Genomic DNA, 288,358 nt, shown 5'->3' with positions numbered 1-288,358 from the left:
ACATTTAGGGTAATATTCCTGCTTCTTGGACAACAATTCGAATAGTTGAGCATTTGCTGTCTTACGGACAGCTCTTGTTTAAATTTCGCAATTATAATTCACAAATAATGAAGTAATGAGCTCATTTAGGATAAGGAAACCACCAAATTTCTTCTCCTGTTACAGAAATCTTTATAGAAGGAAAAAAGTGTCAGTTTTAATAAAGTGCTCTTTTCTTAGAATGAGCAATTATCATGTATGAATTTTCCAATTTAAAAGACCAAATGTCCTGATGAAACGCCCAGTCTGTTGTGAAGTTAAAAGGAATTCATGCTCAATCTTTATTCTGTAATTTTAAGATTCTTAATTTGTATGTCTGATTTTAATAGGAATTTTTGACATATGAATGATGCATAATTTACATAATAATACCTGCTTGTTAATTATACCCCCACAAAACGAAGTTTGGGTTGGGGGGTGGGGTACATAGGAGTGAGCTTGGCGGGCGGTCGGTCCATTCATCCGTCCGTTGGTTTTCATGGTTTCCGGATGATAACTCATGAAAGGCTTGACCAATTTAAATAATTTATGGTACACAGGTGAAACATCAGAAAATACAGGTCAAGTTCCACTTTGGGGTCAGTAGGTCAAAGGTCAAGGTCACAGTGACCCTGAACAGTTAAATGGTTTCCGGATGATAACTTGAGAACGCTTAGGCCTAGGATAATAAATTTTGGTACACAGGTGTAACATCATGAAATACAGGTCAAATTCGTCTTTGAGGTCAGTAGGTCAAAGGTCAAGGTCACAGTGACTCGGAACAGTTAAACGGTTTCAAGATGATAGCTTGAGAACGCTTGGGTCTAGGATCATAAATTTTTGTACACAGGTGCAGGCACTACCTTAGCCTGGAAAATTAGGGAGAAAAAAAAAGTAACTTCTCCAGGAGAAATAGGGAGAAGTTTTGAAATTTAGGGAGAAGTTTTGCAAATGCGAGACAAGACATTACTTGCATGCATTAAATAACAATGACATTGTTTATTCAGTTTCATTTGTAGTATCATATAAATAAAAAAAGTGCAATGTTTCAACAATACAGTACATATTTGCACTGTTTTTACTGTAAAATGTTTGACAACTTGACACAACACCTCTTTCCTCATACAACCAGTACTTAATATTTCTTGGATTTCTTCCTTCCCAGACCCAGCTTTTTCACTGAACCTATTCAATGTGGCATTGTTAGGTATGTGAGCATTTAGAGTTTAAATTATATATGTACTTCCTTTAATTTGACAAGCTACAGAGTTTAAAAAAACTATCGAACTTTCAATGAAATGTTATTTTATTGATCAGTAGATAAAGAATAAAAAATCAGGGGCAATATTTTTTAAAACAATGTATTTTTGACATAAAAAAATCTAATAACTGGTTAAATGTATTACCTCCCTTTTATACATATCAAAATTAACTGAAAGAGTCGTCTGCTATTTTTATCAAACAACAAATTTAATAGTTTGTCAAGGACATTATATTTAACTTATATGTTTTTTAATGAAAGAAATACAGACTCAGAAATAAAAATGAAACATGGTTAGCAAGCAGATCCCGATGGAGAAATAAACATCGGGAGTAACGGGTAGTCTACATTGTGTTGGCAACTACAATTTCGAAACGATTTTTTTTCAGAAACCATGATTACTGGATGAGACGTCTCTAATTTAGTAATTAAGTACTGTGGGTGTTCGGTTGACCCGAGATTACGGGTTTTTGACGAGCGAAAAACAAGAAAAACTCGTATACGACCCGCACAAAAAAATGCCCGGTGCATCGGCTTGACACACGGGAATTTTCTTTGATGCGTCTTGAGTTCGAAAGTTCTGCCCCTTGTCAATCAAAATCTCAATATTTCAATATTGTTTGCTGTCACAAGCGGAAGTATGGCAGTAGGCGGAGCGTCGTATTTTAATTAGCTACTGACAGATGTCAATCACACCACATGCCGACTGACAGGTAATTAAGTCTGACACTGTGTTTTTGGAAGTTAATTATTGCTGTTTTTACGAATTTTTCAGGCTCTCTGATCTCCAATTTCGGTCAGCTTTAATTACTACTCTTTTATTCTTTTATCATCGTTTACTGCAATCACATTAACTGCAAACAATTAGCAGGTAATTCTGCGCTGTCAATCTGAAATTGAGTGATCATCTTTTGTTCTCATGGACACGTTTGACGCGCATGCCTCCTGGTGACATTATGTGTGTTGTGTATTGTGTTTACAGACTTTACATAACCGAGACGTATAATCTTGGCGCACTTTATTGCCGATTATGTTTTTCTTTCATCCAATTTTAGGGCGAATTGGACTTCGGTTTTCTGGGCAGGAAGGGCAAAGTAAAATATTTTTAGGCGAAGTTATCACTCAACTTCGCCCAAAACACAGTCCCTGCAGGTGTAACATGCTGATACAGGTCAAGTTCGACTTTGAGGTCAGTAGGTCAAAGGTCAAGGTCACAGTGACTCTGAACAGTTAAACGATTTCCGGATAATAACTTGAGAACGCTTTGGTCTAGGATCATAAATTTTTGTACACAGGTGTATCATCAGAAAATACAGGTCAAATTCGGCTTTGGGGTCAGTAGGTCATAGGTCAAGGTCACAATAACACGAAACAGTTAAACGGTTTCCGGATGATAACTTGAGAACGCTTGGGCCTAGGATCATGAAAATTGATAGGGAGGTTGGTTATGACCAGCAGATGACCCCTAATGATTTTGAGGTCAGTAGGTCACAGGTCAAGGTCACGGTGACCCGGAACATTTAAACAGTTTTCAGACAATAATTTCAGAACGCTTGGGACTAGGATCAAGAAACTTAATAGGGGAGTTGGTCATGACCAGCAGATGACCCGTATTATTTTGAGTTCCGAAGGTCAAAGGTCAGAGTGACCCGGAACTTCTAAACCTTTTCTGGACAATAATTTGAGAACGCTTGGGCCGAGGATCATGAAACTTCATAGTGAGGCTGATCATGACCAGCAGATGACCTCTATTGATTCTGAGGTCAGTGGGTCAAAGGTCAAGCAAGTTTGGCTTTGACATTGGCTTTGTTCTGTGACAAGGCCATATTGTGGGGGTATAATTTGTCACTCCTGTGACAACTCTAGTTTTATTTGATTTGATTTAACCCTTATCATGCTGGACACAATTGATTCTTCCTTTGCGACCAGTGTAGATTATGGTCAGCCTGCACATCTGTGCAGGCTGATCATGATCTGCACTGTTTGCTATTCAGCCAGTATCTTTTTGGTAAACACCCCTTTAAACAGTTAATGGTACTGTCCAAACTGGAAGATGGACAAGTTCATTTTAGAAATTTAGAAGGGTAAGGGTTAAACCGGATGATAAATATTTGAAAGTTTTACTTTTTTTTTAACATTTTACAGTTTTCCGACATTGTCGTAGTATTATATTAAAAAACAATATTATTGAATACATTGAGCTATTTCTGTAAAAATGTGTTAAATTTTTGTCATTCTTTGTAAGAATGGTCTTCTGTTAGAATCTGAGATTACCACCTTTTAGCAGTTTGCATCATGAATAAGGAATTACTTGTATTTATACAATGTCATGTATTTAGGATGCATTGAATACAGCTGTGATGGGAGATTTAAGGTCTAATAAAGAAGAAATAGTGAAAGCTGTTCTTGGCGTGGAACTTGTTATCAACGAAAGTAAGTCATCGACATGTAATTGCTTTATATGTGTCATTTTTAACACTGAGCACTAGCTAAGCACTAATACAACTTATACATTTTGGATCATATGATAACTTTCAAAGTTAGATCCTGCTTCTCTAGGTCATTTATCATGTAGGTAGAATCAACAACACTCCATAAGCTGGATAGATTTTGAAAACTTTCCTTGCTCTATAATGCACAATTATAAAAATATTTCAATTTATATCTCTTTTTTTGAATGGAGCACCGACTTAGCTTCAGTTTAGTTGTTGTTGGTAGATGACTATTGTTATTAGGGTTGTGCTTTCAAATCTGCATGACACAGTGTACTTTAGCCTGAAAATTTAATACTCATTTAGTTCTTTTTTCTGTTTCCAGGTATTTATGGTTTCCATGGCAACAAGAAAATTCCATTTATCAAGATCACTGTGGCATTATACCTCGCCTCACTGCGCCAGCAAAAAGGCTGCTCGAACAAGGTTTCAATTGTCCAGGTTATGGACAATTCAGCTTTCAGTCCTATGAGTCTAACATAGATTTTGAAATTAGGTATGTGTTATTACAACATAGCAGATTTAAGTCGAAAAATCAAAGATGCCGTATTGAAAGGTCACTATTTACTTGATGCCATTTAAAATGAAAATTTTATCAACCAAAAAAGATGTATCGAGTGTTTAAAATGTGTTTCAGTTTGCAGTGGGTAATGTTGAAATACTATTGATACATAAAATGTGCCATACCCATAGAATCAACAGTAGCAACTGTCAAACATTGTCTGCCATTGTAAAGCAAACTGAGAACTTTTATAGGTGTTAAGTATATAATATTATATATATTGCTTCAGGAGTGAGTCAAGTGGCACTTGAACGAAATATACTTAACAAGTTACTGTATTCAGATTTTTCTTTGGTAGTACGTTGAACATTACTGGGAATGAAACTGGTTCTTTTTACATGAAATTGTATGTCCAAGCTATCTTAAACTAAAGCATTAGACTACAAATACAGAGTTCCTGAAAATTGATTTGTGTAGATTTTCTGTGACACAGTGAAAACCTTTAACAAGACGAAGAAGTTTTAAGATTGTTGAAATACTAATTTGTACCTCTTGACTATAGTTTTATTGCTGACACTTGTTGACTGGCAAACCTTTCTGAGTAAGTGTTTTATATTATGAAATTTGAAATTAATTTTTACAGTTTTATTTTTTAATTTTTGACATTCTATCCAAGTAAACACAAGTTCAAGTTCAGACTGGTCACATAGCATAAACTATGGTTTGGCTGTTTATATATGGAGTCATGTGAGAAATGCTATTGACAAACAAACAAAAAAATGAATAATTGCATTGCGAGGGCTTAGCACAAGACTATTGTACCTTGTTCTTAATTTATGTACAGTTACAATAGTCTTGCACTAAGCACACAAAAAATATTTGGTTTTATGGTAATAACCACTGATTTCTTCTGTTAAGGTTCATGGTAGACAGTAATGTTGTTGGTTGTAACTGGATAGAGGTTCCAGCGGGGAAGTACTGTATCAGAGACAAGGAAAACTCTAACCAATCTGATGCAAAGAGACCTCCGCTGAAATCTAGATGTCAGATTGAGCTGGACATGTCCTGGCAGGACTTTATCTCACATTTGCCTGAAGGAGAATGGTCCAAAGTTGCCCCATACAGAATTTTGAGCTTTGATATAGAATGTGCAGGGTGTAAAGGTAGGATGTTTGTTACCAACATTAAAAAGTTGAAAAATAAATAGATTGTTTGATCTACCAATTCTGTACCTGAAGTTTTTGCAAACTTGTTGAAAATGTTTGCATTGCACATCATTATAAAGAACATGAATGGTAGAAAGTAGAAACTTGATAGTTTTTTGCTCACCTGTCACATAGTGACAAGGTGAGCTTTTGTGTTCACCCGTCGTCAGTTCGTGCATGCATCTGGTTCCTTTCTTGAACTGGCCAGATCCCATTATGGGTTCCAGAGTTATGACCCCTGATAGGGCCAAAATTAGCTATTTTGACCTTGTCTGCACAATAGCAGCTTTATTTATGAATTGATTTTTACTAAACTTGAACACAACTTGTATCACCAGAAGATCTTGGATCCTTTCTTGAACTGGCCAGATTCCGTTATGGGTTCTAGTGTTATTGACCCTGAAAGGGCCAGAATTAGCTATTTTGACCTTGTCTGCACAATAGCAGCTTCATTTTTGATTTGATTTTAACCAAAGTTGCACACAACTTGTATCACCATAAGATCTTGGTTCCTTTCTTGAACTGGCCAGATCCTATTATGGGTTCCAGAGTTATGGCCCCTTAAAGGTCCAAAATTTGCTATTTTGCCTTTTGCAGCCATTTAGAGACTACATTTATAGTTTGATTTGATACAAACTTCCAAAATATCTTCGACAACAGAAATCTTGGATTTCATGACGAATCTGTCAGATCCAGTCGTAGGTTCCAGAGTTATTTTATATCTGATTGCCTCCCCTGATTGTAATCAAAATGGATTTATATCAGTAAGTACTTATTGGACTTATTTGAAATTTCATTATTGTCATTAGTTGGACTGAGACAATCAGGGTAAATAACTATGGACTGTTTTTTTGTCAAATTACCTCCCTTTATTTCAGATTAAAATGGGTATATCTCCGTAACTAATGAAGATACTGATCTGAAATTTCATTTATGTCAACAGATGGACTTGGACAATCAGTGAAGATACATATTGACTGAATTTATGACAATTTACCTCCCTTTATTTTTTATCTAAATGAATACACCTTAGCAGCTTCTAATGAGATTGGTTTGAAATGTTATTTATTTCTTCCATGGTAAGAAATAGTCATGTTAGATAACTCTTGATTGAACATTTATCGATATGAATACTTTACTAATATATTGTTGTATAGGCTTGTACTCTGTATCTTCTACATGCATATACCAATGCATGATTACCTCCCCTGATTTTAATAAAAATGGATTTATCTCGGTAAATATTTATAGAACTCATTTTAAATTTCATTATTGTCTTTAGTTGGACTGAGGCAATCAGGGTAGATAGATATGGACTGATTTTATAGCAAATTACCTCCCTTTGTTTCAAATTAAAATGAGTGTATCTAAGTAATCAATGAAGATACTGATTTGAAATGTCATTTGTGCCATTAGATGGACTAGGACAATCAGGGTAGATAACTTTTGACTGAATTTATGACAAATTACCTCCCTTTATTTTATGTAAACAAATACATATCAGCAGCATCTAATGAGATTGGTTTTAAATGTTATTTAAGTCTTCCAGGGTAAGGAATAGTCATGCTAGTACAAAAATGCAGCATTTGAGCCTTAAAGACCCTCAAACTTGGAATAGAAATTGGCCGTGACTAGATCAAAAGGGACTGTTACAAGAAAATGTTTATCTTGATGATATTTAATGTGTATGCCTATGTGCTTTATGGCAAAACTTGATCATATCATTTTGAGCAGTGGTACTCAGGTGAGTGATACAGGGCCATCATAGCCCTCTTGTTTATTGTATTTACCAGTTTGGTTTAACTGTTTCTTGAAATGTTGACTAACTAATGAGACTAGAGTTGAATATTTACAAAAGAAAATGCAACAGAACAAGAACTGAAGTGCTTTTACTTCCTTGACCTCTTGTGGTATCAAGACTTGGTATTAGCAACCACATTTAAAAGGCGTCTTTAGTATTGTATGACTTTACTAAAATTAGGAAAAGTTTTACTACACATTGTCATTTCTAGTTAAGGATTACTCAGGCTGATCATAATTTTATCCATGAAGTTTCAGTTTATCTTTATGCATTATTTATGAATAAAATATTCATGAAACAGAAAATGGGACATTAAGGTAATGAACAAAACAAATAATGAACTCTTTATGAAGTACATTTGCAAGAATTTTGTTTATAAATGTTCATAAACACTCTGCTCTTCATGAACAGTGCAGTGAACAATTTCATGAATAAATCCTGGATATTACCACTTACTGAATAATTCATGAAGTTGACTGTTTCAGATTTCATATTTCATATGAACTGTGCATGATATAATGAATAATTCATGCATATACCACTTCATGAATACTTCATGAACTGTGTTTCATGAGCTTTTTATGAATAAGTCTCATTTTCTGTTCACGTTTTTCTCCTGAGGTCTTCATGAAGTACCTTCATGAATGGTTTGTGAGTAAATTAATGACATTTCACAGGGGTGTTTCTGTGTACTTTTCTACATAATTGTTTGGAACAACTAATTTTGAATTTGTATACACATGTTATGTCAACGTCGCTTGCAAAGCACGAGAGCTGGTTTGAATTTAACCTGCTAGTCAGGTTAGTACTTGGTAACCAACCTGCGCTTGTGAGCTTTTCAGGTTGATCGCTCAGTACTAACCAAATCAAAACTTGGAGTCGTGGCTTCGGTAAATATATATCCTGACAATATGTATCCTAGGAATAGATATTTATACATGTACTGACAATATGAAAACAAAGTTCTTTTCTTTTGGCAAGGGGACATGTGCCTTGATTAGGGGGTGGGGGATCATTAATACTATAGTCTGAGAGTATATACTCATGTATTGTATTGATGGTATAAAAAAATGAGGTGCTATTTGCAAAAAAAAAAAGAACCTGAGATGTAATTATTAGGGGGAGGAGTCTATTGTAGAGGCTGAGCATGTAATCCTAACAATAGATTGTGGTAATTGTAGTGAGATATATAAGCAGTATGGAAGAAATACTGATTTTAATTTGTATTTTACAAAAGAATTTAGAATTAAGAGGGTCTTGCATTTATTTGGAGGAAAGGGGAGCATTTATATGGGGGCATCTGTTAATAAATGTATTTGGAATGTTTAGCTCACCTGAGCACAAAGTGCTCAAGGTGAGCCATTGTGATAGACTGTCATTGTCCCGCGTCATATGGTGTGTGTCATCCAGTGTCCGTCAATGTTTGCCTTGTTAACACTCTAAAGGCCACAGTTGTGACCCAATCTGTATGAAACTTGATCAGAATGTTTGTCTTGGTGATCTCTAGGTCAACTTTGAAACTGGGTCATACGGGGTCAAAAACTAGGTCAGTAGGCCAGATCAAAAGAAAATCTTGTTAACCCTCTAGAAGTCTACAGTTTAAATTTGAAACTCATGTGAATTGATCAGAATATGTTTGTCTTGATGATCTCTAGTTCCAGTTTGAATCTGTGTCATCTGGGTTCAAAAACTAGGTCACCCAGTCAAATCAAAGGATTACAGATATGTAAAGTTTGTTGAGTAAATGGAAATGTGTTTACATTACTTCTGTTAGGCTTCTGGTTAGGAAAGTGTGGTTAGTTTGCATAAACTGTAGATATTAGATTTTTTAGGATATAATTTAATATATTTAGATTGCCATGACCTGTAGATGACCCAAATTGTTTTTAAAATCATTAGCTCACAAAATATTGCTCACAATAAAAAAGGACATTCATTATGACTGATCTGAATATACATTTCTGGCGGCGGAAAAACTTTTGACTTGTGCTATGTCTTTCAATAGGGGCTGCATTTTAAACTGGGTATTAGTGGAATTTGAAAATATTGTATGTCTTGACCAAATCTAGGTCAAGTTTGAATATAGGTCATCTAGGGTTAGAAAGTACGTCACTCTGCCAAATCAAAGAAAAACTTGGTGTGTACAATAGGTGTTGCACATTTCATCTGACATGCATGAAACTTAGTTGGTTTTTTTTACACTCTAGGGGCCAAATTTTTTATTCAATCTTCATAAAACATGGTCAGAATGTTTGTTATTACAAAGTATTGGAGGATGTTGAATCTGGGTTACGTGGGGTTAAAAACTAGGTAACTAGGTCAAGTCAAAGGTAAAGCTTTTTTTTACACTGTAGCGGCTCCTTTGTTAGAATAGATTATCTGTTTGTCTATGAAATCTAGGACGAATTCTAATGTGGGTCATGTGTGATCAAAAACAAGTTCACTATGTCAAATCAAAGAAAATGCTAATTTACACTCAAGAGACCAAATTGGTCAGAATATTTGTCTCCATGAAATCGTTAAAACATAGGTCCTAAGTCACTAGAATCAAGGCCAAATCAAAGAAAAATCTTGTTTACGCTCTAAAGGCCACATTTTTGCTCCAATCTTCATGAAACTTGGTCAGAATGGTTATATTATCGAAAACTCCGAAGGGTTTGAAACTGGAACATGTGATATCAAAATCCGTGTCACTAGGTCAAACAAGTTTATAGTGTGTTACTTAGGTGAGCAACCTACAGTAGGGCGATCTTGGCCCTCTTGTTTGATGAAAAACAGGGCGCTAAACCGATGGTAGTATTAGGGTATACATGTAGATCTAGCTGTATAATATTTTGTATAAGGTCATAGATTTGATTTAACCTGTTTGTGAAAGGCCAAATTAATGCACAGTTAATTATGTGCAAAAAGTATTCGTTAATGGCGGTCGTCTTGGTTTTACTGAAAAATAAAAACAAAATTTCCAGGCCATTTTTCAGTGTTACATTTTGAACACTAAAATGAATAATGTTACAACCTTACCTCAAAACTTTGTAAGATGACCCATGAAACGAATGACTTGTTGTTATAGCTTCTTGAAGTTTTGAATAAACTGAAGTGTTAATTATTGACATCCATTTTCTTTCAATTTGTGAAAATAAATCTGCTTCTGTATTGATTAAATGTACTGACACTGGAGTTTTGGGGGCATTATCAAAATCCATACATTTTCAGTTATGTTTCTAAAGGTCAGGACAGCCCAGTAAACACCTGACGTCGTACCGACGTTGGTTAGACGTTGGATTTTGGTCCCGACGTCGGCGACCTGAATCCAACGTCTAACCAACGTCATATCCACGACGTCTAATAGACGTCAGACTTAGACGTCTAGAAGACGTTGGCATTAGGTTGGATAGAAAGTCTGATAAATGTTTTTAGTTATAAAACTAACTGGTATAATTTTGCTAGTATAGTTTAAAGATATTTACTTGTTTTCATAAAGGCCTGGACATGCGCTTATTAATAATAGTTCATTCTCACAACAAACACTATATTAATTATGTTACAATATCGCATGAGATTGTCTATTTTCGGAGACGGATTTTTTTCACGAACTTTAAACTGTTAAAGATAAAAATGCATTCTATACACATATATAAATCATTCTAAATTCACATAAATCTTCTCTTCTACACATGTTGTCTATCAGTCACACATTCGCGAGATAAGCCTGCATCGGTTTACACAGTCTTCCTGTAATTTGATATTTATTGGGATAAGATAGAGCAAGTTTATAAATACTTTACACAAAGGGAAGGATCCGCAACGTGAGTAACAGATTTTTAAAAATTATACTTATTTTAAAAGTTATACTGATTCCGTTTTTTTTTTTTTTGTTTTTTTTAATGACTTATTTTTGTTTGTTACTTTAAAAAGCAATTGCATTTAATTACGTTTTACGAAGTTATAGAATATTTTTTTCATAGAATTTAAAATATTACATATTTGTTTGGCACGTATTAATTATGCTCTTAGTAATAGCACTAGTATATTTGTATATGTTAAATAATGAAACTGTCAAATTTTATACATTTCAGGTGGAAATGTTGGCGGAGTTGAAGAATCATACAAAAATGACGAAACATGAAAATTTCAATTACTGCATTACTTTTTGGACTTATTGTATTAGACTTACGTCGCCATAATATGAAATAAAGATGATAAAATACATGTGTTGATTACTTGTTTGACTGCAAATTACGTTGAAAATTTGGTCAGATTTTTGTTGAAAAGTGGTTAGATTTAGGTTGGAAAATGGTCAGATTGCGACGTCTAGCCAACGTCAGGATCCGACGTCTAAACGGTTTGCAAATCCAACCAAAATCCAACGTTAATCCGACGTCGGGGTCCGACGTCTATACGACGTCTAACCGATGTCAAATGCCTACTGGGAGGGATTGTGCTGGTCGTGGGATGGATCTAACACTATTTCTAGTCTTGTAATCCATTCAACCTCGTGCACGATGTACAGGGGCATTGTCATCTTGAAATAGATATCTATCATATTCAGTAGATCTACTTAGCAACATGTCTTGCAATTACTGGTCACAAATTGTCTTCTAGTATGTTTCATTTTTTTTTTTTTAGCATCAGATGTTTCCATAATTTACTTTTAGCAAGGGTATTCACACCATTCCAACAAATACACAGTATAACAGGTATTTTTTTTACCTGCTGCTAGTTTTTACCAATTTTTTTTACCCAAATCAGATTCGTAAATAAACTCGCAACATAAAGTCAAATAAACTGGTAGACCTTGTGATTTCGTAAATTTTAAAATTGTATATTTAATAAAATCACGTGTTTTTACCCCAAATCTGTAAACTTACAGCAGTAAAAATAGTCCGTTATACGGCATTACCTGAAAGACCTGCTCCAGTCCTACCTTTTAACCTTAAATTGTCACTGAAAAAGCATGAAAATCCTGACTATGAACAGTGACGCCTGTCAAAATAGAGTCCATTTTATCAGGAAGGTCTAATACGTATCAGTTGTTCCAGATTTTATATAAAATTCAATATAAAATACCTGTGATTTTGCGTGCTTAAGTGTGGCGCGTGACCGTTAACTGTTACCTATTGTAATCATGGATTGCATACACGCAATAGAATTTGAATACCCGAGGAACTAGATCCGGCCTGTACTAATCCCCAATGATAACAAGATTCCCGTCGAAACGCGAGGACGATTCTATTTCATGATAACCGATGAAATACCAATCCATAATCATAATGCTTACACATTACCTTCTAAGTAAATATTAGTATTTCTTTCATCTTAAATATATTATTATATGGAAACATAGCTCAGTCGGGTAAACTGCAGATAACAATTGAATATTATAAGTAAATCATTTTGTGGGTTCGAACCTTCGTGAGGGTTTTTTCATTTTTTGTCTTTTTCTGTTTTTTTTTCTTTTCGTTTTCATTTTTATTCCCGTATTTTTGTTTCTTTCTTTGATAGTTTGTATTTGTATGTATGCCTTAATATAAAACAATAGTATTATTATTATTTGCATGGCTTAAATGCATGCATTTAGTCAATATCATCTTTGATATAATGGTAAACTTTTCTGATCTGCCATATCGGCTTAAGATACTTCTCAGCTGTGTTGTCACAAAGTTCATGACGGAATCTAAATCTTTAAGAGAAAAAAGATTAATGTCGATGCTGAGTTTCGAACCCACACGGCAAAAGATCTATTTAACACGGACTGTATGTTTTACCACTGAGCTAATTTGCAACTGGTACAAAATCTGGACATAATTAGATTGTAACATGTTAGAAAAATGTTGAATTCCCTATGTTCCATTTTAATCTATTTATAGTCATGTTTGTAAATATCAAGTTATCGTTGGGGCATAGTAACCAATTTTCCTTTACACATAAACACGACTTTCATTGCCAACAACTAGATTCTAGGTAGACCTGGCTGTCATCAGACCCACCTATCACATACAACCTATCTATCTTCTCTTTTCATGACACCAGGCAAGGGGTTTATGTCTGTTTACCTTTTTTACAACTACCTGCTTCCCTGTCTCTGTCACTTTGCAGTTTCATTCACTAAAGTTATTCCTTCTGTTAATTTTCACAAACTTGCCTTTCTAACTGCCAGTTACTGACGTCTCCCACTTCTACTTTTTAATATCTGTACTAGAAATCTAATTTCACAATTTCTTCAACTATGTAACTCAATGACAACAGATTTAAAATCACAATATCTTCTTAATTCATGACCTTTCTACATAAAGCCGTAACATAAATTACGTCACAACTAAGATTATATGACATCACTCTAGCTATAGATACTATTGGCTTACTGGTAAACCTAGATCTAATGGAACGAATATTTTTTCAAATTTCTGTACCTTACGGTGACGCCCCGATTTCAGTTGAACTTCGAGTACAGTATGTATTAAGTGTCATACAACAAACTTCTGTTACAATTTCAACATGTTTAAAAAAAGATAGGGGGCCAAGATCTATATCAACTATCAATGCTCAGAAATATAATCTAGATCTAGATCTATTATGGTAAAATTTAAAAAAAAAAAAATTAAACATGCTGAATTTGTAACAAAACATATTCAATGTTTCAGATATATGTGTTCAGTATGTTTTAAAAGACAAGATATCTGGCAGGATTGAGAGGGGAGGAGCGTGACCTTCAAGTGTTTGTGCATGCGAATTTGAAGAGATTCTAGATCTACTGTATCTTTAACTTAATAGGAAGATCATTTGGAAACGCAACCAAACAATATACAATAACAGATTTGGCTTGACAAAGTCTGTTTAAGATACGTAGTCCATGTGCAACACCTCCCACGCCATCATAAACTATGACTGATCACTAAAAATGGTTACAGACAGTGATATGTTGAATTTTGACAGTTCTAGATTCAACAACAACAACAACAACATCAAAATTTACTTTCATTTCGCTATTTTATAGATGCAAATGCTATATCAAGTGTTGTTAATTTATCAGCACATATCACAACAGTCCATGATGTACATGTATTAAATTTTGTTTCGTTGAAATATTAACAAGTAGATCTATCACCTTAAATACATCTAGATCGGTGTTTTGTTTACATGTACATCTGTTATCGCAGATTTACTTAATATATTGTATGTATAAAAACACATTATACATGTGCGTGAACTTAGCCAGAGTAGCCAGAGTTCAACCAGAGTAGCCAGAACGCCAGAACTCTGGTTACTCTGGCTGGCCAGAGTAGCCAGAGTTTCTAGGATTTAACATGTTCTGGTTACTCTGGCTAGCCAGAGTAGCCAGAGTAGCCAGGATTTCATTTGCTCTGGTTACTCTGGCTGGCCAGACTAGCCAGAGTTTCCAGGATTTTAACATGTTCTGGCTATTCTCAGATTTCTGGTCAGCCAGAGTAACCAGGATTTCATTTGCTCTGGCTACTTTGGCTAGCCAGAACAGCCAGAATTTCCTATATGATTCTAGCTACCCTGGGTAGCCAGAATAGCCAGAGAAAATACAGTAAAACCTGTTGCAAAATGACTCTTTTTGTGGTCTCTGATTTTTTTGTTTGTGTGTTTTATGTATCAAGTTAATAATCAAAGGGACTTCAAAGAATTGTCTTATTTTTCAGACAGCAGCCAGACTAGCCAGAGTTTCTAGGATTTTAACATGTAATGGCTACTCTGGTCAGCCAGAGTAACCAGGATTTCATTTGCTCTGGCTACTGTGGCTAGCCAGAAAAGCCAGAATTTCCGAGATGCCCATTGGTAGCTGCCGTGGCTAGAGAGAAATACAGTAAAACCTGTTGCGAAATCTACATGTACATCTACATAAGTGCTACCACAATTAATTACTGTTTATAATTGGGAGGTCGGGGCAGTTGTTAAAAGCATGTTACTATGTTACATGATACATGATATTAATGTGTTAAGAGAGTAAGAGCAGTAATATAGCTATGTTAAAAAATTAAAAAAAAAAGCAACAGGATGATGACATTAGTACATATACGAGTCTAGGCCAAATGTCATGCACTGGGGGTTCACACTGTCTTTGATGTTATTATTGAAGGCGTTCCAGTATCTGATCGTGCGGGAGAAAAGTTCATACGATATTGTGTTCTTGAAGATGGAATAATAAAATTTAAATTTCTAGAGGCTGTCAGGTGATTATGATCTCCAGAGACGAGGTTATATGATATATTGTACAACATTATTAGGGATGCATGTTTTCTTCTCTTTTCTAGTGTCTGCCATTTATGAGTTTCAAGCATTGATGTTACGCTGCTTTAGCATGAGTAGTCATTCATAAACACATCTGGCTGCAGCTCTTTGTACCTTTGCTATCTCATATGCTAAGTTTTACTGTCATGGATGCCATATGGTGTTACAGTATTCTAATTGTGGGCGAACGTATGTTTTGAAGGCAGATTCTTTGATATTAAGGTTATTACATTGTACATTTCTTTTTATAAATCTGAGAGTGTTACTAGCTTTTGAAGATGTAATTTCAATATTTTTTTTCCAACTAAAGTCATCACTAGTAGTAATCCAAAGATATTTAGCATTTTCTGTAGTTTTTAGTTCTTATTATGTAATTTATATAGGAAAGATGATATTTTTTCTTCTTGTTTTTTGAAATTCTTATGACTTCGCATTTATCAGGATTGAATTCCATAGACCAATTACGTTCCCGTTCTTCTAATTATGTCAATTCATCTTGAAGTCTGTAAGAGTCTACTAACGAGTCAATGGCGAGGTATATGGTGGTGTCATCAGCAAAAAAGCGTATTCTACCTTTAACAGAGTCGGGAAGGTCATTGATAAAACAAAGGAAGAGACAAGGACCCAACACTGAACCTTGGGAACCCCTAGATAGAACTGGTTAAGAGAATGAGCCTTCAACTACTACAGATTGAGAACGATTACTAAGGAAACATTGAATCCATGATAGAGATGTTTTGTTGACACTAAGTTTCATGAGTTTATAGAGAAGGAGTTGATGATCAACCTTGTCGAAAGCTTTCGAGAAATCCATTACAATGAGGTCTGTTTGTTTTTCAGATTGGAGATTGTCAAAAATTTCTTGTGTAAAGGATAATAGTTGAGTCTCACAGCTATGTTTGGAACGGAAGCCATACTGGAAAGGTGTGAGAAGATTGTTGACTATTTTGGTACTCTCAGAGTTGATTTTTTTAGTGTGTGTGTTTTATGTATCAAGTGATTCATAAAACGGATTTCAGCCAGAGTAGCCAGAGTTTCTAGGATTATAACATGTTGCGAAATGACCCTTTTTGTACTCTCAAGGGTGATTTTTTGTGTTTTATGTATCAAGTGATTCATCGAACGGACTTCAAAGAATTGTCTTACTTTTCAGACAGCAGAATACAACATGGGATGTTAACAGTCTGTCTGATGGCATAAGTTGATTATAAAGGTGATCGCAATCAATCTTTTGAATGGCATTTTGCTTTTTGATAAGCCGCTTTAACCGTATATGTTCACATGTCAACATTTCGTCAAATTCCACAACTTTAAAATGCAATTTTCGGGAATTGGTTGCTGTCAAATTGGTTGCTGTCAACAAGTATGAAAAATATATTCTCCAATTTCTTTTATTTTATGTCTACAAGTGTAATTTATTTGGTACAAATTCAAGGCAAACAGTGAAGTCAAATAAATACAAAACCAAAAGCCTTCAAATGAATATTCTTTATTTTTACAAGCAAAGTTATATGGAATTCACTGTAATTGTTTATGATATCAATATAAACAAGAGGACCCATATGGTTCTGAATATGGTCCTGAATCACTCACCTGCACCTTGTAGGTCATAGTAAAAATTCACAATCTGAAACTGTTAACTCTAAATTCTGGGCATTGAGGTCACAATTGGAGGTCAAAGGTCAACAAGGCTTTTTTCCTGTCCGGTCCATGAGGGATTTTGATATTATTTGGCACCAATGTACCTCATAATAAGACGATGTGACATGCAGAACTTTCAGACCCCTAGCTCAAAGGTCAATGTCACACTTGGCAGTCAGATGTCAAAGATCAACAGGGCTTTTTTCCTGTCCGGACCATAACTCTACCATCCATGAAGGGATTTTAATATTACTTGGCACAAATGTTTCTCGTGATAAGACGACGTGTCATGCGCTGAACCCGGAACCCTAGCTCAAAGGTCAAGGTCACATTTGGAGGTCAAAGGTCAATAGGGGTTTTTTTCCAGTCCGGTCCAGATCTCTGTCATTCATGAAGGGATTTTAATATTACTTGGCATAAATGTTCCCCATGGTGAGATGATGTGTCATGCACAACACCCAGAACCCTAGCTTAAAGGTCAAGGTCACAACTGGAGATCAAAGGTCAATTGGACATTTTTCCTGTCCGGTGTATAACTTTGTCATGCAAAATAGGATTTGAATATTACTTGGCACAAATGTTCACCACTATGAGACGGAGTGTCATGCGCAAAAACCTGGACCTTAGGTCGAAGATCAAGGTCACAGAGGCCAAAGGTCAGATACAAGAATGACTTTATCTTGAGCTTTTCTTCTTCATGCATGGAGGGATTTTGATGTAACTTAGCACAATTGTACACCATCATGAGACAGAGTGTCATGCACAGGTCACAGGTCCCTTCTTTAGAATTACTTCCCTTTGTTGTTACTTTAAATAGCTTATATTGTAACTTTTTCATTACTAGTCATAGGGAAAAATCGAGACCACTTTTCTGTAATACAACATGTATGTTACATCCAATTTTGAGGTGTATTTTGACCTATCTCTACCTCGTGTAAGGAGTTTTGTGTGGACTTAGAATTTTTGGGGGGATTTTGTTTTTCTTTTTAAGATTAACTTCCCTTAGTTGTTACTATAAATAACTTATATTGTAACTTTTTTATAATTGACCGTAGGGAAAAACCAAGACCACTTTTCTGTGGTACAACATTGATGTTACTTTCAACTTTTAGGCGTATTTTAAGGTATCTCTGCCTGGTAAGGAGTTTTTTGTGGATTCAGAAAAACAAAAGAATTACAATAATTACTACATAACCACAGAATTAAAATTCCATTTGCAAATACAGGTGCTACTGTAAAGAAATTTGCTATGACGGGCGTATATTGTGACATTCTGGCACTCTTGTTTGTTTGTTTTTTTTTTTGTTGTTGTTGTTTTTTTTACTATAAACAACTTATATGATACCTTTTGATAATCGGCCAAACTACAGGTTTTTATACATGTATACAAATTTTAATCCAAGTGTTTTGTTATTACATATTGTATATATAGTGCAATATTGTTTATACATTATTGACAGATATCAGTTCATTATGTTATACTGCAGTACAGAAAATTAGTTGCCTTCCAGCATGGCAATACTTCATTCACTTGTACATTTTGAATGATACATAGATTTTCTAGCACACATTTGGTCGCTAATGCCTATTGCCTATATTTATACGTGCATACAACAGGGGAAAATGTACAGACAATGTCAACAACAAGATATTAAAATCTTAGCCATAAATCGCATTACCGTAATTTTCTTATGTCAGAAGTGGGGAAATTGCAATTAAAGATTTTTTCGTCAATAACAACTGGTAAATTTGTCAAAACATTATAACTTAGACGTTACTTGGTTAACCTCAGATACTATTCTGCAACGTATTTCTTAGTGATACAAGCGACTGAAATAGTCTCGTGTACATGTATCTACCTATCTGTCCGTCTGTCTTCCTACCTTTACTGTCTAACCTTTTACAGGGATAAAGACACGTTCATGCGTGTCAAGCCACAAAGATTGTTTGTAGAAATAAAAGGAAATCGGGCCAAATATACGTTAAGGGAAAGTGCCAGTGATTAAAAAGATAAAAGCAGATGTGAAAAGCAAGGTTGTGTTGAAGCATGCTCAATGCTGCTAACCGTAACATTGTTCAGCTGAAGGGTCGGAAGCTGGAAGGGAGTGTCAGATGGGAGACTATTCCATAGCATTATAATCCTTGTGGGGTGGGGAGAGTAATTGTAACAGCCAGTGGTCGCAGAGATTAACCTGTAAGATTAAGTGGATGATAATGGCGTGATATCCTTTTGATGAGGATGTGACAATCTTCCATGGGTATTGCAACCAGGTGATTTGTAATTTTGTGCATAAGAGATAGTCGGGAGTTGGTGAGCCGGAGATCTAAAACTTGCGCCATTTTAGTCTGTATAGCATTTCAGTGACACCGGAAGTGCGGCCAATGTCAGAAAAGCATGAAGCAAATCCTTGATGGGAATATAACACGACTGCTAAACCATATATAGATCCACCACCAAAAAGTAGTATAAAAGAAGGAACTGTCGGCATTTCCGTGGGGCAGCTATCACCAGTTCAAATCGTAAACATTTACATTCTATCTTATATTTTTATTTATAACAAAGATTGTTTTTCTTTTCTTTTTTTGAAAATCGGTGAATGTATAACTAAGTGCGTGTAATAAGACTTTTAATACAGGTTGACTTTAATCTCGTTAAAATGTAATGTAAATTGTGGTATAAAAAGCTTTTCTCTGATTCAGACTTTTGCAAATGGTCTAAATGTGTATGATATTTACACTGGCAAACATTAGAATTAACGAAATCTGCCTTAAAAGAAATATGTCATTATTTCTAAAAGTGGTCGTGCTATCGCATCAGTGATGGCGCTATACCGCGTTTGCGTTTTCTGTTTATTACAGCAACCAATAACACTTCCATGTTGTTTTAGATATGAACAAAATAACAGTTTTTCATATCTTAACCACACATTTCCTATCAAATGAATTAACAGAAAATACTTTAATAACAGTTCATAGCAATAACGTGTCCCCCAAATAACAATTTCTATGCATATAGCCGATGCTTTTCTTGAGAAATGAATCATTATATATATATATCTAACCTGCTGAACGTCATCTGCGTTAAATCATTTTATTTCATCTAGAAACTGCACACATGCAGCATTATAAAGTGGAATTTTCCCGGCTGGCTGAAATGACAGAAACTCAAATTTTTACTCTTTTAATTCAAATAATTTTAAACCATCTTTTAATACTAAGTCTCATGAAATGGTTTCCTCCTCACATTTCTCTTTGCTGAAAACAAATCATTCTGTCAATGTATCTGCCTGATTGGGCAGAGTCATCATGTACATGAAATGAATACAATAAAGTGTAACATTCCTCCATTGCGCTAACATTTGTATGTAATTTTTCATATTTATTGTCATCACTAGAATCTTAAAGTATTTTCTGATTTGATAATGAATGACTCGCCAAAAGAATTATTAATGGTAGAGTCTTCATGTGCATAAATGAATAAAGTGAAGTGTCTAGTCAGACATTCCAACACTCACTCTACGCCAAAGCGCTACCATTACTGTAATACATTAACTCACTGATGCCACAGTGTCACGTACCACTTTTAAAGTATATTTCTTTTACGGCACACTTCATTAAAATCAAACATTTTCCTGCAGGGGTGCACATCTTGGGCCACATTAGCCTCAGTACGTTGACCCAGCTGTAAATGGGTACCAGCAAATTGCTTGGGGTAATGTATAATTGGTTTTAACTGTTCTTAAATAGGGTCGCTCAAAAGCTCTACAGAGCTTATGTTCATTGTTTCACAAAGCGACGGTAAATAAAATTTACCTTTACCTTTTACAAATATCAACTGAATTAGGAAAACAGCTCTTCAGATAATAATTTACAATATATTTTAACGAAACTACAGTCACATGATCTGTAGTAAAAGTCTTCTTACATGGCACAACATTCTCCGATTTTCGGAGTAAGTTCTTTCATTGAACATATATACTAATTTGATTTTTTTTTTACCTGTTTACATTTTGAAACCTGTGATAGATGCACCACGGAAATGCTGACTGCTCCTTTCCTTATTACCACTGCTCGGTGGTGGAGCTAGGGTTTAGTTGCGATGAATAAGTCTCTGAAAATGTGATATTCTAGAGATTGTCGTTAAGTGAAAATACCTGATTTAGTAATGTTTCTTCTCCAAAATAATTAGTGGTATTTGACCTACCCTACTTGTACGAAAATAAGTTATTACGAAAATGTTTGAGTACAAACAGTATTAATCTCTATTTTGTTTGATTATTTGATCGCGGAACGACTCGTTAGATTTTCCTGTCTAGATCTGAAAAGAAATTTGTTTTAATTAAAAATATTGCATTTGTTTAAATTTAATGTGTTTCTCCTCGTTGTTGATAAATGTTTGTGGAGGAAATTTGGAGGCTATAAACAATGAATACTTCCGGGTAAATATCACGAATTGAATTTGCATGATTAATTCGTTGTTTATTCAATCCCTGATAAAAGTTGGGAAGTGTTTGTGAATTAAAACAAGTTTGGTTGAGATAGGACTTTTAACTTCCGTATGTTGTTTTTATTTCAAAGTATTTTCAGCAATAATTTTGATGTCTTCTTCGCCTTCTATAAACATGATAAATTTCGGCCACTGCCCTGTTTACCAAATTATAATATATCTGTATACATATGATCTAATTTTTTTTTGTAAGATTTAAGCCGTCTATGCTTTCTGAAATTACTTTTACAAGAAAAAGTGGATACAAAAATATAGTCTCCAATTACATGGAAAATGCAGTGGCTATGATTACAGGCCCTTCGCCAGAAATTTTTTTTAAGTGCTGGGGTATAGTTTGCGTGGCGGGATAAGGGATGGGTGCGGGAGGGGTTACCCCTCCCGTGTTCGATTTTTTTTTTTAAAAATCGAACCCAAATGGTGCTTTTTTAAGTATACCATATGCCAAAAAACACAACAACATGTATTTCATTACTTCTACATTTATACATAATCATATAACCATCAATATATCATATACACTAAACAGATGTCCACTTCTTTTATATGTATTTTCGAACAACACATATGTCCTTCCACTTCTTTTGTACTAACACTAACAACACATTTTTGTTTTCATATACTGGTAAGTGTCTGTCTTTGGCTCTGTGCCATTCCTTTACTGCACCACTGAAATTAAAGTCATTCCATTTTTGTCCCTGCATGGACACCATGAGTAAGGCATTAAGCACTTTCATGCTCACCGGTGAATGGTGGGTGGTCTTTACACATTCAACTGCTGAAACCTCGCTCATAATCTGAAAGTACAAAAAAAAAGTATTTGTTATTTTCCTAGAGCAAGGATAACCAAGGATGGATTTATATTGTAAAAGTTCCTAAGATTTGATATTTATCTTGTGTTCTTCTGCACAATGAATTGGAACAGTATTTCTGTTAAATATTTGTGGGTGTTAACAACACCATTGCAGCTTTTTTACACACAGAAGCAGGTTCTGTATTTCAAGTTTAACTACTGTATTTTACTGCAAGCAGCAAGTTTCAGAAAGAACATGTATACACACCAGCTGTGGAGATTGGTAGAAGCAGTCCCACTGTAGCGACTTTGCTCAGGTTTGGGTGAGACTCGGATAGATTACCAACAATCCACTCAATGGTGCGCAAAGTGTTCATCTGTGGTAAGGGCGGCTTTCGCCTGTGCCCATTCAATAACCGCCCGGTCTTCTTCAAGGGAGAAGAGTGATGAAAGAGCCTGAAATGAAACATAAGTTACAATGACATGTTTCAATGACTTGACAAAATGAATCATAACTTTTTTGTAGTTGATAAGTTTCTTGTTTTTTTTTTTCTTCTAAAATTCTTTGGACCATACATGATGCTGTTTATTTGGTCAGTAAATAAATAAATCAATGTTTATTTAGCATAGAAATATTGACTTCCTTGAAATACAACAGAAGAGAATTCATTCATCCCTTTTAACACTAGCCTGGTTCTTCAGGGGAGAAAATAGGCAGTTGCTTATTTGGAACTGGTCTTTCCCAAAGGGGTCCGGCACATGAGTGGATTAAGTTTAATGACTTATTTTTTGAATCCTAGAGTCATAATTGTGAAAAAAATCATACTAATATGGAGTAGTTATATTAGTATGGTTTTTTTCATAATTATGACTCTAGGATTCAAAAATAAGTCATAATTAAACTTAATCCACTCATGTGCCGGACCCCTTTGGTCTTTCCCAGGAACGATGGTTAGGTAACCTGCCCTAAATTTTGTTATTCCACTGAAACTTGTATCATTTGGTCTTTTCATGTTTACTTTGAGAGATACAAAAGCAAAGTGAAACAAGAAATATCATAGTAGATAAAGTGTAATATTTAGAAATTAATAGCATCTTAAACAATTGTAATTAAGCATCCTCGAAAAAGTTTGCTTCAGTTCATCCGGAACAATGATTTCAAACTTCAGTCAAAGAATCGCTGGTCATTTTAATACAGTTGCCTTTCTCTGCTAATTATTACTCGATAACAATAACTTACCCATGCATGCCGCCACCAACTGTTATCCCATTTCGTTGCAGAGACTAATTATAATCTTTAACTAATTATAATCCAATCACTCCTGCTCCAATTAACTGCAAACTTGTGAAAACACAGACTTTCATCAACACGTGTCGTCTTTAAACCCTTATCAGTACACGGTACTGTGTATTCATAAACTTCCCCGATCGATATTTACCTGAGGTATCTCACAGGGATGAAATCGCTTACTGATTTAAGACGCTGCGCTAATAATTGAGGCACCGTGCGGGATAATTAAGCGCTGCAGGAAGATGTATTTGGCGTTTTAAGCCCCGCGGTAGCGCGGCGCCTTATGCGGCTGGGGAAAGGCCTGGATTACGATACCATAAACCTAGCCTCGGATTCTAGGATTACGGAAGAGCTCCCCATATTCAGGGATCAGCCTAGGTCAAAATTTTAGGGAGAAGTGACTTCTCCCTCCACAGAATTTAGGGAGAAGTTGAGAAATTTAAGGAGAAGAATCGGCATAGCATTCAGTTTCTTGCCCATATATATCCACTTTCTGTGGGTCTAGCTGTAACTTATAAACAGTAAATATTTAAGGAAATTGATTCTTGCATTATCATTTTCATGAATTTCTAAATAAAGTATAAACTTAGCTATGAAAAAGTCGCCTTTAAATTTTTATCCGAAATTTACATGTCCGAAATTAGTAAATTTAACAGGTGCACGATCAAAACGGCGTGAAAATTTTCATTAATGTTTCGATTCTCGTACTTTTATAATGCCCGATTTTGCACCAATTTGTTCAGATTTATACATTTAATTTATTCATTTATTATTTTTTTCGAAAATAATACCAAACTCGTAGTTAATGGCGATCTTTTTACAATATTTTGTACGGCAGTTCTGACGTCCGCGAAATCATTTTTTATCCACAGTACCCGTGCCGTTCATTTACAGAAATTGACCGTAATTATGGTAATTGAAATAATTTTTGAAGTAATCTTTAATAAAATGAAAGAATAATATACAATTGTTGCATAAAATCATGCTCTCGTTAAGTTTATCGGCTTTTTACACGCCGATTGAAAATTTTCAAAATGGCGGCGGCTTACAATATTATTGATTGACACTGTTAGATATTAACGCTACGATTGGCTGAAGTTTGACAGGCGAGTAGGCGGGGTTGACTATGGATTTATCGATAATTTAATCTAGAATATGCATCAAGTTTTGCAACTTAAGTAAACAGATAATAACTCGCTGAAAAACTCGGCGATTTGGATTTCGCCCGGAGGCGATAATTAAGCGAAGTGGCCGACTTTAAAGCGACGATATCGCTCAAATCGCCTTGTAGGCTGATCCCTGATATTCGTAGACAACCCTTTGAGGATAGGCTAGGATTACAGAAGTATTTAGGAGGCATCAAATATATCAGGGTGTTAGGTTGACCCGAGGTCCCGGGTTTTGACCTGCGAAAATCGAGAAAATCTTGTATTTGACCTGCATAAAATATGCCACGTGCATCGGCTTGACTTGCGGAAATTTACTTTGATGCGTCTCGAGTTCGAAAGTTCTGCCCCTTCAGGGTTTTTTTTTATTCTATAGCAGAGTCCGAATATCGGCCTCGTCCCCCAGCCAAGGATTTCCCCCAAAGCCAAGGATTTCCCCTACCGCAGTCGAAATTCCCCTACGTCCTAAATTCCCCCCTCCAAAATCGTAAACAAAGAAATGGAGATTACTCCCAGCAATTTTCCCGACCGGATATCGGACCCGTTCACAATTGCAGACGGTCTTTCACAATTTTCAGTGGGTGTGAAAACCTTTAGAAATAGTAGAAAAATGTTAGAAGAGCGTTCAGTGGACCCGAGGTTCCGGTTTTGACCAGCAAAAATCGATAAAAACTCGTATCTGACCCGCACATAATATGCCGTGGGCGTCTGCTTGTCTCGCGGTAATACTCTTTGATGCGTAACGAGTTCGAAAGCTCTGCCCCTTGTCAATCAAAATCCCAGTGAACTTCATACTGTTTGTCGACACCAGCGTAAGTATGACAGTAGACGGAAAGTCGTATGTTAATTAGCTACTGACAGATGTCAATCACGCCACGCGACGACTGACACGTGTTTTGGATCATCAGTATGTAATATAGATGATTGATAAACAATGCAGTGTCAGATTATCGTGTTTGTACCTCTTGTTAATTAGCAGTAACAACTTATGCTGTATTGTGTAATATGTGTTGTTAATTTAAAGTAATTATTTTATGTGCTTGATTTGATTAAATAAGCCGGTCGGCCGTTACGCAAATTTATTATCTTTGCCGAGGTATTTTGCTAGAGCAAAATAAAATATAAATGTTTTAAGTAATCAGATATTATAAGTATGGAATAGTTCTGGTGAAAAGATGAAATTTAAAACGGGTATTTTATCATGAATTTTTAATGCTTGCTTTCGTTTTTTCATATTTGTCACACGTTTTCGCGATCGTGATTTTCGGACTTTTTTATCCATTCTTACAAGATTTTCTAGTACAGTTGAAATAAAAAGCTAACAAAAGTATGCATTTAATAATAATATGATGACTCTTGCAAAAGCAACTCTTATTTTTAAAGCATTTTTTGTGAATAAAAGCATGTGACCTTTAAATATTCAATGATTTGAGCATTTCAACTCTCCCCACCCACCTTGTTACAATGATAAGTGAACATTAGTGCAAGTCCATCTATTGCTAAGTGACAGTGTGTATAGTTGCTAAAAGTTGCAAGAATATGTAATAAAAACATAGTTTAAAGTGTTTATTATGCATAATTGTAAATTCCCCCGAGTGAAAAAATCCCCCAAAACTGCTCGTCGCGCGCTATTTTCTTCCCCCAGTGACAGGCTGGGGCCTCTTCCCCAAGTTGTAAAAAAAACCCTGCCCTTGTCGATCAAAATCCCAGTGAATTTCAATATTGTTCGCCGGCACAAGCGGAAATATGGCAGTAGGCGGAGCGTCGTATGTTAATTAACTACTGACAGATGTCAATCACGCCACACGCCAACTGACACGTGATCATCTCGCGGTTTGTATTCAGTACAATAATGCCCTGTCATTATCAAAGGTGTTTATTGATCAGTGTGTAAAAGTTGATTGATAAACAATGCAGCCTTAGAGTATCGTGTTTGTACCACTTGTTAATTATTTTGTGTGCTTGATACAATTACATGAGCCAGGGCCTCTGCTGTCGATTGCCAATGTCGCCATTTGCGATAATTTTAAGAATTTGGTGCTAATTTTGCGAACTGGCGAAAATAACTGGTGCATAGTTTTTTTCCTCGGCATTTGTTTTTCCGTAGTGATATAAGCGGCCCAAGAATTGGTTCCCGATACACGTGTTTACCTAGGCGCTGGTAGTAAATAAAATCGATATCAACCAGTCTAGGCGGTGTATTTGACAATTCGAATATTGAAGTTGGTTGACACTTTGAGAAGATAATTGCGTAATAATGTGTGAATTGATGATTAATCAGTAAAAGAGTTAAATTTCCTATACAACAACCTTGGTTTTCCAAAGATATATCAGATGCAATGAAAACAAGAGATAACTTCAAAAAGATCGGAGATTCAGAAAACTATAGGAAAAGTAGAAACATTGTTCAATCACAAATACATGAGAGCAAAACGAATTTTTATTCTAAAACAATAAATGACAACAAGCAAAACCCTAAAGAGCTATGGAAAAACTTGAACATTCTTTCAAGCAAGTCACAGTCAAACAAATTATCAACCAAAAGTTAATGATAAAGATGGCAATCTATTATCTAGCCCCTTAGCAATAGCAAACACATTTAATGATTACTTTATTTCAGTTCCCCAAATCCATCAGCAAGGCAGCTATGAGGAATATGAAAATAACCCTTTAATCAAAGAGAGACTGGATAACTTCATCAATAGTAGAATAAATGATACTGAAATATCAGAGTTTCAAATACCTTTACTTGATGCCCAGTTTGTGAGGAAGGAATTAAATGCCTTGTCTGAAATAAAATCTACTGGTCTTGACAGTTTATCAGCTAAGTTTCTAAGGATAAGTTCTAATGTAATTTATGAAAGCATTACTAAAATTTTCAATCTCAGTATTAAAACAGGAATACACCCTAAAAAGTTTAAAATATCAAAAGTAATACCAATTTTCAAGAAAGGACAGAAGGATGATGTTAGCAATTACCGCCCCATTTCCATCTTGCCAATCCTGTCAAAGGTACTAGAAAGACATGTAAGCAATCATATTAAATCCTTTCTTACATCCAACAATCTCTTGCATGACAGACAATCTGGCTTTAGAAGTAAACATTCGTGCGAATCTGCTCTCAATGCCATGGTTGATGACTGGATAAAAGCAATCGATAATCATGAATATTCCGGTACTATCTTTTTGGATCTATCAAAAGCGTTTGACCTTATTAACCACAAAATACTAGTAAAAAAGTTAACAGCTTACAAATTTCATAAGGATACAATAAAATGGTTAACCTCCTACCTAATAGACAGAACTCAAAAAGTCAAAATGGCAAATTCACTATCTGAAGAGAAACCAGTAACATGTGGAGTTCCTCAGGGATCTGTCCTCGGACCTTTACTGTTTATCATCTTTATAAATGATATGCCTTTATCAACTCAATACTCTACAACAAATATGTTTGCTGACGATTCATCCCTTACATACAGTTCTAAGTCTATCTCACATGTAGTAAATGCACTAAATGAAGATCTAGAAGAAATAAATACCTGGTGTTCTACAAATGCAATGAAATTAAATGCAACTAAAACTAAAGCTATGATAATGACATCCCATAACAGACAAAAGAATATTGATGCAACCAAATTCATGTTCCACTTAAATAATGAAAATATAGAGATTTCTAAACAAGAAAAGTTGTTAGGGGTACAAATTGACAGTACACTGTCCTGGGTAAACCAAGTGGAGAATATTCTAAAAAAATGCAACTCGTTACTTTACTTACTTGGAAGAATCAAATATTACTTGTCAATACCCATGCGTAAACTATTCTATAACTCATATATTCTCCCCCACTTAGACTACTGCTGTACTGTTTGAGGCAGTTGTAATCAAGAGCAAACCAATAAACTTAAGTCCTTTCAAAAAAGAGCAGCAAGACTTATTTTAGATGAAACAATAGAAACACCTTCAGCAAAGCCTTTTAAGATACTAAACTGGATGACTTTTGATGAAAGAGTAGAATACAAAAAATCAATAATGATGTACAATGTTGTTCACAATATTGCACCCTCTTATCTACAAAACAATTTCACCTATGTATCCGAAATTCATAGTAAGTCCTTACGGTCTAGCGATCAAAGTAGTTGATATGTACCCAAACCTAACCTTGAAATTTTACGAAAATCCTTTGCATATACAGGATCAAAACTTTGGAACTCTCTTCCGGAACAAATAAAACACTCAGGTAGTGTAAACAGTTTTAAAAAGAATTATCTAGAGTATAAACAGAGGCTTAATAATAGATCTGATTCAGATAACACATATAAGCAAAATCTATAACTTAATTATGAGTGAAAATCTATTATCTATGTCTCTCAGAATACAAATTTTCTGAAGTTGCTCAAATTCTGTATCTAAGTATTACCCTTGTAGTAAATTTTGTCCTTGTACATACTGTTTGATTGTTGAAACTATGATGTTCATTTTATTGCTAAACATATTACCTATTGTATATTCTGTGTCATGTATATTTTTTTGTGTATATTGTTTGTAAATTATGTTTGAAAGAGGACCACATGGAAGATTGGGCAAGCCCCAACTGTGCCTTCCTCTATAAATAAAGTTATTATTATTATTATTATAATCAAATCATTTGCCAGCTTGTATGTTTGACCTCTGCCAAGAATTCACTAAAATTAACGCTGATTACGATGTAGTTTATGTGTTGCTATTTTTAAAAAAAAGTTCGACATGTTTGTGGCATGCAGTTGTATGACTGACGAATTTTAAATAAGTATGAAAGATACATTTAATTTGTTACTTTTTGCAAATATATCAGATAATTTTGTAATTCCTCAGTTTTCATAAAAGATTTTAATGATGGATCCGAAAACAAAAACACAACAGCCTCAATATGTATCCTGGACCAGGTTAATTTCTTTGAAAAGATCACTTGCTACCATGGCTTCTTAAAAATAATTAGATGAGTGTTTAATATTAACTCAACCTTCTAAAATAGAAAAAGAATCCGAATTTTCCTTTCTGAAAATAAATGAGTCCTGAAATATTGGTAATTCTGACATGGATAGATACGATTCTTAATATCCAGCTACAAATTGAATTTACTTCTACCATAAACTAATACACCTTCAAAAGTTGTTATTATTCCGAATGAAATTATTTACAGTATTTTATTTCTCTATGCACACTATGACAGTCAACTAAGAGAAATAAAAGCGACTCAGAACTTTGGCTCTAAAGTGGCTCCAACTTTTTCAAATTGGCGAAAAGGTTGGCAACAAGTATGAAAACCCCAGAGGAGGCCCTGATGAGCCGTCACGGTCTATAGCAAATTTATTATTATTGCCAAGGCTTTGTTTGGGCCAAAACAAATTAAATGCTTTAAATAAGCAGAAATTATACGTGGTACGATGAAGAAATGAAATTTAAAACAGTTATTTTATCAAGAATTTTAAATGTTTACTTTCGTTTTCTGTATTTGTCACGTGTTTTCATGCGTCATTTTTGGACATTTTTATCATTTCTTACAAGATTTTTCTAGTACAATCTGAATAAAAAGCCAATAAAAAGTCTGCATTTAAGAAAAATATGACCACTGTTGCCAAAGCAGCTCTTATTTAGAAGAATTTGCCGAGAATAAAATCATGCAAAGCACCAAACCCCACCCACTTTCAGGCAATGTGCAAAATAAGACAACTAAAATATGAATTGCTTAAGAAAGTCTGTAATGACTAATGTACTTGTTTTAGATAAAGTCTGTGGGAGTTGCATTAATATAATAGCAGTATAGCTTGACCCCTGAAAAGCTGATCTTGACTCCTGAAAATCTGATTTTGACCCTTGAAAATTTAGGCTGAAGAGTCAATGACTCTTGAGTTTCAGAACCTACCGAAAGCCCTGTATATGTTTAGACATGCATAAATGATGTTGTAAACTTACTTATATCACTTAAAATAGCGAAAACAAAACGCAAAAACGTATACGGGTGTTGACTTTGCCTGATTCTATATGCATGGAAATCTAAATTTAAAAAAAAAAAAAATTATATAGTCATGATAGTATCGTTTTGGAAAGAAAAACGGGTGTTGATTTCGCCTGTTTCTTTAAGATTATAGTAACCCAAGGCAGGCATGAAAAAACACTATTTTAAGTGAAATTTATAAGTTTACAATATCTTCTTTCTTCTTTGAAGTTTACAATATCATTTAAGCCTGTCCTAACGTACATTTGATTCCGCCTAAATACTTCCATAATCCTAGCCTATCCTCATAGGGTTGTCTACCAATACGGAACTTCCCGTAATCCTAGAATCGGAGGCTAGGATTACGGTACCGTAATCGTAGCCACTGCCTATGGGAAAACGGGTAGTCAAAATAATAGGATATTTCGCAACAGCATGATAATGTCGCATCCAAACTTATTCTGTATATTTCTGTAAGCAGACCAAGGAAGGCTAGGAAATCAGGCAGTTATAAGTGTCATGCTATAGGACTTTGATATTAAAAATGGGATAAAAGAGAATCAAGTGGAACAGTATAATGAGGCCCCAGGTTCGAGTCCTGGTCTAGCTGCACATTTTTCTCACCCTTTGACAAACAGTCAGGGGTGTAATTGTTTCAAGTTATCCCAGTTTATAACCCATTTGAGTTATTGCTTATATTTTCATAACTTGTTTCAGTTATCATAAAATATTACAAAGCCCTCCTGTGCCAATTCCTCATTTTGAATGAGACTAATGCAATTATTATCTTTCCAGCAATGCAGTGAAATTTTTACGCAAGGCTGATAAAGTCTTACACAAATGGTTTTAAAGCTATAAAACTCTTAACATCCCATTATGCTTATCAGGTCATGATCAGACTAAAAGAGGATTTGATTAACCACAGTTTGCTACTAATTTCACTTTAAAGGTCACTGTGAGAACAGCAAAAAGACTTTTTTTGAATAACTTACCTGAGTTAACTATATTTTACAGGTTATGAAATGCTTGAAAAAGTAACTGAAATAGGTTACGTAACTTAAAACGGTTACACCCCTGACTGACAAATTGCGCCCAACGTGGGATCATGATGGTATTACACTAGTTAGTCTCGGACGCTTGTAATAACTTGATGTACCCGCTGAGATTTGGGGACAAATTTCAAAATGGCAGAGAAATATGTCATGGTATAGGACTTGAATGAGAAAATGTGTCGGCGGCCAAGTCGGTAGAGCATCTGAATGGTATCCCGATGCCCTGGGTTCGAGTCACGGTCTGGCTGCACATTTTTCTCACCCTGTGATAAAAGTTTGGTTTTTTTAGCTCACAAAGTGCTCTAAGGTGAGCTTTTTTGATCGCCCGTTGTCAGTCGTCTGTCATCATCGTCGTCAACAATTTGACTGTTAACGCTCTAGAATTCACAATTTTCAGCCAATCTTAATGAAACTTGGTCAGAATGTTACCCTGAATAAAATCTTGGACGAGTTCAATATTGGGTCCTCTGGGGTCAAAAACTAGGTCACCAGATCAAATCAAAGGAAAAGCTTGTCACTGTAGGCGTACATTTATTAGCGCGGCAAAAATTTAGCGCAAATGCAATTTTTGGTGAAATATCTAATTAATGCGTGTACGTGAATTAGCGCCATCTCGAGACAGCAAATTTGTAATTTTAGCGCTGTCCCAGATGAGCCTCTCAGAGATTTACGGAGATTCGCGAAGATTTTCTGAAATAAACTTAACCGTCGGCAATTTTTATGTAATGTGTTTCTGCTGTTATTATACGTCATACTGATTATGAAATCTACTTTTTTCACTGTTAGCGGGCTAAAGAAAGTACGATTTATTTGAAATTATTTACTGAAGTGTTATACCGTAAATCTCTTGAAAATGCGATAATTGGTGTCAGTGAACGTATTGTGAATACTAGTTAATACTAGTAAATATCTGATGATTGATTAAAGTCTAATAAAATTCAGTTTTCATGTGTCATTCCAGTCGTAATGTTGCGAAAGTGGCTGTTAAGTGGAAATGAAAACTGTGATGTAGCTTTATGTTTACGTACAATATATAAAGAATCCCCTTTGTCCTACATGCATTGTGTCTTAAAACAAACATTCACACCTTTCCGTAAACAAGCGACTGCAACAACAGACATGCCCGAAGGTGATACGGAAATCGATAACAACTTGATCAAATGAGAAAGAACACAAACTACAAGCTTAAATATTTTATTTTGCATGATCATATATTTAAAATAATAATATGAACAATAAACAGGAATATCATACGAACCTTAAAATATTAGCAAGCAGTGTAACTAGTGCAAACTCTCAAGAGCATTTATTTGCAAAAGTTCGAAGAGAACATCACCAAATGAAAATGTACATGAAAATGTTTGGACAAATTAATGCGCGGACATGAATTAGCGCACGTGTGATAGCGCTAAAAGCGCTGTTATTAGTACACCGCTAAAATAAGTAAGTCTACAGTAACACTCTAGAGGTCACAATTTTGGCCCAATCTAAATGAAACTTGGTCAGAATGTTACCCTCAATAAAATCTTGGACAAGTTCGATATTGGGTCATCTGGGGTCAAAAACTAGGTCACCAGGTCAAATCAAAGGAAAAGCTTGTTAACACTAGAGGTCACAATTTTGGCCCAGTCTTAATGAAACATGGTCAGAATGTTACCTTCAATAAAATCTTGGACATGTTCGATATTGAGTCGTCTGGGGTCAAAAACTAGGTCACCAGGTCAAATCAAAGGAAAAGCTTGTTAACACTGTAGAGGCCACATTTATGACTGTATCTTCATGAAACTTGGTCAGAATTTTAATTTTGATGATCTAAAGGTCCAGTTTGAATCTGGGTCATGTAGGGTCAAAAACTAGGTCACCAGGTCAAATCAAAGGAAATGCTAGTTAACACTCTAGAGGCCACATCTATGACCATATCTTAATGAAACTTGGTCAGAAGGTTAATCTTGGTGATATAAAGGTCAAGTTCAAATCTGGGTCAGATGGGTCAAAAACTAGGTCACTAGGTCAAATCAAATGAAATGCTTGTTAACACTAGAGGCCACACTTATTACTGTATCTTCATGAAACTAAGTCAGAATGTTAACCTTGATGATCTTTAGGTCAAGTTGGAATCTGGGTCTTATATGGTCAAAAACTAGGTCACTGGGTCAAATCAAAGGAAAAGCTAGTTAACACTCTAGAGGTCACAGTTTTGGCCCAATCTTAATGAAACTTGTTCAGAATGTTAACCTCGATAAAATCTTGGACGAGTTCGATATTAGGTCTTCTGGGGTCAGAAACTAGGTCACCAGGTCAAATCAAAGGAAAAGCTTGTTAACACTGTAGAGGCCACATTTATGACTGTATCTTCATGAAACTTGGTCAGAATTTTAATCTTGATGATCTCAAGGTCCAGTTTGAATCTGGGTCATGTAGGGTCAAAAACTAGGTCACCAGGTCAAATCAAAGAAAAAGCTAGTTAACACTCTAGAGGCCACATTTATGACCATATCTTAATGAAATTTGGTCAGAATGTTAATCTTGATGATTCCTAGGTCAGGTGAGCGATACAGGACCTTCATGGCCCTCTTGTTCCTTTTTTTTTTCAGTTTTTGAATGTATCATCTCATTCTAAGGGCTTTTACACTGACATTGGTGTCAGCTTCAAGTTTGTTTGGGTCTTCTTTATTTCTGTACTTGGACATTTTTGCGTTAATCACACCTGATTCATATATGGACATTTGATATATACATACTGATTTAAATGTCTTCCCATCCATAGATATTTACCTTTCATTCTGTACTTTGTAGTTTGTATTCTTAAAGGTATACTGGACCCAAATTTCGTAATATGACCAATTACTGTAATACTATATAGGGTTGGTAAACATGATAAATTAACAAGTTTATGACTGTGTATTAACAATACTACAAATGTATGCATTAGGACTTTAGGTACTTAACCTTTATCCAGCTAAATTTCTAAAATGGTCTGGACTATTCGTGATCAGCCTGCACTGACTGAACAGTGTCTCTTTGATTTTCGCTGACCTTCTTGCCTATAATACTACTATGCTTTGGGGGAGACATGCGCTTTTCTACAAAAGCATCATCTAGTTATACAGTTGTTTTTTTTTATTTTGAATATGGAAAGAAATGTATTTATAAAATGAAAAATCGTATCAAGGTCTATTAGCAACATTTTGGCTATTTCGAGTCCAGGTTTAAAACGAAGTGTGTTAAACACAACCATTAAGGTCTGTATTAGTTAAGTAGGATACATTCTACATCGCATGATACAAAATTAGAAATCTAAATTTAAACATAAACATGTAAAATTGAAAATTACATGGTAACAATAGCCAAAACAGGAATTGTCATTATATGTTGGCCAAGGTTACAATGCAGGACGAATAAAATTGTATCACCAGTCAGTGAAAACTGGCACCTTTTTACAAAATAATGACAGTTACTTCATAACATTTAATTACATGTATGAATGCAGCTCTATATACACAGCTTATATATTTACTTTGACAAGGAATTTCTACTTGTACATTTAAAGTTAGTATCTACTGATAAAATATTGTAAAGAAAGATGAACGTTGTATATTAGGGGTTTCATTAATTGAAGTATGAGGTGGAAGCTGCAAGGTAGAAGGAAGTCTGGGAGCGCTCCCTTTCTTTGCTACAGGAAAAGTAGCCTGGGCTTCAGACCACTGTAGCAGGGGGAAATCCATCCCCAATGCCTATCCCTTAGTGAATCCCTTTTTAGCTCGACTTTTTGAAGAAAAAGTAGAGCTGTTGCACTCGCCCCGGTGTCGCCGTTGGTTAAAGATTTGATGAAGTCAAATATCTCTGTTACTATCAAAGCTATTGACTTGAAACTTAAAATACTTATTAACTGTCAAAGTCTGCACCAGGAGAAACAATCCCAATAACTCTGATTTGAATTTTGACAGAGTAATGCCCCTTTTTAACTTAGAATGTTTGATTAATTTTAGTTTTATAATGTTTTTACTGGCAAAGCTCTAATTCAGAGTCAAGCACTGAGAAAAGTCGAGCATGCTGTCTTATGGACAGCTCTTGTATATCTTTAATGTTACAGCAGTTGATAATAATAATACAATGGTGCTTTTCAGGTATACAGTATGGATGTATTGTAGTGCATGAAACCATAAACAAGATGACAATGATGATGTCAGCAGATTATTTGACGTCTCTTCCTGTCCTTCTTGTGTCCATGGTGATACTGGTTGCCATCGTTCTTGCATTAGTACAGTGTGTTTGTGGAAAAAGGTAAGATGTAAATATTTAGTAAAAATATGGCCTCTTTTAAAAGCCCATGAGTTTATAATATAAGGCCACACCAAATTGATGTCTTGTTCTTCGGATTTTTTTCAGAAATATTTGAAGCGAGCAAAAAGCGATGAAATAAAAACAAAAGAGTAAATAATCACTTGTGTCATATTTAACACCAGATCAAGTGTGTTTCTGTTCATAAGCCGGAAAAACAAATGTGTGTGAAGTAACATTCAGACAGCATTAAATTGTCTTTGGAGCATTGAATTTTTAATGTGTGATACATATAGTAAAAAGTAAGAAATATATCAGTGCTATTATTATTCTGAAATATCCATTAACAATTTCTCTGCTTGTGACATTAGACCTCTAAACCCTTAAAGTGCTGGATAACATGTATCTATTACAAATGCAGATCACGCAGTACTCAACTGAACCTGCTAATCTGAGGTAGTACTATTCGGTGCTAAGTGACTAAGTCAGCAGGCTGGGTTTTACTGTCAGAACTCGAATGAAAATCCAGCACTTTGAAGGTTTAACTATACAAAGTATACAAAAACAAATGTTGACACTTTTGAGTGACATATAAGCAAATGTCTAGAATTCATGATGTATTATCATGTATCTTTATCACTCGAACCAAATAAAGAATGTAAAAACAAAAACAAAAATCCGCGTTTGAGAAACACAAATGCCCCCGGCGGGTTTTACGTGGAAAGATTCATCTTATTGTATCAGGGGTTTTTTTCGGCCGTTTTTATAGCCGTTATTCGGCTATATTCCCAATGCCAAAAAGTATGTTTTTTTTTCCCAAAATGACTGCAAAAATTCCCAATCTACATTCTGTAAAAAACATTTCATCAAAATTGCACAAAAATTGTCCAAATTATGGACAATTTTATAATGGAAGTATGTTAAAGATGTTCTAAAATGTGAAACAAGTGTATGAGAAAGTCCTTAAACACATCCTTACTTTATCCTATGGGACTAAATATTTCCCAAATTGGAACATTTACGCGACAAAATTCCCAATTTTGGGGGTATAGGCTATGTTCCCAAATTAGCTAGAAAACACCCTGTGTATAGTGCAGCAGCCCTAAATAACTCTTTACAACTGCAGCTCGGGGAAATCTCAACAGCTGCCGCTGGAAATACTTGCAGACATAGGGGGCTGCCATTTTGTTATGCCAGATTTTTAAAGCAATCGAATATTACAAAAATTTAATCGAATAAACTGATACTACCGAGGCCTAAGAGTCTGTGCAGTAGGGAGACTACAATGTACGTAGTCGAATCGGTGGCTATGCCAGAGAACATAATGTTCTTCCGATGTTCTGATAAATTACAAGCAAGGTGCATTTAAACTTTGGAAATTTCCTCCTTTTTTTTCATTCCTACTGATTTTGACCCAGCACAAAAATATGCCAGGTGTGGGCAGTCAAAAAAAATGTTTTTTTTTTCATTTCCCGTCAAATTGGTGCAGGAAATCCAACAAACAGGTAATCAGTTTGGTGTGGCCTACAGCGTTTTTCGAACATGGCATTCTCTGCTTGATATTTGTCCTTGTTTATTAGGTAAAATATTTATCTATCTGTCTCCTTTAAAAAGGCAAGTTATGTTACATCTCTTTTAATAATGGACAAAACTCTTTATTCCCAGGACCGCCTCGGTAGCCTAGTGGTAAAGCACCCGTGGGAGGTTGTGGGTTTGATCCCTGGCCGCGTCATAACAAAGATGTAAAAAATGGTACTAGTAGCTTCCTCGCTTGGCGCTCAGCATTAAGAGGATAGTGCTAGGACTGGTCAGCCCGGTGTCAGTATAATGTGACTGGGTGGGGTATCATGTCATGTGTCCACGGCTTGATATTCCAGTGATACTGTGAAGCAGCTCACAGCTACAAGTAGACACCAGCATTTTATATGACTGAAAAATTGTTGAAAAAGACGTTAAACCCGAACACATACACTTTATACCCAGGTGAATAAAGTTTAGCAGGGGCTATACTCCAGCAATCAGCTATCATGCTTTCATGCTTGTCTTTTTCATGTTGATTGGATTCAGGCAGGAAGGAACGGTCAGTAATAACCATTCCTCCTGGACTCAAAATAAAATTAAAAACAGAAGAATATAAAGTCAGGGTAGCAAACTGCTAGTCCAGATATCCAATCCCAGGATGGGGAATTTACTGAAAATGATGAATATACTGCAAGTTTTGTGGAGAAGTTGTTTTAGTTTTGTGGTACAATAAGTCAGTACTGGTATAAGATGAAGTTGAAATGTTGGATGTTTACGGTAGTTCTGCTTAATTGATCAACCCGAAGTGACGCGTAACATCATTTGTCTGGAGAACGTAGAATACTGCCTGGTAGTCGTTATATGTGTAGCATAAATGTTACCATTTCTATTATATATGTGTATTAAGTGTTTAAACTCTACTGTCTTTGTTCAGGTTAATTTTTAAAATCGATAGATTTTGGTGTATTTTAATTAATAATTAAAAATAATAACATAAAATAAGCAGAAATGTAAGGACTCAAATTGATATTTCGCGAATTGCTAAAAAAAAAGCACATGGACCTTTACATTTTATTTTGCCTTATGATTGAAAATAAGTAAATGTACACCTATGAAAAGTTTCTATAAAATCTACATTGTCGAACTTTTCCTATAATTATGCAAAAATGTCATCAAAAAGTGAAATTTCAGCACTCACACGCTATTACAAATGCATCAAAACAAACATGTGTAAGGGGTCCTTGAAAATGGTGAGTTTTTAAAAGCGCTTGACTGTCTGGAAGTGGGGCCTGTTTAAACAGTTCTTTTTTCGGAATTCAATGCTTATATCAGTATACTGACACTTGTTTTGTAGAGTAATATAAGTAATATACAAGCTATCATTACAAAAACAAAAACACAAGTGTCAGTATACTAATATAAACATTGAATTCCGAAAAAAGGACTGCCTAAATGGGACCTACTTCCGGGCAGTCAAACGCCTTCAAAAACCCACCATTTTCAAAGAACTGTTACACATGTTAGTTTTGATTCATTTGCAATCGCATGCGAGTGTTTAAATTTCACATAATTAAGTGGAACACAGTTTTCAGCAATTGTTTATTTTTATTTCTTTACAAATGGCATTCATCTTCAAAGGGGGACAACTTTTTCAGAATATTTTCAGTACGGGACAGTACGGCAGAACATGTAATGGTTAAGTAAAATATTGGTAACAATGTTATTCGTTTATAAAATATTTCTGTGTTTTGGTGATATACTCCTAAACCTTAAACAAGGCAAATTTTAGCACATTTATTACAAAACAGGAAGTAAAATTGTCACTGGATAAAGATGCATACTGCACTGCATTGTTCATACATTCATAAACAAAATGCTTGAATGGTTTCAAGTCCATCTTGAAGGAGGGCTGTTTTGGTTACTTGTCAGATATGGTGCAGATAATCCATATCAAATGTTTCATGTATTTGATGTGTATTGATAATTTAACTACATGAGCCGTGCCATGGGAAAACCAACATCGTGGGTATGCGACCAGCATGGATCCAGACCAGCCTGCACATCCGCGCAGTCTGGTCAGGATCCGTCCATGCTGTTCGCTTTTAAAGCCTATTGGAATTGGAGAAACTGTTAGCGAACAGCATGGATCCTGACCAGACTGCGCGGATGCGCAGGCTGGTCTGGATCCATGCTTGTCGCATACCCACTATGTTGGTTTTCCCATGGCACGGCTCACATAGATATGTAACATGTACTTGAAGACTTCAAAACCTGGTTTTATTAACCCTTATCATGCTGGACACCATTGATACTGCCTTTGCAACCAGTGAAGATCATGATCAGCCTGCACATCCATGCAGTCTGATCAAGATCTGCACTGTTCGCCATTCAGTCAGTATCTTTTTTGGTAAGCGCCTCTTTTAACAGTTAATGGTACTTTCCAAATTGAAAGATGGACCAGTTCATTTTAGAAATATATCATGGTAAAGGTTAAGTCAGTAGTCAAAGCACAAGCCTATGAATTTCACAGTCAGAAGTTTGATCTCTTGGTGCATGTCATATATTCAAAATTAGCTGACTTTTAGTTGCTGCAGTTTGCACATTAACCACTTTTGAATTAAATAAAATTATTTAAAAAAACAAAAAAACAATTTCTTTACTTAATATTAAAAAAGTAAGGACCATGTTTGATACATGTTAAAGAAAATTAGTTGAGTACATTCTCAAAGGAATGGGCTCCTAAGTGACATTTTGTCTCCCTCAATAGCTTTGCTCGTTTCAATTCTTGGACTGTAACTAAAATCATTGTCCTCTAATTTTCCCAGAAGTTTGTATTATTTTATTTGTTTGTTAGCAGACTTTGCAGGTTTTTATTTATTTTACTTGCAGTTTACATAGATATATATGTGTGATTCATAATTGGCTGGCAGTTGTAATACATTGATAATTGTGCATCATAGTGTGAATTATTTCAACTTTTGGTGAAGGAAGTAAAATAGCATAATATTTCATTCTTTATACATTTTTGCCTATGTAAAACTTCCGTAGAAACAAAAATGACATAACAAATTTCAACATAATCCAGTAAAGATGCTTTATATTGAATGTGTTAATATTCTTCATGCTGTTTACATGTATGCAAGTTTTATCCTGACAAAGATTTTCCTTCATATGAATATGTGTGAAATATATTTTTAAGCAATTACCTTCACTAGATAAAATCATTAGTCTCAAAAGTTCAGCCATTAGCATCAATAGATTAAGCAGTTAGCGTCACTAGAAAAAGCCATTAGCGTTGATAGATAAAGCTGTTAGCATCAACAGTTAAGCAATTAGCACCATGTATTGAACAATCAGCATTGCCAGATAAACCCATTAGTATCAGTATATTAAACTAAACGCAATTAGCAGTGTTAGATTAAACCATTAGCAATGATAGGTTAAGCCATTAGCATAGAAAAATTAAGCAGTTTATAGAGACTCACCCTAAGCCTTCTTTACACAAGGGAAACAATCTGTTTATATAGCCAATTGTTTAGTTTGTTAATCCTAATCATGCCCATGTTATATCAGCACACAGGAAAAGTGACTTATCTATGTTAAATGCCATGCATGGTAACACAGTTATGCATCTAACAGTCTTGAAATTGATTTCTTCGATTTTCTCATATTTCTAGATATTTTTCCCATACTTTGACGCATATGTATGGGTAGTTGAGATTGTTCTCTTTCCAGCAGTAGCCTTTTTTACATATTTCACCTTGTGAAATTCTGTGGGTTTTGACTTTTAAAAAAAATCGTCTGTTTGTTGACAAAATTCACCACAGAAAATGTCACACTTTCCCCAGGGCAATCAATTATTTGATCTTTACATAGTTTTGTATTCAGATTAGATTCAGCTAATCCATGTGGCAAGTATGCATGCTTTTTCCATGGTTAGAGGTAAAAAGTGCATAGTTTGCATGAGATCCTAGGTCAATAGCCACCTAAGCCTATCATAAAGTCTTTGCAGAGTTGTCTCCATTTTTTCTAAATATTTTACCCAGAATCATTTTTTTTTTCAGCTCAAATAACTCTTTTTCAGGACATGATATTTTAATAATTTTTTCAGTCCTTGTATTTTGATGCAGTTAACTACATATGTATCTAATATAGATAGCTCCTACTTGAAGTTTGTATTTTTAGTTACAATGCCTACAGTTTAGCATTATTTGATAAAGCCATTAGCATTGATAGATTTAACCATTTAACATCAGTAGATTAGACCATAAGCATTGATATTTTAAGCTGTTAGCATTGATAGTTTAAGCAATTAGGAGCAACGAATTAAGTCATTACCATCAGTAGATTAAGCCATTAGCATCAATAGATAAAGCCAATAGCCTCTACAGAAAAAGCCAGTAGCATAAATAATCAAGCCATTAGCAATAACAGATTAATCCATTACCATTAATAGAGTAAACCGTTAACATCAATTGTTTTATTAGTAACGAAATTAATGACATATTCTTTTGTGCCAAAACCACAATTGAAGTTTATCATCGATTGCCCATATTGGTGACTTAAGGTTTGAAATTTTAGTTGGGAGTAGCAGAGATTAATGTTCATATATGAGCTCCTGGTTTCATAGTGCAGCATCTTACTGCAGTTACTGCATACACAGTACTCAGTCATGTCAGTACTGGAGTCTCCTCCACCATCAATGCTGGAAAGTCGCAATATGACCTATAATTGTGCCAGTGCAACAACAAAACAAACGAACATTTATTTGTATTGACTTCAAACTTGGCATACAGGTAGCTAAGGTGGTGATAAGTTCATGTACAGGGTAGTCTTGAACTTGGTTGGTAATTCAAAGGTCAAGGTCACAAATTGAACTAAGATGTCAAATTTGTCCTTCATATTTCATGTCTGGAGCACAACTTAAATACTGTTCTAGGTACATGTATTGACTTAAACTTGGAATATATTATATAGGTCATGGGTGATGAGACAGTTTGCTGAGTGCAACAGTTCATGTCGTTGGTGTTCACTTTACAGGTCCAGTAACTCTGATTGGTTTTTCACAAAGTTATGGCCCTTTTTTGGACTCAGCAGGTTTTTTTCTTGTATATATAATCATCTATCTGTTTTCTCAGTTAGCATCTTACAAGTGGATTAATTTTTGTTTATGTTTTCATTATTTTAACTAAGGCTTTTGAAAAATGAAGCATTAATTTCCTCCAACAACTCTTATTGTTTACAATTTGAGTCAGATGACACACCAATGGATACTAAACATAATGTTGAAGAGATACTTACTATATAAATGATTAATACACATCTGATGATGTTAAATGATGTGTCATGGCTAAGAATGCAATGTAAATTAATTTTTGCCAACATTATAAAAGATTTGCCAACTAGTTCTGAATTTCCAGTACATAACCAGTACATGTTTTGTATGTTAATTATCATATTTCATTATACACACACCTCGAGATGTATGTCAGAAATTAGTTTTCAGAGGTTCTATATATTTTAAGAAGTTTTTATTTATATAAGCACTCTTCTAGTGAGAAGAATATGTAAAAATCTCTAAAAACAATATCTACCTGTACAATACTGGTTTTGCATTTTTGGTATAATGATATATAAAACAAAGTGCTTTTAGCCAAAATTAGCCTGCTGGTGGCAAGTGATTTGCGACCAGTGCAGACCAAGATCAGCCTGTACATCTGTGTAGCCTGATCATGGTCTGCACTGTTCGCTATTCAGTCAGTAAATTTTCAGTGAACATGCACCCCTTTGAATAATAAGTGGTGCTGCCAAAATTGGATAATGGACCAGTCCATTTTTAGCTCACCTGTCACATAGTGACAGGGTGAGCTTTTGTGATCGCCCTTCGTTCGTCATCCATCCGTCCACAATTTCTTGTGAATATGATAGAGACCTCATTTTGCAAGCAATTTTAATCAAACTTGGACACAACTTGTATTGGCGTAATATCTCAATTCTTTTCGAAAACTGACCAGATCCCATCATGGGTTCTAGAGTGATGGCCCCTTAAAGGGCCGGAATTTGCTACTTTTGGCTTATGAACACGATAAAGACCACATTTTGCAATTAATTTTAATTAAACTTGCACACAACTTGTATTGGCATAATATCTCAGAACAATAGATCTTGGATTCCTTGATGAAACCGGCAGATCCAGTTATAGGTTCTAGAGTTACGGCCCCTCATTGGCCCCCGAAAGAGCCAAAATTTGTTAATTTTACCTTGTGAACACCATAGAAGTGACATTTGACATTGGATTACTTGCACAGAATGTTTATCTTGATGATCATTAGGCCAAGTTTGAAACTGGGTCATGTGGGGTCAAAAACTAAGTCACAAGGTCAAATCAAAGGAAACGCTTGTTAACACCCTAGAAGCCACATTTATGACCTTATCTTCATGAAACTTGGTAAGAGTGTTTATCTTGATGATTCCTATGCCAAATTCAAAACTGGGTCATATGGGATCAAAAACTAGGTCACCCGGTCAGATGAAAGGAAAAGCTTGTTAACACTTGAAACTTGGTGTTCATCTTGATGATTGCTAGGCCAGGTTCGAAACTGGGTCATGTGGGGTCAAAAACTAGGTCACCTGCTAAAATCAAAGGATATGCTTGTTAACACTCTAGAGGCCATCCATATCTTTGACCCTATCTTCATGAAACTTTGTAGGAATATTTATCTTGATGATTCCTTTGCCAAATCCGAAACTGGGTCATGTGGGGTCAAAAACTAGGTCACCACTCAAATTAAAGGAACAGCTTGTTAACACTGTAGTACTGGCCACATTTATGACCCTATCTTCATGAAACGTGGTCAGAATGTTTATCTTGATGATTCCAAGGCCAAGTTTAACAGGTGAGCAATATAGGGTCATGACCCTCTTGTAGAAATTTAGCAGGGTAATCTAAGTTTAATTGAAAATTTTGATGTTTATCTGGAGGTATGTCATAATTATATTATTTATCAGCAACTGAAGAAGCTTCTTTAGATTGTATGTAAAGATAGAGGACAGCTAGCTGACTCCAACCTTGTAGATAATTTTGAGATATAATGTTTTTGCTTCGGTTGTCCGTCTGTCCTTCAGTCACAAGACTATGTCTGCTCTGTATCTTTATACCACCTTGAAGTGTTCTTAAAAGAAACTTTTAACAAAGTAGTGGCATTAATATTTTATGCAACTATATAAGTTGAAAAAAGCTACCCTCCAGGAAGAATATTTTGAAATGATACTTTTACTTGAAAATTTATGTAAAAAAATGAAGGAAATAAAATGAATTCGTTATTTCATTAAAAATGTTGTTGCCATGGAAACAGAACTTGAGTATTAAGTATATCTGCTTTCATAGCAGAGTAATATGGCCTTTGAATATAATTATGTAAACAATTTAATGTTATATAATCATCACTTTTGATTCAATTGACACTGTCATTGAGCAATACATCTTACATTTGAAGTTGAATGACACATTACAAATATTAGATATTTATGGAATTGCTTTTAGATGAATATAAATCAGAAAAACCACAAACTCTTGTTCTTCAAGAGAACTAATATATATTTTATAAATTTACATTTTTTTTGCATCAAATGTAGGCTAAAATGTTTGTTGAATTGACATTTAATTGGTTGCTATGGAAACTTGAATTATGACATTTTTTTGAATATGAAATAGCATATTTATAGCAAGTAGGCATTATCAACTGTGCTAATCATGTTAAATACTTTTGATATTGATGGCAAAATATGAAATTAAAATATATGATAAAAGTACATGATTTTAGTATTTGTCATTATTATTAAACAAAAAGGGCACGTTTGTGATTGGGAGTTATTGTACAAAAAATGCTGTAATTTTGTTATTTTAAAACATGCAGGTCTAAAATTTTGAATTTATGTTAAGGACATGTCTACAGTTCAGAATATGTGAAAAACTCAGTTTCCATAAAAATGTCATTTGGGACCATTTTGTCATGGCTTGTCACATATTGTGAGTTACCAGTAGGCCGCTTACTCCAACACGTAAACAGTATATAAAGACAGACTTACTATTCAGATGATTAGGCAGTTGTGGGAGACATGCGCTTTTCTCAAAAGCACCTCTAGTTGCATGTAATTTAAGAAAGAAGTATTTCAAGGTCAGCATCTGTTATTGCAATTATCATACAGTTCTTGTCTTTTTTCTGCATACTTTCTGCATTACATGTTGGCAATATTTAAATAGTTTTAAATGTTCTAGTTTAACTCTTATCATGCTGGACACAATTCATTCTGCCTTTGCGACCAGTGTAGATCATAATCTGCACTTTTCACCATTCAGTCTTTTTGGTATTCACCCCTTTTAACAGTTAATGTTACTGTCCAAATTGAAAGACGGACAAGTTCATTCTAGAAATTTAACAGGGTAAGGGTTAATCTATGTTGAAGCCTGCGATTCTATGCTTTGGCTTGCTAAATGCATGGTTGTTATATGACTGATAGAATGTTAATTACACGCTGATAGGATGTTAATTACACACTAAACCTAAACACACACACGCTCTGTTTTTAGTCTGGTTTTCATCTTTCAATCACACAGTGTTGTTATATTTCAGGAAAGAAAACTCTGAACCAGAACTAACACAGGCACAGTCTAAACATGAATCCACATTCCTTGATGCTGAGACACTATGCAAGGTATGAACTGATGATTTCTGTCTTTTATTTGTTTTACATACATTTTACACTACAAAAGAAAAAAAAATAGAAAATATCAAATTTATGTAAGATAACTTGAGTGTTTAGTTTACAGACAAATTGTATAAGTCTTTAGATTTATTTGGACCCCAACTGAAACTGAAGTGTTCGTGAAGTTCCATGTGTTTGTTACACCTGAAGTAATGGTGTAATGTCATTTATATAAATGGATCTCGCAGAAATGGAAAAAAACATGCCATAATTTGTTTTAAAAAATCATTATGAAATTGAATGCTTTTCATGCATGATTTAATAGTACAGAAATATGTGGACATTTTTTATTTAAAATTTGGCTGTATTTAGTAATAATTTGGCATGATACGTTTTTTCAAGCAGAAGACTCCAGAATAAAATTGAGCCGTGCCATGAGAAAATCAACATAGTGGGTTTGCGACCAGCATGGATCCAGACCAGCCTGCACATCCGCGCAGTCTGGTCAGGCTCCATGCTGTTCACTGATGGTTTCTCTAATTGCAGTAGGCTTTAAAAGCGAACAGCATGGAGCCTGACCAGACTGCGCGGATGGGCAGGCTGGTCTGGATCCATGCTGGTCGCACACCCACTATGTTGGTTTTCTCATGGCACGGCTCAAATGCAAAAAAAAATGGATCAGTTTCCATCATATGGAGGTGTCTTTTTTGCACTCATTTTGGAAAAGGTACATTTTCACAAGTCATATCTCAGATAGGCTTGTATATCAATGTAGTTAGAAAGGAATTTATATAAGCTACTAGCTTGTTTTCCAATCCATGTATTTGAACTGTAAAAATTTGTTGTACATGTTATATGTATGTTATCTCAAAAATAAATATCGTTTAAACTAAAAATGTAGGACTACAGGAAGTTGTCTGACCGTTATGGCAATACCTGGACTAAATTTTTCATACAGCTCTGTATTGAGATATCTTGTCAGAGCTCAGTGGCAAGTAACTATGTCAGACAAACAAAATATAATTGTCACTATGTTGTTATCTGTTAGTTTTAATTGATGCAGGTCACTGAGATAAGGCAGATTTTTCATTAACTCATTACAAACGTAAACCATACTTGTAAGTCACACATACCTTAAAACTGTGACAAACCTAAGGTGGCAGTGTGTATCTGATGAAAAAATAAAAGCAGGATAAATATTGAACTGTCACTTACAATTGGTTAATATTAACCAGTCAGTCAGTTGTTGGTTACTAAATTTTGATATCAACCTGAGTCAGTTTGTAATTTACTACACATAGATATAAACCAAACAGTCACATGTTGTCTGTTACTACACATAGGTATAAACCAATCAGTCACATGTTGTCTGTTACTACACATAGATATAAACCAATCAGTCACATGTTGTCTGTTACTACACATAGGTATAAACCAATCAGTCACATGTTGTCTGTTACTACACATAGGTAAAAACCAGTAAGCCACATGTTGTCTGTTACTACACATAGATATTAACCAATCAGTTATAAACCCATCAGTCACATGTTGTCTGTTACTATTGGTTATTATCAATCAGTCACATGTTGTCTGTTACTATTGGTTATTATCAGTGAGTCACATGTTGTCTGTTACTACACATAGATATAATCAATCAGTCACATGCTGTCTGTTACTATTGGTTATTATCAGTCAGTCACTTGTTGTCTGTTACTACACATAGATATAAATCAGTAAGTCACATAATGTCTGTTACTACACATATATATAAATCAGTAAGTCACATGTCTATTACTAGTGGTTATTATCAATCAAGTCATTAATCAATTGTTGGTTACACCAATTTATCAATTGTTGATTAGTTTAAGTACATATTGAGTAATTGACTACCTGTAGATATGAACCAGTTAATCATAAGTTGCCTGTTGAAATTAACCAGTCAGTTATCAGTTTTCACTTTTGAAGGTGTCTTCTGGTTGATATTAATCAATCAACCATCAATTGTTGGCTACTACTGGTTGGTATCAATCAATCAATCAATGATCAATTGTTGATCCCTGCTTGTTGATATTAACCATGATTTAATTCAATCACCCTCTATAAGTCTTTTCTAAATGAACATATTGTTATAACAGATGTTGTTATTTACCTCTTCTTCCCATCTGGGACCTCAGTGGCCAAGTGGTTAAGAATAAGTTCATGGATTTTAAATCTCTTGACCCTAGCAGCTGTGGATTGAAACTCCATTTGGGGCTTTGAATTCTTTCATCTGAGTATTGAGCTGGCTAATGAAAGGTCAGTAATTCTACTAGGTGCCCAGGCATGATGAAATAATGCCCATTTAGGCACACAGGGCCTTCTTCCACAAGGAAAAACCGGAAAGTAGCCATATGACCTGTGTTTGTGTCATTCTAATCCCAACAGAAGCAACAATAACAAAAAAAAAATCCTCATCCCCTCTGAACACTGCATTCAACTTTCATTAACCTTTAGCCTGCTGGCAGCAGGCTAGTGATTTTGCCTTTGCAACCAGATCTTTGTCTGCACTGTTCGCTATTTAGTCAGTAAAATTTCAGTGAACACTGAATAATAAGTGGTACTGCCCAAATTGAATGATGAACCAGTTCATTTTAGAAGTTTAACAGGGTCAAGGTTAAGAATTAACTGTCAAACAACGATCCTTTTTGGTTGCAGAAAACCATTATGTTACCTTCTTTTTGTTCTAGATGCAGACAGAACAGAATGATGTGAACGGTGGTCATATGGATGTAGAAACTGGCATTACTCCACTCAACACATCCATGGGATCTCACAATGGAACATTGCACAGTCGAGGCAACTCAGTTGATATCACGTAAGCATGTACTTTGGTTTAATTATATTAATATGATAAAGATTGAAAACCAGCAAAGTGATCAATACAGTGGAATGAAAGACAGAATCACCCTAAGGACAAATTCATCCCTCTTAAGTATGACCACAAATCTCCTTTTGGATCTTGCAGTATAAGAATTCTGAAGTTAAAAAAGATTACCAGGAAACAAGAAAAAATACAAATTTTAAAATGATACGTATCCATTTTTAGCTAGACTATTCAAAGAATAATCTAAGCTATTCTGCTGACCCATCAAGTCCAAATTATGCCCCCTTTTGGACTTAGAAAATCCTGGTTAAAGTTTTGGAGGCAAGTTACCGTAAAAGCAGAAATTTTGACCCCGCGAAAATATGTGCTTTTAATTTACAATACTATCTCCAAAACTAATGCAAATATTGAATCGAAACTCCACATGTTTGGGTTTATATAACTAGGTCATAGCATCAAGTCCCATAACTCTGACTTATATTTTGCAGAATTATGTCCCCTTTTGAACTGAAAAACTTCTGGTTAAAGTTTTGCATGCAAGTTCTCCAAAACTAATGCAGATACTGGACTGAAACTCCATAGATATTTTAAAATTTAGGGTAATATTCCTGCTTCAGGGACAACAGTTTGAATAGTCGAGTATTGGCTGTCTGACGGACAGTCCTTGGTTAATAGATGAAATGAAATTTTGGATAAAAGTGGAAAAATAATGTCTGCATTGGTCAAATTGAAGAGGAGGGACTTTGTCCTGGGGGATTTTGTTCCTATTTAGCTACAATCCACCTGGTTTAAAGTGTTGTTTTTTTTTGCCCTGTGAGGGAAGGAATGTATCAATTTTCGTTGTCTATTAGTTTATATCTAAAACACTTCTTGGCTAAGTGTAAACTATTTGGGGGTTCAGTAACACTTTACAGATAAGTGAGGCTTGATGGGAAGACATGTCATGTTCAAGAATCAAGTATTTTAAGACAAGGTCACAACCAAGGGCATTAGCACTTACCTAGTTATAGCTTAGTTATAACTTAACAATTCAGTTGAAACTACACAAATGTTAAGCATGTGAAGGGAATCTGGTCAGGTCAGTCATCAATGTTAAAAGCAAGGGCATTAACCCTGTCATTCCAGCTTGGAGCATGTACGTTTGTGTGGTTCAAAAGCATTTTCTGTCCTTAAATCGAAATATGTCATTTTTACAAACAGAATGACTTGTTACATGCAGCATGTATGTTGTGACACATTAGACAGCACCCTTTTCGACCTTCCTATCTGGTATTCTGTTTGAATTGTTGCAGTAAGGCAGACCGGCGCAGTGGTACCAGCTCTGGATCCTCACCACGACCAGCCACTTTAAGTAGAGAACTTCCTGACATTCCAAAACCACAGACATTAGACAGGGGACATCACTCTACATTACCTGAAATACCATCTTATACTGACAGTCATCACAAGGGAGCTTATTCTACTTTACCAGATACACCAACAAATTCAAGAAGTCATGCGAATAGTTTAGAAAATCATAGAAAGGGAGGTCACTCACATTCACAATTACCAGAAATTCCAGTTACCTCCCATGGTAGTTTAAATACTTCACCAGTGGTTCATAGACAGACAGGAAATGTTTCAACACCAGTAGATTCCACTAAGTCTAAAACTATGAGAGAAAAATCCAGTGATATGGATGATTACGACCATATTGAAGAGGCAACAAAGAAAAAAGTTCGCCCCAGGTCAGATTACGATCATGTTGTGATTGAGGGTGGAGAAAAGAAAATAATATTAGCTAAAAGCAAATTAAATGAAAATGATTATGCTGAAGTACAAAACAATGATACATATGAACAGGTTCCACAAGATGTGACTGTTATCCCAGTATCTAAATTGGGAACTACCCCACAACCTAAAAGCCCGCAAAAATTATCTACAAAACAAGTGAGTAAAACAAACAGTTTTGATGACCCTTATAACAGAATCAAAGGGGATGACACACCTTATAACAGGATAAAGGATGATCCCCCATACAATAAGATAAAAGAAAATGAAACTCCTTTTAAAGATGATCCTTATAATAAGATTAAGGTTGATGATCCATATAATACTGTAAAAGATGATTTAGATGACCTTGACCCATATAACACTGTAAATGATGTGTCAAGTAGTGCAAGGTCAAGTGGAAGAAAGAAACAAAGAACTACTAGTTTTAAGGGACCAGTGTATGATCCATATGCTATGGTTGTGGATGAGGAAACAGAAAGAAATGTGTCAAATCAGACAGATCCCTATGCTAGGGTTGGCGACACGGAAAGCGAACTTGAGGATCCGTATAACAAGGTTGTTGAGGAAAATGAAAGTATTACAAATGTGAAAGCCATCCCAGAATATGGGGATGATGACTATGCCACAGTGAACAAAGCTACGGAAGTGGAGTATGCCAAAGTGAACAAATCAGGTAATATAAATAAATGTGATACAGAATTAGTGCGTGACACTACTCCCTCTCCTAGAGAGGAAATTATTCAAGATGAATATGCAACTGTTGTGAAAGTAAAAAAACTGAGTGCAGGTAGTTCATCAGCTAGTACTAGTGCAGCGGCAGGTGCTGCTTCATCGGAACCAGCTACTGTTAATGTAACTGTAAGAGCAAGTGTTGTGCCAACGGAAACAGCCAATGGAGCAGGAAATGCTTCAACCCCACCGGAGCCTCCAAGAGATTATGACGAGTCTTTGGATACAGACGGAGATCATTACAACACAGTAGCATTAGTAAGCAGGGAAGCTTCCACCAATGAACAAGGTGAGACAATATGAAAATTTAAAGTAAATTTATTATCAAACAGATGAATATGTATTTTCATAGAATATCACTAAGTGCATGTATGGTATTTTAAAGTCTGCTAAAAAGAAAAAGTTGTCAGTCTCAGCACCTGTGATTTAACCTTTACCCTGCTAAATTTCTAAAATGGACTGGTCCATCATTCAGTTTGGGCAATACCACTTATTATTCAAAGGAGTCTTCACTGAAAATTTACTGACTGAATAGCGACCAGTGAAGACCATGATCATCCTGCATGGATGTGCAGACTGATCTTGGTCTGCACTGGTCGTAAAGGCAGAATCAGTTGCCACCAGCAGGCTAATGGTTAAGATGACAGTTGACTGGCAAGGTTTTATTTTTGTGTGGTAATGAATTGTGCATGTATTCCAATGAATTGAAAAAAATTTGACTTAAACCAAACTGAGTGAAAATGATTATGTTCAAGTGAAAAATACTGATGTTGAAGTTCAGTGCGAAAAAACATTGCAGCTTTATTGAATCCTTATTGAGTCAGTTACCAGATAAAATATGGTTGCAAGGAAATAATTTCCAGTTTCAAATTGCAACCCTGTCATTGGTAAATTTCAAGACGGAGCTCACAATCAAGCAGTCAGACACTGTAGTTCTCAGACTGGTGTCCAAACTCAGTTTTTTAACCACAAGCCCAGCATTTGTGTCATGCAAGGAGACTGGATCATGACACATTTGGATTTGAACCACAAACCTCCAGACTCAGTAACTGGCAGATGATCCACTAGTCTAATGGTCCATCACTTTCTTTGACAATTACAGTTTGCATTTGTTATTGTACTGTAAATTTCGCCACTTCACTCTGCAGGTAGATCATCCAACACCCAGTGAGGTGTGTGTTGTATGATATGAATTGTGTTTGGAGTCATTTTTAGCTTGACTCGGCGTGAGCGTTAGCGTGAGCGTCACACAAATGTTAAAGTTTGCGTACCACCCCAAATATTTTCAAAGTCCATTGAGATATTGCTTTCATATTTTGCATACTTGTTTACCATCATGACCCCAGTCTGTTAAAAGGAGGAGGCAAACTCTGTCAAGCATTTTGACTGAATTATGGCCCCTTTTCGACTAAGAATATGCTTATTGTAATGTTAAAGTTTTACTCATAGCTTATATTATACTATCAAGCACAGAGAATTGTCGATCGCGCTGTCCACTGACAGCTCTTGTTCCTCTACCTCTGTTTCATGTTGGAAAGTTATCAGTTATTTGTATGGAGAACAGTCAGCTCAATAGCGAGAGCACAGCTCTACAGATCGTGGAGTACTGAATTTGATCCTTGGGTGAGGCATATGTTCTCCATGATGATTTGATAAAAGATATTTTATATGAAATCATTCGTCCCCCACCCCCGATTCATGCGGAAAAGTTGGCAGTTACTTTCAGAAAAGTTTGTACTGGTACAGAACCCAGGAACATTGGTTAGGTTAATTGCTCGCTTTTACATAACTGAAATACTGTTGAAAAACTGGCGTTAATCCCAAAACGAACAAACATTTCTTTTACAAAAGCCAAGAACACAGTTTAGGTTAACTGACCACAGTAACACAAGTGAAATAATGCTGAAAAAGGATTGTTGAATTAAATGAACAAAGTAGTCCACCACTCTTGACAATTACTGTTTCAATTTCTTATATTTCTCAATATTCAGGTTTGAAGAAAGAGCCACCATACAACAAATTGAGTGTAAGAGAATCTTTGGCCAGTATGAATGCTAGAGCAGCCAGTAACACTTATGAATATGTGTCTGAAGTTGACAACCTGTACGCAACGGTAAGTTGACCACTTCTTAATGCAGCAAATGGCAAGACTGGTAGAATTTGCATGTTATTTAATTTTTTAGATTGGAGGTCTTGAATGTCTATGTAATACTGAAAAATCTTTCTGTTTCACTGAGGACTAAATTTTATAGTTAGATCCATCAACAAAATTAAATCCAACTGCCTTAATAAAATTTCCACTTAATAAAACTAAACAGTTCAATCAATGAATTCTTACCCACATGAAATAGCTGTTTGGGTAAAAAAAAATTCAAACCCACAATATTATATGATCTCATATAAAATAGTAGTTATCATAAGTTTTGAGAATGTATTAAAATAATATAAATTAAACATGATGATAAAATCTTGCCTCCACTGTTTTACCTCATGTGCTACAGTTGCCATTGTATTAAGAGACCACACATGGGACTGCCAAGAATTATCTCTTTTAACAGAATAGATTTAGTAAATTTATGAAGACTAAAATATATTGATACAGTGACAAATATATTTCAGGATCTGTTCTAAGATGGCAAATACATTTCACAGGCCACTGACTGTTCCAATTTGTTAGAAACACTAAATACAGTTGAAACTCGATATCTCGAACTTTCTTTTCTCTAAATTCTGGCTATCTCGAAGACATTTCAAGTCCTGTCACGAAAACATACATGAAATATCAGTATAAGTCAAAATAAAACGCTTGATTCCTTGGAATTTGAGATAGCCAGTTTCAACTGTATGTGCATTTGCCATGAGACCGTTACATGAAGTTTCATAAAGGGTCATTTAAACAATAATTTTACTGGGGCCGGTTTTACAGTGATGCTGGTCTGGTAATAGGGAATGTATTTAATATATATAGTATTAACATTTGGGAGGGATTTAAAGTAGTCACATTATAAAAAAGTCACATAATAGTTGCATGTACATTGTCGACTATCCTTAGTTTTGTTTTCAGTACTGAAATTTTAATCATGTATTATCCTCTATATGATACGTAGGTTGATGGAAGTTCTGGTGATGGAACAGTGAGACAGCGACGTCCACAGCCTGATAACACAGAACCCCCCACTGTAGATTACTACACTGAAATAGATGGTAAGAAGGTCATGAATGGATCATGCCATTTAGAACTTGCAGTATATAACAATTTTTAGATGATCCTGCAAAATCAGAGAAATTCAAAGTGCAAATATCTTTTCTCTAGTCAAAGTACTTTAATGTCTATAAAGTATAATATATTATATAGGTGGTGCTTTTTTTTTGCCCTCAGAAATTTGGATGGGGGCACTAAGATTTACCCTTATCCCCTGGTCTATTCTTCTGGATGTCGGTTTATCCATCCTAATTAGTATTGTTCATAATATATATCTCAAAAAATACTATACCTATCAAACGTATGGAATTTGTTACTCATACTGTGAAGTTGTATGGGATTCTAGCTGAGATCTCACTCGGTCAGAAAATATGCATAAAGAACCTATCATATGTACCTCAAAACATGTTTGACCTAGAGTCAGGAAACCTTATAGGAATATTATTCAGCATGTGTACCTGGGGTTTTTGTTTGGGATTTCAGTAAGCCAAATCAGAGTTACAGTCCTTGACTTAGTAAAAATAAGCATCAAGAGCTTAAAATTATTTGGTCTAGAGTTGTGAAATCTTGTAGGAATATCAGTCAGCATGTTAAGTTATGAAGTTACAAATTTTTATGGGATTTCACACAATAAGACCAGAGATATGGCTTTTGATTTAGAACAAACAAACACACACAAAAAAAGAAAAATGCTAACAAAGATAAGCCGTTTTTTTTTATCGTGTTCTATCTTGATAATTTGTAGTGTCCATTTTCTGCACCCCCACACCCCAACCCCTTCAGCCCCCCCCCCCCCCCCCCCCCCCTTGGTGAAGCTAACCTGCAGCCCAAGGTTATGTGAAAGATTACCATATCTTGCAATATCAGCAAGGGCAGATCCGGAATTAATTGTATTATGTTGGGGAGGGAGGGGGTGGGGGACATAAGGCACTTTTGAGAAAAAAAAATACCCATATTTTTTAACTTTCCTCCAACCTCACTTCCCATAAATTATTATGGATTTTCCACTAACCTATTATTAAATAATTATTAAATGTTCCATGAATTTATGAAACAGAAATCCAAACATGGTGAGGTCTGTTGTTCTAATTGACTGTGGTAGTATTTACTGTTTTCCCATTTTAAATCACAAAATAAGTGAAGAGTCATCAGTTAAACATTGTCAAAATGCTTTGTTCCACTTGGAAAGTTTGCCAGTAACATAGAATAGCTATACCCCACTTGATTTACCATAAGCACGTTTTGTTTATGCCTTTTGTTTGACAGATGGAAATTATCTATAAAAATGACTAATTAATAACAATGACCTGAATTCGTTTTATACATCAAAACTTTCCCTCCATTTGTCCAAAGTCGATCATTTGCAGTGATTTGCAAACACCGTCCGCAGTCCAACTTCCACTTGGTTTAGCATGTGTTTGTCAAGGGAGGTAATGCCTGTACAATTGTTGATGGTTGGTGATGTCAAAATTGCGGCCCATGTATTGCAGTCAGTATAGTAGCAATTTGTTAAAATGAAAGGAAAAGGTCCATAATTGATTAAGAGAGGTGATCAAACACCAAATATCAACCCACTACCCATAAAGATGATTTTTGTGAGGACCACAACCCATAATTATGATTTACTGATGGACCCCACCATCCATAATAACAAAACTTTTAAGGACCCCACCACTCGTCAATGAAAAATTCAGGTGCCATCCAACTCCCCCATACAATCATTTCTGGAATCACCCTAAGTAATTTTAGACTACACAGTGACAGAAAGTGGTGTTGCTACTGACACGTATCATGTTCTTTATATATTGGCCAAATTGTACAACTGTTTCTCCAGATGTCTGAATTTTCTCCAGATGTCTGAATTAGAAAATCCATGATTTACAACTTTTATTACACAAAACATTTCTCTATTATATATTAATTTAAGATGGTGCCTACATTGTAATATGTGAAAACCCTTCTTCAGTTTTTAGCTCACCTGTCACAAAGTGACAAGGTGAGCTTTTGTGATCGTGCAGCGTCCGTCGTCCGTCCGTCCGTGCGTGCGTAAACTTTTGCTTGTGACCACTCTAGAGGTCACATTTTTCATGGGATCTTTATGAAAATTGGCCAGAATGTTCCCCTTGATGATATCTAGGTCAAGTTCGAAACTGGGTCACGTGCAGTCAAAAACTAGGTCATTAGATCTAAAAATAGAAAAACCTTGTGACCTCTCTAGAGGCCATATATTTCACAAGATCTTCATGAAAATTGGTCAGAATGTTCACTTTGATGATATCTAGGTCAAGTTCGAAACTGGGTCACGTGGGGTCAAAAACTAGGTCATTAGGTCTAAAAATAGAAAAACCTTGTGACCTCTCTAGAGGCCATATTTCTCAATGGATCTTCATGAAAAATGGTCAGAATGTTAACCTTGATGATATCTAGGTCAGGTTCGAAACTGGGTCACGTGGGGTTAAAAACTAGGTCAGTAGGTCTAAAAATAGAAAAACCTTGTGACCTCTCTAGAGGCCATATTTTTCATGAGATCTTCATGAATACTGGTCAGAATGTTCACCTTGATGGTATCTAGGTCAAGTTCGAAATTGGGTCACATGGGGTCAAAAACTAGGTAAATAGATCTAAAAATAGAAATACCTTGTGACCTCTCTAGAGGCCATATTTCTTAATAGATCTTCATGAAAATTGGTCAGAATGTTCACCTTGATGATATCTAGGTCAAGTTCGAAACTGGGTCACGTGGGGTTAAAAACTAGGTCAGTAGATCTAAAAATAGAAAAACCTTGTGACCTCTCTAGAGGCCATATTTTTCATGAGATCTTCATGAATAGTGATCAGAATGTTCACCTTGATGATATCTAGGTCAAGTTCGAAACTGGGTCATGTGGAGTCAAAAACTAGGTCAGCGGGTCTAAAAATAGAAAAACCTTGTGACCTCTCTAGAGGCCATATTTCTCAATGGATCTTCATGAAAATTGGTGAGAATGTTCACCTTGATGATATCTAGGTCAAGTTCGAAACTGGGTCACATGCGGTCAAAAACCAGGTCAGTAGGTCTTAAAATAGAAAAACCTTGTGACCTCTCTAGAGGCCATATTTTTCAATGGATCTTCATGAAAATTGGTCAGAATGTTAACCTTGATGATATCTAGGTCAAGTTCGAAACTTGGTCACGTGGGGTTAAAAACTAGGTCAGTAGATCTGAAAATGGAAAAACCTTGTGACCTCTCTAGAGGCCATATTTGTGATGAGATCTTCATGAATATTGGTCAGAATGTTCACCTTGATGATATCTAGGTCAAGTTCGAAACTGGGTCACGTGGGGTCAAAAACTAGGTCAGTAGGTCTAAAAATAGAAAAACCTTGTGACCTCTCTAGAGGCCATATTTCTCAATGGATCTTCATGAAAATTGGTGAGAATGTTCAGCTTGATGATATCTAGGTCAGGTTCGAAACTGGGTCATGTGCGGTCAAAAACTTGGTCAGTAGGTCGAAAAATCTAAAAATCTTGTGACCTCTCTAGAGGCCATATTTTTCACGGGAGCTTCATGAAAATTGGTGAAAATGTTCACCTTGATGATATCTAGGTCAAGTTTAAAAGTGGGTCACGTGCCTTCAAAAACTAGGTCATTAGGTCAAATAATAGAAAAACCTTGTGACCTCTCTAGAGGCCATATTTTTCAATGAATCTTCATGAAAATTGGTCAGAATTTTTTATCTTGATGATATCTAGGTCACATGTGCTCAAAAACTAGGTCACTATGTCAAATAATAGAAATAAAGATGTCATACTCAGTTCAACACTGGGTCATGTGGGGATAGGTGAGCGATTCAGGACCATCATGGTCCTCTTGTTTAGCTCACCTGAGCACGAAGTGCTCAAAGGTGAGCTTTTGTGATCGCCCTGTGTCCGTCGTCCGTCCGTCGTCAACAATTTCACTGTTTACACTCTTGAGGTCACAATTTTGGCCCAATCTTAATGAAACTTGGTCAGAATGTTACCCTCAATAAAATCTTGGACAAGTTCGATATTGGGTCATCTGGGGTCAAAAAGTAGGCCACCAGGTCAAATTAAAGGAAAAGCTTGTTAACACTCTAGAGGTCACAATTTTGATCAAATCTTAATGGAACTTGGTCAGAATGTTACTCTCAATAAAATCTTGGACAAGTTTGATATTGGGTCATCTGGGGTCAAAAACTTGGTCACCAGGACAGATTAAAGGAAAAGCTTGTTAACACTTTAGAGGTCACAATTTTGGCCCAATCTTAATGAAACTTGGTCAGAATGTTACTCTTAATAAAATCTTGGACAAGTTCCATATTGGGTCATCTGGGGTCAAAAACTAGGTCACCAGGTCAAATCAAAGGTAAAGCTTGTTAACACTCTAGAGGTCACAGTTTTGGCCCAATCTTAATGAAACTTGGTCAGAATGTTATCCTCAGTAAAATCTTGGACAAGCTTGATATTGGGTCATCTGGGGTCAGAAACTAGGTCACCTGGTCAAATCAAAGGAAAAGCTTTTTAACACTGTAGAGGCCACATTTATGACTTTATCTTCATGAAACTTGGTCAGAATGTTAATCTCGATGGTCTCAAGATCCAGTTTGAATCTGGGTCATGTAGGATCAAAAACTAGGTCACCAGATCAAATCAAAGGAAAAGCTAGTTAACACTGTAGAGGCCACATTTATGACTATATCTTAATGAAATTTGGTCAGAATGTTGATCTTGATGATCTATAGGTCAAGTTCAAATCTGGGTCAGGTGGGGTCATAAACTAGGTCACAAAATCAAATCAAAGGAAAAGCTTGTTAACATTCTAGAGGCCACATTTATGACTGTATCTTCATGAAACTTGGTCAGAATGTTAATTTTGATGATCTTTAGGTCAAGTTCGAATCTGGGTCTTATGTGGGCAAAAACTAGGGCACCAGGTCAGATCAAAGGAAAAGCTAGTTAACACTTTAGAGATCACATTTATGACCATATCTTTATGAAACTTGGTCAATAGGTCAGGTGAGCGATACAGGGCCTTCGTGACCCTCTTGTTTAAAAAGATATGTTCCACTTGGAAAGAAAATGACTTCATAGCTTATTGTCTTTGTGTTTGAAATGGTATACAGTAAACCTCACTTATAAGGAACTCGGATATAAGGAACACTCGGTTATAAGGAACAGTTTTCAATTCCCCGATCTAATTCCTTCTTTATTCAATGTAAAAATCCTCGGTTATAGGGAACTCGGTTATAAGGAACACTCGGTTATAAGGAACAGTTTTTCCAGTCCCAAAGTACGAAATTTAATTGAAAACTCCTCGGTTATAGCGAACAGACATTACGAATAAAAATTATTGAAAACCGGAAATAAACAGGAGAATCGCTGATGACGTCAGAGTAACGTCAGCACTTTCAAGCGCTTTCATGCACATAAATAAACGCAAATTAATTCATTTCTTTGATCTTAAGTTCGTTCATTTATTCGATAAAAAGAAAACATATAATTTCATCAAATTACCAAATACTAGACGATAGTAAACTTATATTTACTCCAAATTATGTTCGAGAGCTACATGTATTAGGTATTTCATGTTAACAATAGTGAACGAAAATCAGTCACGGTTATACTATCCTAAATAAATGTGCTAATTACACGTGATTAACAATGGCAAACAGTCCAGTTTACAAAATTTCAAATTGTAAAAATTATAGCAGGTGCTAAAATGGACAATAGCAAAAGCATAGGTATGATTTATACTTTAATCCGTATGTATGGCGCCGTTGTCTATTCGTAATACACTGTATGTCATAAACACCCCACTTTTAAATTTTAGCGGGTAGTCTAATTTAACATTTTTGTAAGAAAAAAAATTAATATTTGTTTTATATTAGTATTGATGTCAATTTACCTAACATGTAGCCAAGCAAGATAAAGGGAGTAACTGCAACATATCTAATAGTCATCATGTAGCGCTCTCTAAAAAGAAGATAGAAATAACCGATAAAAATATACACAAATTACAGTCATTCTTACCGACGAACATTTTGGCTTGGTTTAGGTTTAACGTCGCATTTCAACACTACTTCAGTCATATACATGCAGGAAGTTCACCTTACCATTTCTCCAGAAAAGAACTGGTGCTAGAAACTCAACTATTCAAAGTCGGCCCGGAGTGTGAACACATAGCCATTATCAAACGTCAGTCAAATAGTGTTCGCTATACAAATTGTGTTCGTTATACAAACCTCGGTTACAGGGAACTAGTTCGCTATACGGATATAAGGAACCTCGGTTATAAGGAACAATTTTTAGGGGTCCCAAGCTGTTCTTTATAACCGAGGTTTACTGTAGTTTAAGTATGTACTAAACATTATGGTTAGAAAATATAAAAGAGAAATAGTAGTTTTAAATAACAGCTGAGATATTTACTTTCAGCCCCAGCTCCTCCATCACTGGACAGTCTACATGAAACAGCAAAACAACATCAGGATGAAATCCGACGTAAAACTGATAAAAAACCGGACTATTACAACATTGAAGATGGTAACCAAAGTCAAGGTCAAGTAATTGGACATCAGAGAACACCATCAGGTCAAGGTCATTTTGTTCAAGGTCATTCTAGGACACCCTCGGGTCAAGGTCACTTTAGAACCCCATCAGGTGAAGTAATGTCTTCTTCATTTGAAGGGCGTGTTCCCATGGCAACTGCTGAAAATGTAGATTTAGAATACGATCCAAATTATCAGTCAGTACAGGAGAGTAAAGTGACTGATATTGTGTCAGAATTTGACCCAAATTATGAAACAGTTGAAGAAGCACGAGCAAATTTAAGATATGAAGAAATAAATGGTGCTAGACCGAAAGAAAAATTAATTAGACCGCATATTTATGAAGACCCAGATGCTAAGAGAAAGTATGAAGTTGTAAAAGGGGAAACTATTACAGAGGATGGAAAGATTAGAGCACATGTGTATGAAGAAGTTACAGTAACCAATGAAGCAAGACGTACTAGACAACGTGTTCTAAACCAACATACTTATGAGGAAGTTACCGATGTGAAGGGTAAAGACAAAAAGGCTAATCATAATCAAGGACAAAAAGCAGAAAGTTCAAATTCTAGCGGTAATCAAAAGAAGAAGGGTCATGAAAGAAATTCATCTGGTGACTGGTTATTGTTTGGAAAAAGAAAATCAGGAGATGTGAAAGAGAACAAGAGAAAATCTGAAGGAAAAGAAGAAAAAAGAAAGTCAAATGATATTGGCAAAAAGTGAGAAATGGTTAATGTTTTATTTGTACAGCTATCCCTCCAATCAAGTGCTTCTGATTTTACCATGGCCCTTGCCTCTTATTAATCAAAGCTAGAATTTTATTTGCTTATCTGAAAGTCATCAGTGGAATATCTTTGTGTGATTCTACTGTTTTGATGTTGTAACGTTGATATCTTCCAAAAGTCTGATAGATTAACCTTTCAGTTGCCAGGAACATTGCAGGTCAAAATAGTCAAAGTGGTTTGCTTCTAGATAAATTTCTTTTTTTTTGTTTAAGCAGATAACAGTGTACATCAAACTATCAAAAAAAACTTATACTACTAAAGTTGATATTCTGTTTTTCATTAAATTTCTATTTAGTGATGTTTTTGTGAGATTTTCTACATATTTTATAGACTATAGTTACACGTGTTTTTATGGATAAATTCTGCCCTGAACTCACTGAATTGCATAAGTTTTAGTTCTATTTTTTATTTATGATGAATTTTAGATAAATCTGGAAACATTCACCTTTAATTATCAAGGTTTTAATCTTATCACTTAGTTTTGAAGAATATGTTAGTTATCGAAGAAAGTGAATGGCTGTGCAAGTATTTTCATGTTCACACAACTTGAAAAAAAAAAGTCACAGATTCTTACAGTTCAGGTATAAATGCCAAAATAATTTACAGTCTTAATATTTAGTTTTAGCTTGCTTTGATTAGATACTCTGTATGAAGGATTCAGATAATAGTATTCCATATATATCCATATATGTTATTGAACTGGCATATATTAAGTGTTAACTATTTTCCATGAAAAAAGGTAGGGAATCTTGATAGGGGCCTTTTTCTGCCTGTCTCACAGGTCCAACTATCGGACCCTTTCCCAATGCAAAATGTGGGTTTCTTTTCCCAATTCTCCAAAAAAATTCCCAATCCAGAGCTGTAATCCTCATGACAAATTACCCGGCATTTTGTGAGTATTAAAGTACCGTACTACATCAGCCAGATTTTAGCTTGGTCACTCATTCAGAATGTTCATTTACTACCGTTAGTACTCTATATAGGGGAGTTCATTGCTACAACAAAACAAAATGTAACACGAAGCAAAATATTTCAGAGGAAAATTCTGAAAAATTCACACCAAGGGTACACAAAAACATGATTTCTTTTGAAGAAAAGATATGTATACTGCCAGTGAAACAAGTCAGTCTCCCAGTAAATTACGTCCCTGTTGGTGTAGACACTGAAACATGTACCTGAGAATCCGAAAGTGTGTCAAGTGGCCAGTCGCAGGAATCGGTCTAGAAGTTCCAAGAGTGTCAAGAGTCTTTGAACTCGATCTTGAATTCTAAAAGCTGTCTCATTCCAAGTCTAGACCCAGAACCTTCTACTAGTCACCCTAAGTCTCGGTCACAAACAGTTTATACCTGTCAGATCCCCATACAAGGATCTGACAACAACAAAGAAATTATTTACATTTTTTAATGCATTAGCCACCACTTTTTGGCAATTTATATAGGTAAATACATTAATTAAACAAAATTGAAGTATAAAATATTTCCCATAATGATTTTATCGATAATTTTTGTCGCAATTTGACCAATTTTACAACTTGAAAATTCCCAATTTTCTCGGGTACTTTTTCCCAAATAGGCAGAAAAAGGCCTGTGATAGAAAGCTCTTGAGTGTTATTATTGCTGTATAAAATCTATGACATTGATATTTGTAATGGCATAGGAAAAAATATGTTTAAAATAAAATATTTTGATCTGAAAAATTTCCTGGTGGAAAACAGCTGTACAATGGCATAATTTGTTGGGGTCCGATTTGTTGCTATATATAAGCAAGTGTGGTAAGCTGAGGGGCCTTCAAGGGTAATATATCACCATATCACTATATATCAGCATTTATTTGGGTAAATTATATTATTTGTTTTGTAAATTGATTATTGTGACAGACTGTTAAATCATTTCATTTCATAGTTATTAAATTTTATGTGTCTTGGGGACATAAATTTGTCTGGGAGTTTAATTTACTGGTAGGAATTTGATGTCATAGACCAGGGCTAGCTGGAAATCTGTGAAAATGAGTCCATACAATAAAACTTTCACTGTACTGGTTATTGTCTAGGAAAGTAAATAAGCTTATTTATTCTATATCTATTTTATCTATCCAATTGTGAACGTTCATTTGCAACACGTGACCGTACAATATATTGCCTTATTGAACGCACGTGCGTACAAAAAAACCTGTATATTTTCCATATTTGGACGATTCAAAAAGTCCCATGTTAAACATTCGATAAAGCCCGAAACGCGAGATAAATGTTCCGAATGTAAATCGGGTGAAGTAGGCGCTCTATGTACAGAGTTAGATTATGTGTCTTGAAATGAGGAAGGCAGAAAAACAATATTCAGTGAATCATTTTTAATTTAAACTAAAATAAAATAGATATAGAATAAAAGGTTATTTAACATTGAACTGTACACACAATACGAGCTATATTTGGACTCGTACCCAGCTGGGAAAACCATATTGGACTCGCCTAGTGGCTTATCCACTGGTTTTCTCAGCTGGGTACTCATCCAAATATGTCTCCGTATTGTACAGAATAATGTTAAATAACCTAATAGTGCATTGTAACATATATATGTAATAGGTAAATGATTAAAATTTTCAAACACTTTAAGAGGAATGTTGAAAATGTAAATTAAAAACCACAATTTTAGATACATGTATTGTTAAGCATATTTAAATTAAAATGATTTTAAGTGTTTGAATCTTTAAAATGCATATAGAAATTATTAAAAATCATCTAAGTATGAGCTATGGTTTGTGTTAAAGTTTCTGTCTTGGATACTGTAGGTTGGCAGTTAGAGAGAAATGATGAATATGGATTTATCATTGTATGTTTAAGGAATTCTGTCAGTTCTGACAATAGTAAATTTTGTAACTACAGTATTTGTTTTAGATGAAAAGAGTATAAAGGAATACATGAGAATAACATATACAGAGTACTCCAAATTAAGAGGTTTTGTTTCAAAATAAATTAGACTATTTTGTAAAATAGAACAAAAACATAGAGGATACTTACTTGTTTTCAGGGAATATGGAATATATTTCTGTTCCACGGTTTTATTTCACTGCAGCAAAAGTCACTAATTTTAAAAGCTATTGCTATTGTAGCTATTGCAAATGTTAGCATCTTGCGTATCCCGCTAATAACCCAGTGTTTCACAGAAAAGCATTAAAGAACATTGTTTAATTTTACTAGGTAATATTTCCATAGGTTGTCCAAAGATTGGTATCAAGGTTAAAATCTTTGATTATTTGATCTCATTGAATTGATATTAAATTTTTCCTCATAGAAGATATCAAAACTGTGTTTTAACTCCCTGTTGGAAGTTTCATTTGTCTCCTTTTATCACATTTTGAATGTTGAAAGCTTCTATAACTGCTTTTATTGAAAGATATGTTTTTGAATGAGTAAGGAACGATATGTTTTTTGTATTTGTTGATACTTCTGTTTTTCAGTTAGTTTTGTTTATGTGATTTTAGCTGAGGTTGTAGTTTCAGTACAAGTCATGTGGATTTATTACCTGACTTCTTATACAAGTTGCAGGTAGTTTTAGACTGGCAGTCTAGTATAGCTTGTGCTATTTGACAAATCTTGTACTATATTTAACACAAGAAAACTGAAAATTTATTACTGTCATGTGATAAAAAACATACTGAATGGCTTGCTGGTCAAAACTAAAATCTATTGGCCCTGGGTCCTTCGGACCTCTGGCAAAAGTTTTCACTATTGACTGGCAGGCCATTTAAGTATGATAAAGTATATGCGAAAATCGTTTAAAAATTATTTACAAGTTGCTGAGCACTGGTATAATCTACACATTTAAAAGATTTGTTTACTAAGTGTATTTGACTTGTACAGCTAAATTGTACGATAATGTTCAGAGTTTTGACACCTCAGATACTTAAAAAATTAAGAAATAAAATCCTGCATTTACTCCTAATATAAGTATGGAATCACCACCTCTATATTTTTTTTTTCGTACAGTTTAAAGCTACTTGCCCATAGTAGGAGTGAAATTTTTCAAAATGTTTATTTCCACCAAGTTTAATATAAAATGTATTTATGAAACTGAAAAATGATAGCATGATGGAAAATGTGTGTTAAATATTGCCAGAAAGGCAAGAAGAATGTTGAATTTCTCCATTATTTTTCAAAGTGTTGCAATGGTTTACACCTTTCTGCCTATCAGTTAAGATTTTGCATAAGGACATCTTGCAAAAGTCATGTCAACAAGTTTGTACCTTTGGTCACTTTCACAGTACCCTAGAATCTACCCACATATTATTTTTGAGAGAAAAACATTTTTGCCTGAAATGTGTGAATGAGTCACTTGTCAAAATCTGTCAGATTATATTGTTGAGTCTATGTTACAAAGCAGATTTAGTGAATATCATATTTCCTACTTTTGTTTTGCCAAACTGGAAGTAAGGAAATGTGATTATTTGTGATTTAGCCAATGTCTGCCGTTTGTGTATTTTCCCAAAACATTCCACAGATGTCTTTGTTTGTTGTTGTATACATTTTTATGTGAAGAATTTATTTATATATTTTATAAGAATGAAACAGTCAGCCATCAAAAGTCAGCCATTTTCATCTGAACCTATGACCAGAATAGATTCTTTTTCTTGAAAATCTTCTTATTTGATTTCAACTTTTTCCAGTTATTACAGAAATCCATATTCTCATGGAAGCTATGGCTGAAGAATACAAAACTAGGTCATTATTAATCACAGAGAAATTACAGATTGTTACTATTGGGTCCATTACCTTTGTGAATTATTTTTAAGACACCAAGTTCAAATGACTTAATATGGAATGTAATTTCCTAGTTCGTTGTCTTTTACATTCAAAATGTACTGGATATGTTAATGATTTTGTACATTTGTATGTTGTTTTTTTTATGTGTGGATTTGTGCAATGATCTGATATATATCTATCGCAGCTAGTATAATGTGTTATTGTCTATTTTGTTTGTAACATATCTTGTTTAAGTTTTTATAAATGTCTTATCATATATGGATTCCCTACCCGTGTTCAGTGTTGCCATATCAGCAGACATTAAACATAGCAAAAAATATAAATATATATACACGAGTACAATTCTCTTTTTTTTTTTCATGCCCTAATGATCACACTGTCCGTCTTTACGTTTGTTTGTATATCACAAAATTTAATGTTTCTTTTCACAACTTTAACAAGATTAAAAAATATCCTAGTGTACAAATTGTTAGCATGGTAAGAATGTGTGTCACTTAAAAAGAGTCTGGTCTGTACTTCTGGGTGTGTCACATAAGAGTCTGGTCTGTACTTCAGGGTGTGTCACATAAGAGTCTGGTCTGTACTTCAGGGTGTGTCGCATAATAGTCATTACCTAATGTGATAAGGAAGTCACTTATGGCTGGTAAATGACCCATAATTACTGATTTGAGGTTACATCCTATGTACAGTGACCAAATAATTTCTGTTCCTAGTGCAGTTACTGAATGCATCAAAGGGGGAGGGGGCATTTTGTGTTCTATGAGCTCTTGTTACATTTGAATTAAGACTTAATGTCAGATATACCTTTAATGAGTATTCTATGACTGTGTTGCTTGGGAGAGCAGTTTCAGTGCATTCAGTGCACCTTCAAGACACTGACTAGGGGAAAACTATAATGCTAGTCATTAAAAAATAAGAAATGTTACTAGTAAGTGACAAATGCCCTTAAAGTGGAGTGCCAATACCTGCTTGTTAGGGACAGACTAAAGTTAGGGCCGCTGCCACTGTCCTTGACTTTGGTGCAAGAGTTATAACGCTTAATGTGTCATATGATGTGGGTGATGATTTACTTTTATTAATTTTGGTGCACTTTTACTATATGGCTCTTATTACAGAAGGGGTTTGATTCAGACTTTAAATACTTGTTCCACATGATCACCTACATCCTATGATACAAGGGTCATAACTCTGTCATCAGTATTTTATGAATTACCACCATCTCACTTTTTACTTAAGATTTCAGATTCAGACAAAAAAATGTGTGTTTCACATCTTCGCCCACATGATACATTAGGGTCATAACTTTTGCACAAATATTTCATGCATTGTGCCCCCTCCCCCATTTCACTCACTTTTTATCCACTTTCTCTATATCTTTCCTATTACTGAATGGGTATGACTGAGACTTTAAGTAGCTCTCCCCCATCATCGTCTGCATCATATGACACAAGGTCTGTACCTTTGGCTCAAACATTTTATGAAGTATGTCCCCTTTTTACTTTAAGTGTCATTTAAATCTTTATGTTTGTTTAACATATCTTTGTTGTTATTAAATGGACTTAATTTTTCAACATCATCACCCACACCATAAGACACAATGTCCATAACTAAAAAACCAATATTTTTTTAAATATGCCTCCTTTCTACTTGAAAATTCAGGTTAAAGTTGCAATGCACCTTTGCTCTATCTCAGTTATTACTGTATGGATTTGATTCTGTTCTAATTATTAGCCACAATATATTACACATGGTGCATTACTCTGGCAGAAATAATCCATGAATAATGTACATTTTATACTTATTTTCTGCTTTAATACATTTCACATATCTCTTTTATTACTTAAGTTATTAGACCCCGAATAGTAATGTTTAAAAAATGGCATTTGCTTGGTATATTCTTAAAGTTGATCGTGTTTCGCACTGTGTTGCAATTTTAAGCTCCACTATTCGAAGAATGTTAAAGTTTGCGTATCACCCCAAATATTTTCAAAGTCCATTGAGATATTGCTTTGATATTTTGCATACTTGTTTACCATCATGACCCCATTCTGTAAACAGGAGCAGACAACTATATCAAGCATTTTGACTGAATTATGGCCCCTTTTCGACTTAGAATATGCGTATTGTAATGTTAAAGTTTGCATACCACACCAATTATTTTCAAAGTCCATTGAGATATAGCTTTCATATTTTGCATACTTGTTTACCATCATGACCCCATTCTGTAAACAGGAGCAGACAACTCTATCAAGTATTTTGACTGAATTATGGCCCCTTTTCGACATAGAATATGCTTATTGTAATGTTAAAGTTTTACTCATAGCTTAAATTATACTATTAAGCACTGAGAATAGTTGAGCGCGCTGTCAACTGACAGCTCTTGTTGAACAACTTTTACCCTGCCGTTTTTAAAAAAAAATTGTGTAGTTTACTGTATTTCCTCAAGCTCAAGTAGAGACAAATTTCAAAGTGATAGCCTTTATCCAAAACGTTTGCAGAGAATTCATTATACCATTATTTTTTATAAAAGAAACATCAAACTATTGGTAAACAATTATAAAACATAAAATGAAACTGTTTTCTAGGGTGCCTCAAGTAAACGGATTTAATGAGACAGAATTCAAACTCCAACATTGAAAAATTAAGGTCGCATCCTGTGGGTCTGTTTTGAATTTTGCTTGCTTCATTCAAAAATAACCTTGGGGCAGAAGTAAAACCTACCTACATTTCTTCCACAATATGTAATCTAAAGAATGAAGGCAAAATAGAGAACTTTTACCGCATGTTATTCAGTATTTATGTCCCCCTTGGTGGGGGGCGGGGGGTGTATATTGTTTTGCAGATGTCGGTTGGTCGGTCGGTATGTAGACCAATTGGTTTCCGGATGATTAGTCAAGAACGTTTGAACCTAGAATCATGAAAGTTTTTAAGAAGGCTGGTCATGACCAGTAGATGACCCCTATTGATTTTGAGGTCAGTGGTTCAAGGGTCAAGGTCACAGTGACCTGGAACAATTAAACGGTTTCCGGATGATAACTCGAGAACATTTGGGCCTAGGATCATGAAAGTTGATCTGGAGGTTGATCATGACCAGCAGATGACCCCTATTGATTTTGAGACCATTAGGTCAAAGGTCAAAGTCACAGTGACCCGGAAGAGTTAAACAGTTTCCAGATGATAACTCAAGAATTCTTGGGTCTAGGATCATGGAAGTTGATAGGGAGGTTGGTCATGACTAGCAGTCAGTAGGTCAAAGGTTAAGATCAAAGTGATCCAGAACAGGACAATAATTTGAGAATGCTTGGGCCTAGGATCACAAAACTTAATAGGGAGGACCAGCAGATAACCCCTATTGATTCTGAGGTCAGTAGGTCAAAAGTCAAGGTCAAAGTAACCCAGAACAGTTAAACCGTTTTAAGACAATAATTTGAGTATGCTTGGGCTTAGGATCAAGAAACTTAATAGGGAGTTGAAAATGACCAACAGATGGCCCCTATTGATTTTGAGGTCAGTAGGTCAAAGGTCAAGGTCACATTGACCCAGAATAGTAGAACTTTTGTGTACAATGACCAGATAATTTCTGTTCCTTGTGTGCAATTTCTGAATGCATCAAGGAGGACATTTCGTGTTCTACGAGCTCTTGTTTTAAAGATGTCTAACTCTACCCCTTCTGTTTCAGAGGTTAATTCACTTTGAACAGCAAGAAGTCGCTTATCAAATGAAGTTTTTTCCACTTTTGTACAATAAATCAATAATAAGTCTTGAAAGAAGTAAAAACTTACTAGAAAAAATGGAAAATAAGGGGGGAAAAAGTTTGGTCCCAGTGGGGATTGAACCTACGCCCCCTGAAAATTGCAGTCAAAGTAGGTTTATGCACCTGTCAATATTTTGCCCGCCTGGGGCAGCGGCGGGCATACACGGGACTTGAGACAGAAGACCATTCCCCACAGGCGGGAATTTGACAAACATTTGATGTACCAACCAGGCTCTAGGGTGGGATTTAGACAAAAAAGGTTGTCTCTAGGGTGGGGATTTAAACAACAAAAATTTTGAAATGTCAAATTCCCCTGGGTCAGCCCGCCGCCCCCCCCCCCCCCCCCCCCCCCCCGGACGGGCAAAATATTGACAGGTGCATTATGGTAGGAATTGAATACTCTTCAAAAAGGAGGTACTCTATTATAAGCCTTAAGATTTGATCCAGACTTTAACTAATGTCTAACGTCATGCTCTGTGACAGCAATTGTTACTTGAACAACTCTAAAACTACTGGTCAGATTTACACCAAACTTGGTCATTAGCATCCTAGCATGGATTTCTTTCAGGTAGAATCAAATAGTTTAGTTAAGCACCTTTTAGGAGCTGCCAAACCTGTAAATTACTCCTTTAAATGTAACTTATGAATCTTCCCTAAACTTGGTTTGTAGCATTCTTGTGTGGTCCTCTCTCATTTGTTCAAAATGTTTTGCTTGACCCCTTTTAGGGGCAGACAAGAGCTAAAATTAGAAAAATCTCGGAACAACTTCTTATCCTGACCAAGTTGATGGAACCTCACCAAATCCTTGCATGTACCTCCCTCAGATTTGTTCAAGTTGTTATGCATTAACCCTTTTTAGGGACCACCAAGGCTGAAAAAATGATCCATAGCATCCTTGCTGACTGTTTTGTTCAGATTGTTCTGCTAAAAATAGGATTTTCTTGAAACAACTTTTCCTCATGAATTATTTAAAAGTCTTTGCTAAACTTGGTCTGTATTATTGTATGGACCTATCTTAACTGTAGTAAATGTTTCCACATGACAACCAGTAGGGTGAGCCAGAGCTGAAAAGTCATTAAACAGATTCTTCACATGAATTTGGTGAACAAACTTGATCTTTAGCACCCTTGGTTGGACCTCTCTCATGTCAGCAATACAAAATACTAGAAGTTTTGAATAGATTTTAATAAGCTGCAACAATCTCTGTCAAAAGCAAGGTCAAATGGCATAAGTCCGCAACAGGCGAGTGGCTTAGGCACATTTGGGCCTCTTGTTTTGAATACAGAGGATGTTCTCTGTAACGATTCACCGACTCTTCCAGCATGCAGCATGTGAAAACTCTATAAGGGATATCGATTAAAAAGCCACATCTGAGACTGCAGTGTTAGTATTCTATGTAAACCTTCGGAAAGCCAGTACCACTTATCTACGGGGTGTTCTACATTTACACATTTGCCAAGAACAACACTTTAAAAAAATCGAACGACTACATGGATACATTGATGCACTCGCCAATTTTGTTCAGAACATACGGTTGAAAGATCGAAAAACAGTAGAGTGACATGCATTTCACCAGACTTGCAATGTAGCAGCCTCTTTCTAGTAACAAGGGAAACCAATGTTTTCTTTTCATTATCATTTTATCACCTTGCTGTCAGACGGTTCTGCTGCACTGCACACTGTGGCTGCCTAAGACCAGTCATCAAATTGGTATGGAAGCATCTTTACTCTCAGTTTTCTCAATTTTATTATATAACTAAATGGAATTCTTAGACAGCTTAAAGACTTAAAACAGTTCCGAAGACGAATCTTGACTGCTTAAAAATTGCAGACTTCAGAACACCATATTTGGAATGGAAGTGTTCGGATAGTTTGAAGGGATGCATTATTTGTGTTGTCCTGAATGTAATGCTAATTGCATCTCTGAAGTTCTTTTTTTTTTTGCTCCGTGGGTGACAACCGGATTTAAGTGAAATAATAGAGAATCAAGTTTTACATTTTTATTACATTTTTATTACATTTTTATTACATTTCTAATAAATACTAGCACAATATTATATGTAGAAATAAAAGTTATCATAAATAAACTTTAAGTATGTACAATACATGAAGTTACTGGTAGTCAACGCGCATGCGTTGAAAAAATCTATTATCTACAGTTTGCCTAGATGAAGAAATGCCAGCACTTCAAATCTAAACAAATATACTCTAGTCGTGCGCCAGAATACTATATTGGAAAAGTTTTAGGCTTGAAAGTTTAAAGGCACTATACAATTCATCTGCTGGAATTCTTTATCACTAGCATACGACTCAACATAAATAATAATCATCTACAATGGTATCTTACTCCTGTTAGCACTTTGAAATCTTTACTTTCCACGCATCTTGCAAATATCTCCAAGAATAGCCACGTATGGAACACAATTGTCGATCACATAAACGAACTTCTAATGATAGAGATCTGGTACAGTTACCATATCTCAAGCTATTACATGTATCCATATTATTTGATTTTCAACAGATGTGTTTGCCCTAAAATGGAAGCAGAGGCCATTAGATCCTGAAATCACATAATTTTACACCGGTCCTGGAGTTTCGATTGTTTTCTATTGTCGGGTCTTCTTCCGTTCCAAATGCCTAAGTCTCTCACATCCGAGAGTATAAACTCTTCTACTTCTAAACCATAAAATAACTCCACTTCCTCAAGACTGAGTTTGGATATGTTCACAGGATGTGTTTCTTTCGCTATTGCAAGTTTAATGTTGTCAGTAAACACCGTACAATCCAGGGGTCCGCCAAGGTAGTTCCGCGTAGCCAGTTCAAGATTGCATTCTGGAAGAGCTGAAATATAATATGATCTTGAAAGGCGATGCTTATTAAAACGGTCCTGGGATATGAACGTTTATATGTACAAGAAATCCCGGCCGCAAATGTATCAACTGCGTATGAAGCTCTAAAACCATAAATCACATTCCTATGTTGTCGCTATAAAGAAAGCAGACGTTTTCTTATGTTTTTTAATAAATATACAAACTAAATTATTTTGCCATGGATACCCATTTTATTGACGTTTGTTTAAATTTTTTGGATGATAATGCAGGAAACAAAAGAAACTTCTCTGGTTCTGTAACGCGTCAGGTGGAACACATTTACACCTATTATTTACACGGGTTTCTTATACGAAACCATGTCTCTAGTTGGAGAATCAAAGGATGAGAGTCGCAACCTCTGCATCCATAGTCCGGCATCTTACCGACTGATCGCTTCGTTCATGATATAAAGGAAAATACATACCTTTCATATGATTGAGTAGATGGTAAGTTGGTATAACAGACTGTGGGTCTAACAAATGAAGTTTTACAAATAGTGCATTCATCTCGGCGTTGTAATCTTCCTCCGTAACCTGTCCACGCACTATTTTCTGTACCCAGTTCATTGTCCACGACGGTTCTGTCATCCGCTCGATCATTCTTTCCGCCCATTCAAATCTTTAATGAAGATGAAACAAGTTAAAATATATCGTTCATAATATTACATATACAAGAATGATTTAGTGCTGCATGCTATATCGCGCACTAACGTGAAAAGAAAATTAATGAAAACAAAATGAAAATATTTCCGGTCTACGGAAGCTTATCAGGGCCTCCACTTATCTAAAAGTTTCGCGTCAAGTCAACTTGTGTCTTTTCGTTTTGAACAAAAACATCTGATGAAGGCGTGATAATTAATACATTATACGTAAATGTTTTTAATCATTACGCATACTTTTTTATCGAATTGCGTGAAATATTTGTCAATGCGATGAACTTCTACACGTCTAACTAGATCTTTCAGCGAAGTCGTCAAGAAACATAACAAGAAGATAAATGTATTTGGTATTTCAACATAATTTACTCGACTTGTTACATCTTTTTCTCGAGAACTTTTACTTTAAGCGATATAATTATGCATGTCACGTGATATTTAAACACGTCAGGTTCAAAAATTGCCTATATTGGTCTTGTCTGCACAGTGATGGTTTCATTATGTCTACGCCAGAAATATTCTAGGGAGACATATTGTTTTTCCCCGAGTTGTCTGTCTGTCCGTCTGTCTGTCCCGACGTGCCCACATGTAAATTTGGGGTTAGCGTTTCTGTTGAATTTGACATTCTGAGGTTGTGGTCATTGTGGGGTTAAAAAATAGTATTGTGGGGTTAAAAGGATCAAAGGAAGATAAAAGGTAATATAAGGGATTACCCCACAAATCCTGTAAGTTCGTCCGTCTGTCCTTCACAAATCGTGTCCGGGCTGTATTGTTTAAACCCCTTAAAGGATTTTCAAATTACTTGGCACAAATAGTCACTGTAACAAATCATGGAGGCTGGGGGAGACATGTGTTTTTGTTACAAAAACCTTTCTTGTTTGTGAGTTGATTTTAACTAAACTTGCACATAACTTTTACCACCAAAAGATCTTGGTTCCTTTCTTGAACCAGGCATATCCCATGATTGACTCGAGAGTTATATCCCCTAAAAGGGCAAAACTTGTCTAAATTGTGGTCTTGTCTGCACATAATTATTGTTTCATTTATGATTTTATTTTTCAGCTATATTTCAATATGAACATGTGAAATTTCATAATAACACAACAACACTCCACCCTCTTCCACCCCACCCCCACATCACAACCCTCCACACATGAGGTGACCCCCCCTTCCCCCCCCCCCCCCCCCCCCCCCCTTAAAAAATCTGTTGTTCAGCTATATTTTCAATATGAACATGTGAAAATGTGAAATTTCAAAACAACAGTTCCCCGCATCCCGACACCCTGCACCCCCTCCACCAGGGTGACATCCCTCCCCCAGTTATTCTTTTTATTTTCCAGCTCTATTTCAGTGGAGGTTTACTCTCCATCTGTCTGTCTGTCCATCCGTCTCACAATGTTTATCTCGAAAATCACGATGTATATATTTTTTTTCAATTAAATATTTGTCGAAAATAGAAAAACATCGAGCATATTGAGAAAAGTTAAGTCGAAAAGTGAAAAACATCGAGCATATCGAGAAAAGTGAAGTCGAAAAGGGAAAAACATCGAGCATATCGCGAAAGGTTAAGTTGCATTACCTCTATACTTTTAATCTTTGTCAATAAATTTTATTGACATGTGTAAAACATCTTATCTAGGCGAGTAAAGACAAGTCGACTTAGCACAAAACATCTCACCAACTGTAGGCCCTAATAAGCTTCCGTACCGGTCATATTAATGCGAAAAGCTGAAGCAAATATATCTTTTTTTCTTAATTACTTTGTCTGCAGTTGATGTTGAGAATGTTATGATTAAGTCATAACTTTTGAATAATTTACACAATGTTTCTTGCTTATTCTTTGACACTATATATATATAGCATTATTTCAACAACTTCTAAATCAATTTGATTGAACTCGTCTCCAATTAATGCTACGCAACTTTTAGGAAGATCGGGAACTTTAGTCAGATTGCTCTAAAAAACTATCGTAAAATGAAAATATTAAAAGAAATATAATATAAATCGACTTAATAAGTTTGCAAAATTGGACTTACCCGTCGTCATCTATAAAATCTTGTAGACAGATATCTAGCTTTTCGTTTCGAACTACGCTTGGGTATAGCTTCGTATATAGGGAAAACCCTAAAGAATAAGATTGTAAATTTAGTTAGGAGCAAAAAAAAAACCGTCAACAGATGTTCTTTGCTCAAAAATACGCAGTAAAGTATAGGAGAAATTATGTAATATTACCATTGTATTAAAAGAAGTCCGCATAATTTAATTAAAAATATTTCAACGACTGTGTAAGAATTAAAATAAATATGACCTTCTCGTGTCTTATCGTCTAATTTACCACGGTTCGCCGTTCAGATATTTAAATTCCTGTGCATCTGAACCCTGATGAATCAGGCGACAAACCACTCGAAGGCCTAAAATATTTGATTTTACGAAACACCATTTTATAACGTTTTTGTATTGTAATATCGCGACGGTATCAACTGCCTTTCTCCAAACAAGTGCCAAACTGCTTTACATCATTTCTTGCAATGTAACGTCCAGAAAACAGAACTAGCGAAGTTCAGTCGGAATATTTAGGAGTTTGGTTTGAACATCTTTGTGTGGTAAATGCAATTCTGAAGAAAAATGAGTGAAAGGTTTGTGTGAATACTTGCCTAACTTCTTCCAGTGAACACTCTGGTACACTGCCTGTAACACATCTTCCAAGTTGCTCCTTTCAATAGTACAGTGAAACTTGAATTCATCGTTACATTTTGAGATAGCTTCCGCTACCATAGCAACTGACAGTTTCTCAATCGGAAACGCTCGGAAATCATCATCTGATATGCCTATACCTTTCACTGTGTCTAAGAAAAATAATTTATGCACACTGTCGTCCATACGGATTCTGTTAAGTAAAATTTCACGTGCAGCGTCGGCTACCACATCCTTGCCTTTGTGGAATGGTGTTAGTGCCTGCAATGTTTCCAATGTCAGTTTCGTCTGCTTCTGCTTTGGTGAAGTGGAAAAGAAACTGAATCCTTTCTTTTCATTCTTCTTCACAACAGGTCTTTTCACGGTTTTGAAAGAAGATACCCTCGTTGCCTCGTTGCTCTTCATCTTCATTCTGTGTTAAACCATGCAGGTTACAGATGTTCAGCAGTTTACTTTGTCTACAAATCAGAAAAGAATCAATTCAAAACTTTTTGCGATCTCTGTGCAGTGGTGTTTTAATTATAGTATGGAAGACGATTGCAATATATCATGTCATTAATACACAGTTGTGGACAAAGCTAGCGCATTACTTCAAATTATTTTTGAAAAGAATATTAATATTGTAAGAGTATGTTAAACCTAATTATATACGCCTAAATATATGTTATAAATCTATGTATTCATTTACGCATGTTATTACATGAACACCTCCCCCATTTGTAAAAGAAAAGACGCGCCTATGTAACAACAAATGAGCCGCACCATGAGAAAACCAACATAGTGCATTTGCGACCAGCATGGATCCACACCAGCCTGCGCATCCGCTTTCGCTTTCAAAGCCCAACCGTTAGCGAACAGCATGGATCCTGACCAGACTGCACGGATGTGCAGGCTGGTCTGGATCCATGCTGGTCGCAAATGCACTATGTTGGTTTTCTCATGGTGCGGCTCAAATTTGTTTTGATGAATTTTCATTACATTTCTTATTCAAAGAATTCTATAATTGCGTCATTTGATATTACAATAATGACTTCGACAAACATTTTTTCAAATCTATCTAATGTAACCTGAGATATGCATAAAATCAAACAGGATTTGAATAGTTTAAATAGGGTAATTGATTAACATAATATGTAAAGCTCGTTGTTCGCCAGAATAAAGAGTAAATATAAAGAATAGCGAAGTTTTTCTGAAGTTAACTCTACCGCTTTTCCACACTTCAAATATGATAGCCAATATTTTGTCTAAGTTTATATTAATGAGATAGATATTCACTACCGATTCGTTTAGTTCTGAAAAAAAAATTGTGACAAAAGCTTTCTAAACACTCAAAATCCTTGTTATCCGCTCATGTTTTGTACAAGCTAACTGACAATAAAATGTAGCAATACTGACTGATAGTATCTCTAAATGTCTCTAATAACGCACAATAATATCCCTATTCGCGGTATGTAATCTTAGTGTGACATGATACTAAAACAAACTATATGATCATCAACATGTGTCTTGGATGTTGTTGTATATTTGATTTGTCATGTATTTGGTTGTTATTTGTGTGAAAATGCAAATGTTCATCAGTTGTCAGCTTCTTCCTAATGGCTATTTAGTTGACCATGTTTAAGGCTGGCGTAACGTAACGCTTTATGCTGAAACTGTCTACTAGGGTAGGTCGTGTTGCGGCACACAGGGAATGATCATATAGGGTTCTGGGTCTTCGGTAGCAATTGATCAGAGAGATGACTGCCAAACTTGTGGCTGTTTTAAAACACTGCTCTGTTCTACTCAAATATAGTCCAGCCGCGGACAGTGTCAAACATAGCATTACCATACAGGCACCTAAATTAGTGTATAGGTTAACCGAATCACTCAAATACTTGAAAGTAAGTTGCTTCAGACCGATGTGATGTAAAAGAGCAGCCCTTGGGTCTAATTTGAAGACAGTTTATATAAATAAATGGAATTAATTATTCTTATATTTTAAACACTATCGAGTTATGACTTCATTTGTGTCGCAAGACTGTAGCGTTATATTATGGCAGGACAATCATATTTTAAGTGTTATATAACAGGATATTGTGAATTTGTTTATATCATTTCTACTTTTTGTTACAAACACTTTAAAGAATTTATTACATGCACTTATAAAGCAAATACACATTTGGGTGTATTTCACCGGATCTAACATTCATCAAATGTTGTAAATAACGTGATACCCTATATATACAAATGTTAGTAAGTCATATGTTCGCTTATTATAGTAAGTTTTACTGACCCATTTTGTTATAGGGAATTTTATTTTTATACGTTTTTTTTTATTGCAACTTATGCAGATATTAAAATAATGCAACTATTTCAACTGGATTAATTTCATCTGATTTCAACCTGTCGAGGTAGGGAAGAAATATGAGAACTTTTCGTGCCATTTTACTGACAAAAGTTTCATGCCATTTTACTGACAAAAGTATTACAAAATGTCCTTAGCGCTACCGTGAGTTTTTCAAGTAAAGTTTATTATGTAAAAATGTAAAAAGTCCTACCGCTGCGCCAGTTTATAAGCTCCAAAATTTTACATTTCTGCCTTCTTAGTTTGAAATATCAACACAGAGTAAATTAGTATCCCACGAAATTGAACTTGAAAAAAGAAATCGTGACAAGTTAAACTAGATCTATTATTCAAATATTGTTAAAATTCACTATTGAAATTATACATCCGCGCTCTTCAAATGATCGGTTAATAGGTATACGTTTGTTCCGTTTATAGTAACATGGTCTGACCTTATTGTAGTTACGTATGTACAAAATGTCCTTTCAATCTATTGCTGTTAATATACATCTCAGCCTTTTTCTCTAAACATAGATATGTGCTAATTTATTGAATGCGGGCAAAATAGCCGGACTGAACCTAAACACATGACGTTTGTAGATACATGTATACGGTTTTTTGAGCAGTCGTTCAACTCTGATCCATGTGCAGAAGTTATCAGATGCTTGTTTTAAAATAACATTTTGTTTTTTGATCAAATTCCAGAAATTCTATAGATATATCGGTACTGGATTTAACAAATTTTCAAACATATTTTTAACATTAATACATTTTGATATATACATACCTTGGACAATCGCAATAAATTCTTTTTCACTGGGTTTATGCAAATTTAGTTCTTTTTAGAACTTAAATGTATTTATCGAATGCACAGCCACTTTTGATAATATATATTTAATTTTGAATTGAATTAATAAATATATATAGTTGATGTTGAGTAAAATGTCAGTGCTATATTTGCTCTTTGTCATTGTATAAACAAGGAAACTGTTACTCAGTCAATAGTAATTGCTGTTAATTACTAGTATCATAGTTATAGTTATTACACATCTCTAGTTTGAAACAATTAACAATAAACATGCAATTACAACTAATAGTGATATTTCACACATTTCTGTCGTCTTTGGAGAAAGTGTAAATAGTTATATTTCTCGGTTTTTGTTAGCTAATAATTTTCTACTGCACCAGTATAATGTACATGTATTAACACAATCAAGTTGTATCATACTCGATATACATTTTTGTAGAAAAGTCCGTTCATTTACAATTAAGTTTAATAACCACTGTTACACGTTGCGTAGATGTGCTGTTTCTGAGAAGTGAAAACTCCAAATTAAAACATTTTACTATGTTCTGTTATTTTTGCATGTTAAACTGATTTTTAATTATTATTCATCAGTTAACGTCTGGTAATTATAAACAGGATGAGAAAAGTGTGCAGCCAGAACGGGACTCGAACCCAGGATGTCAAAGAACCGTTCTATTTTCAAAGATAACTGGCAGCTTACCACACTGAATCAAGTCCGAAATCGTGACACCTACAACCTACAAACTGTTTTCCACATAATTTAGCATTACTTGTAATATATCTCTTTAATGCATTTTAGTGAATTGTTGAAATCTACGACTACAGAAATGAAAAAATCCATTCTCTCGAATTGCGTTTCCTTGTATTGAAAGCATCAGACACTCAAAGAAATATGAAAATGTCAGACAAAAAGTTCAGTTCATCTTCACATGCAGACATTTCAAATGGGATAAGTATGCCCTAATTTACTGATATAATAACATAGAAGTACAAATATACATTCCGGTGTCCAGGTTATTATATTATTATTATCTACAGAAACTAACCAACGATACCCTTCTTGTTGAATTTGAGACAGGTTTCAAGACGAGTCTAAGAACTCCAGCAGTTGATTGGTTGTTCTTCAGTATGACCTTTATATCAGCCAATGGCAAGGACGCTTTCTGAGACTGGTTTACATACTCAAGTTTAAATTCGATATGGACCTACGCGAACATGATCTACTATCAAACTAATAAGACAAACACAAAGTCGAGAGCACTCCATCTGTATATCCACCTGCAATCACTAGAATACATCTATCGACCTAATCCACCCTCTGTTTGTTTTAATAATTTAAAATTTCCAACTCTTTGCAAAAGCTTAAATGCATCTTAATTATCCTAACGAGTGAAAACAAAAACAAAAAACCCAAGCATTTGTAATGTCTTTGATTTTGCCTTAGACGGTCCAATTTATTGGCAAACATGTTCAAATTGCACAGTGACTGCCAGAGATAAAAGTAGAAAAGCTCTAAGTAACTTCTCAAGATTCGATTTATTTGAAAACTTGCACAGACCTCCTCCAGCTTTATTCAAATGGTTCTATTCCAAAGAATACAAAAACCCTTAAAATCGTATTTTGACTGAATAAAACTTACAAACTTAGATAACAAGAGATCACAGAGTGATCTTGGCGCCCACCAATGTGCCATTTTTGAGTGTTCCAAATTTCAAGACTTATTGACTAGCTCAAGGTCAAATTTCATTTCTGTACACAACACAAATCTATGCATGTGGTCCAAATTTGAAGCCTGTACCTTCAAAAATGTGAAAGTAGGTCACTAGGTCAATGTCAAGGTCAAAGTTTGTTTCGGTACACAAAACTATGCATGTGGTCCTAAATTTGAAGCCTGTAGCTACAGAAATGTGAAAGTAGGTCACTAGGTCAATCTTAAGGTCAAAGTTCATTTCGGTACACAAAACTATGCAAGTGGTCCAAATTTGAAGGCTGTAGCTTGAGAAATGTAAAAGTAGGTCACTAGGTCAAAATCCAGGTCAAATTTTACTTCGGAATACAAAACTATGCATGTGGTCCAAATTTGAACCCTGTACCTTCAAAAATGTGAAAGTAGGTCACTAGGTCAATGTAAAGGTCAAAGTTTGTTTTGGTACACAAAACTATGCATGTGGTCCAAATTTGAAGGCTGTAGCTTGAGAAATGTGAAAGTAGGTCACTAGGTCAAAATCAAGGTCAAATTTTACTTCGGAATACAAAACTATGCATGTGGTCCAAATTTGAAGCCTGTACCTTAAAAAAATGTGAAAGTAGGTCACTAGGTCAATGTAAAGTCAAAGGTCATTTCAGTACACATAACTATGCAAGTGGTCCAAATTTGAAGGCTGTAGCTTGAGAAATGTAAAAGTAGGTCACTAGATCAAAATCAAGGTCAAATTTTATTTCAGAATACAAAACTATGCATGTGGTCCAAATTTGAAGCCTGTACCTTCAAAAATGTGAAAGTAGGTCACTAGGTCAATGTCAAGGTCAAAGTTTTTTTTCGGTACACAAAACTATGCATGTAGTCCAAATTTGAAGGCTGTAGCTTGAGAAATGTGAAAGTAGGTCACTAGGTCAAAATCAATGTCAAATTTCATTTTGAAACACGAAACTATGCATATGGTCCAAATTTGATGCCTGTACCTTCAAAAATGTGAAAGTAGGTCACTAGGTCAAAATAAAGGTCAAAGTTTTTTCCAGTGCACAAAATTATGCATGTGGTCCAAATTTGAAGGCTGTAGCTACAGAAATGTGAAAGTAGGTCACTAGGTCAAAATCAAGGTCAACTACTGTCAAGGTTCATCTTGCCACTCAAAAAATATACATGTGGTCCAAGTTTGAATGTTGTAGTTACTGACAAGAACATTTTAAAAGCTTTTCCCTATATAAGTCTATATGAACCATGTGACCCCCGGGCGGGGCCATATTTAACCCTAGGAGGATAATTTGAACAAACTTGTAGAGAACCACTAGATGATGCTACATTACAAGTATCAAAGCCCTAGGCTTTGTGGTTTGGACAAAAAGATTTTCAAAGTTTTTCCCTATATAAGTCTATGTAAACCATATGACCCCCAGGGCGGGGCCATATTTGACCATAGGGGTATAATTTGAACAATCTTAGTTGAAGACCACTAGATGATGTCACATACAAAATATCAAAGCCCTAGGGCCTGTGGTTTTGGACAAGAGGTTATTCAAAGTTTTTCCCTATATAAGTCTATATAAACCATGTGACCCCCAGGGCGCGTCCATATTTGATCCCAGAGAAATAATTTGAATCATCTTGGTAGAGGACCACTAGATGATGCTTCATACCAAATATCAAAGCCCTAGGCTCTGTGGTTTTGGACAAGAAGGTTTTCAAAGTTTTTCCCTATATAAATCTATATAAATTATAGAAATAAACAAAGGGTCATAACTCACTCATAAATTGTTAAACCAGTCTGATTTTCAGGGGGACACAACTAGGGTACCAATACAACATTTTGACAAAGTTTGGTCAAAATCCCCCCACTAGTTTCTGAGGAGATGCGATAACGAGAAATTGTTAACGGACGGACGGACGGACGGAATGACGGACGGACGGACCACGGATGCAGAGTGATTTTAATAGCCCACCATCTGATGATGGTGGGCTAAAAAAGGATTCATCCACCAGGTTTGGGATCCAAGTAACTCTTGGTTATCGTTAAGTTTTCCTTTTGGAATGTATGTTCCCAATTTTGCACTGAGCAAAGTTTAAGTGAAATACCAAGAAATAAATCTTACGCTTTTATTGCAGTCCTCAAAAATAGCACCAGATAATATTTCGAAAGATGTATTCATAAAATGTATCATAAATAAACTTTGTATTAAGCAGCCTACGTTCACTACAGGAAGAAGAAAAGCAAATTACCAATAAGAAACACGCATGTGTTGAAACAAATACAACGTCTGTTATATACAGTTACCTACAAGGAGAAATGCCCGCATTTCAAATTTAAACAAAAATAAATGACAAAAAGATAATATGACAAAAATAATTATGTACAATCTATCCATTGGAATTTTTCATCATGTGAGTAGGACACGATATATAATCTACTGCAATTGGTATCTTATTCCTGTAAGCACCTTATCTCTTAACATAGCCATTTGTGGAACGCAATGTTCTTTCACATAAACGTACACTGTCATGTAATGATAGCAATCTATTGAACCTGTCGTCCTCCAGGCTGTTCTAATTACAGGCAGCTGGCATACATAACAAACTACACTTTGTCAAAACTTATCTCTCGTATATTGATCCACTAATCCGTAACAGTTGTATTATCATACTCGGGAACATATTCATTAAAATATTTGATGCACCAACATCTACATTTCCCGACTTGGACTTAAAATTCTAACTTTTCAGTTCTCTCCTTTTATATTAACAAGTTTTTTTAACGGTTTCTTCATTCATTTCAGATGGGTGACTATGCACCGTTTCACGGTCAGCCCTCGATTTGCTTCAAGTACATAATTTTGCAACTTGTCAACTATAGTAACTATATAATTCCTTGAACTTGAAACTAATTTTAGTCTTATAATGAAAACAACCGCGAATAGATTTGTTCATTAATTCCTTACATAATCACATAATTTTACAACGGTCCTGAAATTTGGATTGTTTTTTGTTGTTAGGTCTTCTTCCGTTCCACACTCCCAAGTCTCTCACATCCGAGAGTATAAACTCTTCTACTTCTAAACCATAAAATAACTCTATTTCATCAAGACTGAGTTTGGATACATTCATAGGATGTGTCTCCTTCGCTATTGCAAGTTTAACGTTATCTGTAAACACCGCACAATCAAGGGGTCCGCCAAGGTAGTTCCGCGTAGCCAGTTCCAAATTGCATTCTGGAAGAGCTGAAAAGTAGAAAAATGTACAGAAACGGTAAGGGTTTTGAAACTTGAAAAAGGTGGTAGCAGTGTGATCTGTTGAATGCCGTTTCATAAATACACGCGTGTACCTGTATTTATGTTTGATCCAATTATTTTATGATACAATTTCAGTATGCAGTAACACTTGAAAGATGCATTTTGCCAGGATTGACAATTTCAATAAAATACGAAAAAAGAATTACGAATGTGTGCAATAGACGTGGAGTGCTCCTATTGGTAATATTTTACTTTATATGTATCATTATACTTAAGTCTGTCCTCAATAACCAGGTATTTTGCTTCCTTTCATGATTTTTCTGTTACAGACAGGCAATCTGAATCAGTTCTACATTATAAAGGAAACAACTAACAGTCTATTCGGGACTTACGTACGATGGACTGGGCAAAAAAACAACATGTCCACATCTTGTTTGTTCGGAAAATATTAAGTCATATTGTAACTTTCCAACTTTATTGCGAGGAATGGTGAAGGAAAGCCATGCATGCGCTTGACCTTATTTCCGGCCCGGAAAGGCATCTAGGTACAGCCGCTGATTCAGACGGTTTTCTCACATTGCAAGCGAGGCTCAAGACCATGACGATGCGGGCAAACCCTTCTGTAATTCAGCACCCGTTCACAGTATGAGTACTCATAATAATGTGAGGTAATACATACCTTTTATATGATTGAGTAGATGGTAAGTTGGTATAACAGATTGTGGGTCTAACAAGTGAAGTTTTACAAATAGCGCATTCATCTCGGCGTTGTAGTCTTCCTCCGTAACCTGTCCACGCACTATTTTCTGTACCCAGTTCATTGTCCATGACGGTTCTGTCATCCGCTCGATCATTCGCTCCGCCCACTCAGGTCTTTAATGAAGATGAAAGAAGTTGAAAAATCGCGTTAAAATAAAAGCAATACATCAAAAGTGCACTTTGGTACTATGTTATATCCAGTACTAGCATTAAAAAAACATGAAAACAATCGTTGTTTTACATATTAATGAATAAGTACATACAGCAGAGTCTTTCAAAATATACTTTAGTGACTGCTTGGAATGTTAGAACAGTAGGATTTAATCATATACTTTGACTAATATCTCTGGTGCTACATGCTTTTTTTTATATTAAATATATACAGCTATAGCTATTTTAAAAATGAGGGTTTTTTATACCCCCCCCCCCCCCCCCACCTCCCCCACCTCACCCCAAACCCCATCATACATGAATCTATAAAATCTGGCTCACCCGTTGTCGTCAATGAAATCTTGTAAACATACATTAAACTTTTCGTCTCGAACTACACTTGGGTATAGCTTCGTGTATAGAGAAAATCCTGAAGAATAGAATTGTAAGTTAGTCACATGCGAAAAAAATGTTAACTCGTGGTTGTACTTTGTTTTTTATGATATTTTAGGATTTAAATAAACGGAAAAATCCGACTAAATCAGACATAACACAGGGTCACCGTGACTTAGTGGTTATGGGATCGGACTTACTTACTGTTGCTGGTTTGAATCAAATCGAGGCGGGTAAAGACTTAAGTAATTTCATATTGTCATATCTTTTTTGCAATTTATGAACCCCCGATAATAATCTGAATGCATTCTAATTAACAAAATTAATGACGGATGTTTAGGAGTAATATGAGGGCCACTTTTTTTAGTTTGAACATCTTGTGCTATAGGAGGTCTATATTCTTGAAAAATATGTAAAAATGTACTGACCTAACTTTTTCCAGTGAACACTCTCATAAACCTCCTGTAACACATTTTCCAAGTTATTCTTTTCAACTGTGCAGTGAAATTTTAAGTTATCGTTACATTTTGAGATAGCTTCCGCTACCATGGCAACTGACAGTTTCACAATCGGAAACCCCCGGAAATCATCCTCTGAAATACGTGTGTCTATCACTGTGTCCGAGAAAAACAATTTGTGCACACTGTCGTCCATACGGATTCTATTAAGTAAAATTTCCCGTGCAGCGTCGGCTACCACATCCTTGCCTTTGTGGAATGGTGTTAGTGCTTGCAATGTTTCCAATGTCAGTTTCGTCTGCTTCTGCTTTGGTGAAGTGGAAAAGAAGCTAAATCCTTTCTTTTCATTCTTTTTCACAACAGGTCTTTTCACGGTTTTGAAAGAAGATATCCTTGTTGCCTCGCTGTCACGCATCTTCGTTTTCTTGTCTTATATGAAACCATGCACGTTTACAAAACTTTATCTGGAAAAAAATGTGTAAGAATATGTATTAAGGGCTCTTTTACAGTGACAATTTACAGTATAGCCTTCCTTAGCAGCCACCTATATCAAGCACACATTTGCCTTAAGCAGCCAGTCAACTACAGGCGCTTGAAGCTCTATCAATAAATATATGCATTACCATATCCCACACACCCAATATACTATCAAGAGATGCGAATTTCATTAATTGGTAGAGCTTCAGACACCTGTGGTCAATCAACTTCCAAAATTATTAGTTTTCATTTCTATTGCACTAGCTTGTGTCGAGTCCTTTAACCGGCTGTTTGATACAGGTTTGACTATATCAATAATATTTCTATAGAACTCAAAGCTAGCGCACTAGGTATCCATGTAATGTGTTTATAACGTTAATAAAATGTTTGAAGTCATTAGTTTTAATATACAATTACGGATAAAGCTAGCCTTCCATTTTCCATTAAATTCAAATTTATTTTCGAATTGAACATTAATATTACAGGTGTGTTGTCCTAACATGAATTTTATTTATATACTGAAAGAATAAAGAACTGCAAGATGCAATTTTGTGCAATAAAATTGTTTTATATGAGATGTATCATATCTAAAATATTACACTAATTTCCGTATTAATTTTGTAAATTATTATTATTATACCAGATTTATATAGCGCCCTTTTCATGATAAACACGTTCAAAGGCGCTTTACGTAGTACAAATGCAGCCACACACGGCGCGAAATTCATCCTCTACTAGTACAGAGACAGAGCGATCTGACCAGAGGGACAGAGTGAGATAAAACCCCCAGAACAGATAGATAAATTCATTTTAGATACAGGCCTGTCCGGCTAACTTAGCCTAGCTCTTTGCGAACAGACAGTCTGGTTCTTTTAACGTGCCCGGTGTATAGCACCGATACACACGAACCCGTCTTTCCTGGGAAGAACCAGTATAAGCCTCTTAGTTAGGTGGGAGACACTCAAGAGCATCTCAGAAATTTCCAGTGCCTGGACCGGGATTCGAACCCCGGACCTCTGGATTGACAATCAAGCGTGTTACCACTAGACCACCGGCCCACTGTAAACAGTATTCCTCGACACTCAACGGCACAAAAGGTGCGCATATCGTTTGTTTATTTTGTCTTTAGTTTGTCTAAAAGTTCTGCTGTATGTTTGCTGGGTTAAAGTTAAAATTGTGAACATTTAATAAAAAATGTGATAAAACACTTATTGAATGTCTTGCCGGTAAATAGTCAAAAAACTATTTTCTCGCGTTCCGAAAGCTTGTCAGTGTTTCTTTATCCATTCAGTATATATTTATATGAAAATGGTAAATATATGCGCTAATCTGCATTAAAGGTATGGAAATTACCGTTCAATCACGTATTGCCCGTATGCGATTTCGGCATTCTCCGGAGATACAGTGTCGTAAGAAGAATGCCGAAACATAATACAAGACTACGTAATCCAACGGAAACTATCGGTTGCAATTGCCTTTAGTAAAATGCTACTCGCACATTTGAAATGTATCACATAGAGGATTTTTTTTTTGTTTTAGTGTAAGATTGAAATATTTTTCACATGCAATCTTTTCACGAGTGGCATAGCCACTCGTGAAAATTTAAGATATGGTGTTCATGAGTGAAAGACTACATGCAATCTTTTCACGAGTGCACCAGCCACGAGTGAAAATTTAAGATATGGTGTTCATGAGTGAAGGATATTTTAATCTTACATGTAAAAGAAACAAATTTTCGTTTTATTTCATGTTTTGACTAAATTTACCCATTTTTATAGTTTCTTGCCAGTTAGAATATATTTGATATTTTTCACTGCGAAAATACCAGATATATTTCACTTTAATAGTTCAATAATTCACCGATAAAAGCATGCAACAAAATGGATTTCTTTTACTTTGTTCAATGTATTTTATCAATGCGTCATTTGATATTGTAAAATGATTTAAACCAAAATTCTTAAAAATCCATCTGATGTAACAAGAGTCATACAGAAAAATCAAACATGATTTGTACGTAAAGAGTAAATATAAAGAATACCTATGTTCTCCTTCTACAGCTTTTTTCGCACTTCAAATCTAATTGCATAAATTTATCATAAAATGATTCGAACGTTTCATTACATGAATTGCCAATTTATTTAATTCCTAATAATTGATTTTGGCACATAATAAAATTGTGGCACAAATCTTTGCAAAAGTTAATTAAATGAAATCCATAAATTCGAATTGCCCACATAAACAAAGTTTCATGTTTTCTACAAGGTATTTCATAGCCTTGTATAAAATCGTCACGAGTTCTCGACTTAATAGAGAAATTGACAATAAATCGTAGCAAATTTGACTGATAGTATCTTTAATAACGTGCGATAATATTCCGGAACGCGACATATGTTTAATTATATACAACCCACAATATAATATGATACTTTAAGTTGAAAATATGATAATCAAACACATGTTTTTGTGGTTTATTTCTTATTTTATTTTGTTTTTGCTTGTTTTTATAGAATATCTTCATGTCACCTCAGCTGACTGCTTTTTTTTGTCAACGCAGTTGCCAGTTTAGGATTGTCAGTTGCCAATTTAGGATGAGGGAAATACTGGCTAAGAGGGTCGGGTCAGTTGCCTATTTAGGATTGGGCAAATACTGGCTAAGAGGGACGGGTCAGTTGCCTATTTAGAATTGGGCAAGTACTGGCTAAGAGGGACGGACGGGTCAGTTGCCTATTTAGGATTGGGCAAGTACTGGCTAAGAGGGACGGGTCAGTTGCCTATTTAGGATTGGCCAAATACTGGCTAAGAGGGACGGATCAGTTGCCTATTTAGGATTGGGCAAGTACTGGCTAAGAGGGACGGGTCAGTTGCCTATTTAGGATTGGGCAAATACTGGCTAAGAGGGACGGGTCAGTTGCCTATTTAGGATTGGGCAAATACTGGCTAAGAGGGACGGGTCAGTTGCATATTTAGGATTGGGCAAGTACTGGCTAAGAGGGACGGGTCAGTTGCCTATTTAGGATTGGGCAAGTACTGGCTAAGAGGGACGGGCCAGTTGCCTATTTAGAATCGGGCAAATACTGGAGGAAATGAACAGGACAACTGCCAATTTAGGATTGGGCAAATACTGGCGGAAAGGGAAAAGTCATATAAGTTCATATAAGGAACGATTCAAAACATACTTTTAAAAAAAAATAATATTACACATGATACAGATGTAAGAAATGTGCATACGATAACTGCTCTCGTATACTTGTGTACATAAACTTTTAATGTAACTTATTGTGATATGCATGCGATGAGACATAAATAAACTATTTGAATTGCATTGGATTTTAAATTAGATCTACACATGTTAATTATGTATGCACCTATAGACAAAAGAAAACAATGTAGGCTGAATGTGATTCCTTTACCTTTCAAATGCATTTTATAATTCAAATAATAACACAAATACTTTTAAATCTATCTTAGGTAACCAGAGATATACAAACAAATCAAACAGGTTTTGAATAGTTTCAAATGAATGATTAACGTACACAATTATGTAAAGCTCGCTTATGTCATATAAAAGTTGAATACGTATATAGAATTCAAAAGCAAAAAAATAATAGTGCGTTAATTTGTTTTCGAAATTTTACTTTATGCTTTAAGAAACTGAGTGACTTTTTGCAAGCAAAGTAGAGACTCGTTCGCATGTCGTGTTATTAAATGATAATTTGTTATTAAAGTAAGATGTATATATAATAAAGAGACTTACCACTGATCCACTTTATAAGCTCTCACAACATACATTTCTGCCAACCAACACAGAGTAATCCCACGATACTGAACATGGTAAAAAGAAATCGTGACCAGTTTTAACAAATCTCAAATATTGTTAAAATTTATACATCCGCGCTCTTTGAATGATCGGATAATATCATAAGTAGTGCCTTTGTTCCGTTTATAGAAACATGGTCTGACCTTACTGTTGTAATAATACAAGTCGTATATGAACAAATTGCCCCATTAATATACGGCTAATGTGAACAATAATAACGACAAATTCACATAGTGTAATTCAGAACAAAGGTTATTTGGCGTCGAATTGGTCGTTTGATCGTATATATCAAATATTCTCTCTCTCTTTCTCTCTCTCCTTCTATCTCTCTTACTTTGAGTATGTGCGTGCATGCGTGTGCGCGGGGGAGGGGGGTGTTAGGTTTAGAGTCGTTTTCAATAAAACAAATTCAGTCATATTAACGACAGTGTCTACTTGTTGCAGTTAGCACAATGATCACCTCGCATGAATATTACGCTGTAGACACATTATACTTACCCAGGGCTGCCCAGTCCGAGAACAATACCCCAATAACATTCGCATAGGAGCGATCTCGATGCGGAATGTTGGGTGGGGGGTGGAACAACGGGAGACCGGCCAGCTAAACCTATCATATTTTCACGGAATTTTTTTGGACAACCAAAAAAAGAAAAATGAATAAAAAAACATACTTCCCCTTATTGACAACGAATATCAATATCAGTACATGTAAATGCTGCCTCAAATGGGCTTCTTTCCTTTTTCTACTGTTAATTTCTGACAAAAATCAGTTCTTGGTGTCAAAGTTTGTGGCGGGAGGGGCAAAGCATATGAAAAATCGAGGATCTGGTCATAATGCACAATAATAGTCAATGCAAGGGATGGTGTAAGCATTGTAAAAAGGTTTGGTTTAGAAAGACATTGTTTTGCCCGTCCTTTCATTATTTGTTCCTGATTAAATAATATGATCATGGCCTTTGTTTTTTGAGAGATTTAAAGCCATGCCATTTTTGTTACACTGTGAATATCTTCTGTCAGATTTGATGTTATTTCTTCTACTCATTCGTTCTAACCTGTGATTTTGCATGTTGAGGTATTAATATAGTGTGAGCATGAAATCGACGATCCGATTACTTTATTCATTTAGTCGACAGACAATGAAGTTGTCAATATTATGTTGAAGTATTTTAATTTTTTCGTTTGGTTTTACATGAGACAATAGCAATTGATTTTCTTTTTAATTCGGAACTCAATGTACTTTTTTGGTCACTGACGTCACATAAACGTTGATACTGAATCATTGTTTACATTATCAACAGAAATTTCATATCATTTCAAAGTATCTTTTCTGTGAAAATGTTATTCATAATGAGCACAGTGGAATATTTACACATGAAAGCATTTTAGCAGAGGTGAAATCACGGTTCATCAAAATGGACTTTAGTAGGGATGTTTTTTTAAAGGTTTACACAGATAAAAGCTACAGAAAATATCAAAAATATTAAACCGGCATTTAATCGCACATGTGCAAAATTTCATATAAGAATGGAACCCTACACGTTCCCACCTCCAGACACGTGTTACGCAGGAAACGTCATACACCGGCTGAAACGCAAAAAAAACGTTCACCTAGCGTAACATTTTAGTTACACGTTATTTTAGGACCTATCACTATACGTTAACTGCGTAAAATTGTATGAAAAAGAAACAAATTATCACGTGTAGTGTATCCGTCAGGAAACACCCTCAGCGGAAATGAAAGTAAAAATTGAAAATAGTTTCGCCAAAATATTGGCGCTCGCCTGATACACGGTGCAGATCAGCAGAATTTAACGGTCAAAATAACATATATTTTTTTCGCAATTGGGGATGTGTATTAAACAGTGTTAAGGTCGGTGCAACCTATATATGTATCAATGCAGATTTACTTTGAAATACAAATGTATAGGTTTTTAATCAAAGAGTACTGTCCCATGCAACTGGGTACTTAAATAGTCTAGAAAAAGTTGCATCCCGCAACGTAATCCCTTTGGTAAAGAAATAAATGAACAAAGTTAAATCTATTTTTTTTTATTTCAGCACTAGGACATTGAAACGAAGATATTCAACAAGGCTTTGACAATGGAGAGTTTTTAACGCCGTTGAACTGTCCGGAAGTGTGCCCCCTTTATTAGTACTTTTAAACGCACACATTGAATAAGGCATGAACACACTAAATAGCTGGCCTTGTTTATTCTAAATAAAACTTACAAATTTCCAATGGCTGCAGCACACATCGGGACCCATTTTAAATGTCTGTAACTTACATTTTCTTGAAGAATATTGTCGGTGCTGAATAAAAAAAAAAAGAAAAGTGGGGGTCATGTTTGATGCAAACAAAATATTTTCAGTCAAAATGCAGGTATAAGTGGCCATTCATGTGCAGAAGTTGTCACAAAGTTAAGGAAAGAAATCCAGTAACACTTTACTTAACTGAATAATACACTAAATTGGACAGCAGAAAATAAAAGATTCTTGCAAGAAAAAAAATCATTGCAGTGACCAAATCATTGCACGCACTACTTTTGTTTGGTTTCACTATTTTAGTCAAAAAAGTATGTGTTACCTTTATACCACCGTGAATTTCACACACTTTTGACCTGTTTTACGAGAAGTGTATTATTATTATTATTATTATTATTTTCTAGCAAGTTTTAAGTTTCTAGTAAATTTTAATAAGATAATAAAAAGTATGAAAAGCACGTAATTCCGGCAAAACTTATTATATCTGTAATAAACACTTTTTCTTTTTATGTTAATTAAGGCATTAAAACATTCAGAAATTGAAGGTAAAATATGTTTGATATGAAAAAGAAAATACTTGGAAAAATCTATGAGTAATGGCGGTATATGCTGGCACGTGGCACCGGCTTGATATTTATTCATATGAGTTACATTCACTGCGGTGTTGTAGGCCCAGACCTCAGTCCTGTTGCAAATATTCATAAACCTTCGTAACAATTTTTCAACTTGTAGCGACATTACCTTGTAAAGAAAAAGAAGAAGTTGTAACAGGGCATGCGATGCCTTCCGCCTGAAAAAAAGATGTCTACACAACTTTTTGATGTCTAAGTTTAAACATTTTCGAAAATACAACAGAAATTCAGTTTAATCACATTTTATTGTATACACATGTACATGTATATGTACGCCCATACATCATCACATTTATACAACCATTCAAACATCTACATACAAATGAGTTGGGTCAAAAGTTATTCCAACATTGTTTACGGCCCTCCCAGGAAGAAAAAGATCTAGCTATACTCTTTTGAATCATAGTCTCTCTTTGCAAAACACGGACGTTGATTGATCATAATCGAAGTAAGAAAGATTATACGGTAATAAAGTTGCGCCACAAACTTGCCTTTTTAGATTTAGGATATTGAAATTAAAGCGATGTTTCGCTGGCTGCGGACTGGTAAACAATCTAATCCGCTAAGAAGTCATTTTACATGAACATATACAAATATGACTTGAATCTGGTACAGAACACAAGATAAAGCTTAATGATCAAGGGCATTGTTCTTGGACGTCAGAATCCGTCAACAACGATTTCTTCATAATCCATTCGTATGATTCGCCACAGTCGTCATTGATTAGCACAACCTTTGTAGATGTATGTCCAACACAGTGAAGAAGCAGCCCTGAAATGTGAATTAAATCCATCCCCTAACGTTGTGTTTTCATTGGAACAATAAAAATGTCACGATACATTTACTTAAAGTTAAAAAGTCAAAAACTGACTTAATCACAGTAACACATAACTGGATAAATAATTCATTAAAATCTTGAAAATACATAACAAAATACAATCTACAAATACATAGTCCAGGGCCTGTTACACATCACAATCTTGAAACTAATCCAAAACTCTTTGGTTTATAGACTCAGATTATTGGTTGTTTCTTAGAACAATTTGAAAAAATACCAATTGCAACGATTTTCTGCGACTGGCTTCCAGATAGAGTTTTAAAATTGAGATGGACTCGGGTTAACAGGCTGTCACACTTAAAACGTAAACATTAATTCCAGTGCTTTTTGGCCCGACATCGACCTTTAATCGGCAGTATACATCAGATCTGCATAATTGTTCCAAATGCTGAATAATTAGAATACTTCCGCTCTTTTCATGAACTAAAATGCATCTGCATCATCATAAGTACTGTAGCCTCCGGGAGTCAGCTTAGATAGACAAGGTGACTCTTTAGAGTCTTCATTAACCTCCTCGATATTTATGTAGTACCGATCTGCCTCCATGTCGTCTTTCATCATAGACGTATCAGTAATTTCCCTTGAATTATCAAAATTTCCTCTATTTGTTTCAGAAATGTTATTAAACTGGCCTACTCCTGGATCAGGTTCAGACGTTTCAGACTCCATTGCATGCTCTGTTTCTTCAGCAGTTTCAACTGCGTCAATCGCAAACGCCAAGGCCTGCTTCTGTCTCCTTCTTGGTTTACGCTTGTCCACTTTAGTGTAAAGATCTCCATTATTGACTTCTCTTTCACTAGCTGAAATTGTAGCGTTATCATATATGTCATCGTGACTTTCTCCTTTTCCAGATGGTGCTTTGTCTTCTGTTTTGCTTGATTTAGGGCTACTTTCCTGACTGTTTTTGTTTGAACCCATTCTTGCGTACATGCTAATGAGTTCATATGGATTTATAGGGGTAGACGAAATGACATCAATATTTTCATGGTCAAAACTTTCTGATTTGCGAAGGTTTTCCTGTTTTTGACTCTCTCCGAGTTTGTATCTGGTGTCTCTTTGTTTCTTCTTGCAATTTCTGATTACGCAGACGAAAATTATTGCAATTACGACAGCCGCGCAAACAGGAACGACAATTTCAACAATCAAAATGTAATCAATCTGTGACGGTTGCTCACTTTTGTGGACAGTGGTTGTAGATGTTGATGATTTTGCTGGTGTTGTTGTTGTGGTTGGCAACGAAGTTGTTGTCGGTAACTCACGATACACAAGAACTGTAAGGCTAATATTCGTATGGTGAGAATTTTCCGAATCTTCAGTCGCCTGAAATGATGATATTAACAAGAAATACAAATGTACTTTTTTTTGCTCTCAGAGAAAGCACAGAAGGTCTTAGCCTTTGCATTTTCATTCGCAGTCATACTTCTAAATGTAAAATACGAATAGACCTTTTTCGTCACATGCACATAGCTTTTATTTTTAAAACAATTATATCTGCAAAACAATTAGAAAGATAAATACAAATATTTAATAATGTAATAAGAATATTCTTCACATAACATATTGTTTAAAATTATATGTATAAACATTTCAGATTATGGAACAGAAAGATGTCCATACCGTTACTTGCAGAGAAATGTTCACGATTTCAGCATCAGTCCAGTTAGTCAAATTAGCAAATGGCACGATAACTTCAACTGCTCCTGTGTAATTGTTGATCTGTAGGTTCGTTGCGAATTTATCTTCACTGTCTGCAAAATCAAACCAAATCAAAAGACCTATTGCAGCCAGAGCAAGAAGTTGAATCACAAGGACAATAAGGAATAATAACGAATAGAAATAAGCAGTAAATCGATCTGTACAAGATATGATGTTATAATCAGGCGTTGCAATACTATATTGCATAATACAATGTATTACAGACTTTCTATTTGATTTTGGTCTTTGTGTATCTTTTTAACACAATTTAGTGCCAACAAATGATGGTCTGCTTTGTGATAGGAAAATGTGATCTGTGGGTGTCGGCTTTTCATACCTGAGGCCGTGGCTGAAGATCATACCCGTACATATGTTTTCATTCAGCAGACGCTAGAGTGAACAAACAGCTGAAATCTTTCATCATGAACTAAATTCAATCCGTATCAATTAAACTAGTAACATATAAATTAATATTTGCAGTGCGCTAAACAGTAAATATGACATACCTATCGTGTATAGTATTTTGTCATTTATTCCTGTGTCGATGTCTTTAGCAAGAATAAGCTCCGGAGAAACTTCGAGACTGCCCTGATTAATAATGGAAACAGTAATGAAAACAACATTTTGGAATAATCTCCGTCGTATTAGATTAAGACACATGTTCTTATCATTACTTTATACTATAATGGCTAAAATACTAGTAAGATATCAGAAAGTATAAAAACCGAACTTTCTTTTAGAAATATAAGTTCAGCAAAAATTATTTGATCCGTGATAAGTATTTTTTTAATTTTCATCGTGGCATCAAAATATTTAGTGAATAAAGTACAGGTTTGGTAGTAAAAAATTACCTGGAAGAATCTATGAGTTTCGGCTGTATAGGCTGTTATATAACATTGGTCTGATGTTACTTTACATGTAAATTTTGGCGGATTGTCGTCTATGTCCTGTATAGTAACATTCACTGTGGTGTAGGAGGCCCGACCACCGTCATCCTGTTATATATTTATAAATATTCGTAACATTTTTTAACTTATAACAACAGTGCATTCAAAAGAAAGGATTGTAATAGGGCTAGCGATGTCTTCTGCCTATATAAGGATGTTTGCATGCAGTGTTTGAAACTTACACGCACGACTCAGGTCTAAAGCATATTACACGGAGAACGTTTACTATAAGTTGTATTATGATTCATTATTAATGAATGTTGGAGTTGGAAATAGACAAAACAGTGTGGCCTTGACCATAGAGCTACATGCTCTAGTGTTGTGTGTAACACATTGACTTGTTAAGGGGAATCTTTGTGCCAAGTTATGCGAAACTTTATTAATCGGTAGCAGAGATATGGACCAGGCACGTAGTGTAATTGACAGTCGGACGGACCAGTCCAATTTTGGCTTGAAAACCTCATTTGACAATTAATTAGTCTTTTCTCGTTATACAAAGTATTCCATTACCGACGCAGGCATTTTTTCTTGATTTGACATTTTTAAAATAGTTTAGAAACAAAACCGCATATTTTAATGTTCATTATATGACCAAACTTCAATTTTAAAGGAAGATCATTTTAGCCCAACTCTGGAGATCAGTGCCTTTAAATACAAATCTAAAGTGTTCGCGATCCGGTAAAAAAAATACAAACTTCTTCTCATACCCTCGTAGGTCAATTTGAAACTAAACCTTGTACATTTATAAATAGACATAAATTTGAAGTCCTAAAACGAATTAAGTTTCTCACATATTTAAAGAGTCTGACATCTTTCTCCTGTTTTTATTTAATAACATTAGAGTTAGACAGAATGTTTTCTAACGGAGAAGAACTTTATGTTACACTTGTCCTTTCCGCTCGTTTTATAATTGTTATGAAAAAGATAAGATGTGATCTTGCCTCAACTGAAACGTTTAGCATAAAATAGTTTCTCCATCGCAAATTTTCATAATCGAAAACAGTTGTTGTAGTGAGATTGCCTGTAACATTGTCCATCTTGAAATGCTGCTTTCCATCAAACTGAAACATAAAATTTACTAATATGGAATGTGGCAGAACAATATTTTTATTCTGAATTTCTACTGTAATAGAGTGTTTGTATATTTTACAATCGCGAATGGTTACTATTATAGAAGACTGGTCCCTGAAGAAGATTTTTTTTCGAGGAGACGAACCTCTCACCTGGTTCTTTTACGGTCAAGGTGCTACTTAACTTCGAAGGACCTTCATGTAAAACGTTTAACGCTTTTGAGATAGAGATATTGAATTTGTATCGTTCTGAGATGTAGTTGATTTATCTTTAAAACCATGTATTATGTGTACAACATAAATTATTCTCAAAGAGACTGACATGGCATTGTTGGTCATAAATTCAATATGACAGGTAATATACAATACATACAGCTGTGATGGTGTAGGGATGCAATCTAAATATAGAAGCAACTCCATATTTTACTTTGTCTTCATCCGACCATTTGTTCCCTAGATATATCACCTCTGTCCCTTCCGCAGTGCCCTGTAAAAACGAAAGTATGAAAATTCCTGCCGAGAATAAAGCATAAGATATGATATCTAAACGTTCTATACATTAAATAATTCCAAGTAATGTCTTAAATTCAGCGTGTAATGTGCGAATTTCTTTAATATTGGGTAAATGTCTCAAAAACAAACGCATGGTCCAATTAATTTTATTTCACCATGTTACAGACCATATGTTTACTTCTGATTGTGAGAAGTTTCATTAAAATCTACATTATACAAAAACTTCTGTTCGCGAAAATGTTATCAAAATGGTGACCTTTTAACATATTTTATTCATACATACGCCCATTATGAAAACTCGTGTGGGGTCCAAATTTTTATATCCGTCTAGCAAAAATCAAGCACACGAACATATCTCTTTTATTTGCGAATTTTCTAAGTTTATTCTGAAACTTTGAAAAATCGGAGTTTAATCAAATTCTACATTGTAGAAACATTTTTTACCCGAACGTGCAGAACTACCTTAAAGACATATTGTACCTTAAAGACATATTGCTTTGGTGATAAAACAATGACGCTCCTAGGCAAATTATGTAAAATATAAAAAATGAATTGTGATTGGGCAGAGTGACTTATTATCATTTCGGTACAAATACTTTTACAAATTACATTACTCAAGACAGTAGTCAGTCAAATGACTGTACAAGCGAAAACTGCGCATAAAATTACGATATATTATAGTTATCTGAATTAGCTGGACAAACTGTCTGATAGAATTCTTCATGTCATTTTGATTGTTACTCATTTACAAAGGATGGTAAGAAGAAAAAGAAACCAACTTTAGTTTTAAAAAGTGTACACACCTCTGCTATAATGCGCGTGTATGGTGACCCCTTAAATATTGGATTGAATTCATTGACCGGTAAAACGTGCAGCCTGGCATTCTGAAACAATATCAAAAGATTTTAAATATTCCACGGCAGTACATATTTTCGTTTTGTATCCCGGCACTTGATCGTAGCTTGTTTTAATTAATTTAAAACCAAAGTAAGATTAAAACAGTTATTAATACTGTTCCTGTTTATGACAATCTTAACTGCGTTATCATGTTTGTATGTACGGACAGAACGTCTTCCTGGTTGAAACGGAATCTGAATTCCATCTAATGTGCAATTATTGGTAAAAAGGAATAGAAAGACATATTTTAGCAAAGTAATATTTTAAGTATTAGATAGCTCTGCATGTTATAATGGTGATGTCCCATGAACTACATGCGCATTTTACCTGTTGAACTCCGTCACATTTATAATTAACTGTCAGTGTCGTAGTGTTTCCCTGAAAAATAAACATTTAATATATGTCAAGTATATAAGGTCTAGCGCTCGACTAATTTATTTGCTGTTCGTTCTTCGCCGGCGTCTGCATTATCAAGTTTTCTCATTATAAGTATATGGCATCACAAAGACACTGTTAACATTACTCTAACTATCATTTTAAAAACTGTATTCTTTTCTTACGAAGAAATCTTTAGTTCAAAAAAATGTTGGTTCAATATATATTTGTTATTGAGGTGTCGTAAATTTACATACTTTTAAAAATAACAACGTGGCAAGAATTGTTTTGATTTTTTTTTCAACCCTTAACCTGGTCACGGTTGATTCCGCCTTTGCGACCAGTGTAGATCGTGATCAGCCTCCACATCTGTGCAGTCTGATCATGATCTGCACTGGTCGTCATTCAGTCAGTATCTTTTTGGCAAGCACCCCTTTTAACAGTTAATGGTACTGTCCAAATTGAAAGATGGACAAGTTCATTAAAGAAATTTAGCAGGGTAAGGGTTGAATTTAAAAGTCAGCAAATGAACTAGTAGTCATCGGCGTGCCACTGGTCAGACATTGACTTCTTAAGTAAACAATGATGATATAACCTGTAAATTAAAAACAACAACAACAAAAAAAGGGGAAATATTTTTAAGAAGATGATTTCAGCTAAGTTATTTGAACAAAATAATAGAATACTTTTTCGATGAGATTAACTGATAAGGATCAGCTTAAATTGAACCATGAGCTGCACTACCCTTTATCTTTCTTGAAATGTGATAAGAAAATCAAATAGAGATTTTTGCGTTTGCTTTTCTTTTTCATGTATGATTACACAAACAACGATTATATATCTCGTATTTACTTAGCCTTAAGTTCTGCCTAAACTTATCTGTCACACGCTTATATCCTATAGCCGAATATACTCAGTCAGAGAAAAATAATGAAATACCGTACGTCCACAGTTAACACATTTATTATATACCTATATAAATTCTGTAAAAAATCGGCTTGTATTTCACAATTAAATATGAACAGACAGACAAAAATTCCGTATTGTACCGGACTATTTTCATTAATATGCATGACCCGGCACGTTTCTATAAATAGCGCACATAAAAACTCCACTAAGTTCCATTTAATATCGGTAAACATTGAAGATTTCATTCAAGAACAAAACAAGAATCAAAATGGTAAAGGTATATAATAAAAGGGTCATTATAACAGTAGCTAGATCTGTGACTTTGTATTCGGCTCTCGTGGATTTTGCCAGGTCGGATCACACTCGGCGCTTGCGCGCCTCGTGAGATCCGATCTGGCAAAATCCACTCGAGCCGAATACTGCATCCCAGATCAAGCTACTGTTATAATAACCCTATTATATTTATCATAGATGCTATTTCAAAATTTGGGGTTGGGGTTGGAGGAGCGGGCAAGGGGGTGAACCCGCCAAACCTATCCATATATTCTCCCGAAACATTTTTGACAACCAAAAAATGTTGAAGCAAGGCATATGTGCCCCCACCCACCGACCCCTAGACGCAGTTATCCTTGCTGTTTATATAGTTTACATTCAAACGATGAATATATACACGCATTTATGCTTCTTAAGAATTTGTCTGAGACCTGTAAAACTGAGAAACAAATTCTACAACTTGACACATCATACATGGTGATCATAACATTGTATTCAGGTCGGATACCTTTGTCAGACTTACAAAACTAAACATCTTATATGTATATATTTCCTTTTTAAAATTGCTTACAAAATACTTATTCCAACGCTTCTGGATCCAAGGTAACAAACTGAGTTTTGAGACCAGTGTCAGAATTCACATTTGATATAGGCCAATTTCAAGACTGGACACAAAATCAACGGATCAAATGCTAATATTTGAGAATCAGGGTATCCATTCTCGGTGTCTATAAATTTGCACCCTGCTCTGAATAAGTTCAAACTTGTAATTTACCTGCAGATTAAGAACTTCGAGATCTAACGGTCTCTGGATGACCAGGGAATTGTGCTCATCGAAGGTCACATATGTCCAAGTTTGGGCTGGACTGAGCGATGTAACTGTGCAGTTGGTATGCCCTGTTTCATTGAACAGCACTGTCCCTAAATATAGAGAGACATAATTGTAACAAGTGAATATCTGTAAGATAAAACAGATCTAAAACTCTCCTAAGAACACTGGAGATAAAAATTCTCGCAAAATCTAATGGTACTCAAATAAGTTCTCTTTAATTCATTGCGCTTTAATTAGTAAACGTGAAGGCGTTCGATACGAACGATTATACTGTTTATTAGTTCTTTGATACTGATATTTTGTTTTATTTCATGTTTGTTTGCGGCTTTTTAGAGAACATTTGTAAGTACCGACGACAGATAGTTTGACAGACCGATAGCATGCATGTACCCACCGAGAATGTCTTGCAGACACGTGTTTTGATAAAATCATTTCATTTCTGTCAATGCAGAACAAACATTATATCAACTAAAAGGATGAAAGACGACCAGATTTTTTTTCTATTTCCTTTATATATATATATAGTAGTTAAAGTGCAAATGCACTGGTATTTGTTTGTTTTACCTTCACCGTCTGTCTCGTATGCTTGTATGGTGGCAGCATGCTTCCCTCTGACCTGAAATGCTAAATTACAAACATGATCAGCTAGTTTGATCCCTGGAGAATATGGGTAACGGCCAGTGAGACAAAATCGCGTCAGCACGTAGCGCGAAACCTTTTTTCTTTTTTTTTTTTCTTTTTTTATGGGCATATATTTTATTCCACAAATCACATAGATATAATAACATACAAGCTCTATGGCTTTTGAAAAGACTACATTAACAATGTTTGTTATGGAACTACTTAAAATATCATAACCTTACATACTACCTCTTATTATTTTTTTTTATATAAAGACAGCTAAATTTCTATATGGACGTCATTCTCCAATCTTGGAGCGCGAAACCTTAGCTTGCAAAAGCAAAAAAACGGGCTGTGTGCAAAATGACAAAATGAGAAGATTGCATTCATACTGAAGACTAAGCTTGACACAGAAGGCAAAATGATATTTTTCTTTGAAAACCGCGCGGAACTCAAATGTCACTGCCGACTTAAGGTGACACATTTGTGGCAAAATGTTCACTCAAGACTAGAAACATTTTGCAGAATGACAATTTGCGTCATTACTCAGAACAGCAGATTGCTTAATGTAGACCGGAATAAATGTATATTACTGACTGAATCCTATAGAGACTACTTGCATTTATTAAAACTGAACAATCCAGGTGAAACATACAATTTCACATGTGTAGTTTCAGATCAGATTCGGCAATATCATTACATGTAGTCTGTTAAGTGAAAGTCACCACAAAGTAAATGATATGTCTTAAAAAGTAAAAATTAATCTAATTTTAAATGATTATTTTAACATTGGAAGAGCTTAGATATATTTCATAGTTGTGCTTGATATAAAAAAAAAAGAAATTACATTTAGCATGAACAAAGTTCAGATCTATTAGAATCAAAGACTTACCTACTAACAGGAAACCGTAGCAATAGAGAAAAAATAATCTATGTTTAGCCATTTTTATAATAACACTAAAAACGTTTCAAAATAGTTATTGCGATTTATCAACCTCTATGATACAACCGGTAAAAAAATAAAGTGTGCGCCTTTATTTGTACTTTGTTTCCTTTTAAACATTTTATCAGTTAACATAAAAGCTCGTTCAAATATAATCAATTAAGACCGTATAAATGTTCAAATATTCATGTACAATTCCATTCAATTAAATCTCTGCAGACTGACATTTAAGAGTATACAGATATAAATGTTGTTTTGATAAGCCTGAAAATGTTATACTCTAAGATTTCCCCCATATCATTACATAAAATCACGAATGGTTTAGTCGTTCCTTCAAATACAGTATAACCTTTGTGAAACCAGACACCGTAATATATTTCCCAATAGATAAATGCAGCAAACGAAATTTAGTATTTTAGTATTCCAAACGGTGATTATTCTCAATTTCGTGCAGGTTTACGACAAAAGGCAATTTATCCTTATCTCGTGCAAGAATATCATACATAGCGCGGCGATCCTTTATCGAAACGTATGAATATTTGTTAACAACGACAATAGCAAAACAACAACAACAAAACTATAGAAGGCCGGAGTGCCATGCTAATGCCAAATGCTAAATACAAATTACGGAACTTAATGTCAAATGCAAATTTCTATTAGCACTTGGTATACATAATTGGAGTTAAGTATTTGGTATTAATAGATGTTAGCATTTGGCACTCAGTATTTGTCATTTACTGTTTAGGATCCAGCCTATCTTCCATTAATTTCAGCCACCTGGTCTTACAACGATTCCAGATAATTTGCTCACTTTACCGACCCCAGTCCTTGAAGTTCAATTTGTTATCATGTAATATAGTCTCCTTACCAAGACCGTTGCCAACAAAAGAGTAGAAATGCTTCCAACGCAAAGTATATTTCTGCTCTCAATGATACAGATTATTGGGACATAAATCTGATTTACCAGATGTGCATTCATCTGAAGACAGTCTTGGTCATACAATGATAGAGCTGACAACCCACATGTTGGTGTTCTGATGTCTGCCAGGAAGGAGTTTATTTCTGTGTTTCTGACTGAAGTACAGCAGGGCAATAGAACAGCAAAACAATAAAACTTATGTTTTAATAAATCGTTTCCTTGTCTTTAATCTTAAAACTGCAATTAAGTTCTCCGTTCTCGTCCTTGCCGGGGATTTCAACGTTCCGGCATCTAATGGAGAGAAAACATCACCCCACTTCCAAGCATTATATAAAGAGAGTCAGCCAATATTCCCTAGATTTAACACCAGGTTTTGGCGTTGAATAGATGGTGTGATTTCCACTAAGTTTATATACTGAACCTGTGAAAAAGGCCAACACAGAGGATGGTAAGAAAGCATTCAGTCTAGCAGATTGTTTGAGTGCTTCGGGCCAGTCTCCTTGACGGAAGCTGTCTGCAAGGTATACGGGCACATTGTGTACGGCTAAGTAGTGCGTTTCTTTGAACTGAACCACCGTAACTTACGTAGAGTCAGCATGGTTTCTGTGCCAGGCGCTTATGTAAAACCCAGCAGGCTAAGCAAGGAAAAAGGATAAATCAGAGTCATGCTGCATGACATTTAACTGGGTTTTGTAAGGAGAAACCTCTCGGCTTGTAATACTTAGGTTAATGCATGCCGCTTATATTGATATTGTCAATCTCTGACGTTAGTATGCAAGTAGCAACAGTTACAGAAGCTCATTCCCTGGAAAACCTCCAGAGAAAAGCCGTTAGGATGGTATAATTACATTGGCCACACTCCTGGATGTGTAACCAAGATGACACGAGTTATAGCCTAAACTTCCTTGCAGCTTCGCTATTTCATAGTCATACAGGTTCAAAATCGGCAGTGAAATTTTCGAGGTACCATAAAACTCCATGTGTACAGGGACACCAGAACCAGACATATGAGCTTTTAAATGCTACCAAATTCCTGCCGCCATCAACATTTTTACATACACGTTCTTCCAACTCACCTTCAGGGACCGCAACTTCGCGCAACATATTTTTAGGCGCCTATTTTTATGACAGGGTACCGGACATTTTGGCATGCGTTCTACCATTATATTTCGAAAGATAAGGAGGAAAGAAGAAAAAACACATCAACAGTACAATTGATGAGTTAGAATTGAGCATTAATTAAGTATATGATATGTAGTAATGGCAATTAGCATGATGGTGGGAAAAGAATATCTGTTTGTGTTATACTGAGGTTCAAAAGCTCCCGCTCCCATGTAGATATTTCTCTACTCAAAAACTTCAACGTAAATTATAGGCCTAAATCACAGAATTGATAATGATTGATCTACCAGTGCACTGTCAAGTTCTTTGCTCAAATAATGCATGCAGAACCTACATTTCCGGATATTATACAAACGTCTCGATACAGACATTAGTCATGCCTTATGGAGTTATCTGTCCTTGATCCAAAACGAAAGTAAAATTTAGTTGCGAAAACAATCAGATTACGGTCATGTGATCTATTGTGTTTGTGTCATTATAATGTGAAAAAGATTTCTTTTATCATTTTTAAATGATAACTCTTTACAGGTGTTAAAACATTATCACTGTGGCAGTTTGTCTTCTTGGTCTTTCAAAAAATTGAGAAAAAAATGAGAGATTTTTATCTTCAGAAGTTCAGTATTTCTTCCGGGTGATTTCAACACGAAAGGTATATATTTTCGCATGCTTATACAGCAACTTTGTCAATTAGTGGTTAAAGTATTAAGGATAACACAATTACTTTGATGCTGGTCCAGTGCTTTAATCAGCAGTAGTAACAAATCGCGGACACCTGGGGTGTGGAACATTTGCCCTCCCCCACGCCCAGCCCCAAACTACTACGCACTTGTATAACCTTTCTTCATGATCATTGTATATCCTGACACAGATGCTAATCATACAACAGAGGAGAAATTTATCTGAGCTAGACTGAAATCAAATAAACTCCTAACTGGCGTAAAAACACACTTGTAAGATAAGATTGTTTGCCAGAAAATTCTTGTACACTAGAAAATCATCTCCTGTTTTACTAATTTTGCATCTTTCCTATATATTTTTCATGTTCTTCAGTACAGTTAACATTATTCTTCACAATGATGTTCATGATAGTACTTCATCCTCACTGCTGACAACAAAATACTTTTTTTTTGCAATTGTCAAAGATTTCGCTCGGTTAACAAAATCTTTTGACTAGGTGGACTGTGGCTTCTGGCTTCGTGTGATAAATAAGCATTGCACAGTGAACAAGAGAACCAGCAGGTACCAGCGTTCACTGCATGAAAAATATTTACTGTATGTGGCCAGAAGCCACATTGTCAGTTTCTTTATGAATTAATCAAATTAACATTTTTTGGTTTGCATAAGATAGCAGTATATACCTGTAAATAAATGATAAGCTTAATTCAAACCTTAATAAATCTTGATAGTTTGATGACTATAAAGAATAAAAAAGGCAATTTGACAAATTCTATCATAGCGAAATGATGAAACAAAGACATAAGTTACAAAATTCAGCAAATTACAAGACAGTTAGTTTGATAAGTATTTATAGATAGCTTTTTAATGAATTTTAAGTTTTTTAACACTCTTCTAAACAAGGCACTGTCCACTAAAGGCAATATGAAATACAAGTAGTACTGTGAATTTGCAATATGATATACAAGAAGTTTTATTTTGACAATGTCACCTTGTGCAATATGAAATTTTAATACAAAAAGTATTGTTTTACAATCAAAAGATGATCTGCATTATGAAATACTAGTAAGAAGTTTTGTTTTAGCATCCAGGGACAGTTTGTAATATTAATACAAGTTTTGTTTTTACAAAACAGATGAAAGTGTTTATGTAAATGAATTTACATACATTGTACATAAAAATACTAAGATATTGCTTGATAGAACTTTAGAAGGATAGCTGACTTAAGACATGTTTCTTCATGACAATTTGATAGAAGACATTGTGTCTGAAATTATGCGTCCTCCGCCTCTGATTCATGTGGAGAAGTAGGCAGTTACTTGCAGAGAACAGGTTTGTACTGGTACAGAATCCAGGAACACTAGTTAGGTTAACTGCCCGCCTCTACATGACTGAAATACTGTTGATTTGTTTGTTTGTTTTGGGTTTAACGCCGTTTTTCAACAATATTTCAGTTATGTAACGGCAGGCAGTTAACCTAACCAGTGTTCCTGGATTCTGTACCAGTACAAACCTCTTCTCCGCAAGTAACTGCCAACTTCTCCACATGAATCAGAGGCGGAGGACGCATAATTTCAGACACAATGTCTTCTATCAAATTGTCATGAAGAAACATGTCTTAAGTCAGCTATCCTTCTATCAAGCAATATCTTAGTATTTTTATGTAAAATGTATGTAAATTCATTTACATAAACACTTACATCTGTTTTGTAAAAACAAAACTTGTATTAATATTACAAACTGTCCCTGGATGCTAAAACAAAACTTCTTACTAGTATTTCATAATGCAGATCATCTTTTGATTGTAAAACAATACTTTTTGTATTAAAATTTCATATTGCACAAGGTGACATAGTCAAAATAAAACTTCTTGTATATCATATTGCAAATTCACAGTACTACTTGTATTTCATATTGCCTTTAGTGGACAGTGCCTTGTTTAGAAGAGTGTTAAAAAACTTAAAATTCATTAAAAAGCTATCTATAAATACTTATCAAACTAACTGTCTTGTAATTTGCTGAATTTTGTAACTTATGTCTTTGTTTCATCATTTCGCTATGATAGAATTTGTCAAATTGCCTTTTTTATTCTTTATAGTCATCAAACTATCAAGATTTATTAAGGTTTGAATTCCCCACATGAATCAGAGGTGGAGGACTAATGATTTCAGACACAATGTCGTTTATCAAATAGTCACGGAGAACACACGCCCCGCCCGAGGATCGAACTCGCGACCCCGCGATCCGTAGACCGACGCTCTACCTACTGAGCTAAACGGGCGGGTTGAGAAACATTGTTAAACCCAAAACAAACAAACAAAACTTTAAACATGTTGATGTGCAGTGATTTTTTTTAAGCTTTAGGGGAATGTTGGCGGGGCCCGTAAGGAGTGGAAAATTGCACCGTAACCACTAAAATAGGGGGAAAATTGCATGTGATAAAAGCAGTGTTTTTCATAAATATATTAAATAAAAAAGAAAATGATTTAAAAACACGTTGTCTCATGTTTTAAATGGAACTGTTTACTTTATCATATACATCTAGGAAGGGTTTTGTTGGTTGGGATAGGGCATTTTTTTCAGAAATAGGGGAAAATAACATCATTGTTTGACAGGGGAATGGGGCTGAATTTCCCCAAAAATGGCCTAAAAAAAACACTGATGTGCATACATATTATTGCTGAATTCTTTGTACATTTGATCTGTAATTCAGATTTAGATAAAAATGTCGGAAGCAGATTCTCCTGAAGAGGACATCTCTCTTGAGGAATCCCTACTATTGTGTTCAAGACGAGGACAGGTGGACATCATAAGAGATATTCTACAGAGTAGAAAGGAAGGGAAAGTTGATGTTGATATTAACTGTAAAGGTATCATTTTATTTAGAACTATATTGTTATGGAAACTAAAAATGAAGGAGAAAATTTGGGGTTTTCTTTTATTCAAGAAAGTTTTAGCTGATAAAAGTCTAAAGATTTGTTCATACTAGAGGAAACGTTAACACTATTATGGTATTCTGATTTTGTTCAGCAAGAATTTTACTTCTACTATTTCTTTTACTTAGGTTTCTCCTGTACTACTGTATGGAGTACAAATCTAGGTTTAAATTTTCCTGAAGTAACAACATGTAAAACTAGACCAACCTTTGATTTAATTTAATTTTGTCGGGTTTAATATCACACCAACACAATGACAGGCTATATGGCAACTTTCCAGCTTTAGATGGTGGAGGAAGATCCCAGGTGCCAATCCATGCATTATTTTATCAGGGGCAGGCTCCTGAGTAGAGCCTCCAAGCTTCTGTAAGCTGGTTGGCTACCTCACACAAAGAATTCAGTGTACTGAGCGAGGCTTGAGCTTTGAACCCGCACCTTTAAAATATCTTTGTTTCCACATCAGTGATCCATGCCATTAAAAGCTGGATAGGTAGATAGCGAAAATATTAAAGAAACTGGCACCAAACTTGCCCATATTTTAGCACCTCTGAAAGTGGCAGATTTCATTTTTCACAACAGTCAGATACTGTGCTCCTTTCTTTCAGTCATGATCACTGGAGTCCATTGTAAACATGGTTTAACACTGAAATAATTTATGTTTAATCAAGTATTATTCCTTCATTAGCTCTGATGAAACCTCAGTTTGCTCTGATTGTTGTTTTAATTAGCTCTGTATTGTCTGAAAGAGAAAAAAATCAGTGGAAATATTGTCAGTCTATTTTATTTATCTACCAACTTCTAAAGTTTTAGTGCAAGGCCGGTGATAAATTGTCAGCTGACCTGAGCACAGAGTGTTCATGGTGAGCTTGTAGGACAGCTCGATGTCTGTCTCTCTATCTATCTAGCTGTCCTTTCTGTCTGTCCGTCGTCCATAGTTTCTCCTAAATCACTATGCAAAATTCAACCAAACTTCACAGGAGTGTTTCTTGGGTGGTCCCCTTTTGGATTCCTTCAGGTCTAAGTCGTCTGTGCTGAATTCTGGTTGCCATAGCAACCAAAACAAAAAATCTTTAAACATCTTTTCAAAAACAATTGGCCTGATTTTAAAATAGTTCCATAGAAATGTTATTTAGGTGACCATCTACAAAATTTCTTCAAAGCATTCTGTTTTGTTTAAAAACATGGTCACCTGGGATAGAGACTAGTTTTATATGGCTATATGGAAAAATTTGAAAATCTTCCTCGCTGAACCCGCTTGTTGGATTCAAAATAATTTCACAGAAGCATTATTTAGGTGACGCTATATCAAATTCCATCAAATTATTCTTTGAAAAACAAGGCTGCCAGGAACAGGGCTAGTCTCAGCTATATGGCTTTATCTATAGGAAAATTTGAAAATCTTCTCTGAAACCTCTTGCCCAATTACAACATAATTTAAAAGCAATGCTTCTCTGATGCATCTTACCAAATTCCTGCAAGTTATTTTGATTTAATCTAAAACATTGTTACCAGGGGCTGGACCAGTTTTCTGGATATTTATGGCTTTATGGAAAACTTAAAAAAAAATTCTCAGAAACTGTTGGTCCAGTCTTGAAATACATTTTAATTTCACAGCAGTTTTCCTTGGATGACTCTGTACCAAATTATCCAATCAAGCAGCCTATCTCATATGAGCAATTTAGGGTTATCATGGCCCTGTCATAAATTTTGAGAAAGTACATATACATACAAGCCAATGTGATTGTGATAACAACATATCTCGAATATTACTTATGGTAATATGCATTGATATCTTTATCTAAAGTTCTAGGGTATAATGTTACTTGATAAAATTTAATAGATAATATGAAAGATAAATTATTTGTCATAGTTATGATGACCGTTTTATAATTTTGTAATTATTTACATTTCATGTTTAGTGTGGTTTAATGTTGCGTCATATTTACATGTATTTCATCAAATGTTAAGATTTTCCGTAAATAGTATATAAAATAATGTTTACTTTTCTAACAGGTACTCAGAAGTCAAACAGGGGCTGGACCTCATTACATTTGGCTTCATACTTTGGTCATTCTGAGGTGGTGAAGATATTATTAGAGGTACACCTTTACTATTTGTTACTACTGTAAAACCATCAGTATTCGTGGGGGACTAATTTTTATTGATATCATGATTGCATCATTGCAGGAATTTAAACCCCAGCTAATAAGTAAAATTCCCATTTGCATGTATTTTATTTTCAAAAGTTGAAATCCACAAATATAATTAATTATATCACCATGAAATAGCCCTTTTTCCCAGAAATCTCAAAATTTCATGCCAACAAAATTAACCCTTACCCTGCTAACTTTCTTTAATGAACTTGTCCATCTTTCAAATTGGACAGTACCATTAATTGTTTAAAGGGGTGCTTACCAAAAAGATACTGACTGAATTGCAAACAGTGCAGGTCATGATCAGACTGCATGGATTTGCAGGCTGATCATAATCTACATTGGTCGCAAAGGCAGAATCAATCATGTCCAGCATGATAATTAAGGGTTAAATGATTTTACTATATATAACTGTGTAGCAGGATTTAAAAGAAATTTTCCTGTAAAGGTTACACAGCTTTTAAATAATGTCATAATATATATATGAAACTCAAGGATGTCCGCCAAACATGTACTGTAAACAGAAAGTTTAGTCAGTAGAAATACAGGGGAAATCCTGTAGGGTATATGAAAATGATATTTTGCAAACATGGTCTATAATTGAATTTTGTTCTGTTACAGACAAAACGGGATTAAATTAAGTATATGTTTTCATTCTGGTGCTAACTGTCATCTGAAATTGTTCTTATTTCTGTGTGAAGGGAGGTAACTTACCAGTTTCTTAATTTTCAAGAGGGAATGCAAGTAGTGATGATATGTTATGTTTTATTCTGCAGTGGCATCATTTACACAATTTCAGTTATTTAACTAAACAGTAGTACTTTTATCTGACAAAAAAACTGTTTTGCACTAAGAGACAATAGGTAATCTTTCAGCCAGACAATAGAATGAATTCAAAAAATCTATTGAGGTGGCTTTAGACAAATAGAGTTTATATTGTAGGTATAGTTGCATGATTTTAACTGCTGACAAAATATTATGTTATGAGTTTGTAAGCAGTAGCGGTTAATCTTTCTGTTATATGTGAGCTGCACCACTGGCACCAGACTAGAAAGAAAATGCCATTCTACTTGTTTTACCCTATCCCTAGCAGTATCCCTAGGGGTACGGTATAACATGTACAATGACATTTTCTGTCTATAGTGTTGCCAGTGGGCTGCGCTAATTATAGTTCACTCTATTTTGTTACTCTTTAATACCAGTCTGAAATGAATATACCTTAATTAGTATTTGTGGGAAAATCATTTTGGATGGAACTTTTAGGAGAGCAGTGTCCTACTGTTTAGGTGTTGGTTGCAAAAACTACAGGTTGTGTTAAATAGGTAAATAAAATTGTTTAATGTGTTATAAAACACGCTGCATTATAAAACACAGTAACTTATTTAATTACTATAGAAAGAAATTAGCTGTGTTTAATATCATAGTCATAAAATATATACTAAGACAAATCTGTGATTTGTGATATTTTAAAGTTGCTGCTGTCTGTTTCAAAAAATTAATTCTTAAAACATGCCGTTTTAAAACTGAACACATCAATATTTATATCATTTTTTTCAAAATTTAGAAAAGGCTTTCTTTGCTTGGTAACTGCAATAGAAGATAATTTAAGGGTATGGTGGCATGAGATAGTTATTTATATCAAAATTAAAGTTAGCTCAGCACCATATGTAAAAAGATTATCTTGATAAAGTGAAGTTTTCTGAAAAGATAAACTCAATAGTTGAAAGTTTTCTAGAAATATTATTGCAGTAATTTATATTATTATCTTGAAACAGTTTGTGTAGGTGCCCACAGCTGCCATTTATTAGCTAGATTGGGAGTTTTAGAAATTATCTTAATATTTTGAACTTTTCTGAAAAGTTTATTTCAATAGCTTAAAGTACATTACATATGTGTGTAGTAACATTTTGGTCAAGAGGTCAGACATTACCAGTTATTCAGTATATTATGGTAGTCTGCATGCTGTTGATTCTAAAACACGAATGAAACTTAAAAATGTTTGCATTACAAAGAAAAACATTTTGTACTTCATTGACAAAATAATTGACTACTTGTAAATATTGATTTCTGAGGAATTTGTGAGGCATTTTTGATTAAGTTCTGTTTCACAGCTTTTGTAAGTCTTCAGACCATGGTGACATTTTAATACATTGTATCATATGACATTTTTTACAGTATGGTGTATCAGTAAATGCAGTGAACAATGTAGGAGATACCGCATTACATAAAGCAGCACATACAGGAAGATTGGTGTGTATAATATATTTTATTGATTATAACTGACTGTTTTCTCAGCATGATAGCATTTTGTGTATGCTTCAGTTTAATGTATGAAATTACAAGCAACACTATTTATGCTTTACATTCTCTCAGACTGAATATTGCTTCAAATACTTAGATATTGCTGTATAAAATTGATATGCTAGTAATAGACTTATACAAGAGATGTACATGACATTATGCATAGAAATATATAATTGCACTGATATATTTCTGTCGGGTATGAATTTGTTTCCACTGAATATATGAATAATAATGAAAATACTATCAGACTGGATAAATTCTTTCAAACATCTTTATATTTTATGTGTATTACGTTTTCTTGCATAATGATTGTGAATAATAGCAATAATCAAGGAGTGTAAAGCAATTTTTGAGAGACAAATTGTAGTATTATATTGGTGGTTTCTTTAACCAGGATGTGGTCACGTTGTTGTTACAACATGAGGCTGATGTGTCTGTGATCAATGCCGAGGGTAATACAGCAAAATCACTGGCCAAAACTCAGGAAATACATAGACTCATTGAAGGTAGAGCATAAATCTTCTTTAAAAGGGTGTATGAATATTAATTTTATTACAGTTTTTCTTGGACTAGATTATAAAATGCTTAACAGCTTGTTTGTTTAGTTTGGGTTTAGTAGCATTTTTCATCACTATTTCACTTATGTATCAATGGACAGTTAACCTAACCAGTGTTCCTGGATTCTGTACCAGAACTAACCTTTTCTTTGCAAGTAACTGCCAACTTCCCCGCATGAATCAGAGGTGAAGGACAAATGATTTTCGACACAATGTCTTTCATCAAATCATCACGGACAATGTATGCCTTAACAGCATCAGACTTATCACCCTGCAGTTAGTAGAACTTCACTGTCCCTACTTAATGGAGCGCGCAGGTTTACCAGCTTATTTGTGTTATAACAAAAAGGGAACACATGGCGAGTAGTTATTTTCACAAGAACAGTCAGTTTGCAGATATAATGAAAATAAATCTGTTCCTGAATGTCTGATTTTACAATAGATAAATTGTCTAAAACTTATGTTATAATATATAATTTCAGCGGCAGAACAACATGATGCGACAAGACTGGAGGAAGAGTTTATGTCGTCTGTTAGACTGGGAAAAATGGATCAGATTGAACATCTGGTATGTATTCGTATATGTAAATCTGACATTTGTTTGTCAGTAGGAAGAACTATAAAACTCATCCTTTGTAATTGACAGTTTCGAGTTCAAAATATTTTTTGTAATCCTTATGTGGAGTGTATATGAGTTAGCTCACAGAGTGCACAAGGTTAGCTATTGTAATCTGCCATGTGTAAGCTGTTGGGTGGTTAAATTTTACTTTAAACACTCTACAGGTCATAATTTTAGCTCATTCTGAATGAAACTTAGTCAGAATGTTTGCTTTAATAAAATTTGTGTTCATACTGGATCACCTGAGGTCAAAAACTAGGTCACTAAGTTGGATCATCAGAAAACTCTTAGGGTATACATACACTAGATAGGGAAAATGGCAAGGAAAAAACGTAGTGACATAATGGTGGATTCAAATAGTTTTCAGTTTTCTTGTGCTGTAAAGCATTTTTTTCCTGACTTCCTTTGCAATGTTTTTGCTGAAATCAGATGACAGATTTATGTAGTGTTTTCAAAATGAAATAATAAAATGAAATAATACCATCCTTGCATTTTAGGGTTCGCATTTTTAGCTCACTTGTCAAGTAGTCAATTTCTTGTGAACACGACAGAGACCACATTTTGCATTTTAAGCAAACTTGCACACAACTTGTATTGGCATAATATCTTGGTTCCTTTTGAAAACTGGGCAGATCTCTTTATGGGTTCTAGAGTTATGGACCCTTAAAAAGCCAAAATTTGCTATTAGCGCTTGTGAACACGAAAGAGACCACGTTTTGCAATCGATTTTGATCAAACTTAAACAGCTTGTATTAGCATAATATCTCAGTTCTTTTCGAAAAGTAGCCAGATCCCATCATGGGTTCCAGAGTTATGGCCCTTTAAGGGGCGAAAATATGCTATTTTTGCTTTTTCAGCCATATAGAGACTTTATTTATGGTTTGATTTGATACAAACTTGCATAATATCTTTAACAACAATAAATCTTGGATTCCGTGATGAATCCTTTAGATCCAATCATAGGTTCCAGAGTTATGGCCCCTAATTGACCCCTGGAGGAGCAAAAATTTGTTAATTTTTACCTTGTGAACATGATAGAAGTGACATTTTAAATTTGATTTTAACCACACTTACACACAACTTACGTCACAATAAGATATTGGTTCCTTTCGAAAACCAGCTAGATTCCATTATGGGTTCTAGAGTTACTGCCCCTAAAAGGGACAAACTTTTCTAGTTTGGCCTATTCAGCCATATAGAGGTTTCATTTATGCTTTGATTTGATACAAACTTGATGATCTCTAGGCCAAGTTCGAAACTGGGTCATGTGGGGTCAAAAACAAGGTCACCAGGTCAAATCAAAGGAAAAGACAGTTAACAACATGGAGGCCACATTTATGACCCTATCTTCATGAAACTTGGTCAGAGTGTTTATCTTGATGATTCCTATGACAAGTTCAAAACTGGGTCATGTGGGGTCAAAAACTAGGTCACCTGGTCAAATCAAAGGAAAAGCTTGTTAACACTCTTGAGGCCACATTTATGACCCTGTCTTCATGAAACTAGGTCAGAATGTTTATCTTGATGATTCCTAGGCCAAGTTTGAAACTGGGTCATGTGGGATCTAAAACTAGGTCACCCGCTCAAATCAAAGGAAAAGCTTGTTAACACTCTAGAGTCCATATTTATGACCCTATCTTCATGAAACTTGGTAAGAATGTTTATCTTGATGATTCCTAGGCCATGTTTGAAACTGGGTCATGTGGGATCTAAAACTAGGTCATACGCTCAAATCAAAGGAAAAGCTTGTTAACACTCTAGAGGCCATATTTATGACCCTGTCTTCATGTAACTTGGTAAGAATGTTTATCTTGATGATTCCAAGGCCAAGTTTAACAGATGAGCGATAGAAGTGTTATCATGACCCTCTTGTTAACTGATTTTTCATTGTGCTGGTTTTTACAGAAAATATTTTTCTTGTATCATACATGACCCCATTTGTCTTTCAACTTTTATTCAGCACAGGCAAAATATAAGTTACAGACATTTAACATGAGTCCTTATGTGTGCTTTAGCCATTAGAAGTTTCTCAGCTTTATATAGAAGAAAGTAAAGCAACTGTTTATTATGTTCATACCTTATCTCTCAAGAGGCCACATTTCCTAGCTAATGCTCATGAAACCTGGTCAGAGTGTATGTCTTTATGAAATTTAGATAAAGTCAGAAAGTATGTCATCTTTGGTCAAAAACTAGGTCACTATGTCAAGTAATAGAAAAACATTTTAACACTCCAAAGGCCTCATTTTCGAGATTATTTTCAGGAATCATAGTGAGATTATGTTTGTCTTTATGAAATTTATGTCAAGCTCAGAACTGGGTAATCTTGGGTTAACAACTAAGGTAACCAACTTGCCACATTTTCTACCTGATTTACATGAGACTTAGCTGCATTAGATTTTCCTATCAAAAATGTATAGGAATCTTTCAGATTTCCATCTTACAAAAAAATTGTATCATAAACACATTTTGCCAAACACATAGGTGAGCAGGTATAGGGCCTTTATTGAAGTCTTGTATCAGAATGTTGTATAATATCAGTATCTGCATAAAGTAATGAAAAAGCAGTTGATGAAACTGTTACGGAAAAGGTTAATCAAACAATTATTGTCATATTAACATTAATGTATTCTCTGTTCATGAACAGAGAATATTAATGTTAGTATGACAACAATATACCAGTCCCAATGTGTTGTACTGTATGTGCTAGGATATAGGCTGTCAATGAAGCATTCATTTTTGTGAATGTGACATTGGTAGTGTAATATGCCGGTCTGACTGTATAGCTAGGCACCTTGCCGTAACTGAACACTAACCTTACAGTGCAAACAATTATTGTTTTAGAGTTTTTTTTCTAAAAACAAGAACTCAAATATTGAAGTAGTCACATTGTTTAAGTAGAAACAACATTTGATTTGTTAGATCTTCTTAGGATATTTCAGTTTTTCAGAGATGTGATTGCAATATATTATTTCTACAGGTGTCAGATGGGAAGTTTTCAAAGATCAGCTGTCAGGATAGTTTTGGGAATACAGCGTTACATGTAGCGGCACAGGCTGGACAGAAGGAAGTGGCAGTGTATCTGTTACAGAAGGGATTAAACACCGAGACCAAAAATAAACAAGGTAATGTGTTATGTTTATGCATAAAAATCACACAGTATATTCGTTATTTTCAGATAAAATACATCTTATTTTATTTAAAAGTGGTATAGGTCCATGTTTGGTTGCTAACAAATGGCAGAGAAGTACCTTGTAAAACCATGTGGCTGAAATTGATGTAACTTTCGTGTTTAAATCATCAACATTGACAACCATTTGAGCCTGAGAAGAATTTTAGTTTTGTTTTGTTCAGATTTTCAAGTAAACCAAATTCTTGTAGTTAATTCATTTTAAATAGGGATGGGAACGAATATTCGAATATTCGAAAATCGGTCGAATATGAAAATCAAATTCGAATATTCGTAAATTATTGTATTTTTTTTTCAAAGTAAGTATCATTGATTTTGGGCAATATAAGCATGCTAATTCTACAGAATAAAACTGTTTGTTCTGTCGTGTTTGTAATCGCGTATCAAAAGATGTCCAATTAACAAGTAAATAGCAATGCATAATTGGCAGGGGCCACCGTTACAGATTAACAGTTTGCAACAGGTGTAAATGTGTCAGATGCATGTCAAAAGATGTCCAATTAACAAGAAAAATGCAATGCATAATTAGCTGAGATCATCGTTACGGATTAACAGTTTCCAATAGGCGTAAATGTGATACCTTTTTACCTTTCGTTCATTTTTATTGGCGCCTGTTTTATGTAACAGTTTTAGAATTTTTTTTTTTTTTTCGAAAACAATGCCAAACTTGTAAATATTGTCGATCTTTTTACAATATTTTGTACAACATTTCCGACCGCCCGCAGAATCGGTTTTTATCCGCAATCGGCCGTATCCGAAATAAATTTTGAAGTAGTTTATAATAAAATCAAGAAATAACATATGATAGATGTATAAGATCATGTTGAAGGAGGTTAAAGTCTGCCTACTGAAAGTTTTCAAAATGGCAGCGGTAAAACAACAGCGCGACAGGATCTTAAATGGGACGACCTGCTATTTTTAGATAAGTTGCGACAGTCGATATTATAATCGATTTGATTTTTTTTTTTTTGTATTATTTTGAAGCTAAAACACTGAATTAGTTAAATATTTTCATGATTCACCTGACAGAATCGTGAAATAAAATGCTAGCGTCGGCGGGTTTAACTAGGTAGGGTCGGGTTACCCGAAACAAACATTTTTTAGGCCTTATAACGTACAATGATTCACGCTTTAAACAAAGGAATACATTGTGTATTGCCAATAACTTAATAAGAATTTAAAGCTTCCATTTAAACAAACCGAATATTCGAATATATCAGTATTCGTTCCCATCCCTAATTTTAAGAGACATTATTCTGGATTTAAATAACAGAACAATAAAATTTATTACTATTTGTCTGTGTTTTTTTTCTCTTGTGTTTTTTCCCATCTTTCTGTTATTAGTACCTGTAATTTTTGCATCAACAAAAATATATTCAGTATATCTTACCATTGTTCAGGTTTACTGCCATCTCAAGTAGCCAAAACAGAACAAATGAAACAGTTATTACATGTACAACCGAAGAAGGATGCTATAAAAACACCAGCGAGATTTGAAGGACTACTGATCAAAGTAAGGGTTATAATGTGTACTCATGGAAACTAAATTCTAACATGGCTAAATTTGATTATTTGATTGCCAGTTAAACAAAGTAGAAAGTCAAGCTCTGTATATTTTGCAACAAACAATGGTTGATGCCCGGACCAGTAAGAGAGCATTATTACGTCCATTTTGACGTCAGATTGCCGCCTGACGCCCGGTTTATTACTTCTCATATAGATGAAGTCCAACATGGTTGTAATAAAAATATTTCAGTGGGCATGTTAGAATGAAAACAACCACAGCCTTCTCATTCATATGCTTAGATATTTAACCACTCGGGCTAATGCCCTCGTGGTTCAATTCTTGTGCATCTAAACTTTGAACTGTGATAAATTAGACAACAAACCACTCAAAGAGCTTGATTATTAATTTTGATAAGTAAATTATTTTTAGCTCACCTGTCACAAAGTGACAAGGTGAGCTTTTGTGATCGCGCAGCGTCTGTTGTCCGTCCGTGCGTGCGTAAACTTTTGCTTGTGACCACCCTAGAGGTCACATTTTTCATGGGATCTTTATGAAAATTGGTCAGAATGTTCACCTTGATGATATCTAGGTCAAGTTCGAAACTGGGTCATGTGCATCAAAAACTAGGTCAGTAGGTCTAAAAATAGAAAAACCTTGTGACCTCTCTAGAGGCCATATTATATTTCACAAGATCTTCATAAAAATTTGTCAGAATGTTCACCTTGATGATATCTAGCTCAAGTTCGAAACTGGATCACATGCCGTCAAAAACTAGGTCAGTAGGTCAAATAATAGAAAAACATTGTGACCTCTCTAAAGGCCATGTTTTTCATGGGTTCTGTATGAAAGTTGGTCTGAATGTTCATCTTGATGATATCTAGGTCAAATTCGAAACTAGGTCACATGTGGTCAAAAACTAGGTCAGTAGGTCTAAAAATAAAAAAACCTTGTGACCTCCCTAGAGGCCATACTTGTGAATGGATCTTCATGAAAATTGGTCAGAATGTTCACCTTGATGATATCTAGGTCAAGTTCGAAAGTGGGTCACTTGTCATCAAAAACTAGGTCAGTAGGTCAAATAATGAAAAAACCTTGTGACCTCTCTAGAGGCCATATTTTTCATGAGAGCTTCATGAAATTTGGTCAGAATGTTTATCTTCCTGATATCTAGTTAAAATTCGAAACTGGGTCATGTGCGGTCCAAAACTAGGTCAGTAGGTCTAAAAATAGAAAAACTTTGTGACCTCTCTAGAGGCCATATTTTTCATGGGATCTCTATGAAAATTGGTCTGAATGTTCATCTTGATGATATCTAAATCACGTTTGAAACTGGTTGAACTGCGGTCAAAAACTAGGTCAGTAGGTCAGATAATAGAAAAACCTTTTGACCTCTCTAGAGGCCATATTATTCATGGGATCTGTATGAAAGTTTGTCTGAATATTCATCTTGATGATATCCAAGTCAAGTTCGAAACTGGGTCAACTGCATCAAAAAGTAGGTCAGTAGGTCTAAAATTAGAAAAATCTTTTGACCTCTCTAGAGGCCATATTTTTCAATGGATCTTCATGAAAATCGGTCAGAATTTTTATCTTGATGATATCTAGGTCAAGTTCAAAACCGGGTCGCATGAGCTCAAAAACTAGGTCACTATGTCAAATAATAGAAAAAACGACGTCATACTCAAAACTGGGTCATGTGGGAACAGGTGAGCGATTCAGGACCATCATGGTCCTCTTGTTTAGAGTACTCTTCAGAAGTTTATTGTGGGATGAAAAATTTCATATTTTGTTCGACAGAATGAATTGCAGTGTAGTACTTTTCATAATTATTCGAAACTATATACATGACTATGTTTACAGAAACTTTGCTTTACTGGACAAAATTAACCATTATCATACAAAATAACCTGGGCAATTGTAGCATGAAACTCATGCCTTGATTTTGTTTGGGATTTTAGTGATCTTAATATATGACTATATATTACTAAAACCTGAGGGATAGTGTGGAAAACTGAACGTCAGCAAGGTTTCTTGTCCATGCCTGCTCAAGGACTTGGAAACCACCTGCCATATTTAGGCCACCATTACTATTAATGCAATATTTTCAAAGATATTGTAAATTAGAAACTGCTGTTACACTAACTTCATAATAATAATGGCACTGAATTAGGATGTCAATATGAGGACATGTAGCTTACTTTTACCCTACAGAAAAGATAAGATGTTCTTGCCTACCTGCTTGGGAAATTATACATTTGTCTGAGCATGCCCCAGGGATAGATATTCCTGTCTTTCCCTAGGGAAAAACCTTGTCTAAGATAGTGTGCACTTAGATGATGTTGCATAGTACTGGCACTATTATGACATAAACTATAAAAATAATGCCAGGAAATATGCAAATCTATTTCTCACCACAATCTATTTTGAAGGTGATATTCAAGAAAAATGATCTAACATGTCTGCCTGTGTAAAACAGCTTTTTAGCTCACCTGTCACAAAGTGACAAGGTGAGCTTTTGTGATCGCGCGGTGTCCGTCGTCCGTCCGTGTGTCCGTAAACTTTTGCTTGTGACCACTCTAGAGGTCACATTTTTCATGGGATCTTTATGAAAGTTGGTCAGAATGTTCATCTTGATGATACTAGGTCAGGTTCGAAACTGGGTCACGTGCCATCAAAAACTAGGTCAGTAGGTCTAAAAATAGAAAAACCTTGTGACCTCTCTAGAGGCCATATATTTCACAAGATCTTCATGAAAATTGGTCAGAATGTTCATCTTGATGATATCTAGGTCCGGTTTGAAACTGGGTCACGTGGGGTCAAAAACTAGGTCAGTAGGTCTAAAAATAGAAAAACCTTGTGACCTCTCTAGAGGCCATATTTTATGAGATCTTCATGAATATTGGTCAGGATGTTCACCTTGATGATATCTAGGTCAAGTTCGAAACTGGGTCACGTAGGATCAAAAACTAGGTCAGTAGGTCTAAAAATAGAAAAACCTTGTGACCTCTCTAGAGGCCATATTTCTCAATGGATCTTCATGATAATTGGTCAGAATGTTCACCTTGATGATATCTAGGTCAGGTTCGAAACTGGGTCAAGTGGGATTAAAAACTAGGTCAGTAGATCTAAAAATAGAAAAACCTTGTGACCTCTGTAGAGGCCATATTTTTCATGAGATCTTCATGAATATTAGTCAGAATGTTCACCTTGATGATATCTAGGTCAAGTTCGAAACTGGGTCATGTGGGGTCAAAAACTAGGTCAGTAGATCTAAAAATAGAAAAACCTTGTGACCTCTCTAGAGGCCATATTTCTCAATGGATCTTCATGAAAATTGGTCAGAATGTTTACCTTGAAGATATCTAGGTCAAGTTCGAAACTGGGTCACGTGCGGTCAAAAACTAGGTCAGTAGGTCTAAAAATAGGAAAACCTTGTGACCTCTCTAGAGGCGATATTTTTCAATGGATCTTCATGAAAATTGGTCAGGATGTTCATCTTGATGATATCTAAGTCAAATTCGAAACTGGGTCACGTGGGGTCAAAAACTAGGTCAGTAGGTCAAAAAATAGAAAAAACATTGTGACCTCTCTAGAGGCCATATTTCTCAATGGAACTTCATGAAAATTGGTGACAATGTTCAGCTTGCTGATATCTAGGTCAGGTTCGTAACTGGGTCATGTGCGGTCAAAAACTAGGTCAGTAGGTCGAAAAATAGAAAAACCTTGTGACCTCTCTAGAGGCCATATTTTTCACGAGATCTTCATGAAAATTGGTGAGATTGTTCACCTTGATGATATCTAGGTCAAGTTTAAAAGTGGGTCACGTGCCTTCAAAAACTAGGTCATCAGGTCAAATAATACAAAAACCTTGTGACCTCTCTAGAGGCCATATTTTTAATGGATCTTCATGAAAATTGGTCAGAATTTTTTATCTTGATGATATCTAGGTCACATGTGCTCAAAAACTAGGTCACTATGTCAAATAATAGAAATAACAATGTCATACTCAGTTGAACACTGGGTCATGTGGGGATAGGTGAGCGATTCAGGACCATCATGGTCCTCTTGTTTCCCAACCCTAGGGACAGCTTGGATAAAAAAACTTTTTCATTCCACTGTCCCTCAGGTAAGGAAAAACCTGTCTTACACATGTAGGCATGTAAGTTCCTTATAATCTCCTAGCGGGATCATTTTGTCTTTCCCTGCTAGATAGGCAAGAAAAAAGAGTTTTAGTTTCAGAATAAAACATGGCAATATTCTGATTGCATCAAATTCTTTCAAAATGAAAGACTGTATGAAGAGGCTGTGAGTTTGATGCCTTGATGAGGCTAGTGTTTGTAGTAAAGGTATGTCAGTAGAAAACATCATTAGATATGTCAGTTATATATCACCTGTGATTTAAATGTTACTGCCTGAGAATACGTCCATAGTACATGTAGCACAGAATATAGAAATATAGATTCTATGTTACAGAATCAACAGCTGGAAATCCATACTAAACAGACAAACAAGCTTGCCTAAGGTCTTATTACTGCAACCATTTCTTTATATTTTAATTGATTCTATAATTTCAGAGGAAATTTGTTGGTAGTACCCCTGTTTGGGTTGTGCTAGAGAGAGGAGTACTTTCTTACTTCAAAAACAGGTAAACATTCTGGTAATCGAGGGATTTTTTTTCACTTGAGTATGGTCTTAGCAAATTCTTGTCAGGTCATATTTTAGAATTACTGTTAAAGGATCTTTAAACTCTTATTTAATCAACCTACAATAGTTTTAGTCATCTTGGACCTTTTAAGCAACTTTGCGTTGCTGTAATTTGCTGAGTTTCCAGAAATATTTCTAAAAACTGTAAGGTATGCATATCAAGACATGGGTTGTTAAATGGTCTACCTCTCTAGAAATTTTGTGAAAATTGCTATTTTCTACAAACATGTTTGACTAAAGGAACATTTCTTCAAAAGTCATACATTTATCTGAACTTATCCAGTAGTAAGCCCCAGAACATCATCACAGTTAATCTTTCAGTGAATAGAATGGACAATTTCTATTGTCTTTCATTTCAAAGTAAAAAATACAGTTGTTTGCTAAAACAGTACAAACTTTATTTACACCCTATATAAAGTGTAATTGTGGCTATTTCAGACATTATTAAAGTGAATGAAAGAATATCTTTAGAAATTTACTAAATAATATTGATATTTTAAAATTTGTTAAAACAATTAAGTGAAATGATACTGGATATATTACAGAGGTGATGCATCAACCGGCAGTAAGAGGCGAGGAATGAAGTACCTGGATAATGCTCATTTAATGGTTAGTTCATATTGCTCACACCTCAAGTTTTTGTTTATCGAACTCATATTCTGTCTATCCATCTTGTATTCTGTCCCTCTCCCAGCTCAGTAGGCAGAGCCTTTGACACTGCATAGAAAGATTGGGAGTTTAATTCCTAAGCAGGACAAACCTTCTTCTGTTAGGAGACAGTATCTTTATATGAGCTGCACCATGAGAAAACCAACATAGTGCATTTGTGACCAGCATGGATCCAGACCAGCCCACGCAGCTGCGCAGTCTGGTCTGGATCCATGCTGTTCGCTAACGGTTTCTCTAATTGCAATAGGCTTTGAAAGCAAACAGCATGGATCCTGACCAGACTGCGCGAGTGCAGAATGGTCTGGATCCATGCTGGTCACAAATGCAATATGTTGGTTTTCTCATGGTGTGGCTCATATTGTATTTTTATTCAGATGTAGGTTTTGCTTTCATATGCAACATAGACTTGCCCCTCACTGTTGTGGATTCAAACTTCACTTGGTGCGTTGAATTCTTCATGTGAGGAAGCCATCCAGCTGTACGGAAGGTCAGCGGTTCCACCCAGGTGCTCACCTGTGATAATATTGCCTGGAGGGGCACCATTTACTCTATCATGAAAAGCTGGAAAGTCACCATTTGACCAATAATTGTATCGGTGTGATGCTAAACCCACCAAAAATAAAAACAGAAGCAACACCAGACTGGGATGATATCCATTCCAATCCATTCACCCTAAAATATTCTGAAGTTTTGGCCCTTAAATTTACCATTTCAAAATGTGAATAGCTTAAGTATACTAATGATGTGTTCATGAGGAAAGGAGTACAGTAAAACTCCGATATAGCAAACTTTTTATGACACTGGAAATTTGTTTCTTATAACCGAGGCAAGTTGTAATTGTGTTAAGAACAGTTCATTATATGTGGCGATGTTATTGTGAACTAGTTTGTTGAATTTAATCAGTGTAAACATGCTCACATTAACAATGGTAAATAAATCTGATTGTTTAAAAAAAGTATAAAATGATCACAATCCATGAGTGGCCAAGATGCTGAATACAAAACAAGGGACAAAAGATTCCCATTGAGGCTTGTTGTAAAACTTTAAAATGACAAGAGCATGTAGTTTCACACAATGACAGATAATTTTACAGATTGCTAATTTTTCTCAAGATGCGTGAAAAAAAGCAGTATGACCTTTTACCAATTTAAGCCTGTAACAACTGAGTCTGTGCCTTACTGTTCCCAAGTTTTGTCGTTGTATATTAGTGGGAATACCTTGATCCAAGAGGTCAAGGTCTTGAGCAACTCAAACTCAGTCCAGCAGGAGAAACACCCTTTTTTTTAGGAGCATTTGTTACCTATTCTTTTAAGATATACTGAAAAATTGCTTATACAGTTAATCTTATCTTTTTCAGGTCTATGAGGAAAATGGTTTTGACTTTATGATAAAATACTCAGACGGAACACATCATAGGTTAGGTGTGGATCCGGGAGCCAGTGAAGTACGAGTGGGCAGGGATCCAGCTACAGGAGAAATAGTTACTAGACAGGTAGAGACATATGATTAGTTAGGTAGTGATCTAACCAGTTGACTTGTGGAAGGCAAGTACCTGCACAATAAAACATTGATTGAGGTCACAATGGGATGAGTAAAATGCTTGTAGGAATTACCATCATTCTACATATGCATACCAGCAATGAAAGCTTTGGATAAAATAGAAATACCTAAAATCCACCATAATCCATTTTTAGCTCGACTATTCATAGAATAGTAGAGCTATTGGACTCGCCCATGCGTCGGCGTCCGCGTCCGCGTCGGCGTCCGCGTCCCGATTTGGTTAAGGTTTTGTATGTAAGCTGGTATCTTAATAACCACTTGCGGGAATGGATTGAAACTTCACACACTTATTCACTGTGATAAACTGACCTACACTGCACAGGTTCCATAACTCTATTTTGCTTTTTTACAAAATTATGCCCCTTTTTCGTCTTAGAAATTTTTGGTTAAGGTTTTGTATGTAAGCTGGTATCTCAGTACTTACTAATGGAAATGGATTGAAACTTCACATGCTTGTTCACTGTCATGATCTGACATGCACTAAGCAAGTCCCATAACTCTGCTCTTTTTTTTTTTCAAAATTATGCCCCTTTTTCGACTTAGAAATTTTTAGTTAAGGTTTTGTATGTAAGCTGGTATCTCAGTAACCACTTGTGGGAATGGATTGAAACTTCACACACTTATTCACTGTGATAAACTGACCTACATTGCATAGGTTCCATAACTCTATTTTACTTTTTTACAAAATTATGCCCCTTTTTCGACTTAGAAATTTTTGGTTAAGGTTTTGTATGTTAGCTGGTATCTCAGTACTTAATAATGGGAATGGATTGAAACTTAACATACTTGTTCACTGTCATGTTCTGACATGCACTAAGCAAGTACCATAACTCTACTCTTTTTTTTTTCAAAATTATGTCCCTTTTTTTGACTTAGCAGTTTTTGGTTAAGTTTTTGTATGTAAGCTGGTATCTCAGTATCCACAAATTCGAAAGGATCGAAACTTCACACACTTGTTCACTGTCATGATATGACATGCAGTACAGAGGTTCAATACCTCTACTTTGCATTTTACAAAATTATGCCCCTTTTTCAACTTTTGTATTAATTCAATTGACAAGGCTGTTGAATAGTCGAGCGTTGCTGTCCTCCGACAGCTCTTGTTTTACATAAAAGATGATTTCCTAATTCCAGAAGCTTCCCTAGGTTCTTTTACTTTTTACTTGCACCCTACACTAGTAACAAAGAACTTTAATATATAGTCGAATCTAAAAGCCTTTCAGAAATTTTAGATGGAGGAGCAGAGAATCAAACTGGTATCCTCAGGTTTTGTAGTTCTGCGTCCTACCACAAGACTACTGCTTGCTGTTTCATATCAAGCTCATTACACTTTATTTCCCTAAAAACTGAAAAGAAGTGAGGGTATTTAATCATTATAGAATCACTTTGCTTGATATTACAGATGTGGCTAAATTCTTTGAAGGAGCATATAAACTACAATACTCATTACATACACAAAGGTGAAATGTTAAAGACAGAGTCCAGTGAAAATCTACCGTTGGTCACAATGGAGGAAGCTCTGAAAGTATGTATATGAAGCTTTCTATAGGATGTTAACTTTGTTAAGTAAATACTGTAAAATCTTGTTATTTTGTGGGCATGCAATTTTGTGGTTTTGATCAAACTGGCTATTTCAGGAGAATTAAATAAATGGGAACTGATTTTTTTCATTGGGATTCAATTTTGAATATTGACCTCACCATGATATCCATGAAAATTAGTAATGATTTTACAGTAATTGGTTTGGCAAGTAAAAAAACACTTTTTTGGTCAAAATAAAAGAAATTCTACTTTTCAAAATTTTAATATATTGTGTACTTTTGAAATAATACATAGCAGACACAATTTTTTGACATACTTATAGGCAGACAGAAAAATAGGAGACTGATCCAAACTTTTTTTCCTTGAATTCAAATTTTCATCCTAGGATGCCAGACAAGAGGCAGTTTGGATTATTAGAAACCACAGTTTGTAATTTGAGAGTGGGTAGGTAAATTCAAAGGTAGGGGCAAGATGTCACCTTGATGTTCCACTGTCATTGTGTATATAAGATCAGATGGTATAAAATTATGTGTTTTTGTATACATTTGTACAGAGAGATATGAATGTTTTACTGTAACTGTCAGGTAGCACAAGCCCATCAAGATGTCATTGACAGCCATGTATCTCAGTTATGTCACTACCTCTCGGGATCTCAGGAAAATACAAAAGCAAGTATGTATATTTGTCTCATATCAAATACAGTCAAACCTGTGGTAAAGACCACCTGTAAACAGACACCACCTGGTTCTAAAGACCACTAATTTGATCTACAGTGTAAAGATTTGCTGTGCATTTTAACCGCTGAAGATTTGCAGTGTATTTTAACTGCTGAATAAGGACAGTCAGTCCTTATCTGCTTATTTTTGACTGTAACAATAGTGGTCATAGACAGGTTTCACTGTAAACACTTCTTGTTTCTTTGTAATTCTTTTCTGCTTTAGCTGAATCTGATGTCATTCATTGCTTATTTATTGATATTCATATTATACTGTTGTTCATGTACCCAGCAAATAAACTATAGCTAACATTATTGGCACCTGTAAAGAGCAAATACTTCATGTCTGATTGGACAAATTTAGTTTTTAAAGCAATTCTAGCTTGACAAAGGTATTACTGTCACTGCTTAAAGCACTTGTCCTTAATAGGACTGTCCAACTGTTCCATATTGTGTAAGGAAAGTGAAATCAAGAGTACATTTGAACATGCCTAAGCGAGCACCTGTAGTACACAACCATTTGCCTTAAGCAGCCAGTCAGCTAATTTCTTTACTTTACATTCTAATTTCAACTTCAATTTCAAGTTTTAATTCAAATTTCTGTTTCTTAATTAAGCAGGCACCTGCCTTAAACAGTCAGATTGCTTTGTTCCTTAACTGGCTGCTTAACGCATGTTTGACTGTATTTCATCCCTAGATGTTTGTAAAATTTCTCTGTATTACCTGACCTGTATGTACAAACATTTCTTCTTTAACTTTGCTTCCTGTATTAAATATCTTGTTTCCTCAGTGGTGGCAACAGATAATGATGGTAAGATATACTTTGTTGTCGCCCTTGCGTAACTTTTTCTATTTCTTTTAACTGTGGTTTCTCCTAAAATGCTGTTGCTTTTCAAAAATCATGTGAAAAAAGTATGCAACCAATAGACATAATGATGCCAGAAGATACATGTTTATTTTTGTCTTCCTGTTTGAAATGTAATGGTTTTCTTTTTTTTGGCAAAGTTCTGCATAAAATGCAAAAAACGAAATTTAGATCAGGAAGTAAGTGTCATATTTAATTAAGATTGAAGAAATTCAATGCATTTGTACATGCACTAAAATTAATGTAGATATTTTTTAGCTCACCTGTCACAAAGTGACAAGGTGAGCTTTTGTGATCGCACGGTGTCCGCTGTCCGTCCGTCCATCCGTCCGTCTGTGCGTCCGTAAACTTTTGCTTGTGACCACTCTAGAGGTCACATTTTTCATGGGATCTGTATGAAAGTTGGTCAGAATGTTCATCTTGATGATATCTAGGTCAAGTTCGAAACTGGGTCACGTGCATTCAAAAACTAGGTCACTAGGTCAGTAGGTCTAAAAATAGAAAAACCTTGTGACCTCTCTAGAGGGCATATATTTCACAAGATCTTCATGAAAATTGGTCAGAATGTTCATCTTGATGAAATCTAGGTCAAGTTCGAAACTGGGTCACGTGCCATCAAAAACTAGGTCAGTAGGTCTAAAAATAGAAAAACCTTGTGACCTCTCTAGAGGCCATATATTTCATAAGATCTTCATGAAAATTGGTCAGAACGTTCACCTTGATGATATCTAAGTCAGATTTGAAAGTGGGTCACGTGCCATCAAAAACTAGGTCAGTAGGTCAAATAATAGAAAAAACCTTGTGACCTCTCTAAAGGCCATATTTTTCATGGGATCTGTATTAAAGTTGGTCTGAATGTTGATCATGATGATATCTAGGTCAAGTTCGAAACTGGGTCTAGTGCGGTCAAAAACTAGGTCAGTAGGTCTTAAAATAGAAAAACCTTGTGACCTCTCTAGAGGCCATATATTTCATGAGATCTTCATGAAAATTGGTCAGAATGTTCACCTTGATGATATCTAGGTCAAGTTCGAAAGTGGATCACGTGCCATCAAAAACTAGGTCAGTAGGTCAAATAATAGAAAAACCTTGTGACCTCTCTGGAGACCATATTTTTCATGGGGTCTGTATGAAAGTTGGTTTGATTGTTCATCTTGATGATATCTAGGTCAAGTTTGAAAGTGGGTCACGTGCCTTCAAAAGTAGGTCAGTAGGTCAAATAATGAAAACGTTGCGACCTCTCTAGAGGCCATATTTTTCATGGGATCTGTATGAAAGTTGGTCTGAATGTTTATCTTGATGATATATAGGTCAAGTTTGAAACTGGGTCAACTGTGATCAAAAACTAGGTCAGTAGGTCTTAAAATAGAAAAACCTTGTGACCTCTCTAGAGGCCATACCCTTGAATGGATCTTCATGAAAATTGGTCTGATTGTTCACCTTGATGATATCTAGGTCAAGTTTGAAACTGGGTCACGTGCCGTAAAAAACTAGGTCAGTAGGTCAAATAATAAAAAACCTTGTGACCTCTCTAGAGGCCATACTTTTCATTGGATCTGTATGAAAGTTGGTCTGAATGTTCATCTTGATGATATCTAGGTTAAGTTTGAAACTGGGTCAACTGCGGTCAAAAACTAGGTCAGTAGGTCTAAAATTATTAAAATCTTTTGACCTCTCTAGAGGCCATATATTTCAATGGATCTTCATGAAAATTGATCTGAATGTTCACCTTGATGATATCTAGGTCAGTTTCGAAACTGGGTCACATGCGGTCAAAAACTACGCCAGTAGGTATAAAAATAGAAAAACCTTGTGACCTCTCTAGAGGCCAGATTTTTCATGAGATCTTCATGAAAATTAGTGAGAATTTTCACCTTGATGATATCTAGGTAAAGTTCAAAACAGGGTCAAGTACCTTCGAAAACTAGGTCCATAGGTCAAATAATAGAAAAACCTTGTGACCTCTCTAGAGACCATATTTTTCAATGGATCTTCTTGAAAATTGGTCAGAATTTTTATCTTGATAATATCTAGATCAAATTCAAAACTGGGTCACATGAGCTCAAAAACTAAGTCACTATGTCAGATAATAGAAAAAACAACGTCATACTCAAAACTGGGTCATGTGGGAAGAGGTGAGCGATTCAGGACCATCATGGTCCTCTTGTTTACTTGATGCACTTGCGTTTGTAGTTTTGTGATTTTGATGTTGAAATTGTTTGCAGTAACTTATGTTTTGCAGTTTGAGTCCAGTCCCTTAACCCTTATGATGCTGGACACAATCAGTTCTATCTTTGCGACCAGTGTAGATCATGATCAGCCAGCACATCCATGCAGTCTGATCAAAATCTGTACTGTTCACAATTCAGTCAGTATCTTTTTTTGGTAAGCACCCCTTTTAACAGTTAATGGTACTGTCCAAATTGAAAGTTCACTATAGATATTAAGCAGGGTAAGGGTTAATACTGTTTTGTTCTCAGTCACATAGAAACAACCAGTCATTTGCTGAATATTAGAGACTGGTCTCAAAATTTAATTTTATAGCCTTAGATCCTGACTGGTTAATTTCCAAATTTTAGTCTGACTGTTAGTTCTTGAAGCTTGTAACTCTGTTTAAAAATGCCTACAGTTCAGTCCACCTTTTCCATAATATGGTTTTCCTTGATTTCTCTCCAAGTACATTGTATGATAATACCACTTATGTTATACATTTATCCCTTACCCTGCTACATTTCTGAAATGGACTGGTCCAGCATTCAATTTGGGCAATACCATTTATTATTTAAAGGGGTGTTCACAGAAAATTTATTAAATGAATAGCGAACAATGCAGACCATTGCAGGCTGATCTTGGTCTGCACTCGTCGCAAAGGCAGAATTACTTGCTGTCAGCAGGCTAAAGGTTAAAAACATACTAAGTGTGTTAATAAGAACACTTTTAACAATTCTGAAATAGTACAGATCAGTTTTGAACTGATCATCAAAAAAAGATTTTGATAGGTTATTTTCCATTGTTAATTTCAGCATTTTGGAGACAAACCAGATTTGTACTTTCTTGGCTTTTGTTTTGTTGATTTTTTCTAAAAAAGTCATAGGTCACCATTCTACATAGCTTCATTCATGTAATTTTCATTATTTAAGCTATCTTTTATAGTCAAAACATGTTACTACCAACATTGAGACCTTCAGAGTGAGGTATAACATATATCTAGATCTTACAAAGTAAAGCTTAAACTCAGTAAATAAAAATCTGTTACAGTTTTGGTTGATCAGACAGCAGGTGAGTTCTTGTGTACCTCAGAAAGATGACAGCTTGAAGACCAATTTGATATACTGTGCCACATTTTTTCCCCTGAAAACTAATCATCATGAACATAGCGACTACTGAGACAACCAAGGCACTTGTCTAATCGAGTTTTCTGCCTCATTTGCCTTTTTAAAATATTTTTATTGCATGTCTCATTTTCTCTTTCTTACAAGCAATTTTGTCAGTATTTTTATATCAGACCAACTCACTGCAATGCTTTATTTCATGATCTATTTTAATTTTTTCTCAAGGGAGGCCCCCAAAACCCCACTCTTTGGGATGAGAAGGCACTCTTCCATACTTAACCTTGTCAGTGACAAACGCCAAAGTAAACCACAATCCATAGACCTTTCTTATTTGCCTTTGTCAAGCTTAGTCTCCCACTACAGATTTATACTACTTAATTGTAGTTGTTGCCCTTAAAATGCATTTTTATCTCGCAATCTGTTAACAGTTAAGTGTGATGAATTCATGACAAAAACCCCTCCAGCACCTCCTCTCCCAATCACCACCTTATTCCTCCTTTACGAACACCAGCACACTCCTAACAACATTTGATTTTGATGTATGAAAATGTAAAAAATTTAAAAATATAAAAAGTTCTGTTGACAAACTTCAGTAACCGATTTACTACAGTTGCTTTTCTTTTTAAAAGTTTGAAAAAAGGTATTGTTTGGAAAAACAAAAAGGGGAATTATGTCCTCCGAGGTCATATTTGGCAATGTGGATTTTTTTCTGGGGAATTTTGATCTTCCACTTGTTACATCTAAATGCTTGTAGTGTTAAGAATTGTATGTTTGGATAATCCAAAATTTCAAACGCACAGAATGAAAACAAAGTCTAATGACCTGCTATTACACTTTATCAAAATCAATTATCTGTCATATCTAACGAGAGCTAGTGAAATCTTTTAAATCAGATCATTTTGTTATTGTTGTAAAATCCTAATATGAAACAATCTGCTTTAATTTTTGCACATGATAACTGTTAATATATATAGCCATACTTGATATGTGAAATGATCTAAACACTGTGCATTTTGTTTAGATAACTTTTTTTTATATTACCAGGAAATGCGGTACATTTAGAGGAGGAGCTGCAGAAAACTGTGAAATATGCCAAAGATATGTGTTCATCATTAAACAAGTGCCTTACTCTGTACACACAGGAACAGGAGGTACACAGATTTATTTTATGCTCTTCAGTGAAGTACTGAAATTTATCAGTGAAATAAAATTGACATTTTTACTGTTTAAAACTGAAAATATCATTTTTATTTTTCACTAGTATGGAACTACACTTGAATGTGAAAGAATATGAATTATAAATAATAGAAAATTCCTTGCAAAATACACTTCAGTAAAGATATAGATGTATAGGAATACTAACAGGATCATAAATATATACATTCTATCATTATAAAATGTAAAATAAATCAGGAAATGCAACAGAACTATTTACAGTTTTTCTACAAAGATATCCTGAAGTCGCAACATTATGACGTCGTGATGCGATGCACGTGACATTGCAGGGACAAACTGGATATAATTTTATTAAAACCATTAAAAAAAAAAGATGCTTGTCTTTGCAGGTGCAATGCCTCAAAGAAAATGAGAGAAGTGTGATTATATAATACAATTATTTCTTTGTTTTTACAGGAGAGGGAGAAGGTATTACATGAAGAGAAAGAGAAAAATCGAGTGTTACAGGAAGCTTTGCATGCATTAGCGTTAGAACATCACGAGCTAGAACGTTCATATTCACATAACGTACGTGCCCGGAGTTTCTCAATAGATGACGATCAGTTCTTTGACTGTGATGATATGGATGACAATGTTGGTAGGTGATGTCACAACAGGGTGTTCACAAAGGAAAGATCACTCTTTCCAAAAAATTTTCCTTTTATTTTAGGTCTTTTTAATACAATGTAGGTAAAAATTTCCCATTTAACCCTATGACAGAAAATGACCAAAGATATTGAAAACAGTAAGAGTATAAGGTGTTATTTTGGACTGCAGTATAGATGTTTAGGTTGAAAAGTAAAAGAGTTTGATGCAATGAGAGTACATTTTTAGCTCTTCTGAACTTTGTTCAGAATGAGCTATTAGACAGTATTAGTATACTAGGTGGATGGTCCGTCGTCCTGCATCCTGTATCAACATTTTTACTTAAACATCTTTTCCTACAGGTCAGGATTACACTTGGTCAGTAGCATCCTGGCATGGAGTTCTATGAAGTTTGTTCAAATGGTTCACATTGGTCCCTTTTAGTGGCCGCTAGTGGCAAAATTAGAAATACCTTTAAAGAACTTCTACACATGAATTGCTTGAAGGATCTTCATCAGACTTGGTCTGTGGCATCATTGTAAGGTCCTCTCCCAAATTTGTTCAAATGGGGATACTTTGCTCCTTTAAGGAGTCGCTAGAGTCAAAATTTGAAATACCTTTAAACAACTTCTTCTCATGAACCGCTAGAAGGATCTTCATCAAACTTGGTCTGTAGCATTATTATAATGTCCTCTGGTAATTTTCAAATAGGGGCACTTGACCCCTTTTAGGGGCAGGTAGAACTAAAAATGAAAATGCCTTTAAAAGACGTCTACTCATGAACCACTTATTGGATCTTCATCAAACTTGGTCTGTAGCATCATTATAAGGTCCTCTGCCAAATGTTTACAAGGGGGGGGGGGGGCACTTGGTCCCTTTTAGGGGTTACTAGAACTAAAAATAGGAATGCCTTCAAAAGACTTCTTCTTATGAACTGCTTGATTGGTCTTCATCAAACTTGATTTTGTAGCATTATCATAAGGTCCTTCACAAAACTTTTTCAATTGGAGGTACTACAATTGGGGATGTTTGACTTAAACTTAGAAATACCTTTAAGGAGGTAGGTTACCTTCATATTTGTATGTGCGCATGTCCAACCGGAAGCTAACGTGACGATTTACGACGACGTTTACGACAAACTAAATGTGTTTGCATATTCATTCTTCTGAAAACAAATCATGAACCTGTCTTCGATCTGATGCTTTATGGTTTAATAATGCAGAAATAATGAATAAATTGCCGCAGAAACGCTTCAAAACAATGTTGCCTTAAAATGACGTCATTGACGTCATGACGTTACGTGTCAGTTACCGCGCAAAATTAATAGCTTTTACCTTGAAAGTACGTAATTCTGTGCATTTTCTTTATTTTAACTATTTTCAAATAACCATTATTTGCTGAAATATTTTTTATGAGTCTTTAGCTCTGAATAATAAGCAATATTTTGCTTCTTTTATGTAGTTATATTGAAATGTTATGCGGAATGTAAGAAAATGGATGATGAGAAGCAATGTTATTTGGAATATAGTTTGGTGAAAGGTTACTTGTTACGGCCATTTTCAAATAGAAAATCTAGCAGTTTGATTTGTAATACCTATTTTTCAGGTTCCGTTGATAATTTGTTACTTATGTACTAAAACTAAGATCTAAAATTGTTCAAATTTCAGTAGAAAATTGTGGTTTCTTGAATTGAATTGATGTTACCATGGAAACGAAGCCCGTTACCTATGTATCTAAATGTAAAATTTAAAAGCGTTGACACTGGTCTATTTAAGAAACACAGCTTCGGCTTTTTATTTTCCTTTCAACAATATCCATGAGAATAATAGCAGCATGCTGAACGATTTTACCATGAAAAAATCCAGACGAGGGGTACTGCTGTAAGTATTCTAAGTTGTGAAATTTGTTTGAATAAATGCAAATAACACGAAACTATAACTTACGTTAGAAATAATATGTTTTAAAGCTACATCAACTAGAAAGATAATCTTATTCAATACTTTTAATAAGAAATTACGACAAAAAGCAAGATATAAGCTATTTTAAACATCTCTGTTGCTATGGTTACTTTAAACTTTAAGAAAAATAGGGTACCATGTAAAGTGCTTGGTATTTTACTAATAATATTCCCCAAATATTCAATGTTGGTCATTAACAGAATGGCACTGAAGCCGTTGAAAACCCCTATTTTTATACATACTTGTTTAAAAATTAGAGAAAATGCGTTACCATGGAAACACGAGCCCCGCGACATATACATTTTAAGCTTATATTAGAAAGCTAACGTGCATATTAGTAAAATTATCAATTATGCAGACTTCTACGGATATCAATGAAATTAAAATACACTGAAAAGTGTTAAATATCCGTATTTTCCTTCTTCTTTCAATATGAAATACGTTTGGAGTGTCATGTTCTTCAAACCTGGATAAAAAATGAACTTGAAGGGACAGAGACAAACTAAACTGAGATTGTAGCAGTTAAAACTTCATATTACACGAAATACAAAAGAATGCTGCGGTTCAACTAATTTGAATTTACCCTTGTAACAAGGTAACCTACCTCCTTAAACAGCTTCTTCTAATGAATGGCAAGATGGATTTCATCAGACATGGTATGTAGCATCATTATAAGGTCCTCTCTTAGCCCCTTTTAGGGGTTTCTAGGGCTAAAAGTAAAAATACCTTTTATTGACTACTTTTCATGAACCACTCAGTGGATCTTCATCAAACCTAGACTGTAGCATCACTATAAGATCCGCTCATAAATTTGTTCAGTTTGGGGTGTTTGGCCCATTTAGAGTCAGATGGTTAAGGCCCTCTTCAGGTGAGCGACTTAGGCCCATTGGGCCTCTTGTTTGAAAATTTTGATATGAATGGAGCATACTCTCTTACAAGAAATTATGTACATACAAGGCCTAACTGATAAATAATTTTTGGTAAACAACAGAATATGACCAAAGATATTGCTATAAACTTACTGAAAACACTAAGAATATATGGATATAGTCTTATCATTACATTCAGTGAACTGCTGAAAATCTTGCCATGTTTTACCTTAATCAATGAAAAATAAGGCTATTTTAAATTATCTTAATATATGTTCCATAACTAAAATTATGCATCACTGAATTACTGAAGCTTGTCATGAAAGAGGAATTTAACCTAACCTGCTAAATTTCGAAAATGGACTGGTCCATCATTCAATTTGGACAGTACCACTTATTATTTAAAGGGGTGTTCACTGATTTTGATCTGCACCAGTTGCAAAGGCAGTATCACTTGCCGCCAGCAGGCTAAAGGTTAATGAAGTTGTTTTTACTTTTACTTTATTTTCAGATATACATCTTCCATTGTCACCTAGATCTAGTCCAAGGTCAGTGATGTCTGATAATCTGTCTTTCAAGTCTTTCCAGTTAGATAGTGGTGACCGTTCCTCACCGATGTCCGCCATCTTCAATTATCACGTACGGTTGGGTGGCAGGTAAATAGCACAGATATAGGTTTATGTTGCCATTGATTCAAAAACAAGTTTCACATAATTTATATTCTACACTGTATTAAAAGAAGCTGTCTGAAATTCCCAAAGCAATTCCATAAACTTCCACAAAATTTTCTTCTGATCTATACAGAAATTTATTTTCAGTGTTATTCCGCTGCAGATATTAATGCCATAGATAAAATAAGACAAACCAAAACAGAAATTAGAATTCTCATGTGGCATGAGACTTGTATCAGCCCAATTATTATTCAAGTAATCATCTATGGTCATAATTGAGCCGTGCCATGGGAAAACCAACCGCGCAGTCTGGTCAGGATCCATGCTGTTCGCTAACGGTTTCTCTAATTGCAGTAGGCTTTAAAAGCGAACAGCATGGATCCTGACCAGACTGCGCGGATGCGCAGGCTGGTCTGGATCCATGCTGGTCGCAAACCCACTATGTTGGTTTTCCCATGGCATGGCTCATATAGACATCTCCTGCAACATTACAATTCAAAACTATACGTTGTTCTGTATTACACCTGTGCAACCAGCTTCCAGACCATTTTGCCCAAGTGTACCCAGAAGGCATTCAATAAGGGGATGGTTTAGTATTAGATATCACCACACTAAAAAACATTATTGTTCATTCTTCACTACCTCTTCACGCAGCATGATTTTCTTTCACGGTCGCCAAATGTACAACAGTGCTTCAAGGTGGGTTTTGTCTATTGTTGGAAGAAGTAGATTTTTCCAAAGAAATTACTTTTCAAACTTGATAGCTGAAATGTAGATAAATTAAGAAAATTAATCAGATACCACAGAAATTACATTGCATCTGTACATTGCATTAATTTTGTGTTTGTTTGTCAGTCCGAGGAGCTTTATATATAGTAAGGACTTTGTATGTGTCAACTATGCCATTGTTCATTTTCAAAACTGAGCTCAGGATCGATTAATCAGATGTAGGTGTCCACTTTATAACCTTGGACCTGGATTTCCTGAATTCTGTCTATTGGTGGCTAGTATATTAGATTGTCTAATAGTACATCAAAGTGGCATTCTCACAAAGTTGAGACAGAAAAAGGATATCTTCATTTTTACAGAGTTTGATCTTAAATGTGTCTAAAATCAAGAAAAGATAAAATTTCCATGTAGACTCTTCATATAGTTTCTTTTTTGTTTAAAAGCTGTCAGATTACTCTTTTTCAGGCAATAATTCTGTAATATAAAGTGAAAAAATCTTAAATAATATCCAAGATATAACAATATTGGAGTAATGTGCTGATAAATGAACTTTTCAATAAAGTATGGAATGGCTTCATTTTTGCCCTGAAAAATGTGAAAGAAAAAGCACGAGAGAGCTTCATTGTAATGCAAGTATATATTTTCCAACATACCTTTCATAATGAAAATGATTTTCTTTTTATGCAGATGTGATACGAACTAATTATTTTGCTTTTAATAACATTGTTAAATGGCTTGAGCTCATTTTGATTAATGAGTAAAATTTATCATTTTAAAAAAACCTATAATTAAACTTAGAAAAAAAAAGATTAAATCTTTTGAAAGACAGATATAAATCTGGTATAAAATACGTGTGAAAGAAAACACATTAATGTCTGCAGAATATGCAGTATAGTGGATAGTTTTGCTGTCTTATGGTAGAAAAATAAGTTCCAACTTGAATTGACAATGTAAAATGAAACTTATTTTTGGTAAACTAGATCTCATATTGAGCTTGAATCTACTAATATATTTTTAGGTACAAAAGATATTTACTGCTATCATAAAACAGTGAAACTGTTCACTACTGGAGACCTCCATTGCAGAGTGGTTAAGGCCGCTGACTTCAAACCACTTGCCCCTCACCGATGTGGGTTCAAGCCTCACTCATGGCATTGAATTCCTCATGTGAGGAAGCCATCCAGCTGGCTTACGGAAGGTTGGTGGTTCTACGTAGGTGCCCGTCCATTTAAGAAATAATTTATAGCAAAAGAGTGCTATATCACTATTTATGCATGATGGGCGGTTATATGTCGGGCGTAATAATTGCACGAGGGCGCAGCCCGAGTGAAATTATTTGTACGACGTATAACCGCCCGAGTGTATAAATAGTGTTAAAACACTCCTTTGCAATAAATTATTTCGATTCTAATATGTCCTTAATCTAAAACAGTAGATAAAATATAGAAGCGCTCTTTCTTGGTCGCAACAAAAACTTTGACGTCACCACACATTAATGTGACGTCATTCTAGCATAAGAGTGTTTTAACAGAGACAAGCATATTAGATTAGAATATGAAATAATGCATGGAGGGGCAAAGAAATTCAATTGAAAACCCCTCGGTTATAGCGAACAGACATAAAGAATGAAAATTATTGAAAACTGGAAATAAACAGGAGAATCGCTGCTGACGTCAGAGTAACATCGGCACTTTCATGTACATGCATAAACACAATTGTTTCATTTCTGTGATCTTTAATTCATTAACTCAAGGATACAATAAAAAGAAAGCATTAACATTTACCAAGTATTGAGAGCTACATTTATGAGGTATTTCATGTTAACAATAGTAAACGAAAATCAGTCACGGTTCCAGTCACATTCACCCAACCTTGGATTTTAATATTAGTCATTATTAGTCTAGTTTCATCACTATGGAAATATCCTAAATAAATATGCTAATTACTCATGATTAACAATGGCAAACAGTCCAGTTTACCAAATTTCTATTTGTAAAAATATAGCAGGTGCTAAAATGGACAATAGCAAACTATAGGTGTAATTTACACTTTAATATATGGCGCCGTTGTCCAGTGTGTGCAAAATAAAAAATTTGAACATTTATTTTATATTAGTATTGATACCACTTCATATAACATGCAGTCGAGGAAGGTAGCGCTCTTTAAAAAAGAAGATAGAAATAACCGACAAAAATAATCATAATTACGATCATTCTTACAGACGTACATATTGGCTTAGTTAAGGTTTAACGCAGTGTTTCAACGCTGTTTCAGTCATACACATGCAGGCAGTCTACCTTACCATCTCTCCGGGAAAGGACCAGTACTAGATTCGCAACTTTCTCACATAAAGATTCATGGTCGGCCCAGAGTGTGAACACATAGCCCTTTTCAAACGTCAGTCAAATAGTGTTCGCTATACAAATTGTGTTCTTTATACATACTGAACTAGTTCGCTGTACGGATATAAGGAACCTCGGTTATAAGGAACAATTTTTAGAGGTCCCAAACTGTTCCTTATAAGCGAGGTTTACTGTATCTTCAAAAATAGGATTGACTTTCATTTTGGTTTTGGCTGGCTTCTGCCTCTGGATCTGAATAAATATGTTGCAGAGCCTGGTATAGCAACAGGCATCAAGAGAGACCTGGGATGACATAGTCCCAGTTGGAAATGGCTATTTTGAAGCCGTTAATTGTCTTTGCACAAACAACACTGTTGTCTAGATGATCCCAATCAATAACAGTTTTTGGAAAGAAAGACTGTTGGAAAAAATCAGTTTTACATTGCACTGGTTTAAAACATCTACTGTTATTAAGTGTTTGTCTGTCAGTTATATTATCGGTTTATCTGTGAACGTTTTTGGTATAATTCTGTTTTTCTCTCGGACAGGAGTTAAATAATAGTCATGACAAGATAAGGCTGGCATCAGCCTCTAGACCACCTTATAGAAGAACACCAATTGGTTCGCTTTTCATCTATCCTGGAGTGATGGGAGGTTTAGGTCTTCCAGCATCAGGCTGACACATCCTGCCTCATGACTGATGTAATCCCGGTATGAACCTGGCAGCCTGGCATTGTACCTTTTTAGCTCACCTGTCATGGAGTGACAAGGTGAGCTTTTGTGATCGCTTTTCGTCCGGCGTCTGTAAACTTTTACTTAAAACGACATCTTCTCATAAACCGCTAGGCCAATTTCATCCAAACTTCACTGGAATGATCCTTGGGTTGCCCCCTTTCAAAATTGTTCAAAGAACTTTAAAAATCTTCTTGTCCAAAACCACAGGGCCTAGGGCTTTGATATCTGGTTAGTAGCATCATCTAGTGGTCCTCTACCAAAATTTTTCAAATAATCCCCCTAGGATCAAATATGGCCCCGCCCCGGGGGTCACATGGTTTATATAGACTTATATAGGGAAAACTTCCAAAATCTTCTTGTACAAAACCACATGGCCTAGGGCTTTGATATTTGGTATGTAGCATTTAGTGGTCCTCTACCAAGATTGTTCAAATTATCCCCCTAGGGTCAAATATGGCCCCGCCCGAGGGTCACATGGTTTATATAGACTTATATAGAGAAAACTTTGAAAATCTTCTTGTACAAAACCACATGGCCTAGGGCTTTGATATTTGGTATGTAGCATCATCTAGTGGTCCTCTACCAAGATTGTTCAAATTATCCCCCTAGGATCAAACATGGCCCTGCCCCGGGGGTCCCAAGTTTTACATAGACTTATATAGGAAAAAAAGTTTAAAAACCTTCTTGTCTGAAACCACAACACTTAGACCTTTGATATTTGGTTTGTAGCATTGTCTTATGGTCCTCAACCAAAATTGTTCAAATTGTACCCCTTGGGTGAAAAGAGGCCCTGCCCTGGGGGTCCCAAGTTTTATATAGACTTATATAGGAAAAAGCTTTAAAAATCTTCTTGTCTGAAACCATTCGACCTAGGCTTTTGATATTTGGTATGATGCATTGTCTAGTAGTCCTCTACCAAAATTGTTCAACTTATGCCCCTGGGGTTAAAAGGGGCCCTCACTTAGTTATTATGTGAGTTATATAGGAAAAATACTTAAAAAAATCATCTGATCCTATTTCCAAGACTGTTTAATTATTATTACCTGATGACCCCAAGTAATATGATGTCACTTGACTGTGACCTCGACCTATCGACCTACTTTCTTGTTTTTTAAGATACAGTCTTGAAATTTTGATGACATACACAGTTTTGCACACAAATCGTAAAACTGAATTTCATTGACCGTGAATGTGACCTTCTGACTTTCTTAATATTTTATCATCAGTTTGACATTTGAAACATGTAGCTCATATTACTCAGGTGAGTGATCCAGGGTCATCATGACCCTCTTGTTCAGCTTGTCGGTGTCTTTTTGGAGATGGGGCTATATTCTTCAAGTGTGGATCTTACTAGTGCAATATAGGCTGATTTTCAGCAGGTTTTGGGACAGTGCTTGAAGTTTCTTTTCAGGAATCTGTAGGTAGAGTTTGACTTCTTGGCAAGCTTGTTGATATGAGTGCCCCATTTGAGGTCTTCTGAGATGGTGACTCCAAGGTAAGGGTTGTTGGGGACTTTCTGAAGGAACAGTTTATCAAGTTGATAGAAATGTGAAGACTTGGAGTTGATGCTCATGAAGTAGCACTTTTTGGCATTAAGCACATACCTCATGTTTTGGCCAACTCCTCAAGTTGTTGGAGTCCAGTTGGAGAGCTAGGTGGTCTTCTATGGTCCTTATGACTCTGTAATAACAGACAATCATCGGCAAAAAGGCAGACTGTGAACTTGACAGAGTCAGGTAGGTCATTTATGTAGCATAAGAAAAGAAGGGGGTCTAAAACTGTACCTTGGGGGATGCCTGAGTCTGCGGTCACTGCGTTTGATTCTTAGCCATGGACTATCACTCACATACATCAGTTTGTGAGGAAGTCATACAGCCAGGAGTTGATATTGCCACTGACAGCGTACAATCTCATCTTATAATGCATGACCTTGCAGCTTTCATATTATAACACTGTCCTGTAATATTCATTTAACATCAGTACAAATCAATGAATGGAAAGACTCCAGGAAAGTAAGCAAGATGGTTTATTTGGGATCCAGACATCTGCCCCCCAGGACATTTGCCCCCCAATAAAAATGTGGATTGCTGGATATTTGCCCCCCAGTTGAAATGGTAGATAGGACATTTGCCCCCCAGTACTTATTTCTGAAACGGACATTTGCCCTCCCCCCCCGCAATATTTTTGTCCTCCCCTAGTGATTGTTTTGGAACTTAGTAGAAGATAATTATCATATTGCAGAAGATAACAGTGTCTATGTTTCTTACATCTTTCTGGTAGATAATTGCCAAAATAACAAGTTAGAATGTAAAAAACATTGCACAAATTAAAAAATTATAACATTTTTAGTTCATAGATCACTTATTTACCTGCTAATGGATTACATTTTGCCTCCATTTCAGCAAACATATTTCATAAGGATGACAATGAATAATCTATAAACTACATTTAAAATGTTGCAGTGTAATTTTAATACACATTTTACATTATTGGTCCCTGTGATAACGTGGGTACTTTGATGGTTGGGTTATTCTCACAATATATATTTTCTTACGGTGCACGAGATTACTCCATATCTCGGACAAGAAATCGATGAAGGAAAAAAATAGAGTAACCTTTTCAGCTGTTTTGTGACGTAGAGAGCAAAGAAATACATCAGAGTTGTCAATATTTCTTTAAAACGTCTAGGCACTGAAGTTATTAGGAGATAAAATGAAGGAATAACTTCTTAGAACAATGGACTTTTATTTCAAATCGGATACATGCGGACAGTATGGTCTGGGTTGATGTGTTCACTGTGACATTCATGTGTCAATTTAGCTACTGAGCTAAGCCAAAAATTTTCTCTGGATGTCAAACTTCCATTGGGATCCTTGACATATTAAAGTTCAATTTAAAATACCTGTAAACATGGCAGATTCGAAGGAAGGTAGAGAGGAAAGTAAAAGTATGGAGTCAAGGTAAACAAAACAACTAGTATTGAAGGTGTTTTCAACTTCACAAGATCAAAACATTTCAACCAAATGATGTGGTCCATGTGATACATTATGCCTGTTTCTCGTCGATTCGAGCCCTTGTGTTTTAGTAAAATTCATGCTCAAGTAACATGTTCTTCCATCAGAAACTTGTGTTATTTACATTTTAAAATGCCTTGTAAAATATTATTCATAACTTTATCATGACATCACAGAACATTAGGGGTTCTAGCTGACCAATCAGAGAGCTGCATTTTAGAGTACCTGCCAGTTTCCACTTGGGTATAACGAGGTATTTTTACAATGAACATATAGTGACTTTAGAAATAAATATCACACAATTTAGGAAATCAAATCAAGATTTTTCACTGCACATGCTCCAAATGATGCTACAAACAACAAAACATTGAAGTTTCATTGAAATATTATTTCGATTTGATACCTTTATTTTAGTTAAAACTTCGAGATTTTATACAGGGAGTCTATGATAAAGTCCGAGTAAAATGTAATCAATACCCAAGTGAAATAAGTATCATTCCACAATGTTTTGGACATGTTAAAGTTATGAATAGTCATGAAACCATTGGAAAATAGAGTAAATACCTCTTTTAATATTTTACATCAAAAATTATTTATTTCAAAAGGAAATTACACAGTGGGCAATATTGTGACCCAAAATTTCAAATTAAAAGCATCCTGAGCATATTTTGACTGTTGTAACAAGTGAACAAGAAGTCAATCTTTATAGAAATTTGCTTTATGGAAATAGACTGTGCAAACATTAACACTTATTGACCTACCAAACAAAAGGCATGAATCGATGAGAAAGTTTTAAAATGATGTGGAGCTTGACCTTCTTCAGTCTCTTGCAAAAAAGTTCATATAAAAGATGATAACATTGTAATTCTTATTGTCTATTGTTAAATGCAAATATTTTTGTACCAAAAAACAAAAAATATTTTAATTGAAGAGGTTTACAAAAATATACACAACCCTAAAAGATTTAAGAGGATCGAATCAAGGAGAAAGCAGCATATAAGGCAGCACCAGGCTTAAAAATAACAGTTATAAATTCTGGTGTTTTAATTTTATTTATGGAATTGCTACATTATTTTGTATAATCTCTTTGTTAAGGGGCTGTTTAGATTCGGGGTTGGATTTTGGATTCTTGCAGCTGTCTGAAATGTAAAGAAAGTGGCTATTCTTATGGTCCCGTAGGAATAGCCTCGCAGGCTATTCTGAAAAGCCCGCAGATGTCTATTCCTACGGCAGTTTTGTATTACAATACATTGTACTGAAGTCATTCAAGTTATATATTTTCAAACAATTTCAGAAATGACATCACATTTGGTCATTGTTTTACAAATAAAATGTCAGGTCTGATTGTCATATTACAATGTTATATTCGGTTATTAATGAAACCCGCCCAGGATAGGCCCAAACAATGGAAATAGCCGATTCCGATTGTACGGAAACCACCAAAAACTTATGGATGGAAGGCTAATATAATTACAGATGGCTATAGTGTCGTCTTAATCAATGCAAATGTCTATTTTACTTTACTAGGAAAGTATATTTAGTTTAAACATATTTTTATTCCGAAAAGCATGAAATATGTACAATACAACATTCCAGGAATTGGACAGAAAGCTATATAAGCTTACAGTTGTCCTCTCCTTATTACATAAAATTACATGTTTATTCTAGGAAAGTATTTAATATTGAAAGTATTTAATATTGATGTTCAAAACATATGTTCAATCAGGTATTGCACTTCGAATAAACAGATACCTAAAATAATGAGATATTTTAGGTGATTAAATTACATACACTGTAGCTCGACAATCAACGTGTCATTAAGAATTATGACATTTGATATAAATTTAGACCATCGACAAAAAGGTGGAAAATACTTTCAGTGGTTTAAGCCAAAAAAGGGACCACTTGTTGCTGATATTCAGTCAAATGGGTATTACTTTGCATACCTTAAACATAAATACAATATTGTACATTCAGCAAAATTTTGTTAATAATGCATATATTCACACGAAATTTCACATACTGACATTTGAATAGGTACTGTAGCTAATTATTAATTAATTTTTGTCGACTCACGGCCAAAGTAACTGCATTAGGCGTTTTGACCAATATTCTGTATTTTGCATGTGCAGGGCATGTGCACGAACAACGAATATGCATGTGTTCACGGCCAACGTGACCGCATGAAGCGTTTTGACCAATATAGCTTATTTTGCACAAGACAAATTTCAGTGAAATAAATATGTTACACTTACAATAAATTCGTTGTTTTAAAATTGTTTGTTTATGCAACAAATGGAAGCAATAAAATGTAACAAAAATGTGTTATAATAGGGGAAATCAATAACCACCTGCGGACTTTCATAATTCATTTGGGAGAGCCATAGGAATAGACACCTGCAGGCTTTTCACTGTTCTTACGGGAGAGCCGTAAGAATAGCCTGCGAGGCTATTCCTACGGGACCATAAGAATAGCCACTTCCAAATGTAAAGGTAACTTTTAGGTAATCCAACATACAAAATGTGCGACAAACTAGGTATCCAGTAACAGAACTTATCTGTGCTTATTAGCTCACCTGTCACATAGTGACAAGGTGAGCTTTTGTGATCACCTTTTGTCCTTCGTCAGTCCGTCCGTGGGTCCGTCAACAATTTCTTGTCTGCACGATAGTGGTTTCATTTATGATTTTATTTTAACCAAACTTGCACACAACTTGTATCACCATAAGATCTCGGTTGCTTTCTTGAACTGGCCAGATCCCATTATGGGTTCCAGAGTTATGGCCCCTGAAAGGGCCAAAATTAGCTATTTTGACCTTGTCTGCACAATAGCAGCTTTATTTATGATTTGATTTTTACCAAACTGGCACACAACTTGTATCACCATAAGATCTTGGTTCCTTTCTTGAACTGGCGAGATTCCATTATGGGTTCCAGAGTTATGGCCCCTGAAAGGGCCAGAATTAGCTAATTTGACCTTGTCTGCACAATAGCAGCTTCATTTATGATTCGATTTTAACCAAACTTGCACACAACTTGTATCACCACAAGATCTTGGTTCCTTTCTTGAACTGGCCAGATTTCATCATGTACCTTATTATATAATTGGCTATTTTGGCTTTTGCAGCCATATAGAGACTTCATTTATGGTTTTATTTGATACAAACTTCAAAAATAACTTCAACAACAATAATTCTTGGATTCCATGACAAATCAGATCCAAGCGTAGGTTCAGAGTTATTTTATATCTGATTACCTCCCCTGATTGTAATCAAAATGGATTTATATCAGTAAGTACTTATAGGACTTATTTGAAATTTCATTATCATCATTAGTTGGACTGAGCCAATCAGGGTAGATAACTATGGACTGATTTTATGTCAAATTACCTCCCTTTATTTTAAATTAAAATGGATATATCTCCGTAACTAATGAAGATGCTGATCTGAAATTTCATTTATGTCAACAGATTTATTTGGCAGATCCTTCTTTTGTTCACTTACAATAATTTTTTTTTTATTACTTTCCTTTTACGTTACTATAAATAGCTTATATTTAGTAACTTTTTTATTATTGGCCGTAGGGAAAAACCGAGACTGTGGTACAACATGGATGGTACCTCCAATTTTTAGGTGTATTTTGACATCTGTACCTTGTAAGGTTTTTTTTTCTTTTTGGTTAAATCTCTTCCCTTTGTTGTTACTGTCCTTTGGACTTAGATATTTTTTCTGAGGACCTTCTTGTCCTCAAGTGCAGTGATAACAGGTGAGCGATATAGGGCCATCATAGCCCTCTTGTTTTACCTCCTGGTACAACCCTTTCAGTGCTGCGTGCCAAACAAGGAGCTACCAGTACCAGTTTTCAAGTATTTGGTATGACGCTACTGGGGATCAAACCCCAGACAGCGGACACTACCACTAGACTATTGAGGCAGTTTATATGTAAATGTAGATCTATATAGAGCTCTGAATCCAGCTACCCCTAGCTATTGGGCCTCGGTCAGACTGCAGCGAGTCAATATTTGTAGAGGGGATGGGGATTGCTTGTTCTACAGCTGTTATTGGGACATATTCCCTTTATCCTACTTTTTTGCTAAAGCTTTTGTATGTAAGCTGGTATTATAGCTGGTATTATAAGTGGAAGGGCTAATAGTCAATCAGGCTGTCGTCAAAGAGCTCTTGTTTAAAGTAACATGTAGGGTTTTATTTCAGACTGAAAGATTGGTCACATTTTGTGACTTTTAATATGATTACGAGATACAAGGGGCGGATTTCATGAACAGTTCCTTTTACTTCTGCCGATAACCAAAGAAACTGCTCTATGCTGATTGTAAAACATACTGTTGATAGATGATTAATATACATGTATGTCAAACACTTTTATGAAATTTTTCTATTTGGGATTCAGTAGATTAAACCTAAATAAATTGATAAAAACAAACTTTATTGTATGAAAAGGCACATGCACCTAATAATGTTGTAATTTTATCCAAATACAAGAGATCATATTACTATACTTCCTTTGAATTCTTTATTTCATTTGTTACATCGTCAAAAGAGAGCTGAGATAAATACTTTGTTTCCTTCTGTGTACCTTAAGATCAGATATGTAGAAGGAAAGTTTATCAAATATAACAAACCAATAATTGCTCATCATTTATGGATTATCAACGGCTATGAAAAATCTTACCAGTTCGGCAGCTGTATTATATGCTGTGAATCCCTGCTATAGGGGTATTAAGTTTTAGGTCAATGTCTTAACCCTGATGATGCTGGATAGTGGATACGATTGATTCTGCCTTTGGGACCAGTGCAGGTCATGATCTATGTAAATCATAGTTTTGTTAGATAGATTTATTATGTTGTTATTAATGTATACAATGAATAATGGAAAATTTTCACAATTTCACAAAATGCCGCTTTAACCCCCAAGTCCAAGGGTATGGGTTACCTTACCAAAATACTAGGGAAAAACTCTCTGAACTTCTTAAAAAAACTTGTTAACAAGTTGAAAGATTATACATTAAAGTATGATATATTAAATATAATTCAAAGAATGCATGAAATTGCAGAATGATTTGCAAATTGATCATGAATCTCTTCACTTAAAACGAAAAAGAAAATCATAAATTTGTTAATTTTTTTGTTTTAATTTCTTTGAAGTTGAGGAGGGAAAACATATATGTTGGGAAATTTTCATGCTGTAAGTTTTATTGAACATAGCAGTTTTAGGAAGGAAACAATGTCAGTCTATTTGTTTACAGTTATAAATCCTTTTAATTTACATGACCAAACACACCAATCAATACAGTTTGATTACTAGGTCATACGTGTTTACATGTTTTCAACCCAAAATTTCTCTACTTACAAAATGATCTTTCTTAACTTTTTGATTATATTTTGTTTCTAAGTTTAAGTTCACGTTTTTCTTATACAAGACACACTAAAATATGGAACCCTGAGTTAAGGTTACAAAACATAGTCTTAAATGTTTACAAATATGATTTTTTACAAAAATGAACTGTAGATGAATGTGTCAGGTCAGTTTTGTCTGTACATGTAGTTCATTTTAATAGCAATTTAACCAAAAGACTGGAGTCTTCTACTTTCCCCGACAATCTGTATTGATTGAGCCAAATATTTTGTCAGAAATACTCTACGATATTGGGTAAAGTTTTGCTGATTTTCCCCAAATAGCAGTTGTAATCTTGGAAGCTTTGAGATTATTGTCCCCCACCCCCATCCCTGCCTTTTTCGAAGAAAAAAGGGGGATGTAGAAATTATAAGGCTGCATCCTTCTGTCCATCCATCACACTTCGTGTCCGATCCATAACTCTGCCATCCATAAAGGGATTTTGAAATAACATGGCATAAATGTTCCCCATAATGAGATGACATGTCATGCGCAAGACTCAGACCCCTAACTTCAAGGTCAAGGTCACACTTAAGAGGACAAAAGGACAAAGGTAAACAGGGTCTGTTTTGAGTCTGCCATTCATCAAGGGATTTTGAAATCATTTGACACAAATATTCCCCATAATGAGAGGACGTGTCATGCGCAAGACCCAGACCCCTAGCTCTAAGGTCAAGGTCACACTTGGAGGTTAAAGGTTAACATGGTCTGATTCTTGCTGTGTCCAGTCAATATATCTGCCATTCATGAAGGGATTTTAAAATTACTTGGCACAAATGTTCTTTATAATGAGTTGATTTATCATGCAAAAGAACCAGATCCCTAGGTCAAGGTCACACTTAGAGGCCAAAGCTCAAATTTAAGAATGACTTTGTCCAGAGCATTTCTTCTTCATGCATGGAGGGATTTTGATGTAACTTGGCACAAATGTTCAACACCATGAGGCACCCTTGTTGTTAGAATTACTTCCCTTTGTTAATACTATAAATAGCTTATATTGTTACTTTTTTATTTCTGGCCATAGGGAAAAATAGAGAGATACAACATGCATGTTACATCCAAATTTTAGGTGTATTTTGACCTATCTCTACCTGGTAAGGAGTTTTTTATGTACTTATATTATATAGATTTTTTTTTTAGGATTAACTTCCCCCCGTTGTTAACTATAAATAAAAAATATGTTATAACTTTTTTTATGATTGGTCAAAAAAAATCTGTATGCAAATACAGGTGCTAGTGTAAAGAAATTTGCTATGACGGGCGTATTTTGTGACATTCTGGCAGTCTTGTTTATTTTTCCTTACCAATTTAAAAATAGAATCACATTAAATCTTTAAAATACAGATACTACATGTAGTATTTGAAAGCATTCACCAATTATAGATTTCCAGACATTTTCGAACTTCATAATGTCGTCATGAATCATATGATATATATTTATGACTTGTGTACATTGTTAGTATGTTCCCTATGGGCATGCAATATGTTTTGTGAAAAATGTCCATAGGCGGGGGATGTTGGTAACTCTGTTACAAATTCTTGTTTTAATTGAAATAGAGCAGCTATTTAGTTAGTAGACACTAGACATACAATGTTCTGCTGTCATTTAAAAGTTTGTTACGGTCTCTTACACATAGCCTGTACATTTAAAGCCAGTCTCTGAAAACGGCATCAGGGAGTGCCTTTTGGCTCAGTAGTTAGAGCATTGGACTAGCACCCGAGCGACCCAGGATTGATTCTTACCAGAGGCAGTTGGAATTTTTATGCCCCAGAAGGGAGGCATATAGTTTTTGAACCGTCTGTCGGTCTGTCCGCAATTTTCATGTCCGGTCCATATCTTTGTCATCGATGGATGGATTTTCAAATAACTTGGCATGAATGTGTACCACAGTAAGACGACTTGTCGCGCGCAAGACCCAGGTCCGTAGCTCAAAGGTCAAGGTCACACTTAGACGTTAAAGGTCATTTTTCATGATAGTGCATTCGTGTCCGGCCCATATCTTTGTCATCCATGGATTGATTTTCAAATAACTTGGCATGAATGTGTACCACAGTAAGGCGACGTGTCGCGCGCAAGACCCAGGTCCGTAGCTCAAAGGTCAAGGTCACACTTAGACGTTAAAGGTCATTTTTCATGATAGTGCATTTGTGTCCGGTCCATATCTTTGTCATCCATGGATGGATTTTCATATAACTTGGCATGAATGTGTACCACAGTAAGACGACGTGTCATGCGCAAGACCCAGGTCTGTAGCTCAAAGGTCAAGGTCACACTTAGACGTAAAAGGTCATATTTCATGATAGTGCATTGATGGGCGTGTCCGGTCCATATCTTTATCATTCATGCATGGATTTTAAAATTATTAGGCATGAATGTGTACCACAGTAAGAAGACGTGTCACGCGCAAGACCCAGGTCCATAGGTCAAAGGTCCTAAACTCTAACATCGGCCATAACTATTCATTCAAAGTGCCATCGGGGGCATGTGTCATCCTATGGAGACAGCTCTTGTTCATCATAAAATGCTATGCTTTTTTATTTGTTATGGCTTAAAGTCGTAAGATGGGGGCTCATGCGGGATATGTACTTTATCTCGTGCCAAAAATGGCACTTCGTTCCTATGCCAAACTGGCTTACACATCATCACAAATTATGACTTCTTTGAAGAGTGGAAGTGTTACAGTCGCTTACTAAGCATAGCCAGTACATTTAAAGCCAATCTCTGACAACTGCGCCAGGGAGTTGACACTTTGACTCAGTGGTTAGAGCATTGGACTTGTACCCAAGTGACCCAGGTTCAAATCCTGACAAAGGTAGTTAGGACTTTTTGTCATAAAATGCTATATGCTCTTCAACTGAAGAAATGTCATGTAAATACAAGTATTTGAAACTTAAAAGTACATGACTGTATTCCCCATGGGTGGTTCGCAGAAATGTGCTCTACATGAAATCGAAAATACAAAATATTATTTTGACACTTGGCAGTTTATTGTTTGTAACACAATGTCAGTTTTACTACTGGACATTCTCCTATTTGCCTCAGGCATGATGATGATTACATAATTATCGTTTGGTTAGGTTTACAGGTGATAAGACTTTACATGACAATTTGCATAAATTTTGAAATTTTACTGCCAGATTCTTAGATACAAGAACTGGGCTATTCACATGGCTGAAAAAGTTTGGTGGTAACACAGAAATTAAAAACTTTAATCATTTGCCCATTTCTGTTGTAGGTTCTTGACCACTACGGTAGTGGCACTACCTGGGGTTTAGAATTCATTCATTAGAAGATTGTCCAACTGGCATGTATTACACAATAAGCTAAATGTTTCAGTTTCAGTCTACATGCAAAGGTTCAGAGATCTATAAATGAAATGTCAGTAGGTGTAATTCTAAACTTTTCTACTGAGTTGATTGCACTTACATAGCAATTAAAGTAAATGGACAGGTACTAAAATTTTAATGCTTTTTATGCTGTTCTTTGTGAAGAAATAAAATGAGAACTTGTACAGAACATGACAAAACATTACTAGTGTCTTGTTTTAGAAGCTTGTAACACATCTTTACTGATTCAGATTAGCTTCATGTGAAGCACCATGAATTATTTTGAAACTGGCATACTTAACCCTTAGCATGTTGGAAACAATTGATTCTGCCTTTGCGACCACAGTGTAGATCATGATCTGCACTGTTCACTTTTCAGTCAGTATCTTTTTGGTACAAATGTAAGCACCCCTTTATAAACAGTTAATGGTAGTGTCCAAATTGAAAGATGGACATGTTCATTATAGAAATTTAGCAGGGTAAGGTTGAAACATTTTTTACACAGGGTTACTTTACAAGAGTACATGATATAACTCAATAAAGAGTACATGATTTAACTTAATATTTAGAGGACATTTTGTGACATGTTTTGCAAGAAAAGTGAAAACCAATCCCTTTATATGTTATTTTGATCTGCGTAATATCAGCATAATGTTGAGGGACCACATGTTGCTAATATCAATTTCTTAATGAAAATGTATGCATGTGTTTTTAATAACACATTTTCTTACTATACAAGTATAAAAGTGATAAATTATAAGAAAGTAGCAGGCCTAGTTGTAATAGCTTTTGTCTAATTAATGCAACATTAATTTTCAGTTAAAATTAATCAGAGAAGTTTGGCATGAAGAGAAAAAGAATGGCAAAGCAATTTAGACTGCTAAAATTCCACTTGGGTATTAAAAAAAAAATACCCAAAAACAAGCAAAAGTCGGTGACAAATGTTTGTAAATATCAGGGGCCTCGGAGACAGAGGGTTTAATGGTGCTTGATAGTAAAGAGGAATGTCTGTGGATGATTTTAAGATAAGTTTGTGGATGATTTTAAGCTACGTTATATGCTTCAAAAGTTGTGTGGAGGGGCCTCCGTGGCCGAGTGGTTAAGGTTGCTGACTTCAAATCACTTGCCCCTCATCGATGTGGGTTGGAGCCTCACTCGGGGCGTTGAATTCTTCATGTGAGGAAGCTATCCAGCTGGCTTACGGAAGGTCGGTGGTTCTACCCAGGTGCCCGCTCGTGATGAAATAATGCACGGAGAAGCACCTGTGGTCTTCCTCCACCATTAAAGCTGGAAAGTCGCCATATGACCTATCATGTGTCGGTACGACGTTAAATGCAAAAAGAAAAAAAAAAGGTTGTGTGGAAGCTGTTTGGTTAGATGAAAGTGAAAGTAGGTATTTCCTGATGTCTACCTACCCTGAATATTAGCGTTATTCATCACGTGTGTCATTCACGTGACCATGGTTTCATTGCATTATGGAACCCATATTTTTTTTATAGTTTTTGATTGCTTAAAGACAGACCTTCAAAACAAGGGTAGTCTCACAAAAAAGGAAAGGCTAGAAATGCTGATAAAAACGTGTTATAAATTATTTTTACATAGAAAATAGCAGCAGAGACATTAAATACATTTTAACCAAAATGCAGTTTTTAACAAATGTTTAGAGTACTTCGTTTTTACCAAATGCATATCAGGAGTTGTTTCAGATTAGATTGAAACACTCCTATAATAGTCCATTCAGGGAACCCTGGGAAGAGCTCTGCCTAGTAATGGATTAATTCTTTGTTGCCATGACAGTGACACAGTCAGGCAGATACTTTATTACATGTTTACTGAACAGCTCTTCTAAAAATGTGTTTTTATTTTAAAATTTTCTTGTCTGAAACATTCGACTAGGCTTTTGATATTGATATGATGCATTGTCTAGTAGTCTCTACCAAAATTGTTCAAATTATGCCCTGGGGTTAAAAGGGGCCCCGCCTGGGGTCACTTAGTTATTATGTGAGTTATATAGGAAAAATACTTAAAAAATCATCTGATCCTATTTCCAAGACTGTTTAATTATTATTACCTGATGACCCCAAGTAATATGATGTCACTTGACTGTGACCTTGACCTGCCGACCTACTTTCTTGTTTTTTAAGATACAGTCTTGAAATTTTGATGACATACACAGTTTTGCACACAAATCGTAAAACTGAATTTCATTGACTGTGAATGTGACCTACTGACTTTCTTAATATTTTATCATCAGTTTGACATTTGAAACATGTAGCTCATATTACTCAGGTGAGCAATCCAGGGTCATCATGACCCTCTTGTTCAGCTTGTCGGTGTCTTTTTGGAGATGGGACTATATTCTTCAAGTGTGGATCTTACTAGTGCAATATAGGCTGATTTTCGGCAGGTTTTGGGACAGTGCTTGAAGTTTCTTTTCAGGAATCTATAGGTAGAGTTTGACTTCTTGGCAAGTTTGTTGATATGAGTGCCCCATTTGAGGTCTTCTGAGATGGTGACTCCAAGGTAAGGGTTGTTGGGGACTTTCTGAAGGAACAGTTTATCAAGTTGATAGAAATGTGAAGACTTGGAGTTGATGCTCATGAAGTAGCACTTTTTGGCATTAAGCACATACCTCATGCTTTGGCCAACTTCTCAAGTTGTTGGAGTCCAGTTGGAGAGCTAGGTGGTCTTCTATGGTCCTTATGACTCTGTAATAACAGACAATCATTGGCAAAAAGGCTGACTGTGAACTTGACAGAGTCAAGTAGGTCATTTATGTAGCATAAGAAAAGAAGGGGGCCTAAAACTGTACCCTTGGGGATGCCCGAGTCCGCGGTCACTGCGTTTGATTCTTAGCCATGGACTATCACTCACATACATCAGTTTGTGAGGAAGTCATACAGCCAGGAGTTGATATTGCCACTGACAGTGTACATTCTCATCTTATAATGCATGACCTTGCAGCTTTCATATTATAACACAGTCCTGTATATATTCATTTAACATCAGTACAAGTCAATGAATGGAAAGACTCCAGGAAAGAAAGCAAGATGGTTTATTGGGATCGGACATTTGCCCCCAGGACATTTGCCCCCCCCCCCCCCCAATAAAATGTGGATTGCTGGATATTTGCCCCCCAGTTGAAATGGTAGATAGGACATTTGCCCAGTACTTATTTCTAAAATGGACATTTGACTTCCCTCCCCCCCCCCCCCAACCCACCCAATATTTTTGTTCCTTAGTGATTGTTTTGGAACTTAGTACAAGATAATTATCATATTGCAGATAACAGTGTCTATGTTTCTTACATCTTTCTGGTAGATAATTGCCAAAATAACAAGTTAGAGTGTAAAAAACATTGCACAAATTAAAAAATTATAACATTGTTATGAGCACTTTTATAACTCAATAATAAGCTATTATTTACCTCAACACCTGAATGTAATTAACATATTCATCAAATTTTTATCAATAAAATAGTTTTTTTTTGACTGAAAATTGCCTTTTAGAGTAATTTTAATAATAAAACAACATAAAACACAGTATATTTACTGGCACGTAGGACAAAAATATTGGGGGGCAAATGTCCATTCTAAAAATAAGAAGTGGGGGTGGGGGTGGGGGGCAAATGTCCTATCTGCCATTTCAAATGGGGGGCAAATGTCCGGTAGTACATTTTTTCATTGGGGGGGGGGGGGGGGGGGGGGGCAAATGTCCTACACCCAGTTTATTTTACTTCAGATAAAGAGTTTGTCGCTTAATAAATAGAGGTATTTGTAGTTCATAGACCACTTATTTTACATTATAATGGATTACATTTTTCCTCCATTTCAGCAAACTTAATATCATAAGGATGACAATGAATAATCTATAAACTACTTCTTCATCTTCTTCCATTTGTGTACAGGTCCCATTCTAGGGCAATGTCGTACAGTACATTTAAAATGTTGCAGTGTAATTTTAATACACATTTTACATTATTGGTCCCTGTGATAAGTAATAGTTATAGTATGTGTGAGAGTGTGTTACCAGGATATATCAGAGCTAGGGGTACATCGAGGGTATTTTTCTCTGCACATATCGTCGAGGCCGGTAGGCCGAGACAGATATGTGAAGAGAAAAATAACGAGATGTACCCCTAGCTGTGATATATCCTGGTAACACACGAGCATTACATATTATAACTGTTTTATCGCATAGTTTATCATTAAATTTGTTTATTATTATTTTTACTATTTTGATTCCCTTTCTGCGCCTTGCTGACTGAAACACTAAAACGTCTGTTTTAGAAAATGTGTTCCCCAGATAAAAGTACCCAACAAATTTCTGCATTGGTTTTAAATCTTTGCATTTCATTGTAAAACTTGTTGTTTTGTTTGTAAAAAAAAATCAAAGAAAAAGAAACATTTGAGAAATCTCAGAATTTCATATATTTCATGTATTTCTGAATTTGGCAATAACTATCAAGTTTTTGAAATATTCTAGTTTATTTATTCTTTTACTTTATAAATGTAGGTGTTTGTGACAATTCTTTCTCTGTGAACTGTAAATTGGAGCTAAAATCATCTTTTCGTTGAAAGGAAAAAATTATACTCCCTTGATAGGACCTCAACAGAGAAAAAGTGTTCCGATATATATCGAAACAGTTTTACTGTGCTGATATATATCGGAACACTTTTTTTAGCTCACCTGTCACAAAGTGACAAGGTGAGCTTTTGTGATCGCGCGGTGTCCGTCGTCCGTCGTCCGTGCGTGTGTCCGTGCGTGCGTCCGTCCGTCCGTAAACTTTTGCTTGTGACCACTCTAGAGGTCACATTTTTCATGGGATCTTTATGAAAGTTGGTCAGAATGTTCATCTTGATGATATCTAGGTCAAGTTTGAAACTGGGTCACGTGCCTTCAAAAACTAGGTCAGTAGGTCTAAAAATAGAAAAACCTTGTGACCTCTCTAGAGGCCATATATTTCACAAGATCTTCATAAAAATTGGTCAGAATGTTCACCTTGATGATATCTAGGTCAAGTTCGAAACTGGGTCACGTGCCTTCAAAAACTAGGTCAGTAGGTCTAAAAATAAAAAAACCTTGTGACCTCTCTAGAGGCCATATATTTCATAAGATCATCATGTGAATTGGTCAGAATGTTCATCTTGATGATATCTAGGTCAAGTTCGAAACTGGGTCACGTGCCATCAAAAACTAGGTCAGTAGGTCAAATAATAGAAAAACCTTGTGACCTCTCTAAAGGCCATATTTTTCATGGAATCTGTATGAAAGTTGGTCTGAATGTTCGTCTTGATGATATCTAGGTCAAGTTCGAAACTGGGTCACGTGCGGTCAAAAACTAGGTCAGTAGGTCTAAAAATAGAAAAACCTTGTGACCTCTCTAGAGGCCATATAGTTCATGAGATCTTCATGAAAATTGGTCAGAATGTTCATCTTGATGATATCTAGGTCAAGTTCGAAACAAGGTCATGTGCGGTCAAAAACTAGGTCAGTAGGTCTAAAAATAGAAAAACCTTGTTACCTCTCTAGAGGCCATACTTGTGAATGGATCTCCATAAAATTGGACAGAATGTTCACCTTGATGATATCTGGGTCAGATTTGAAACTGGGTCACATGCCTTAAAAAACTAGGTCAGTAGGTCAAATAATAAAAAAACCTTGTGACCTCTCTAGAGGCCATACTTTTCATGGGATCTGTATGAAAGTTGGTCTGAATGTTCATCTTGATGATATCTAGGTCAAGTTTGAAACTGGGTCAACTGCGGTCAAAAACTAGGTCAGTAGGTCTAAAATTATTAAAATCTTTTGACTTCTCTAGAGGCCATATTTTTCAATGGATCTTCATGAAAATTGATCTGAATGTTAACCTTGATGATATTTAGGTCAATTTCGAAACTGGGTCACGTGCGGTCAAAAACTAGGCCAGTAGGTATAAAAATAGAAAAACCTTGTGACCTCTCTAGAGGCCATATTTTTCATGAGATCTTCATGAAAATTAGTGAGAATTTTCACCTTGATGATATCTAGGTAAAGTTCAAAACAGGGTCACGTACCTTCGAAAACTAGGTCAATAGGTCAAATAATAGAAAAACCTTGTGACCTCTCTAGAGACCATATTTTTCAATGGATCTTCATGAAAATTGGTCAGAATTTTTATCTTGATAATATCTTGGTCAAGTTCAAAACTGGGTCACATGAGCTCAAAAACTAGGTCACTATGTCAAATAATAGAAAAAACGACGTCGTACTCAAAACTGGGTCATGTGGGAAGAGGTGAGCGATTCAGGACCATCATGGTCCTCTTGTTCTTATGAAACTCCATAGAGATTTCCGTGTTGATATATATCGCAACAGTTTTGTAAGATATCAGCACAGTTTTGTAGTAATAATGTGTGTTACTATGTATTCATAACTTTATCATGACATCACAGTACATTAGGGGTTCTAATTGACCAATCAGAGAGCTGCATTTTCAAGTACCTGCCAGTTTCCACTTGGGTATAGCGAAGTATATTTACAATGAACATATAGTGACTTTAGAAATAAATATCACACTATTTTAGAAATCAAATTAAGATTTTTCACTGCACATGCCCCAGGTGATGCTACAAACAACAAAACCTTGAAGTTTCTTTGAAATATAGTATCGATTAAATACCTTTATTTTAGTTAAAAGTTTGCGATTTTACACATGGAGTCTATGATAAAGTCCGAGTAAAATTTAATCAATACCCAAGTGAAATAAGTATCATTCAGCAATGTTTTGGACATGTTAAAATTATGAATAACATGCTGCAAAGATCAAAGGAAAATTGCCGCACTATGCGATAACGTGAGTACTTTGATAGTAGTGTTATTCTCACAATATATATTTTCTTACGGTGCACGACATTACTCCATATCTCGGACAAGAAATCGATGAAGGAAAAAAATAGAGTAACATTTTAAGCTGTTTTGTGACGTAGAGAGCAAAGAAATACATCAGAGTTGTCAATATTTCTTTAAAAAGTCTGGGCACTGAAGTTATTAGGAGATAAAATGAAGGAATAACTTCTTAGAACAATGGACTTTTATTTCAAATCGGATACATGCGGACAGTATGGTCTGGGTTGATGTGTTCACTGTGACATTCATGTGTCAATTTTGACAGCTAAGCCAAAAATTTTCTCTGGATGTCAAACTTCCATTGGGATCCTTGACATATTAAAGTTTAATTTAAAATACCTGTTAACATGGCAGATTCGAAGGAAGGTAGAGAGGAAAGTAAAAGAATGGAGTCAAGGTAAACAAAACAACTACTCTAGTATTGAAGGTGCACAGTTTTCAACTATGCAAGTTCAAAACATTTCAACCAAATGATGTGGTCCATGTGATACATTATTGACCATATCGACATTATAGGATAAATCCCGTGTTCCGGTATTTCCATAAATATGGTCATGGGGGCTGGCGAGATTAACTGATATACGGACCGTGACAATATCAGCGATTATTTTTGCCAGAAGATGAGATTTTAGGAAAGGAAGTGGCTATTCCTACGGTCCGGTAAGAATAGCCTCACAGGCTATTCCTACGGCTCTCTTGTAAGAATTGTGAAATAGCCCGCAGGTGGCTATTCCTACGGCTCTATTTAAAGACAGTTTTGTATGTCTATCTTGAATTGCATTGTACTGAATTAATTCAACTGGTATATTTTCGAACAAATTATTTACTTTTCAGTATCACATTGAGCGGACAGGAAGTGATTTCGAATAAAGGAAACAGCAAATTTAGGCCTAAAAAAATTCTTTGTTTTCGGTAACATGCTCAAAAAAATTAGGGTAGGTAGGTCGGAAATACTTTTTTATTAAGGGAGACTTTTCGGAAATTATTTTTGTGTCAAAAAAATGAATACAAATAGGGGGGTTATGCCTCTAGAGCATCAGTAAGTTGATTAATAACATCACTGTCCATGTTTAAAGCATAAAAAATTCAGTTTTGCAACTTTTTGTTAAAAAGTTGAAAAAAATGTTCTCCAAGGCCATAAAAATATTTAGGGTCAGACCAGAAATTTAGGGAAGGTCGGGATACCGGAAAGAAACAATTTTTTTTTACGCCTTATGTCTATGTGTAATATTGTTGTTATCGAATGATGCTATGTATAGATATTTGTAACAAATCATTTAATTCAATGAATGTAATGATAATACTAATAGTGTGAGTAATAAATATGTCATTATTCTAAGTTTACATCATGTTTGAATATCATGTTACACGTTCCCGTCTCTGTGATAAGACCTCCCCGAGGTATTGGCCTGGATGTAGTTGAATACAGCTATTCAACTGGATAGAGTTGAAAACTGTTAAATATTCAACTATAACAAAACGCTTTCTGTAACTAATACACTCTGTGTGATGAAAACAATATTGCCCATTTGACATAAATTAGCCTTTTCATATATATTCGAACTCACTTCCTCCGGGTGTGATACTGAAAAGTAAACAATTTGTTCGAAAATATACCAGTTGAATTACATGTAATTCAGTATAATGCAATACAAGATGGACATACTAGGTACAAAACTGTCTTTAAATAGAGCTGTAGGAATAGCCATCAGTCCTGCGGGCTATTTCACTATTCTTACGGGACCGTAGGAATAGCCACTTCCTTTAGGAAAGTTCTTACCTTAAATTTCTCACAATAAAAATAGTATTTTACGACCTCAGCAAAAAAATCTTTGCAAAAATAATTTGTGAACCTTGAAAAATGTGAATAATTTCACACCTTCGGTATCGAGCAACGGAAGCGGCAGTGTAGAATAAAAGATATAAAAATAAATGAAACTTTAAGGATTTTTGCTATACGGCGTAATGGCCGATACCCCCTCAACGTGAAACCGGGAACGGGTGTTTATTGGTGGGTAATACCAGAAAACAGGATTTATCCTATATAATGTCGATATCGAGAATAAGGCAGCACCAGGCTTAACTATTATAAATTCTGGTGTTTTAATTTTATTTATGAAATTACTACATTTTTTGTATAATCTCTTTGTTAAGGGGCAGTTTAGATTCGGGGTCCTGTTGGATTTTGGATTCTTGCAGCTCTCTGAAATGTAAAGGTAACTTTTAGGTAATCCAACATACAAAATGTGCGACAAACTAGTTATCCAGTAACAGGTACTTATCTGTGCTTATTGTACCCCCCGACAACAAAGTTGTAAGGGGGGGTATACTGGTTTCAGGTTGTCTGTCTGTCTGTCTGTCTGTCCGTAGATGCAATCTTGTGTGCACCATTTCTCCTTATCCCCTTGACAGAATTTAATGAAACTTCACACAAGTGATCAGTACCAACAGAAGTTGTGCATGGGGCATGTTAGGCTCTTTTAGAAAAAAAATTTGCAGAGTTATGTGACTTTGTTTTTTTGTTACTATACTATATACATAGACACAATCTTGTGCGCACCATCTCTCCTCATTCCCTTGACACAATTTAATGAAACTTCACACAAGTGATCAGTAACAACAGTAGTTGTGCATGGGGCATGTTAGGTTCTTTCAGAAAAAAATTGGCAGAGTTATGGGACTTTGTTTTTTTGTTACTATACTATATACATAGACACAATCTTGTGCGCACCATGTCTCCTCATCCCCTTGACACAATTTAATGAAACTTTACACAAGTCTGTCCGTAGACTCAATCTTGTGCTCACCATCTCTCCTTATCCCCTTGACAGAATTTAATGAAACTTCACACAAGTGATCAGTACTAACAGTAGTTGTGCATGGGGCATGTTAGGTTCTTTTAGAAAAAAAATTTGCAGAGTTATGGGACTTTGTTTTTTTGTTACTATACTATATACATAGACACAATCTTGTGCGCACCATCTCTCCTCATCCCCTTGACACAATTTAATGAAACTTCACACAAGTGATCAGTACCAATAGTAGGTGTGCATGGGGCATGTTAGGTTCTTTGAGAAAAAAAATTGGCAGAGTTATGGGACTTTGTTTTTTGTTACTATACTATATACATAGACACAATCTTGTGCGCACCATCTCTCCTCATCCCCTTGACACAATTTAATGAAACTTCACACAAGTGATCAGTAACAACAGTAGTTGTGCATGGGGCATGTTAGGTTCTTTCAGCGACAAAAATTGCAGAGTTATGGGACTTTGTTTCTTGTTAATATACTATGTACATACAGTCTGCATATGCAATCTTGTGCGTGCCTAATCTACCAAACCCTTGCACACAATTTAATGAAACTTCACACAAGTGATCAGTACCAACCCTAGTTGTGCATGGTGCATGTTACATTCTTTCAGATAAATATTCTGCATAGTTATGGGACTTTGTTTTTTGTTACTATACTGTATACATACAGTCCACATAATTATGCAATCTTGTGTGCGTCAAATTGCAATGTACTGTTTCAGTGCATGCGTGGGGGGGGGGGGGGGGGGGGTACATTCATCACCTTTAGTGATAGCTCTAGTTTTACCTCCTGGTACAACCCCTTTCAGTGCTGCGTGCCAAGCAAGGGAGCTACCAGTACCAGTTTTCAAGTATTTGGTATGACGCTACTGGGGATCAAACCCCAGACAGCGGACACTACCACTGGACTATTGAGGCAGTTTTAATATGTAAATGTAGATCTATATAGAGATCTGAATCCAGCTACCCCTAGCTATTGGGCCTCAGTCAGACTGCAGCAAGTCAATATTTGTGGAGGGGATGGGGATTGCTTGTTTTACAGCTGTAATTGGGACATATTCACTTTTTTCTACTTTTTTGCTAAAGCTTTTGTATGTAAGCTGGTATTATAGGTGGAAGGGCGAATAGTCAAGCAGGCTGTCATCAAAGAGCTCTTGTTTAATGTAACATTTAGGGTTTTATTTCAGACTGAAAGATTGGTCACATTTTGTGACTATTACTATGATTACGAGATACAAGGGGCGGATTTCATGAACAGTTCCTTCTACTTCTGCCGATTAATTGATTACCAAAGAAACTGCTCTATGCTGATTCATTTATTGTAAAACATACTGTTGATAGATGATTAATATACATGTATGTCAAACACTTTTATGAAATTTTTTTATTTGGGATTCATTAGATTAAACCAAAATAAATTGATAAAAACAAACTTTATTGTATGAAAAGGCTCATGCATCTAATAATGTTGTAATTTTATCCAAATACAAGAGATTATGTTACTATACTTCCTTTGAATTCTTTATTTCATTTGTTACATCGTCAAAAGAGAGCTGAGATAAATACTTTGTTTCCTTCTGTGTACCTTAAGATCAGATATGTAGAAGGAAAGTTTATCTAATATAACAGACCAATAATTGCTCATCATTTATGGATTATCAAAGGCTATGAAAAATCTTACCAGTTTGGCAGCTGTATTATATGCTGTGAATCCCTGCTATAGGGGTATTAAGTTTTAGGTCAATGTCTTAACCCTGATGATGCTGGATAGTGGATACGATTGATTCTGTCTTTGGGACCAGTGCAGATCATGACCAGCCTGCATATCCATGCAGTCTGATCTATGTATAAATCATAGTTTTGTTAGATAGATTTATTATGTTGTTATTAATGTATACAATGAATAATGGAAAACTTTCACAATTTCACAAATGCCGCTTTAACCCCCAAGTCCAAGGGTATGGGTTACCTTACCAAAATACTAGGGAAAAACTCTCTGAACTTCTTAAAAAAACTTGTTAACAAGTTGAAAGAATATACATTAAATTATGATATATTAAATATAATTTAAAGAATGCATGAAATTGCAGAATGATTGGCAAATTGATTATGAATCTCTTCATATAAAACGAAAAAGAAAATCATAAATTTGTTAATTTTTATGCCCCGAAGGGAGGCATATAGTTTTTGAACCGTCTGTCTGTCTGTCTGTCCGCAATTTTCGTGTCCGGTCCATATCTTTGTCATCGATGGATGGATTTTCAAATAACTTGGCATGAATGTGTACCACAGTAAGACGACGTGCAGTGCGCAAGACCCAGGTCCGTAGCTCAAAGGTCAAGGTCACACTTAGACGTTAAAGGATAGTGCATTGATGGGCGTGTCCGGTCCATATCTTTGTCATCGATGGATGGATTTTCAAATAACTTGGCATGAATGTGTACCACAGTAAGACGACGTGCATTGCGCAAGACCCAGGTCCGTAGCTCAAAGGTCAAGGTCACACTTAGACGTTAAAGGATAGTGCATTGATGGGCGTGTCCGGTCCATATCTTTGTCATCGATGGATGGATTTTCAAATAACTTGGCATAAATGTGTACCACAGTAAGACGACGTGTCACACGCAAGACCCAGGTTCGTAGCTCAAAGGTCAAGGCCACACTTAGATGTTAAAGGATAGTGCATTGATGGGCATGTCCGGTCCATATCTTTGTCATCGATGGATGGATTTTTAAATAACTTGGCATGAATGTGTACCACAGTAAGACGACGTGTCACACGCAAGACCCAGGTCCGTAGCTCAAAGGTCAAGGTCACACTTAGACGTTAAAGATCATTTTTCATGATAGTGCATTGATGGGCATGTCCGGTCCATATCTTTGTCATTCATGCATGGATTTTAAAATAACTATGCATGAATGTGTGACACAGTAAGACGATGTGTCACGTGCAAGACCCAGCTCCGTAGGTCAAAGGTCCTAAACTCTAACATCGGCCATAACTATTCATTCAAAGTGCAATCGGGGGCATGTGTCATCCTACGGAGACAGCTCTTGTTTTGTTTTAATTTCTTTGAAGTTGAGGAGGGAAAACATATATGTTGGGAAATTTTCATGCTGTAAGTTTTATTGAACATAGCAGTTTTAGGAAGGAAACAATGTCAGTCTATTTGTTTACAGTTTTAAATCCTTTTAATTTACATGACCAAACACAGCAATCAACACAGTTAATTTGATTACTAGGTCATACGTGTTTACATGTTTTCAACCCAAAATTTCTCTACTTACAAAATGACCTTTCCACTTTTTGATTATATTTTGTTTTAGTTTAAGTTCACGTTTTTCTTATACAAGACACACTAAAATATGGAACCCTGAGTTAAGTTTACAAAACATAGTCTTAAATGTTTACAAATATGATTTTTTACAAAAACGAACTGTAGATAAATGTGTCAGGTCAGTTTTGTCTGTACATGTAGTTCACTTTAATAGCAATTTAACCAAAAGACTGGAGTCTTCTACTTTCCCTGACAATCTGTATTAATTGAGCCAAATATTTTGTCAGTTTTGCTGATTGAGCCAAATAGCAGTTGTAATATTGGAAGTTTTGAGATTATTGTCCCCCCCTCCCCACCCCCGCCTTTTTCGAAGAAAAAAGGGGGATATAGAAATAGGCTGCATCCTTCTGTCCATCCGTCACACTTCTTGTCGATCCATAACTCTGCCATAAAGGGATTTTGAAATAATATGGCATAAATGTTCCCCATAATGAGATGACATGTCATGCGCAAGGCTCAGACCCCTAACTTCAAGGTCAAGGTCACACTTAAGAGGACAAAAGGACAAAGGCCATTCATCAAGGGATTTTGAAATCATTTGACACAAATATTCCCCATAATGAGAGGACGTGTCATGCACAATACCCAGACCCCTAGCTCTAAGGTCAAGGTCACACTTAGAGGTTAAAGGTTAACATGGTCTGATTCTTGCTATGTCCAGTCAATATATCTGCCATTCATGAAGGGATTTTAAAATTACTTGGCACAAATGTTCTTTATAATGAGTTGATTTATCATGCACAAGAACCAGATCCCTAGGTCAAGGTCACACTTAGAGGCCAAAGCTCAAATTTAAGAATGACTTTTGTCCAGAGCATTTCTTCTTCATGCATGGAGGGATTTTGATGTAACTTGGCACAAATGTTCAACACCATGAGGCACCCTTGTTGTTAGAATTACTTCCCTTTGTTAATACTATAAATAGCTTATATTGTTACTTTTTTATTTCTGGCCATAGGGAAAAATAGAGAGATACAACATGCATATTACATCCAAATTTTAGGTGTATTTTGACCTATTTCTACCTGGTAAGGAGTTTTTGTGTACTTATATTATATAGATTTTTTTTTTTTAGGATTAACTTCCCGTCATTGTTAACTATAAATAAAAAATATGTTATAACTTTTTTTATAATTGGTCAAAAAAAATCTGTATGCAAATACAGGTGCTAGTGTAAAGAAATTTGCTATGACGGGCGTATTTTGTGACATTCTGGCAGTCTTGTTTATTTTTCCTTACCAATTTAAAAATAGAATCACATTAAATCTTTAAAATACAGATACTACATGTAGCATTTGAAAGCATTCACCAATTATAGATTTCCAGACATTTTCGAACGTCATAATGTCGTCATGAATTATGTGATATATATTTATGACTTATGTACATTGTTAGTATGTTCCCTATGGGCATGCAATATGTTTTGTGAAAAATGTCCATAGGCGGGGGATGTTGGTAACTCTGTTACAAATTCTTGTTTTAATTGAAATAGAGCAGCTATTTAGTTAGTAGACACTAGACATACAATGGTTCAACATGTTCTGCTGTCATTTAAAAGTTTGTTACGGTCTCTTACGCATAGCCTGTACATTTAAAGCCAGTCTCTGAAAACTGCATCAGGGAGTGCCTTTTGGCTCAGTAGTTAGAGCATTGGACTAGCACCTGAGCGACCCAGGTTTGATTCTTACCAGAGGCAGTTGGAATTTTTCATCATAAAATGCTATGCTTTTTTATTTTTTATGGCTTAAAGTCGTAAGATGGGGGCTCGTCCGGGATACGTACTTTATCTCGTGCCAAAAATGGCACTTCGTTCCTATGCCAAACTGGTTTACACATCATCACAAATTATGACTTCTTTGAAGAGGGGAAGTGTTACAGTCGCTTATGCATAGCCAGTACATTTAAAGCCAATCTCTGACAACTGCGCCAGGGAGTCGACACTTTGACTCAGTGGTTAGAGCATTGGACTTGTACCCAAGTGACCCAGGTTCATATCCTGACAAAGGTAGTTGGGACTTTTTGTCATAAAATGCTACATGCTCTTCGACTGAAGAAATGTCATGTAAATACAAGTATTTGAAATTTAAAAGTACATGACTGTATTCCCCATGGGTGGTTTGCAGAAATGTGCTCTACATGAAATCGAAAATACAAAATATTATTTTGACACTTGGCAGTTTATTGTTTGTAACACAATGTCAGTTTTACTAAGTGGACTTTCTCATATTTGCCTCAGGCATGATGATGATTACATAATTATCGTTTGGTTAGGTTTACAGGTGATAAGACTTTACATGACAGTTTGCATAAATATTTAAATTTTACTGCCAGATTCTTAGATACAAGAACTGCATGCGCTATTCACATGGCTGAAAAAGTTTGGTGGTAACACAGAAATTAAAAACTTTAATCATTTGCCCATTTCTGTTGTAGGTTCTTGACCACTATGGTAGTGGCACTACCTGGGGTTTAGAATTCATTCATTAGAAGATTATCCAACTGGCATGTATTACACAATAAGCTAAATGTTTCAGTTTCAGTCTACATGCAAAGGTTCAGAGATCTGTAAATGAAATGTCAGTAGGTGTAATTCTAAACTTTTCTACTGAGTTGATTGCACTTACGTAGCAATTAAAGTAAATGGACAGGTACTAAAATTTTAATGCTTTTTATGCTGTTCTTTGTGAAGAAATAAAATGAGAACTTGTACAGAACATGACAAAACATTACTAGTGTCTTGTTTTAGAAGCTTGTAACACATCTTTACTGATTCAGAAGCTTCATGTGAAGCACCTTGAATTATTTTGAAACTGGCATACTTAACCCTTAGCATGTTGGAAACAATTGATTCTGCCTTTGCGACCAGTGTAGATCATGATCTGCACTGTTCGCTTTTCAGTCAGTATCTTTTTGGTACAAATGTAAGCACCCCTTTAAACAGTTAATGGTAGTGTCCAAATTGAAAGATGGGCATGTTCATTATAGAAATTTAGCAGGGTAAGGGTTTCCTAATATTTTTGTACAAATTGAATTGGGATAATAAGAACAGAGTTACCTCTGGTAATCTCCACAGAGGGCGCTGGTGAAATAAAGGGTAAACATTATTCCGCTTGACCTTAGATTTACTATAGAATGTAGCAGAGATTCTGCATAATAAACACTAATTAATTTGTAATTTCCTAGGTATTTGACCTTAAACACTAATTAATTTGCTATTTCCTTGGTATTTGACCCAGAACAAAATAAAATCTTAGAAAATAGTCAAATAAATACTTAAATACATTTATTTCAAGGATTTTTGAGTAGTTGATAGATGAAACGAATTAAAATTTGATTATTGTTGTGTACCACTATGTAAGGGTTATGGAGGAATTCATTTTCCAAAAGAACAACATTTAAAGGATTTATGGAGAGTAGCAGTAAAAATAGCAGATCCTGGGAATAAGACAAAACTGTGGCAACCTTGTAAACACGATATTGTTTCAAAATATTAAGATCTTGAACTTGCCAAAAACAAAACTTAATCAAGGATTACATTTGTGTACTTCAACATAGCTAATTTCCGTAGATGTATTGTTGGTAAACTTGCATAACTATTATTGTTTTGTGCAGAAATACCAAGAAATATGAACTATTGATGCTGGACTGTTATATATTTATTTCAACTACAAACAATTATTTATCAAATGCATAACAGATTTTTATAGACTGAACATGATATTGTACTGCAAATGTCTACATTAATCATCATCAATGTTATTTCACAAATGTTCAGCTATTTATTTCCACAGATACATTTTGTAGAACAGCTCTAGCTTTGGTAAAATATTGTGTTTACAGTACTCATCATCTAGTTCAACTTTTTGTACAAACATACCCTTGAATGTATACACAATGAAAAAGCAATATTGTCTTTTACTTATATACATCTGTTCCAGTATCTGATAATAGTAGTTTGAAGTTTTCTTTAGCTCCATTTTTTCGTCCGTATAATCCAAGTATGGAAAAAAAATTCAAGGTTGGATAATTGCCTCTTTCCCAGCATATGGACATTTCACCTCAACTATTGTTTGTTCATTGATGACTCCGGGTGTTGCAGCCAGATAAGGAATTTCTCTACATGTGAATAAACCGCATTTGTTGACACTATATCCCGTATGCTTTTCAAATTTCTTAATTGCTGTTTTTTTTTTCATATTGCTTCCCAATTTAGGGAAGTGGATCCTATGGTCTGCTTGCAGTTGATGAAACCCTTCAGTGGACCAGTCTGAATCCTGCGGTTCTGGCAGGAGAATAGGTTCATCCCTGAAGTCTTGATTTCTGTCATATGCTTCAAGTCTGAAAGTAAGAATAAGATAGACACCATAAATTCCTCAAACAAGATATAGTGTTAGCATAAGTCATTAACCTGTAAAATGTTATCCAAAGGGCTACTCTCCAGTACTATTGCTTTATATAAGCAACACTAAATCTACAAATAATGAGATGCAATAAAGAACTTGCAATGCACACCATGGCCTACATGTTTTTAATATAAGACATAATAATTTGCCTCTGTGTACTGGTTTCTCAAGGTTTAAATGGATTAACACTATTTGTCTGAGAATTATTTAATTAAAACAACATAAAAACATACCTTGTTAACAAATCTTCCTTTCTGCCTTTGATTGATGTCCTTCTTTTTATTAATTCTCTCTGTAATTGTATAACTTTTCATCCAAAATATTTTGATTTCCTTCAGGAATCCATTTGAGATAAGAATCTGGGTCAGCATTGTTTACCCCTTATTTTACTAGCGCCACCTAGCGAGTAGCTGGCTTATTATCCCCATTCAGGTCATGGCCTCAAGATATATTTGAAAAATCAGTTGTGTCCAGCATGGTAAAGGTACTGGAAGATATAGTGCTATTGATTTTTTTTTGCAATTTAATATTATTCAGGCCTTTTGGCAGCCCATTAAGACACTGTGGACAGCTCTTGTCAGGATGTCGCTATTGGAAGTCTTTGAAACAAGACATCAGATACAATCAACAAAAGAAATCATACAAATAGATTCTTGATCATGCCTTTAGTACACACTTAATTACCGTCCTTCCTTTTACAATGGGCAGAATGATACTAATTGTAAGGTGACATATGGCCAGCTTTTAGTATTCTAAGCTTGCATGGGTTATTGACTAATACACTTATTGATTAGTACCCTCTGTTAAATAAGTTGATACATTGACTCTTACAGTGAGGTCAAGTCATAGAAGCTGATGATTGCATCAACAGCCCACTTTTTATTTTTTGGAAAAAAAACATCACACTACCCTAGGGGAAATAAACTTCTCTCCACAAATTGTGTTCATAAGAAATAAATGATTGCTCTAGAAAAGAAAAAAATATTTCTGTTATACTGGTAGGGATATCAAGTTTAAATGTAGGAGCCTTGCATTTTATTATTTTATTCAACTTGTTTAATAAATTCATTATGAAAAAACACTCATGTAATATCCTCCATGATATCATTTATATATTTGTCTGACATTTTGAAATAATAACAGAAATAAAAAATGGGGTATGGATTGAATATTGAATTTGGTTTGTCACTTTGAAAGCATCTCAGACTGTTACTCTTGTTGAAACATTTTTTACACAGGGTTACTTTACAAGAGTACATGATATAACTTAATAAAGAGTACATGATTTAACTTAATATTTAGAGGACATTTTGTGACATGTTTTGCAAGAAAAGTGAAAACCAATCCCTTAATATGTTATTTTGATCTGCGTAATATCAGCATAATGTTGAGGGACCACATGTTGCTAATATCAATTTCTTAATGAAAATGTATGCATGTGTTTTTAATAACACATTTTCTTACTATACAGGTATAAAAGTGATAAATTAATATGAAATAAGGCAAAGCCTCAAAGCGAGCTCAAAGAAATCGGATTTAGCTAAAAATAGTATGCATCATTTATTTGTCACAAAGAAACTATTCACTAGTCACAAGAATTCGGGAGAACCTATTCACTTGAAAAAGTCTACATTTAGTGTCACCATGCCTATAACAGTGAATATCATACGTTGCAAAATTTATGGAAAGCTGGTGTCACGGTGACGTCATTACCGCGTTCCCGTTTCTTTCTGCTTATTTATGACATTTTTTCCATTTTCTGGCCGATGCTTGATCTTTTAAATGCAAATAATATTTTTTTTTAAACAACTGGAAATCATTCTTTCATTATTGTTGAGCAATGAATAATTTTTAGCAATAGAAAGAAGTTCTGTATTCACTCCGGAAAGAAGTACTTCCTGTGAGCACCAGTCCGCTAGGGTGCACTTTTTTAAAACTTCCGACGAAACTTTTCAAAACCATTACCAAGTGTGAAAGTATACTTGCGTTACCGTAAAGCTCGATTCTCGAGCAGGCCCTTTGGGCCTGCTCTTCGAGCTCGCTATAAGAAAGTAGCAGGCCTAGTTGTAATAGCTTTTGTCTAATTAATGCAACATTAATTTTCAGTTAAAATTAATCAGAGAAATTTGGCATGAAGAAAAAAAGAATGGCAAAGCAATTTAGACTTATAAAATTCCACTTGGGTATTGAAAAAAATACCCAAAAACAAGCAAAAGCCGGTGACAAATGTTTGTAAATATCAGGGGCCTCGGTGACAGAGGGTTTAATGGTGCTTGATAGTAAAGAGGAATGTCTGTGGATGATTTTAAGATAAGTTTGTGGATGATTTTAAGCTACGTTATATGCTTCAAAGTTGTGTGGAGGGGCCTCCGTGGCCGAGTGGTTAAGGTTGCTGACTTCAAATCACTTGCCCCTCATCGATGTGGGTTGGAGCCTCACTCGGGGCGTTGAATTCTTCATGTGAGGAAGCTATCCAGCTGGCTTACGGAAGGTCGGTGGTTCTACCCAGGTGCCCGCTCGTGATGAAATAATGCACGGAGAAGCACCTGGGGTCTTCCTCCACCATTAAAGCTGGAAAGTCGCCATATGACCTATCATGTGTCGGTACGACGTTAAATGCAAAAAAGAAAAAAGGTTGTGTGGAAGCTGTTTGGTTAGATGAAAGTGAAAGTAGGTATTTCCTGATGTCTACCTACCCTGAATATTAGCGTTATTCATCACGTGTGTCATTCACGTGACCATGGTTTCATTGCATTATGGATCCCATATTTTTTTGATAGTTTTTGATTGCCTAAAGACAGACCTTCAAAACAAGGGTAGTCTCACAAAAAAAGAAAGGCTAGAAATGCTGATAAAAACATGTTATAAATTATTTTTACATAGAAAATAGCAGCAGAGACATTAAATACATTTTAACCAAAATGCAGTTTTTAACAAATGTTTAGAGTACTTCGTTTTTACCAAATGCATATCAGGAGTTGTTTCAGATTAGATTGAAACACTCCTATAATAGTCCATTCAGGGAACCCTGGGAAGAGCTATGCCTAGTAATGGATTAATTCTTTGTTGCCATGACAGTGACACAGTCAGGCAGATACTTTATTACAGGTTTACTGAACAGCTTTTCTAAAAATGTGTTTTTAGTAGATTTTCATTTTTAGCTCGACTATTCAAAGAATAGTCTAGCTATTCTACTCATCCTGGCGTCGGCGTCGGCGTCACACCTTGGTTAAGTTTTTGCATGCAAGTACATACAGCTGTCATTTAAAGGCATATAGCTTTGAAACTTATTTATTCTTTTTCTAGGTCAATTACCAACCTCACTGGGTCAAGTTCCATAACTCTAACATGTATTTTGAGCAAATTATGCCCCCTTTTAGACTTAGAAAATTCTGGTTAAAGTTTTACATGCAAGTTACTATCTCCAAAACTAATGCAGATATTGAATTGAAACTTCACATGTGTCTTCGGGGTTATAAAACTAGTTGATAGCACCAAGCCCCATAACTCTGACCTTCATTTTGACCAAATTATGCCCCCTTTTTGGACTTAGAAAATTCTGGTTAAAGTTTTGCGTGCAAGTACATACAGCTATTACTAAAAGGCATATAGATTGGAAACTTACTTTTTCTTTTTCTAGATCAATTACCTACCGCACTGGGTCAAGTCCCATAACTCTGACATGTATTTTGGCCAAATTATGCCCCCTTTTGGACTTAGGAAATCCTGGTTAAAGTTTTTACATGCAAGTTACTATCTCCAAAACTAATACAGATATTGAATTGAAACTTCACATGTGTCTTCGAGATTATAAAACTAGTTGATAGCACCAAGTCCCATAACTCTGACTTGTATTTTGGGCAAATTAAGCCCCCTTTTGGACTTAGAAAATTCTGGTTAAAGTTTTGCGTGCAAGTACATACAGCTATAACCAAAAGGCATATAGCTTTGAAACTTATTTATTCTTTTTCAAGGTCAATTACAAACCTCTGGGTTAAGTTCCATAACTCTTAACATGTATTTTGAGCAGATTATGCCCCCTTTTGGACTTAGAAAATTCTGGTTAAAGTTTACATGCAAGTTACTTTTTCCAAAACTAATGCAGATATTGAATTGAAACTTAACATGTTTCTTCGGAGTTATAAAACTAGTTGATAGCATCAACTCCCATAACTCTGATATGCATGTTGGTCAAATTATGTCCCCTTTCGAACTTAAAACTCTTTTGATATTTAACATTTTGGGTAATAATTTCCTGCTTCTGTGACAATATTTCGAATAGTCGAGCTTGGCTGTCTTACGGACAGCTCTTGTTTTAGACATCCTTTTTCAATACAGAAAAGTTTTTTATAGTCCCATATAAGATATGTCTAGGATGCTTCTCCACAGGGAAAAGAATTTTTTTTCCCTTTTAGTCAGAATTACAGTTTTATGTTAAATTATTGTTGATAATAACTCATTGAAAAGTTCCCATTGAGACTGTGATGAACATGGTCGGGAGAGCTTATTTCACAGAGATTGGAAAACTGATGGGCTTAATGTGTTTGATCTTTGTAAAATGGAACTGTCAATTCATTGATTAAACTGAACTTTCCTCTGCTAAACTAATAATGGGCTATACAGTAAGCAACTGTATTTAATGTTCCATTTATCCTGTGTTGTTTTCTATTTTCAGGACGGAACTTCCAGTACCGATGTTTGACAGAAATGACTTCAGTTTTTGGAGTATACTTAAACAATGTATAGGAAAGGTGAGATATCCCTTTACTAATATCCTGGTACAACATTGCCTCTACATGTACACTCATTTACATCTACAGGTATAGCACAGTAATAAGGCGCTTTGAAATGTAAACAAACAAAAAGTAGCATAAATTAAAGTCAGTACACTACGTTTACACTGCAAATAGTAAATCCTCGTTGGCCGAGCGGTATTGGTATCCGTCTTATACTTTTTCGTCGAGAGTTCGATTCCCAGGCAAGTAAAAAGGTATTTTGAAAACTATTTAATTTCTTTTTTGTCAATACGATTCAACAAAAACATCAAAAGCCTGTTAATCTAGTTCTTACTTGTTAGCTAACTTATATATGTCATTGTCAACACATAATCATGTTTAAAAAAGCCTCATTTTAAAAAATGATCTAACGTTTTTGAGGCTTTCGTGAATAAATTAAAGATCAGAGAAAAACAAACTTACACAAAGTATATAAATTAAATGCAAATTAAAAAAAAAATGACGCCCGGATGCAAGGTTCGAACCATAAAAAAACTATTACTAAAAATTTATTACATGTCTGCCCACTCAACCTACGCGCTATCAACCAACTATTGATTTTACTTTCAATATCTCCTTTTAAAAGAGATTGCTAAGGACTGACTGTTTATTTACATGTTGCTAAAAGTAAAAACACCATAATACTTATAAAGTTCTGTGCCCACAAGTATTAATTATAAATATTTGGTTTATAGATGACTATTGAGGCTAAAATTAGCAAACTCACCCCCCTGAATACCTTAGTGGTCAGAGCTTAGGACTAGAAATTGAGAGGTAGCTAGTTCAATCCCCAGATGCAATGTTTGTTCTCTGCACATGAGAACTGTGTGTCTGAAGTCAATTTTCCTTTCAGCTGTGAGTGTCTCGATAAATACTGATTTTCATTCTCCTGATAAACATAAAACTTGGTATTTTTGTCAAATGGCAGAGAAAACAAGGTAAAATGTTATTTGCTGGTTGAGATTGACACAACTATGAAAACAACAGAAAATAGTCCCCCACAAACAACGGTGATTCCACAGTATACATATACATATTAGGTTTTAAGGTTATAAACCCATAATGAATATTGCCACTTTTGACTGACCAGTTATCTTCACTGTCTCGCATATGACATTATGAATGAGTCATTTTTTCATGCAGTAACTGGTACATCTCTGTAGATTCTAATGATTGTGAGCTCTTCTGACAGGAGAAAAAAATCAACTGTGTTTGAATCAATACCTATTGTAACAAAACCAAGCCGGCTTTTTTTCAAGAATATTTTTGTGAGATCTATGCATATTTTTGTGAGATCTATGCAAATAAGTTTATATTTCTTGGGACTGTTTGGAACTTTGAATTGACAAAAGTCCATAAAGCACCATAGAGCAGATTATTACATACTCATTTCTATTCCCCATTCAGTTACAATGGAACTGGAAACATCAATATTTTTCCATACACTCAGAGGCCTGAATTTCATATTGGGGTGTGTGACGTAATTTAATGTGTGCCATTGCATTAATTCTTTTATTAAGTTCTTTATTGTCAATCTTATTCATGCTATTTAACAAATTCATGATATTTACATTACATTTATACGTGTAGATACCTAAGTAATAAACGGGTTATTATCTTTGCATCGGGAAATATGCACTCATTCTTTCCGCTGCAGAACTCGTGCATATTTCCTGATACAAAGCTAATAACTTATAATTATTTTCTTAAGTTAATCTTTAGCCTGCTGGTGGCAAGTGACTTTGCCCTTGTGACCAGTGCAGACCCAGATCACATCCATGCAGGCTGATCCACTGTTTGCTATTCAGTTTGTAAATTTAACCCTTACCATGCTAAATTTCTATAATGGACTGGTCCATCTTCCAATAGGGGCAGTACCATTAATCATTTGAAGGGGTGTTTACTAAAAATTTACTGACTGAATAGCGAACAGTGCAGACCATGATCAGACTGCACGGATGTGCAGGCTGATCTTGGTCTGCACTGGTCGCAAAGGCAGAATCACTTGCCGCCAGCAGGTTAAGGGTTAAAATGCAGCCAAGAAAATTAGTCCCAGATGAACCCAGTATGTTGTTTCTTTCTGCAAGAGTGTATATATATTACAATATTCATCACTATTCAAGCATATATAGGTGGGGTAAAACCACAAATATGTAGACATGTCATAATTATATTCAGTTTAAAAATGCACAGTGCATGACAGATTTCATCTGTTCATTTATGAGATAAGCATGGGGAGTGCACACTGGATACTATGGTAAACTCTAGTACATCTACTACTACTACTACTGTACTAAATCTGTTAGACTGGTTTCAAGCTTAAAGTAGTTTTACTTATTGTTCAGGCCAAAAGTTTATTGGTGGGAGTAAAATTTATTAAATGTAATTGGTAGGACTGGGACGATTATTTGGTTAATCGGATCCGATTCGATTACTAGGTGAAACCGGTTTCAATTTTGCAAAACCGCTATTTGCTTTAAAACAAAAAACATATCACAAAACGTACTTTGTCTTTATACATTTCTTTGACCAGCACATAGACCTATGGTATATTTCTGCTAAAACACATGAACATAATCAATAGTCTTGGATTTGCCTGTCGTGATATATCTAAAATAAAATACACCAAAATACTACTTATCAATTATCATACTGCTTTCAAACGATAAAGTCCGTAAGTTACTAATGAAGTCAGCTGCTGGAAGTACCTTGATACAGTCGCCAGGAAAGAAAACAGCATGTTCAATATGGCAGTCGATTAATAGGTTCAATTCGATTTCATACAAATTAACTGGTTTCAAAATTTTGAAATTGTCCCAGCCCTAGTAATTGGTGGACCATCCCCCTAGAATTTTCAGCCGAATTTTCTATTTTTGTACAGTTAAAACCACGTTTAGAGCTACCAGAAGTCTAGTAGTACAGCGTCCGCTTCGACTGTGGGAGGTCGTAGGTTCGATCTCCGGCCACGTCATACCAAGGGAAACTGACTTTTCTTCACTCATACCCTCGTGGTGATGGGTTCCATCAGGAATGAGGTGTCGAGAGTGATTAATATAAGTTGTAGAAATTGCTTCACAATTTACTATAAAACAATATAGAACAGCTGAACTACATATTATCATAACTTAATACTGAAAATAAATAAATATTTTAACACAATAATGTTTTTTGTTATTTTCAAACATCACAGTCAAAATCAATTTATCAATCATCATGGAAGTATTAATGGACAATCACCTATTAATCATAATATATGCATCAGGTGAAATCCATATTAATTAACATCAGGTAAACATAATATTATTTATCCTATTTCATATGCTGATTAGTTTGGCATTAATGGAGGTATGTTTGATAGAAAACGGTGGATCAATTCATGATATTAATTAACTTGTCTCAGAGTATTTGTTGTTACCTCCAGATTAAGATATATATCATTTAACTGCTGATACATATATTTAAATTACAAAACACACCGATAAGGGATTTTCAGGCCTACATAGATAATAATTATGTTTGTCAGTTAAAAATTGGTAAACAAAAATATGTCCCATTGAGATATTGTGACAACATTTACTGCGCAAGAGTCATCCTACACCCTGGTGAAATAATAAGGTTTTCAAGCAAAAACGAAAATTCCTAAACTTTCTATACAGTATTGACTGCCTTTTGGGAATTTAGAGTCTTCTCCCTTGAATAGCACTGTCATGACATTTTTCCATTAGTTATCATATAAAACTATCTCATTTTTTACTATTGTGTGAGGAAGTAGTTATAGTAAGGGTAGCAAAAACAAGTGGAACACTTTCTGGTGTACAAATATTATATCATACTCAAGAAATAATTTTTGTCTTCCTCTGACTTTACAGGGCAGATTAACACCAAACTTCACAGAAGTTGAAGTATTATGGTCCTTATTTTGTAGCATTTTACAATGTCTGCATTTTAAGTGGTGGAGACAGAACTTTTCCAAGAAAAACAGTTTCTAGTTTGTATTGCTTTTTCAGAGCAACAGATAAGCTTTCAAAATTTGTTGGGTATTACTTCATCCTTTTGGTTTGAATTGTGTTTGAAAACATGTTACTCCATGATTTTTATTTCAGTGGTGTATTCATGCATTTCAGTAAGAATTTCTAAACATCTTGTGCTAGTCTGGACATAAGATTCAGTGGTATTTTTTTAACAAAACACAGACAGTGAGCAAGGATCTGTAAACAATGACTATTTTGTTACTGTGTGATAGAATTTGTATTATTTCATCTCAGTTTTTTGTGGGAATGCCAAATTCTTATTGATCAAGAACACTATGAATGGGTAATGGTTAGAAAATAGAAGTGATAGTATTGATCTGTGTGCTGCTTTTCTAGCCTTCAGCCTGGAGTGATGCTCATTTGAAAAAATTTATAGCCCAATATTCATAGATATCTGATAATGCAAGCCCTTGAATACCCCAACCCAGGTCTTCATGTGTATTCAACGGTGTACACAAAACACCTAAATTACTGTTAACTGGAAAAAATGTTGAAATTTTAAACCAGTAAAATTAAAACTGAAGAAGCCTAGTGTTTAAGTCATCAGCTCTGGGAATGGGATGTTAAATGTTGGAGCTCCACTGGGATCAGTTCAGATGTGGTACATTGGTGAGGTTTCAGCAAGTGAAAGAATGATGGTTACTGAATTCCTTGCTGTCTGGTATTAATTATATTTGAAATTTATTTAAGAAGCAAAAATGATTATATTACATAGAATTAGATCCCTTTTAGAAGCGGATGTACTTGAATTTTTAGCTCACCTGAGCTATTGTGATCGCTTGATGTCCGGCGTCTGTCTGTCGTCTGTCAACATTTAGCTTGTGTATGCGATAGAGGCTGAATTTTTCAACTGATCTTCATGAAACTTTGTCAGAATGATTACCTTGATAAAATCTAGGCCAAGCTCGAAAATGGGTCTTCTTGTTTGTTTGTTTGATTTGGGTTTAATGCTGTTTTTCAACAGTATTTAGTCATTTAACGGCAGGCAGTTAACCTAACCAGTGTTCCTGGTTTCTGTATCAGTACAAACCTGTTCTCCGCAAGTAACTGCCAACTTCCCCACATGAATCAGAGATGGAGGACTAATTATTTCAGACACAATGTCATTTATCAAATAGTCATGGAGAACATCCACTACTGCATGCACATGCCATTAAAAGGGTCATGAAATTGGCCTTAATTTTTTCAAACATTTTTAACAGAGTTTTAACAGGTCACCATTAAAATTCACCCATTAGTTCTTACTATTTAATGGGATTTTCATGACCATAGTTTTAATGCCATACATTAAAAAGCCATGAAATATGTATATTAAAACCCTGGCAAAATACACCTTTTTAAATTGACTTTGATGGCCATGAAAAGCTGCTTATAATAAACCATTAAAATAAGTTAACACGCTCCTTAAAACTCCGTGAAAATTTTTAATTGGCATGAAATTAATGTGCCATTAAAAATATACCCCTTAATTCCCCATTAATTAGCAAGAACTAATGGAGCCATTAATTCTTTTAATACTCTGTTAATGCCCGTTAATTATTAAAAAATTGATTAACGTCTCATTAAATATGCCAGATTCATTTTTAAAATGGGTTTGTAAAAATTTAAGGTATATCAAATTAAGGGCCATGAAAATTTGCCATAAGAATTAGACATCTTAAAATTAATCAACTTCATATTTATTTTTGCCATATTGATTTAAACTACGTATTACAACACGTGTATAGTATCTATACATATGTACTTTTGTAAAATGCTAGAAGAATATTTGTTTCTTCTTTTTTCTCTCTTTATTTTGTAATGAAAACCCACATGTAACAGCCTCATACATATTGTCATATTGTACCCTTTATTCTGTCATATGTTCATATAAATGAGGAAAAAAAGGATTTTGTATTGTATTGTTTTGTACTGAGAAAGGTTTACAGGTACCGGTTTAATAGATCAAGTGACCATGTGGGTAACTTTAACTATACAACATTATAATATTGACCAACATTCTGACCAAGTTTTTATTGGTACAGACATTAGGCAGCAGGACTGTGTATTCAAAAAGCAACTGTTGATGAAAATGTCAGCGCACAATGGGCAATCACAACTTAGCTCTACTTCAGTACTTTGTGCTCAGGTGCACGCACTTAAACAGTTAAGAGCATATGTTTGAGGGATTGCATCACAAGTTCCCCCCTCCCCAATCAAGCGTACCCACTCTTTGATTCATCGGAACGAAGAAGGATTGATCTGCCCATGCCCCAAATGAATTTAAGTCAGACTGTAAATCTTCACAATCATGTGTACTGTTCACTTCTCTATAAACCTTAGTTTCTACTCAAGATTGGAAGATTAATTTGAAAATCTAAACTGGTCTGAGCACATTTTATATGTAAATTCCTTCCTTAAACCCTTTTTCTTATACAAATGCTAATTATTGACAGGAAAAACAAAAAACAGAAAAGTGGCATGCAAACAATACATATTTACCTTTACCCAAAATAATGTAGATTGATGTTATCAAATAAATTAATATGTTTCCATCCAACTTTCTTGAAATAAATCTGATTTTTGTAGGAACACAATTTGGCAACATTTGAAAAACATAGCATAACTGTATCAAGGGGAAATAAAATTTAAAGCAACTAAATATAACATCATGATACATTTTAGATAATGTGTCATAGTATGTATTTATTGTGATTAAAAGTCCATTTTAAGAACAATATGGGACTGGAATTATAAGCAATTTAATGGGATGCAAGCCAAAAACCAAAAAAAAATATATATACAATCACATTTTCAGAAAGAAGGACTTAAGGGCATCACATTGCTGTTAAGGGGCCCTTAAGTTTACTCTTAAATGAAATTGTACAGAACCTGAACATTTAATGGGCATTAAATCAATTTTAAAGGCCATGAATAATCCTGTTAAATTCAAAATATTCAGAATTTCACAATTTTTTCAAAGCCATTAACTTTTTTAGCTACCAAACTTAATTTTTAATGGCATGATTCATGGTAAAAAATGGGTGTATTAATGGTATTTTAACATGTAACCCATTAATATTGTGAAACCTGTTAAATAAAGTGATGCAAGAATTAATGGGGTTAATTAACGGGTTTTCCTATTTTAATGGGTATTTTACATGGTTTTAAACCATGTTTAATGGTATGTGCATCCAGTAGTGATCTTGGGTCAAAAACTAGGTCACTAGGTCAAATCAAAGGAAAAACGTGTATGCGATAGAGGCTGTATTTTTCAATTGATCTTCATGAATTTTGGTCAAAATGATAAGTTGATAACCTTAATGAAATCTAGGCAAGGTACGAAAATAGGTCATCTGGGGTCAAAAACTAGGTCACTAGGTCAAATCAAAGGAAAACCTTGTGTATGCGATAGAGGTTGTATTTTTCAATTGATCTTCATGAATTTTGGTCAAAATTATTGCCTTGATGAAATCTAGGACAAGTTTGAATATGGGTCATCTGAGGTCAAAAAATAGGTCACTAGGTCATTTCAAAGGAAAACGTTATGTGTGCAATAGGGGCTGCATTTAACACCGGATCTTCATGAAATTTGATCAGAATGTTTGTCTTGATGAAATCTAGATGCAGTTTGAATATGGGTCATCTAGGACCAAAAGCTCGGCCACCCGGTCAAATTAAAGAAAAACCTTGTGTACACAGTAGGGGCTGCATTTTACACTGGATATTCATAAAATTTAATCAGAATGATTGCCTTGATGAAAGCTAGGTCAAGTTAGAATATTGGTCATCAGTGGTCAAAAACTAGGTCACTAGATCAAATCAAAGAAAAATCTTGTGTATGCAATAGAGACTGTATTTTTCAATTGATCTTCATTAAATTTGGTCAGAATGATAGCATTGATGAAATGAAGGTCAAGATTGAATATGGGTCATCTAGGGTCAAAAACTAGGTTGCTAGGACAAATCAAAGAAAAATGTTATGTATGCGATAGAGGCTGTATTTTTCAATTGAGGTTGATGAAATTTGGTCAGAATGATTGCCTTGATCAAATCTAGGTCAAGTTAGAATGTAGGTCATCTTGGCTCAAAAACTAGGTCACTAGGTCAAATTGAAGAAAAAACTTGTTTACACTAAGAGAACCACATTTTAGTCCAATCTTAATGAAAATTGGTCAGAATATTTGTTTCCATTAAATCACTAGGTCAAACATTTTTACACTGTTATGGTGTGTTTCTCAGGTGAGTGACCTAGGGCCATCTTGGCCCTCTTGTTATGTTTTACATGAGGTGATACAGAATTTTCATATAGAAATATGTTTTGTTTGTGTGTTTGTCCACAGAAGTTTGGTATTTAATCAATTTTCAGCTCAACAGAGCATAAAGTGCTCAAAGTGAGCTATTGTGACCAGTCATTGTCCAGCGTGCGTCGTGTGTCCTCTGTTAACATTTGCCTTGTGAACAATCTAGAGGCCACAGTTGTGACCCAATATTTATGAAACTTGGTCAGAATGTTTGTCTTGATGATCTCTAAGTCATATTCCAATCTGGGTCATGTGACCCAATCTTTATGAAACTTGGTCAGAATGTTTGTCTTGATGATCTCTAGGTCAGATTTGAAACTGGGTTACGTGGGTTCCAAAAATAGGTCAGTAGGCCAGATCAGAGGAAAATCTTGTGAACACTCTAGAGGCCACAGTTGTGACTCAATCATTTTGAAACTTTGTCAGAATGTTTGTCTTGATGATCTCTAGGTCAAGGTTTGAATCTGGGTCATGTGGGGTCAAAAACTTGGTCACCTGGTCAAATTAAAGGAAAAGCTTGTGAACACTAGAGGGAACAGTTGTGACTCAATCTTTATGAAACTTGGTCAGAATGTTTGTCTTGATGATTTCTAGGTCAAGTTTGAAACTTGGTCATGTGGGGTCATAAACTAGGTCTGTAGGCCAGATCAAAGGAAAATCTTGTTAACACTCTGGAGACCACAATTTAAGTTTGAAACCCATGAGAATTAGTCAGAATGTTTGTCTTGATGATCTATAGGTCAAGATCGAATCTGGGTCATGTGGGGTCAAAAACTAGGTCACCCGGTCAAATAAAAAAAAAAACTTGTGAACACTCTAGAGGCCAAAGTTGTGACCCAATCTTTATGAAACTTTGTAAGAATGCTTTTCTCGATGATCTTTAGGTCAAGTTCTGGGTCATGTGGGGTCAAAAACTAGGTCAGTAGGCCAGATCAAAGGAAAATCTTGATAACATTATAAAGTCAAAGGTTTAAGTTTGAAACTCATGAGAAGTGGTCAGAATGTTTGTCTTGATGACCTCTAGGTCAAGCTCTAATATGGGTCATGTTGGATCAAAAACTAGGTCACCCGGTCAAATCAAAGGAAAAACTTGTTAACACTCTAGAGGCCACAGTTCTGATCCTATCTTTATGAAACTTGGTCAGAATGTTTGTCTATATGATCTCTAGGTCAAGTATGAAACTGGGTCATGTGGGGTCATAAACTAGGTCTGTAGGCCAGATCAACTATGGTGAGCGATATAGGGCCATCATGGCCCTCTTGTTTTTACATTCTTGACTTATTTATGTTGAAAAGCTTAATCCAATAACATTTAAATAGTCAATTTTTCTTTGGGAGTGTTTTGGTGCACCCAAATAGATAAATAAATATTCTTGGGAGTGGGATAGGGGTGGGGGAGGGAAGGGGGGATCGCATTAGACATAATAGACATAGCCAATAAGGTCACTTCAAGCCACTTAACCCGCACAGAATGTGAGACCGAACCGTGGCTTGATATATATATTTCTTTATTTGCTGAGACCACATAGCTTGCTTAGGGAAGTTGGTGGTTCTACCCAGTGCCTGCCTCTGACTGAAACAGTGCTGGAGTCTTCCTGCACCATCAGTAGCTGGAAAATGTCACCATAAAAAATATTATCTAAATGACCCTGAAACAATTACTCTTTTTGAATAAATGATGCAGGGGTAATTACAGATGAAAGAATTTTTAATTAAATCATTTAACCATGTCTTTTTAATGTATTGATCTTGTTTGGTTGGCTAAGCATTAAACTTGCAGGTAGAAACATGTTCAGATTAAGTGAATACATGTTTTGTTGAGGTTTTTAGCTCACCTGAGATGAGCTTTTGTGACCAGTCATTGTCCAGCAATGTGCATCATGCGTCAACATTTGCCTTGTTGACACTCTAGAGGTCACAGTTTTGACCCAGTCTTTATGAAACTTAGTCAGAATGTTTGTCTTGATGATCACTAGGTCAAGTATTAAACTTGGTCATATTTGGTCAAAACTAGGTCAGTAGGCCAGGTCAAAGGAAAATCTTGTTAGCACTCTCAGGTCCACAGTTTAAGTTTGAAACTCATGAGAATTGGTCTGAATGTTTGTCTTAATGACCTCTAGGTCAGTTTTGAATCTGGGTCATGTCATTTGGTGTCAAAGACTGGGTCATTAGGTCAATCATGTTTACACTGTTATGGTGTGTTACTCAGGTAAGCAACATGGGGCCATCTTGGACCTTCTGTTTTTGTTTTTTTTGCCTTTTTTATCTATGGAAACTTAAATTTGCACATGCATGAAATTTTTAAGATGAAATAATTTGTAATTTATGATTTCATTTCATGGATAAGCACGCAGCCATAAAATCTTGAAATATTCTGTCACAAATGCTTAGTATAATTAGTATAATGACATTTTTTGTACTTTGACCCAAATAATATACTGTGAAATCATTAATATTCGTGGGGGACTAATTTTTGTGGATTTCGTGGTTGAGTCAATCCACGAAATTTAATCCCAACGAACATGTAAAATTCCCATTCATTTTATGTTCAAAAGTTGAAATCCACAAATTCATATCCCCACGAAATTGCCGTTTTGATCAAAACCATGAAAGTTCATGCCTACGAAATTAAATGATTTTACAGTAATATTTTGTTGAAAGGAGTATTTATACCCATAATATTTTTATGTAACATCTATTCAATAGAAATTTATTTGAACATGACTATAATGCTTAAGGTTTTACAGTATGAATGGAAAACATGTGAAAACCCTACCTGTCCAATTGTTATTAGAAGCTTCCTCGCTTGGCGCTCAGCATTTAGAGGATAGTACTAGGACTGGTCAGCCCGGTGTCAGTATAATGTGACTGGGTGGGGTATCATGTCATGTGTCTACGGCGTGATATTCCGGTGAGGCAGCACTATAAAGTTGGGCATTGTGCTCACTGCTACAAGTAGATACCATCGTTCATATGACTGAAAAATTGTTGAGAAAGACGTTAAACTCGAACACATACACACACACACACACGCTCTTAAACATACTACCTGTACTTGCAAAGTTATCATAGAATACAGTTTTATTAGGTTTTTCAGTAAATTATTGAAATATCAGCGTGAATGATATCTGGCATTTTCACTGTGAAAAATGTCAAATATATTCCTTATAAATTCTTGTTGTTTCCATTGTGCAAGTTTTGAAGTGTGTGGAATTCTGGACAGTCCGGTGAACCAATATCTTTAGTATTGTACTAATAGTCAGACGTGATGGAAGCTGACACTGAGTGTAATTTAAAGGAAGATGTAAAAATTTTGTACAGCAATCCATAATGTAAGCTATAAAACAAAACTACTGGGACTGCATAAACTATTAATGCCATTTATTTCTATCAATTGATAATAATTAGGTGCCCATTAAGATGTTACCTTAACTAGGACATATTGTTCATGAGCCAGGGGATGCTTCCAGTCAATGCTGCTTTTTTATGTGACTGAGGTATTGATTATCTGATATTCTTTCACCAGTTATACCCTGCTAAATTTCTATATTAATGAAGTTGTTCATCTTTTAATTTGGACATTACCATTAACTGTTAAAAGGGGTGCTTACCCAAAACATACTGAGTGAATGGTGAACAGTGCAGGTCATGATCTATGCAGGCTGATAATGATCTGCTCTGATCGCAAGGGCAGAATCAATCCTGTCCAGCATGATAAGGGTTAATTTCATCAAGCTCTATTGTATAAGTATATATAGACACACAAGAAACTCTGTACCTCCTCTTAGTATTATTGACAGATAACCGCATTTCACATATCCTCGTCATTTTGTAGAATTTGTTCTGTCTGCTACAACATTTCTCATACAAGTATCTGTTTTTGCAATACCAGCGAGTTTTTTTCTATCCTAGAAGATAATTACATACTTACTGTTGGAGATATGACTTTACCTGTCAGCTGGGGATATTAGGATTTTGAAAACTTTCATTTGACTTGATAAATATCACTTACATAATAATACTATGTCTTGCATGTTTGAGGTCATGAAGAAAAGAAAAATGGGTACTGTCTTAAAAGTAGAACAATATAATAGACTGTTTTCATTGTAGTATTAGTGGGCATATTTACTTGGAACCATAGTAAGGTTTAATGTAACACATTTCATTGAGAGAGGATCAAAAATGTATCAGTCATCTAGTAAAATCGAATATCATAACATGATAGGCCATGGTTTAAATTGTCAGTTGATAGTTGGAGCTGTTGACTGGTAGGTTTACTAGGCTAGTCGGATCTTAAGAAAAAAGTCAAAATTTACTTCTGATGTCCTAAGCACTTACTGATTGGTTTGTCGGTCAGTAGTTAAAACTATTAGCTGTCTGTCCTATTGTTTTTTGACAGGCAAGCCATTACCGATAAGACTGAATGTTGCTCATAGTTTCTGTACTTTTTACTGGGTTAAACATCACACTGACACAGTTATAGGTAATATGGCGACTTTCCAGCTTGGTGGAGGAAGAACCTAGATGCCCCTCCATGCATTTTTTCATCACAGGCGGGCACTTGGGTAGAACCACCGCCATTCCGAAAGCCAGCTGGATAGTTTCCCCACATGAAAAATTCAAGTGAGCTGTTGTGCACAAGACATAGGTGTTAAGAGTGGTCAGTGTATTCACTGTTATCTAATCTTTAGAAGCCTTATATGCACTGTAATAAATTCAAGACCCAGAACTCAAGTTTAACTCTTACCTTGCTGAATTTCTATAATGAACTTGTCCATCTTTCAATTTTTACAGCACCATTAACTGTTAAAAGGGGTGCTTATCAAAAAGATATTGGCTGAATAGCGAACAGTACACATCATGATCAGACTGCATGGATGTGCAGTCTGATCATGATCTACACTGGTCACAAAGGCATGACCAATCTTGTGCAGCATGGTAAGGGTTAATATGTTTTACACATTATGTTGCTAACTCTTCTTTCTGTGATCAAATTTTCCAGATACACTCAGAATACAAGCAAAAATAAACCCATCACAAGTATTTCCCAATCTACATTAGTTTGACTTTTATAGAGCGATTGTCGCGCACCTTTGAACAGACCGGCGTTCGGAACTGGGCGTCTCCTATATCTCGAGACCGAGTGGGGGTGTTTAGATTACTTAGAGAAATCTGTAAAAAAAGCAGGGTTGTTGGTTTAACAATTATTTATTACTTGTTTAAATTCCAGTGTCCAAAATATGAAAAGATGTTTAACAAGTATATACTATTAATGATTCTGTTAACAATTATTATAGTTGTACATATCAAATTAAACAATATTGGGGAATTTCGCTTGGCATGAGAGGTACATAAAAAATATAAAAGTACAACCTAAAAATTATTCTACTAGAAAATAGTTGCCTTTAAGCAGCTGTTACATTTAACTGGAATTAGCCGGACAACAGTATTTATTCAAAACAAAACTAACTAAAATCTGCATTAGGAACCTGAGCTATTAAGTATTTAAAAATGAAAGTATTTAATTTCTAACTATGAAGCATTGAAAAAATATGTGCTCACTTAAAATCTTATAAATCACAAATTTAGAAATAACTAGAAATGAGCAGGAGCTATGACAATCTTATTTGAACAAATTCTTCATTAATATTTACAAGCAATTCTCAAAATTACATACAATAAAATTAACTTTAATTTTATGCAACTTAGCAAATACAGTAAGAGTCAAATTTATTTATTATTTAAGAACTTTAAATATTTCACATATAAGATATACTTTAATAAAGAAAATAAGTAAAATCACATACCTGTAAAAAAGCAGGCTTGTTGGTTTAACACTTATTTATTACATGTAATTCCAATGTCCAAAATATGAATGATGTCTGGACACTGGACCCTTTGCATTATATAAGTCATTTCCAAACAAGCTGGAAGAGCTTAACTAAAGGTGTCAAATTGATTTCCTTTTACAAATACATTTTTAGATGATAAGTTGTCAACTTAAGCTGATGTTAAAACAGATTTTAAGACTTGCAAAGGATGTTGAACAATAAGTGCTAAAAACAAGCCATAAGGCATTTACTTAAGTCAGCTTGGGTTGATTTAGAATTTTGAGAAATTCCTGCTATAGAAAAATATTAGAATTATTACAGAATCCCTGAATATTGAAAATAAATTAAAGATGTCCATTTAAAAACATTATATTCAAAATCTTCATTTTAAGACAAGAATTTTGATACCAAATATGTGTATGTTATTGAAAAAAAAAATGAAAAGGAGGACTTTTAAGACTAATGATCCTTATTTTAAGACTAATGATCCTTATATAACATTACATGATATTATGCAAAAATGCATAAGAAAAAGAAGGATCATAATAGTTCCCCTGAAGTCTCTTAACTTTGGACCCCAAAGTTGCAAATAAAAAGAAGGGTCATAGGTTTTCTAAGTGAATTATTACACCTGTCCTTGGCAGCAGTCACCTTGACAGACAGTCAAAGGACAGATGGTCAAATTCCATCAGAATTTTATCATGGTGATTTTCTTTTTTTTTTTTTTTTTTTTTTTTTTTTTTTCTATTTGTACAGATATTTACATACAAATCAAAAATATTGCATGAAAAGATGCAACAAAATTGGACAGACAAACATACTATATACAAAGACAATACAATATGTATAATGAGCTCAAAGAGAAAAAAAATTATGTCATGACAATATTAAGTGCACATAAGCTAAAAATGCAAAATAATTTGCAATAAAAACAAGTACATGTACAATCAAAATACAATTATGACCTAGTATGGTCATGGTGCATCACTGTGATAGTGGGTGCACAAAAATGAGTAGAGTTTGGAGGAATAATTTTAATCTTCTGGTAGGGATCTATTCTTGATTCAAGGAAATTGCAGACAAGTAGCCATTATGTTCAGTATGAAGATTTATATAGAATGGTTTCTTTAGTATCTTTCCCAATTTGTATTTTTGCCAAAGATTTAAATTTATTGAAGTTGGCACACTGTACACCTTTTCAGTAATATCATTGTCAACAGTAAAGTTTTCCCAATTTAGTTCAAGTCTAGGAAACAAACAAGAACCTGTAATATTCAAGTCAGTAACAGTTTCAGGAATATTCATTGTAGAAAGTGAGGGACACAAAGGGAGCTTCATTACAGGAATAAATATGCAACGGTCCAAACTAGTTACTTCTAGCAGAAGCACTGGTGCCCTTTTAAATTTTACAAGCTTAAACATCAGTATGATTAGCAATATAGTATTCAGTAGAAGGAAGAAAAAGTTTGCATGCTCCCAAGACAAAGTTATATTGATATCTAAGTAGCTAGGGCTCTCTGGCTCAGGCTTGCGTGTGTAAATAAATGAAGGTAGAGTGGATGGAATAGCTTGAACAGATTGGCTTCTGTGTAGTAGAATCAATGCTGCAGAAAAAGTCCTTATCTTTCTGAACATCCAAATTAACAACACAGTTGTAACAATAGTGAATCCTAGAGCTATTAGAGTTTGAAAAATAATTTCAGCATTTTTAGCAATTTCTATGTCATGATTACAAGTTTTACAATTTGGCACAGTAGCATTTAGTGGAGTCAAAAATGTATAATTAGCAAAAATAGAATCCAGTTGGGAAAGAACATTGTTTGTAATCTGGCAAGTTTCCTTCTTTCTGTGGCATGTCCCTATTGCAGGGAATTTAAGGTATTGAGGTAAGCTGATCTCATACGTATGCAACCAATACTCTCTAGAAAGTGAGAATTTTGCTTCACATTGGGAAACAACACCATAGTTTAGCCGTGGGAGGATGTTGGAGGAGACACACTGAGGTAAAACAACCATGAGGCACAATGCATAGAAAGTGGCACTCAACAAGGACCCATCTGAAAACATAAAAAAAAGACTAATAGTGAGGAATGGGGTGAGACGAGGAATCTCTAGCACTATTAAACAAGAAATAAAATTTCTTAGCCTCACTAATAGGAAAAATAATTTTGAATTTTGATGCGCAGTTCGAAAAACCTAACCGGCCAAGCTAGGAGTTTTGTTGACAGGTTACTTGAGAGCTAGTGCCAAAAGTACAACTACCGGTATGCTTATTACTCCTCTGGCTTCTTATTTCTCCAATAAGTCATTTTGTGTTTCCTTTTTCGCTTGCGACCAGAATATGTGTGTTTCTCAAAATATTCTTTCAGGTAACTTGGATCAATTAGACATTCCCTAATCCATTCTGAATTCCTACGACCAGCTACAAAACACCTTAACCATCTTTCACCCTTGTACCTACAAACTTCTACTATTTTATCAGGCTTTAAAAGAGGAGATTCATTGCCTGAATTTTCAACAATCTGAGGACCTATGTTAGAATCAGAGTTCACTCTTTGGTTCACAACAGATTGGTTTCCAGCTTGAGGACCATTGGTCTCAACAGATTTTGACATCAGTTCAGTCTGAGGACCATTTGTCTCAACAGGCTGGGATTTTGCATCAGACTGTGCATGCGGATTACCAATAGATTGTTCAACTGAACTTGTTTTGGTATCTGACTTATTGCCTGACTGAGGATCATTCCTGGACAAATTTACATCAGTATTGTCTTGGTTAACAATATCTGAATCCAAGTTTTCTTGGTAATGCTTAATTCTCTGGGCATTTACATGACCTTTTAAAATCTTGTTTGTTCTGCAGTTCCTAAGTTTGTAAGTGAATTTGGAACCAGCAGACACAATAATGTAAGGCCCATCCCATTTGTGGGAAAGCTTTGAGGAAAGACCTGGTTTTGTTGCATTGCACCTTAACAGAACCTTGTCATTAACCTTGAAGTCTGGGGCCTTTGCCTTTGTGTCAAACCTTTCCTTAGCCTTTTCTTTTGCTAGCTCCATGTTTTGTTTAGCTACATCTTTAGCTATCATGAGGTGGCTCAAAAGGTCCTCAAGATACTGTTTAGCTTGAGTAGGCATTGTTTGTTTTGGAAGTAACCCAACATCAACTGGCAGGGTCATTTCTTTTCCAAAAACTAAATGATATGGAGAATAACCTGATGACTCAGTGGCAGGGGTTGACCTGAATGCCATCATAATGCTAGGGAGGAGATTTGACCAATTCATTTGATTTTCATCTACATAAGCCGTGAGTACTTTAGCAAGTGTGCTATTAGCACGCTCTACTGTGGAATTTGACTGGGGATGGTAGGAGCTAGTGTGATACCGTTTAATTTGAAACAACTCACACAAGGCACTTACCAGGTTAGACATGAAGACCAGAGATTGAGGTGCTCCATACCTACAGATATATTCATTATACAAAACCGAGGCAATTTCTTTAGCATTTTGAGTGACCAATGGGAAAGCCTCGGGCCATTTTGAAAAACTATCAATAATAAGAAGTATGTATTGGTGACCCTGTTTTGTTTTTGGCAAAGGTCCTAGAATGTCAATGTGGACCCTACTCATAGTGTCTTCAACTGGCAAGGGGTGTAGCGGTGGAGGTTTTTGACGCCTATCTGTTTTTGAGCGTTGGCAGGAGTCACAAGAACTTACATAATTTTTAACTTCCTGGTACATGCTTGGGAACCAGTACTTTTGCCTAAGTTTCATGTAAGTTCGCGTTATACCAAAATGACCACCCCCTGACAAACAATCATGATAGTAAAACAACAATTCTTTCCTTTTGCACTGAGGAATAGCAAGTTGGAAAATGTAATGCTCAGCAAGGTCAACTTTGCCTTTGAATTTTGGCTGATAAAAGTGATAAAGCAGCCCATCTTTCATTACAAATTGATCTTCTGCTCTAAGACACATTCTTTGTTTCTTTTCATCAGTTGGCATCACTCTAGTCTCCAAATATTCAATTAAAAAGTCCAAATCAGGGCATTTTCTTTGGAGAGCAGACATTTCTGAGTCACAAATTGTATCAACCTTATCAATGACATTGATATCAACAGTATTTCCATATTCTAAGACTGTCTCAGTATAGCAAACATCATTAACATTTGAATTATTCTCAGGGTGTATCAATTCATCACTATAACAAGGTACATATGGATACAGCAACTGAAGAAATGGACTAAGCCAAACAACAAATTTCAGAAACATGGTGTACCATCTTGAAATGTCAAAATAATGCTTGAAAGAAACACTGGATGTATGTTTAAAAGATGATGTAGCATTAACACATTTAACAGACTTTTCTTGTTCAATATTAAGTATCTGAATTTGATCATTATCAGATTCGTCAGAAGAGCTGTTCTGATCAGGTGAGTTACCTTCGGTAACAATATGATCTATGTCATTGTTCTCAACATCAGTTACAGATTGTCTTGATTGAGAGAGTTTGGCAAGGTTAGTCACATTGTCATCAGACTGATCGGAGTAGGGAATCCTAGATATTGCATCTGCATTTGCATTTTGCTTACCGGGCCTATGTATAATTTCATAATTATAACCTTCAAGAAACATACACCATCTTCCAAGTCTACCCCTAGGATCTTTCAGGCCATGTAAATAAGACAATGCTTTATGGTCACTAAACACTGTAAATTTCCTATGAGACAAATAATGCCGGTAAGCCTTAATGCCTTCAATTACACCTAAACATTCCTGATCAAAGACAGACCATTTTCTTTCATCTTTCGATAAAGCCCTACCACCATATGCGACAACATGCTCTTTACCCTGTTCATCTTTTTGCCCTAAGATATAAGAAATGGCAGTGCCAGATGCATCTGTGGACAGAAAGAAGTCTTTGTTCATGTCCGGAAAGCAAAGAATTGGAGCTGAAGTTAACGCACCTTTCAGCTTTTGGAAAGCTGTTTGGCATTCATCAGTCCAATCACCCCTTTTGAATTTCCCCGTTTTGTTCCCTTTTAATAAATTATTTAGCGGAGCTGCAATTTTGGCAAAGCCATTAACAAAGCGCCTATAGAAGTTGCATAAACCGAGAAAACTTTTTAAATCAGTTTGTGATTTGGGGACTGGGAAATTTCTTACTTTATCAGTTTTTGCAGGATCTACAGAAATCCCATCTTTTGACAAAATATGCCCCAAAAACATCACTTTATCAACTCCAAAACAACATTTGTCTGGTTTCAGTGTCAAATTTGCTTCTCTTAGTTTTGCAAAAACTTGCTCTAAGTGTTTAAGATGTTCATCAAAATTTTTGCTAAATATCAATAAGTCATCAATGTAACAAAGTACAAATTTCCAGTGCAGACCCCTGAGAACTTGAGACATAAGCATTTGGAACGACATAGGCGCGTTTTTTAATCCGAAAGGCATCCGATTAAAAACGTACACACCCTCATGCGTGATAAAGGCTGATTTATGCTTTGTTTCAGGGTCTAATTCCATCTGAAAGTACGCAGAATTTAGATCAAGTGTCGAGAAAATTGTAGCTGAAGATTCTCCTAGACAATCGAAAACATCCTCTAACCTAGGGAGAGGGTGTGAAATTGATTTAGTAATTTTATTAAGATTTCTATAGTCTATAGCGAACCTGTATGTGTTATTTTTCTTTTTGACAAGCACAACCGGGCTGTTCCAAACAGAATCAGATGGACTGATTATACCCTGATCAAGCATATCCTTTACCTGTCTCTCAATTTCGGCCTTTTGAGTCGGACCTTGTCTATAGTAGTTCATGTGAACTGGTTTAGCACCTGGTTCAGTCTCAATCCTATGAGTAAAAACATTTGTCCTACCGATAGTTTTTAATGAATTTGAGAAAACATCAGAATTTAGCTTCAAAAATTGCGCAAGTTTTGAACACTGCTCAGATGTCAAATTGGAGTTGGAGATATTGAATTCTATGTCATTAGTTTCTTCAGTTTTAGCACTGTCAGATTCAGAAATAAGTTCTATATTAGCACTTTTGTCATTTTCAGAGTTGTCTGTATTAACATTTGTTTTAGCATCATTTGGCTTAGCACCACTTTCATCAAAAGTAAACACTTGGTCCTTCTCAATTCTACTAACTGAAGCAACCGTGAAATTTATAGGCAGATATATATCATCATCAGTTGGATTTATAACTCTTACAGCAGCACTAAAGTTCTTTGATTTAGAGTGTTTTGATCGCCTAGCTTTTACCAAACATCTCGCAACTCTAATACCTTTGTCAGTGGGAACCGGTTCTAACAGAACTATTTCATTTTTGAATGTCCTTGAAATTGACACAGGGAGTTGAGCTTCTCCCCGTGCAGGAATGCAAAAAGGATGAGTAGTTTTAGCACAACCAGACTGAACTGTCATTCTAGCACAAGTCAAACCTTCTTGAAGGAACAGTCTTCCATGACCTAAGTCAACAAAGCACTTATTGTCAAAGAGAAAATCAATACCTATGATAAGTTTATGTTTGAAGCCATCTAATACATGAAATTTGTATGGAAAACATGCACCACCTACTACTAAGGGTATTTCAATTTGACCTAGCACAGAAACCTTATTGCCACTAATACCTTCGACATTTGTCAACACACAAGACTCAACAGCACTAATATTTAAACCACATTTTTCAAGAAAATCTTTTGAAATGCAAGATATTTTAGCACCAGTGTCAATCAAAGCATTTGTTTTCTCATTTAAAATTTTGGCTTGCACAGTGTTTTTGTTAAGAGGGGCAATTACAAGAACATCTGCAGTCTTTCCATCATTAAGTGAGTTATTGGAGGGTTTTTCTTCATTATTGCACTTATGAAAATTTGAAGCTTGTTCAGCTTTTGATTTAAAATCTTTGGGAGATGATTTTTCATCGTTTGACAAAGTATTTTCTTTAGAATGCTTCCCTTTGTGCCCATTCACAGACGGCTGCCTATGAACAGGCGCGATTTCCTATTTATTTTCAGAATTTGGAACCCCAGAAGGAAATAGCTGATACAAATTTTCCCATTTCTTACAAGAATTTGTTTCATGACCACTTGTTCTGCAAAGTTTACAATAAGTATTTTGTTCCCCACTAGAAGATTGAAAATTATTCCTACCTTGCCCTCGATTGAAATTGCTGCGACGATTGTTCTGTCTCCTGTGCCACGGCTGCTGATGACGAGGCTGGAACTGTTGCTGTTGCTGCTGTGGTAGTTGCTGCTGGACTGGTTGTTGTGGTAGCGGTTGGTAGTGTTGCTGCTGCACTGGCTGTTGTGGTAGCGGTTGGTAGTGTTGCTGCTGATAATTTTGTGTGTTTTTATCTAGTAGCAAATGAGTCATCATGTCATACAATTGATTAAGTTTAGAGTCCACTACAGAATCAGTTACGGCTGCAACCTCAACTGTATCGACAGATTGTTCAGCACGAATAGCTGCTTTTCTTGAGGCGTCAAGTGGTGAAAGTTCTTGTGGTTTCACGATTTTTCTTATAACACTAGTTAGTCCATCAATGAATGTTGCTATAAGCCACTGCTCTGGCATGCCACGGTCATTTGTTATTTCCAAAAACCTTGTGTAATAGTCACTAACACTTTCATTGGCACGTTGCCTTATTGAACCTAACCCAAAACCAGCATCACTTCCATCAAACCTTGCCAGGAATTGAGTTAGCACAGTGTCTTTATCACTGCGTACATCTCTAGGCAGAGAGTTCAACCAAGCCAATGCCTGGCCAGTTAAATAGAATGTGAATGTAGATTTCACCTTTTCCTCTGTGTAATTATACAAGTTTGTACAAATGTCTGTATACCTTTGAAACCATGCATCAGCTTTTTCTCCAGGCTGCCCCGAAAATGATTGAATTTTGACCTGTGGTCCAGAGGTTGCCATGATAAGGTTGACAGCTGAATCTTCAGAGGCTGACGCAGGTGGATGCTCCTCAGTGGTTGTGGGTGCTGGAGCTGGTATGGTAACAGGAGATACAGTCACAAATTCTTCGACCGATTCGTTTAAGTCAGAAGATGATGCTGCTGGAGCAGTGCTGTCTTCCTGTTCCTCGATGTTTAACTCAAGCAGAGGAGTTGTAGATATTTGTGTTATCAAGCCGCTTGCTCTTGTTCTTGGACGGCCCAGGCCCCTTGAAGTCAGGCGCTTCAGTGATGCGAGAGGGGTTTTTCGTCCAGATTTACGACCTTGGCCTCTCAGGAATGTCCCGATAGCTGCGTTCTGCGGTGTTGACATGTAGGTTCGAGATCTTCTACTCCACCAGACTTTTATAGAGCGATTGTCGCGCACCTTCGAACAGACCGGCGTTCGGAACTGGGCGTCTCCTATATCTCGAGACCGAGTGGGGGTGTTTAGATTACTTAGAGAAATCTGTAAAAAAAGCAGGCTTGTTGGTTTAACAATTATTTATTACTTGTAATTCCAGTGTCCAAAATATGAATGATGTTATAACAAGTATATACTATGTAATGATTCTGTTTAACAATTATTATAGTTGTACATATCAAATTTAACAATATTGGGGAATTTCGCTTGGCATGAGAGGTACATAATAAATATAAAAGTACAACCTAAAAATTATTCTACTAGAAAATAGTTGCCTTTAAGCAGTTGTTACATTTAACTGGAATTAGCCGGACAACAGTATTTATTCAAAACAAAACTAACTAAAATCTGCATTAGGAATCTGAGCTATTAAGTATTTAAAAATGAAAGTATTTAATTTCTAACTATGAAGCATTGAAAAAATATGTGCTCACTTAAAATCTTATAAATCACAAATTTAGAAATAACTAGAAATGAGCAGGAGCTATGACAATCTTATTTGAACAAATTCTTCATTAATATTTACAAGCAATTCTCAAAATTACATACAATAAAATTAACTTTAATTTTATGCAACTTAGCAAATACAGTAAGAGTCAAAATTATTTATTATTTAAGAACTTTAAATATTTCACATATAAGATATACTTTAATAAAGAAAATAAGTAAAATCACATACCTGTAAAAAAGCAGGCTTGTTGGTTTAACACTTATTTATTACATGTAATTCCAATGTCCAAAATATGAATGATGTCTGGACACTGGACCCTTTGCATTATATAAGTCATTTCCAAACAAGCTGGAAGAGCTTAACTAAAGGTGTCAAATTGATTTCCTTTTACAAATACATTTTTAGATGATAAGTTGTCAACTTAAGCTGATGTTAAAACAGATTTTAAGACTTGCAAAGGATGTTGAACAATAAGTGCTAAAAACAAGCCATAAGGCATTTACTTAAGTCAGCTTGGGTTGATTTAGAATTTTGAGAAATTCCTGCTATAGAAAAATATTAGAATTATTACAGAATCCCTGAATATTGAAAATAAATTAAAGATGTCCATTTAAAAACATTATATTCAAAATCTTCATTTTAAGACAAGAATTTTGATACCAAATATGTGTATGTTATTGAAAAAAAAATGAAAAGGAGGACTTTTAAGACTAATGATCCTTATTTTAAGACTAATGATCCTTATATAACATTACATGATATTATGCAAAAATGCATAAGAAAAAGAAGGATCATAATAGTTTATAAAAGCATATATTTGCAGAACTTTGTTGTGACATCAAACACCATTTTATTATATTAATACAACCACTGTTTACATGGGTATAATAATATTTGTGCTGCAAATATTTGATACCTATATAATTGTAGTCACAGAACTAAACAGGTAGGTTGATATTTATATGAATGATAGAAGTAAATGTGAGGCAACTTTAAAATTTTCTAAGCTTCATATACTGAGGCCCTAGGTGGCATCCATAAAAATTGTCCACAGTTCTTAACCCTTAGCCTGCTGGAGGCAAGTGATTTTGCCTTTGCGACCAACGTAGATCATAGGATCTGCACTGTTCGCCATTCAGTCAGTATCTTTTTGGTATTAGCACCCCTTTTAACAGTTAATGGTACTGTCCAAATTGAAAGAAATTTAGCAGGGTAATTTAAGGGTTATCTTATTCAGAAACATCTGTGAGAGTTATTGCTCTTGACTTCACATAGGTACAGTCAATATATTGATGTATTGTCAATGTCTGTCATATGATATATTGATGAAATACATTGAGACATACTTTAAATAACTATTCAAAACAGTGTTGAGACCAAATGACCTGTAGGTGTCAATATTAATATTGAATGCCAGACAATAGATATATTATCCATATAGTTGTAATTACTATTTATTATAAATTTATGCAAATAAGAACTTTAAAATCCGTATATACCCATTAACTTTCTATCTGAGGTTATATTGTTGAATACCATAGCTTGGATGACATTAGCAATGGCTAAATTTTCCCTTATATTGCAAACAAAGTGACTTGCGTAGTTGAATAATTACACAAATGCAGTGTATGGATGCATGCAAGAAGTATGCATGTTTTAATTTATTAAAGAAATGGGACAATTTAATTCATAGTTTGGTTTTAATATCTGATTGGTCATCATACATTATTTTTTTCATCATTCATTATTATTATGATCCTGTCTGTACCTTAAAAATAGGCATGGTGTCATAGCCTAATGATTGCTGAAATTGACATAGTATAAATTTAAGTAGATACATGAAATTAAAAAAAAATCTACCCATAAAAAAAAATCTATCATTGTCATCTTCAGTTTAGCACAGAATACGAGCAGAGTTAGCTCATTTTTTTGTTCTATTCATGTGTGTCTTGAAGTGGGATAATTATTTTATGAAGAAACGTTATGAATAAATGATGATCAGATACAATACCTGGGATGTTATTGGAAAAAAAGACTCATACACAAACCCTCAGGCCATAAATTGCCTTTTATTGGACTGTGTGGTGTAATTAGACGCAAGTTTTTTTAATTTTAACAAATTGATGTTATGCTGAGACTTGCGCAGATTGTTGCACAAATATTTCAATAGATTTTAATTAACTTGCTCACTGAAAATGAAACCCTGACAGCAGAGTGTCAGTAGTATTGATTGAATTCTTACTGAAATAGTCGAGTTATATAGACTATTTTAGTACACAAATATATTTCGAGCTGCCTAAATAAGGTAAAAAAATGAACAGTGTTACAGCTCATGGGATGGGGTGAGGGATTTTTTTTTTTATTCCTCACGTCCCCTATCTGTCATTTCCTCCTGTCCTCTCCCCACCAGGCATCCCGTCACAACTACAGTCACCTCCCCTGCACTCCTTCCATTTCTACTCCCCTCCACTCCACTCCCCTCCCCTTTCCTCATGCCACATTCCCTACATTCCCTTCACTCCACTTTGCTTACCTAATAATTCAATTCTCTTAATGCCTGACAAAGTTTTCTCTGAGCAATTAATGTTCCATATGAAAATATTACTGTAACTTACACAAGTTTGTTGAAAACAACTTTGTTGATATTCTGTTGCTTTACCTTCATTTATAATACAGTGAGTGTGCATATTGAGTTTGCTGTTAACATCATAATGTAGAATCCTTGCATTGGTCTTCTAGTGCTTTTACATTGCTAAAACTGAGTTGATGTTACACCATAGCTGAGTGGTTGAGGTTAAGGGCTTGAAGTCACTTGCCACTCTCTGCTCTTGGATAAAGTCCTGTTAGGTTATCATGTGAGGTAGCCATCCAGCTATCATACAGAAGGTTGTTTAGTTGCTCTAACTGTGCCTGAAATAATGCCTGTACTGGGGACACCTGGGATTTTCTCCATTACCTTAAAGTGAAAAGATGCAGTATGACCTAAATTGCATCAGTGTGATCTCAAACCAACCAAACAAACAAACTGTATTTTAAAAACATTTTTTAACAAACAGCACTGACATTATATTATACTGGTTGTATGTTTTTGTTACGTACAAATATCTTTTATTTTTCAGGAATTGTCAAAAATTACGATGCCAGTTGTGTTCAACGAACCTCTCACATTCCTACAGCGAATCACAGAGTACCTGGAATACTCAACCCTACTTAACACAGCCTCTATGCAAGACGATCCTGCCGACAGAATGATGGTAATCATAGAGCTATTACATTTGAATTGGAAAAAGTTCTACCCCGGAAATATTATACAACTTCTAAGAAGCGCAGCATTATTCCGAGCAGAAGTGCTTAGGATGAGCTATTGAGATCGCTCACTATCCCTAGTCTATCTGTCGTCAGTCCGTCTACACTCCTTCAGATGATATCTCCTCTGAAACTGCTTGTCAGAACTGCACCAAACTTGGTCAGTAATATCCTGGCATGGTTCTCTATCAATTTAGCTCAACCCCTTCTAGGTGCAGCCTGAACTAAAAAAAGAAATACTTTTAAAATGGCTTGTACTCATGAACAGCATGAAGGATCTTCATCAAACTTTGTCAGTAGCATCCTGGCATGGTCCTCTGTCAATTTTGTTTGAATGTTTCAGCTTGGCCCCCTTTAGGGGCTGCCAGAACTAAAAAAAGAAAAGAAATATCTTTAAATGACTCTGCTTATGAACCGCATGATGAGTCTTCATCAGATTTGGTCTATAGCATCATTATATGGTCCTCTCCCAATTTTGTTCAAATTCGGGCAGTAGGACAATTTTAGGAGCACTTCACCATTGTCAGTAATTATGTCTCCCACCACACAGTGGTGTGGGAGACATATTGATTTACTCCAGTCTGTGTGTGTGTGTCTGTCTGTCTGTCACAAAGCTTGTCCGCACTCTAAGTCGAACATTTCTCATCCGATCTTCACCAAACTCCAACAAAATGTGTCTGCCAATAAGTGCGTGGTCAAGTTCGATAACTAGCCAAATCGGCCTAGCCACTTCGGAATTATGGCCCTTGATTTACCAAAAACACTCTTGCGCAGTTTTACCCCTAAACCGGTAGTATAGGCGTCCTTTTGGTGTCAGGAAAGCATAATGCACATGTGGATTAAGTAAACAGTATATAAAGACTGACTTACTATTTAGATGATTAGGCAGTTGTGGGAGACATGTGCTTTCCTCAAAAGCATCTCTAGTATTTAGGTTATTTTAAACATTTCTTTTAGGCAATATGTGTTTGTTGTTACAGATTTATCATCAAATTTTACTGTCTATGATCAGCTGTAAATTACTGAGTATGGACTTACTTTTTTCTCTTTCTAAATTCATACATGAAAAAGAGAAAGCTTACAGTTTGCGTTTTCCATAGTTTCTATAAGTAATAGTAATACTGTTAAGAGGAATTATATTATTTTAGTTGATTCTGTTTTTCATAAAAATGGCATTACAACTACTATATGTTTCAGCATGTAGCAGCTTTTGCAGTATCAGCTATATCATCAAACTGGGACAGGATCGGAAAACCATTCAACCCATTACTAGGTGAAACCTTTGAATTAGATAGGTAAGAAACTACAGTAAAATCCAGTGTTTTGTTTGTTTGATGTAGGTTAAAGGTAATCAACACGTAATGACAATTGTTGATTTTCTCATGTTTACGTTTTCTGTTAATGAGTTTTGACATTTTTCAGACATTAATAGGGAATTGATCCTACCGATTTTGTCGCAAATTTGCGACGAAAAACAGGATCGATCCCTCTACGGTAATATGCGATATACATGTATACGGAATGAGATACACTATCAAATTAAAAAATGTGGTCTTCTGGCACGTGAACGGAGCGTCTGATTTCTGAATTTTTAGAAGAATATGTTTTTTCATTGTGCGTAATAAGCGTCCACATAATTGTCCAAACTGCAACATCTTGAACATCAGGACAAATATGGGCAGTATTGCTTTTTATTCCAAAATCTACCTTTAAATTGATACAAACGCATATTTCTGGGCAAGCTGATAGACAATAGCGATTCCTGATTGAGGCACTGCCTTATTTCATATTATGGCTTCCTGTTCTGGAGAATGCTGAAATGGTATATGGAGAAAATGAAATCAAGTAGAAATCTACGATTATTATTGTAGGTTCACTACTTTATTGCCCGTTTCAACAGTACAGTCAAGTTTTGTTTGCTCGAACTTGGCAGAACCGGCAAAATTTATTCGAGTTATCAATAAATTGAGCCAGGAAACTATACATTATATACAGATTTTGCTGGGACCTGATAATTAGTTTGAGCAAAGGGTGGTGTGTTTAAATGATCCAAGTTCAAGTGAATGAAGTTCCACTGTTCTTCAGTTCTGTACCGGCAGTCTACAAGTAGTCTTACCACTGTTACAGACTTATCCCACAGCACTGATGTGTTCTCTGCTAGCAACTGACAATTTACTGTCATGCTGGAGGAAGACAAAGTACTCCACATGATGTCTTCTGTCAAAGATGCACCCTGACCAGGGATTTAACTCCTCATGACACAAGCTCTGCCTGTCCTACCACTAACTAACTGGATAGTCAGAATGTACAACCTCGGGCAAAAACGCCTCTGAATGTTAGGAGATTCAGCTAGTAATGTGCACCTCCCAAAGGAGACATATATTTCCTTTGCATCTAGAAAAGTTTTGTAGTTTCACGGGGCGGAAATTCGGCCCCATTCCCAATGGCAAATATGCATATTTTTCCCCCAATAGCTGTTTAAAAATTCCCAATCAAAGCAAAAAAAAAAAAAAATTTTTTTTTTTTTTTTTAAGACCTGTTTTGTTGCAAATTATAGTGGTATAGCGGTGCAACCATTGTATTGGAGATTTTATTGAATTCTCAGCTTGAATTTGAATATGAAGCAGTTTCCTTTTATAAAAATTAGCAGTAGACATCACAGAAATATACATGAGGAAAAAAAAAGACTGATTTTCATGGAAATAGTTTCCCAATTTAGATGTTTAACCGATACATATATTTTCCAATATGGCAGTGTTCGCGAGTCAAAAATTCCCAGAAAGCACAGGGGTCTTTTTCCCAAAATGGCCAGAAAAAGCCCTGGCTATTGATTATTTAAGGCCAATATAACATTGCTACCTCAGCATTTTATTACAGCTAATGAAGCTATAACAGTGCTTTTTTTCCAGCCAGGGAATGCCCTACTTGTGTCCAGAGAATACATAATGGAACAAATTGCCTCTCATTATAGGTCTAATACTTTAATATCTATTGGTCCGAGTAAAATGTTTGGCTGGTAGGTGAAGGTAGTATCTGTTGGTTTGATTAAAAAATAATTTGGCTGATAGGTAAAATTTTTGGTATTGCTTGTACTATATATCTTACTTAGACCGAGCATAATGTTTCATATTTAACCTTTGATCTCGTATGTTATATATTTCAGACCTGATCTCGGTTTCCGTCTGATCACGGAACAGGTGTGTCATCATCCGCCAATCAGTGCTTTCCACATAGAATCTAAAACATTCAAGTTTCATGGTTCCATTCATCCAAAGTTGAAATTCTGGGGTAAATCTGTAGAAATCAACCCTAAAGGAGTAATAACGTTAGAATTACTCAAGTAAGTATAATTGTGGTTAAGTTGATGGGTACAGAAGAACAGTCAGTAATTTCTCTGCATGTATATTTTCCCTTTTGTTATATTGGCATTTTTAGCTTGACTTTTTGAAGAATAGTCTAGCTATTCTACTCACCGTGGCTTCTACCCAGGTGCCTGCTTGTGATGAAATAATGCATGGAAGGGCACCTGGGATCTTCCTCCACCGTCAAAGCTAGAAAGTCACCATATGACCTTTAATTGTGTCGATGCGACGTTTAAACCCAACAACAACAGTTACTGTTAAAAATCTCTAAAATAAGGCAAGAATAGCAGTTTTATGCACTAACATGTTGAATAGAAAATGCTGATTTACATTTTGGCTTTCCTACCTTAACCAGCAGAAAAATATGTAACCTATGTTGAGTGTCTTCAGGTTTTTGTCATAGAATATTCATTTATGATGACAATGTCACAAGTATAATATATGTTTTAGGCATTGAATATCTGCTGTATAGGGACTCAGGGTTCGCACAGGCCTTGAAAAGTCCTTGAATTTTGTTGCAACCTTGAAAAGTACTTGAATTTAGTGTTGCCTTGAAAAAATGCAAAAAGGGTACTTGAATTTGACTGAAAGTCCTTGAATTTAGGCAAACAGCCTTGAAAATCCATTAACAGTTTCTGTGTGTTGTCAAAATCGTATGTTATCGGTGTAAAAATGAAAAAAAAACTTCTTTTCGGCAAATTTAAAATACGTTTGTGTAGGAGTACGAAAGGTCGCCGGTACGAGAGCGTGTATCCTGTACGGTACGGGTTTTATACTAAATGTTTGTGTATGACGTCACTAGAAATTGTGAAGATTGCAACGTCCATGGTTTTGTAGAAATGGGTAAAATCGGGAAGAAGTGTTCGTTCCAGCACAAGTGGGTAGGAAAGTATCAGTGGGTAAAATCCACGAGTAACCAACACAAAGCCTGGTGCACGCTATGCATGAAAGATATTGACTTGACGCACATGGGTGTAAGTGCAATAACGTCGCATGCTAAGAGTGCAAAGCATAAGAAAAACGAAGAAGTGAGATCGTCGTTGGCATCGTATGGGGTTGCATTCATTCGACAGGAAGGAACTTTCAATGTAAAGAGCGAAACTAGTGCTGACGGTAGCCGAGATATCAACAATAATTCAACTCTACCTCCCCCATCCACTCTTGAAACTGATGGAAAGTTCTGTCACTGGTATGACTATCCCACCCCCACCCACTTCAGAAACTGTTAATAGACCCCAAGGGCCAACAAGGATTAATCAGTATATTGTGAAGTCAGGATTACTTAGGGGTTGACATGGCCTGCCATTTTATTAGTGGTAACAGTTAAATACTCAAATCTAAATCTAAAATGTCTGTATTTGGGGATTGGTTAAAGATTGACATAAACTGACATTAATTTTTTTATCAGTGGTGACAATAATTCATTTAGTCTGTGTAACTGTATGTGGAGGCCATTGTTGTTAAGAAATGAACTATGTTTTCTAGTCAGTAATGAAACTATTTAAGTTAGAAACTAATACATAGTTATCGTGTTCATGAAATACATTGTCATAATTGTATAATTTGAACTGGGTACAGATTTTTAAAAAAATTCTTGAAAATACAAATTTAACCTTGAAAAGTCCTTGAATTTTGGTAAGAGAATTTTGTATGAACCATGGGGACTTGAAAAAGTATGATATATCAGATAGTGGTGGTATGGGATGTGACGTTTAGTATAACTGATGAATTGCTTCCAGCAGTTAATTATGCTGCTGATAGATTGTTGTTCATACAGTAATGTGACCTGTCTTAGTCAGATGGCTGTTCAATCATAGCAGTTACTGTAAAATTTAAAATATTAGTAGGAACTAAATTTTGTGCTTTCAACAATTATAATTACCACACAAATATGAATACATGGAATTTTATTTTAAAGAAGACATTCAAAAGAATTTAATTGTTTGGTTGAATTGAACTTTTGTGCATACATGCAGCTACAGTAAATCTTTCACTTTGTTGAAGAAATTATATATCTCATTCGCAGCCCTCGTGATATAATAATATGTATCTGAATGACAAGCAATGATTTTATTCAAGAGCAAGTCACTCGATTCTAACTTGTTACCAAGGATTTTTAAGTACATCCTTGATGACATCCATTAAATATTTGCCTGTTTTCCGTTGATTTATTTTCCAGCACCCTGCTTTGCCGTTTGGCACTACGACGTAACAATTTTGACGTCCGAAAAAATTAATTGTTGTATAATAACACACAATTTTCAGCCTTAGCTTAACAGGAAAATGAATTGGGTCGTTTTAGAATATGTAACTACAGACAGGTTATAATCCTTTCATTCAGCTGATCAAAATCAAAATGTTCACATATTGCTTGTTGCTTCTTTTTAGACTAGATGACTGTAATTAACATAATTTATTATGCCTTTTATTACAGACATGGTGAAATATATACGTGGCAGAATGTTAATTGCTGTGTACATAATGTGATAGTGGGAAAGATCTGGATAGAACATGTAAGTTATTGTGTACTGTGACAGTGTGTTGGGTATACCGTAGTTTTTATTACCATATTTTTAGCTCACCTGTCACATAGTGACAAGGTGAGCTTTTGTGATCGCGCAGCGTCCATCGTCCTTGCGTGCGTAAACTTTTGCTTGTGACCACTCTAGAGGTCACATTTTTCGTGGGATCTTTATGAAAGTTGGTGAAAATGTTCATCTTGATGATGTCTAGGTCAAGTTCGAAACTGGGTCACATGCGGTCAAAAACTAGGTCAGTAGGTCAAATAATGGAAAATCCTTGTGACCTCTCTAGAGGCCATATTTTTCAATGGATCTTCATGAAAATTGGTGAGAATGTTCACCTTGATGATATCTAGGTCAAGTTCGAAACTGGGTCACGTGCGGTTAAAAACTAGGTCACTAGGTCAAATAATAGAAAATCCTTGTGATCTCTCTAGAGGTCATATTTTTCATGGGATCTGCATGAAAATTGGTCAGAATGTTCATCTTGATAATATCTAGGTCAAGTTTGAAACTGGGTCACGTCCGGTCCAAAACTAGGTCAGTAGGTAAAATAATAGAAAAACCTTGTGACCTCTGTAGAGGCCGTATTTTTCAATGGATCTGCATGAAAATTGGTCAATGTTCATCTTGATGATATCTAGGTCAAGTTCGAAACTGGGTCAGCTGCGGTCAAAAACTAGGTCAGTAGGTCAAATAATAGAAAATCCTTGTGACCTCTCTAGAGGTAATATTTTTCATGGGATCTGCATGAATATTGATCAGAATGTTCATTTTGATGATATCTTGGTCAAGTTCGAAACTGTGTCACATGTGGTCAAAAACTAGTCAGTAGGTCAAATAATAGAAAAACCTTGTGACCTCTGTAGAGGCCATATTTTTCATGGGATCTGCATGAAAATGGGTCAGAATGTTCATCTTGATGATATCTAGGTCAAGTTCGAAACTGGGTCATGTGAGGTCCAAAATTAGGTCAGTAGGTTTAAAAAAAGAAAATCCTTGTGACCTCTGTAGAGGCCAAATTTTTCAATGGATCTTCATGAAAATTGGTCAGAATGTTCACCTTGATGATATCTAGGTCAGATTTGAAACTGGGTCACGTCTGGTCCAAAACTAGGTCATTAGGTCAAATAATTGAAAAACCTTGTGACCACTCTAGAGGTCATATTGTTCATGGGATCTACATGAAAATTGGTGAGAATGTTCACCTTGATGATATCTAGGTCAAGTTCGAAACTGGATCACATACGGTCAAAAACTAGGTCAGTAAGTCAAATAATAGAAAAACCTTGTGACCTCTGTAAAGGCCATATTTTTCATGGGATCTGCATGAAAATTGGTCTGAATGTTTACCTTGATGATATCTAGGTCAAGTTTGAAACTGGGTCACATGCGGTCAAAAACTAGGTCAGTAGGTCAAATAATAGAAAAACCTTGTGACCTCTCTAGAGGCCATATTTTTCACGGGATCTGTATGAAAGTTGGTCTGAATGTTCATCTGGATGATATCTAGGTCAGATGTGAAACTGGGTCAACTGTGGTCAAAAACTAGGTCACTAGGTCTAAACATAGAAAAACCTTTTGACCTATTTAGAGGCCATATTTTTCAATGGATCTTCATGAAAATTGGTGAGAATGTTCAACTTCATGATATCTAGGTCAAGTTCGAAACTGGGTCAAGTGCAGTCAATAACTAGGTCAGTAGATCTAAAAATGGAAAAAACCTTGTGACCTCTCTGGAGGCCATATTTTTCATGAGATCTTCATGAAAATTGGTGAGAATGTTCACCTTGATGATATCTAGGTCAAGTACAAAACTGGGTCACATGCCTTCAAAAACTAGGTCATTATGTCAAATAATAGAAAAACCTTGTGACCTCTCTAGAGGCCATATTTTTCAATGGATCTTCATGAAAATTGGTCAGAATTTTTATCTTGATGATATCTAGGTCAAGTTCAGAACTAGGTCACACGAGCTCAAAAACTAGGTCACTATGTCGAACAGATAATAGAAAAAACGATGTCATACTCAGTTCATGTGGGGACAGGTGAGCGATTCAGGACCATCATGGTCCTCTTGTTTGAGCAATGATTTGAAGATTTATTATATACACCATTTACCAGTGTATAATGTATACCCATGTATAATACCCAGAACCAGATTTCAGCCTTAAATCATGGGAAAAAAGTATTTCGGTTAATTTTGAGGGTATTTATAGAAAGTAGAAATTTATGCATCAGATTATGAAATTGCTTCCGTGGCGGAGAGGTCCAGAGTGTAAGGCTTCAAACAGCAAATATTCTGTCTCATATGAGTCATGTCACAGTCATGAAGTTGTAATGTAATATGGATGGTTAAGGTTGCAGACTTGAAACCTGGTCTGGGTGCAGACCTGCTGGGGATTTTAACATTATGCCTGTTGGGAAGCTGTTCAGCTGGTTTGTGGAAGGTCAGTGATTTTATGTAAGCTGCATGGCTGTGCTTGAAATAAATGTTTGTTAACTTGGAAAAGGAATTGAAGGAAAGGTTTTCTTTTAAGTAGTTAAAAGATAATGCATTCCCGTAGTGAATAACACAAATTTTCACTGTTGAATATGTGAATAGGACAGTATTTTATGTTTTGATTCTGCTTGTTGATGAATATTAAATGTAAACATGTATTTTCAGACGGGTGTAATGGAAGTAATTAACCATAAAACGAAACATAAAGCTGTGTTAAACTTTAAACAAGGGGGATGGTTCGGGAAAGATCTGCATAAAGTGGAAGGATTTGTGTATGATTCTAAGTAAGTAGATTTGTTATGCCCATCTTCAAAGAAAAGAAGGAATATTGTTTTGCTCATTGTCTGTCAGTCAATCAATTTGTAGACCATTTGGTTTCAGATCAGTAACTAGTAGAGAATGCTTGGGTGCACAATGATCAAACTGTATAGGATTATTGTCTGTGGTAAGTAGATATCCCCTGTAGTTTTGGGGATCAGTAAGTGAAAGGTCACAGTGACCTTGAGACTGAAAACAGTTTCTTCTTAATAACTGTAGAATGCTTTGGCATACAGTCATCTAACTTAGAACAGTGATTACCTATGGTCAGTAGATGACCCCTATTATTTTGTGGTAGTAAGTCAGAAGGCAGGGAAATGAAAACAGTATCAGCTCTACTAGTAAATAATACTTTGGCTTAAACATCAACTTTTAGTTTGTGTCAGTCCACAAAATTAAATTCCAGTGTACAAATAAAAGTCCCATTCATTGACAGTTGAAATCCACAAATTTATATCCCCAGGAAGTAGCTGTTTTACGAATAACCACAAATTTTCATATCAGTGGAAGTAATTGATATTCTCAGTATTAATTTTATAATCCTGCTCCCACCCCCTCCACCTGTAAAGATTAGGGTGCATATTGTTCACTCAATGACACAGTGTTGGAAGGTACTTCAATAGACCTCTTGGTTTCCTATCATTAACTAGAGAATGTTTGATTTCGAATTATCAGATTTCAAATTAAGGGGATTGCCAGTGATGAGTAAATGACCCAGAGTGACCTCCAGACAGATGGGTTTCTGCACAACAATTAAGAAACTGTGGCCAACAGCCGTCAAACTTAATATAAGGGTGATTACATGATCCCTACTGTTTTAGAGGTCAGTGGGTCAAAGGTCAAGCTTACATCAACTTTCATAGGACAATTATCTGTGGTTGGTAGACACCTATTGTTTTGGGGGTTAATAGGGCAAAGGTCAAGGTCACAGTGATGTTGAGACTGGAAACTGTTTCCACTCAATATCTAAAGAAGGCTTTGGCTTGCAGTCATCCAACTTATCAGAGTGATTGCCTGTTGTCAGATGATGACTTTCACTGTATTGAAAATGGGACAGGCCATTATAGGGGCATACATGTGTTACAAGCAGCTCTTATTCCTATTTAAGGGTATTTCCATGGCCAAGTGGTTAATGCCCTGCTGCAGAATGTTTTGCTTGGTTTGAAACCCCACTTGGAATGTAGACATCTTTGGTGTTAGAAGAATTTCCAAGTATTGGCTCAACCAGGTGCCTGCTCACATTTTAATTAATGCCTAGAGTCTTCTTTCCCTAGTATTAAGGCTTCAGAACTGAAATACAGCCTAAACTATGGTGGTGTCACTTACAAAAATAAAAGCAAATTGTACAGTATACAGTCCAGATTCAATATATTACAATTCTTGTAAATTCTCAGAATGATTTACTTGACACTGTCTACTGAAAGCTCCTAACAGACACTTAACATGGAAACTGTAAAAGTTAAAACATAAGTCAATTAATATACACTCAAAATGATTTATTGCTATACTTGGATATATAGGAAAGACATTTTACCAGATTAAGTTCTCTTATATAAAGTATTACTTACGGTAGTCTGAAAGTTTGAAAGAAATACTGTACGACGGTGTAGAATTTTATTGAACCATATTTTTCAAAGTAACATTGTATCAGAAGGAAATTTTGCAAGTAAAAAAGTTCGGGTCATATGTTTGACCTTTTTAAACTGATTTGAAAATACTGATCCTCCTTTTCATAATGACCTGCTGTGGGAAATTCACACTTTTGATGAAATTTTCACATATCGAAAAAAGTTTTATGATACAGATATTAATGAAACTTCTCATTATTGTAAGTTACTTGTGCACAGTGAAGATGGGGATAGCATTCATGTTTGATGAGTGTGTACTTCTTCATTTTTTCAGCAAACAGAAAGTAAAGTCACTGTATGGAAGCTGGGTGTATGATCTCTTCGGGGTGGATTATGATAAATATGAAGAGTTTCTGAGTGGAAAACCAAATTCTAGTCCAAAACACACGGTAGCGGTAAGTTACATCATAAATTACTTAATGAATTAAGACATAATGTGTGTTATAAAGCCAAATTTTGGGGCCAGGTGTCTGATGGCTGATTCCCAAGGTTGTTAGTTTGAATGCTAGAAGGAAATGAATTTTACTTTGGTCACTTGTAGTAGTCTCTGCTGTCATTGGCCAAGGAGCAGTCATTGTGCGTAACTGAAATAAATCAGTAGAAGTTAAATAGATTTTAACTAAGCTAACTGTAGACAACATATTTGCAAAACTTTGAAATTACAGTTGAATTGATTAAGTTTACAATATTTACAATACTTTAAGTGATGTTGTCAGTATTATTAAAGTATTGCAAGATGTTGAGTAAAGTGCTTGAGTTATCCAAAGTCTCAAGCCAGGGTTGCTAAAAATTATTTTTCACCACTTATCAGTAGCAAGTATAATCAGCTCACCCTAGTGAACTCTCTCTTGTGTTAAGCTTACAACTGAAAAACTGAGAAGTTAATCACAGCCTTGCCATAACCAACAAAATAACGTGTACCTCTTAATTGTAATCATGGTGGGATTGAATTTTCAAGTGTCAGTGGATTTGAATATTATTATTACTCTATACAAGGTAATTTAGAACATATTTAGATGAATTTTGGAAATGCTATGTTGCAAAAAGCACTCCCCCAGTCGGTCTAGTGTCGCGAAGTTTCACCTGTCCGAGCTCGACTTTAATACATCATTGCAAGCAGGCAAGAGGAATTTTACACCTCTGTAAGAAATTCAATAAATAGACAATATAAAGAAAACAACAAGGGAAACAGGAAGTGTTTGAGTTCTCAAGCTGTCAATGCTGCAGTGAGCAGTGTTTTGCCAAATTTTATCTTGTGTTTAGAAAGGTTATACAGTAACTGTTTGTTTGTTTCAGGAAAATGGTAACAATGAGTCAGATGTAGATGACAACATTCCCACACATCATTTTTCAACATTCAATCTCAACATACCAGATCAGGTTACATTATGGCGTGCAACTCCACGGCCGGAGAAATCAGAAAAAGTAAGAAATGTTGACTTGATGAAATGGACATTTATTGTAACCATATAACCATTCACAAACACTATATTTCGCATTTTTTTTTAAATAAAAAACAGTATCTGAAAATGCATTCCTCCATCTCAGTAACATGTGGAGAAGTTGGCAGTTACTTGCAGAGAACACGCTAGTACTGGTACAGAATCCAGGGACACTGGTTAGGATAACTGCCTGCCATTACATAACTGAAATACTGTTAAAACATACGCTAAACACAAATAGACTAACGGAGGCCAAAATTGGTTGCTGCCCTATGAACATTCTAGACACCTACATGAGATGTTGCATTGTACACAAGAATCTTTTCATTTCATTCGCATGTGATTTTATGTTTGCTGTATTGAAATCCAGAAAAGTTAGTCCAGGAAAATTAATGATTTTACAATAGACAAAACAACTGACACTAGGTTAAATACTGTTTGGCCTTGATTCTATGTCGTAAAAGCATGTGTAGATCCATGTCTCAAAATTTCTTTTGCCTGATTGGCTGTTTAATTGACCAATGGCAAGATAATATTCTCAGACAGGTCTCTGACTAGTTTTTAGCCAGACTATACAAAGTATAAGGAGAGCTATCCTACTCGACCCGGCGTCGGCGGCTTTCCGCGTCCCCACCTTGGTTAAAGTTTTTTAACACTTTCGCTTTTTTCAACTTATCTCTGTAATTACTTGATGGATTTGATTAAAACTTGAAATAGTTATTCCTCATCATCACCCACATTATCTGGCATAAGGGCCATAAGTCTGGCACCAATATTTCATGATTTTTCTCCCCTTTCCACTTAGTTTTTAAGGTTAAAGTTTTGATGCACTTTCACTCTATCTCTGTTATTACTGAATGGATTTGATTCAAACTTAAAATAATTGTTCAACATCATCACCAACATCATATGACACAAGATGCATAATTCTGGCACAAATTTTTCATGAATTATTCCCCCTTTTTACTTAGAATTTTATGTTAAAGTTTTGAAGTTTTCACTCTATCTCTGTTTTTACTGAATGGATTTGATTCAAACTAAAATAGTTGTTCAGCATCATAACCGATACCATATGACACAAGGTGCATAACTCTGGCACAAATTTTTCATGAATTATTCCCCCTTTTTACTTAGAATTTTATGTTAAAGTTTTGAAGTTTTCACTCTATCTCTGTTTTTACTGAATGGATTTGATTCAAACTAAAATAGTTGTTCAGCATCATAACCGATACCATATGACACAAGGTGCATAACTCTGGCACCAATTTTTCATGAATTATCCCCCTTTTTACTTAGAATTTCAGGTTAAGTTTTAATGCATTTCACTACTTCACTGTTATTACGAATGCATTTGTTCAAACTTAAAATAGTTATTCACATCATCACCCACACCATTTAACACAAGTGCATACTCTGCACCAATTTTTCATGAATACCCCCTTTTACTTAGGATAAAGTTAATTATGATGCTTTTCATATCTCTCATTATTATGAATCTTTATTCAACTTGAAGTATTTTCACATATCACCCACATCAATACACAAGAGCATGACTCTTGCACAATATTTATGCCCCTTATTGCTAGGCATCTTATATAGTTGATACACTCATCTGACTCCTATTCTAATATTTTTGACACAGCCGCATGTCAATATCTTCATTCACCATTGAGTTAATACACTCCATGACAGCTCCAGTTCCTCAATGTGCCCAGTTCCACTATCACATCGAAATAGTCGAGCACGCTGCCTCCTGTGACAGCTCTTGTTCCATTACCCTGGACCTTGATTGTAAAGACAGCTTTGAAGAGTGGTCTTAAAACTTGGTTAGGCATTCGGTATGAAATAGTCACACATCTTACAGAGGCCACTCTAAATACTGGTGGCAAGTGATTCTGCCTTTGTGACAAGAGATGGTCTGCACTGTTCGCTATTCAGTCAGGAAATTTTCAATGAACACCCCTTCGAATAATAAATGGTACTGCCCAAATTGAATGATCAGTACATTTTAGAATTTAAGCTGGGTAAAGATTAAGATGTCAGTTATAAACTTGTTCTAGGACTTTCAGATGTTTGGTTGTATTCATATTCAACATCGGCCAAGTGGAATTACTGAGATAGGTGTTAAATGTAACGTTTTGAGTTTATAGATATTTAGTAGCTTGAAAATTTGGTATTTCTGTTTTGTTTCAGTACTTCAGTTTTACAGCATATGCCATTGCATTGAATGAGTTAAAGGATTATATGCTAGACAAATTACCTCCGACAGACTCCAGACTACGCCCAGATGTGAGAATTTTGGAGGAGGGCAACATAGGTAGTTATGATATATCTTTACACAAATAAGTGATATTGGAATGCTCTTTCTTCCTGGGAGAAAATCAGCATGTTCTGAATTTGAAATTGTACAGTTACTTGCATAATAAAAAGGTCACTAAATGGGTTAGCTGCACTTTAGGCCATTACGGCACATCTAGTTCTGCCTTTAAGACCTGAAAGAACACCACAGTCACAAATTTACCTTTATTCAGTAACATATTCAGTAAATACAGTTTTTATCAGTGCTAGGGCCTCCATCCATGGTTAATGTCACTGGCTTGTATTTTTGAATGGGGCAGTGATTGAGGGGTAGAGCATCAGACTTTTGAATTGGAAGTTGCAAGTTTGAATCTCAGAAGAACAGAGTTTGCCTGCTGTCTCTACGATCCATTGTTTTGGTGTATGTTCCGGTCAGAAGCTTGAGAACAGTCGTTGTGCATAATATAAGCTGTAAGAACATTGTCTAGAATTAATGTTAATTAAATTAGTTGAAACCAATATATCTTCCTAAATATTTTACATGGTATAACTCAATGTTTTCTATCAGACCTGGCAGGTGAGGAAAAGAACAGATTAGAGGAGAAACAAAGAGCTGCCAGGAGAGAAAGAAAGAAAAGAAGGGATGAATGGACACCACAGTAAGTTTTGTAGCTTAAGGGACTTCATACATTCATCTTATAAAATTTAATGATGCTTTCCTCAGATATCATGTTCTAAACAAAACTTACCCTTTTTGTTTGGTGATGATAGAAAATAATAATATTGTTTGAAATGCAACGTTTAAGACATATTTTAAGTTTGAAAATAATAGCTTAAAGGTAATGCGGATCAGCTGTTGTTAGTTCTGTGGCCTCTGTTTATAATGTATTTTTATCACAAAATACAAATCTTGTACATGAACATTTAAAGGGGTATGCCTCTAAATGTACATCACAGTTGAAGCAGACAGTAATGTTTTAAAAGGATCAGAGTTGTCAAGATGTTTTAAATGGTTCCTAAGTTCAAATCCTTTACTGCCACCTCTGTGGTTTCCATCGCTGCTTGGGTCATCATTTGAGCAAGACATACAGCCGGCTTGAATTGTTGGTGGCTCTGCCCAGCTGTATCCACCTTTAAAGCTGGAAAGTAACCATAGAACATAAATAGTGTTGGTGTGATTTAAGTTGAAAACCAATACCGTAAAAACTCGAATATATGACGCAGTTTTTTTACGATTTTTTGAGTCGGCTAAAGGCTGAAAGCCTTTTGACGAGTCCTTGCTGTTCAGCGATTCTCTAAATGGACCGAATAACACGTGAAGGGATGTAGTTCCATTAGATTTCTCAAACTTCAAACAGTTCACTGCATGAATGAAGTTAAATTGTTTCAATTCCCTTTGCTATGACCAATATACGATGTAATCTGTCATATTTTTGACTTGTAATTGTGCAATACTCGAAAGTAACTCATTAAGCATAAATGTGCATTTTAAGAATTGCGCAGGCTTACAAAGCTTGGGTAACATCCAGCGAAAGACAAAAAATAGTTCCACAGGGCTCCAGATAAGATGCGTATTAGCGTAAATTACGTATAGAAATAATGCAAATACGCATGTCTAATAATTTCTAAGCGTATAAAAACGTATATAAAATTACAGAAACGCACACAATGCTTTTTTTAAAAACAAAATCTGAATCGTCTGGATGCGTTAGGTAACATAGCCGATCAGCCTTAATTCTCCACATTGAACGTAAAACACGCATCGTATGATTTCTAAAAAACTTGCGTGGGTTGAATTTTGCAATCAGTAAACGGATAAATTATCGGGAAGAAGAAGCCTCTACTGGTTTGTTTGTTACTACTGATATTTAAAAATGATTTTAATTCTTATTTTTCGAGAAATAAACAAATCGGCGAAACATTAAATTGTATTTTCTTATAGTTTTTGAAATCGAAAGTAGATCGTCTATGTTTGGCTGCTTTCACGAAACGAAACAACTTTTTTATGAAAAGATTTAAATAAGAGGTAATTTAACCGTAAACATCAATGTCAGATACTGCCAATTGCTGCTAAATGTCTTCGTATCATCACAATTTGTAAAATATATTGTTGAAAACTGGAGAAAAGTGTAATCGTATCCGGATATAATATTTTGGGTAAATATCGAGCTGTGTTATGAAATTTTAAGAAAAAAACTAAAAACAAACTGAAACTGGTAGACTATACCGTCAGTACATCAATCATTAGCCGACTCAGGCCCTTCAGGCCTTTGATTTCATTTTCTCGAAGGGATGCGTAATATATACCAAGGTAGAGCTTCAAACATTTTTTCCCAGCTTGAAAACCCGAAAATATCGGCGAAATTGGACAGTTTTGTCAACTGTCAAGTGTTTACATTTGGGGCCATGCTTTTTTAACCTCCTCTTGAAGAGCGTTTTATTGGGTGGGTCTAAAAACACGTACGGAACGGAACCTCTGATGATATATGGTAAAGTTGATTTTATTTGTGAGTTTAAATTTTTTGTATTTGTAAATTTAATTAATAAGTATTGTACATATCCAGAGCACCAGATAATGTGTCAGTTTAATAATTAGGCAAAATACAAAATTTCGCGGTTCCGGGTTGTAGTTGTTTGATCATTAAAATCATTATCTTTCAAGGATGCTCAAATAAATTGCAATTAAAACAGATTGTTTGTTATTTCTTTATTTCCAGCAAATTATTACTGATCAATACATCGGCTCGTACATTGTTAAACAAACACGCTAATTAGCCGCGATTTTCTTGTTTGATGTGCCCATAATTATGAGATGTTTGTTCGCACGTCAGTTAAAGTGTACTAAGGTGTTGACAGCTTGAGAAAGTTCTCAAGTAGTTTAGAAAGAATTTGCCTGTCAGATATTGTCACTGTTGTCTGTAACCGATTATGCAGCAATTGCGATTTTCACGAGAAATTGTTTTTACGCATGCCGCTAATGGCCGATTTCGACTTTCTGATTTGTCTGTCAGATATTGTCACTGTTGTCTGTAACTGATTATGCAGCAGTTGCGATTTTCACGAGAAATCGTTTTTACGCATGCCGCTAATGGCTGATTTCGACTTTGTAAAAAACATTTTCTGACTGATTTTTCGGTGCGTAATATATTCCAATGTAAGCATTTTTCCCAAGATTTTGATACAAGATCGGGGATGCGTAATATACATGCTAGCGTAATATATTTTACGGTAATAATAAAAAATAACCATCAGTATTCTATGAACTTAAAAGTTAATACTGGCTAAAACATCCTGTACCACTTTGATTTGACTTCTTGTTTTTAATTACTACCAAACAACAATACAGTTGAAAAATAGTATCTTAAACATTATAGCAGAAAGGGTTTGATCTAAAAATAACCAAAATTGGACATGAAGATAAACCTGGTAAATGTGTGGCCACTTCAATCATATACATGAACAAGTTAAAATGACATATACATTTATAAACATAGTGCTAAACAATTTGAAAAGCATTTTTGTAGTTCTTATTCATTTTATATTTACAACACATAACATAACAATTTAGAAGTTCTTAATAAGTGGCTGCTACTGCTTGACATTTATATAAAATAGTAAATGCAGCTCTACATACAAACATGCAATCAGTTTATATATTTAGTAAAGTCAAATACATTTTTAGTAAATGCTGAAAGTTAAAATATTCTAGTAAAAGAACGTTAATGATTTCATAGTATAAAAGATTAATACAGTAACGCGGAATTCTAGGAAAGATAATTGATGATTTAGATGTACCTTGAGCAGTGATTGGTTGCCCGGTAAACAACATCTCCATGGCAACCTTTCTAGGTACCGACCTTCCAACTGCCACAGCTGGTGTGGAACAAAACAAGCCAACATTTACTCTACAAAATAAATATGATATTCTGGGCACTTAGAAAAAGTCTGGCAGAACAACATTTGCAAAGTAAAATATTCAATGCTACTTACTGAATATACAGTCCTACAAATTTACACTGTAAAATATTCCATGCTTAACATTTAAATAATGACCAACAATCTAAATACTTACATTGCAAATTTAACTTATACCCATTTCACAGCATTTCAAAAAACTAAATCCAAAATTAACATAAAGAGGTATTCTTCTCAAGCCTCTTAACACATTCGAATCAATCAAGCCGTCATTATCTTAAAAAAGACCCTGAAAACTGATATATTCCACAATTTAGAACGTTACCCTGGTGTAGCAAAAGCTGACTTCTCTGTTGCTATGGCAATATCACAACTTGCTACTAACTGACACCCTGCTGCTGTTGCAAGACCTGTTTAAAAGAAACATATAGTTACTCAAGAATTAGTCACTGTATAACATGAACTAAACTTGTCTTTAATTATATGGTAGGCTAGTATTGACACTGACTAATGACTGCTCATAGAAGAATGTACAAGTATATACAGGCCTTTGAAGGTGGTCGTGAGTGGGTTGTGGGATAGGGTAACCCCGTCCTGCAATGGAACATTTTCGAAGTTTGACTGTAAAATGGTGCATTCTGGAAGCACAGTAATGGGTATCTTACAGGAAATTTAGGGGAAAGAGACTTTGTTATAAATTGAGAAGAAAACAACATTTCAGAAGTTACCATAACAATATTATAAAATATAAAAAAAAGGAAAAGAAATGTTGTGACATGCCTACCCAAACATGGCAGGATTGAGCTGTTGCATTTTTACAGTTGCAGCAAGCCAGAAAGTCCTTTAAATAAATCAAGGAGCTGTTTGTATGCCCCCCATATCAATTCATTCTTGAGGTCAACATGACCTTGATCTTTGATCTCGAAACCAGAAAGTTCAACTTCATCCACTGACTTACAGCAATCATTTTATGAAGTTTTATAGCTGTAGGCAAAAGCATTCTTTAATTATTGAGCAAAAACCATTTTCTGTCAAGAGGTCATGTTTGACCTACTGATCCATAAAACAACAGGCTTTATTTGCTGACCACAGGCAATCATCCAAATGAAGATTAACCGCTGTGAGACCAAATACTCTCTTGTTACTAACTCAACAAGAGCTGTCACAGGACACAGTGCGCTTGACTATTTTAAAGCTGGATAGTGAAACTAGGCACACCTGAGGAAGCTGGTGCTGTCACTGGAGTGTTTAATTAGTTCAGTGTGGATGAAGATACTGGACAATAGCTTAAGTCTGTGTCAAATGTATTTAGTAATAACTGAGAAAGAGAAGAGTATCAAAACATTAAATAAGTTAAAGTACAAGTCGAAAGATTTTCTGCGGCCAGAAGTTATACAGACCAGAAATTGTTGACAGTAACTTACAGGTGAATAACGTACTTTTTTATTATACCATTATGCTTTAATGTACGAAATATTACTCCATTCAACATGATTTACAAGTAGATCTATGAACTATGTATTTCTTAAGTCTGAAAGTTATTGTTTTTAGCAAAAATAACTATATCTCTTTCATGTATAACATAACTTTTAGCTCAACTGGTCACATTCCTTGACTATTGAAATACTTTACTAGAGCTTTCACAAATGTGGTTCATGCCTTCACTTGGACTTACTTGACAACACAGGACCATAATCCAGGAAATTGAAGAGCAATTAACACAAAAACCCTTATGCACAACAAGATATCAATATTGATCATTGCTGAAAGTTTGAATAAATTATATGAAACTAGAGCTATCACTAAAGGTGATGAATGTACACCCCTCATGCACTGACACAGTACATTGCAATTTGACACACACAAGATTGCATAATTATGTGGACTGTATGTATACAGACTGTATGTATACAGTATAGTAACAAAAACAAGTCCCATAACTATGCAGAATATTTATCTGAAAGAACATAACATGCACCATGCACAACAAGGGTTGGTACTGATCACTTGTGTTAAGTTTCATTAAATTATGTGCAAGGGTTCTGAAGATTAGGTGCGCACAAGACTGCATATGCAGACTGTATGTACACAGAATGTTAACAAGGAACAAAGTCCCATAACTCTGAAACTTCTGTTGTTGAAAGAACCTAACATGCCCCATGCACACCTACTGTTGTTACTGATCACTTGTGTGAAATTTCATTAAGCTGTGCCAAGGGGATAAGAAGATATGGTGCGCACAAGACTGTGTCTATGTACACAGTACATGTATAGTAACAAAAAACTAAGTCCCGTAACGCTGCAATTTTTTTTCTGAAAGAACCTAACATGCCCCATGCACAACTACTGTTGTTACTGATCACTTGTGTGAAGTTTCATTAAATTCTGTCAAGGGGATGAGGAGAAATGGAGCGCACAAGATTGTGTCTATGTATATAGTATAGTAACAAAAAACAAAGTCCCGTAACTCTGCAATTTTTTTTTTCTAAAAGAACCTAACATGCCCCATGCACAACTACTGTTGTTACTGATCACTTGTGTGAAGTTTCATTAAATTCTGTCAAGGGGATGAGGAGAGATGGAGCGCATAAGATTGTGTCTACGGACAGACGGACAGACAGACAACCTGAAACCAGTATACGCCACCTTACAACTTTGTTGTCTGGGGGTACAATAATGAATGAGGAATTCAGGTCACAAACATTTCTCTATATATCATATAGAGTGCCAGCTATATCGCTAAAACGGCGTTCCATAAATGCGATAAGCCAATCGCATATCGGTAAAAAGTCACGTGAAATCACCCAGTCCCCATATGCTACACTACTTGTTGCATTCCAATATACCTGAGGCCTTCAGGCCGCAGGTAATAAAATGGACATAATTCACGGAAAATTTCTGACATTGCGTCATATCATGTGGCTAATAATGTGGAGCAACTATTTGAAGTTTAAATCAACATGATCAAATAAGTGAGCAGAAGTGCATCACAACCTGAACCTGAAATTCTAGTAAAAAGGGGGCATAACTCAGCATTTTGGTGCCAGCATCATGAAAATTGTGACATATGATGTACCATTTTTTTTAAGTTTGAATAAAATCCATTTAGTAACAACAGAAAATAGTGAAAAAAGCATCAAAATTAAACTGAAATTCTAAGTAAAAAGGGGATATAACTCACTATCATATTTGTGACAGAATTATGGACCTTGTGTCATATGATGAGGACGCCTATGTGGAAAAACTTTTTTAAGTTTGAATCAAATTCATTAAGTAATGACAAAGATAAAGTGAAAGTGCACCAACATTAACCTGAAATTCTAAGTAAAAAGAGGGAATAATTCATAAAAAATTGGTGCCAGAGTTATGGACCTTGTGTCATATGATGTGGGTGATGATGTGGAACATTTATTTTAAGTTTGAATCAAACCAATTCAGTAACAACTGAGACAGAGAGTGAAATTGTACCAAAACTATAACCTGAAATCTAAGTAAAAAGTGGGGATAATTCATAAAATATTGGTGTACGAGTTATGGCCCTTGTGCCAGATGATGTGGGTGATGATGAGCAAATCCACTGAGTAATTAAAGAGATAAAGAGAAACAAGAGGGCCATGATGGCCCTATATCGCTCACCTGTTACTTGAGGACAAGAAGGCCCTCAGAAAAAATATCTAAGTCCAAAGGACAGGAACAACAAAGGGAAGAAATTTAACCAAAAACAAAAAAAAATTCTTACAAGGTATAGATATGTCAAAATACACCTAAAAATTGGAAGTACCATCCATGTTGTACCACAGAAAAGTGGTCTCAAATTTTCCCTACGGCCAATAATATACAAGTTACTAAAAATAAGCTATTTATAGTAAAGTAAAAGGGAAGTAATTAAAAAAAAATAATATTGTAAGTGAACAAAAGAAGGATCTGCCAAATACATCTGTTGACATAAATGAAATTTCAGATCAGTATCTTCATTAATTACGGAGATATACCCATTTTAATTTAAAATAAAGGGAGGTGATTTGACATAAAATCAGTTCATAGTTATCTACCCTATTGTCTCAGTCCAACTAATAACAATAATGAAATTTCAAATAAGTCCTATAAGGACTTACTGATATAAATCCATTTTGATTACAATCAGAGGAGGTAATCAGATATAAAACAACTCTGGAACCTACGATTGGATCTGATTTGTCATGGAATCCAAGATTTATTGTTGTTGAAGATATTTTGGAAGTTTGTATCAAATAAAACCAAAAATGAAGTCTCTATATGGCTGCAAAAGCCTAAATAGCCAATTTTGGACCTTTAAGGAGCCATAACCCTGGACCCCCATGAAGGAATCTGGCCAGTTCAAGAAAGGAAGCAAGATCTTGTGGTGATACAAGTTGTGTGCAAGTCTGGTTAAAATCAAATAATATATGAAGCTTCTATTGTGCAGACAAGGTCAAAATAGCTAATTTTGGCCCTTTTAGGGGCCATAACTCTGGAACCCATTAAGGGATCTGGCCGGTTCAAGAAAGGAACCGAGATCTTATGGTGATACAAGTTTTGTGCAGGTTTGATTAAATTCAAATCATAAAAGAAGCTGCTACTGTGCAGACAAGGCCAAAATAGCTAATTCTGGCCCTTTCAGGGGCCATAACTCTGGAACCCATAATGGAATCTGGCCAGTTCAAGAATGGAACCAAGATCTTATGGTGATACAAGTTGTGTGCAAGTTTGGTAAAATTCAAATCATAAATAAAGCTGCTATTGTGCAGACAAGGTCAAAATAGCTAATTTTGGCCCTTTCAGGGGCCATAACTCTGGAACCCATACAGGAATCTGGCCAGTTCAACAAAGGAAACAAGATCTTATGGTGATACAAGTTGTGTGCCAGTTTGGTAAAAATCAAAATATAAATAAAGCTGCTATTGTGCAGACAAGGCCAAAATAGCTAATTTTGGCCCTTTCAGGGGCCATAACTCTGGAACCCCTAATGGGATCTGGCCAGTTCATAAAAAGGAACCATGATCTTATGGTGATACAAGTTGTGTGCAAGTTTGGTTAAAATAAAATCATAAATGAAACCACTATCATGCAGACAAGAAATTGTTGATGGACGGACGGACGGACGCACGCACGCACGGACGACGGACGAAGGGTGATCACAAAAGCTCACCTTGTCACTATGTGACAGGTGAGCTAAAAAAAGAAAGTGCATCAAAACTTTGCCCAAGGTGTGGACGTGGGAGCATGCCGACGCCGATGCCAGGGTGAATAGGATAGCTCTCCATATACTATGTATAGTCTACATTCAGAGTAAGTAACATCAAGGCAAATTATAATGAAAATCTAAACGTTTTTTTAATCTTAATTTTTTTATTTATAAAATCTGATCTAATATTTTGTATTTATATGTAAAACCATAAACACAACATAGTTTTCAAAACATTATCAAAATCAAAGTACTGAAAGTAGGTTTAGTACATTAGGGATGGTGTCTACATACCAGAAACAGAAGCTATCACAGGGACTGGAAGATCTTGGAGAGATGACATCATAGCAGTACATGTTGAAAACACTTCCATGTGATATGCTCTACCTTCTTTACTTGTCTATAATTAAAATAATGTTTAAAGAATCTCTTTGTTTGTTTTGCTTGGTTTTATGTAAGGAAAACACAATAAAGGTCATATATGGTGGAATTCACTCTCACAGCTGTGAAGTGTAAATACTTTTTAGATTAATTTCTTGTTGCATTTAGAGGCACATTGACAAAGTTTATATCATATGGTGACTTTTCCAGCTTCTGAAGGTACAGGAAGACCCCAGATGCACCTCAGGAAGACCCCAGATGCAACTCCGGGTATTGTATTAGGCTTTGGGGGCACTTTGGTAGAACCAATGATCTTCATTAGGCCGGATGAATGACTTCCTCACACGAAGAATTCTACACCTGAAGCGAGGTTTTGAACCCGCACTGGTGAGGGGCAAGTGATTAAAAGTCAGCAATTTTAACGCTTGACCATAGAGTCCCTGAACAAACAAACTTCCCATTTATTTTGCATATTCAAAAACTAACAAGAGCTGTCCGTAAGACAGCCAAGCTCGACTATTCGAAATATTGTCCAAGAAGCAGGAAAATATTACCCAAAAAGGTTAAATATCAAAAGAGTTGTAAGTTCAAAAGGGGGAATAATTTGACCAAAATGCATATTAGTTATGGGACTTGCTGCTATCAACTAGTTTTATAACCCCGAAGGCACATGTGAAGTTTCAATTCAATATCTGCATTAGTTTTGGAGATAGAAACTTGCATGTAAAACTTTAACCAGAATTTTCAAAGTCCAAAAGGGGTCATAATTTGCCCAAAATACATGCCAGAGTTATGGGACTTGATCCAGTGAGGTTAGTAATTGATCTAGAAAAAGAAAAAATAAGTTTCAAATCTATATGCCTTTTAGTAATAGCTGTATGTACTTGCACGCTAAACTTTAACAAGAATTTGCTAAGTCCAAAAGGGGACATAATTTGGCCAAAATGAAGGTCAGAGTTATGGGACTTGCTGCTATCAACTAGATTTATAACCCCGAAGACACATGTGAAGTTTCAAATCAATATCTGCATTGGTTTTGGAGATAATAACTTGCATGTAAAACTTTAACCAAAATTTTCTAAGTCTAAAAGGGGGCATAATTTGCTCAAAAAACATGTCAGAGTTATGGGACTTGACCCAGTGAGGTTGGTAATTGATCTAGAAAAAGAAAAAATAAGTTTCAAATCTATATGCCTTTTAGAAATAGCTGTATGTACTTGCACGCAAAACTTTAACCAGAATTTTCTAAGTCCAAAAGGGGGCATAATTTGGCCAAAATGAAGGTCAGAGTTATGGGACTTGCTGCTATCAACTAGATTTATAACCCCGAAGACACATGTGAAGTTTCAAATCAATATCTGCATTAGTTTTGGAGATAGTAACTTGCATGTAAAACTTTAACCAAAATTTTCTAAGTCTAAAAGGGGGCATAATTTGCTCAAAATACATGTCAGAGTTATGGGTCTTGACCCAGTGAGGTTGGTAATTGATCTAGAAAAAGAAAAAATAAGTTTCAAATCTATATGCCTTTTAGAAATAGCTGTATGTACTTGCACGCAAAACTTTAACCAGAATTTTCTAAGTCCAAAAGGCGGCATAATTTGGCCAAAATGAAAGTCAGAGTTATGGGACTTGCTGCTATCAACTAGTTTTATAACCCCGAAGACACATGTGAAGTTTCAATCAATATCTGCATTAGTTTTGGAGATAGTAACTTGCATGTAAAACTTTAACCAAAACTTTCTAAGTCCAAAAGGGGGCATAATTTGCTCAAAATACATGTCAGAGTTATGGGACTTGACCCAGAGAGGTTGGTAATTGACCTAGAAAAAGAAAAAATAAGTTTCAAAGCTATATGCCTTTAATTGATGGCTGTATGTACTTGCATGCAAAAACTTAACCAAGGTGTGACGCCGACGCTGACGCCAGGGTGAGTAGAATAGCTAAACTATTCTTCGAATAGTCGAGCTGAAAACCAAAAAATTCATATCTCAAGGAAATAAGACATTTTGGCAGCAACCATAAATTTTGGTTTTACCTCACATAAGATTCTAGCATTTTTATTGGTTAAAAGGTGGTCATGTGATTACCCCCTATATTACTGTGGAGGGTCAGCAGATTTTCATGGAAGCACAGAGCACCTAAAAACACAAACCCAATAATAAATATTATCTCTGCAAAATTCAATGATTTCCCAGTAGTACACATAGGATTTCAATGACTACTCACCAATTCTTTTAAGTCATGTCCTGCAGAAAACACTGGTCCATTGTGAGTTAGAATGATAACCCGCAGATCCTCCGAGTCTTTGTATATGTTTTGTTGTAGCTCTTTCAACATACCTAATGATAATGCATTCCTGAAATTGATAATAGTGTAACCAGTTATTAATAAATCCTTTTCGATTCAACTGCCCAAGTTTTAGAAATATGATATATATATATATCAGATTCAATGCGGTAAATGTGATAGGAAGTAGATCAATCAAGCAAGGCTGCACTGTATGGTACTGATTATAATAACTTTAATTGACCAATAGATGGCAACCAACTGTACATCACCTATCTTTGTTCTTTTCCAATATGTGTCAAAAAAAAACCTGATTAATTCTCAGGTGAACATGCACTTACTGGGAAAGCACAGTACTGTTTTAATGTAGAGATAACAATTTTTTTTATAACTTCTGCAAAATTCTGAGGGATTGATTCACGCTCATGCCCAGAAGGGTGTGTGTACCAGTGTATTCCATGGCATTCTGCTATTTTTTAACATGAAACCAATGTGTGTTAACAACTTAACAATAATCCAGCATAACACGTATTAAAAAGTTGCTCACCTGACCTAGTTCTTACTCCAGTTAACTATACAAAAACATTGTTAACTCAAAATAGTTACAGTGATGGAAACACAGACATGAACAGGTACAAAAAGGGCAACAATTTCGAGTCCTAAAACTTATGATGCTAAATGAGATGACAAAAAGAGCTAACAATAACTTTGAAAAATGTAAAATTGAGTGATGGTATCTGTAACTGCCAGTCAGATCATCACAATGAACAAGTGAGTGAAGCTTCAAACCATTCCAGTCAGTAGTTACTGAGATACCAGCATACATAAAAAATCCTAACCAAAAATTGCTAATCAAACACGAGGCATAACTTTGTAAACAAGCAAAATAGTTATGAACCCTGAGCATTGCAAGTAAGATTGTCAAAGCGAACACCTGTGTGAAGTTTCAATCCATTTCCAATAGTTGATACTAAGTTACCAATTTCCATTCACAACTTACACAAAATTATATAAATGCAGATGATGCAGTTTGCAAATGATTGAGCGCAATTAAAGCTCTATCTACTCTTCCAATAGTAAAGCTACACAACTATTCAATAAATATAGTGCAACCTTTTGAGTCAACACAGCAGGAATGACTTAAAAGTCAATGCTGACTCAGACATCTACAGAAGGGCGAATGTAACAGCACTGCCAATTCTACCTATAGTCTAGCTAAAATATCATTCAGTAATATAATGCAACTTCTAGAACAACAAAAATATATTGATTATACAGCTGGTATTGTGCTAGAAGGGTTAGTTAACTAAGAACTTTACCTGGTAAAAAGAAAATATTTACCTTTATAAAGAACCTGTGTGCTGTTTGATGCTTAGCCCTTATGCTGGACACGACTGATTCTGCCTTTGTGACCAGTGCAGATCATGATCAGCCTGCACATACATGCAGTCTGATCATGATCTGCACTGTTCGCCATTCAGTCAGTATTTTTTTGGTAAGCACCCCCTTTTAACAGTTAATGGTACTGTCCAAACTGAAAGATGGACAAGTTCATTATAGAAATTTAGCAGGGTAAGGGCTAATAATTACTTATTTTAGTAGTTATACTGTAATTTCAAACCTTTTTTTAACATCATTCAAGCAGATAGTTCTAATGCCATCAACTTCTTGTGTAAGTGTGTACTGTTTAGCCTCCTGTGATCTCAGCAATATACATGTTGAAAATCTTTTCACTGCAGATTTTGACTGGTGATTTAAAATCTGTAAAATTAGAATACGTACATTATGACTTTGAAGATTAGGTCTAACTTTATAATTTGCAAAGTAATACATCTTCACTCAGTCAAGTACCTCTTTCTCAAGCATTGATAGTTTGAGCATCAGGACTCCCTGTGGCAATTTCTTTATATTCTGAACTGCACAAAACACTGGGTAATTCGAGCATTTTACTTATCCCTTTGAAGGCTCGAGAGATCAGTTTTATATAGGGATAGGAACGAACACTGAATATTCGAATATTCAGCTTGTTTAATGGAAGCTTTAAATACTCATATTAAGTTAAACTTTTATACTGTTTCATAATTTAACAAGAGGGCCAAATTGGCATAAGTCACTCACCTTAAAAAAATATATAACTACTTGACTGCTTCCAAATAGGTCTGCCCACATTTGTATAAAATTTGGAGAGGACCATATAAATATGCTACAGATAAAGTATGATAAAGATCCATCGAGCGGTTCATGAGAAAAAGTCTTTTAAAGATATTTCAATTTTTTGCTCTAGTGGCCCCAAAAAGTGGCCCAGTGCCCCCATTTGAACACATGTCGGAGAGGACCTTATTATGATGCTACAGACCAAATTTGATGATCCATCTAGGAGTTCATGAGAAAAAAGTATTTCTAAATTTACTCCGGCTGCCCTTAAAAAGGGCCAAGTGCCCCCATCTAAACAAATTTTGGAGAGGACCTTATAATGATGCTACAGACCAAATTTGATGATCCATCTAGGAGTTCATGAGAAAAAAGTATTTCTAAATTTACTCCGGCGGCCCTTAAAAAGGGCCAAGTGCCCCCATCTAAACAAATTTTGGAGAGGACCTTATAATGATGCTACAGACCAAGTTTGATGAAGATCCATCAAGTGGTTCATGAGAAGAAGTTCTTTAAACATTTTCTATTTTTAGCTCTGGCAGTCCCTTAAAGGGGCCAAGGTGAACCATTTGAACAAACTTGATAGAGGTCAAATGCTACTGACCAAGTTTGGTGTAATTCCTACCAGAACTCTCTGAGGAGAAGACGTTTGAAGTATTCTGAGGAGAAGACGTTTAAAGCAAAAAAATTGACACAGGACGATGGACGCCGGACTATCCACCTATACTAATAGCTCACCTGAAAACAGTTCAGGTGAGCTAAAAAAATCATAATCACAGACCATAACTAAAACTGCAGAAATGTGTAAATTGTTGAATTGCTTTTGAAATGCAGAAAATAAGAACATGGTTAAATATAATGTAATAAGTTCAGACTACAAAAACAAGAGGTTTGCAATTTTTCAGTAGCAGTTGTGCTCTTAATTAAAACTTGAAGTATTCAAAAACAAATTCAACATGAAATGGTATTGTTAATTTATACATTATAAATATACTTTAAAACACTGAAAACACTTAATATGTAAAACATTACATACATATACTGTGATACCCAAGTCTGGACTGGAATGGTCAAAAAAGCAACTGATTTGTCTTTCATACACATATAACAGTTCAAAAACATAATTTTCGTCTTTCGTTATCAAAACTAACAAAAAAGTGGTTGTTATTGATATCCAAAGTATAACAGGCTTGAATAGACTAATTTTTTTGATCATTTCAATTTTTCTGTGAGAACAATTAAGTTTTTCAAATCATGAGCAAAGAGTATGCAAGACTTATCTTTCCCATGGTTACTGCTTCTACAGCAGCTGTACCTGCAGCTGAGTTCTATCGCTCTTTAAGTGTCACACATTAAACACACTTGCTGAGTGCCAGATGTAGAGCAAATACTGAGTGTTCCTGGAAGCAGCCTCATATGATTCACATAAGTTTAGTGCTCTTGAAACTTCACAAGATTTAACACTTCCAATATAGGGACCCCAACCTGAGTATTGTTCCTCTGTGTGGTCGCCACACACCGGTGTTAGTATTGGACAAATTAAGACTGTGCAGAGAGGAGCTGCTCAATGGGCAATGCGAAACTATGGACGAACCTCCCCTTTGGGAAAAAACTGCTCAATTTTGCAGTTTGCAGTGAAACATTAGTTTTTTCTGAAAAACTGCCTTTTTTGCTAGTTATTAAAACTGTTTCCTACATGAAATGACCAGTAAAAAGCAGTTTTTTCAGAAACTGCATATAACTGGAGGATTGAAAAACTGGTGGTGTCCAGTTTTCTGCAGTTATTTTGGATGTTTTCACAAAAGGCAGTTTTACGGGAAGTTAAATGGAGTTATTTTCTAAGGGCAGTATTTTCTGCATCTTTTATGAACAGTAGTATTAAAAACATGAGCTGTCTCCATAGGATGACACATGCCCCTGATGACACTTTGAATGAATAGTTACGGCCGATGTTAGAGTTTAGGACCTTTGACCTACGGACCTGGGTCTTGCGCGCGACACGTCGTCTTACTGTGCCACACATTCATGCGTAGTTATTTTAAAATCCATGCATGAATGACAAAGATATGGACCGGACATGCCCATCATTGCACTATCATGAAATATGACCTTTAATGTCTAAGTGTGACCTTGACTTTTGAGCTACGGACCTGGGTCTTGCGCGCGACACGTCGTCTTACTGTGGTACACATTCGTGCCCAATAATTTTAAAATCCATGCATGAATGACAAAGATATGGACCGGACACGCCCATCAATGCACTATCATGAAATATGACCTTTAACGTCTAAGTGTGACCTTGACCTTTGAGCTACAGACCTGGGTCTTGCGCGCGACATGTCGTCTTACTGTGCCACACATTTATGCTTAGTTACTTGAAAATCCATCCATGGATGACAAAGATATGGACCGGACACGCCCATCAATGCACTATCATGAAAAATGACCTTTAACATCTAAGTGTGACCTTGACCTTTGAGCTACAGACCTGGGTCTTGTGCGTGACACGTCGTCTTACTGTGGTACACATTCATGCCAAGTTATTTGAAAATAATATATGGACCGGACGAAAATTGCAGACAGACCGACAGACGGTTCAAAAACTATATGGCTCCCTTCGGGGGCATAAAAACTGCTAAGTACTGCTTCCCGCTTCCTGATGTTCCATAATGCAGTGCAAAAGATGGCCACTCACAGTGAAAACTAAAGCATGTGAAAATTTAAAAATGGATTATAACTGCTCGAATACAATGTTTTACACAAAATGATGCACAAATAGTTAAAAAATTGATTACAACTGGAGTTTACTAATAAGACAGTATTAAAGTGTGAAAATCATGCACAGACTGAATGGATTTATAGTCATTTGGAGGAAACTGGTGAAAATGTGCAAATTCAAAAGATTTACAAGATAAAAGACAAAACCAGTTCATAACCTGTATAAATGAATCTGAGGTTTTGTATTTAAATAGAAATTCAGCTCACTGTACATTTTATGGCTGGTTAAATCATCAAAGACAGTTTAATATTCAAAAGAAAGCAAAGAATGAATTACTCCCCTTGGACAAGTTGATGCAAGTTCAAAAATTCAAATATTTGAAATGTTTAACAGTTCTTCTGCAGTTTTTTTTTTTGTGATATCATTTAGATGGTTGAAACAAGAATTATAGTATTTTTTTTTAGTATTTTGTGATGTCATTTAACTGCATAAAACTGATCCTGCAGTTTTGTTGCAGTTTTTTGTGATGATCATTATACTTCTTAGCTCATTTACATATTTCGGCCAATTTAACTGCATTTTCACTGCTTTTCTATTAAATATGTAAATGCAGACATTTGAAGACAAATAACTGCTAAAAACTGCCTTTTGAATGCCCTGAAAAATAATGCTGAAAAACTGCAGTTTTAATGCCTTCCTTTTTCCTGAGGGGATCAAGTGTTACCGACATGTTGACCACCCTAAACTGGAGACGACTTGACCTATGTCGTATTGACCATGACTGGTTATGATCTATAACACCCATAACTTAGTTGCTATTCCACCAGAACCCTTCTTAATTCCTAATAAAACGGCAAGTTGTCTATCCCACTCTATGGCCTACAGGCAAATCCAAACAAGCTCTGATTTTTATATTAAGTATTCATTTTCCACTCGCATTATTGTCCATTGCGGACATATTGGTTTCCGAGACGCTTTCCTACAGAGATGAAGGCCCCATGCTCGATTCCTGGCTACTCCTATTGCGGTGTGTCCTTGAGCAAGGCACATCTACATCTACATGTTACTCCCAAACAATCGTTTACAATTATGATTGGGAGGCGCAAGTCTGGTAAAACAGTGTGTTAGTTCATGTAAATGGCGCAAAGTTAAAACAGTTTGGTTTAAAAGATATAGAACAGTATAAAGTGTGCTAAAAGAAGGATAAAAACAACTGGAGACAGAGCTCTAGTATGTGACTGCTGCCAGCCTGTCAGAGAAGACATTTAGGCTGGGGCTTGACTGAACATATATGGGAAGAGCATTCCAGTAGAGGTCTGATGGTTCTGGGGAAGAAAGAATAAAAAGATGAGAGAGTTTTGAATCCTACAATGTTCTAGACATTCACTGGAGCTCTTGATTCATTTTAGTTACATTATCAGTAAAGTCGTAGTTGTTACAGACATTTCTAGCAGCAGTTCTCTGGACACTCTCAATTTTACTTGTAATTTAGGTGTTTTTGCCAGGGGTGCCAGACAATGTAGCAATATTCTAACTGGGGTCTTACATAGGGGTTATAAGCTGCTTGTTTGACCTGTTTATTGTTGTTTTGACATTTCTTTTTCAGGGATCGAATTTAACTTTTTTTCCAACTAGCAAATTTTTGCTAGTGCCATTTTCTTCCACTAGCAAAATGATGGTTTCCACTAGCAATTATTTAAAAGCTGTTTACGTGCTAAATTTAAGTTGTTTTGTTGTTGTTTGGTTTCATATAAAAGTTCACGGTCCAGACAGGCTTGGGACTCTGAAAATTTACAGACTGTGTGTATGAAAACTGATGAAATTACATTTATTCTCAAAACTGCAGCTTGGAATTAATTGGTTTATTTACAGCATGCATAAATTAAGGTCATTTGTGGGTTTCAGCCATTTTTGTTGACTTTGAGTTTTTGGCATTTTAAGAAAAATCAAAGTCAACAGAAATGACTGAAAGTTACAACTGACCTTTATTTATACATACCATATGTAAAATCAATTTATTTCAAGCTGCGATTTTGTGTCTAAATATAATTTTAGCAGTTTTCAAACACTTGATCTGTAAATTTACAGATTAAAAAATCTGTAAATTTATAGATTATCTGTAAATTTACAGATAATCTGTATATATATTCCACTTTCCTTGATCTGTAAATTTACAGATTAAAAAATCTGTAAATTTATAGATTATCTGTAAATTTACAGATAATCTGTATATATATTCCACTTTCCTAGACCTGTTTAACTTACAGATAATAAGGCATTCAGAAAGGTTTCTAATTTAATTTAAGTCGGAATGACATATTAGGTTTATAATCTGTATATACTCCTTCTTTTATGTTTTTCTCTGTCAGTTGACGCGCGTCGAAGTATCTGCCCTCGTGAAGGGTTTGACTAAATGGGTGATAGACAGTAGATACATACACAAATATGTCCGAAATCACAAGTATCCGAATAATGAACACTTGAAAACAAAAATCGTCATAATTCTTTGATTTTCGCGTGTCATTGCAAGCATATACATTTCACCTACCCTGCTTAAGTTCGTTACAACTGAGCTCGCCATATGTACTTGAAGAATTTCTCATATATCCATAAAATACGTTTTTTTCCCTTTTTATCAGTACAAGGGTTGTCTAAAATAGTATTCCGTACCGTACCGGATGGTAGAGTCTAAAGATTAGATACCGGTATATGCCAATGAATCTTTAGAAATCAAATGGCTCAAAGTACTTATGGTGGCTGCTATTGCTGCTAATTAATTTGTAAAATACTGAGAACTACATCTGAGGATTTCTTACCATAAATATGAAGAACATCTTTTTTTTTTCAAAATATTCAGTTAATTGATGCTTTTTCAATGCCTGTCATTCTTTACATACAGCTAGACTGATTTAGTCTTCTATGGATAGTTTCGGTCTTTTGACGAATATTACAACAGAACTCTCGCCGAAGTTTTATTTACTATCAATAAATAGTAAGAAAGTTCTTTTTTTGCTAATCATTATGATTCACAAGCTCGATACCCTGTGAGTCCATCCATTACCATCCCGGCGGATAAAGTCATTTCTCAAGGACCGATCCCAAAAAGTAGTTGAGGATGGTTTCAGCTCAGATGAGCATCCTGTTCTTTCTGGGGTTCCACAAGGATCAGTCATTGGCTCTTGTCTCTTCCCAGCCTATATAAATGACCCCCAGAGTCCATCAAAAGTAAGTCACAACATTTTGCAGATGATACTATTGTCTATCTGATGGTTAAATCCTCCCTTGATTCCCAATCTCTACAAAATATCTCCATTCACCAGAAGCCTGGGAAAAGGACAGGTCAATGTAGTTCAATCCGGATAAGCGTGAGGTATTGAGGATTACTCGAAAACAAAACTATCATCTACAATTATACACTCCATAATATAGCAGTAAAATCTACGGAATCTGCTAAATACCTGGGCGTCACACTAAGTAAAGATCTCATGCGGTTGATCAAACATATTGATATCATCACATCTAAAGCAGATAATTCACATAGATTCATCAAAAGAAATGTTAAAACAAACTACAGAAAAGTAAAAGAATCAGCTTACAACACCTGTGTCTGCCCACAGCTTGAATACTGTTCCTCTATATGGCACCCTTGGCAGGATCTCAACTGGTAATCCCTTGAACAAAGCTGCATCAAAAATTCCCTTATTATATTTTTTAAAATTAAAGTACAGTCTTATTACAGTTGTTACCACCTCACACCTACAAGGAACCTGTATTACGTGATCTCACAATTTCATATACCATTCTAACTCCTTTTTTTTCCAAAGAACAATTCATTCCTGGAATGGTCTTCACCTACACAAACAGTCCAGTCCCAGTTTGATTCTATTCACTGAGAGGCTGGCAACTGTAAGCATCTAATCTTTATCTATGTTTTTAATCTTAGTAATTGTAGTTCTTTTTAACTTTGCACCTAATGGGCTTGCTCATCTTTTAACAGTCTGCCCCAGACAAGCGCCTCCAAGTTATAATCAGAACTGATTGTACACCGTAGATGTAGATGTAGATGGTCATAAGAAATGGCAGATATCTCAAACTTAGTATACATTTTGACACTGGTGGCAGCAGCCACCAAAATACAATAATGTAGTGGGCGCCGATGTAATAGACTGAAAATGTTAAAAAAATATCATTAAGAAATACATATATATATTGAAGATCAGTGGCCCTATGATAGAACCGTGAGGTATTACCATTTTAGTTTCAAGCCTGGGGCTGTGGCATTGACCTAGTTTTAATCGTTGTTGTCGTTCAGAAAAATATAGCTTTTTATGAGAGGTCAAGATATATGCAGTGAACGACAACCCGAAAGCAGCTAGTTTTTCTATGACCAGGTCATTGGGCAAGCGTTTGAATGCCTCAGACAAGTCCACTAGGATTTCTGCAGCGTTGTCGTTTCTGCCCAACGCCTGCTTCAAGTCTTCAAAGAGACGTAGAAAGGTGTTTGACAGCCATATTTAGGTCTGAAACTGAAAGAAAGTTACAAAAATATTTTCAAAGTGTGCGAAGGTCTGTTCATGTAAAACTTTTTTTTCAAAATAGTTTTGACATACATTGTAGACGGTAATATGCTTACTGGTCTGTAGTTTTTCTTTGCAAATGGATTATTTTTTCATATAAAGGAGTAACTTGTGTTCGTTTTAGGCCAATTGGAAATGTACTGCTTGGTATCGTGCAATTTTTTAAAATTTGTTATTGGTTATAATATGATATTTGATGTTACTTTGTGTAATTTAGGTGGTAATAAATCAACGCCTGTAGTCTTTTTTTTTTTGGATCCAAAGAGTTGAAATGCAATTTAACCTCTTTGTCTGTTACACTCTTGGCATTAAAGTTTAAAGTATAATATTATTGTGGTGAGTTTATAATGCTTAGGTAGTCCTTGATTACCCACATTTTTAGCTAAATTTACATAAAAAACATTTAGCATTGTGGTAACTATTGATTGATCCGATATTGAATATCTTATTACATATAAGTATAATTTCATTAGAATTTTTATTTTGAGATTGTTTAGATAGAACCGGTTTAATTGTAAACCAGAAGTCTTTGACTGCATCCTTCAATGAAATAGGTTTTAACAGAGTGTCTTTTGATATTAGTCTTTAAGTTTCTATAGTATTTGTGTGTATTCCAGTGCTCATTGATTTTGTCTTTTAGACAAGTGTTGTGTGCCTGTCACGTTCCTATTTTCAGAGTTTATGTATGGGATGTATTTTTCATGCTTGTTTTCTTTTCTGTTTGATCGTTGCATTCTCATCAACTGTTTCTTTTAATAATGATACATGTGAGCGATCATCAATGTCTTCAGAAATGTGTGCTACATGGAAAGGTACTTTAGACATGATCTTTCATTATTTTTATAGCTCCTAAAATGGACCTTTTCTTGTCGAAGATATTTATTTGTTCTTTAATCAACAATGATGTAGATTTTTCTGCATAAGGAGTAGGGGTTTTCGTAAGATTTATCGTATTAAAAGTGTCAATGGACTTCCTTTTATTATTATTATTATTATACCAAATTTATATAGCGCCCTTTTCATGATAAACACGTTCATAGGCGCTTTACATATAGCAAACGCAGCCACACAGGGCGCGAAATTCATCCTCTACTAGTACAGACTCGGAGAGATCTGACCAGAGGGACAGAGTGAGATAAAGCCCCAAGAACGGATAGAGAGAACAGATTTAGATACAGGCCTGTCCGGCTAACTTAGCCTAGCTCTTTACGAATAGACAGTCTGGTTCTTTAACGTGCCCGGTGTATAGCACCGATACACGCGAAGCCGTCTTTCCTGGGAAGAACAGTACAGGCCGCTTAGTTAGGTGGGAGCCACTCTAGAGCATTTCAGAAATTTCCAGTGCCTGGACACCGATAAAACCTTTTATCGTTTTTAGCTCATCTGATTTTTTGAAAAAAAAAAAGATGAGTTATTATCATCACCTGATCGGCATCGGCATCGGCGTTGGCGTTGCCTGGTTAAGTTTTATGTTTAGGTCAACTTTTCTCCTAAACTATTAAAGCTATTGCTTTAAAACTTGCAACACTTGTTCACCATCTAAAGCTGACTCTGTACAGCAAGAAACAAAACTCCATCCTGCTTTTTGCAAGAATTATGGCCCCTTTTAGACTTAGAAAATATCAGATTTCTTGGTTAAGTTTTATGTTTAGGTCAACTTTTCTCCTAAACTATCAAAACTATTGCTTTGAAACTTGCAACGCTTGTTTACCATCAGAAGCTGACACTGTACAAGAAGAAACATAACTCCATCCTGCTTTTTGCAAGAATTATGGCCCCTTTTGAATTTAGAAAATCAGATTTCTTGGTTAAGTTTTATGTTTAAGTCAGCTTTTCTCCTAAACTTTCAAAGCTATTGCTTTAAAACTTGCAACACTTGTTCGCCATCTAAAGCTGACTCTGTACAACAAGAAACATAACTCCATCCTGCTTTTTGCAAGAATTATGGCCCCTTTTGGACTTAGAAAATATCAGATTTCTTGGTTAAGTTTTATGTTTAGGTCAACTTTTCTCTTTAAACGGTCAAAGCTATTGCTTTAAAACTTACAGCAGTTATTCGCCATTAAAAGCTGACTCTGTACAACAAGTACCATAACTCTACATTGTTTCTACATGAATTATGGCCCATTTTGGACTTAGAAAATCATGGTAGGACAATATACAGAGACAAAAAATCAGATGAGCGTCTGCACCCGCAAAGCGGTGCTCTTGTTAAGTATATTATAATTTAAATCTCCGTAGACAATGATATGGTCGAAATATATATACATTTTGTCATGCGTATTTGACATTTCCTTATCAAGAAGTTTATAGCTTTTGCAAGATATCTTAATACACAACCAAACACATTTTGCAGAATGAAGAAAACCAATTCGTATTTTTTTTTTCGTGACTGGTAATGCTTTTGAAATAACGGAAAGAAACATTTCTTTGCTTTTGAATTAATTTGTTTATTTAACAAATACTTTCTTCTTTCTATATATACATGTACATAAAAGTCATTAATTTCAACGGTTTCAAAAAGTATGCTGCATTCGAATATCTATTTTAAGGCGTATTGTGTGAAGTTACTCTTAATTTCACGGTTGCATGGATCTGTACAGTGAATTTTCATCAAATTCAGAATTTGTTTATATCTTGCCTATCCGACCGCAGTGTTGCTATTTACGTGGGTGTTTTGACGTTTAATGTAAATATCATGTATTCGGCTAGTGGTATTGTATCATTTAAAAGTTATCACACGGATATTGAGTTAAGGAAGATAATCAATGGTAAATGAAAAAGGTAGTTATTTAAAGTTCACTATGCTTCAAATATTAGTTTTTTGTTTTGAATTTTGTCATGCAAACTGAATAATATGTTTAAAGAATGTATGGGTATTATAATATATGTAAAACTATTTAGTTGTCTAAGGATACATGTATATTTGAGTAAAAAGAGTATTTAAACTGAATCAGTTTAATCCAGTTCCTTCTAATGTACATAACGAAAAAAAACTAACCTTTTCTATCGCAGTGTTATTAAAGCGTCAAAATCCTACATCAATATCATTTAATGTTATTACAGATATTTAACGCTTCTATTTTATACCATATGTTTTACTGCGCGACTAACGCACAAAATAGCTATTTTATAAACCCCACAAGTATTTCTATAAATAAAAACTGGTTTACGTTGCATTCAAATCAGTGTATACTCTAACGTCGATAAAATGAACAAAAAGGAGGCGCGCCCTTTTGGTAAGTGCAGAAAGTTATGAGTGACTAGTTTTCCAGGTACCCTCTAGCATTATGGTAAAATTGTCATAACAATATTGTGTTTAAAGAAAACAATATTGCGAAAATTTCCAAAACTATGCTACTGGGTATGACAATTTTAACTTACAGTTTCAACAAGCCCTGATTTCATTTTGAATAAACCGGTTTTGGAACGAAAACAACAAACAAATAGAAGTAAAAATCCAACAACATAAACTAACCAAAAAAGGGGGACAATAACACTGATAATGTATGATGCATGTTCATATAATATTACTAACAGGCAAAAACTCGAAAATGGTTGACTGACACTGTTAAAGCAACAATTTGAATGCAATTGGACCTTGTTATTTTTGACATTAACTACAGCCTTATGATTTTTGTATTTAAATAGATAATAGTACAGTGTACTTAAAGCGGCTCCCTCGCACATTTTAGAGTTTTTATAAGTATGCCTTAAGTTCAGCGCTCGCTCAGACATCAAAAAATGATTAAACGCGAGCATTCTCAGTGACCTGTGGTATGAATTATGCAAGATATCCAGTCTGACTGAAGTAAGGTAACTTATACGTCGCATTTTAGGAGATGGATTTAATCAGACTCGCATCATATCTAAATAAATTATCAAGTAGGGAGCAAACCATTGTAATGCTTGTGAAATAATTTGGAAATGCTTTTTTAACCAATCTCTTACTCTTAGTTCAACGCCCTTAGCCATTTTCAGTATCATATGTACATTTTTTTTTGTCAAACGTGGTGGAAATCATCAGGTTGCAAAATCTCACCACAGCTGCATGTGTGTGTGATCAATTTTAATATGTAGACATTCAGAATAATTCAATAATTTGAGTTTGTTTTACAGTGTTCTCTCGGCAAGGAATCTCGCTGTATGATCTAGGTTGATATCCTCATGTATCACCGCCCGTCTCTGTTTCAGGAAGAGAATTTGTCATCAATATAGCTATAAACGGTCACGAGCCTTAAAATTATACATGCTGTTTGGAGATGTGATCTGCTTTTAACATAATTCACTGTCTATTTTGATAATTGAAACTTATTAGAACTAAACACACTTAAAAGAAGCAGTTTTGCTTTAGTCTATGTGGTGCTTTAGCATATGCGAACTAACTATTGTTTTATTGTAATTTTGTTCATTGATCGTTTCTATTCATTTACCCAGGCAGACAAATTTACATGTCATCATAATTACTTATGTGATTGTTTACTTACATATGTGCTTGTTTACTGTCTTATTACAGGAGCAATGAGAATACAAAGACAGTGTTTTTAAATTACTTTATTAAAGGAAGATAGTTCAGATGAAAATGTTATTATCATAAGCTGTTTGGTTTCCCATATATTCAGTTTGAATTGACGTGTTTAATATATCGCCGGCTTAAACAGAAGGTCTCGAGACTGAACTACCATCCCTCAGTTGAGCTTGATGCTTTAATCAAGACAAATAATTTATAGAAAAAAAAAGTTTCAACTACCTATGAATGTTTTATTAACGTAGGAGGGAGTAGGGCGCAACAGGACGCAATATTGATATTCCGAACCACTTCGCATCATTTTGCCAAAAATACTCTCGGAAAATCTTGATTAAAACAATAACAAATCGTTTTCTAAATCTTTGTTTTTTAAGTAGACATATTAATATTTCTTAAGGCTATTCCTTTTAGACAATTTAAAATCTTCCTTTAAACACAGGAATAATTACAGTTTTTATATATATTTTTTTGGCAAATTGTCAGTGGTTTTACCTTGACGAAATTACCTTGATTTTTATAATCACTTTGACAGAAAGTGAATTCCCCACGCAAAATATACAAACCGCTTTTTCAGGTATTTGAATACTCCCTCAACCGCAAATTTTATTAAATACCTACATAACGTACATTGCGTATTGATTTTTGGTGAACGGACTAAACCCGCGAGCATACCTTTATAAATCGGTTCGGTCTAAATTGTAACCTAACCACGGATTTGTTTTAACGCTTAACCCTAATCTCCGATTTTGTATTGTATTATATTGGCAGTGTGAGATATTTTTCATTCATAAACTAGGAAATCTGTACAATAACTAGGACAAGGCGGCTGCAAGAATGTAAACAACAAGAAAACGTACTTTAATCATGTAGGACTTAATACATTTTCCATATTTACTTTCCAGATTACCGAAAAAGAGTATTCTTAAGGAGGTCAAAGCAAATGTTTGGCACGGACGTGTTTTGCAAATGTCATAGCAAATTGACAAACATGGAATAACAATTGATTTACATATGATATGAATATTGTTAGCTATAAATATTGTTACTGAGTGATATTAAACGTTTCTTATACATATGGAGTCAGATATAGACATTACACGATTTGCTCGGTCGTGGAGCTTTTCTAAACGTTTCAAAACTATCGCTGACCGACGACCAACGTGTATAAGTATACAGAATACCGACGACGATCTATATGAGATTGAAGATACTCAGTATAATTTGAAAAATGTGCAAAACTGCGAAGACGACGAAAATCCTGAAAAAGTCCGTCGGCATCTCCCGCCGGCGACTGGAAAGTTTTCCGTCGGATGTGTGGATATTATGGACAATGCAAGCGAACAAGGGTCTTTCTTTAGGTTATATTACCCAATCGAGAAAACAGACATATTGGTAAGTGTATTCATATCATTCATGTATTATAAACACACTTTTCATTAATTTTTAGCCTAAAAATTGAATTGATTTCATATTGATTAAAAGACATTGTAGAAGACAAGTTGCAATATGTTTTATCAACAGCTCAGTGCATTCTAGCAAACTATTAAGGTATGATAAAGTAAACTTCATAGGAGCCTATCTGGGATTTTAACACCATTTCCGACCCTCGGGCTCTGTGAACCAGTATATATAACAACAATTACTACGACCCCTTCATATTTAAATCTACGGTTGTTTGGACCGTCTTGTGCTTTGATTTATCAGAATTCAATGATATCAACTTAAAATTGAACTCTCTCTTTGACGCGGAAAAAAAAAAGAGAGAACTAGTCAGGAATTTGAATAACTAACAATCATAGACATAATATTTATGCTAATTTTACAGACAACTGTACAAAGGACTCGGTAAAGCATTGATTTGTTTCTACAGGTGTCAAGATTTGAGATGCAAATTAAATAGTTCAATTACATTGAGAGAAATATCCGCGTATTTGTTTCAATGTTGTCAAGGTAATGGTAGGACTGATCGATAATGTCGTCTTTAATGAACGCACATTAAAGCTTCTGTGATATAGTTAGGCTGATGTTCATATAATATGTATGTTTTAAACACTGTCCAACAGATGGTAATATCAAAAGATGATTTATCGTGAAGTCATTAACATTTCTCTTGTACAGTGTCAGTCGCCGCAAATAAAAATAACGTAGACAATATTTATGTTAGATTAAGTGTATTTCTAATTGGGCGTGACAAATGAAATATTTATTAAGTTATTAATTTTGGAATGATTGTATTGATGTTGAAGTTCAAAATGCGAGAAACTATTCTGATACTTGTTACATTATAAACTTTTCTTTACTTTGATTGTTGTGCCAGTATTGATTTGTTGTATGAACATTTTGACTGCATAAATTCTTTGTAACTGAACAACTTTGAAAAGAAAAAGAAAACATATGTTGATATAATTGAAGATCTATGTCCCACTTTCAAGTCAAAGGTTAACATGATATTCTTGTCATACTCTGTCATAAATCAATGGATTTTAGTATTTTTTGCCATAAAAAGACGACTTGTCAGACAAAACATCCAGAGCCAAGGTCACACTGAGGTCAAAGGTCAAAAGCGTTGATTTCCTGTTCGTCTGTAACTCATTCTTTAATATTAATTGGCGCAATTGCTCCCCGTATAAAGGTGATTTGTCGTGCGTATATCTTTCAGACAACATGTCACATTGCAACACCAGCAACACCCAGACGCCAAACTGAAAGGTCAAGGTCACATTGGAAGTCAAATACTTTTGGTCATTTTTATTGTTCATTCTGTAACCTTTTCATTCATGCATGGACATTTAAATGAATCGGTCAATAGCACAAACTATTGACTCACGAGTTATAAAAACAAATGTAAATGAAGTCGAGTTAAAATATATTCAATATTCTTCGTTTAATTTAAAGAAAATAACGACAGATCTTAAGTTTAAGTTAGTTCTACTTATGATACACCAGGAAACATTCAACTGACACGCCCTTTAGTAAAAACCCTTAACCGAAGCAACCATATGTTGCAAAAATATTGCAATTATTTTATCAGATGTGTTGCTTGTCCGCCTACACCATTCTTTCTTAACGCATTTGTTTACTTTTCAGCATTAAACCTATAGCAAACAAAATTAATAGTTTATCTCAAGTATTATTGGGTTTTCATGCCTTCAACACTATATCAGTCGATACGGCACATAATATACAATGTAATTTATTTAACATGTAAACATTACATAATGAAGCGTAGGTGTAGGGTGGTAGGTTGGGCTTGGGTGGGGGAGCGGTAACGGACAGAGGAGGCGGCTTTCAACTATTGACACATAAATCTGTTTACACTACAACTTCCCCACATCAAGCAGAAGAGGCCAAATGATGTCAGAAACATAGTCACTTTTGAAATCGACATGTAACACGTAATGAGCAGAAGATCATTTAGTGTAAGGGGAAAACTCGATTGTATACGGTCAAACTGTCGACAGCAGTTTGTAACGGACGTCCCTACCTAAAAAAAATCAAACTCCCACAAAAATTAGTTTTATTGACTTTTTTGTATCTTCTAGCAATACGTGATCACATTTCTTCTCTCTACAAACAAGCTACTGTAAATCATGACGGTATCTTGGAGTGCTTCCAGGCTAAATTCTTTACCGGCACGATGTTATCTTAATGTACTTGTTTTCTATCATTTCATCTCTTTTATGAAGTGTATTCTGTCTCAATCCGTCAAAAGTGCCTGTGATACTGTCAGACCTTTACTTGCATACTTTAAATTGTTTCTTAGCGATTTCTGATGAAAAATTACAGAAACGTAGCTCCATTTTACGAAATAATCGCTAAATTTCCTTGTCTGGTTGAGTCGCATTAAAATTTCGTAACTTCTCGACCCTTTCCGCAAAACTTCCGTATTCAGTGGCCAAATTTGCCTAAATGCATGGAGTAGCTTTCGAAACATACACTACTGAAACTATCTTGAATGAAAGTTCTTTTCCTGTTTACGAAATAGAAAATATATACAGGGATAAATATTGCTATTGTTTTGGTTATTTCAGAAACGAAACACACAGTGGCCGCTATGGTTACCCAGGAAACAGTACGCGTTTGGATATGCTCGGTTCTTGCGGAGAAATAAACTAATGGGAAAATTCTTCAACTGGCTCGGAGGTATTTATTATTTAGTCATGTGAACAATCTGCTTAGAAAAAAAAAACAATATTGATACAGAATTAAGTAGTCTGACCACCAACTAGATAATCTCTTTTATTTTATTAATCATTCCTCTTATATGTTCCGACTTGATCTGTCTTAGCTCCGAGAAGAGAAGGGACACAATTACACAAAATTTAAATAGCCTCAGGAGTTATCTCCAGTGAACAAAACATGGGGTCTGAATCCAGGAAACTGCTCAGGCAAACTGACCGTCGTTGAATCATTAAAAATAATGATTTAATATTCTTTGAAATTTATCAACTTACTATCATTTTATTTAATTTAGTACAATACACATCTACAGATATACCATGTTAAATACACAGGTCTGTCATTATTATAATTGACCAATTTCAGGTGATGTCTATATCCCCGTATTATGGCAAGCTCCGCTTGTAGAAACTGACGATAAATTTCCGATAATCGTCATGTCGCACGGTATCGGAGGTAATCGGACTACTTATAGTACGTTTTGCTGTGAACTTGCATCTAACGGGTTTATCGTGGCGGTACCAGAACACCGTGACGGAAGTGCTTCCATGACCTATTTGTTAAAAGACAATATGAGAGGAACCGTGGTGGAGTTGATCAAAGATCACGAATGCGGGAAACATAAAAGACATGCAATGCATAAATCTAGTAGTTTTTCTGAAGAATGGCAGTCTTTTGAACACACAGACCCTCTCGGAATACAGTGGGATGATTATGAATACAGGAATAAACAGGTAACTTAAATTAGTTGAGATAGACAAAATGTGTACATATTCATTAATTCTTTGAGTATCGACTGCGCATTCAAGGGCTCTAAAATGCACCGTCTATGCATTTAGAAACATGATCAAAGAAGATTTTCATAATGCATATATTTATGAAATATGCGTAATAAATAGTACGGTGCCCCTAAAGTGACATGTTACACACTTTTTTCCACTTAGGTAATGTGAGACTTTTTTTATTTCGTTTAAACGAAATAGTTTCAAACGAAATCATTTCGTTTGAACGAAATAACTATTTCGTTTAAACGAAATCATTTCGTTTGAACGAAATAACTAATTCGTTTAAACGAAATCACTATTTCGTTTAAACGAAATCATTTCATTTAAACGAAATGTTTTCATTAAACGAAATGTTATTTCGTTCAAATGAAATCATTTCGTTTAAACGAATTAGTGATTTCGTTTAAACGAAATAGTTATTTCGTTCAAACGAAATGATTTCGTTTAAACTTATTTCGTTTAAACGAAATGATTTCGTTTAAACGAAATAGTTATTTTGTTAAAACGAAATGATTTCGTTTAAACGAAATAGTTATTTCGTTTAAACGAAATAAAAGAAGTCTCACATTACCTAAGTGGGAAAAACGTGTGTAACATGTCACTTTAGGGGCACCGTAAAATACTGGTATTTAGTTGTTGTATTTTTTCTGCGTCATACAAAGCGTGACTACCGCTCCGGATTTGTTTTATTCTGAACCACTCCCGCGTCCGCTTCATGGCAAAAACCACTACTCGTGAGCGGTCTTGACCCGTGTAAGACTGGAATCCACGATCCCTGGGTTAAGCGGCTGGTACCTTAACCACTGTGTATTACGGCGCTAATGTATGCAAAAGAGCTATGAAAGCTGAGAAGACGTTATCAGACTCATTCAGATATTTTACCAGAGCTGATTGATGAATGCCACTGCCATTATAAAATCTCTTACATCATTTCTTACCTACTTAATATTAAGAGAGAGATAATGATTCGAGATCAAGGCTCTCAGAGTGTTACCTGTATTTCTTGCGGAGAAGGTTACAGTAACATGCCAAGATTGTATCAATTAAGCCTACAAAGCTTCTGAGTTATTTATTTACCCGTCGTGTTTTTTTTTGTTGTTGTCATATATATGTGTTATATGTACCGTCGAACAACATTTTTGTATGTAATGGGTATTATAAACGTTTGGAATCGGCACACTTTTACATTTCTATATGCTGGAAAAGAATGATGTAGTCTTTTGTTATTTCTCTACTATAGATATATTTATATGTCTCAATTTAAGCAACATACACTAACCCTGGTATTATAATCATGAAATATTCTGCATTTTTTGCGGTTTTTGCAAAATCTGTCTTAAGATGTTAAGAAATTACTCATTGTTGGTCAGCCTGTTGGGTTGTGTATCATATAAAACGCGAACTAAAGTACAAAGTAATTGTACTTTGAAATGTTACATAATGTAAAATATCTCTCTTGTTGCATATATAGATTACAATCAAACTGTAATGCTAATTTGATGAAATCACTAGACTATAAACCTATAACGGCATAGCTGAGTCCAACTGAGTCCAGTCCCTTGGGGAGGCAGTGCGAGCTCTAACACTGGGCTGGGATACGCGAGCTGAATCAGTGGGCTCGATCACCGGGCTAGTCCGCGCAAGTTCCACCACTGCACGAATCCATGCGCCTGAGTTCAATCGGCCTTGCCAGGTAGCACGAGTTTGATCTGTGGGCGAGGTCACCCGAGTTCGATCTCTGGGCAAGACAATGCTAGTTTGATCCCTTGGTGAGGTCATATGAGTTCGATCCATGGGAGAAACCAGTTTTATCCTTGATTTTTTTTTTCATCCACCTTAAAATCCTCTCGTTTTTCATGTTTGGAAGTTGCCACTATTTACTTGAGGGTCTAGAGCGCCTTATCAGATTAAATGGCCGCTGTTGACTATAATAAATATCGTTGAAAAAAAAGTTATTAAAAACTTCTTCCAGTGCTTAGTCAGATAACTGGACAATATAAAAATAATTTTTTTTGTCATGAATTCGATGTCTATTCTTTTTATTAGTCATATATAAGACTTAAGTCTTGATTTGAATATTTGACAAGTTCAACTTCATTCGATAAAATCGGTCGAATATATTTTCTCAGGAATACATCCCAGAGCGAAAAGACTCGATAATCAGAATTCATTATCATTCCCTTGTGACTTAATGTTGAATATTATTTTTGTTTGACATTTTCAGGTTCATCATAGAGCCGCCGAATGTATTCGTCTGCTTGATCTTCTGATTGATCTAAACAACGGCCGTAGTGTGAGAAATTTTCTGGGCTTCCATTTTAGTTTGAAACAGTTCAAGGTAAACATCTAAAGTCTTTATGTGATAGTCAGATGTCTTTATGGTTAAAGGATGCTTATTTCCTTTATTATACACTTATTGACCATCAAGCCATTCAATAAGTGTTTCATTATATGACATTAGACATTAAAGACATTTGCTGCAGTTTCTTGTATGAGAGATGGGGCTAAAATTCCCAATGATAGAATTTGTCTAAACTTTGTATATTAACACAGTTTCATGTTAGAAACAGAAAAATGCAAAAAACATAGGTCACCGTGTTTCTTTAGGAGTTATCTGCCCTTAAAATGGGATTTTTCTTCAAATTTGCATATGTTCACCCCCATGGGGCCCCCCCTTTTTTTTTTTGGGAATTAGCCCCTTTGTTGTACTATAAATAGTTTTATTTTTAACTTTTTTATTACTGGCGGTAGAGAAAATCGAGACCATTTTTCTGATATAGCATGCATGTTACATCCAATTTTTAGGTGTATTTTGACCTATCTTACCTGGTAAGAGTTTCTTGTGGACTTATATTATATAGATTTTTTTAAAGATTAATTTCCCTTTGTTGTTACTATAAATAACTTACATGATAACATTTTTATAATCAGCCAAAAAAATTCAATATTAAAACAACTGTGGGTTTTTATATATGCACATTTTAATCCAAGTGTGTTGTCATAACATATTGTATGTAGTACAATATTGTTTATACATCATTGACAGATATCAGTTCATTATATTATACTGCAGTGGAGTAAATTAGGTGCCTTCCAGTAGGGGACTTTGTATTGCATGGCAATACTTCATTCACTTGTTTCCTTTATTATACACTTATTGACCATCAAGCCATTCAATAAGTGTTTCATTATATGACATAAGAAATTAAAGACATTTGCTGCAGTTTCTTGTATGAGAGATGGGGCTAAAAATTCCCAATGATAGAATTTGTCTCAACTTTGTATATTAACACAGTTTCATGTTAGAAACAGAAAAATGCAAAAAACATAGGTCATCGTGCTTGTTTAGGAGTTATCTGCCCTTAAAACGGGATTTTTCTTCAAATTTGCATATTCAAGGGCAAATAACTCCTGAACGTTTCTAACATGACACTGTGTTCACAAAGTTTGAACAATTTCTATTATTGGGATTTCTTTTACCCAAAACTGCAGCATACGTTGTTTCTTTTCAAATTTTTGATTCATTAACTCAGTAAACATGTGTTGAATATATGTATATATACAGATCATATATCACAAACTATAGACCGGCGATTTATATATGGAGACATATAATTGTATTTATCATGAAGCGTTTCTTTACCACTCAAAACATATTAACACGTGCCAAAACCGTGACTGTACTATGATCCAAAGTTTCTGCCAGAATGAAATTAATAGCTAAGATGATTTAACGGCCTTCATGCGTGACGATGTCTTATCGTACACTTGTCATAAAACTATATATGATTCAATCGTTATTTTGGGTTCCGATTTATTTTTATTTTTTCGTTGCCTATCCACAGCATACCATTACTTAAGTAATGTCTCCGTTGAACGTTCAAATAACACAAATCTCTTTTTAAAAAGGTGACTTGGGTCATGCTACACTGAAATGCCGACAGTAATATCTTGTTGCTGAAAAATACTCGTAAAGTCTACTAAATATGAAGAAAGCGTATCGAATGCGTCAAAAACGCAGTAAAATATAATAAAATATAAGAAAGATAATCGCTGCATCTTACATTTATCGCTTTCTTACACAATTCTATTTCTGTTATTTCGATAAGGAGGCATGCGTTGGGTACCTTTACAATAAAACATTATATTAACCTTTAGCCTGGCGGCAAGTGCGACCAGTGCAGACCACACCCGTGCAGGCTGATCATGGTCTGCACTGTCCGCTATTCAATCAGTAAATTTTCAGTGAACACACCTTTGAACAATAAGTGGTACTGCTCAAATTGAATGATAGAACAGTCCATTTTAGAAATTTAGCAGGCCTAAGGTTCTTAGAATTGTGTGTAATGTTTCAGGGTCGTATGGACATATCAAAGGTCGCGTTTGCAGGACATTCCTTTGGTGGATCAACATGTGTGACCACACTAGGACAAGACAAACGATTCAAGTAAGTAATGTTGTTTTTGTCCTGTACACACTTCTCACGTTTGTAATTAGGCGCAAGTATAATTTCATGCATTCGTGCACAGAAACGCGAGCAGGTACAAATATACAAGCATGGAAATCTTTGTACTTATACATTTAAGCATGCATGTATATTTTGAAATTATACACGCAAAATAGACTGTAGACACCATGAATAGCTTTGAAGTTAAATTCTAAGACATACAATTTGTATATACTGGTACGTTTTGTCGTGATAAATTATTTATCTCTCAACCTGCGAGCAGAAGATGTGTTGTTGACGATAACAAACACGGTCAATACAAAGAAAATTATTGATTCCACACCGAGCGTCTTTTAAAATGCTAAACAAGATTTCTTTTAAAATATGGCACGCGCTATCAACACTACATTGTTATTTATAAATATTAGGCGGGTTAACTTAGTTTATAGTAATATTTGATTCATGTGCTTAGTTACTAACAGGGTTTTACTATTTTCAGTCTGTAAAAGTGTATCAGAGTAAAGAAAACTAGTAGTATACGTGAAGCATTTTTCTAATGTCCACTCTCTTTATATATGACGTGGATGTCAGACCGCGCTGACATTCCGCGGATATACCGGTAGGCCTTTAGCATGTTATTGATACATTTGTCAATATCTTTTGAGCAAGTTAAATGATTAATTTTTAAGTAAAAGTGTTACTGTTTATAGTTTGATATACAGCAATTGGTATTTTGGTATTTTTGGCTGTTAACAGTTAATTCTATATTTCATTGTAGAGCTGGCATTATGTTGGACGCGTGGATGCATCCTCTAAATGAAGATTTGTGCTCAAAAGTAACACAGCCAATTTTAATGGTAAACTACGAGAAATTCCAGTGGCAGAAAAATGTGAAACAAATGGAATGGCTTCAGTGTGATGACGTAGATAGACCAATGGTCACACTACGGTAAGACCAAGTTCCAAGTTGATAAAATAGGTTAGAGACTAGTCTAAGAGTGCGACATTGACCTTGGGACATTTGGAAAACTTCAAAATTTGCCTAGATGGTGGAGTGTTATTAGCTTTCAAAGATAGAGCTTTATAATCATATGACAGTAACAGATCGATTCAAAGCTCAGCAGAATGTGGTATAATGACATACAATTACATTATAACTTTTCTTGCACGACGTTAGGTGAATGATTAAGGTTTATGCGTTAATGTATTGTTAAACAATTCGAAAATGCCAGTGGGTTGAAAAACTATGGCGGTCAGTTCGGGCCAGAGCGTTCTTACTATATAAACGCAAAGGTACGGTAGCAAGTGCGAAGCAACAATGCAGGGCGCTAAGCTACTATTGTTACAGCATGTTTCAACTCTTCGCCTTATAAACGCGAAGAGCGAAAGTGCGATGGTGTAGAGTGGAAACGTTTGTACGATGGCGAAGCTACGATTGCGAAGAGCAATGTTTTTACCATGGTAGCTCTATGTTTATATAGGGTGAGCACGCAGGGACCCTAACGGAACAATGTAAAAGATGTATTTATAATAATGTTACGAGTAAAGATATATAAATCAGTGAAAATGACATGCTGTATCAGCTAGAAAGTTGTTAGCATTGTCCCTTTTTACTACTGATTTATAGTTTTGATGGCACTTGCGAAGGTTACGTATCCCACATTGAAGACAGTTACTTACAGTTCGTTCGTAGATGCAAACAGAAAAGAAAATGTCTATATCTGCTAGTTTCTTCACAAATGTGAATATAAAAGTTCACTCTTTCTTAAACTACGTTCTAATTATTTAGTTAAAACATTTAGAAGTTATAGGCATCAATTACTCTATTTGCATTTACGCGAATGGCGTCGCAGATAAAAGGGGAATCAACTGTGGTGGTTTTAAAACTGAAATAAATTTTGAATTTCAGAGGGGCTTGCCACCAAGCGCTTAGCGATTTCCAGTTTCTTGTTGGCAAGGCGTTCGGTAAATTTATGGAAGTTAGAAGTGAGCTTTCTCCAAAAGTTGCCATGGATCTCAACACGAGAGCTACTCTTGGTTTTCTGTCGAAACAACTAGGTAAGAAACAAACAAAAGCTAACTTTTTACGCTAAATTTCAATATTTTTGTGGCTCGCTATATCATGATGGTTACATACTGCCATTTTGTATCGAGTTCGAGACGATTGTGTCCAAGAACCGTCACTCTAGCTCCACTGGCTTTAGTAAAACTTGAATTGTCCCTCTTGTAATTCTCTTTTTCATTCCTGGTGAAAGCTGAATTTTATTTTTTTTTCCCAGGTATCGATGGTTTAGACAGTGCGGAGGACGTGTTTTCAGGGACTCACGAGCAGGTTGTCTTGGGAACTACACTAGATCTGACCTAAATACCTGTCCTCCACATATAAGCTTTACTGTGATAGTTTTTATATTTACAAATTAAGTGCCACTAGTCTTTCTACGTTATGATCACAGTGCTTTATTGAAATTACCTTGTAATGAACATTTGACTCGTTGTTTCATCCGGATTTCAGGTGGTGTTTTCAGTAAACTTTTCTATTATAATCATTGACTTGCGGGTCGATGAAATTCTAATATTCCTTTTTTTCTTTGAAGCTAGGCGAATAAAGACACTGTGGTTTTAATTTACAGAGAACTATTCTTATAACGATTAGCAGCGTTTCTATAATGTTAAGAATATCTTTTCCATAATATCATTTTGATAAAAACGAAGGAAACAGCTTTTATTTTATGTTACAAGTGTTTTTTGTTTATATTTGCTTGAAAAAACGCGATTGTTACAAAATCTTATTTGTTCCTCTGATAACGAGTTAATTAGATTTTAATTGAACGATAACGCACAGCGGCGTTATGGAGTTCTGGAACGGTTGCCAGTGGCATGGCTTCGTATTTTTTCCTTTTATATGAGGAACTCTCAGCATATTCACAATCATATAATCAAATCAGTATATACATGCACATGCGGCTTACTATTTATAAACGTGAATCAACACATTACCGACACCGCTAATTTAACATTGTATTATGAAAATATTATATATACTTATAATGGGCAATTAGTGAATTACACATTGTCTCCAACGGGTAATACATGTATATTCCTTTAATTGCGCATTTTTTTTTATTTCATTTATTGTTATACGTAATTACAAAATTCGTCTGAATAGCAGTCTTTTTATATACCGGTACATTTATTGCTATTTTTACTCAGTCTAAAAGTGCCATTTAAATAATTCTTGAAGAAAACCGAATTTGAAGTCATCATTCATATATGCATAACACAATTTTAGCAGCCTTGAACAAAAACGCGATGTAAGGCTTCACATAACTTAGTATCAAAACATGTACAGTAACTTCTCCATGCGTTAACATGATAAGGGCAATAGATTTATGTTTCGAACTTAAGAACATATACTTTCATTTACGTATATTCAGTAACCTTAAGTGAAAAAGTAAAACACAAAGTGATCTAGTGAATTCTAAACAGTGATAAATGAAAACAGAATAAGCGTGTAGTCTATTGAACTGATGTCTAAAAGTGTTCTTCTGCGTTAGCCACTCAGTAACAATTTAGTGTATTGTTTATTTTTTTAAAAGGCGTTTAGTTTTATTCCTTATCGAACTCCTAACTTGAATATGAATATGTATTATGGTTGGTAATTGTTCTAGCTTACTGTTTGATCCATCTTTTCTGTAACAAAGTTTTAACTTAATATTTTAAATGTTGGACTATACCATTTTTGTTATACGTCATAAACTCCCGAGTACTTTTTTAATATTAAAACTATCTTGATGTAATTTGACTATATCGTCAGGAAACGATTTTGATAAAGCATTTTATAAGTCAGTTTGGACATCAGAAAGCTTTAAGACTTTAATATTAGTAGGTTGTTAGAACATGCTCAGGATATCTTAGTGAGTATTAAAAATATTTCCGCGTAAAAAATGTAAAATTCTGAGAAAGATGTTGTCTCAAACTTCGACATTTGCCAGAACTTTACACACAGAAAATACATTTTTGACTATAAAATTGACATTTTTGAAAATATCTAAGCTTCTTCTACACCTCCTGTGGACTTTCCAGTTGATGGACAACTTCCGTCTGAATCTTGCTTTACCTTTACCCTGCTATATTTCTAAGATTGGTCCATCATTCAATTTGGGCTGCTTATCAAAGGGGTGTTCATTGAAAATTTACTGACTGAATAGCAAACAGTGCATACCATGATCAGACTGCATGGACGTGCTGGCTGATCTTGGTCTGCACAAGTCGCAAAGGCAGAATCACTTGCAAGTCAAGCTTTTACTCTGTATCATTACTGCTTTAATCCATACACAATCTTTCCAGCTTCTTAAACTAAATTACCCCATTAGCGAAATACATTGTTCACAATGATGTCAGTTCATAGAGATATTGTAAATTAAGTGTTCTATTTCCATTTAAGCCTGGAAAAGAATCTTTGAGTGGAAATAATTGCATTTGAAATATTTGTCATACCGGTAGGTTCTATTAGAATAATCGAAGCTTAATTGTAAATGACACTGAGGGAAGTGGCTAATGTGAAGGGTAGAGAACTAATGATATTTTATATTTTTGATATATACCATTACACAAGTCAAAGCATTTCATGCGAATAAACCGGTTTGATATTTTGTGATACTCATTTATGTATTGTATTAAGGGTATTCTATGTATATCATATACTAGTGTATTTTTCTATTATAAGGTAATATGTGTTATAGGAACGGTTTCTGCAAAACTAGCGGGCATTACGGCTGTTCCGGACATCACGTAGGAATTTATTATGAATGGACCTAAAACAAAATATCCATTATTTTGTAAATGTTCTGCACAATTTGTCATTCAAAGAATTAGAAAAAATTATTACAACAAATTCTTTCTTTCATTTTTACTTTGAAAATGTTTTCATGTACTGTTTTATCGTTTTTGGGGGTTTTAGCCACTCCCGTTAAATTGAAAGTCATATTTTTGCTGTGACTTTGTTGCATTGACAGTAGATTCGTTTTACTCTCAGAAACAGTTCGTTACTTTGTCTTTCACTATTTCACTTCACTTGTTGCAATTTTTGTCTTGTATATTATTTTTTTAGCTTTGTTATATTGCATCTATTAAATGTTTGCAACAGTTACTATTAAAGTTACTAAAGTTTATACTTTGTTCATTAAAGCTCGGTCTAAAACTATTTTAGAACCAGATTTAAGGTTAATTTGATGAACATTTTTCTCCTCAATATTTTAATTCTAAATTGCATCACGTCAATCTCTATGACTACGAGACAGATAGGTAATGTTGTGATGTTATATTGTATGAACGTAGCTTATTCGTTTTTATTTTATATTGTTTTATTTTCTGTTATTATTATAAAAAATGGACTCTGTAATTCCGATTTTAATCAATGCACGACTTTCTTTTTCTTGTTGAATCTTGTACACAATGTGCTCATTGTCGAAGCTGTATGCTTCTATGCTTCTATATAAAGTTATGTTACTGCTTTACATTTTTCACATAAATCACTGTTTACAAATATGCTTTCAGATGATTTTGTATTGCTGTAATAAAAGAAAAAACCTATTAAATGACTTGCGTTCTTGTGAAAAATATGACAACTCACAACTGACAACTCTCTCTGTGTAGATGTGAGCCTGTGGCTCTAGCTGCCAACGCCTTGCCTGCTCATTAGTTCTTGCGCACTATTCACAATCAGTTATAAGTGTAACATGATACTGATACTCGTGTTCCCGCCACGCTAGCGTTCCAAAGAGATGTGATGTCTTCTTCAAGTCTTTAGTTATGTTCAAATTAGATGGATATCAAGGGGGAATTTCCGTAAATAAAGCGCTTTATCAAACACCATGAAGTTATTTAGATAAACAAGACTCGCCGAAATCGGTCTACGTCGGCTAGGAGAGAATGGTTCCACGTTTGACAACACCACGATAACGTTTATAAATAATGTCAACGTCGATAGCCTAGTACATGTAGTAGAGCGTCCCCTTCGAGTGCGGGGATCCCTGGTCGCGTCATAGCAAAGACGTAAAAAATGGTACCAGTAGCTCCCTTGATTGGTGCTCAGCACAAAAAGGGATCTCTCATGCCCTCGTGGCGATGGGTTCCATCAGGAATGAGGTGCCGAGAGTGATTAATATAAGTTGCAGAACTTGATTTGCTATCGAACTTAAATAAACTAGTATAAACGTACGTAATGGTCTTACAACGTGATATACTTGGATTGGAAATACATGCAAACTTATTCAATTTTAGCAGTGTAGACTTTTTATTCTTTACCAACGACCAAATATCTGCATATCCAAATAAATCTACGGTTGATCCGAAAACGATCTTCCCGAGGGGAAGTCAAGCGTCTTTCTGAGCAAATTCACCATCATGAAATGCATAGATCATAAATATAAACATTAATTAAGAGTCTGCTATGATGCAATTCGCTTGAATTATAGATTTTACAGGAAACAAATGAGATCGTTATATTTACCCGGTCAAAAAGTAGTACTGTTGAAACAAAATTACTAATAAATATAGTAAGTAAACAGCGACTTCGATGACAGGTCGGCTCTGCATCATCACATGTCAACATTGCTGAACGATAATTGAAAGCTTTGAAAGCTGAAATTGGGTAATAACAAGACAAGACGCCTGAAACACCTCGACAAGATTGTCTGGCTCAGTTTGCATGAAGATTTAATGTTACTTTGTTACAAGACTTTTGTTTAAGACTGTATTAATGGGGTTAAGAGATTTTGAAATCATGACTAGACTAAATCAAAGTTAGTATATGTATACTATTTTTTACACGGTTGCGTTCTATGCTTCCAGAGGATCGTCTTAAAGATTATTATGTGGACCTCCGTGGTTGAATTCTTTTGGTCTCTTGCCCCTATGGGTTCGAAATTTCGCTCTGGCTTTAGAAGTCTTTCATGTACAGAAGCAATATAGCTGGGTAGCGGAAGGTTAACGGATCTAAGATGCCCGTCTGTGTTTGAAAGAATGCCCCGAGGGACACCTGGGGTCTGACTCTACCATGAAAATCTGTAAAGTGGCATCTGATTGTGTCGGCATGGCATTAAATCTAACAAGAGAAAACAGAAAGATTACACACATTCATTTATTTACATAACTTCTTACATACAGCAACAGTCCGTAGTTTGCGCTACAGGACCTGTCTCTATTCAACAAGTTATTCTGTTCCGTATGAGTTCAGACACAATGGTAAGTGAGCACAGAGCTAACATTTACATTTCAATGAGCTTTTTTTTAAACTGTGTGATCGGACCTATCACCAAGATAGACACTGCTGGCAGACTTAAGTCCCGAACTTCTGACAACAACATATTCTGTCCCGTTTTTGTAGAAGTGAACGTTTCCTGTTATGTGTAATAGCGACTTTCGCAACCTTGCAATAGCAATTGTTTCCTGAAACGAAACAAAAACGTTTCTGTAACATTGAAATTCGTTTCTGTCGTGCAAATACTGAACAATGTATTTTTACAGGCGACTTCAGATTTCACATTCGTATCGGTTTCATAATTATGACAAAATGTATTGGCCGCATTCACATCAATCAGAGGTACGCCAGACTCTGATTTATTTGGTGAGCATAAGCACTCGTAACTAATACCGGAAGTGGTTTTAACTGGGGAACCATGTATTCTGTATATAAGAACAATTTGCCATAGCTTGCGATCATTTTTTTTTTATCACTCGATATGTATGAAATTCAATATGCTTATCATTTTGATATAAAATTGGTTTGCTGGGTTTAGCGTCATTTCTCAACAGAATTTCATTGTTCCCTAAAATATTTATTAATGAAGATATTATATAATGTTTTACAATTCTAAAAACTTATAGCTTCAAGCATGTCGTTTTACGAATTCCAATATTGAAAAGCGTACAAAGAATGCACTATATAACGTGTAGCAGATATACGGGTATATAAATAAGAACATAAAAATGAAATAATATACATTAGCTAGATCCATTCTTAACTTGGCATTTTCTTCTTTTAGATCTTCGTTTGGTCTAGTATCCTCACATTTGAAGTCACTCAGGTCTGTGTGTATACCTAAATTAACAACAGCGTACAAAATGTCAGATTCTGCAGTCACCGAGAAATAAACGTCGAGCGCCAAATGTTCAGTTCGTCACTTGTTTTGTTATATAACAAGGTGCAGGACGTGAAGTGGTTGCACAGTTACTTCAAGCGAGCGAAATCATCTCCGGGTTGCAAACATACAAAATGGCGGATATTTGCTCAAATTACCGCACGTTCGTAAGTGGGCTTCTATGGTATATATGTGCATGCATCAGTTCTATGTCTACATCACACTCGCTTTTGTGTTCCAGCGCCGTAGATTTCGAATTAACGAAGTTATTGAAGGTATAAACCCTTACCATACTGGACGTGATTAATTCTGCCTTTGCGACCAGTGTAGATCATGACCAGCCTCCACATCCATGCAGTCTGATCATGATCTGCACTGGTCGCCGTTTAGTCAGTATCTTTTTGGTAAGCACCCTTTTTAACAGTGAATGGTACTGTCCAAATTGAAAGATGGACAGGTTCATTATGGAAATTTAGCTGTGTAAAATGGTCATATGATGCAAGAGATGCACTAATTCGACTGTAAGTATCGTAAAGTGCAGAATTTCGTCTAAGAGACACATGACGTTTTCGCCATTAAAAACTCCTAAACGAAACTGTTTTACAAATAATGTACAGTGGACTGTCCAAAAATTAAGTGGTATTTATAAAGAGGAAACAACAGAAACTAAAAGGATGGGATGGGAAATATTCTGCATCAAGTATTTCCTTTAAGTTGTTCAAACCTATTTTCTAATGGTACGATTGCAAAACGATTTCTGAAATGAGATATTCTGAAGTAACTAAAGACTTCTTTTGGACAGACCGGAGATTATTGGGAGGACAATTTGTCAGATTGATGCGTGACTTTGTCCATCAATTAATGCATTTGGTAGTGATAAAGTGGAACCAGGGATTCTAATAGAAAACATAGAAATCTGTTGGAAAGCAATGAAAGATACGTCATTATTATTATTATTATTGTCATACCAGATTTGTTGTGCGCCCTTTGCATATGAAATATACGTTCAAGGGCGCTTTACGATTAAACATGTGACATATAGCAGATATGTAGGAAAATCCCAAAATATGACATATGCAAGCATAAAACTGAAACTGAAACTGAATAATTTATTAAACGCCTATTGTTATAAATGATATTTTCAATGGCATTGTACATAATCATAATAACAGTTATTATAACAATATTAATAATGACAATGATAATAATTACAGCCTTATTGTAACAAACCGTCATGACCGCACCCCTCCCCTTGAGGTCATTTTACCCCTATTGCCAATACCAGTGCTTAAAGCATCTGGTACGCCCAGACGAGCTGCATATAGAGGTTCAAACCCCCGGTTAATTGTGCCGTCATATACTGTATTAGAAAGAAATACCACACACCACCCTACCCATAGAGCCTTACCAACAAGTGCGTTTATTAAACAAACCTTGGAAATATAAATGTTGAAATGTAAAACATTTTACAAAAATGTACAGTTAAGAGATCTTCGTCAGCGACGAATGACTTGCTGTAGTTCTGTATCACAAAAATAACAATAGCATATTTATTCTGGGTAGAAACAGTCACAGTTGGTATCTATGTGTTGTAGAAAATTTTGAAAAGTTGTATTTTGAAAGCTCTTTTAAATGAATTTTAAATAAGTGATGAACCTTTTCCGAGATTGTAAGGAAGAGAATTCCATAGTTTTGCGGTGAAACTTCTATCACCGTAGGAAACCAGTCGACTTTTTTTGTGGCATAAGGGTTGTTGCTGCACTTGCTGATCTCAGATTTCTAGTTGGCACGAAAATCTCAAGTAAATCTCTTATATACCCCGGCGACTGTCCAGTCCATGCAAGGCTTTGATTGTTTGAATGAGAATTTTGCATTTGATTCTATCTTGTACTGTATTTGATGCCAATGAAGATCTTTAAGGATTGGTGTTATATGTTCAAAACGGGTTGTTTTCGTAATAAGACGTGCAGCTGTGTTTTGAACATTTTGCAGATTGCACGTTGTTGATATTTTGGTACGCCATACAAAGAGCATTGCAGTTGTCAAGTATGGTCGAATGTGACCAATTTGTCGTATTTGGCCATAGCATGTTCGAGTCACAGAATTAACATGATGGTCCATGTGCATGTTCGAATCGAGCATAGCACCAAGGTTTCGAACAGTTTTTGATGGTCTTATGCTCGAATCGCTAACTTTCAGTTCTAGATTTTCAGCATGTTTGGAGTGTTTTTAACTCGAAAAAAGAATTACTTCAGTTTTGTCTGCATTCAATTTTAACATGTTTGAATTCATCCATGAGATGATTTCTTTTAGGCATTGTTCAACTCGCGTAGTTGTGGCTGTCTTTAATGCTTGGTCAACTGGTTTAAACGATAGACAGAGTTGGGAGTCATCTGCACAAAAATGGTGATTTAGACCGTGGATTCTACAGATGGACCCGACTGGCTTTGTGTACATCGTGTAGAATTTGGGGCCTAGAACAGATCCTTGCGGAACACTGAATTTCTTAAGGACTGGTTCAGAGTTTAACATCGATGCATACTGTTTGGTAGCGGTCTGTTAGATATGATGCCACCCATTGAAGAGGTTTATCGGCGAATCCAAAGTTAAATTCGGATCTATGAAGAAGGGTGTTATGGTCAATGAGGTCGAATGCAGCCGACAGGTCCAACAACACAAGTACTGTGACGTCACCTTTGTCTAGGGCTTCGAGAATGTCGTTTTGAACTTTTAACAATGCGGTTTCAGTGGAATGAAATTTTCTGTATACTGACTGATTTATTTCATGTAATTGATTGTTTGTCAAATGTTCCTCAATTCTTCTGTTTACCACTTTTTTGAGGATTTTTGAGAGGTATGGCAGATTGGAAACAGGCCTGTATTTCTTGAGTGTGTTTTGGTCAAGATTTGGCTTTTTCAACAATGGTCTTATTCGTGATGTTTTAAATGATTTTGGCACGATTGCACTTTGTAGAGAGATGTTAACAATTTTCGTCAATATTAGGAGACGTTCGTTTATACACGATTTCAAGAGCCATGTAGGAAGTGGGTCTAATTCACGTGACTTATTAGCTGACTGTTGAACAAGCTTTTTCACCTCCTCCTCTGTTGCTGGACTGAAACTAGCCAAACGCGCAGTATCACATAGTTCTATGCGTCCGTCTTCTGGAGTTACTGATTCACTCTGATCCTGGGATTCAATATCAGTTCTGATTGTTTCTATTTTATCTATGAAGAAATCGCTGAACTCCTGTGCTAGCACTTCTGGGTTCTTGCCTGATGGAAGCTCAACTTCGCTTGGACCGTTCAGTAAATGTTTCGTTATTTTGAACAAACTTTTTTGGTCTCGTTCACTTGATTCTATTTTCTCTGAGTAACAATCAATTCTTGCCTTTTTTAACATTTTGTTAACGACTGCGCATTGGTTCCTATACATTAAGGGGTCAACGTTGAGTCCTGAAGTCTGTCATATACAATTACGTTTGATGGGAAAAAATAACACCAGACCAAGTCGACATTTTTTCTTTTTTTAAGCATCCGTCAGAGTTCAAATTTATCACTACCAAATGAAATTGACTTTAGTCTGATATCGTTTACAGGAATATTGATTTCAGATGACTATGGCTCTTCCTTCCTGAACAAGTCCCTGATGACCAAAGCCACGCATCAATCTGACAAATTGTCCTCGCTATTCGGCCTCTTGTTTCTTCAGAATACCTCATTTCAGAAATCGTTTGGCAATCGTACCATTGTAAGGTATGTTTGAACTACTTAAAAGAAATACTTGATGTAGAATATTGCCTATAGTATCTTTTAGTTTCCACTTTTTCAATTTCATAAATACCACTCAATATTTGGACAGTCCATCGTACATTATTTGTAAAACATTTTCGTTTAGGATGGCGAAAAAGTCATGTGACTCTTAGACGAAAATCTGCAATTTACGAATCTTGGAGTTACTTTTTTAAAAAATATGTATGTCCGGCACCTCTTCATGCGCCGTTTACTTTTCGGTTGCTTAATTGAAGAACCTAGTTAAAGCATGGTTTAATGAAACAAGAGGACCATGATGGTCCTGAATTGCTCACCTCTTCCCACATGACCCAGTTTTGAGCATGACGTCGTTTTTTCTATTACTTGACATAGTGACCTAGTTTTTGAGCTCATGTAACCAAGGTTTTGAACTGGACCTAGATATTATCAAGATAAAAATTCTGACCAATTTTCATGAAGATCCATTGAAAAATATGGTCTCTAGAGAGGTCACAAGGTTTTTCTATTATTTGACCTATTGACCTAGTTTTCGAAGGTACGTGACCCTGTTTTGAACTTTATCTAGATATCATCAAGGTGAACATTCTCACTAATTTTCATGAAGATCTCATGAAAAATATGGCTTCTAGAGAGGTCACAAGGTTTTTCTATTTTTACACCTACTGGCCTAGTTTTTGACCGTACGTAACCCAGTTTCGAAACTGACCTAGATATCATCAAGATGAACATTCAGATCATTTTTCATGAAGATCCATTGAAAAATATGGCCTCTAGAGAGGTCAAAAGATTTTTCTTATTTTAGACCTACTGACCTAGTTCTTGATCGCAGTTGACCCAGTTTCAAACTTGACCTAGATATCATCAAGGTGAACATTCTGACCATCTTTTATGGAGTTCCATTCACAAGTATGGCCTCGAGAGAGGTCACAAGGTTTTTCTATTTTTAGACCTACTGACCTAGTTTTTGACCGCACATAACCCTGTTTCAAACTTGACCTAGATATCATCAAAATGAACATTCAGACCAACGTTCATACAGATCCCATGAAAAGTATGACCTCTAGTGAGGTCACAAGGTTTTTTTATTATTTGACCAACTGACCTATTTTTTTAAGGCACGTAAACCAGTTTCAAACTTGACCTAGATATCATCAAGGTGAACATTCTGACCAATTTTCATGAAGATCCATTCAAGGGTATGGCCTCTAGAGAGGTCACAAGGTTTTTCTATTTCAAGACCTACTGACCTAGTTTTTGATCGCAGTTGACCCAGTTTCAAACTTGATCTATATATCATCAAGATAAACATTCAGACCAACTTTCATACAGATCCCACGAAAAGTATGGCCTCTAGAGAGGTCACAACGTTTTGTTCATTATTTGACCTACTGACCTACTTTTTGACGGCACGTAACCCACTTTCAAACTCGATCTAGATATCATCAAGATGAACATTCTGACCAATTTTTATGGAGATTCATTCACAAGTATGGCTTCTAGAGAGGTCAGAAGGTTTTTCTGTTTTTAGACCTACTGACCTAGTTTTTTACTGCACATGACCCTGTTTCGAACTTGACCTAGATATCATCAAGATGAACATTCAGACCAACTTTCATACAGATCCCTTGAAAAATATGGCCTCTAGAGAGGTCACAAGGTTTTTCTATTATTTGACCTACTGACCTAGTTTTTGAGGGCACGTGACCCAGTTTCAAATTTGATCTAGATATCATCAAGATGAACATTTTGACCAATCTTCATGAAGATCACATAAAATATATGGCCTCTAGAGAGGTCACAAGGTTTTTCTATTTTTAGACCTACTGACCTAGTTTTTGACCGCACATGACCAAGTTTCAAACTTGATCAGATATCATCAAGATAAACATTCAAACTAACTTTCATACAGATCCCATGAAAAATATGGCCTTTAGAGAGGTCACAATGTTTTTCTATTATTTGACCTACTACTAGTTTTTGATGGCACATGACCTAGTTTCAAACTTGGCCTAGATATCATCAAGGTGAACTTTCTGACCAATTTTCATGAAGATCTTGTGAAATATAAGGCTTCTAGAGAAGTCACAATGTTTTTCTATTTTCAGACCTACTGACCTAGTTTCTGAGGCACGTGACCCAGTTTCAAACTTGACCTATATATCATCAAGATGAACGTTCTCACCAATTTTCATGAAGATCTCTTGAAATATATGGCCTCAAGAGAGGTCACAAGGTTTTTCTATTTTTAGACCTACTGACCTAGTTTTTAACGGCACGTGACCCAGTTTCGAACTTGACCTAGATATCAACAAGGTGAACATTCTGACCAACTTTCATAAAGATCCTATGAAAATGTGACCTCTAGAGTGGTCACAAGCAAAAGTATACGGACGGACGCACGCACGGACGCACTGACGGACGGACGACGCGCGATCACAAAAGCTCACCTTGTCACTTTGTGACAGGTGAGCTAAAAACGCGTCTTCAACCTCAAATATGATAAATACATCATTATTATTTTTAAATATTTACAGAATGAGATCGTTTTATAGAGTTTAATAAAGTAAGTGCATTCAATTTTAATCGCATAATACTCCCTTCCAAGTTTCAAGAAATATGACAAGGTTTTTATCAAAACAAATTGTTATTTTAAAACATCAAATGGCCGCGTGATGCTGCACAAAATACAAAACCCAGTCAGGACAAATTTTGTAAAAGTAACACAATCAAATGTTCCGAGAGCTGGACACTATTTTCCAAGTAAACATTTGCGTCCGAAATTTCTTGAAGTACAAGTTTGCAACAAAAAGAGCTTGAAAATAGTTATTTGGGTATAGGATCATCTATGAAACACGCAGATACAAACTTGTTTTGAAATTCTTCAAAGTCAGTTGTTTTGTCTCGTTTAAGGGCCCCCAAAACAGACAGTTTGATCATAAGAATATAAAAAATGGCATGAAACGAGCCCAGTCGACTACCAAAACATGGACATGACTATTTTATACCTTCAATAACTTCGTCAATTCGAAATCGACGGCGCTGAAACGGAAAACCGATCGTGACATAGACTTAGAATTGACGCATGCACACATATCCTTAGAGTTCAAAATATCACAGAAACCCATTTACCTGTTGACGTGCGAGGTTTTTTCAGCAAATATCCGCCATTTTGCAATTATGAAACCATTTCGTTCGCTCGAAGTAGGTGTGCAGCCACTTCACTTCCTGTCCCCTTGTCTACAGAAGTATAAACTGTGATTCTGAATTTTTACGTTTGTTAATAATACAATTTGTGATACTGAAAAGTTTCGGTGCTATCTACACTTTGGAAATTCATTTTCTAAAACAGTTTTAGTAAGAGATGTGGTGTGGTAATCTAGGGTAAATGAAAGATGTATTTCGGTGCCTATGTCAAATTTTCAAAATCAGACCTGTGGTATAGGAGATACCGATCTTTTTTATATTTTTAACGACCATTTTTCGACCAAATTAAATGTTGAAATCATTTTGAAATTGGGCCGAAATATACCGAAAATGACAACGGCCCATGGTGGCCATGTTTATTGACTAATCGTTTAAAAACGAAAAATCTTGGTGAGTGTTACCGAAGGACCATTTCTATACAATTACTTAAAATTGAACCAAGGGGAACCATTCGAGCAACTCCCAAAGAGCATATAGACCAAGTTCAATCTGACTAAAGTACATCTCCAATTAACGCTACGCTTTGGATTTGAAGACGTGCTATTGATAGACTCGTTCTGACGACCCTTCCCCTAGCCAATCAGACCCTTGCTTTCAACATTTTGAAAGTGAAATTAGAAGTTTAAAAAATCTATATGTAGCCTGGATTTTTCATGTTTATTATGACGACCACATCATGACTGTGCCCTCGTGATTTTAGAGGTACCATATGTCACGGTATGGACTTGGTCACGTAAGGGGAGAATATGTGTCAGGCAGTCGGTAGAGCACTGGGTTCGAGCCCCGGACTGACTGCACATTTTTCTCACCCTGTGACATTCGACGCTATTTTGATGGTTCAGCCAAATGCTTGTTGAAACGAGTAATCTGACTGGTTCAAATAAAAATATATTTGTGAAAATAATAATAGCAATATCGGAAATCCAAATATAAGAAAGATGAATGTGAATAGGTCATCCTCAGATCTTCGTTTAGAAGATCAAGTACTTTAGTCAGATTGGACCAACTTGTAACAACTTCAGAGGAAATGTCGTTCGAAGAAAATGTAGACGGACGAAAGGACGAGCGGTGAGTGATCACAATAACTCACCTCGAGCACTTTGTGCCCTGCCGAGGTCTTTGGGACTAAGAAATAGAAAAGATCTACTTAAAATATTAAAAATACATGCATTCCAAGTTTAATTACAATCCGACAGTTAAAAGAGACATAATTATGAGAATGACGGACATTTACAATGAAAATAACCTGTCAAAATGTAATTTTGTGATACATTCAAAACTTAAAACATTGAGAAATAGTTCGTATTACATGTAACATACTTCCATTTAATTGGAATGCAGCTCACTATTCCTATCGTATATTTAAAAAGGAATTTACAAATACTATTTTATATGTCAATAAAATAATTTATGACGCTAAGGGTGGCATAAACCTCTATGTTTAGATATTTTCGGCATTAAGAATAATTAATTTCAACTGAAGCTATACCATTAGGTCTTGCCACAGAACCGATCGGCTCAGTTGGTATTTGCGATGTCAGAAACTGGCCATGAACTTGGTTTCTCATTTTTATCTGAAACAAAACATCTAACAAACTTTTTAATGAAATTCCAGATTTTATTTTTTTTTCTGATCATGCACTGTAATTTCGTTCGAACGAATATTAAAAGCAAACACGCAATGATTCTTTAATTCATGTTATTATATAACGAAAAACATTAATAAAATTTCTGAATTACACCAAAGGCTGTTATTAAAACGTTACTTGTACCTTGTAATTTTGTGTAACAACTAATTACTTTTTTAATTGCTTTTACTAACCCCTGTTTAAGTAATCATGTTTGTTTACGCATTTGTAGTTCTTAATTATTTTGTAATAATTACCTCCCTTGATAAACATGAATATCAAGTAATTGAAATAAAATGGTGATAAAAGCGCTGTACTGGTCTTGAAATCTGATATTGTTTTCTGAACAAGTTTTACGACAATAAGTCGTTTAACGTTTTTTAGTTGCTCCGTTGGCCGCTAAAGTCAAATGGAGCTGCACGCTTAAACTTTAGGAGGTCCATATAAAATGCTAGGGACCAAGCTTGCTGCAGTTAATGAGAGCAGTTTAAGAGGTGAACCAAGGATGTAGATCAAAGGACACCGGTCTATACACCTATACTGAAAATTCGCCATAAACATTGTTCCAATGAGCTTACAACCACCCTAATTACACAACACGGTATTTCATCAAGAAACTTAATTTCACAGATTCGTTTAAATTCAAATGGTGCTGTAGAAAAATAAATATCTGGAAAATCAGGTAGATAATTGAAATTGCATGAAGGCAAGTTAAACTACTTTTTGCTTATATAAAATAAGAGTTTAATGTGTTTATTACTAGTGCACTTGAACTCAGAGCCGTGATAGATAGCCCTCGAATGCCTTGATTTTTGATAAATATATGAAACACGTAATACCTTAGGAATAAATATTATGCACTGGCTGCTCGTTGTGCAGAAGAATAGTAGTGACGACTCTAAAACAAAGGTCAAGGTCTTCTGTTCTGTAGGCAGGACGTGAGCAAGAGGTACTCCGAATATACACACAATGACCACATTATAGATGCAAGCGCCTATATACTTGGAGTCGTTGAGCACAGGAATGGTAACCTGGCGAGTTTCCCAAGCAAGAAAAGTGCCAAAGGCTAACAGAAGACCTTTGTAAACATATATGGCGGCAATCCAGTAAGCACTGCTTTCGTTGTAACAATGAAGGTATGACTTGGAATATATCATGTTGTTACTTGAAACATCCTGGAATAAACACACGTTATTGTTACTGTATAATTAAGTGTAATAACAGTTTGAATGTCGCTCTAAATGAAAAAAAAATCATTAATTTTGATAGATACAAATTAATGTGAATACCGTTCTATTCTAAGAAAGCATAGATCTATATCTAATAGCAAATATTTTCATAGAACTACACGACGGTTGTTTTTTTCCTTACTTTTACAATAAGTAGTAATTGTAACACTGAGAAAATTACAAGATAGTTCTTATGTTTGCTTTAGTTTTTATTAAATGTCTAACTCAATCTTCAGAAAATAATTTCGTAGAACAACTGAATAGTCATTCATTTGAGTTTGAATCACTTTACCATTGTACTCCTGGATAATGTTGCTTTCTCGAGTGGGAAAAAAATCGTCCACGGCACAAGAATTACAACATCTACAACAAGCATGATCCCGATCATTCCAAACACGTGGTAATCTTTTATTGCCTTAAATATAAACAGATTTATTTTGACATGTTACATTCAAAGGTCATCAAATTATCCTTATATAGGTTACTCAACAGGTTTTGACGTAGTTCTGAAATTTTAAAATGAATAATTTGTCGTCATGCTTTGAACTAATTATTCATTCTAAAACTGCAGCCTCTTAAAGCGAAACTGCAGCAGAAGATGTATTACTGTCGACATTATAAACGTATAGACACGAAATACATAAGCTTGAAAATGTAGAAGAAACAAACGAAAGGCCATATAAGAGCCTTTGGGCGGCCTATGACAAAGAACGAGTACCGAAGGCAAGCATTTGAGACATGTTATATATTATACCAGATTTACATAGCGCCTTTTTCATTATAAACACGTTCAACGGGCGCGTTACAGAGCGCAAATGCAGCCACCCGGGGCACCAAATTCATCCTTTACTAGTACAGATACAGAGCGATCTGACCATAGGGACAGAGTGAGACAAAGCCCCGAGAACAGAGAGAAATCTTCGTTTTAGATACATGTCTGTCCAGCTAACTTAATCTAGCTCTTTTGGTTTTTTAAGTGCCCAATGTATAGCACCGATATACACGCGAAACCATCTTTCCTGGGAAGAACCAGTACTAGCCTCTTAGTTAGATGGGCGACACTCAAGGGCATCTCAGAAATTTCCAGTGTCTGGACCGGGATTCGAACCCAAAAGCACTAGACCATTGGGTTTAGCTTAACTCAATTTTATGAAAATATTATTTAGATTTAATCCAGGTTCGCTTATAATCTTATCAAAAGGATTTATATGTTTGTTTTACTTACGTCGTTTAAACAGTAACGTTATTTAGATTTATATCGGGTTCATGTGAAATCTCTGAATTCTTCTATCAAAATATAAACTTCTGCAAAAATGTTTTAATATTGATTTCAAACAACTTGTCCTTCCAGTTTACTTCTGAAACCTTAAAACCGCTAACAAAACACTACAAAATGATTCTGTCGCGAACTAGTAAGTGATATCTAGTTGATTACATTGTCCAGGGACCCTACCTGGTAAGGGCTGTCTTATAAGCCGAAATTAGATTACTTGTGCGACACCGCAAAGTAAAGTTCACTATAAGTATTGTTCTTTATAAATAATTATTTAAGAGGCAAACGCACTTAAGAACATAAAGTGGACAAATATTACAGGATAAGCTCAAAATACCAAAATATAATACAGTACAAGAAATATAAATGGTAACTGCAGATTACTTAATAAATTATATTAAACAGAAAAGACCGCAAAAAGCAACAGACACCTACTTCAGAATTAGATTTTTTTCCGGATGCGTGGAACATACAGAGGTATCAGCTAATTCAGGAAGGAGTAATTGGTGACAGTGGTTAGGTTTTATCACTTAAACGTATATGATATAACGCATATTACGCTTTATACCTTTGCGTTTTGTTAAATACGTGCACGTGGTTTTAATCAACACACGCGTTAGACTTCATCGTGACTAGAGAAAGAACTTGTTCATACGACGGTGAACATGGCACCTACAATGATACACTAGCGTGCAATTCCATGAAAAGTGGCGTATGTTCCCCAGTAAAAATAATTGGTTTGCCCTAAACGAGAAACAATGGGCAGAACTAAACAAACTGGAATTTAGAAAGGGGATCTGAGGTTATGGAGCCTGCATATCACAGAAACTGCCAAAAGACAAAATTAAAAAGCAGACAGCATATCCATGGGGTGATTATACAATACCCAAAGCTATGAAAGTGGGAGTATTGGAACCACCCAGGCCGAAATGTTCAAGCACAGAAACTAAACAGTACAAATAATACGACATAAAAGTCGTGCTGAACGATCTGAGAAGATCGAAGTATACAAGCCACCAAAGAAAGAAATGAAAATATCGGAACAAAAATGAATACGAATAGGAAAAAAACGAAGAAAAATTGAAAAAAAAACCCCTGATGAGGATTCGAACTCACAAAATGATTGGCTTATATCCAATTGTTATCTGCATTTTAACCAAATGAGCTAGCATTATACTAACTGGATAGTTGAAATGAAACAAGTACTAATATTTACTTGTCAAGTAATGTGCAAGCATTATGTTATTTTACCAATTATCATAAAATGGATCGTCCTGGCGTTTCGGCGGGAATCACGTTATCAATGGGGATTATTATGTGCACAGAACACAACAAAGACAACAGCAGCAGAATCTAATTGTATCTGCAATCAGCATATCCAAGAAACCACATCAATAACAATGTATGTGAATCGTTGGAAGGCGCATGTGGGAGTCATTTTGTTCAAAACAAAAACAGGCGTGGAAGCAGAGGATTCACGATTATTGTCCTTTAAGCTTCAGTAACCATACATACAGACTGATGCTTTGTTTCATAGCTCATTTAACATAATGTGGCTTCGCAAGAACATTATTTTCTGTAATAAGATTATTGATAGATGTCAAGCTGAAAAAAACATTTTATAGAAACGTTTATAACTATAATGTATTGTTCATGTGGAAAATAACCATTGTAATGGTTTTCTGATGTTACTGACAAAAAATATCTTCATCGTGGCTTATAACTCATGCGAGGCAACGATTATAGCGAAGGTTTCATTGAAAATAAAAAAATAACCGCCATTAACATAATAATGAAAAATGCAGTATAAAAGAAAGTGACCTAACCTTTTCAATCTATGTTTCTAATACATGTACTCACAAATATGGTATATTATTTCATTACTGTTATCTGAATACACCATAATGGGATAAAAATCAAAATATTGTGTGTTCATCTGCAAATACTCACCCGATTATATATTTGTTATTTAACTTGCACTGAACAGTACAAATAAGTGCACAAGTCTCATAAGGCGATTATTGTTTTACACTTTAGGACGTCAATAACAAGAACTGTGGCTAGAAGAAAAAAAGATAAAGTTGTCAAAGAGATTGTTTCTGTCCACCCCCACCCTTTCACTTTTTGTGGGATGGGGTCGGGTGGTTAGAGGAGGGGAAATGGACACCTAGATTTACCTTTTTTCGTATGTCTGTCTGTCCGCCCGTCATGATATCCGTCCGTCCAGCTGTGTCATGCTTATGAAACTTTGTAGTATAATTGTTCAGCATTTGAAGTTGGGTACCTGGGGTTTTATTTCAGATATATCACATCCCCCTAATTCGAACCCAAAAAGCTCTTTTTATCCTACTACGTTCACTAATTCAAGTAACATAATTTATCATATGACTGTATGGTGACAGTAAACTGATTATATTAGTGTCCTATGGACACACATTCAGTTCTGATGTGTTTGGTGACGTGGAGACTGCCTGGTGATCTTGTTAGTTAAGCGGTGCTCGGTTTTCTTTCTTTGGAACTATGAACATGGTGGGATTCACTTCCTTGTCCAAGACAAACTAATAGTGATCTATTTGCACTTGCATAGTTCATACTGATGATACCGTTTATAAAATGGTTTAACCCTACCGTGTCCAAAATTCTTGCCAGATGCAATCCATACTTACCTTCCTCCTTAAGTTGTAATCTCGGAAAACCACGTAAACACGATACGTCTTTGAGAACAGCGCACCAAATAAAGATGTAAACCCTAACGATAGGAGCCATGTCCTTACCTGAAATAAATGGTGTACTAGGCGATTCAGAATTGAGAATCATTGATATTTTACTTACATGAGCAGGGACCAGATTATTTTTAAGATATTTGATGACAATGAACAGTCGTCAAGATAAGCAAAAATATTTGTCTTTAGAGTTTCATAGGCAAAGCCATATTTTCCTAGAAGTGACCTGTTTTCGGCACTATTTGAGGTTTTTCGATAGCCGCCGGTATTTCTTATACAACGGCTCAACTAACCTAAAGAAAAAGTAAAATATGTAGTCAATCAGATTACTGATTACTGATTATGTCACAATGTGAGCAAAATGAACGAACAGTAGCATGGTTAGTTGTCTTATTTCGTTTTCAATATGTTTGATTTTAAGATCTTTTAAAAGTTGGCAATACCTTCAACGTTAGTGGAACTATCAGGGTAGGGTGCTGAAGGACAATATCTACCAATTCTTTAAGGGACAATTCTAGATCTTCTAGTTTATGTAATATCTGGGGTACGTTTTGTCTGTCTATTTTGGCTTTAGAGTAGCCGTTTTACAACACTGTTTCAGTTATGTAACATCATTCGTCCTCCACCTCTGATAATTCATGTGGGGAAGTTGGCAGTTACTTGCGAAGAACAGGTTTGTACTGGTACAGAATCCAGGAACGCTGGTTAGGTTAACTGCCCGCATGACTGAAATACTGTTGAAAACGGCGTTAAACCCAAAACAAACAAACAAAATCAGTTATGTAACGGCAGGCCCAACCTAACCAGTCTTTCTGATTTCTGTACCTGTTCTCCGCAAACTTCTCCACGTGAGGCACTGTTTTTTAACAAATCGTCACAGAGAACAAACACCTCGTCCAGAGATCGAATTCACGTTATTGTGATCCTTAGAGCTCTCATCTCCCTACTGGGCTAAGCGGATAGGCAATTATGGGTATAAAACTGAAAGACATCTTGCCCTACAGCTTCTTAAAAAATTAACAACTGACGTAAAATGTGAGAACGAAGTTATTGTAATACCGAGCAGAGGCTATCTCCGGTCGGGTCATCAAGGTTTCTGTAATAGTCTGCCGCATTTACAAGTATTACGATGTACATTAACAGGCACCCAGCGATTATCACATTATTTACCATTGGACTAGACATTTTGATTGACCTGGAAAAATATGGAAAATAAAATAACAGTTTTGCATTATGTGCTGCAGTACAATTAAACAGTTCTGTTTTAGCTTTTCTGCTGTTGTTTTACGGTTTACATGATCCAAAGCTTTAAGTTCCCCTATGCTCATTACTTCAGGTCAAAAACATACAGTAGCTATCCAATTAGAGAACATGCATAATTACATGGTAAGAAAAATACTACTTTCAATGTTGCACATGAATTTGAACAGTTAAGAGTGATATAGGGAGGTAATGTAAAACTATGGATTCAGTAATGATTCCTAACATAGTGGGCGCATCCGCGCAGTCTGGTCAGGATCCATGCTGTTCGCTTTCAAAGCCTATTGCAATTAGAGAAACTGTTAGCGAACAGCATGGATCCTGACCAGACTGCGCGGATGCGCAGGCTGGCCTGGATCCATGCTGGTCGCAAACCCACTATGTTGGTTTTCTCATGGCACGGCTCATTTCATGTTCATAAGAAAAATGTCAGCCACATTATAAAACAAAGACATAATGACCCTTTAATGTCTAATAATTTACATCATGCTGTTTTCCACGGTATATAATATGCAAGATGATCCGTAACTGGACAATCTGAATGAATTACATAATCAAACACAGGAAAGCGTAGCGCTTTAGGAAATAGGGTTAATCAGATTTGGTAACTGGATAAAAAGGACACTTGTTTATATGTTGTGGAGGATATATTTTGTGGCAGTGATATCGTGTAATAAATATGAAACACATAATAGGTATAAATAGCGTAGTACCTGTTATTTCTGTAGTAGATGTTGAAGAACAAGAATGTAAAGGACAATAAACAACCTACACAAACCAAGGTTACTACCACACCAAATGCTGTACTACTAGGAGCTACGAGCACATCTTGGTATATAAATCTATCCTTGGGGACTTCTTTACCTGAAAAGAAAACAGCAGAATTTTGGTACACCCAGAACGAATTCTTTGTATTTTGGGCAAAATGAATATCTTTCAAAATTTGTTGATTTCGTAAAGATACACTGGAGATTCAACGTATTTTTGCAAAGAATTCCTGTAAATGAAATGTGCCTTTGAAATAATAGAAGAAATAGGCATCATCAGTGTGCAAATTCAGTTCCAGTCTATATATAGCATACTTTATTATAGTGTCTACAAATTGCAAATTTTAATCGCAGTCTTTACAATTTCAAATGAACCAGAACGTTCTCGCAGACATATAATCGTTTAACTTTTCACATCTAATAACGTGGCAAAAACGTTTCGCTGCTTATTACTTGGCAAAACGTAATACACTTTGCAATATTGTTAGTGCATTCCTTTTATTCGCTAAGGAATTACGTTTCAACATCGATAACATTAAATTACCGAGACAGATTCTAATTAGTACGCTGTTGATCGTAAGATCATAATATAGAATGCAATTATGCGATATTATTGGAGCTAAGCTTGAGAAAGTGTATCTCACGCAAGAAGGATCAAAGCGGTATTTATAATACTTTCGATTAATTAACATTGACAATTTAATAAGATGGCTTATAGAACTTTTTGTTTTCCTTACAAAAATCTTAAAATAAAATCTCCTAATTACTGGTGTCATTTGGTGAATTTAAGTGCGTTCTTGTAAAAAGAAGTGTACAGGAGCGCATGTGCGGGCGCATACACACATTGAGAGAGAGATAGAGAGAGAGAGAGAGAAAGAGACCAAAGTAAAAAGGAGACCAAAGTAAAAAGGGACACACTGTAATTTAACTGTGTATTAAACAGCCTACTTAACTACTGTCTGAAAGTTTACGCTAAAACTACCTCACATACCGTGTATCAGTCCATACATAGGACGGGATTTACTTATAAACTAATAATTTGAGTTTCAGTAATCTGACTTCATTTTGTTTGCCAACACTGTCGAGGAAATGAATTAATATAAATTTTCGCTGAAAACTTGTTTTCAGATCCTTTACTTCATTTTGATTTTAAATGTTACTGTATATATTTATGTACATGATATATCTAATAAATACTGTTTAAACCAACACTTTAGGAAAACTTGACTTATTTTGGTTGTACACATCATTGCTTTCCCTTTTTATTCATAGGAACATTGTCTTTTTTCAGTTCTTTTAATGAACCATAAATCAAAGTATTTGTATAGATCCATTATAAAACATTATGTTGATCACAAGATAGAGCCACCTGAAATATGCCCCAAAATATATCGCAGAAATATCCCCCATCAGCCTCACGTTTTCACACACTGTCCTGTCCGAAATTAACCGAAAACAGTTGAAGCAAGTCAAACATTTGTGCAATCCAAATGAAATGCGCTGATGTGGATGCAAAGCTGAAACAATACATATTCTAGCGTATTTCTCGGTCAGCAAATTAACTTACGCCAAATCCAGTCTGCTATATAAAACTGAAGTTTACTTTAGTCACTGAATACATGTATTGACCCAAACAAAATTGCCTAAAATTCCACAACACCTAAAAGTCCATCACGATTAGCTTCAAACTTATGGGACAGAATCATATATAGGTGTGCAAACCTGCAAACGGTTCAGTTGTTGCGGGGGAGGTGGAGTGTGGGCTTATATTGGTTTTTGGAGCAAAGCTGCAAGGTCGTCATTTCTTTGATCTCGGTCTATGTCAGACCTACGGTTTATAAACAAAAATCAAAATATTTTTCGCCCAAACTATCAAAAAATATTTAATACCTAATATAACTGAAGCTTCATTTTGGCAAATGTATCCAAGATTATAATAGTATCTGCTCCGTGGAATTTCTTTATCATTGCGGACAAGGTTTTCATGTAGCTGTATCTGTTAATTTTGAATTTAATATTTATCCCTTTTATCTTGCTTTATGACTGGCTACCATACTGTGACTGACTACCATACTGTGACTGGCTACCATACTGTGACTGACTACCATACTGTGACTGGCTACCATACTGTGACTGGCTACCATACTGTGACTGATTACCATACTGTGACTGACTACCATACTGTGACTGGCTACCATACTGTGACTGACTACCATACTGTGACTGGCTACCATACTGTGACTGACTACAATAATGACGAAAGCCTTTTATTTGCACACATATGTATAGCGCATCTTAATTATTTTATAGTGTGTTTAACACTTTTTTAAATATGAAATTGTATATATTTACCTGACCAGAGGGTTGAACTGTGTTCTAACCAGGTTAAACTGCCGACGATTTCATCAAAGCTGGCAACGTTACGTTTCTCTCCGTCTACAAAAAGATCTTCGTTATTGTCAAATAGTGAAACTTCAAAATATACAGTTTTTTTCTAAAATAACAATTTGATGTGTGCTTCTTTTTTATTTTGCAACATTATCGCCGTTATCAATGGATAGCAATGAAGCAACTTTCTTTCAAGTCATCATTTCATATAGTGATGAATAAAGGAAAACAATAATTGCCCTTAGACATCCGCTGCACACTTGACAGAAAATAAAGTAGTTTTCATACTGATGACATTCCATTCTTTTGTTAACATCTGAATATTTTTGCTTTTATTTTGAATCAACTAAAATGTTAGGAAGAAATAGCTTACAAAAGTTCTGTTGTATGAAAGTGATTCCGATACGGCTTCCGGTCTCATCAAAGGCTACAGGCCCCTGTGTCAGAAATGAAATATATATGATGTTCTACAAGGAAAATTTCATTAACAGGATTATTCTAAATGTCATGATTCAACCCTTATTGAATATATATCATTATTGCCATCTATTCAGTGCCTCATAAAATAAGCAAATAAGTAATTTTAACTTAGTTCTCTATAATAAAATAATTGGCCTAATCATATCGGAGATTATTAGTACTAGACTAAGGTCAGAGGTCCGACATGAACGTAAAACCTATATATACACACTCCACAATCTGACCCAAGACATTACAATATAAGCTTATCATTTATTTGTTTTCGTTAGTATTTACAAACATATGCAGGATTATCACCAGGTTTAGTGATACTCTTAAGTTACATGCTTATCAGTCAAAAGGACTGATAGAAATAAACATACCATCAATAAATAAAAATATTTAGTTAACGTTTAAAACTTAAAAATCACTGTGTATTACCGAAACACCCATATAGCGGACTTCTCTCATCCCTTTAACAATGGCATCGAGATATTCAGAGCTGTAGTTATAGTTGTGAAGCTGCAATCCAGATTCTTCCAAATACTTTATGTATCTTGGGCATTTCTGACAAACCTTTTTGGCATTATTGTTTATTTGTTTATAAACTGTCTATAAAGATTTCGAGTCCCATGTTGGGCGCCAAATGTATCTTGGGCATTTCTGACAAACCTTTTTGGCATTATTGTTTATTTGTTTATAAACTGTCTATAAAGATTTGTTTTGTAGAAACGACTAAACCGAGGGTAGGTTCACAGTTCCTTTAATAATACTTGCTAAGCTAATACATTGTAGAACACTTAAGAGGCCATAACGTACATCGTAGAATCAAAGTTAAACGTGTAGAATGATAATCACGTCCTGAAATACATATACGTAAGCCTCATAAATATACATGTATAATAATAAACACAATATAGCATATTCATTTAAACATCTTATTACATGCTTTAATCAATGGATCTAGTGGCCATTAATAAATTGCACTATAAATAGAACATATAAACAGAAAATAGAACAATACAATACGGAACACAATACAAAGTAAATAATACACATTATACATGAAACTTACCATTTATGGAATGAACGTCATGTCTACACTTTCACTCATTCTCTCTGACTGGTGCTGGTTACTTAGAAAAACAGCCAAGCAGCGGTTACCACATAATACCCAGGTTACTGCAAACAATGGTGAAACAGTGTAAAAGATATGAATGCTCTGTGACAGTCATGAAAGTTACAGTTAATTAAAGAATAATGCTGCTATCTTGAACTTTAGCAATTCTTACTCAAAATTCCAGATTTCTAAAGTAAAGCAAATGCATGTTTTACAAAGTCAAATACATAATAATTTACTGCAAGTATAGACCATGCAATTGCAAAACAAATGCAAATGATACTAACCATAATTTATTCCAATAAGGACCTTAAAACTTAATTTAAAACAACGAGCACAAAACTTTGCAACCCCTTTCCATGATTTCAACAAGCCTTCTGTGCAAAATAACTGAAAACGCCACCTATAGCGGGAATTATTCTAAGTAAGGTAACTCTAATGGATAAAAACAGAAATATTTGGTCAAAGGGAAGGAACTCTATCAAAACATGGTCAGAGACCACTAAATCATACAATATGAACAAGTAAGGTTAAAGATACCAAATTTTCAACCGGTTACATATTTCGCTGGCCTGAGAAATGACGTCCCGTCATTATAAAGTCAAACTATTTTCAACATATACCAAACAGTCAATATCTGTCAGTTGTCAAAAAATGCTTATGTCAGCATTTTAAATTACAGCTACCATACTATTAACTGCAATAAAATATCTACATACGAGATATATTCAACTTCTACATTTGAATAACATATCCACTACATATCTACATATAAGATATACTTCTACCTTGTTTCAATGCGTAACTTACGTGTCCTTACCTAATCATTGTTGATTGTCTCCCCTTACTTTGAAATTGTGTCCTCACAATAACAATTACAAAGCATTAATATCGTTCCTTTTAGGCTTAATGTTCAATATTTGTTAAAAACAATTGTATATAGCAATCTGATAAAAATAATAATAAAATTCATACATGAGTGACATTATCAGAATAAGCAAATATTTACAATGTCAACAAAAGTGTTACAGCAATAATACACTTTACTGAAAAATACTGTTGACTAATCTCCTGGCCATTTCACTATCTAATGTGTCCAATACTCCTGACTCCATTACCTGTCTCAGGGCTTGAAATCTTGGATCCTGTGGTCTAGGTACAACACTATATAACTGGTAGTCCTCCAAATGTTTAGGAAGCTTTCTGTCTCTTGCTACACGTCTTGGTTTAGGTTGAGGTCTAGGCGACTCTTTAGGTGGTGTTTCCCTTTGTTCTGCTGCAATAGGAGTTGTTTGTGTTTGGATGTCTTTCTCCTGTCTCTCTTCATCATCTACATCACTGCCTTGTGTCTTGGTATTTTCTGTTTCTCTATTTGTTGTTGTTTCAGTGTCTTCTGTATCTGTATCTTCTGATTCTGGGACAGTCACTTCCTCTGTTTCATCTATATTGACACTCACTAATTCTTCTGTTTCATCTGTTCCTGTATCATCTGTTCTGACGATCAATGTTTTTTTTGTTTCTGAAACCTCTGCACCTTCAGGTGATTTAACTTCCTTCTTCTTTCCATCATCCTTAGGCCTAGTATCCTTATCTGAAATTAAATCAATTGGCATATCAATACTCACCTTCTTATTTTCTGTTCTTTCCTTAGAACTTTGTCCTTGACTACTACAGGATTATGGGCGTCCCCTGATCTTGTGAATACTACAAGATCACCTGTGTCATCATCAGACTCAGACTCTTCTTCAATTTCCGTGACGTCACATCTATCAATACCATTCTCTTCTTTCACATTGGATGCATCCTCCTTTTCCACAACATATACTTCTTGATTTTCCCCATTTATATTATCCTGATGTTGTAACAGGTATAAATGGTTTCTGTGCAAGGTTTTCACTCTACCAGATACATCAGACTTAACCTTGTAGACTGGAATGTTGTCTTTTACTTGTTCAATTACGGAGTACACATCTTCTTCAAATTTGTCAGCAATCTTGTGTTTACCCTCAAATGATAACACTTTAACCAAGACCTTATCACCAACTTCTATTCTTGCAGCTTTTGCCTTAGTGTCATAATATTTCTTTTGTTTCTTCTTTGCTTTTGACACATACTCATCACGATTCTCCTAGTTTTTAACATTTTTTCCTTGAGATCCATAATGTATTCTTTTGTACCTTTGTTTACAAGACTATCATTTGCTTGTTCAAAAAGTGTATCTATAGGAAGTCGGGGTTTTCGACCAAACATGATTTCAAATGGTGCAACTCGTGTAGATTCATGAGGAGTACAGTTATAGCAATAGACAAGATGATTCACATATTTCTTCCAGTCTGCCTTCTGTGAATTTTCAAGAGTTCCTAGCATGTCCAATAATGTTCTATTGAATCTTTCTGGTCCTGAATTGCCTTGCGGATGATAAATTGAAGTATGACTCTTCTGAATATTAGTAAGTTTACATAACTCCTTGATGATTTCGCTTTCAAAATTTGCTCCTTGATCTGAGTGAAGTCTTGTTGGTGAACCAATAATGAACAATAAAATTGTTGTAGAAAGTCTCAGCAGTTGTCTTAGCAGTTTGATTTTTTGTGGGCACAGCCATGGCAAATTTAGTGAAATGGTCTGTGATTACTAAGACATTTGCTATGCCTCCTTTGGCTGGTTCAAGTGTCAAGAAATCTAAACAGACTAACTCAAGAGGGTAAGTCGTGTTTACATTTATGAGTGGAGCTCTACTATGTACTGAGCTTTTTCTCCTCAAGCACCTGTCACATTTGGAAATCCATTGGTCTACGTCAACTGACATCCCTGGCCAATAAAATCTTTCTCGTAACAATCTCATTGTCCTTTCCTTACCTGGATGACCAAACGTCGTTATGCAGACCTCTTAATACTTGATCTCTGTAACATTTTGGAAGTATCAGTTGTTCTATTATTTCCTGATTTTCATGTAGTTTTCTAAATAAAATCCCTCTCTTCATTATGAAATTCTTGAATTGTCTTTTCATGATGTTATCTTCTTTACTAAAGTCCTGTACAGGCATTGCTTGATCGATTGTTGCTATTCTCCATCTATCTATTAGTCTATCTTGTCTTTGTGCCCTCCTTATTTCTCTCATCTCTATCTGTGCGAGGGGCTGTCCAGGATCTTCTGTTGCATCTAGTATGTTTATGCTAAATGTTGGTAAAATTTCAATGACAGGCGGTGATATGGTATGACATATGGCATTAACTGTGCTTTTATCAATCTTTGTTGTTTCTAATTCATTGATTAATCTGTCATGTGGATAGCGACTGAGTGCATCAGCATCAATATTATTTCGACCACTTCGGTAAGTGATGTCAAACGAAAAGTTTCCCAATGCGGAAACCCATCGTTGCCCAGTCGCATCCAATTTAGCAGAAGTTAATATGTATGTCAATGGGTTGTTATCAGTTAAAACTGAAAAATGACTGTTCATGAGATAGTCTGAAAATTTTTCAGTAACAGCCCATTTAAGTGCAAGAAACTCCAATTTGAATGCGGAGTAATTCTGTTCAGATTTACTAAGTGAACGACTTGCATAAGAAATAACACGCCTGTGACCATTCTGTTCTTGATAAAGTACTGCTCCAATGCTTTGGTGCTAGCGTCCGTGTGAAGTTCGAAAGGAAGATCAAAATTCGGGTATGCTAATATAGGCGGGGATGACAAGATAACCTTCAGCTTGTCGAAAACATCCTGTTCTTCTTGTGTCCATTTCCATTCCTTTTGATTCTTCTTTGGGCCTCTTTTGGAAGTTGTTGGGTGGTAGCAGGTCATTTAACGGCCTAGTGATTTTGCTAAAATCCTTTATAAAACGTCTGTAGTATCCTGCAAAAGCAAGAAAGCTTCGAAGTTGATCTGCGTTTAAAGGTGTAGGCCAGTTACGTATTCGTTCAATCTTAGATGGGTCAGTTTCAATTCCTTCACTGCTTACAACATGTCCTAGGAATGATACCTTTTTTGAAAAAAGGAACATTTTTCTGCTGCCAACTTAAGGTTGAATTCTTTTAATCTAGTAAATACCTTGTCGATGTTTTCTAAGTGTTCTTCAAAGGTTTTGCTGATATTATCAAATCATCCAAGTATATAACACATATGTTCATGTTTAGTTCTCCGAGACATTCTTCCATTAAGCGCTGATAGCTAGCTGGTGCGTTCGTAAGACCAAATGGGAGTTTATTAAATTCCCAGAAACCCAACGCTCCTACTGTAAATCCTGTCCTTGGTTTATGTTCTTCTTCTATCTCCATCTGATGGTATCCAGATTTCATGTCTATGGTGCTAAAATATTGGGCACCGTTTAAACAATCAAATACTTCCTCGATTCTTGGTAAGGCGTAAGAGTCTCGTACCGTTTTTGAATTAAGAATTCTATAATCGATGCACATTCGAAGTTTGCCGTTTTTCTTTCGTACAAGAACAACCGGTGAAGCATACGGTGACTTTGATGGCCTGATTATATCACATGACAGTAATTGCTCTAAGTGTTGCCTTACTTCTTCTACCATATTTGGATGTATCCTTCTATGTCTCATCTTAAAGGGTATTTCATCTGTTAAGTCTATTCTGTGTTTTACTTTGTCACATTGCCCAATGTCTGTGTCACCTGTAGAAAATATGTCCTTATGTTTTAAAAGCAGTTGTTTTAACTGTTGTTTCTGTTCTGTATCTAAAATGTTGTCCTCATCTAAATTAAGTTCATTTACTACTTGTTCTCTCTTTCTGTCCAAATCAATTTCTTCATGTCTTTTGATTACATCTTCTGTAAGATTCGCGGGCTGTAATTCCGCAAGTATGGATCTTGGTGAAATTGTAACCGTAGATGTGGTGATATTTGACAAGGTAACAATGAACTCACTGTTATTGTTGTTGTATCTTGTAAATCCTCTATTGCTTCCATTCCACCTTGTTCCTCGACTGTTATAAGGTCTGTACTGTGCACCCCTTTCTAAAAAAGTTTCTTCATTGTTGTTCTTCTGTTCTTCTAATTTATGTACTCTTTCATTTAATTTTTTCAATAAATCTTTGACCTCGGTCATATCATTCTTTTCTGGTTGTATCACTGCAGGTTTGCATGGTTTCTTCTTTTCATCACCTTCATCCTTCGTATCTGCCTCTATCTTTCTAATTTCTATCTTAAATCTGTCATAATCAAGAATGGTTTCATATTTGTAAGCAGCCTGATGTTTAATCTCCTTCCTTAAACCTTGATACAAAACTCCTTTTAAAATATTGCTATCTGTTTTATTTATTCCTTTTAGTAACACTGCTTTGTCAAAATAATTTTCTAATCTGGATGCAAAACTGGTGACCGACTCTTGTTGTTGTTGTGTACAGTTATAAAATTTTCTCATAATAGATTCAGTTGTTTCAATGTTTCCGTATGTGCTGTCTAGTTTGTCCAAAATCTGGTGTACTGTCGCATCTATTCCTAGCCTTCTAATAATTTCAGCTACTTCGCCTTTCACTGACCTTCTTATCCCATGCAATATTTGTTCTTGTGTAAAAACGCCATCCGCCAACAATGCCTCCACTTCAAATTTAAAAAAATTCCCAAGTAACATCTCCTTTACCACTATCTCCCCAAAAGTAGAAATCTTTGGAAAATGGTAAGATGCGGTTTTAATATAGTGTCATGCCCACTGGCTGTGGCTCCACCTGTAGCTCCCATCTCATGTGTCGGCTCTGTTGTACTAGTTTCAGTGGTAGTCTTTATATCTACCTCAGTCCCCAATGTTTTTGACTTTAAAGTACCATATTTCTTCATAAAACTTATCAAATCCTCTGGTGTTTCTATTGTTGGTTTGACATGTAAGCTATGAAAGGCTTTCAATAACTTTTCATCTTCCTCAGATATGCCAGATATACCTGTAGCACCAGCTTCTTCCTTTATTTCAGAAGTACCGTCTTCCTTTGTTCCCATTATTAAAATATATGTTTTCAATTCTACTTCACTAAAGGTATGATGGTAAGTTTACTAATGTACTAATACAACTAGACTAATACAAACACAAACACATTTAATAAAAATCTGTTAAATATATGTTGTAAAAATTTTTTATAAACCTTTGCACCAACCCTTTTTCACACCTAGATCACTAAGTGTATAAATATATATGCCACTTATGTTTTTAATTGGCACTAATGAGTTTAACTATCAGGTCACTGGTATAAGATCACAAAAGTGAAATACAAACTCTTTTCTACACTATATTCAGGGTTTAAATACTCCTGTATAGCCTCTTTAATGTATAGTATAGTCTCTTTAATAAATAAATATAGACCAACTTTGTGTACCTGTCACTATAATATAACCATTTATATCGGTAGGTTATTTAATGATTCAAGTACAAATTACTATCTTAACACTCCTCCATCAACTATGTACTAATTATAGTCAGGTATATAGGTCACTTGAGCAATAGCTCTATATAAATCCCTTTTCACACAACAGTCTAAAGTCTAAAATACTATAATGACTTTACTATAAAAAATTTAAGTGAACATCATGTTATTACACATGTGACACTATTGCACTGTGTGTCAATACACCAACTAGTCAAGGTCAATCCTTTATATAATTATATAATCTTAATTGAATTAACTTTTCTCAAAAGTTACTTCACTATTGCACTAATTCAACTGCAATACTAAGTTATCTATTGCATACAATGTTGCAAAGTGCACACCTTTCACAAACAAAGTATTTGTTCAAATAGTTGTCACAACAAAAGGCTATTGACAATTCATAAAGATTTATTTGAACTGGTCTGGGCTATGTACTCCACCCTCTCAATAAATGTTTAATTGCACAATGTTTCCATAGCAACCAATAAGTATAGAACAATTTATGCTCTTAAAATCAATGTTAAATAATGTACAGTACCATAGTACCACTACACAAGAATTTATTTTAATTATTTCAAGTCTTCACTAAATTCTTCACACCTTTTCACTAAACTTCACACAAGTTTTTTCTAACTTATTTATTTACTTCACCTATCGTTTCACACAAATTCACTTAAATAATCTTCACGCAAGACTTCGCTAATGTTCTTGAACAAAATTATTTAAATAGTCTTCACTATTTATTCACACAAGTTCACTATTCACAAATGTCTTCACTACATCTAATATATTTAAGTATTTACTATATACTTCACTTATCTCTTCACATAATGTCACTTTTCACAAATGTCTTCACTGTATATAATTCTTCACTAAATCTCTTCACACAATGTCACTTTTCACTAATGTGTTCACGGTATCTAAGTCCTCACTAAATACCTCATATCAATAAATCAAACATAAATGTACCCCACGAATACAAGTTAAGATTCAAAAATCCTAATTCAAAATCAAATAAATTATTTCAAAAAATTCAAAATGAACACCGAAGTTCAATTGCCTAAGTACAGTAATGAATTAATACTGGTAATTTAAAGTTAAAATTGACAAAGTTCAATTGTAGTATTATTTTATGTATAATTTAATTTCAATTAAGTCAATTATGACTTAAATAAAGATTAAATGTCTAACACTGTTAGTTAAGTAACTCTGTTCTTAAAATATATGTTGACCTTCACTCAATGTAACCTTGAAAATATCTGTGTAATGACCTGACAATTGACAATGTATATTTCAACCAATATCTATTTAAATACACATTTAAATCTACCACATTTATATCAGACCTGCAAATGATTAAATCAATAAACAAACACACCACAATATAATAATACTATCACTTCTTTATTCTTTATCCAATACCATATACTATACTTACCTTGTAGGAAAATCAATATTGCTCCTGGGTATTTCTCCAATATTTACTAATCTAATATGTTGTTACTATTTATAAACTACCTGTGTAGGTTTTACTACAATTTCCAAATATGTAAAAATAGTATAGTCACATGTCAGCTGTTCTCAAGGTCAATCAATGATTTCAATAAAGGTCAACCAATCAAATTGAGACACCTGATAACTGTAACCAATCAAAATTGCTTGTACTGAATGAACCTGGTAGAACAACTTCAAATCTATTCTGGAGTCAAATTGTGTATTGATCACCAAATCAATTCAAAACATTGCTGAAAACTGTATAAATTTGACAGAATCTGAACACAATGAACTTGGTAGAACCTCCAAATGTATTCAACAGATGAAAAATGAGGTCAATTTGTGTATTAATCAACAGTTCAAATCAAAACACAACTGAAAAAAATGTATTTGACGGTATCTAAACCATGGCAACTAATATTTAACGGACATGAAATATTCAAAATAGCAGCATATATGATTATGAAAATGGTTAGAATTGAGGTTTTATGAGAAGTATGATATGATGTAATTAGTGTAAGAAGTCCCTTTACCAAAAGTTAAGCAA

The 288,358-nt window shown here is 35.2% G+C and overlaps 8 protein-coding genes and 2 long non-coding RNA genes across 16 annotated transcripts; 4 read left to right on the top strand and 6 right to left on the bottom strand.

Annotated features, from left to right (window-relative positions):
• Positions 1-10,620: 10,620 nt before the first annotated feature.
• Positions 10,621-11,488, top strand: LOC128549752 (uncharacterized). Its single transcript, XR_008367915.1, has 2 exons — positions 10,621-11,085; positions 11,356-11,488. It is a non-coding gene; the product is annotated as an uncharacterized LOC128549752 (long non-coding RNA).
• Positions 11,489-21,514: 10,026 nt separating this feature from the next.
• On the top strand, positions 21,515-67,451 carry LOC123539820 (uncharacterized). Of its 2 annotated transcripts, none has more exons than XM_053527233.1 (8): positions 21,515-21,612; positions 36,081-36,237; positions 46,389-46,470; positions 49,188-49,315; positions 50,617-52,115; positions 53,818-53,939; positions 54,934-55,030; positions 61,462-67,451. In XM_053527233.1, the coding sequence occupies exons 2-8, from the start codon at positions 36,125-36,127 to the stop codon at positions 62,295-62,297; spliced, it is 2,877 nt and encodes a 958-aa protein (XP_053383208.1). In that variant the 5' UTR covers positions 21,515-21,612; positions 36,081-36,124; the 3' UTR covers positions 62,298-67,451. The 2 variants fall into 2 exon arrangements, with proteins under 2 accessions (XP_053383208.1, XP_053383209.1); XM_053527234.1 differs by having other exon boundaries at positions 21,601-21,729.
• Positions 67,452-72,878: 5,427 nt separating this feature from the next.
• On the bottom strand, positions 72,879-80,260 carry LOC123540645 (uncharacterized). Its single transcript, XM_045325857.2, has 5 exons — positions 79,626-80,260; positions 77,049-77,546; positions 76,431-76,518; positions 74,164-74,357; positions 72,879-73,710 (listed from the first exon to the last, which is right to left on the bottom strand). The coding sequence occupies exons 2-5, from the start codon at positions 77,497-77,499 to the stop codon at positions 73,436-73,438; spliced, it is 1,008 nt and encodes a 335-aa protein (XP_045181792.1). The 5' UTR covers positions 77,500-77,546; positions 79,626-80,260; the 3' UTR covers positions 72,879-73,435.
• A 3,759-nt stretch (positions 80,261-84,019) lies between these two features.
• Positions 84,020-91,361, bottom strand: LOC123540646 (uncharacterized). 2 transcript variants are annotated; one of them, XM_045325858.2, is made up of 5 exons: positions 91,155-91,361; positions 86,894-87,387; positions 86,415-86,502; positions 85,843-86,036; positions 84,020-85,151 (listed from the first exon to the last, which is right to left on the bottom strand). In XM_045325858.2, the coding sequence occupies exons 2-5, from the start codon at positions 87,336-87,338 to the stop codon at positions 84,877-84,879; spliced, it is 1,002 nt and encodes a 333-aa protein (XP_045181793.2). In that variant the 5' UTR covers positions 87,339-87,387; positions 91,155-91,361; the 3' UTR covers positions 84,020-84,876. The 2 variants fall into 2 exon arrangements, with proteins under 2 accessions (XP_045181793.2, XP_045181794.2); XM_045325859.2 differs by lacking the exon at positions 91,155-91,361 and adding an exon at positions 89,439-89,686.
• Positions 91,362-94,337: 2,976 nt separating this feature from the next.
• LOC123539821 (protocadherin Fat 2-like) lies at positions 94,338-104,357 on the bottom strand. Its single transcript, XM_053527232.1, has 11 exons — positions 103,974-104,357; positions 103,025-103,084; positions 102,404-102,549; positions 100,399-100,449; positions 99,978-100,058; positions 99,035-99,148; positions 98,533-98,652; positions 97,496-97,639; positions 97,151-97,232; positions 96,567-96,697; positions 94,338-96,269 (listed from the first exon to the last, which is right to left on the bottom strand). Exons 1-11 carry the CDS (start codon positions 104,023-104,025, stop codon positions 95,373-95,375), a joined length of 1,878 nt encoding a protein of 625 aa, XP_053383207.1. The 5' UTR covers positions 104,026-104,357; the 3' UTR covers positions 94,338-95,372.
• A 2,108-nt stretch (positions 104,358-106,465) lies between these two features.
• LOC123539572 (oxysterol-binding protein-related protein 1-like) lies at positions 106,466-217,495 on the top strand. 4 transcript variants are annotated; one of them, XM_053527228.1, is made up of 28 exons: positions 106,466-106,714; positions 109,454-109,610; positions 111,690-111,775; positions 114,005-114,079; positions 114,528-114,639; positions 115,173-115,258; positions 118,287-118,431; positions 119,897-120,009; positions 124,578-124,648; positions 125,253-125,316; positions 126,734-126,868; positions 128,339-128,461; positions 129,063-129,150; positions 129,984-130,004; positions 133,317-133,337; positions 134,435-134,541; positions 135,023-135,203; positions 138,529-138,673; positions 176,367-176,442; positions 202,545-202,679; positions 203,929-204,026; positions 205,895-206,071; positions 208,528-208,606; positions 211,284-211,402; positions 213,339-213,459; positions 214,361-214,489; positions 216,700-216,823; positions 217,373-217,495. In XM_053527228.1, exons 2-28 carry the CDS (start codon positions 109,466-109,468, stop codon positions 217,465-217,467), a joined length of 2,871 nt encoding a protein of 956 aa, XP_053383203.1. In that variant the 5' UTR covers positions 106,466-106,714; positions 109,454-109,465; the 3' UTR covers positions 217,468-217,495. The 4 variants fall into 4 exon arrangements, with proteins under 4 accessions (XP_053383203.1, XP_053383204.1, XP_053383206.1 ...); XM_053527229.1 differs by lacking the exon at positions 133,317-133,337; XM_053527231.1 differs by lacking the exons at positions 124,578-124,648; positions 125,253-125,316.
• A 249-nt stretch (positions 217,496-217,744) lies between these two features.
• On the bottom strand, positions 217,745-236,161 carry LOC123540465 (enoyl-CoA hydratase domain-containing protein 3, mitochondrial-like). Its single transcript, XM_053525986.1, has 7 exons — positions 236,011-236,161; positions 230,214-230,353; positions 228,533-228,662; positions 226,217-226,322; positions 221,045-221,129; positions 220,479-220,709; positions 217,745-217,943 (listed from the first exon to the last, which is right to left on the bottom strand). Exons 1-7 carry the CDS (start codon positions 236,041-236,043, stop codon positions 217,745-217,747), a joined length of 924 nt encoding a protein of 307 aa, XP_053381961.1. The 5' UTR covers positions 236,044-236,161.
• A 4,520-nt stretch (positions 236,162-240,681) lies between these two features.
• LOC123539630 (platelet-activating factor acetylhydrolase 2, cytoplasmic-like) lies at positions 240,682-257,590 on the top strand. 2 transcript variants are annotated; one of them, XM_045324305.2, is made up of 9 exons: positions 240,682-240,823; positions 243,470-243,959; positions 246,599-246,710; positions 247,113-247,480; positions 249,756-249,869; positions 251,887-251,978; positions 252,757-252,927; positions 253,888-254,036; positions 254,258-257,590. In XM_045324305.2, the coding sequence occupies exons 2-9, from the start codon at positions 243,642-243,644 to the stop codon at positions 254,341-254,343; spliced, it is 1,410 nt and encodes a 469-aa protein (XP_045180240.1). In that variant the 5' UTR covers positions 240,682-240,823; positions 243,470-243,641; the 3' UTR covers positions 254,344-257,590. The 2 variants fall into 2 exon arrangements, with proteins under 2 accessions (XP_045180240.1, XP_053383202.1); XM_053527227.1 differs by lacking the exon at positions 240,682-240,823 and having other exon boundaries at positions 243,227-243,959.
• Positions 257,591-259,103: 1,513 nt separating this feature from the next.
• LOC123541074 (gamma-aminobutyric acid type B receptor subunit 2-like) lies at positions 259,104-279,371 on the bottom strand. The gene is made up of 11 exons (XM_053527225.1): positions 279,266-279,371; positions 278,739-278,802; positions 278,330-278,413; positions 275,924-276,074; positions 275,010-275,145; positions 273,894-274,001; positions 270,247-270,369; positions 269,565-269,900; positions 268,587-268,671; positions 259,982-260,079; positions 259,104-259,427 (listed from the first exon to the last, which is right to left on the bottom strand). Exons 1-11 carry the CDS (start codon positions 279,293-279,295, stop codon positions 259,269-259,271), a joined length of 1,374 nt encoding a protein of 457 aa, XP_053383200.1. The 5' UTR covers positions 279,296-279,371; the 3' UTR covers positions 259,104-259,268.
• Positions 279,372-279,571: 200 nt separating this feature from the next.
• On the bottom strand, positions 279,572-280,376 carry LOC128549751 (uncharacterized). Its single transcript, XR_008367914.1, has 3 exons — positions 280,232-280,376; positions 279,900-280,006; positions 279,572-279,685 (listed from the first exon to the last, which is right to left on the bottom strand). It is a non-coding gene; the product is annotated as an uncharacterized LOC128549751 (long non-coding RNA).
• Between the last annotated feature and the right edge of the window lie 7,982 nt (positions 280,377-288,358).

This window comes from Mercenaria mercenaria, chromosome 16 (assembly GCF_021730395.1).
Source record: "Mercenaria mercenaria strain notata chromosome 16, MADL_Memer_1, whole genome shotgun sequence".
In the NCBI taxonomy this organism is placed as follows: domain Eukaryota; kingdom Metazoa; phylum Mollusca; class Bivalvia; order Venerida; family Veneridae; genus Mercenaria; species Mercenaria mercenaria.
The sequence above is the reverse complement of the archived record's forward strand: the minus strand, read 5'-3'. Positions and strand labels throughout refer to the sequence as shown.

Bases quoted from the DNA above. Each gene is read 5' to 3' on its own strand.
- LOC123539820 (XM_053527233.1), top strand. From the start codon at position 36,125: ATGACAATGATGATGTCAGCAGATTATTTGACGTCTCTTCCTGTCCTT. The intron at 46,471-49,187 runs GTATGAACTGAT...TTTTTGTTCTAG, and splicing joins ATGCTGAGACACTATGCAAG to ATGCAGACAGAACAGAATGA. The intron at 49,316-50,616 runs GTAAGCATGTAC...GAATTGTTGCAG, and splicing joins GGCAACTCAGTTGATATCAC to TAAGGCAGACCGGCGCAGTG.
- LOC123540645 (XM_045325857.2), bottom strand. From the start codon at position 77,499: ATGAAGATGAAGAGCAACGAGGCAACGAGGGTATCTTCTTTCAAAACC. The intron at 76,519-77,048 runs GCAAGTATTCAC...CTTATTCTTTAG, and splicing joins TGTTCACTGGAAGAAGTTAG to GGTTTTCCCTATATACGAAG. The intron at 74,358-76,430 runs GTAAGTCCAATT...TCTTCATTAAAG, and splicing joins GATTTTATAGATGACGACGG to ATTTGAATGGGCGGAAAGAA.
- LOC123540646 (XM_045325858.2), bottom strand. From the start codon at position 87,338: ATGCGTGACAGCGAGGCAACAAGGATATCTTCTTTCAAAACCGTGAAA. The intron at 86,503-86,893 runs GTCAGTACATTT...TCTATTCTTCAG, and splicing joins TGTTCACTGGAAAAAGTTAG to GATTTTCTCTATACACGAAG. The intron at 85,152-85,842 runs GTATGTATTACC...TCTACTTTTCAG, and splicing joins TCTACTCAATCATATAAAAG to CTCTTCCAGAATGCAATTTG.
- LOC123539821 (XM_053527232.1), bottom strand. From the start codon at position 104,025: ATGGCTAAACATAGATTATTTTTTCTCTATTGCTACGGTTTCCTGTTA. The intron at 102,550-103,024 runs GTAAAACAAACA...CTCTATATTTAG, and splicing joins ATACGAGACAGACGGTGAAG to GGACAGTGCTGTTCAATGAA. The intron at 96,270-96,566 runs GTATGGACATCT...TCATCATTTCAG, and splicing joins ACATTTCTCTGCAAGTAACG to GCGACTGAAGATTCGGAAAA.
- LOC123539572 (XM_053527228.1), top strand. From the start codon at position 109,466: ATGTCGGAAGCAGATTCTCCTGAAGAGGACATCTCTCTTGAGGAATCC. The intron at 128,462-129,062 runs GTATGTATATGA...TGTAACTGTCAG, and splicing joins CAATGGAGGAAGCTCTGAAA to GTAGCACAAGCCCATCAAGA. The intron at 129,151-129,983 runs GTATGTATATTT...TTGTTTCCTCAG, and splicing joins TCAGGAAAATACAAAAGCAA to TGGTGGCAACAGATAATGAT.
- LOC123540465 (XM_053525986.1), bottom strand. From the start codon at position 236,043: ATGGCGAGCTCAGTTGTAACGAACTTAAGCAGG. The intron at 220,710-221,044 runs GTAACGTTCTAA...TTTATTTTGTAG, and splicing joins TCAGCTTTTGCTACACCAGG to AGTAAATGTTGGCTTGTTTT. The intron at 217,944-220,478 runs GTATTTGACTTT...GTTACTTTCCAG, and splicing joins TTTCAGCATTTACTAAAAAT to CTTTAAAGGTGGATACAGCT.
- LOC123539630 (XM_045324305.2), top strand. From the start codon at position 243,642: ATGGAGTCAGATATAGACATTACACGATTTGCTCGGTCGTGGAGCTTT. The intron at 247,481-249,755 runs GTAACTTAAATT...TGACATTTTCAG, and splicing joins ATGAATACAGGAATAAACAG to GTTCATCATAGAGCCGCCGA. The intron at 251,979-252,756 runs GTAAGTAATGTT...ATTTCATTGTAG, and splicing joins GGACAAGACAAACGATTCAA to AGCTGGCATTATGTTGGACG.
- LOC123541074 (XM_053527225.1), bottom strand. From the start codon at position 279,295: ATGAGAGAAGTCCGCTATATGGGTGTTTCG. The intron at 275,146-275,923 runs GTACTACGCTAT...ATATTTTTCCAG, and splicing joins ATCTACTACAGAAATAACAG to GTCAATCAAAATGTCTAGTC. The intron at 260,080-268,586 runs GTATAGCTTCAG...TTGTTAATTTAG, and splicing joins TTCTGTGGCAAGACCTAATG to GTATACACACAGACCTGAGT.